We start from the raw sequence: 237,411 nt of genomic DNA, 5'->3' as shown, positions 1-237,411 counted from the left end.
GAAATGAACAGCGAAAAACATTTGGAAGGAATGATGATAGAAAAAATAACCGCAAAACACAAATACGCAAGTATACCACCAAAGGAAAGCGCACTTAGCATGTACATTACAAACAGAATACATTTGAAAAGGCAACACGAAGAGGAATAATAGGGCAAATAAGATAAACAGTACTTGGGAAAAAAATGCAGGACAGAGATGTCACTCAACCAACCAGGAAATCACAATCACACACAGTTCCAAATTGTACAATCCAAAGACCTCATCGTACAAGGTTAAAAATGACAAACTAACTTGAATAATCATTCAGGGGAGGGAGGGGGACCCATTCCTTCTCTTCCCCCCTCCCCAGGTTGCCAATAAATGAAGACACTTGTAGCACAAAGAAAACCCAAACAGTAGCCCAAAAGTAGCCCAATATTATTGTGTCGCCTACTATGGGTAGCAGAGTGGGTAATTTAGATTAGTAGTTTTCAAACGGTGTATGAAAAACTCATTAAATGGTGGGGGTGGGTGGGGTGGGGGGGGGAGATTTACAGGTTCAAATTGTGCAAAAATTTAGGCATCCGCCCAATTGGGCGTGTTTTCAAGCACCGTACAACAAAACCCGCCCAATTGGGCGTATTTTTACGCACAGTACGACAAAACCCGCCCAATGGGCGTATTTTTACGCACAGTACGACAAAACCCGCCCCCAACGGGCGTGAAACCAGCCCAATCCCGCCCACCCATCTCAACGGAGCGAGGTGTCGGGCCGAGCGCGGAGGACGCCGGGCTCTTGGAGGACTACCTGGTGGCGCTTGGAGGACTGCTCCGCGAGCGATGCCGGCCGCCGCGCAGGGAGCCGTGTTGGGCGCCGAGGCGCTGGAGTCGGTCGGCACGACCCTGCTGGACGCGTCCAAGCCGCTGCGGGAGCGCTTCCGGGCGCTTTTCACCCTACGCAACGTCGGGGGGCCCGAGGCCATCGACTGGATCTCCAGGGGCTTCGGGGACGGGTCGGCGCTGCTCAAGCACGAGTTGGCCTACTGTCTGGGGCAGCTCCAGGACCCGCGGGCCCTGCCCGTGCTCAGCCACGTGCTGCAGGACCCCGGCCAGGAGCCCATGGTCAGGCATGAAGCCGGTCAGTCACTGGTTGATTGGTGTATTGATTGGTGTATTGATTGATTGGTGTATTGATTGATTGATTGATTGATTGATTGATTGGTGGATTGATTGATTAATTGGTGTATTGATTGATGAATTGGTGTATTGATTGATTGGTGTATTGATTGATGAATTGGTGTATTGATTGATTGGTGGATTGATTGATGAATTGGTGTATTGATTGATTGGTGTATTGATTGATGAATGGGTGTATTGATTGATTGGTGTATTGATTGATGAATTGGTGTATTGATTGATTGGTGGATTGATTGATTGATTGGTGTATTGATTGATTGGTGGATTGATTGATTGATTGACTGATTGAGGGGTGTCTGACCCACCTGGAAACCCCATCACCTATTGCTGGCTCAGAGAGTCTCCAAACCCCCAGCCTGAGAATTCCCTGCACCCCTCCCCCCACACCACCCCCTCACGCCCACACAACCACTGCCCCCCCACCACCACCGACACCTGCCAATCCCAAGTAACGTGTATTGGATTGGGAATGCACGCTCCCACTCTCTCTCTCTCTCTCTCACACCCCAGGAGGGACATGTCCTGCTTCTTACCCAATTGCTACCCGGCAAGTGTGAGGCGCAGGTTGGCAGGGACGACGACGACGACAGCAGCGACGATGACTTTTCATTCGTAGCCCGACCCTCGCGCAGGGTAGCGACCCGGAGCGCTTGAGGAACCAAGTCTCTGGGACGCCAGAGTGTGCGTTGGGTGTTGGGGGGTGGGTACTGCTGGCGTCTGACCAGCTCAAACCATCGAGCTTTTCACGTTGCGCTCTCCATCCAGACTTTGAGCTCGCATACAGTCCAGGCTGACTGACGCTCGCTCCACTACAGTGCGCTGCGTTGTCGAAGTTGCCTCCGTTCAGGTGAGACGGTAAACCAAGGTCCTGTTCTGTCTGCCTTTCCAGGTGGACGTTAAAGATCCAGAGGTAGTATTGGAAACGAGAAGGGAGTTTCTCTCTCCTGGTGTCCTGGCCCAACAATTTATTGTTTCGACTTTTAGTTTTTTTTTGTGAAGCTCCAATGTGTTTTTATTTCAGGTGAAGCTTTGGGAGCCATAGGAAAACCTGAAGTCCTTGAATTATTGCAGCAATACTCACATGATCCAGTAGTAGAGGTAAGATAATACAGGCAATGGGGTTGTCTATAAAGTCATTTCCACATCCTGAGACAAACTTGCCTCTGGAGATAACTAGTGTTGCCAAATGGCTGGTATTCCAAGCTACAAATTTCCCAAAGAACTTGGATTCGGATCTCCCGTTAGCTCTGCACGCATCTCAAACCTATAATTCCCAAATGACTCCTGGTTGACACGAGGGAGCAACTTTTGGAACTTGGGTATCAGAGCCAAAATGTCAGCGCTTTTTAGGACTATAGAGAGTGAGGGATTAAAAAATGTCCTCACTATTTCCTAGTAGTGCATTATATTTTAATAAGGCTTTAGGGGGACAGAGAGAAAGAGTTTTACAATCAAAGGTACTGTATTGTTTCCTGCTCTGTAGTGAAGATCAATGCTCATGCAATTTTAAAGCTTTCTGATATCTCGTCATCTTATGTGACGCTCCCTTCAACACTGCTTTTGTATTGAGATTTACAGGTCGCTGAGACTTGCCAGCTGGCAGTAAAGCGCATTGAATGGCTTCAGAACAACAAAGAGCAAACTGGAAACCCATATCACTCTGTGGACCCTGCTCCCCCAGCCCAAGAAAAAGATATTAAAAAGTTGAGGGACATTCTCCTGGACGAATCTGTTCCTTTGTTTGACCGATACAGAGCTATCTTTGCTCTGCGAAATATTGGAAGTGAAGAAGCAGTTCTGGCTTTAGGCGAAGGTAAGTCCTGTCAGTTTTTTTTTGTTTCGTGATTATATCAAGTCCAATAAATTGGGGTGGGTGGGGGTGGGGGGGGAATGACATTTCATAAAGTGAAGTTGATGAACTATTTTTATGTGTTTTTTTTTTCTCCACATCCAGTTATATATTGTACATTTTCTACAATAGTTCCAGAATGAAAGCTACCACCAAGGTTTGAAAAATAAAGTAAATCCAGGGGCGGTAGTTAAGATCAGATTCGATATTGGGGAAGGGGGAAAAAAAGTACATTTTGGCATGAAAGAGGAGACAGCTTCAGGGAGAAGATTTGAGAAAACCCCATTTGAAACAGAAGATATTCTGTGACCAGCAATGCAGAGAGATTAATTTAGCCACAAGTTTAAATGAGTTCTGTATGGATATACGAATATTGACTAATATCATTTGGAAATGAAATGGAAATGTCATATAGGTACAGTAGAGGGTGCTGTCACATTGTTGGCTGATCAGGGGAGCTTTGCTCTGCCCACACAATGTACAGTCAATTCACTTTACAGTATATTCTGTGGAGCACTTGGAGACATATTGAAGAACGTGATAAGGCACTATATCAAATGCAAGGATTATTATATTACTATAATATGTATATATAAGGGAGTAACTTTCCCCTCTACTTCTGCAATATTCGAAGAAATGAAACCCTTTACCAAATTCCTGCCCTTTTGCTCAAATACCTACTGCCGTCACCTGTAACAGTTGCTAATGCAGGAAGTTTCTATATTTTCCACCACTGTGTGATGTGGCTAAAGCAAAATATTTTTTAGCATTATTTTTATATGGAGAGTACGGGTCAGTAATGCCCAGCAGCCTGTTACCATTCTGTCGATAATCGTTCCATAACATAACATGACATAACATAACTGACTCACTCTAAAACCCTGTGAGTACCATACAGTCGATGACCAGTCACATACAGTTGTCAAATGTTTCTGAACAAAGTTATCGACAGCTCTGTGCTTCCTACCTCTCCGCAGGCTTACAGTGTGGCAGTGCTTTGTTCCGACACGAAATTGGCTACGTCTTCGGTCAGATGCAACACGAAGCCAGCGTTCCCCAACTTATCGAAGCGTTGAAAAAACTGGATGAAAGTCCCATGGTCCGACACGAATGTGCAGAGGCTCTGGGATCAATTGCCAAGGAGCCGTGCATTCAGGTGTTGAAAGAATATCTGCAGGACGGAGAGCGTGTGGTGAAAGAGAGCTGTGAGGTGGCATTGGACATGTTGGAGTACGAGAACAATCAGGAGTTCCAGTATGCAGATGGATTGGTTAAATGGAACAAAAATAATTTGTAGGAAGATGTACACCTCTTTTGTTCACCTACTGAAAAACCATCTTCCAATAAAAGATGAAGAGGACTAGACTTTGTAAATACAGTAAACCCTGAGACTGTAACTTGCTGTACAAAGCTGTGTGTATCACCAGTGCCACATGTTCTTCCTGTAGTCTTCCGTCTTAAACGTTCAAGAATGTGTGTTACCCAATGCTTAATCTGAAAGGTTCATAGTTTGCCGACAAGTGGATGGGATGCATGGAATTCCCAGATACTCTTAAACATGGTGATGGGTTTCCACATGTGTCAGCCACCCAGTTACCCCCCGAAAATACAGTTACTATATAGAATATTCTGCGAAGCACTTTGAGACATATCGACGTGATCAGATTCTAAATCAAACGGAAAGGCTTATAAACACACATTTGTGTTCAAAATGCTTTCTGCCACCTGACTGACCTACATTTGTTTTAAGTTAAATTTTGCTGGCTGTAGGAAAACATATCCCAAGAATCCAAGCCCCTGTTTACACTTGATCACCAAGAAACAATAGATCCATTTGATTTCATAACGCGACCTATTTTGAACTATGCCACTTAAAAATAAACATCTCCGAGCAATGGGAGGGTTTTGTGTCGACTCTTGTTGATCACAGATGTTGCTCCTGTTATTTCCCCGATGTTTAGCACTGTAGTGTCGGTGTGAAACCTGTCCTTTCTCTTCGTATCAGTCGATACTTGGTCTGTGCAAACCAGAGAGTTTTGCCGAGAATTATTGTGCTCCCTGATGAGATCTGTATTTAGATACTCTAAGCCTGATTCTCTGATGGTTTAAATTTACTGACTTGACAGGTGAGCACAGTACACCTCGTTCTTTGCTGCTTAATTAATTTGCAGAAGTTGGCGGTGCGAGAACATCCCATAATGAGCAAGCATACACCACCACATCCAGTAAATTCACCAAGTAAATTGACGAAAAAGTTCTGTGTGGTTTTCTCAAAGGAAATCTTATAAAAATCAGTGAGCACCAATAGAGACTCTATTTAGTGACTCACTGATACCTTTGTTTAATATAGGTTAGAGATAGAGGTACATCTCTACTTCATATGAATCAATCATTTATCAATCTTTCTCGCATCAAATTATGTTCTATTTATTCAAATTTGCAACACTAGTTGTACTTTTAACAGCTCTTTATTTATAGCTGCTTATTTGTGCCATAAGCTGATTAAACTATATATTTATAGAATCTACAAAACTCATGTAATTATGTTTTTCTCTTTCTGAGGGCTGGAGCTTTAGTATTAAACTTAATACTAAATGTAATGTAATCAATACCAGTTACACACAATGTATATTTTTGGCCTATTTTGCGCTATCCTTGACCTCTTTCAAGCTCATTGTACAATATTCTTCCGGCCAACACACAATCTTCTTAATATAAATCCTTAAATACTCCCATCTGACACACGCAATGACAAGGCAAGTTTGATTGCAAATCAATAATGCTTTGTACAAAAAAAGTGTTGCATTACATCAGATACATTTTGAGATGTTTAATTGATCAAATTGGTAATACAACAGTGCAATTAATTTGGTTAAATTCCCTGGTAAGTAATGAGCTTGATCTTAATAAATTGCTTTCTCTTCTGCCCCCACCCCACAAACACATACACACACACACTGTGTCTTCCAGCCCTTTTATAGTGCATTGCTTAAAGCTTTAAATAGATCAGAAATGTACCAGGAATATTTCATTTTCATATACAGTAATTCATGTTTCCTGGCCAAAAACAAGCTATCCTTGAAACAACTGCTAGGAGTTATCGAAAAACTGTGGCTGACTGCCTCTCATTCTTGCGGAAGTGACCATAGCTCAATTCACAGCACAGGCTAAAATGGAGTGACTATTTTGTGGGAAAACACACTCTTATGTTAAGTGTGGAGGGAAGAGTATTTGCATGGGAGAGTAATAATAATAATAATAATCCTTGCATTTGATATAGCGCTTTTCACGTCGGGAGGACGTCCCAAAGCGCTTCACAGAACACACTGTAAAGTGAATTGACTATATTTTGTGGGCGAAACACGGCAGCCAATTGCGCACAGCAGCGTCCCACAAACAATCGTGGATTGAGTGACGACATTTTTTTTTGAAGGGATTGTTACCCCGGAAAGCAATATCCTGCATGTTATCAAAAATGTATTTTCTGACCTTTTGACAGTAATATTTATCAGGTTTTAACCGGAGTTACAGACCCTGACCACCTGGCCTGTCTCCTTTCGCTTGTATCGGATCACCTTTTAGTAAATATACTAATTAACTATAGACCGGTTTACCAAATGATCATCTACATTTATAATTGGGAGTACTTTAAGGGTTTTAGCCGCGGATCCATTCATTGTAGCTGCAGGAAATAGGAATAGGGATAGTAAAGGATTAAGAACAGAAGGGGATTATGAGAGCCAAAGGAAAGAATGACTGGCTTCGATCCAGGGATTAATCTGTGTTTAGGAATAGGCAGTTCGTAATGCTGTTTCGGTATGGGGTTGTATCTTTTTTTGCTATTCAGTTGAGTACAATGCAGCTGGGAAGTGCGACTGTGGGAACACTAATGAGCTCTGCCTTTACGAACCATTCACAAAATGCAACTGATATCCCAGAGAGAAAGGAGCACCTTTTCCAGTATGCCAAGGAAGAGGAGGAGATTGTGTACATAGACTACAAGCCTCCCTCGAGGGATGCCATTCATCTTCCTAAACATGTCATCTACTTGCTTTTGGCTGGCTTGATTGTTGTGGCTGTAGCGTATGCCATCGTAGGACATCTTATCAAAGATTTGGTTCATGACTTTGCAGGTAAGTCGCTTAACTGCGGGTTGCCAGCAACAATAACTTTAAAAATAATAATAAATTGGTCACTTCAATCCACGACTGTTTGTGGGACGCTGCTGTGTGCAATTGGCTGCCGCGATTCGTTCACAAAATATACAGTCAATTCATGTTCTGTAAAGCGCTTTGAGAAGTCTCGAATGCAAGGATTATTATTATTACTATTCACAATCAGTAAGCACTTGATGTATATGTAAAATTAGCATTAAACAACAACAACAACAACAACAAGATTCCATTTATAGAGCGCCTTTCACGTCAGGAGGACGTCCCAAGGCGCTGCACAGTTGGGTCATGACCCGAGCATTGGGGGGAAATGGTCAGGGTGAGGGGAGGGAGGGAGAGAGGAGGGGGGAAATGGTCAGGGTGAGGGGAGGGAAGGGAGGGAGCGAGGAGGAGGAAGAGAGTCGAGAGGGGAGCTGAAGGCTCGGTCAAAGAGAAAGGTTTTGAGACCGGCCTTGAAGGAGGAAAGGGAGGAAGCAAGGCGAAGGCACTGGGGGATGGAGTTCCAGAGCCTCGGGGCTGAGAGGCTGAAGGCCCGACCACCGATAGTAGGGCGGTTGGGGCGGGGGACGTGGAGCAGACCGGAGCCAGAGGAACGGAGGGTACGGGCAGGTAGGTAGGGGGATAGTAGGTTGGAGAGGTAGGAGGGAGCAAGGCCGTGAATGGCCTTGTAGGTGAGGATGAGGATCTTGAAATCAATCCTCTGGGGGATGGGGAGCCAGTGGAGGCGAGCGAGGGTAGGAGTGATGTGGTCCCGAAGCCTGGTGCGGGACAGTACACGAGCTGCAGAGTTCTGAATGACCTGCAGCTTGTGGAGGGAGGTGGCGGGAAGGCCGGCGAGGAGAGAGTTCCCATAGTCCAGCCTTGAGGTGACAAAGGCGTGAACCAGGGTTTCAGCAGCGTGAGGGGTGAGGTAGTGCCGTAATCTGGCGATATTCCGGAGGTGATGGAAGGCGGTGCCAGTTGTGGTGCGGATGTGAGGGAGAAAGGACAGCTCAGGGTCAAACAAAACGCCGAGGTTCCTGACTGGCTTTGAGAGGTGGAGAGTGCAGCCTTGGATGCTGATGGTGTCAGCGCCTGAGGTGCGGAGGCGCTGACGTGAGCCAATCAGGAGGGCCTCGGTTTTTCGCACGTTGAGCTGAAGAAAGTTGTCTCTCGTCCAGGACTCGATGTCGGACAGGCAGGCTGTCAGGACATCGGTGGTCGTGGAGTTGAGAGTAGAGGAGGAAAGGTAGAGTTGGGTGTCATCCGCATACATGTGGAAGTTAACCCCATGTTTGCGGATGATGTCACCGAGGGGGAGCATATAGAGGGTGAAGAGGAGGGGACCGAGGACAGAGCCCTGAGGGACACCACATGAGACAGTACGGGGGGTGGAGGAGAAGCCATTCGTTGAGACGAAGTGAAGACGGTGGGAAAGGTAAGAGCTAAACCATTCAAGGACAGTGCCTTGAAGGTTGAGGTGGGAGGACAAGCGGTGGAGTAGGATAGCGTGGTCGAAAGTTATGTTCAAAGTTTACGATTCTGCTTGCCAAAACTATGTGTTTTATAATATACAGCGTCAAAACAATTCAAGTGTAATATAAATAGTTACTGGATAGTTGGTAGTTTACTGATACCTGTATATAGCAGAACGGCAATACTTAATGACCTGCGTTCTGCAAAAACTACAGCTTTAAATACAAATGAAATAGGTTACAAGACACCAGGCATCTGTGGCTTTTTGTGTTCTCTGCATTTGGCGATGTTCACAATTATCAGAAAATATTTTTACAAACTCTTAGTCAAGTTATTGTTGATATGTATTTCAAATATCCGACAATGCAACACCGGTTTCAATGTAATTTTAAACTTGATAGGGTTCTGTGTGAGAATGTTTCGCTTTCTTTGACTTAGCCTTTTAAACAGAAGAGTCACATTAAATAATAATCTAATAACGTTATTATTATGAGTTGAGAAAACATTTCTTCACCCAGAGGATGGTGAATTTATGGAATTCTCTACCCCAGAAGGCTGTGGCTGTTCAGTCATTGAACATATTCAAGACTGAGATCGATAGATTTTTAAAAACTAAAGGGATTAAGGGATATGGGGATAGGGCGAGTAAATGGAATTTGGTTAGAAGATCAACCACGATCGTATGAAATGACGGGGCAGGCTCGAGGGGCCGAATGGCCTATTCCAATTCCTATTTCTCATGTTCTTATATAAAAATACAATAATGTTCTTTGAGTGATCGATCAGGAATGATTCGGTGAACCTGTTGCAGTGAGCCATTGACTTCGTACAGATGCAGAACATGAACTTTTTAACTTTTAACTTCAAAGCTATCTCGCGTTTGACCGCAGATTGGATCTTTGGACCTGACCTAGAGCGAGACGATTGGTTGGACGATATCATGGGCCACCATTACCATAACCAATTTGAGGAAGAGAACATTCGGCAAATGGAGCAGATCGACGAAGAGATGAGAGTGGACGATATCTCGGTGTTAAATGAAGAAATTGTTATACCGATAATCAGGATTCAATCAGATCGCAGAGATTCACTCCCACTCTATCCTATCACCAGTACTGCCTCCATTTTTTCTCCTAGAACCTCTCTTACCATCACCACCAGTACATAAACACAGCATTGATTGATAGCTGAGCACATTTAGAACTCGCAATGAAAAGATTGAGATTTCGTTAGGTAACTGACAACTCACCACCCTCACCCGACAGAAATCCAGAAGATGGAACATAAGACCTGGAGGCGAGAGACTGAAATCAGTGAAAGGATTACTTTGGTTTTAAACAAACATTTCCACTTTCGTAGCTGTTTTTAAACAACATTTTGTAGCAAAGTCATTGAGAAGCACAGTCAAAACCGACAAGTTCTTACTCATATCATTTATGTGATTCAGGTAAAAACGGCTTACAATTTGAACCGAAGAGGGTCTTTTTGATCTGCAGAATGACGAGAGAGAAGATTTAAAGCAATTCTTGTTTACATGGGTCCCATCCACAACTTGAGTTGGGTGTCAGACTGGCTGTTAACTATAATTGGTACAACTCCCATCTTTGTGTCAGAAGGTTGTGGGTTCAAGCCCCTTGTAAGCACTTTAAGCTAATAGTAAATAGACGAGGCTAATTGCCTGATTTTCCAATACAACCCTGGAGGAGCAATGCATTGTCAGAGATGCCAGCCTCCAGATCAACTGTTAAGGGTCCCATCTACCTGTTCAGGTGGACGTTAAAGATATCATGACACTATTTCAATAATTTCCTCCAGATAAGAAAATGGTTATTCACTTCCCGGTCTGTTTGTGGGGCATTGCTGTGTGCAAATTGGCTGCCGCGCTCGCCTACAAAATACACAGTCGTTGCAGTTCACAGTAAAAATACAGCTGCACTTCCTAGTAAAAAAAAACCTTTGAAGACGTCTCGATCATGCTGTGAGTTGTTTTGGCAGCACAAGGTGCTGGATCAAAATGCGACCATAACTATTAATTATTGTTATTATTATTATTTTGTCTATTTGACCTGCTTCAGATTAATGGGTGGAATTGTCCACCCAGGCTGCGAATTTCTGTGTGATCAGGTTGCAATATCTATATCGCCCACAAAACACACAGTCAATTCTCTTCACAGTACATCTTGTGAAGCGCTTTGAGATATCTCAGCGACGTGATAAGGGCTCTGTATCAAACGCAAGGTTTATTATTACAGATCTGCTTGGAAGGAAACATGTAACAAAAAAAAGCGTTGAATCCTTCAATCACATCCTCCGCTCAAGGGAAAACCCTTCACTTTCAATCTGAACACTGACAGAATTCATCTCAATCATTGCCAGCGAGATGTAAACAAGGGGAAGTACAGAGCTTCAAGCCCACAACCTCCTGAACACATTGTAATTGATAGGGGATTGGATGGAGTACATGTTATTTTGCTTTTAACACACATAATGTATATAAATATATTTTAAAAAGATCACTGTTACGGATTCAGCTTTATCAGCCCATGGTCTTAACAGCTCTCTGTGCAAATAAATTTCTTCCAATCCCCCCTTTGCTTCTTAATTTATTTAATCGCTTCGGCTGATGTTTACCGATCAACAGAAAGGGTCTCTGTTTACCCTACCAAACTGCTGTGCATCACTCTCCAGCCCCTACCCCACTCTCTTCAACCACCCAACCCCTCACTCGGGCGCGATATCATATAAATGTACATTATATTATATCTTCCCTGGTAGCAAGCTGGTGGATATCCTGTTGTCAGCACGGTGATGTCCTTTCTATAACAAGCAGCCAAATCAATATGTAGTACAAATTTGACATTCGTTCTTACATTCAATGTCCCTGTGACACGCAGAGAGCTATTTGCCGTGTACATGGTCTTGCTGAGCTTCACCATGAGCAACAGTTGCGGGGGTAAGTTGCAAGTGGGCAGAGATTCAGTCACATTTTTCGTTCAGTATTTATTGCCCATTTATTACCCGATATGGATGGCTCGCCCATTATGTAAGCCAGGCTGGAGAATATTATTGTTCCTGGATCTCACTCCCCCCTGTAGCTTGTCACAAAGTAAATAACAGGTCATTAGATTGAAAGCAACATGGTTTAAACCTCAGTAAAGAAGCTGTCCAGGTAATGTCATAGCCAGGAAGGATTTCTACACAAAAGGAATACATTAAAACGCTAGAATTATTTATTTATGTTCAGATCAAGTATCTATTTGTTCAGATTGCACTGAGGAAGATTGTTCAAAACCACAGCTCTATTGAAAATGTGATCCTATTAGATTTAATACCTGCCTGTGATTCAGCGGACTAGAACTCCATCTTAGAAGGCAATAAAAACTTTGGAACAACCGAACTTCAGTCTCTTAAACTGCGCAAGTGACATGAATAACTTCTGCCTGTATAAAGCACGGTGCTACTTTGGCAGTCACTGGAGTTTCAGTGGCACAAGAACTTCAAAGAAATACAGTAAATCTTCTGTCAACTCTTTTTTGAGCAATCGTGCAAAACAGCCAAACTGACCCAGTAGCTCAGTGTATGATGGAGGGAGGGGCGGGAATATCTCTCTATCCTACATTCCCAGCGTGGCTCAGATGGTAGCGCTCTCGAACCCTGAGTCAGAAGGTTGTGGTTGTGGGTTTGGATCCCACGACAAGACTTTGACCTCACAGCCCTGGGCTAACACTCCAATACATTGCGATACCAAACACCACTCCCAATTATGTAAAAGGCAGCTTTAAGTAGCGCAGTACAGTACGTGTAAATATTTTGGGGGAAACCTATCAGCAGTCTCACAGCTGATTAACTTGAGCAATTACCTGCAAGCCCTCTGTACCTTGATCCGAGAACAGTCCTAAACGATCACGTAGTAAATCAGTTACCTTGGGCGCTACGTGTTACAGACAGTGAAGAGAATGGCTTTTACGTCCCCAGCTTTGCTTTTGCTGCTATTACTGGGTGCAGCGCATGCACAGAGTGGTAAGTGCTGTTCCCTGTTGAAATTCTGGAGCTTCTACTTCACTTTAAGGTAGTGGGGCCGGGGCGGGTGGGGAGGGGGTGCGGGGTGGGGGGGGTGCGGTGGGGAGAAAGTAAGCTCCTTCATGGAGAAACTCCGCTACGTGGAGTCCTTTCGTATATCGGTAACACTGGAGGACTCGCCTCGCAAACAAGAGGACCTGGGTTCGATTCTCGGGCGAGGTGAAACCTTAGCCAAGTTTCCTTCCTCCACTCGCCTCTGTTTACCTAGCAGTGAGCAGGAACCCAATCATTAGTCAATTGGCGGATCGCTTTCCGGGGGTAATAACTTCTTCAAAATAAGACAAATATAACAATCATTCGGTCACTCAATCCACGAATGTTTGTGGGACACTGCTGTGTGCGATTCACCCACAAAATATACAGTCAATCCACTTTACAGTATACTCTGTGAAGCGCTTTGAGACGTCTCGACGACGCGATACGGTGCTATCCCGAATGCAAAGGATTATTATTATTATGAAAATATATCGTACAGGATCTTACAAGGCAACGGCAACGCATTTTCTTTTTAAGATGAAACCTGCTGTTTAGAACACAGAGAGTGACAATTCTTGCGTTGGATACGGCGACTTAACGCGTCGTCCAGACATCTCAAAAGCGCTTCACCGTGAAGTTGCGTGATTCGAGTGCGGGTGAATCTATTCCAATATGAAATGTTGTGTTTCCAGTTAAGCGTAATATCTTGAATATTTTACTGAAAGACGCAGAAGATGTCAAGGATATTTTCTGAGGCGTTCGCCTGTTTAGATGGATGTTAAAGATCCCTAAAGCCTACTGTAAAGCCTACAATGCCCCAAATAAAATTTGCCACTCACTCCGTGGCCGTTACTATTACTATTTTCTCTCTCTCAGGGATTGCAATGCAATGAGCAAAGTTTGCACAGGTATGGAAGCAATGCCGGAAGCACTGGTATACAGCGTAGAGTGTTTTTTCCCCCTCTCTCTGACTCAGTCACAGAGACTTTATTGCTTGGACTTCACACTCTCCACATGCAAACAACAATATAATAATAATAATAATCCTTGCATTTGATACGGCGCCTTATCACGTCATTGAGTCATCTCAAATATTCCCAACGGAGGGGCAGGATTTTATCTGGAACAAGGTCTTGGAGACAGTTCACGGAGCTGGGCAAGACCCATCTGCCTGGGTTAGAATTACGGGCTCTTGTGCTAACTCAGGCCTGTCCTGAAACATGATAATGTCGCTGTTGAATGGGAATGGTATTGGTTTCCCGACCACTTCATCGCAAGGGAATACTCATCCCATGTTTATTGTGTTTAGTTTTTATTTTTCTTCTTCACCTTTGCTCAGGTTACAACGCATGGTTCAAATTTAATAACGCTTTTATCAGGCTTCGGCGTCAGTAAAATGGGATTGTTTTTCCACACAAGGTCTCTCGAGAGAAAGTGGGGCCGATTTCGCACGCTCTGCCCCAATCCCCTCCTGGAAAGTCGTCTGTTAGAAAACAGGGGCATATCCCCCAATCGTTAGCTCCCGATATCTTATCTGGGGAGGAAGGGAATGAACAGGAGCTTCAAGGAAATGTGTGTGTGGGTTTACGTTGAGCGATAGCTGAGGAAATTCTGAATATTGTCTGTTTGTTATCAGCGCAGACACGTATTGAACTGGAGCAAGGACTGTGGAGACTCATCAAATGTTAGCTCAGTGACGTTAATAGTCTGATGATCTCTCCCGGGTGGGTTGGTGGGGGATCAGGGAGTATAATAAGCTAAACCCTTATCATCCTAAACCCTTTCACGTTATACACGCACAGTATATATATATTTATGTAGTTTGTTTTGTGTTGTAGGTGGAGCAAAAGCTGACACAGTTGCAGTCTGGCAGCCCTGGCTCGTTGGACTGACCGCTGTCATCGTGTTCATTTTCATTGTCTTTTCCATGTTGATACTCAACAGACTCCTTTGTAAGAAGTAAGTGGACGTCGTTGAACCTCACAGCTTCACTGAACAGTTACGCGTAAAACTTCACGCGGGCTAGGGCTAGTGTCCCGGAGCGATTCACAGTGGCGGAGTCTGACAACGACCTGGGTGGGTGTGGGGGGTGGGGGGGGGTGGGGAGTGTGAGCATCACCGTGCTGAAGAGTTTCCACATACTGAGAGTTCCACATACGTACGTCACCAGCGCAAGAAAATCTCCCTGCGTTTGGCACGGAATGCGCACTCTCCCCCTGGAGGGAATGCGTGGCTAATTCCGGAGAGTGTTGGGTGCGGGTTGGCGAGAACCAAGGCCTGCGGGACCCCCAGGGTGTGAGTTAGGGTGGTGGGGGGGTGGGGTGGGGGGGGGGGGGGGAGTAACTGCTTGGAGTTTAACCAGCTAAGAACCCCAAAGCCAGTGGAGTAAGATTCCGCTCGTATATCAATGAAAGTTCAGCAGGGCCTGTACTTACCCAAGTTTCCTTTTGCAGGAAGGGGGAACTAGAAAACGTGTACGAAAAGTAAGTTTGTTTTCCTCCGTCGTTATACACTAACATTTACAAGACGTCTAGTCTTGAGCCCGACACTATTGTCGTTTTCTGAGATTCGAAATACTCGGTTTTTTTTTTCCTGACGTTAAGGACCGCAACTCGTTTCTTTTTAAAAAAAAATACAACAACAAGAACAACAGCTTTCATTTGTATAAAAGGAGCGGCATCACAAAGCACTTAACAGTGGCAAAGCCTGAGGCCGAGAAGTTCTTACAAATGAAAAACTTTCGGTTTATCAGCGATACGAGCCGTTAAATCATCACGTTTTAGACTCAGCAGAGAAATGACAGCACAGACATGTCGCTTAACTTCGCCTCCAAAATCTCAGTTCCCTTGTAAAAATAGCAGTAGTATGACAATATAGTAAGAACAATGCTAATACGCGCACAGACGCACGACACTTACTTCAGTTCATTGAATTATTCGAGGAAAGACATTCATTGTTGGAACAGTTTAATATCCAAGTGATCCAAGTTCATTGGATTTTGGAAGAGCCACAGTAAAGCAAGTCGGTGGCAAAATACTTAGCTCTGTTAAGAGAGCCCAATAACTTTGACAACTAACCTGTGTTGTCCTTTGCAGTCCAGGACTGCAAGGAAACCTGGTGTGAAACAAGTTGTAGAATTCTGCCATTATTTTCGTCTCCTCCTTATTGCACCTGCAAGTTTGCGGTTCTGTTTTACTTTATCAAAACTCAGTGTGACTTTGCTACACTTGACTTTATTTGAAGCCGCAGTATGTCGCCCGCTGAGTTTCCAATCTCAGCAGGGTCACAAAAGAGATGCTGAAGCGAGTCTGTGATCTGACCAGCTCTTTCGTGAGCAATTTCCAGCTGGTCTTGTGACGTCCTCTTGTGGACAGTTGTATAGCAGCAACGGGCAGAGTGGGCGTCATGGACTAAACTGCTCACTGAGCCAGGTCGGGATGTGTCAAAAGCGAAGATTATTATTTACGCCCTCCACGTGAAATAATAATAATAATCCTTGCATTTGATACAGCGCCTTATCACGCCCATTGTGACGTCTCAAAGCCCCTTCACAGAATATACTGTGAAGTGAACCGACTGTATATTTTGTGGGCGAAAAATATCAAATTGTGAAGGGCGGTAAAATAAATGCAAGTTGTCTTCGCCGTTGTTAGTTCTTCTGTTGATAATTCCTTCTCCCCATTTATTGTTCCCTTCAACGTACAGCATGCAATTCACGTCACTGCAAATTAGACTATATTAATATCAATGTTGTATTACTTACCCTATGTTAATTGTTCACGAGGCTTTACACAGTTCTCCTGGAAAAGACACAGAGGGATGTTTTGGTGAAAATATATCCCATATCAGTGAGGTTGCAGACTAAGGTGGAACATTGCATTTCAAGGGGCAGAGTGCAGCAGCCTCTCTACTGCATCCCACAGTCCCTCCGCCTCTCTCCCTCTATTGTTTCCTTCGAGACCCATCTCAAGACCCTCCTCTTCAACCGTGCCCTCAGCCACCCTCCTACCCCAAACCCTCCCCGCCCTCCACCCCTCCTGATCCCAACCACCAGCTCGGGTGTGGATCCCTGACTGTCCAGCGCCTTGGGACATCCTCCCGACGTGAAAGGCTCCGTGTAAATGTAATGTGTTGTTGTTGTTGTTGTTGTTATTATGACATTCCGTTTTCCTAACGGTTATTGCGATTCCGATGCCAGGTACGGAAACTCGAATTTTGGAATGAGTCCCGAGGATGAAGGAATGCACAGCAACAAAACCACTTCACTGTGAGAGAAATCGCTCCCACCTTCAACTCCTCCCGCACCACTTTCTCCGACCTTCGATGCTATGTTCGTTCCCCTCCGAGCTGATTTAAGTCTGTGGATGTCCAGCACTGTAGAGTCTTTTCCGCTGCAACGCTTAATAGTGTAGGTTGACTGCGGCGATTCCTCCTTCTCTCTTTTGCAAAAATGAATGAGGAGCCCAAACACGGTCCATGATTCAGCTTCGATTGTTTTTTTCTGTGATGTTAATGGGGATGACGGGCGGAGTTGACGACCTACTTCCGACGCTGTTAATCTTTTGCGACGTAACAACATCCCGAATGGGTTGAAATAAATAAATCGATAAATAAAGAAAGAAAATAAATAAACAAGCAAACAAACAAATAAACAAATAAATGCTTGATTTGGTTACTGTTGAACGCGTCAAAGTCAAAGTCCGGGTAACAGGAAGACATCAGATAGCTTCTCCGGTGGGTTTAATCACGAGTGACTGTGGCCCAGCCTTTCCCTGTCTCCCAGTGCAGCGTAATTCTAAACGTGCCTGATTTGCCACATTCGCCTACAAAACGCGAACGACGCTGCATCAAGTGTAAAGTGTTAATTATTATCAATAATTAGTATTATCGGGGCCCAGAATATCCACGGATCATAGGCATGCGGCGATAATCTCAGCCTTCCTACCGGGGCTAAAATAGTTAGTAAATACAGAAGTCTTGTATAGCTTCACAAGACGTCGCCGATAGGACATTAAGAAGGAAGGCTTTGCAATCTTGCACGGATGAGGAAGAAGGAAGGTGGGCATGACAGCAATGTGGGATCGACTTCAAGATCCTCACGCTCGTGTTCAAATCCCTTGACTCCCTGGCACCTCCCTACCTCTCACTCCCCAATCCACCACCCGGCACCTCCGCTCGACTGGCACCGGCCTCCTGCTCGTCCCTTGCGCCCTGTGCCCCACCATCGGAGGTCGAGCTTTTGAGCCCCAAAACTCTGGAACACTCTTCCTCTATCCCTCCGCCTTGCCCCTTCCTTCCCCCATTTTCAGGTCACGCCTGAAGACCTTCCTATTCGACCGTAGCTGAGGGTCAACTCCCCACTCCCCCCCTCCTCGGAGTTGCGCTCCGCCACTGTTGAGCGCTCCGGGACACTACCCTGCCTGAGGGGTGCTATACAAACACAAATTGTTATTGTCGTTGTAAGCTTCCACGTACCATGAGCGCATCGCACATGGACTGGCTCTGACTGAGACAGATGTGCTGTGTTGCACAAAGCAAACCCACACTGTGTCCTTAGAGCGAGACCGAGACGGATTGAAGCCAAACTTCTCAGCCCAGTCGCACATCTGCAACAATGATACGTCCGTTGACAACATCATTAGGAACTGGAGCCCTTTGACCTGCTGCCTCTAAAGTCTCCTCTTTCTGCAACAAAGCATTTGATCTATCCACGTCAAAAATAACAATCCCACCGTTCCCATCCTCTGTGTACCGAGGGACCTCTCGTCAGGAGCTGGCCCAACTGGGACTCGTCTAGCGGTTTCGGTCTCTGGTTTTCCCACCTCAGAAACAGAACGTTCTGTGCAGCTGGAGAGCCCGCCCGCAGACTTTGCTCGGCAGATGTTGCGAGGAATGTGTGGACACAGATCCGCCGGGAAGCTTAATCTCCGCCACACCCCAGAGCAGGAGAGGTTTGGTCAAACGACAAAGCGCCTCACTGTCGGAGGTGCCGTCCTTCGGATGTGGTTCTGTCTGCGCCCAGTTCAGGTGGACGGCACCTCCAACAATGCAGTGCTCCACCGGAGTGTCAGCCAAGACTACATGAGGTCCCGGTGTGTGTCTGGAACCCACAACCCACATCTCACAGCAAAGAGTGCTCCTAGTTGTGCCACCTAAACTGGACACCTAGGAACAGGCTCGATGGGCTGAGTGGCCTCCTCGCACTCCCGTTTTCCTTTGTTCCCTGCTTGCCGTTCAATCGTAAAAGGCCCTGCACCAGGAGCTCTCTTAAAAACGCTCCTGTGCTCTCAGGTTTGTGGCTGTATCTCTCCCTAACATTATTCCGTGTAAATTGGCCTCTCGAAGCCAGAGTTGAGAATTTCAAAAACAGTTTCAAAAAAAGAACCGTTATTGGTTCCTCTTTCCTTTCCCAGTTATGCAAATACGTCATCCTTCTCGAACGACTGTTGAGACGGGAATTCGGATTCCCAACGCACTTGAGCAGAGGCTGTCGTTCAGCTATCCTGTGACCTCCAAGGGTGGGTGGGGGAACTGAACAGGTCACATTAGAAAACATTCAGCAACCATGGCTGCCAAAGTTCCCCCTGCACTTAGTAGACATGACCAGCAAGGGTCAGTAGAGGTTTGTGATGAAAGGCGTTCCTTTGCCAGACTTGTGCTTCAGTTATAAAAAAATATCCCAACTCGAATACTGTTCACAACTCTCTCGAATACAATGGCGACTGACTTCTTCAGTATGGCCGCCAATGTTTAGTGTCAGCCTGGCGCACGGCCGAGACTGACACTGCAGAGCGGGGCTGGTGCGGAGTGCTACAATGTCGGAGGCACTGTCCTTTGGAGGAGACGTTAGACCGAGGTCCCGTCTGCGCCTGATCAGGCGGACTTCAAAGATCCCACGGCGCTGGGCGAGAAGAATCCCCCAGATTGTCGTGACTGTTTCTGGGACGTTGCTGTACGCACAAATTAGCTGTTCTGTTCACCCATAAGATACAGTCACTACACTTTACAGTAAATCCTGTCAGATGTTTCAATAGTGAGGGGGTGGAGGTGGTGGTGGGGGGGAGGTGGGGGGCGGATGGTGGTGGGGGGGGAGGAAGTGGAAATCACTTAGAACACAAAGTACTTCCTGAGGACCTTTACTTCCCTTTAAGAAAATAAACATCTCTGGACCAAAAAAATACAAGTTTCGTGGAAAATATGTTCCATTGTGCACATGTGCTATTTTCTCACCATTCATATTTTCCACCCCGTTCAGCTGTGTCGATTACAGTTTAATGTCTTATAAAGAAAGGGCTTTAGGCTGCACACTTTTTCCTGCCCTTGTTCCTTCTCATGGGCTCCGAGGGTCATTTATTTTTATTAATAAAACGTAATAACAATCTTCTCGTCGTAGACGGCGCCTTTCACATCAGGAGGACGCCTCAAAGCGCTTCACAGGATTTACTGCGAAGGGTAGCGACTGTGTGTGTTGTGGGTGAGCGCGACAGCCAATTTGCACATAGCGATGTTCCACAAATAGCCATGAAATCCAACCGTCAGGTGGCAAAGACAGATGAGATCCAGTTCATCCTGTCTATTTCTCTCTCCCTCTCTCTCTCTCTCTCTCTCTTTCTCTCTCTCTGTCCCTCCTTTAGACGGGTTCCTTCTTGCCTCATTGCTCTTGTCCATTCCGAACCAACTCCCTCTTGGGGTTCTCCAATGGATCAATGTGGCGCAATGGTGTGGTTCTGAGTCCTACGGACCAGAACGGCCTTGGCGTTGATCATTGGTGTGTGCTGTGTGTGTGTGTGTCTGTGTGAAACACACAACAATTAGCTTCAGTACCTCTGCTCTTGTAGGTAAAAGATCAGCTGGCTCTCATCTCTCTCCCCATTGCTCCCTGTTGGACAATGACCATTGATAGACATTGTGTGAGGATAGGACTGGGGTTATCTGAAACATCCACCTACACACAATCACTTAACATCATCTCCTTATTTGACCACCAAATTCTCATATTTATCCACAAAATACACAGTCAATCCACAGTATAGAGTATACACTGTGAAGCGCTTTGAGATGTCCTGATAAAGCGCTATATCAAATGCAAGGGCTATTATTATTATTATTATTATTATTATTAATATTCCACTGCACTACAAGATCACTCAAGGTCACCAACAGGCCCAAGGTTAACTAACGGCTGCACTCTCTGTCTATCAGAGGAATTCCAGGACACTGTAACAGCGAGATAGGTGACCTGTTTGTGACGGTTCAAAACACTGTTGAAGTCCAGGCTAAGCTTTCAAATTCCTGGGTGATTTCAGAAAAGCCTTTGTGTTTGGTACACCTACAAAGTAACACAGTAGCTGCACTTCACGTTAAAACTCCGTGAAGCGCCTTGTGAACCTCATCCCAACGTGAAAGGCCTTGTATCAAATGCAAGGATTATTATTATTATTATTGATAGTTTCCAACAAGACAATATTCGTGCGATTTCAGTGCTGCGCTTGGCTCCGAGCAGTAAGTTTCTTCGCAGCAAAGTTCCAGTCACAAGGTTGTTCAGCTCTTGAGCTGACTAACATGCTAAACATTGCCTTGGCCACTCTGTCTAGTCTGAAATATGTCCAAAGCACTGTTGAACTCACATTACTGCTTGGCAAAGCGAATCGACAGAGGAAAATATCCAATTTTTTGCTTTCTCCTCTCAAACTGCCAAGAAGTGATTTGTTTCCGTTTTAAAAAAAAACACCTGGGGGTTTTGTCTTCGGTAATGTCTGGTTGAGACGGAGAGTTCAGGAATATTTGCAGCACTGGAAGCATACGATGAGCAAAGGGATCCTGGAATAACAGTTTACTAGAGAGGGTTAGAGGAAGAATTCTATTCTCTTCCTTCCCGAACACCCGCTTTACAGTCTTACAGCATCAAGCTGTTTCTGAAATGATCCATTATGATGTCTTGAGCCATCCTTCCTGGTAACTTCCTGGTGTCTCGACGACTTAATAAGGCACTATATCACACGCAAGGATTATCTTACATTATTGTTATCTATCTGAAAGGGTGATGGAAACAGATTCAGTGACAACTTTCAAAAGGGAACTGGATAGGTACTCGAAGAGGACAAATTTGGAAGGTTATGGGAAAAAAGTGGGGGGAGTGGGACTGATTGGGTAGCTCTTTCAAAGAGCCAGCGCAGGCAGCACGATGGGCCGAATGGCCTCTTTCTGTGCTGCAATATTCTATTAGTCTATGATTCTATCTTCCCTTTAAACGTTCCTAAAACATTCTGCATGGACGACCTTCAGTGAATTCCACACCCTCAGTGACAGCCTCTAATGTGAGCCAGGAGATCAAGTGAAGTTCACATTGGGCTAAGAATTGTCTAAAAGTCTTCCTCTTGAAGTTACACTGCCTCTCACCATCCCGATGGCCAATTCCCCCTTTAATTAAACGCGACATTAAAGGCAAATGCCTCCACTATCTAGAGGCCTTGAGATGTCCTCCCGATGTGAAAGGCGTCGTATGCAAATGTCATTTTGTGTTGTATTGTGTGCGTATTTTGATTGGGATTCAGCCTGCAATGAGCGAGCGACAGGAGACATTGGAGTTTTTGCCCATCGAAATGGATCAGATTGAAATCACAGCTGGTGAAAGTAAGTTTACACCAGAACTGAACTGGGAGGCCAACTGAACTGTACATACCTTATTGATTTAGGGAGAGTGAGAGAGAGAGAGCGAGCGAGAGAGAGAGAGAAAGTGAGAGAGAGTGTCGGGGCGTGGGGGAGGAGGAGGGAATGAATGGAAAGCCTCAGGAAAGCAACTTACAAGCCTAGCACACCTATGGCACTGCCTGCCTCATTAATTACTCCCCAGGGCTGCTGCCCTTTGAAGACTGATACGCCTTCAATGTAAATACGGTCGATTGGGGTTAAATAAACTCTTTGCTGCGCAAGAAAAATATTTATCAGAGGAAAGTGAAAGATCAGTAAAAAATGATTCGGTTTGCCACTTTGTCGAATAGAGGAGGGAGTTACTCCTGGCCAACAATCCACGGAATATACTGTAAAGTGAATCGACTGTATATTTTGTGAGCGAAACACGGCTGCCAATTGTGCACAGCAGTATCCCCCAAACGGTTGTGGATCCGGTGACCAATTTTTTTTTAAGGGATTATTGCTCCCTGGATTCAACAACTGGTTTCCTACTTACTGTTAGGTAAACAGAGGCATGTGTGGAGTAAGGAAATTGGCCTAATGTTTCACCCTGCCTGACCGGGAATCAAACCCAGGTCGTCCCACTTGTGAGGCGAGTGCTCCAACCATTCGCTACAAGTCTCCACTTGGATGCTTGAAAAGAGAAGGGAGTTTCTCTGGCCCACGATTGCCATGGAATAAGAATTGGCCATTCATTCCGCGGCTGTATGTGGGAATACGGCTGCCCACTTTGCCACAGAACAGAACAAGCCAATTGTTTTTGTTAGTTACAAATGAAGAGAAGATAAAAATCTTTGCACTTTTTGAATTCTTACAGCTGCTGGAGCCAAACGTAGCAAGGCCAGGAATATTATCCTGGCAGAAAGCCATCAGCAAGACCTTTCACCCCACTGTTGCCACAGCTGGCGATGAATAACATGGCGATGGGTTCCGTTTTCACATAAAGCACAAGAGCTTTCTTTTCCCACTGCCTGGGTTTACTTACCCAGAAAATTCTGCTGCGTCAGGGATAGGTAGCTATGTTGTTATTCGTTTTACAGTGAGATTAAGCAATAAAATTGGAGATTTATTACAGGAACCACCTGCCCAGTGAGTCTTTATACACTCGCGGTACAACTAACCGAACTTCAAACATCACTATTTATCCTCATTTTAGCATTAGCCATGTTTACCCACAAAGCACACAGTCACTCCACTTTACGGTGAGTGTTATTCTTTGTGTAAAGTCCCCCTGACGTGAAAGGCGCTATAGCAAATGCAAGGATTATAATTATTATTGTTGTTGTCATGTTATAGCTGGATAGTTAGTGAACATACAGGTTTGTCAACCAGGCTCAGTAAGTAGCACTCTCACCTCTGAGTTAGATGGTTGTGGATTCAAGCCCCACATCGGGACTGTGAGCTCACAGTCTAGGCTGGTGCTCCAGTATAGTACTGGGGTTAAAGCTGGGAGGGAGTGCTGCTTTGACAGAGGTGTTGTCCTGTGGCTGAGATGTTTAAATCGAGGTGCCGCATACCTGTTCAGGTGGGTGGTAAAAATCCCACGGCACTATTGGAAAATAGAAGGGAGCTTCTCCCGGTGTCCAGGCCAACAAGCCCTCAGAATAAAATTGGTCACTCACTTCATGGCTGTTTGTGGGCTATTGCTGTGCCCAAACTGGTTGCCGCATTTGGGCACAAATACACAGAGTCAGCGTACTTTACAGTAATCGGATACTTCAGGGGGAGCCCAACTGTAAACATCTGCCGGTCTCCTTTCTAAATGGGAAAGATGAGCGCTGAATAACTGTACAGAGCACATCTTTCATTAACGTGCTGTTTACCAGCCAAGCCAAATGGGAAGAGAATTTAAGTACAATGCAAAGAACGCCGCAAAAGCCATCTCCCAAGACATCAGGTAAACCAAACCCAAAGGGCCCTTTAGCAACTCAGAGTCTAGTGCTACAGCACATCCCAGTTTCAGTCATTATTCAGTCCAGAGTTTATATGGATGTATTTTCCAATCAATTATAGAAACACAATAAATTATTACTCCTTAAAACCTAATTGCGAAAACCAAAAGGCCTGTTATTTATTCATAATTAAAATATCTAAATAATTAACTCCATCGACAAACATCAATTAGTTATAAGGCAAAAAGTACCTTTAATTAAACTTGCTTCTCCCTTATTAATTTGACGTCATTCCATTTTAAAAAAATCTGATTTAATCAGAAAAATTCAAAAGATTAAAGAGGACTGATTCTCTTGTTGGAAAATTTGATTTTCTCTCTCTCTCTCTCTCTCTCTTTCTTTCGTTCTCTCTCTCTTTCTTTCTTTCTTTCTTTCTTTCTTTCTTTCTTTCTTTCTTTCTTTCTTTCTTTCTTTCTTTCTTTCTTTCTTTCTTTCTTTCTTTCTTTCTTTCTTTCTTTCTTTCTTTCTTTCTTTCTTTCTTTTTCTTTCTCTTTCTTTCTTTCTCTCTCTCTCTCTCTCTTTCTTTCTTTCTTTCGCCCACAAAATATACAGTCACTACACCTTACAGCGTATTCTGCGAAGCGCTTTGAGACGTCTCAAAGACGTGGTAAGGCGCTAGGTCAAATGCAAGGATTATTATTATTTCTTCTCTTCCTTTCTCTCTCTCTCTCTCTCTTTCCTCTCCCTCAGTAGCAACCACTGCCACTCAGAAAATGAACAAAATGTAGGTTGAGATCGGGGAACAATGAAGGTCAGAAGAGAACGATGTTAAAACAAACATGAAAAGTGCACCAGGCTTTATACGTCACATTAAAAAAACATGGACGCTCATATTTCAAGACTAAATGCTACGCTACAGCAATTCTATCAAAGGCTAATTTGCTTGTTGCTACAATTCTTTTGCCTCTGGCACTCATCGAAATCCTGCTTGTTATTTAAGTTTCTATTTTAGAAGAGAGAAACACAAAGGTATAATTAATTTTACAAATCTTATAATGTATCCCTAAGGGCTGAGAGATTGGCCATTGGCTTTGACTAATATCACCCGTTCACCCTCCAGTCGAAACGAGTGCCGAGAAAAATGCCATGTGAACAGAATTTTTTTTCAAAGGAATGATCCATCTGCAGCTTTGGAGTTCTGCTATTGCTTTGCGTTACACTATTCGGCTTGTCCAACGCTGCCATTATTCAACCCAAAAGAGACTGAGAAATTATCAAAGAAACCACGGCAGATTATCAACGGTTGGAAAATAAAAAACCTCATATCTTTCTACTAATAATAGATGCAAAGAGTTGTTCCTTGCTACATGCTTTGGTCTCAACCTAAATCCTGGCCTCTGTCTCGCGACATTATTACATCTCCACGTTATTTTCACCTTAATGGTTCTGGTATAAAGTTTCACGGTGGTTTGAAAGACTTTACCACAACTTGTGGGTTAAAACTCGACTCGAAAGTCTGGGGTGGATTTGACACAAACAGTTCCAGTTGATGGGAATCATTTGGAATCGAGAGTGAAGCTGTGTTTATTTCTCCTCAGAGCTACTTTCACTTCATTCCTTTGAAAACAATGGGGAGAGCGAGCGAGAGAGAGAGAGAGAAAAAAAAAGCATTTCTTATTCCCATACTTCACGTCACACCCAAGGATTAGTTTTCTTTTCGTCGTTAATTTAATAAGGTGCTCCGAGCACATTGAAGCGAATTTTTAATGTGCAATTGCTCCAGTGATATGGGCCCAAATCTGTCCTCTAATTGAGATCATATTGCTGAAACATCTATGGGAAACTCGAGTTTATTTGGACATCTGGAATCGATTAACATAGCATTGAATCCACACCATCAGGGCAGCACACTGTAAATTACAACATTGCCTTTATAAGATTATTCCCTCCGCACTGCAAACATTAGGCTGTCATCTGGTTTGAGTGGAGGGAGGAGAGGAGAGGACAGAGGTATGTGCAGCTGGGAAATGACAACATAGCAATAGCAATTATTGCTAAACACAAAACAATCTTCAAACACAAGGCTTTTGTGGATCGACTGCCCCCCTTGACAGATTTCAAACATTCCCAACTGTTTTCCGTTGCTTCAACACAATAGAAAAAGTATACCTGCCGTTTGGTACAACGCCCATATAACAGCACAACGTCTCAAAGTGCTTGACAGCATCTAGTGTAAGTGCAGCGACTGCGTTTTGTAGGTGTGTGTAGCAGTCAATCCGTGCACATCAAATGTCCCGCAAACAGCCAAGAAGTGGATGACTAATTTTATCTGGGGGATTGTCAAGCCAGGACACTGGCAGAGAGGAACTCCCTTCTCTTTTCGAATAGTGCCATGGGATCTTTATCATCCACCCGTGACAGAAGAAATACCTAATTAAGTCAATACAAAATGCACTCCTCCAAAGGGGAACCCCCCCCCTCCACCCCTAAAAAACACTTCAAGAGCTGCTGTAAAACCTTGTAATGTGCTCTTGCCTTGAGAGCTTCATTTCTTCTTCATTGTCTGGCCGGAGTAAAGATTTATGATGATAATTTCCAATCAGATCGAGATTCACTTCACGGTTCTTAATCTCTTAGACCTTGCAGAATGGGCCCCTGCGTCACCATTAATGTTAAGACCATTTCGCCGAGAAAATATAGTCAATTCACTTTACCGTATATCCTGCGCAGGGCTTTGAGACGTCTCGAAGATATGAGAAGCCGCTGTATCAAATGCAAGGATTATTATTATTATTATTGTTATTATTATTATTATTTGGTCTTAAGCCTAAAATCATGAGAGATTGCGATCCTCTGATTTGTTACCGGAACGAAACATTGTGTGAGGTTTGACTTCTTTCGCTCTGCCTTGACGTTGATGTTGACCTCTCGGGCGTCTGACACATGCACGTAGATTCCGTTAGGGCTACGGCTTGCGGCGTCAACCGGAGCTGAGCGGGATGATTCCCTGCCCCCCGGCCCCCCCCCCCTCCCAATGACTGGTCTTCTCAGAACAGGAAAATAAGAGGAGAATTTACTTTGAGAGGGGAAAAGCAAAATCTTTATTTTGTGGGTTGCTGGTTTCGAAGTCTCCGGGCAGTTTAGCTAAAGAGAACAGTTGTGAAATGAGAATAATAATAATAATGATAATAATAATCCTGGCATTTGATATAGCGCCTTATCACGTCTTCGAGACGTCTCAAAACGCTTCGCAGAATACACTGTAAAGTGAATTGACTGTATTTTTTGTGGACGAAACGCGGGAGCCAATAGTGCACAGCAGTGACCAACTTATTATTTATTTTTATTTTTTGAAGGAATTATTACCCCAGGAAAAGCCGTCCACCAATCGACTAACAACTGACTGCTAGGTAAACAGAGACGTGTGGAGTAAGGAAACGTGCCTGAGGTTTCGCCCTGCCGGGAATCGAACCCAGGTCTCTCGCTTGCGGGGCGAGTGCCCTAACCACTGAGCTGCAGGACTCCACAAGGACTACCGAGAAGGCTTAGTAAGACATATGGTTTGGGAGAATGAAAGTGCCAGAAATCCAGTCTCTCACAAGGATCAAATGTAATGTCAACGAACCGACAGTTTATGACATTTCCAAGGCAGAATCTAAATGTGCTGAAGATGTCATATAAATATTTGTGGGTCGTTGCTGTGTAGAAATTGGGTGCCTCGTTTGCCGACAAAATCCCAGTCACAGTAAGTCCTGTGAAGCTCTTTGAGACATCTTGACGCCTTGGTAAGACGTTGTATCAAATGTGGGGAATTATTATTACTGTTAGTGCTTACACCAGAGGAATGGTTCAGATCGGGGGGGGGGGGGGGGGAATGGGATTTTCTTGTCTTCCTCTGGAGCCCTAAGGAGAACGAGGACTGTAAATGCACTGAAGAATAAATGTAACGCTGGAATGGCAATTAATTTTTTTAAATGTCATTAAAGAGCTGGTCATATGATGGGCTTCTTAACAATAAAAAGCTTTTCTTTAAGTTGAAAAGTTCATTACGACCTCTGATCTAACCAACTTGTAAACTCTCTCAAGCTTCCGAAGTTCTCCTTAATAACTACTCTGTGTTTTGCTTGAAGCCAATTTTTTTATATCCAGCACTACGCTCTATTCTATTTATGACAGTCGGTCAGCATTAGCTTTCACTCTCGCCTCTGTGTCTCCCACGTCAGGAGTTTGAACTCATATAGTCTTGGCTGCTGCTCCAGTGTAGTGCTGGTGGGAGCTTTGATACTGTTGAATGCCATCCTTCTCATGAGATGTTGAACCGAGCTCTCATTTGCCAAAAACCCGCGGCGCTATTCGAAAAGACAAGGGTGTTTCTCCCGGTGTCCTGGCCAACAATCAACAACAACAACAAGTTCCATTTATATAGCGCCCCTCACGTAGGGTAGAGTCTCAGAGGGCTTGAATGCCCCACACAAAGTTGGACATTCACTTCATGTCTGTCTGTGGGACATTGCTGTGCGCAAATTCACTGCCGTGTTCACCTAAAAAATAAAATACAGGGTCACTGGACCCTATTGTAAATGCTGTGGAGCGCTTTGAGCTGTTTTGACAATGTGAATTGGAGCTATATTAAGCTGTTCTCTTGATGCACCAAGACAGGAGAACAGTATGTCCTGTGAAGCACTTTGAGATGTCTCGATAACATGATAAGGCGAGGACTGTTTTTATTAGAACAAGAGAACGCAGGTTTAGAGTTTCACAGGGGAAATTTCAGGACAGACACCAGGACGTATTTGTTTACCCAGAATAATGATTGGAACAGGTTAGCCTGGAAGGCTGGGTGAGGCCTGGACACTCTTCATGGTGTGATCGGAGGACACTAGGGCAAGTATTCTGCAAAGATAACAATAATAATAATAATCTTTGCATTTGATATAGCGCTTTTCATGTCAGGAGGACGTCCCAAAGCGCTTCACAGAATATACTGTAAAGTGAATTGACTGTATATTTGTGGGCGATCGCGGCAGCCAATTGCGCACAGCAATGTCCCACAAACAGTCGTAGATTGAAAATGACCAATTTATTATTATTTTTGTTTTGGAGGGATTATTATTAGGCTCTGTGTGGATAACAATAATAATAATATTCCTTGCATTTGGTATAGGGCCGTATCACGTCATTGAGATCTCTCAAAGCGCATTGCAGAATGTACTGTAAAGTGTAGTGACTGTGTAATTTGTGAGCGAATGGGCGAAAGGGTCAATGCCAGGAGTGGGGCACACAAAACTACCCTCCGCTTTCTTCCGAAGTAAGTGATTTTTTTTCTCTCTCTCTCTCTCTCTCCAAAGAATTAATAAGCGGACAATGGGAAAAGTCACTGTTAAGATGGGCGGGGCAGGGCACGTTAGCGAGGCTGGCATTATTTTTGGATCGAGTGCAGGAATGTGGAGTAATCTTCAAAGGATCACTGCCAACATCAAAGCTTTCATTGTGTGTCTGATCTTGCTCTGAATAAACTAGATTTTATGTTAAAAAGCCACAGCATTCCAGGGCGCGGTCGGTGGAATTAGCCCAGTTGCGGTGCCTATTGGCTGGGTTAAGTTAAGCAGCACTCTCCGGGTATTCATTGCAAAAGCGAGATCCTTGCATCAGCCGAGGATTTAGAATCCGTGCTTCCTCCCGAAGTAAAGCGAGTCCGGATTCACCACGTGGAAGAAAAGGCAGGCTGTAATTCCTCTTGGTTGAACGTTCGTTCCTCTCTTATTCTTGTGCTGCAATTGTCTCGGTCGAGCATGAGAACTTTGCTGGACGAAAGAAGACCCGAGGTCCATCCCGTTCGGCTTCCACCGTCCAGGCAGTCGCTGCCAACAGAAATCTAACTCACTTGCTCTTGGGAGAACCAAGACTTTCTGCTTCCGCCGTCTCCGTAGGGAGTCTGTTCCATACATTTGCTTTGAATAAACCGGATTTTATGTTAAAAAGCCCCAGCGTTTCCACGGAGCGGGTTCTCTCAACGTCATTGGCTTTAATTGTCAGGGCACGTCCGCTTCTCCTCCTCTGCCTCCCGATTTCTTTCCTTTTTTGCGACCTGTTCAGGTCAGCCTCAGCGATTAAAAAAAAATTGCTCCTTCTTTTCTTTTAGCTGATTTTCAAAACCTATTACTTTGATCGCGCTTTCAGTCACCTTTCCCAGTTTTTATTTGGGGACTGATTGGTCAGGACAATGAGAGAAGCCTCTCTTTTCAAACAGCGTCGTGGGACCTTTAGCGCTCACCTGAACAGGCAGTTGAGACCTTGGTTTAACGTCTCATCCGAAGGACGGCACCTTCGACAATGAAGCATTTCCCCAGCTCTGCAATGGAGAGTCAGCCTAGACCGTGACGTGGGGCTTGAACGCACAACATTCTGTCTCAACACCAGGCTGCTTCTGGCCAACGCAATGACATGTTGTTGACACAATGGCCCACCTGCCTGTTCACTGCTGACCCAAGATCGTGACGTTCGTCATTAAAGCTTGTGAAGGGCAATTTCAGGACAGACCCTGGGAGGGTTTTCCTCTAAACAGAGGGTCATTAAATGGCTAAAACACTGGGAAGGGTGTCTGAGGCCAGGATCTGTTTCAGAAAGGCTGTAAATGCTGCGGTGGATATGACAGCAATAAAGCCCTTTCTGAAGGGCATTCTGGAAGATTGCGATCTGATTCTGGAAGGAGAAGGCCCTAATGTACTTGAGCGATTGTTGCTACAGTGGCTTGGCACACTCTAAGCCAGGCTGATTTAGATGAAATCTTCAGTCTTGCCAGCAGGAAGGCTTCAGTGTGAACTGAATTACACTGTGTCAGCCTGGCTCACTTGGCAACGCTCTAGCCTTTGAGTCAGAAGTTTTGTGGGTTCAAGCCCCACTTCGGGACGTGGAACTCATATAGTCTAAGCTGACTGACACCCCGATGCGGTGCTGGGGCAGTGAAGCATTATTGGAGGTGCCGTCCTTCGGATGGGACGTTAAACCGAGGTCCCATCTGCCCATTCAGGTGGACGTTAAAGATCCCATGGCACTATTGGAAAAGGGAAAGGGGTTTCTCCATGTGTCCTGGCCAACAATGTGGGGTGTTGGTGGTACTGCTTAACCGAAGACAGAGCAGAGGAGTGCTTAGTCAATATCTGAGCCATGTTATACCTGAATCTGAAAGTACCCAACACACAGCGTGAGCATTTGTACAAAGACTGATGGTTAGACTGAGATATGAGCGAGTGGATTCTGTGATTTAACCCGACTTGCATCAGTGACTCACACAAGTGTAGCAGTGACAACGGTTTAAATTAAGAAATAACAGATGATTGATATCAAACGGCGGAAACAGCGCGATATATTCTTCCGTCTGACATTACAGGAAAATTAACAAGATTCTGTTCTATAAAAATACAGATGGGTTTAACGACTCATACGTTATCCAGTAAAAAGACCTGACACAATCTGTTTATATATTTAATGCACTCAGAAGTCCAGACCTGTTGACTTCATCACTTTTATTTTATGTGCATTTTTTAAAAGTCTTTTTATATAGTCTTTTGGGTTTTCGTGATCGGGCAAACAGCCTTGTTTTAATATCTTCTTGGTTTAAAGGGGTGGCGACCCAAAGGTTAAATAGCTTACAAGGTTTGAACACACGGGGTGCACGGATACAACAATAATAATAATAATAATCATCTTTGCATTTGATGTAGCGCCTTATCACGTCGTTGGGATATCTCAAAGCGCTTCACAGAATATGCTGTAAAGAAGATTGACTGTGTACTTTGCAGGCAAAACCAATTGTCGGCTGCCAATTGCGCAATAGACTATACGAACGCATTATCAGATGTCAAATCACAATCTGCTGTTGTTATTTTACCAGCTAAAGGGGGCAGATATCAAACCCTCATTGAGCTCAACGCTGGAGCAAGGGTAGAGATGGAAAGAATGTAGGTTATACAAGGTTAGATTGACATCCTGGAGTTTTTAAATCCGCTTTGGGGAATAGGGAGGAGATTTCACATAAGGGAGTTCTCTTGTTTAAGGGTTTAACTGTTTGGCTGCCTTTCACCGCAGACTGAGTAGGTTGGCCCACGATAGGGCAAATCGTATATTGCCTGCTCAAGGACTGGCACTCTCATTTGATACAGTCTTATAATTCAAAACAGAGCCAAAGACTCTCGAGAGCTCCAGAAAAATTGGCTTGGGGTCTCGTAACCAATCCTTCTCATCACGAGAGACGAACGAGTCCGCAAACGTCTTGTTAAACTGTAATAGAATTGTTCAGGATAAACACTCACCTGTTACAGGAACGAAAGAAAGGTGACTGCTCACGATTGATTTGATAATTATCACCCGTATTATTGAATCTGTTTCGATCCCCTGAATGCGCTGTACCCCTCGGATTCAGAAGGTGGTGGGTTCAAACCCCTCTTTGGGACTTTCAGCGGCCATTGTCTGCCTCTGTAAAACTGACGACACCAACAAAAAAAGGACAGAGACCTGAGAAAACATAATAAAGTTACGAAATATCTTGAACCGGAACTATAGGAAGGCTTCTTCTCAACAAACAGCCCTACCTCAGCTGTACCCCATTCCATTTGCCGTTGCAATAGTTAATTGTGGGTCAGCCTGGCTCAGTCAGTAGCACTCCTGCCTTGGAATCAAAGGTCCTAGGTTTAAAAGCCCCAGCAACAACTTGCATTTATATAGCGCCCTACACGTAGGGCAGTGTCTCAGAGCACTTAACAGTGGCAGAACCTGATGCCAAGCCGGGGGAGGATAGAACCCCAATTACCCCATGTTGGGACTTTTAAATGGACTTTTTGAGACGTCCTCCTGTGTTGAAAAGCTCTATATCAAAACACACGTATTATTATTGTTATATCTAGTATCTGATCCTACTTGAGAACAACTTTACTGAAATGACAGCTCAGCAGTAACTTTATAATAGCCATAATATCAGTTAATTGTCTGCTCGACTGTTGTTTTTCTGAAACATTAATGCCCAGACGTGTTGCCAAGTGATTATTTCATTAAAAGAGTTCATTCTTCCATTAATTTACTGTATCACATGCATCATTTAATGTTATTACAAGATGTATGATGAACATCTATCACTAACTTAAGATAAATCTCCAGTCAAAGAAGAGAATTCAAAACATTAGGCCCAGCTAATGTAGTAGAAGGAAAACAGTTTATTTCCAAGTTCAAGTCGGGAGCTGCTCATTGGAAACACTTAATGAAGCAGAGATTTCACAAATCCACGGCTCCGATAAATAAATACAAAGGCTGTTATTGTACCAAGGAGTGGTCCTTTTACTGCAGGGGAAATAGTCATTAAGTCAACAGTTGCGAGATCTGTTTTTCGCTCAAACCACCGCTGTTTTGTGGGACGCTGCTGTGCGCAATTGGCTGCCACGTTTCGCCCACAAAACACACAGTCAATTCGCTTTACAGTATATTCTGCAAAGCGCTTTGGGTCGACTCGAAGACGTGATAAGGCACTGTGTCAAACGGAAGGATTTTAATTGTAATAGTAATAATGAAACAATAAAAATAGTCCATCATGGCTGAAGGGAGCAGACTTGGGTCCTCGGATAGATGGGTTAACAGAACCTGAGATAAATGGCTTCATTGGAGGAGTGATCACTGACCCTGATACAACGGGTAGAATGGCCTTTATGGAAAATACTCACTGGCCTGTCATAACATGGGGAGGGCCGGGGATAAAACAACAAAAAAACGACAAAATTACATTTGTATAGCGCCCTTCACGTCGGGAGGACACATAAAAGGAGAAATATAAAAGATATTTCCGTGTAAGCAGCTGTATTTCTCTCTGCAGGATAAGCAATTGAGACACGTGCAAAGATATAGGCCCCGGAAATGCATTACCCTGTAAAGCTCTGCGTACAGACAATGAACGAGCTTTAATGGGGTGGCCCTGGGGGCAAATAATGCATTGAATTCATCTCATTCCTGATAAATAGACACTGGGAATATATATATAAGGGATTAATTAGCACCTCAGCAAATGATGCCTTTAGCAGGATCCCATTAACCAGCGAGCAGGGCACCATTTGAAAATGACACTCAGCCCGAATCTGAAATGTTAATTAACCAGCCAGCGGAATTAAAAGGGTGGATGGGATCACGGAATGAGGCCAGGATTCTCCGAACAAATAGCAAAAAAAAAAGAAAGTGTGAACTGTCTTTCTGTTCTAATAATAGCCCTGCAGTTCACAAAGGGTTCACTGGCTCCCGTTCTGTGTGTTGTCTGCCCAGAGAATGTCACACAGAGCGAGCCTATTGATCGCCCAGACAAGGGAAACGGCGAATTCAACCCTCGATGTAGGTTAATGCTGTCCTCGAGATGTTTTTGCTCAGGCAGGGCATTAAATCCTCCTGGATCAGCTATGTCAAGGCTCATACACGCCCGTTAGATACTGCTCGCATGCAGTAAGTCAGGGGAGACGTAACAGCAGTACGTGGGAGATGATGAATGAGTCAGTTTTCATTTGGCAAAAGAAAATAATGATAATACGGTGATTTTCACGTCACGAGGTTGTTTCAAAATGCTTCCCAGCACTGCGTCGGAGGTTCAGCCTAGACTATATGAGTTCAAAGCCCTGATGAAAGACTTGAACCCACAACCTTCTGACTATCTTAAATGTGTTGCGGGGGTGGGGGGGGGGGTTGGGGGAGTGCTGCATTGTCGAACGAGATGTTAATCGAAGGACTGTTCAGGCAGACGTTAAATCTGTTTGCTCAGTTGGATGTTAAATATCCCATAATAATAATAATAATCCTTGTGTTTGATATAGCGCCTCATCGTGTCTTCTAGACGTCTCAAAGGCTCCACAGAATAGACTGTAAAGTGAATTGACTGTATATTCTGTTGGCGAAATGCGGCAGCCAATTGCGCACAGCAGCGTCCCACAAACAGTCGTGGATTGACGTGACCAATTTTTTCTTGAGGGATTATTATCAGGCGTGTGGAGTAAGGAAACTTGCCCAAGGTTTCACTCTGCCTGGAATCGAACCCAGGTCTCTCGCTTGGTCCTGAGCTACAGGACTCCTTGTCATGGCGTTATTCGAAAAGAGAAGTGATTTTCTCCTGGTGTCCTGGCCAACAATCTACCAGATAACAAAAAATAGCCCATTCGCTCCATTTATTGGCTTTTTGGGGGACATTGGCCGCGTGGAAATAGGTTGCCGAGTTCGCCTACAAAAGAAACAGTCACCACACTGCACAGTAAAATCCTGTGAAGCGCTTTGAGACATCCCCCTGATGGGAAAGGTGCTATATCAAATGCAAGGATTAGCATTAGAATTAGTTTTTTTTATGCTCTATTGTTCAGTGAATGTGAACATCTTAGTTACAGAAGGAGGTGATTCCATATCCTCATTGAGAAAGATTTCGCCCACAAAATACAGTCAATTCACTTTACGATATATTCCGTGAAGCACTTTGAGATGTCTCAACGATGTGACAAAGCGCCAAGGTAAAGATTATTATATTATTATTTATTATGACAACTTGGCCTGAGAAATTGACAATTTTTTTGACTGTAATTATGGATTAGTAATAAATAGACATTCACATCTCCTGGATATTGAGACAATTTTAGATTGTCTTATCTGAATTAAACATCAGAAAAGAAAAATACAACAGCACCAATGTTTCTGAACTGAAGAACAATTACACGCAGCCTTTCCAGTACATTTCTGCAATGAACTTCCTGGAAGACTATAATGATTTATTGATAAGAAGGAACAGTACAATGGGCAAGTTATGGCTTCCTGAGGACATCACGGGAATTACAATGCAATGTACATTTACATAGAGCACTAGAGTTGGTGGTGTGTGTGTGTGTGTGTGTGTGTCTGGGGGTGGGGGAGATACCTGAAAGTGCAGTCAGAGATACATTTTGAGACCTACCTTTAAGTAGGGGAAGGAGGGAGTGATTTTGTAATAACAATAATACTAATCCTTGCATTTGACATAGCGCCTAATCACGTCGTTGAGACTTCTCAAAGCGCTTCACCGGATATACTGTAAAGTGGGCAACACTTTACTATGGAGTGTAGTGCTTGTATTTTGTAGGCGTTTGCGGCAGCCAAGTGGCGCGTAGCAACACCTCACAAACTGCTATGGGGTGAACGTCCGATTTTCAAGCTCCCAGATAATCCGCGGCTGTTTGTGGGGACGCTGCTGTGCGCAAATTGGCTGCCGCGTTTCGCCCACAAAATGCGCAGTCGATTCACTTTACGGTATATCCTGCGAAGCGCTTTGAGACGTCTCGAAGGCACGATAAGGCGCCGCGTCAAACGCAAGGATTATTAACGTTGTCGGCCAGGACACCAGGAGAAACTCCCTTTTTTTGTTGTTGAGCGTGACACGGGACATTTAAGTTCTCCCCCTGAACAGGCATGAGCGGGGACTGTCACAGCAGGAGATTAACGGAGGTCATCAGGGGCGCTCTGCCCGTCCGCAAGTACATTACGACGCAGGGTCTGACTGCGAGCTGACAAAATTAATCAACATACGGCTGCTCTGGTGAAGGATGAGTAAGTGTTGAGACTCCAATCCTCACTCAAGTGGCGTGAAATGATGCACTTAACTCAGTGTTGGCAGACAACGGTACTGGGGGAGGTTGCCCCACGAGTCCCGGACTTTCAATTAGGCTCCTTCTCTGTTTGAGCGGCAGGAAATGTTTACAATCATCTTGTGGAATGGTAAATATTTTATCAGATCTGTGCACTTAATTATTGATTGCCAATAAAATAAATATTATATCATGAGATCACTCCCCAGGGGGACTGAGGCCAGCTTCCTTTCCCCACGTTCGTTTTAGGGGAGCAAAAACCGGCATCTTGATGAATTTAGACCCCCAGTGCAAATGAGTAGGGATAAAGAAAAATAAGATTCTTTCCAAAAAAAAAGGGACTGTTTAATTGGAGGATCGTGTCAATTGCTTATCGATGGTCAGCCTGGCTCAGTCAGTAGCACTCTCACCTTCGAGTCAGAAGGTTGTTGGTTCAAGGCTCACGTCAGGGTTTTGAGCTCACAGGCGAGGCTGATGCCCCAATGCAGTGTTGCGTTGTCGGAGGTGCCATTGTTTTGGATGAGACGTTACACTGAGGTCGCGTCTGCCTGTTCAGGTGGACGTTAAAGATCCCACTGCGCTATTTGAAAAGAGAAGGGAGTTTCTCCCGGTGTCCTGTCCAATTAACCCCCAAATAAAATCGGTCACTCGCTTGCTCACTGACTGGCTGACTGATTGACTGACTGACTGACTTTGTGACTGACTGGATGTTTGTGGGACATTTACTGAGCGCACATTGGTTGCCATGTTCACCTGCAGATGCAGTCACCTCACTCTGAAACGCTTTGTGACGTCCACCCAACTTGAAAGGCATTACATTGATTCCCAAACGCAAGTGCGATTATTATTAAATGGGAATGAGACGAATGGCTGAAGATATTTATAAAGAGGGTGTGAGTGAATGGTGGGGGGAGTGGGGGGGGGAAGAAGGCAGGGAACCGAGTCAGAGAGGATTTTTTTTTCCTATCGGGAAGAATCATTTCTTTCGACACATTCCCACAATGAGATGGACAAGACTGGAGCTATGTGTATGATTGCTCGCCAGGGTCAATAAATATAACTCTGTCACACAGACACACACATACCCGCACAGTGCGCTGGAAAAACACTTTTAGTTTTTCTGAAAACAAATCTAAAATAAACTCTTTAGTTGAAAACGAGGTCCATTTTAAGGCAATAAGGAGGGGGTGGGGGGTGGGGCGGGTGGATGGAAATTCACAAATAAATCAAATCTCTTTCGGAGAAATTTAAATTAAACTGATCTGAATTTCAAATATTATTAGTGGAGGCGTCTCGTCTGAGGCAGATTGCCAGAGCCTTTCTCACGTCATGCTCTGCTGATAAATGGCCTGCGTCAAAAGGCATTGTTCTGGACACGTCGTGAAACTTGCTGAGTCGCCAAATAAAACCACCGCTCCAATAAATACTGCGGGTCCACTTCAATGAGCCTGCAGCAAAGGCGTGCGCTTGGGCAGGCGGAGGAGCAAGTCAAAGCGCAAAGGAACTCAACAAAGGGAATTCAGATTGAGAACAAGCAGAAGAGAGTTATGATAACAACACCAATAATCCTTGCATTTCATACAGCGCCTTATCACATCTTTGAGGCGTCCCAAAGCGCTTCACAGAGTATACTGTAAAGTGAATTGACCGTATATTTTGTGGGCAGCCGATTGCGCACAGCAGTGTCCCGCACACGATCATGGATTGAGCTGACCCAATTAATATTATTTATTTGTTTGGAAGGGGTTACAAACCCCGGGAAAGCGATCCGCCGATCGACCATCAACCGATTTCCCGCTGACGGCTGGGTAAACATAGGCGCGCGCGGGGTGAGGAAACTTGTTCGAGTCGTCTCCTGAAGACGTGATAAGGCGCTGCGTCAAAGGCAAGGATTATTAGTGTCCGAATCGGAGGAGGCAGCAAAGAGTTACGAAGAGGGTTTGGCAAAGGCGGGCAGGTAAAACTTCAGCCACCTGCGTTGTGGGAGTGCAGAGGGTTGGCGTGGCTCTGACGACCTTGCGTCGGTTTCAAATAGCTTGGTTCACAGCAAAGACTTACACGTCACAGCCACTCAGGAACACCAGCGGAGGACAGCGAAGGGGAAAAATTAAAACAAAAAAAAAACAGTTTGGATTCGCGAGAGGGGGAGGAAAGGGGGGGGGGAAAAAAAAAGGGCGAAAAAAAGAGATTGAAGCGAGAAAGCTATCTTTCGGATAAATGACAAACAATGCAAACGCACACACTAAAATATTGGAGAAGGTCACACCAGGTTCAACGCCGCTAACAACGAACAGATCTTCAAAGAAACTGACTTTGAGAAGTCTGTCGGGTCTAACCATCACTCAATGCTATTTGCATTCAGGGTAAATTGCGTCAAATCTGCACCAGCCAATGTGAGCTGAAATCTTATTTAATAACAACTAAAATAATAAGTTTGATCCAGCACCTTATTGCCTCGTCGAAATGCCTCAAAGCGCTTCACAGGATTTTGCTGCAAAGTGTAGCGACTGTGTATTTTGCCGGACATGGTAGCCGATTTGCACACGGCTGTGTCTCCAAACACACGCACACAGACACACTCACACGCACGCACACAGCCATGAAGTGATTGACTGATTTTATCGGCCGGGGGCTGAAGGGGGGGGGGGAGGTTGGAGAAGAGGGGTCGATTGTTACTGGATCTTTAACGCTCACCTGTAAAAAAATAAGAGCGAAATTGGGATATTTCTACGCAGTGATCACCCTTTGACGGGGAGAGCAACGACAACGAGATTTCGGGGGAACGTGCAAATATTCTTGGTGACAATTATCACATCCGTCCAAATTTGTGGTTTTCACCCACTTTTGTATTTGCACCTCAAAACGTTGCATTCTCGTTGTTTGGCTTTCAGTGTGGTTTTCTGCAGAATCCTATCCCACCCCCCCCCCCCCCCCCACCCCCCCGACCCCACACAACACCGTTCCCCTCCATCACACCAGCATTACCGTACACTTGGGAGTCCTTGACTCAGCTGTAAGTTCCTCTGCCTTTGAGAGCGTTGAACTTAGGGCTTTTCAGGGCAGACTCTGGGACGCTGCCCTGCGTGAGGGGCAATTATATAAATACAAGTTGTTGTTGTAGACTGTTGCGATGGACCTTCTCTCCCAAGTAGCTGAAAGGAATCTCGGAAAAAAACATAGCAAGAATCAGACTGTTCGGTCAGGGTTTCAAGGGATAATATCGGTTCATCTGAACCAATCTTGTGATGTAATGCCTGTAACATCCAAACATACAAAGTGCTCCACAGTTAATTGCTGCGAAGTGTAGTGACTGTATGTTTGTAGGTCCACTTGGGAGTCCTTGTCTCAGGTGTAAGTGTGGACATCTGGGACTCTCTCCCCCAACAGGCTGTGAATGCTGGATCCATCTGCATCGTCAAGACTGAGGTGGATAGGTGTTTGTTAGTTCAGGGTATCAAGGGATATGGGGCAAAGGCAGGTAATTGGAGTTAAGATACAGATCAGCCATGATCTAAGAGAACGGCCTCCTCCTGTTCCTGAAGAGCCCGCCCGTCACTTCAAATGAAAACAACCGAGGCAGAGCTGTAGCATAGCTTGTTTATTTTTTTTTAACTTTTTTGCATAGGGAAACATATTCACTTCCAGTAATTGTATGTAGTTATGAGCAGCTGCTAACAGTAATGGCTGAATACAATGGTTATAATCAAATGTCAAAGCGAGTTCACACCAGTTTAAAACGAGCGGCCGGTTTAGTTACACACACAACTTGGCAGATCTGTACACAAAAGATCCGTAACGAGGCGTCTCTTAACCCATTTAAGCTGTGAAATCGCAACAGAAAAATACAATCAAAAGTGAAATGATTCGTTTGTTTGAGCCGGTGTATTTGTAACCAAGAAAAACCTTTGCTTTTACCGTCGAGAGGGTTGGTTCCTGCAACTAAACAGCCATCTCGTTGCTCCCCGGTGTGTTGTGTGTATGTTGGTGCAGCAAGCAAGCGACTAACTGATCAACTACTGTGGTAACTATTTGCGATATCCTAAAATATAATGAAAAAAAACCCTCGGAAATAACACGGTCTCGATGTGTTCTCAGAGAAATATTCTCTTCCCAGAATATACGTGATGGTAATACATATGACATTACAACAGCAATGTTCGAAGGACATTTTTTGTGTAATAAGTTTCTGTGTAACGAAGACACAAAACCAACCGAAACAAACAAACAAGCAAACAAACAAACAAAAACGACTAAATTGTTGAAGTTCAAGAACCAGGCCTTGCAAAGCATAAAAATGCATAAAGATTGAATCCAGCAGTCGATTAACAGGCACTGCGTTTATCAAAAATGTTTTTTTTTGGTACTTTTTCTGCTGGCTTGTTAAAATTGTTATAAATAATCGCAGAGAATAATGCAACTGCTTAGCTGACCAATGCTCTCTATACAACTGTGATCGAACGTCGAAAACTGGGTTTTGCAAAAAAAAAAAATGGAGCTCTGCTTGAGTTCCCCTTTCCTTTACCTCGCTGTTGTCATCATCATGTGCTAATCGGCAGGTTCACTCCCGACAGCACCGTCTACACTCGGAGTATGTGCTGCAATGGGTGGACATTTCTCTTCTGCCTTTACTTTTTATACAGCATAGTTCACTGCAAGTTGGATCAAAGCACACGCAACATAGCCCTGGCTTACATGGAGCTGGTGGGTTCTGTTAGATGGAGCCCTCGGAGTATGTCAAGCTGTGTGAAAGGCGTTATATAAATGCAAGCTATTCTTGTTTGCGCTTGTTGAACTAAGGCTTTTTTTTTTAGTTATCTCGATGCGATTGCATTCAAATGGAATCCACAGTTATTTGCCCGCAAAACAGGTAAGTAACACAGAACGCAGGTTAAGCTTTGCTGACCCAGATCATTGTTAATAAGTCTTTAGGAAGCTGTGATAATGTTGGAAGAAATTATGGGGCTATTCCTTTTTTTAAAAAAAAAATCAACAATCATTTTTCTACATAGTGCGCTTTCAACAGGTTAAATGGAATGGAAGCAGATTAAGGGCAATGCTTTTATGTTACGGATACAAAAGATCTTGAGGGCCGCGAGTTAAAATGGATTTGGAGATTTCAGATCAGAAACGTAAAGGGTGTGGGGGGGAGGGTGTGGGGGTGTGGGGGAGAGAGAGTAAAATGCAATACATGATGATAATTAACATGGCAGCAATTGTCGCCACGATTATCACATCACCAGTTGCGTTTTTCAACTGCGGAAAAAATATAATATTCAGTGAGTTTGGAATTCGGAGGAAACCAGCTTCCTTAACTTTTTGACAAAGTGTGATTGAAAGAGTAGACTGGGAAGAGGTAGTGGGAGTGGGTGGGGTGGGGGGGTGGAAGGATTATTTTTTTGGGGGGAAGGGTGGGGCTTAAACAATCTTATTAGAGATAGACCTTAGGTAAGGGCAGGGAAACTTAGCACACAGAAACAGAACCCAGTCTTGCCCTCAGTGTCCATGTAAGCAAAGGCTTGTCGAGAGAATTGCTTTCATCACCCATTTTCCCGTCGATGGATGGATAAACTGGGTTTGCCAAACAGGCCTGAAAATATGTGTCGGTCGCTTGTTTTTTTTTGTTTGTTTTGCACCAGTCCATCAATCGAAGCGAAAACCTTGATCGAAATTTCCTTCCGCGCTTTCCAATTTAGTGTTTTTTTCTACAAAAAAAAACAACGTGTTGGTTCATTGCGAAACTGGCCTAGTTACGCCAGGCTGCCATCTTGTTTCGAAATGCCGTCCTTAAAATAGAACTGATTCATTCTGATGCTTGTCAAATGTTATTTTTTTTCTCTTTCAAAGAGATTTCCAGAGGTCCCTACCAGTTGCAGTTGCAGAGGTTTGGATGAGCTGTACATGAAACAACAATACCAGTTTATATCTACTGTGTGCTACGACAAAAGAAAAATGTAATCTGTCAATCATGGGTTGTATCGCGGTGCTGCAAGGAAAAAAATAAAGCTGTAAAACAGGGGGAAAAAGTGGAAACTGTGATGGAATTTGCATATTCCCTTCAGGCTAACTGAAGCAACTGGCACATTTTTGCGGGGGGGGGGGGGGGGGGGGGAGAGGGGAGGTGTTTGGGTGGAGTGGGTGGGGGGATGGGGGGTGGGGGGGGGTGGTGTTGGGGGGAGGGGGCTGGGGTCATTAGATAAAACCTTTACAAAAAAAAAATATATCTGTGCTGTAGACCTAAAAAAAAATGATGTTGGCTTTTGCTAATGCTGTAATGTATGGCAATGTCAATGGCAGCTTGTTCCCTGTGGAAGTTATTGCAGAAACGGAAAAGGTGGAGGATGTGGAACAGTGCAAATTTGTCCAGAGTTGGAGTGGGCAGCGATCAATGCCTTTCGTCAGCTGTGAGCGAGCTCTGCAGCTACCAGGCGACCAGAGAAGTCGTGAGACCATGATTACGATGTCTTTTAACAAGTCTTAGTAAACAATTGATGATACGTTTTCGTTTTGGATAATCGGGTAGATATCACATCTTTTTTTTTTGGTCATTACCCTGTGCAGACTGAGAGGTGCGTTCGGCTGCTGCAGCTAAGGATGTCCTACTTATTTAGTCCCTTAGAGCATCATTAGCAGACAGGACTCGGTGGGGGGAGGTGGGGCGTAACTAAACTACGATTAGTGTAATAGTGCTTGCATTAATAAACCATCTCTTTCATCCCCTCCACCCTCAAGCTTTTCCAAACCTATGAGGCCTTTAAGCACCGTTTGGATTTTGTGCACTTAATTACGCTTCTTACAACCAAGGGAATGCCCACTTCAGTCAAGACAGTGAGAGAGGTATAGTGAAGGGAGTTTTGATTCGGTTTGTAGTTTGAATGGTTTGCCTGCCTTGGGTTTATAAACGAGCTGCGAGTTTAGTACTGAACTAGGTACAGGTGGTGGAGGGTAAAGGTTTTAAGATCAACCGATTAAAGGACGTCATTAAAACGCAGGGTTTATTCCTTCAGAATACTGTTTCACCAAGAGGCGAGGATGGAAGGATACGGGCAAGTCTGAAATGCAGCAAAGCATATTCTGAGTTGATCGGCTGATAGGTAGGGGGGAGGCGTTCTGGAAGGATGAGACCAGATGGGCCGAAGGGCCTTGTTCATCCAAACCAACCTTGTGGCTTTGCCATGAAGTTGTAGGGAGCTTAAACGAGTGACTTGGAAATTGGAGGCATCAAAGCCGATCGCACTGCTTGGATTCGGGAAAACACTAGCCGAGTGTTAATAAACTGGAAGGAAAACGGAGGAAGGGGGAGAGAATGGGCAGAATTAAATCACGCAAGGGTTTGCCTATAAGCAGGGGCTATGAGGTGGCGTGTTAGACTAAAGAGCTGCACTAAAGCAGGGGGCGAACGCACGCAGAGATAAAGCACATCTCACAGTCTGCATTGCATTGTCCACTGAAAACTGCAGAGCCATCATCGCTGACAGAATTTCACCGTCCGGTGGTACCTGACAAAAAAGGCCTTCATCAAACCCACTCCAACCCCTTTAGGATTAATAAAATGTCACATGTTGAGCTGTGGCAACATTCTATCCTGCGTAAGAGTCTGATGGATGGAGGAGAATTCCCTAACCGGGTGGGTGGGGAAAGGGGGGGGGGGAATCCTACAAGGATTTGCACGGAGCAGGCTGCGAGCCATTGCCAAGGGTTGGAATACACATGTAAACAATGTTTTTTTTTCTCTGTCCTGCCTTAAAAATAAACTAGCTACCAGCATTGCATCTTCCTTTGCATAAACAATACTGTACATTGCATACAACTGTTTGCTGGGCTCCATAGCCCCACAAAGAGTACACATAACCTCTTCCGCTCCCACCAGTTTAGCACTTGAAAGTCTAGAGACTTTATCGTTTTTAAAAAACAGTCAAAGAGAGACTACAGACAACACTCCTTCTCAAAGTTCCAAGTGTTTCGTACAAGTTTGACATAATTACTTTTCATAAAATAAAGCATTTTTTTTTCTCCATTTACAATGGCTCTTTTACATCAGTAGCCTATACTTTTAAAGTATAGGAATATGCAAAACCATAAAAATGAGGACAATTACTGTATTTAAATACAATAAGGGGGTGGGTGGGGTGGGGGTGGGGGAGGGGGAAAGTGGTGGACTGGAGAGTTCTGACTCAAATCCAGTTCCCACAGTGGAAGAATACTCTTAAAAATGGTATATAATGCTGAACATTCTTAATAAGCCAGTGTAATGAAACTTTTTTTTTGTACTTTTCTCATTACAAAAGTCTTTGCCTTATAAAATAGGGTAGATTAAGTAAAATGTACTTAACAAAACTATACAGCTTACAAATCACACAGTCTTGTGAGCGAGGCAGACAGCTGACGTTCGGAGGCTGGGGGTGAGGGGTGGGAGAATGGAAGCAAAGGGGCCGGGTGCGTGTTGTTGGGGTTTGACCCTCACCGCCCCCACCCCCCCCCCCCACCCTCAATTTGCTGACCACTCGCCGCATAGCATCCCGGTTAGTATTCCCAAGCGTTGATGGAAATCACATTACTAAAACATAATCACACAACTCAGGGACTTGGCCAGAGTGGGGAGGGTGGGGGTGGGGAGGGGGGGGGTTTGGTGTTGGGGGAGACATCTGACACCAGCTTTCTCTGGCTCGAGATTCACCCCCTCTAGATCCTCCCACATCTTCTTATGCAGCCGGCTATTACTCTGTTGACAGTTGCTGCCACGCCAAACTGATATCACACATCTATTGCTTTGTGTTATTCTCTTCTTTTTTGTCTTGAGATTCTCTATGTACAATTTTAACTCACGTTTCTTTCACTCACCCCTCCAATCCCCCCCCTACCACCGCCCCCAACTCCCCCACTCCCCACAAAATCATGGCTACAAGCTTCCTTCCCCTTCTTAAAAAGCTCAGGTCAGTAGACAGTTTAGGCTGTGAAGCACTTTTAAAACCTGACAGAATAGTGAGTGCACTTGTCGTTGAAGCTGGTTTCAGCTGGAGAGGTTTAAAACCAGATTCAGTTAGAAAAAGCTGGCAGAGAGAGAGAGAGAGAGACAGAGGAATTGGTACTTGCTATCGATAGCTGCGAATATAACCTATCATGCGAACGAATTTAGGCTTCGGTGGAAAAAATGGATTTGACGCACAGTTGCCATTCCACCGTGGGATGAAGGCTCCCGAGTTTGGCTCTTACGCAAGCGAGGAAGTCAGTGCAGAACATTGCTGTCTTCAGTCCAACACTTGAGCCCAGCACGACACGGAGAATAAGACAAAACCTCGTCGTGTGTTGTCAGCACGTGCGCTTCACAGCTGTACTGTACAAAATACACATTTCCCCCTCCTCCTTCCTCCCCATCCCTCCCCCGTTCAGCCTTCCCCCAGTCCTTGCGTCAAGCGTAACATCATCGCAGAGGAAAGGCCTATCATTTTCTGCGCAGAGAGCAGCACTGACTTTGGTCAATTGAAAAAAAAAATGAACGACGATTAAAAAGAAAGGGAAGAGAAAAGAAATAAAGCACGAAGGTCGCGACGTATTGCGGCTCGCTAACACCAAATGACTTTGGGTCTGGGTGGGGAGGGGGGAAAAAAAAACACAAGCGAAATGCTTTACCTCTACAGACAAGACTGGTATTGCATATTTTCACGTGAATCGAAAAAAAGCGAAACACTTTCCACCCCCCCCCCCCGCCCCCCAACCCACTCCCCTTCACCCCCCACTCCGCCCCACCCCCACCGCCCCCATTAAAACGTTAGTGACAATAAACGTCCCACAACAAATAGAAAAGAAAAGCAATGTTCCTACACGAATCGCGAGATGAATATATTTCTACGTGGATTAATCCGCGGAATCACTGGAAATACTGATAATTAGTGCTGTTACAATGTGTCCTATGAAGCAAAAAGTTCAGAAATCTTTACAAGTTTTACCGATGGCGTTTTTGCTTTCTTTTTTTTTCTTCTTCTTCTCGAAATGACAAGCACAACCGTACATGCAGTCGAAAACCAGTGTGCGGCGACACCCAAGTTTTTTTTTGTTTAACTTTTCTTTTTTTTCAAAGGCAAGGCACATAATGTGGTATAAAATTCCGTGCAAATCAGGGAAGGGGGGAATCTCTTCATCTAGGGGGTTTTAAGCGGGCGGGGGGGGGGGGTTGTTGAGGTTTTGGGGGTCGGGGTGGTGGTGGGCGGGGGGGGGGGGGCGGAGAAGAAGGAAGGGGAGCAGGTGGGTGGAGGGGGTGGGGGGGGGCCCGGGGTCGGTGGTAAATGAGCACAGAGTTGCCATGCACGTTAAAGAACTCAGCAGTTTTAAGCTGATCGATCGGTTGTTTTGTTGTCGTCTCTTCATCATCATCATCATCATCATCATTATTATTATTATTATTATTATTTTTTGCTGGCTCACGAAAAATTACTATTTAAGCACCATGCATCGCTCAGCACCTTCGATGAGTAACAAGTTAATATAAATATACGTAAAGAGTTTGCCTCACTGTGTGTTTTTTTCTTCTTCTTCTCCCCCCCCTTCCACCCGCCCTCCCGTCCGCCCCCCCCAACACCTCCCACCGCCCACCGCCCACCCCTCCCTTTAAGGGTCCGTGAGTTTGGAATGCCAGCGTTGGCAGCTTACACAAGGCAGGACCTAAACTTGAATATGAACCAACATACAAAACGGGTGTCAAGCGCTCTCCGGGACACCACCCTGCGTGAGGGCTGCTGTATAAATGCAAGTTGTCGTTGTCGTCGAGTCGGGGGTGAGTGGGAGGGTCTGGGGGGGGGGGGGGAGAAAGTGCGGGGGGTGTGGGGCGGGCGGGGGTGTGGGGAGAGGGAAGAAAGGGGGAAGGAAGTAGCTCGTTCGGATGCTAGACTTCTGTCTGTGAAAGCGTTGGCTGACTGACGGGCATGGGGCGGGTGGGGCGGGTGGGGCGGGGTGGGGTGTATGGGGGGGGGGGGGGGTGGGTGGGATGTGCGACCGCTTTGATGCCGAATTTCGCTTCCGAGATTATGTCAGTTTAAGTTGTGATATCGGAGGAAAGAGAAAGTTGGCTCCCCTCTGCTTGAGAAAAAAAAATTAAGAAAATAAAACACTGACTAAGGCATTTGTGTTTACCTGTGAGCGAGAGGGGGGCGAGGTGGGGGGGGAGAGAATAGAGAATAGTTAGGTGCACTTTTGTGCCAAGGTTGTTGGGCAGAAATAAAACATCCCCCTGTTTACAGTCCTGGGGTACAAGGACGAGCTAAAAAAAGATAATCACTATGTTTACAAATTAGTTTCCTTTTCAATTGCACTTGCCTCCTAAATCTTTACAAAAGATTGATTCACTTTTACTTGCTTTTGTTTCCTTTGAACAGGCGTTTTCTCTGAAGTAACCTCTTCCTTTAAGATGCCACAGACACTCACTTCTTTTATTCCTCTTCTTCCTTGTGTGTGTTTTTTCTTTTGGGCCTGGATTTAATTTCCCCGAATTCAAGGTTCGTTCCGAACCCATCGATTTGTCTCCGGTCAAAACGAAGGAAAATAAAAGGGACAAATCGTACCTCTTTCTGCCTCGTTTCTCTTGGGTGCAATATCTACTGACTGAAACGTTAAGTATTTGGGGTCGTGTGTGTGTGTGTGTGTGTGGTTTTTTTTTAAATGTTACATTTCTTTTGAAACATCCCCCCCCCAACCCCCCCACCACCCCACAAAAAGTAGATTTTATTGGGTGGGGGTGCGAGGAGGAGGGGGGGGGGTGGGGGTGGAGAAATCTTTTCTAAAACTGCTCCCGAAATATAATCCGCTAAAACTAAAATACTTTGAATCTGCTGCTATCTGTGTGTTTACGTATTTTTTTCCAATGAAAAAAAAGGCAAGCTATGCAGTTTTGACTGGTTAAACTCCAGCATTTGCTCGCTGCTCACACCCTGGTTCCCCTTCTCCCTCCCCCCGAAGCCTTGGCTTTTGCCGATCGTGCCAACCTAATCCTACTTTCTAGGATTAGGTAAGCAGTATGTGTCCCTCCAGGGAAGAGAGAGCTCATTCCGTTCCAGACACAGGGGAAATTTCTGTACGTTGGCCGGCACAGGTATGTGGATACTCTGAAGCCCGGTGATGAGTTTCCACACGTGTCAGATAAGACAGCGAGCTAACCTTTCAAAATAAATGTAACTTGCAGCCAGGAATAGGGTTGGGGGTTGGTGGGGGTTGGGATGGGGGTGTGGGTGAGGGATCTACATTAGCGTAGATAGTGCGAGGCTTTGCTTTTCACGTCTCATAAAACGTTTGAGTAACTGTATATGACGGATTCCTCTACACTGTTGAGTGTGGAGCCCGTCTGATTCCTCCCAAATACTAACAGCAAAAAAAAAGCTAAGTTATGTATCTTAACGGCCTATGTTGGGCATCAGTAAAGAAGCAAAAAACTACAATCAGCCAGTCTAGTCTGCTGGCTTGCTGGATGAACATCTGTGTCTGTGCTACTAGCTGACATGCATAAACTAAACGATACGTAGTTAGGGTGGGAAAATTTGGGCTTGAAACCGGGGATTTCCTTCAGAGAAGATTACTGACGGAACAGCCCGCCTGGTGGGAGGCTGCGGATGCAAATCGTTTTCGAAAATGTGTTTAAGTTTTTGGGGTAAAAGGTTACCATTCTGAAGCACAACTGGGGGTACGGAGTACCTTACAACACCCGAAGGAAACACGGCTACGAATATGTTCCTGACAGTACGGTTTTGCAGTCACCTCGTCAGTCCGTAAACTAAAATGGAGTAAGAGGTCCCTTCACCACGTTTCCCAGTAACCGATCAATTGGTGAAGCAGTCAAACCCTGCCTTGGGCAATCTGACCTGCAAGTTTAGTACCGAGGAACTAGTCTAGTTAAGAGTAACTTTAACTTGAACCGTAAGGGTTCGCGGGGAATGATTTTATACCAAAGCATTAAACACATTTGTCCGTAGAGTAGAAAAATAATCTCTCGAATGTTTAGCTTGCCAAAATTCTGAAATAAAAACTACAGAACGTAACCTTAGAGTGAAACTATTCGTCCCTACTGTAGTGAGTCTCCATTGTTTAAGCTTCGTAGTCGATTGGGGTGTGGGGTGGGGTGGGGTGGTGGGGGGCTGTTTTTGTTGTTGTCGCTGTCGTTGTCGTTGGGGAAAACGTTTCAAAAGAATAACTCGGGGGATGCAGAATTCATCTCGGTAGTTTTGGGGGGGTGGGGGGGGTGGGTGGGTGGTGGGGGGGGGGAAACACGTTTCGGGACGATTATCATCAAGAAAGTTCCACGTTTTTTTTTCCAGTTTTTTTTTCCTAACAAAAAAAGTTGCGATTTTTTTTTCTCCTGGCAAATTGGGACAAATGTTCTTGTCGATTCGGTTCGAAAGAAAATACGCTCGGGAGGAGAAAAGGAAAATCGAGCTGACCGACGCACGGTAATTTTCCCACCCTGTCGAAAGCAGGCTTTAGTAAAGTTTGTTCTCGATTTATCTTTTTTTTCTCTTAAAAGGAAATATAAAGGCTTATTTGCATAAAACAGATGGTGGAGAGAGAGAGGGGTGGGGGGGGGGGGGGGGTGGTGGTGGTGGGGGGAGGTGGGGTGGGGTGGGGGTGTGGAAAACCTCAGGCAAAAAGCTTCAGCCAATGGAAGAAGTGAATTGCGCCCATCTTCGGAACATGTTAGTAGGATGATAGTGTTTGACTTTTTTTTTCCCCCCCCTCCCCACCCACCCCCGTTTTCTTTTAAAGTCGGGTCGACGAATAACCTTCTTCCTTGTTTCTCTGGGGTTTTAAACGTGGAACCAAAGGCAGTGCTTGACCACGTACGTGTCTTGTAAACGTGATCGGCCGGCATCTGTGAATACTCGAACGCAGGCTTCAACTATCCCAGATACCAGGACTGTGGAGACAGAGGAAAAGTAGACAGGTGTCAGCGTGACCAGGTACAGCTGGGCGCGGAGAGCTCTCTGAACAGAACGCATTGCGCTCACACCCCCACTAATGACGCACGCTCGCCCCAACTCCCTTTCCCGTTGGGAGGTCCCATAGCACTGGAGCACGCAAACTCACACACACACACACACACACACAAACAACCAGTAACACTCACACTCACACACGACTAGCGACACACACACGCAGTAACATGCACACACACACACACACACTCAACTGATAAACTGAAGGAACAGGCTTCGAAGGGCTGAGCAGGCTCCTCGTTTCCCTATTTTCCTACTATTCCCAGGCAAGATTCCGTGAATTTGTTAAAAGGCCTGTGAACAAACGCTGTGCATTGGGAGGGGGTGGAGGGAGTGGGGAGTGGGGAGTGGGGCGGGGAGGTGTTGGGAAGAGAGATTGTGTCTCGGGGGCAGCTTTTCGCCTGCTCTTCAGGCAGATGCACTGAGCGCGTTTTCACAGAATTGGCAGATGCCAACGCTCTTTTGCTTGCCAACCGAGTGGCTTTGTCTTCCTGTTGGAATCAGCCAGGCTTCACTGCACAGCACAGCACAGCACAGCAAACCTGGCATCAGGCCCTGGCCTGGGATAGAGTCCCGGAGGCTATTGATATTAGATGCCACGGAGCAGGATGAACCCATCTCACTGACATACAGTTCTCCATCTGCAGAGATGCTAATTAAAGTAAGTAAGATAGGAAGGGAGAGGATGGGGGAGTGGGTGGGGGGGGGGGGAGAGTTGCAAATGATGACTCCTAGTTATCATTGAATTCAACTCTGAACTCGGCTTCGCTCTTGAAGGTCCACCCGAACAGGCAGGCGGGTCCACACAATGACAACAACAACAATAACTTGCATTGATATCGCAATTCCTCATTGCAGAAATATTTCCTTCAAAATACACTTCAAAAAATAATTTGGTGACTTCAACCCCCGACTGCTTGGGGGATGCTGCAGTCCACGTTTCGCCCACAAAATATACGGTCGATTCACTTCACGGCATATTCAGTGAAGGGCTTTGAGACATCTCGAAGACGTGATAAGGCGCTGTATCAAATGCAAGGATTGTTATTACTATACAGAGCGCCCTTCAAATTGGGTAATGTCTTGGAGCAGGAACCTCACAAGTGCTATGTTTAGAGTAAATTCCAGAAAAGCTAACTGGAGGAATCCCATTAATGTAAACACTCGGATTAATAAGGGCAAAACTGAAATCAACTCATGAACCGTCGAACACAGTTGTGTTTGGCTATACAGAAGATGATTTTTCTGCAGCCTTGTACAATCAGTGGACGTGTGGATCCTCCACAAACACATATCTGCCTCAGACACCACAAGGTCATATATGTCACAAGATCAGTTTGACTGAATAAAGCCCTTTGGCCCATCTGATCTCATCCTTACAGAACACCCGTCCTATTGTCCTCCCATTACAGCGTCGAGCTGTTTTATAAATGAGTCCCAGTATCCGGGCCTCTTCCTACTACCCTCAATTACCTAAACCTGTTCTGGTTGCCAATCACCCTCCGGGTAAAGAAATACTTCCTGGTGTCTGTCCTGAAATTGCCCCTTTGCAACTCTAAACCCGTGCCCCGGGATGGATATGTGAGCAGTTGTCTGTGGGTGGTTGGGACAAAACACAGGTAAGTGGGACTGAATGGATTGCGTTTTCAAGGAGCCAGTACAGACTCAATGGACATTGGACATCGTAGTGTTGGAGATGAGGAGAGAAGCAGAGATAGTCGTGGAGAGAGACACAGTCGGAGAGAAAGTGATTCTAAGGGAGAAAGATGGAAGGAGCGAAGGAAAAAGTCCAGGAGAGAAAGAAACAATTGGGAGAATCAGAAGGAGAGAAAAGAGTTTGCACAGTATGTATTACAGTGACATGAAGAACTCCAGACAGAACAGAACAGCAGTCATTATGCTTTATAGTGAATGCCGTGAAGCACTTTTGAGACATCCTCCCTTTGTGAAAGACGCTGCATCAAATGCAAGGATTATTATTATTGTTTAAGACGCCAAGCTAATTACATTATTCTGAGACGGATTTGGCAACGGAGTCTACAAACCTCATGTGAAAGCATGAAACGTCACCAGCAAATCACCCACGACTGCAGTTAACTATTGGATTTCTCTTTGGGTTAAACCAAGTTACCAATTGAACTCATTGCTGATTAGTTAACCTAATTTAGCTAGAAAAACAAGACTGGCATTTTGCAGCGATACACTGTAATCTGAAAGTAGCAATCATCTTCATTCACATTGCCCTGGCAGCAAATTAACTTAAGAGCCGAATTACTGAGTAATTTTTTTTCAACCGTACTCCTGTTGTAGATTTTGTTTGGCTGCGGCTTTTTTCGACGTTATAATTTGCTTCCAAACTGCAGCATCGAGCAGCGCAAACGACGGATAGTAAAAAGCTACAACCGCTCCACTCCGGGTCTCCCGCATCTATAGAAGCGAGAGGACCCGGGTTCGATTCCCACGCGGGGCAAAACCTTCGGCAAGTTTCTTTACTGCACACGCCTTTATTGACCTAGCAGCAAGTAGGAACCTGATTGATAGTCAACTGGCAGATCGCTTTCCGAGGGTAATAATCCTTCCCCCCCAAAAAAATGGTCAATCAATTTGTGGGACATTGCTGTGCGCAATTTCACCTCAACCACTCCCAACCCCCAGCATTGGATTGGAGCATCAGCCTAGACTGTGTGACGTAGGGCTTGATCCCTTCTGAATTTTGAATGTCTTCCCGTTAAGACAACCATCTGGCTGATATACAGATGCTATGGAAACGAGAGTAAATCTGGACCCAAGTGAACATTTCTCCTCCACTGTTCCTTTCCCTTGACAAAACCTCTTCCACGTGTTTTACTTGACTCCCTTCCAGATTCAATCTGAAGCAGATCCAGTTTAGATTCTTTTGTCTGAGGGTCGGTTACGGTCAGCCAGAAACCCCTGAAGGCATTTTCCTTTCCTTACGATTTCGTAGCTTTTGTCCTCTTCCAGAGAACTACTACATCCAACATCATTAACCTCGTTTATCCAGCAGACATCGCCAGGAAGATCGCAGATAGGGAGGCTGGGGTCAGACAGCTCTGACACGCTGCTGAACAGATACTTAAGGAAATAGGAAATGGATTGAAACCAAACTTCTAAACTCTACAGGCTAAATAAAGTCTGTAACTAAGTTTGGAAGCAATGTGGCTTTACGTAAACCAGACAGGTCTTATTTCAACGGAAATGGGACTATGCGGAATGGAACACTCGTTCAATGGAGCAAAAGATGTGGCAACACCACTTTTTGGCTGGAGTTAATTATTAAGCTCTTCCCTCCCCCCTCTCCCCCCCCACCCACCCACCCATCCACCCACCGCTGAATGAGGATTGCGAAACCCACAGACGTCAGTGGGGCAGACTTTGCCAAGAATAGCTGTGATTCCCGCACTGACTGCGATTGTGGTCAAAGGCAACTTTCAAAGCAAAAGTGTCAAGGTCATTAAATGGCCATTGTGGGTTGGTTTTTTTTGGTGGCGTAAATCGGTGTGAGATAAAGGGAGAGAGAGCGAGAGAGAGAGAGGAGAGAGGGAATAAGAGAAGAAAGAAAAAAATGTCGAAAAATAACTCGCATCGTCAACGGTAAATGTCTTTGCCGGTTTGTTGCCAAGGATAATCTCCTGTGGAGCGCAGGGGGTGCGGAGATATGCCTCAGTTGAGACGTTAAGGCGAGTTCCCGCCTGCGCCTGCTCAGGTGCATCCCTCCATACTATTCTAAGATGTTTGGATTGCTGAGGCAATGGCTGCCGTTCGCCTAACGTCTCTGGCCGTCAATCCTCCCGATAAGAGACAGTTTCTCTTAACGTCCTTGGCCGTCAATCCTCCCGATAAAAATCGGTAATTCACTCTGTGGCTGTTTTGACGAGCACTTGTCGTGCGCGGGAACTGGCTGCCGTGCTTGCCCTGCAGAAGAAACACCCTGCGCTTTGCAGTAAGACCCCGCCAGGCCCTCGGGAGTCGCGTTTGACAAGGTGACGAGGGGATAATATCAAGCGCCAGGGTTCTTATTATGAACAATTTTAATCACGTTCGGAAGTGACAGCCCTTTGGAACCGGGGCTCCTGAGGTGGTGGCGGTGGTGGTGGTGGGGGGATGAAGGGTGGGGCTGTTCTTGCTCGGAGGAGAGAATGAGAAGCTCGAGCCACATCGATCGGCGTCTTTCCCGGTCTGAGAATTCCTCCCCCTCGCCCGCGCCTTGAGGTGCCTGGGAAATTGCAGGGGCTCAGCTGTGCCACGAGGTGTCAGTGTTTTGCATTCATGACCACAGTCGCTGCTCACAAAACCCCCAGTGCTACAGTGGGTTGGGTTGGAATGATTTGGGGGCCGAGAGCAATTCCTCCCAATGGTCTGCGCTGCCTAAACAACCGTTGGAAATAATAAATCTCCGTCCATGACATAAACACCCAACCGGAGACATTCATCATCATCATCATAAAAATAATAATCTTTGCATTTTAATATAGCGCCTTATAACGTCATGGAGACGTCTCAGAGCGCTTTGCGGGACACGCTGTAAAGCGAATTGACCGTAGGGTTTGGCGGGCGAAACGAAACCCGCCAGACCGATCGCGCTGACTGGTCGAACGCGTCGTTCGGTTGCCGTCGGCTCACCCTCACGTAAAGAATCACCGAGCCCAACGTTATCAATAATAGTGAGCCTTGCCTTACGATGACCCGCCTTTCCCGTAGGGAGGATGCCTCAAAGCGCCCCAGGGGATTCACTGCCAAGTGTGGTCACTGGGTATTTGAAGGAGTGCGAGGCAATCACCTTTCACACAGCGACGCGCTTCGAAACACCTTAACCCTAACGGTCTGCCTGGCTGAAGCTAGTTGGTACTTGGGGCCTGAGCTGCAGCAATAATCTTCCATTGTTCAGTAATTTCTTGATCTTCATTGCCTTGCTTGCCTGCTTTGTTCCACCCCCCCCACCCAGACAAGTCATTCGGTGCCATTCTCTTTTCAGTCAGGAGGTGTCTGGCTGGTCTGAGTCACTGCTGTCTGTCATCTGTGCTGCTCAGGAAGTGGGGCCTGTGTTGTCGTTGACAGATTATTTTCCTCCATCGCCCAGAGAAGAGTTCACAGCTCGACACAATGCTTCCTTCTCAACCGAGAGCGCCCAGGAAGCGAGTTCCGACGTTGGCAAGCGGGCAGAGACACTGGCAGAGCCAGGTCCCAAAGCCACCGCCATCTGGCGAGGGCGCAGACGTCCTTACCATCTGTGCTTCTGGCTGCCAGGAAAAGGCATCTCTCCACTAACCCTTCCCTGTTGTAACCCTTCACATCACACAACCGCTTTCGTTAATGCTCGGAACGTAACCATCTGGATTGCAGTCGGAGACACGACCATCATAATAAATAATGAATAATAATCCTTGCATTTGATCTAACTCCTTATCCCATCGCCGAGATGTCTCAAAGCGCTTTCGCGGGATATACTGTGAAGTGAATTGACTGTAATGTTTTGTGGGCGGCGAGCAATTAATGACAAGGACGATTAAATAACAATCCGTGCGTTTGGTCCGCGATTTCACGTTGCGGGGATTGTTGGCCAGGACGCCTGTCGCGTAAACTCCCTCCGCTTTTCACGTCACTTATCGAGAGCGAATCTGGCGAAAGGTTTGGGAGATTGGGAGATGCTTTGACGCGATAGGGCGCCTTGTTATAAAAATAATCACTTCAATAAGGAGTCTCTGAAGGGTAATGAGGAAACTCTGAAGCTTGCCAGTGGCTGAGTCATCCAATAAGCAAATTTGCTCGTTGGCCAATTACGTATAGAATTTGGCATTGAGTGAACACCAACTCCACGTTGATGATGGCAAATCAAAGCAAACTGTTGACAATGAACCAACAAAATGCAAAAGGTTCAAATCCCCAAACACTCTCGAGATGATTTCCCTACAAATACCACTATTCGCTATTCTCTGTGAAGCCCTTTAAGATGTTTTGACGTGACAACCGTGGATATGCGCGTGGGAGCGGGTGTGTCTGAACATATATGCGCGGGTATGCATGGGGGTGTGCATGTATGTGTGTGTATACATATATGTTGTATGTATGGGTCTACAGTATATGTTCGTGTGTATGTGCGTTGGTGGGGGGTAATCTTAGCGTGGGGGGAAGCCGATATGTGCTAATCCTGTGGCGTTTACATGCCCATGTCTCCGCTAGTCTATGAGAACGTAAGTCAATAGCTCTGAGTGAGCTTCTTTTTCCAATTAACAATTAACTTGGATCCACGTTTGGTTTTGGAGAGGCCTGGGACTCAGGAAGCTGTCAAATGCGAGTCGGAAGCCTGGATTCACAGCAATGCGCATCCTTAATCCTCACTGGCTGCCAGCACCTCATAGCTGGTCTCCACAGGCTGAATTTTTAACAACAAATAAATCTGAATTGCATATCATCTAACAATGTTGGCGTTGGCAGCGTGCTCCTTAGATCTCTTTCAGATAAGTAAGGAGCACTGATAGCAGAGTGTGAGAGACCCACAACTGAGCGCAGACATTGCAAGGCATTAAGTGCTACTTTTAATGGGGGAATGAAACACGTCAATCACTGAGAGCCTTTTAGATACGGTGTAATTTTGACTGCCCGCGCTCTCTCTCACGTACGTCATCATCGCACTCTTAACATTGGATTCGCGAGGAAACCTCGCATTTTTCACCCCTTCGTTCTTTGAAAAGGTGGAGTGGGAACTTGGGGAAAGTGGGAATTTTGGTTACTCAATCCGCGGCTGTTTGTGGGACGTTGCTGTGCGCAATTGGCTGCCGCGTTTCGCCCAAGAAATATACTTTCAGTCACCTCTCTGCCTTCCCTCACCCCTACACCACCCCTCCCCCAATGCCCGGGCCCTGACACCTGACTGTTCAGCGCTTTGGGACGTCCTCCCGACGTGAAAGGCGCTCTATAAATGTAATTTTTTGTTGTTGTTGTTCACTTTACAGTATATTCTGCGATGCGCTTTCAGACATCTTGAAGACGTGATAAGGCGCTATATCAAATGCAGTGATTATTATTAACTATTGTGTGAAGCTCTCTAGTTTTTTTTTCTGATTTCCCTTCAGTGTCATTTTTTTTCCCCTGCGTAATCTATGACATTTTCCAGAGCTCGTGTCTGCCTCACAACTCTTGACAGCAAACGGAGCTGACGTCCTCAAGGTCAGTTCGGATAAAGAAAGCTCCTCTACCCCAACTCTAATCTATTTGATCTCATGATGATCAAGTGTCAGTCTGGCACCGAGTCAGAAAGTTACGGACTCAAACCCACATCGCGTCTTTGAACTCACAAGCCGGGCTGGGAACTCAGGCGCTGTGCTGGGGGGATCACTGGATTTTCGGAGGTGATGTCCTTTGGCTGAGCCGTTAAACTGAAGTCCCGTTTGTGCTATTTTAAGTGCTCGCTAAAAAGGCACGATCAGAAAAGGGAAGGGAGTCACTTCCTCGCCATCCTGGCTGACAATTCCCCCAGTTAAAATCCACTCTATGGCCGTTTGTGTGACATTGCTGTGTGCAAACTGGCTGCCACGTTCACTGTATTAAAAAAAAACACACAGCAGTGTGCAGTGCAGTGCAGAAGAAAATTAACTTCCTGTTGGGACTAACTCTTAACTCATTATTATCGCAATAATACAAAAAAAATCCTCGCCCTTGATGTGGCGCCTTATCACGTCTTTGAGACGCCCCAAAGCGCTTCGCAGAATACCCCGTGTGTTTCGCGAGCCAATTGCGCCCGGCAGTGTCCAGAAACGGCCGCGGATTCACGTGGCCGAATCATTAGGGTTATTTTTTCATTGCGAATCAATATTGTAGCTGGGTGGGGTGGCCCACAAAGAGTTAAACGGCCATCGCTTTTCCCGATCAGTGTCGGGCCAAGCCGGCAGCTAGTCAGATCAGACTGCAGTGTTTATTTAGTGGTACTGAGCTCAATCATGCGCCGTAAATGATATTCCCAGAATTTCTCTGCTCGCGACTTAAAAACATTTGTGTTCAGAGTTCCAGGAAATGTGTGTAAATAGTGGGGGGGGGGGGTTTTCCCCTAAATTGGGGGGAAAAAAAATCCATCGGCTGGGTAACGTCTGAAAAATAATAAACGGTTGCAGTCAGGTAATCTTATACGTGACGTAAAGAAAATATGCCCGGCTCCAGCAATCTGCAGAAGGCTAACTATCTGTTGACATAAATCCATATCAATTTGAAATAATATCCCCCGGACTGGAGTGCCCGTTTACATTCACATTCACGCTGTTATCCCTCCTTTGCTTCTTCGGGGCTGAGACCATTTGCTTGGGAATCAGGGGAATGAAATCGGTTGCTCACTTCACGGCTGTTTGCGGGGCATTTGACCGTGCGCAGAGAATGGCTGCCGCCTTTGCCGAGAAAACGCATTCACTGCACTTCACAGCAAGTCCTGTGTAGAGCTTTGAGGCTTCCTCCTATGCCAGACGCGAGGATTATTAGTATTAATAGTAATAAAGCATGCTTCAAAGCGACGGAACTCAATAAGGAGTTGAGCAATTTCTCACAGCGAGTGGCACTTTACAGTACAGTGTTGGGGCAGGTCCGATGCCGTGCTGACAGCCCAAACCCTACACGTAATCCATGCATTTGATGTAGCGCCTTATCACGTCGTTGAAACGTCTCAAAAGCGCTTCACAGAATGCAATGGAACGTGAAATGGAACGTACATTTTGTGGGCGAAAGGCGGCAGCCAATTGCGGACAGCAGTGTCCCACAAACCGTTGTGGATTTAGTGAACCAGATTATTATTGTTATTATTTGTTAAGTCGTTATTCCCCTCCCCCACCAGAGAGCAATCCGCCAATCGACTAACAACCGGGTTCCTGCGAGGTAAACAGAGGTGCGCGGAGTAAGGAAACTTGCCCAAGGTTTTGCCCGGGAATCAAACCCGGGTCCTTTCGCTTGCGGATTGAGTGCTCTAACCGCTGCCCTATCCTAGTGCAAAGGACATGTTGAACGTGCGATCAGCAGGAAGTGGCTAAGAAGGGCAGGGAAGAAAAATGCACGGAGGAGAGAGAGAGAGAGAGAGGGAGGGAGAGAGAGAGAGAGAGAGAGAGTGCTGGCTGCTTGCGTACAATTGCACGCAGGAGCATGGTATAAGAGCAACAGTGGGGGGGGGGGGGGTGAGGATCTGCTGATTACTAGCACTGTGGAACGAGCAATATTACAGGAGAAAGATACAGGGTGTGTGGCGGGGTGGGGGGGGGGTGGAAATTGAGGCTGGGAAGCTCTCTGTTAGCACAGCCAGGAGGACCGGGCAGTGAAAGGGTTAAGAAATGCGCCACGTGTAAAGTGTGTGTGTGTTTGGGGTGGGGGGGGGGTGTAGGGGAGGGGAGGGGAGCGGGGGGATGGTGGTGGTGGTGGGTGGAGGCGGGGGGGGGGTGAAGATAAAAGATATATTTTTTTAAAAAAAGGAAAGAAACAACTAATTTATTGCAGGAGAAACAATAGTCTCTCTCTCTCTCTCTCTCTCTCTCTCTCCGTCAGCGTACAGCGAGGGTTAAGAGCCAGAAGCCGGGAGGAGGGGGGTGGGGGGGGGGGGGGAAAGCTACGCGGCTGAACCAAGCAGTCCGCTGCATCGATTACGCTCCCGGACCGCAGTGCGTGAACCTTTTCTCCCGCAGTGATAGTTCTGCTCAGCGTTTGGCGTCGGGGGGGGGTGTAGGGTGGAGCGAATGGGTGGTTGTGGGGCGGGGGGGGTTGGGGGGTGCGGGGGGGTTGCTACGGGCTCTCCCGTTATACACGCAAGGGCAGATAAAAAACTGACACCCAGCGGCGAGCTGCCCGCCCCCTTTCGCCTATCTTGAGCAGGAGCAGGTTTCGTTGATTACTCTGGTCCTATTGTTCCATTTTTTTTCCCCCCAAGTCCCTTAAGTTCAAGTTCATCCTGCAATTACATCATGTCTGGTTTCCCAGGGCAACCAGACAGCTCTCGACGTGACTTTTCTCTACCAGCGCACAGCACAGCACAGCACACACTCTCTCGCGCTCTCTCTCTCTCTCTCTCTCTCTCTCAGTTGCGCTTTTCGAGCAACAGCCGTGTTATGTAAGACCCGCACCTATTTATTTGCCCTGTAAGCTTAGCTCACTCCCTCTCCCCCGCCCCCCGCTCCCCCCCCCCACCCCCACACACACACCCACCCTCCACCGCCCCCTTCTCCCCTCCCCAGCGCCTCCGTAAACCAGAATGCAGCAAAAGACCCACGAGCTGAATTTCAGCCACGAATTACGCCGTTCGCTTTCGCGCCGCCGGGATGTTCCTTCGGGAGCACGCTACAATCATCACGACACTCCCCGTCCCCCCCCCCCCCCACCACCCCACACCGCACCGCACCTGCCGTAGCGCCTTACCACCCCCCCCGTCGAGACGTCTCAAAGCGCTCGGCCCCCACACGCGCCGTAAAGTGGAGCGGCTGTGCGTTTTGTGGGCGAAACGCGGGCGGTCCGTTGCGCAGTGGCGGTGTCCCGCCAACAGGCCGCGGACCGAGTGTACAAATCATTTATTTTCCCACGTGTACACGTCTACGATAGATTTGCAAAGCGCGAGAGAGCCAGAGGGAACCTGGCTTCGTAAGAGATACCTTCTGCCTATTATTATTCCAGGTTAAAATCTAGGGTCCCTGAGTGCGTCATCGGCACTCTTCCGAACGCAAGGATTATTACACGGGAAAAGTGCTGCAAGGGTACAGGTTTCAGTAAACTCGTCACTCCAAGGGAAAAGGGGCTCAGTGACCAGTTATCCCGATTAGCGAGTCGGCCACATGTATAAACACGTAAATAAATGTGGCCGGGATATTGACAGGGTTATGACTTATGTGGTCGTGACAAGTTTTTGGAGCTATCGGCAGTATCTGGAACCTATTAGAAACTGCCTGTGAAGCTGGAACCGCTTGTGAATATCATTGGCAGTGTGTGTGTGTGTGTGTGATAGGTGACGTGACATTTGCCTACAAAACACACGGTCGCTACTCTACGATACATCCCGTGAAGCGCTTTGTGACGTCCTCCTGCCGTGAAAGGCGCCGCATCAGATGCAAGGGTCGTTTGATCATTGGTTGCTGATTCCTGAGACATCAGGAAAGGGCTGCGTGAAAGCTGTCATGTTACCGAGTGTACCACTCCCGTTGGTTTAAAAAAGGCTCATTTTCACTGATGCGCCTGACCCCTTCCTCTCTATCTGTCTTTAAATCCTACCTTAAAGCAGACCTTTATGTCTTATGTCTTTCACTTATGTCTAGTCCTTTCTGCTGTGGTTTCCTCTCACTCACATCTCTGACATTTATCAGGGTCTGAGAAACACTGCGCAGACTCGTGCTCATTCCTTGTCCCTCCGACATCCTGTCTCTGTCTCACTCTCTTTGAATTGAAAACAACTCTCACCTTTCCCAAAGTATATCGATGGCGCTCGCGTCGCCCATTGGGACGGTGGTTGAGCTCGGATATGAGAACACTGATCGGCTTGGCCTCGCTTTTATTTAAATAGGTACAGCCCCTACCCAAACACCGTGACCACTTAAGTTCCCTTTAATACCACAGCGACATCTCTGCACTAAAATATACAGCTTTGAACCGAGGGACAGAAATCCCACTCTTTTCTGCCCTTTGTCCATCTCAAAGCTTTGCCTCCAGTGCATTGCAGAACATCGCTCACACAGTAATACACAGTCACTACGCTTTACAGTAAATCATGTGAAATATTTTGACACCTTCCTCCCTCCCTCTTTCTTACTTTCTTTCCACCTCTATTTTGACAGCAATACTGTACGTAGGTATATTAGATAGCAATTCCAGACCTCAGTAAATATATGTATGACAATAGTAACACAGTGAGTTCAAACAGTACTGTCCCTGGGAATACCATCAGACTATGTTTACATTGATGTAAATTTACGTGACATTTTAGAGCGTTCAGCATTTGGCAAACTCAGAAGTTGTTTCGCCCACAAAATACAGTCAATGCACTTCACTGCGGATCCTGTGAAGCGCTTTCAGTCGCAACTTCGGAGCGGGTTTTCTGTGGTTCTTAAAATCCCTCCAGAGGGCACCAGTTAGGCTGGTGTTGGTGAAATGGTGCCAAAATGCCCAGCTGCGGAGATGGTACAAAATGCCAGGCTGGCAGTGTTTGTGGGTACGTCCCGTTGTGGCCAGGGGAAGAGGTAGGGCTATCTTGTTTATTCAAAGAGCTTTTAAGCATCACAGTTCTTGGAAACAAACCAAACCTAAAGCATCCCAGTCGGACTTATTAATTATGATAATAATAATCCCTGCTTTTGATATAGCGCCTCATCACGTCTTCGAGACGTCTCAAAACGCTTCACAGGCTATGTGAAGTATGGTGACTGTGCACTTTGTGGGCAAAACACGGTGGCCAATGTGGGGGGTGGTGGGGTGGAGGGGGGGGGGGGTGGAGAGAAGGCACTGGGAGCTCAATCCGCATCTGTTAACAGCAACGCTTGTCAAATCCGCCCTGCGTTAAAACGTTGTAGCTCGCGAGACTCTGACGTCTCTCTCTCTCTGTCACTTGCCTCATCTAACTTTCCCGGCGCTGAGGCCTGTGAGCTACAGTGCGAGGGGGTGGGGGGGGGGGCTATATAAATGCAAGTTGTCATTGTCGTTGGCGCTACTGGGGTTGAGGTTGGGGTGGGGAGTGGGGGTGCTTCTCATTTACGTGCAGGGGTCTGACCCACACCATGCTCCAGGCCATGCATAAAATATGAGTGCCTCATAAAAAATAACTGAGCCCCTGTCTGAGACTCGGTGAGAAAGAGCGAGAGAGAGAGAGAGGGCTCGGCAGAGTACAGTGCAGTGCAGATGGCAAGTCAGGTGCTGGGATCAGATTGCTGTCGAGCCCAGCTGATACCTTCCTGCCTGTGGCTCAATTCCCGACGGGCTCGTAAAACGCACTAAACCGATCGACGCGGCAGATCCCACTTAACTTCTTTTGGTCCTCCCCACCCACACGCCCACACACACACACACACACACACACACCCGCCCGCCCACCCCCCCACACAGACAGGTCGTCAATCAGATAAAACTTCCAATAGATATTAATACTAATAAGCCTTGGGTTTGACCTAGCGCCTTATCGCGTCGTTGAGACGTCTCAAAGCGCTTCGCGGGAAGCACCGTAAAGCGGATTGGCCGCGGACGTTTGCGGGCGAATAACTTCGACTTGATTTTGTTTGGGCCTCTGTCGTTCACGGTTGGAAGGCATCCTCTCGGTGTGAAAGGCACTGTATCGAAACGCGAGGGTTTATTAGCGTTGCTGCCTGCGCCTCTGCCTTTGATTTCGCTGCTAAAGGAACACAATGCGATGGATGCCTCTCATTCCACCAGGAATCCATTAGCAGCGAGATTTGTCTTTCCTGATCAGCCTCTCCTTATATCTCTCTCTCTCTATTTATATATATATATCAGGCGCTCGCTGGCTTGGAACCTCTACAGCTGGGAGTGTCTTGGCAGCAGCTTTAAGGACCACCGTCAATGTTTCTCTGTGTTGCGAGGACACTCTGGCAGCTGTTGAAAGATGATTGTTATCGCGTTATTTTTCTCCTCTCTCCCCCCCCCCCACCCCCCCCCCTCTTGCTGTCTTGCCACAGTCTAGCCGTTGACCTGACCTCGAACTGACTAGCACCCACTCCCCAGGAGTCAGACCTCTGGGTTTATCCTGCAGCGAACAGGGTACCTATCACCCACAAACCCACCGATGATTTCCATTTCCATCGCACAACAGCGTCCCCTCACGCAGAGTAGCGACTCGAGAGCGCTCGACAGTGACGCAGAGCTAGGGGGTGGGTGACCCGTGGACACGGTCAAAGAGGAAGGTTTTCAAACGTGACCTGAAGATGGGAAGGGGAGGGGGCAAGGCGGAGGGATTGACAGACACTGACTTTCCGTGAGTGCTATCCCGACACTATCCTAATGTCGTTCGTCATCATCTGGGAGCAGAGGTGCTGTGGCGTTACTCCCTCCAAAACAAAAACCAATAATAAATTAGTCATTTTCAATCTACGACTGTTTGTGGGACGCTGCTGTGCCCAATTGGCTGCCGCGTTCGCCCACAAATATACAGTCAATTCACTTTACAGTCTATTCCGTGAAGCGCTTTGGGAGGTCTAGAAGACGTGAAAAGCGCTATATCAAATGCAAGGATTATTATTATTATTATTATAAAAGAGAATGTGGCTCGCTGGAGCTCAAAGTTCCCAGAGGCAGGGTTTGAACCCACACCCTTCTAACCAGGAGGCGAGAGTGCAACCGACTGAGTCAGGCTGCCAACGTGGCAGTGTGGTAGAGATGGCATTGGGCATGAACAGAACGACCCTGCCTCCCAATCCCAGATGGCTCTGGCTTGTGTCCCGGGTAAAATGCATTACTTGTGTTTTTTTCTGTACAGTTCCAGTGAGGTTTCTCTGGCATCTGGTCTGTGTGACAGAAGGCAGCGAGGGAAGGAAGCTGCCATCTCACCCCATGGAAGTACGTCTGCTCCCTCGGCCTCACGGCAACTTCCTCACTCACTCACGGGAAAGGTTCGGCAGTTCTGAGGCTGTTAAGAGTGACCGAGAACGGCATCCGAATGAATTGGGATGGATCCACCGTGCAACACAGCCTTCCTGGGCGATTGGACAGAGAGCATTTATTTTTAACTGATGGGAAAATTATTGCCTAATTACGTGTTAAAGCATCAAATCTATTTCCAAAAGCGAATGCTGTGAGTCAAACTTTTCCTTTATACGTAATAGTAATCCTTGCATTTGATATAGCACCTGATCATGTCTTTGAGACATCTCAAAGCGCTTCACAGATTATACTGTAAAGTGAATCGACTGTATATTTTGTGGGCGAAACACGGCAGCCAACAGCAGCGTCCCACAGACAGTCGTGCTTATGTTAATATAATATCACTGCGCTAGGAGCTTATATTCATGGAGTTAAACAGAGTGAGACACAGAAACAGGACATTAATTTGGCCGAACTAGTCCGTGCCGGTGTTTACACTCCACACCGCCTTTCAGCTTCCAGTCGAGTCCTCTCGATTTGCAACTGTCTTTTATTCAAATAAAAAAATCTATATGTTCCACAGGTAAACCGTCCAGATATTGAAAATGGCAAACCACAAAATAACGATTTGGCTTTTCCCGACTCGAGAGATTTCTACTTTAATTCTCCTGTTTCAGAAGATACCAATAGGTCAATGTCAGCAGCAATTAGAATGAAATAAGTCAAACCTCACATGATGTTTCATTACAGCTGCAAAGCAGAAGGTCTGCAAACTCTCATGGTTTTAGGCTTAAGAGCAAAATGGTCTTAATATTTATGGTGGTGGGGAATTTGGGGAAACAGCCTTAAATTCTACTTTGTTGTCAATAATAATCCTTGCATTTATATACTTATTTATATACCACGTCATTGCAATGTCTCAAAGCGCTTCGCAGGATTTACTGTAAAGTGTAGTGACTGTGTATTTTGTGGGTGGGAGATCCTCCTTTCTCTTTTTGAGTTAGTACAGTGGGATCTTTGACGTCCACCGGAGCAGACAGAAGTGTCGTCCTTCGGATGAGATGCTAAACAGGGGTCCCTGTTTAACGTCTCATTCGAAGCACACGGCCCTGGAGAGTGTCAGCCTGGACTGCGATCTCAAAGTCCTAACGTGGGGCTTGAACTCACAACCCTCTGCCTCAGAGGCAGGAGTGTGTTTGCCAAAAATCTTAAAGGTCTAAGTGCTCAACGATCCTCACGACGACCTTGAACTGAAATCGTTGCAAGAATACCTTCTTAAAAAATTGCGACCTAAGATAACGGCGGTCGCTGTCCTTTAGCTCTTAAGCATTGAGGTTGAATCGAGACGAAGCTCCGTGATCGGAATGTACATCTAAACATTTCCGTTCAGGGAATGAGTTTGTATCTGCCGTAAAATGCAGGGGAATCTTCGCTCAGCTTCTGTTGTCTGCAAACTTAAAGGCGCATGACTTAAAAGTCCTGACACAATAGCTTCGCTGGTCACCAGAGTGAAAGACATCAGGCGACTGTTTTTTGCGCTGTTTGCAACCAATGTCTAGACTTTATGGTAATTTAATTAAAATTAAAAATACAAGTGAAATCAAATATACCACAACAGGAACTTGTGACTCCAAATGGCTCGGCTTTTGTAGGGTAGCAAAAAAGGCTCCGTGTGAGCCGAACAATTGTGTTAAGCAGACGTGTTCACAAAGTGTCCTTTTCACACAGCACAATGCAGATTCTGCTCTACTAAATAAAACAGCCCACATTCAGACGGAGATGATAATAATAATAATAATAATGATCCTTTAATACTCCTTGCATTCGATATAGCGCCTTGCATGTCAAGAGGATGTCTCAAAACGCCTCACGTGATACATACAATAATAATCCTTGAATTTGACATAGCGTCTTATCAATCAAAAAAGATTATTTTAGTGATTATTACCCCCGGAAAAGCGATCCGCCAATCGCCAATAGGATAAGCTGTAAAGTTTATTGACTGTGTATTTTGTAGTGATGAGATACACATCTATGACATTCACAGAGGAAGCGGGCGTTAGGATTTGTGTGTTATTCCCTGACTTTTGCTGCTTCTCCAAAGCCACACCTTGCCATGCTTTCAATTAGAAGCACTTCAATCTTCTTGCTATTGATTGGGAAGCTCTGCACTGATATTGATCAGAGGCTGATCGATATTTTGCAACCCGGCTCTGCTCAACCTATGGGTGGGAAAGGGGGGAGATACTGTCAGTCCAACTTGGAAAGGACGCTCCCACTCTTGGCGTGTTGTCAAGCCGTGAATCACATAAACTCAAGAGAAATCGGAAATCCATTCTCTTCCTTCTGCTTTCTCTTCTCAAAGCCCAATGCACACTCAAAAGGTCCCCACAAAGCCTTGGCTCTTGCCACCCCTGTGCCTAATACTCTCGGGTATCAGCTACGCAGGGCTCGTCCCTCCGAGGAACGACGACAACAACAACAAGAAATTACATTTGTATAGCGCCTTTCATGTCGGGAGGACGTCCCAAAGCTCTGGAATGAGTGCTGGAATGAGGGAAAATATCCCAAGTACAGGTTGCATACCCATGTGGGAGTCTTGTTAGTCTGGTTTGGATACACTTAAGATGGGTCTATAGGTGAATCAGACACCAGGCTGACCAACAAAAAAAAAGCCCACAGTTTAGCCAAAGCGTTTTCTTTTCCAGCTTCCACAGTTCTTATGAAAATAGAAACATTTCCTTTCAGGGGTAGATTTTACTGCATTAAATATGGAAAAAAACAAAGGCTGCTATTATCGTCGAAGACAGACAGACTTGAAAAGCAAAACGATGAGATATAATTTAGCATCCGCCAGTAATAATGGGCCACTCATTTCCACCCTCATTTATTAGCAAACGCAATAATATTTTTGCAAAGCAGCATTCGGAGCCTAATGTTCTGAGCTCGCGAAAGGCATGCCAACTGTTATTCTAACCAGTCTTTGAAGACTTCAGCCAAGAAAGTGTTCTCAGTGCAACGTAATGAAAACAAGCAGTGCTGGGGCTCTAATCAGGTAGCTAAGTGCACAGCCGTTCAAGACAACAGCTCAGACACACAATGACATGGTGCCTCTCTTTTGACCGTTCTACATTAGTATTCTGCAATACAGTGGCCCGAGCTTGACTGTCCTTTCATGAAAGCAGTCGTTTGGGTACTTTGACTGGCCGAGAGGCACATCTTGTGGCATCGGAGTGGCACGTAATTAATCGACCTCTCTCGCACATGTCGGCTCTTGCAAAAAAAGTAAACAGTTGAGAAATCAGAAAGAATTCAGCCAGAAGCACCGCGCACTGCTGCGCTCCAAGATAAACATGAAAGCAATCTCCAAAGTCCTTCTTCGATCGCTGGGAGAATAACTCCCCCACTGCATTTTCTTCCTACAAACAACTTGTCACCGTCTTTTCCTTTTCCCACGGCAACTGGCGGGGGTGGGGGTGGGGGTGGGGAACGTTCTCAAACCCGGATTGGCATCCGTGCGGAGAGAGAAAGGGCTGACTTTAATATAATGGGCACTGCGACAAGACGGTCAACAATGATAGCGGAAACGTACAATACCTGTGGCTGATATAGGCTGCCAGGATCTCTTGGTCCTATTCCCACAAAGGGACGGTTGGCTGCAGCAGTGCCTGGTGTTGTGTACGCTGAAAGGAAACAGCCGTGTTAGCAGATAGTCTCAGAATATTGTCTTCGTGTGCATCGCTAGAAGCTCCTGCCTATATTACGTAATATATAATAATAATAATCCTCGCATTTGATACAGTGCCTTATCCCGTCATTGAGACTTCTCGAAGCTCTTCGCATATATTGTACAGTGGATTGACCGTGTATTTTGTGGCAGCCAATTGTGCGCAGCGGTGTCCCACGAACAGTCGTGGACTCAGTGACCAAATTTATTTTATTCTTTTGGAGGGATTAATACCCCCGGAAATCGATCTGCCATCGACTAACAGCCGGGTTCCTATTTACTGCTACGTAAACAGAGGCGTGCAGAGTAAGGAAACTTGCCGAAGGTTTCACCCTACCCGCTCGGGAATCGCACCCGGGTCCTAAGGTACCATTCACCAACCCATGTTAAAAAGGGGCCCAAAGCCAGAGCGGTTTTCAAATTCCTTCGGAAACCTGTGCACTTGCTGATTTTCGTAAAACATTCAGATGCTTTACGCGTTTGATGCTCTGCCCTAAACGGTCTGCCGGGTTATTGGGGAGAAATTCCGTCCGAGCCTCAATCTGTTCCACTTTCTTAGCTTTCCGGAGGGTGCAGAATTCGGCAAGCTGTCGAAATTGAGTCGCGGCTTTGAAGCCGTTTTTCTGTTAGTTTTCAAGAGGCTGAATAGAGCCAATCTTGACCCGGGTGGAATTCTGCAGCCTCCCGTGCCTTACAAAATGTAACCTTTGCTGAAAAGTGCAATCAAAAGGATTAGTTGACTAAGGATAAACAAATGAATAATGCTGGCGTTTGATACAGCGCCTTTCACATCGGGAGACACATCTCAAAGTGCTCCAGAGTATTTTACTGTGAAGTGCAGTGACTGTGTATTTAGTCTCTTATGCATAAAACAACAACAACTTCCATTTATACAGCGCCTTCTGCTTGGGGCAATGTCTCGGAGCGCTAAAACACAGGCAAGTTTGAAGTAAATGGGTCTGGATGACTTGACGACTTCTACATTGGATGAGGTAGGCAGAGGTTACCAATGAAGGGTTTTACAACTCGTTTCATGAATCAGTGGTAACGTCTTAATCAAAGACATTTCACTGGAGCTTTTGCGCTCGGCTGGCTTCCTGAGTTAATGGTTTGCTGTATGTCCAGGACGTGTACTCTGATCCCCATTTGGGGAAGGAATGCGGACTTTCATATTCTCTGAAATCTCCCAGATCAGGTATGGGTCACAGGAGCTGAGCTCTTTCTGCACGTCCCTGACTGTGCATAACAGTCCCCCAGCCGCTTCCTTCGTCTCTTTTTTTGATCATGACCGTCCTCTCTTCGACCGCGCGCCGACGGTCACTTCCTCTCTCACCCCGCCCGGCTCGGTGTCAGGCTCCGCCACTCTTAAGCGCTCCGAGATGCTCGTGAAGGGCGCTGTACAAATACAAGTTGTTGTTGAACAGCTCCCTCCACTCCATCGCCTGACAATCTAATGCTGTGCTGCCTTCGGTTCCAATGCTGGGCAAAAGGCCTCTTCTTACATGGGTCCTTTTGTTTGAAGAAGGATGAAATATTATGAGTAACAGTATCTACCGGACGGAGCCAGCCGATAAGAATGAAAGAGGAAATAACCCTGATATAAAGAGATCTGGTTTATGTGACTATTACCAGCTTACAAGCTCCTTATCCCAACGTGAGGCTCGAACCCACAACCTTCTGACTCAGAGGCGGGAGCCCCACCAACTGAGCCAGGCTGATGCCTGATTTTACACGCATGAGTTTGCACGGGTATACGTTTCATATGTTTGAGTCGCCTTTGCTAACAAATCAGTATTTAAGTGACAGGCTCAAAATGGTTCCGGACTGCGGACTGCTGAGGGGAGGATGATGTGATCAGATTCTGATAGGCTGATGTCATTTGGCGATTTAATAATTGATGTTTGAGATTTGATTGTCGCTGCTGGAAACAAAATGAGGCATCTGGCAAGACAGCACACATCAGTAGCATAGGACGCAAGTCTCCCTTGAATAGTGGGAAGCATTGTTGAAAACAGGACCCACTTAGAGAGGGGGGGGGGGGGGTGGGGGGAAGAAAATGAGTGTTGTTCCCTTGGCTATGTCTATGTCTCTGGTCATAGACAACAGCTGTTTGCCTGGCACCTTTGAGAAGGCAGGACCGAGAGAAAGAGAGGGAGAGCGATGCTCACAATGACTGCAGCGAGACTCAGACCTTAGTCCAATGCGTGTGAGAGGGCTGTCAAGGTTGGCACTTGGCACTTAAACCAAAAGCTCATTGGATCAAGTTCAAGTTGTCCAGCAAATTTCTGCCTTCGCAACGGAGAAATCAGCTGAGCTTTCAACTTATAACACGCTTACACATAATCCCTTCAAAAAAAAATATACTGTAATAATTTGGTGACTCAAAATTGGAGCTATCGCATTTCACCCACAAAATACACAGTCAATTCGCTTTACAGTATCTTCTGTGAAGCGCTTTGAGACAACTCAACGACGTGTTAAGGCGCTATATCAAATGCAAGGATTATTATTATTACTTCACTGTAGTGCAAATGAAGGAGACCCGATGACCAAGAAGTCAGCCATTTTCTTTTCTTTTTAGCATAACAAGAGCTCCAGTGGATCCCTAAAATTGAGAACTTTGTGCTTTTTTATTGCTTATTCACGTTGCTGCGTGTAATCTCCCCGGCATCATTTCCCAGCATCACCGTCTCCGCCCTGTAATACATCCTTCCACTCCAGCAGCTTTTAAACTATATTCCCCACGAGTAACTATTTCGCGGTTCCAGATCGGTTTCACATATGGTGAAGGAACCTGGAATCTAAATCCAGCTTCAGAGTCGAATATCAAGAACCGGTCTTGCGATAGTTTTTTTTTTCGTCCACATGGGATCAAATAAAAAGCACAGAACTCAAATCACAACTACAATATTACAAATAGCACAAATTTAGCAGCTAAAGCAACAGAACCCGACGTGAAAGGTTTTCCATTGCACTCGTGTCTTCAGTCAGTCTTTCCAAACACGCCTTTAAGCTTGTTGGGTTAACAAGGAGCCCGGTGGAAAGATTCCCTACTCCCAGTAACGTTGCCCACTTAATAATAATAATAATCCTTGCATTTGATATAGCACCTCAACACGTCTTTGAGATGGCTCTTATAAGCAAATTAGATAGATTTATTTCAGGAGATATCTGGGGATACAGGATATAGTTTGGACCATGACATGTGCATGTGATTGCCAGGATGGTGGAAGGGGAAATGGATGGACCCTGGTCTTCTTTCAGAGCGGAGGGTAAGAAGCCCTGACCATCATCCCGTGGCATATTAGTTGGATTACTCGCCTCGCAAGCGAGAGGATCCAGGGTCGATTCCCGGGTGGGGCGAAACCTTAGGCAAGTTTCCAAACTCCACACCCTTCTGATTACCTAGTAAGTAGGAACCCGGTTGTTAGTCGATTGGGGGATCACTTTCCGGGGTGGGGGGGAGTGGTGGGGGTTATAATCCCTTCAAAAAATAATAGTAAGAATTCTGTCACTCAATCCACGACAATTTGGGGGACACTGAGAAGTGCTATAGCCACTGCAAATGATTATTATTAATGGTAGTACCCATTTCTATGATGTCTACCCATTTGGTGACGTGGCCGGTGAAGGTAACGATACCCTTAAAAGCAGAAAATGCACTTTGTAATTTTCAAATCCTGTGGCCCCTATAATTCCACGACGACGTTTCTCCAGTTTCCTTTAGGAAAATTCCAGTAGTAATAATAATAATATGATGTTTAAAAAAGAAAAGGCTTACTGGGTGATGTTGGCGATGAAGTTGCTCCACCCTCTGTGGTGGTGCTGGTTGTTTTGGTGTCCGGTGGCATTGCCAACGTCACTGATCTGCCCATGGAGGGGGGAGGAGGTGGCGCCAACATCTGTGTAGAAATGTAGTGGCCCGGCACTTTGCTTACCACTTGACCACTGCCGTTCAGCTGTAAGAGGAGACAGTAGCTTTAATGATTATAATCAAAGGGCTTGGCAGAATGCACTGTGGAACGTTAACCAAAGCAGCCTGAGCATTGCTATGAGCTGAGGCTGGGGCTGGGTAATTGCATGACTGGTGTTCACACGGGGCATCAAACCTCATTTGGATCACTCTGGGCTGAATATATCTGAGGCAGTTCAATTGTTCTCTCCCTGTACTGCAGCGGGAGATTGGTGTTTACATGCAATAGGATCACGACTTAGATTAGCTGCTGACACGTGAAAACGCGCAGGACAGCTGCACCTACTAAGGATGTCTTTATAGTCTGGGCTGTAGCATAATGGGCTTGGGAGGGTGTGTGCACACAGCAGATCCCGTGTGACCGTCTTAACAAGAGGGAACGATGGAAAACAGCCCCTGTGAAGGGTGAGGAGAGAGGCGAGGAGAGAGGCAGGGAGGGAGGGTGGGAGGGACAGAAGCCAAAGAGCCAAACAGCCACGTGCCATTTCTGTTTCAATGGGATTTTTGCAATGCAAAATTGCCAGCACCAGAAGTGTTTTGCTGACCAAACAGAAAATAACGAGGTTTGCGGTCGCCTGTTTGTTCCCCTTTGACAGATGTGAAACCCATTAACAATGCAGATGTTTGTGACATTAAGATCGCTCCGTTCATCTTAATGGCATCGATCGTTCAAAACATCTACAAGTAGGTCAACCCCAGTCAGGGGGAGGAACGGCCTTGTTTATTGTCACTGACTTTAACAAAGGGCCACACGCTAAATAAGGTGGTGTTTTGGGTGATTCCCCGATACCAGCGCTTGTTCTCCTCACGCTAGGTCTGCTAAACAGGCGCAAGGTAGAACGAGTGAACATGTCTCGAGACATTATTTACTTCGATCAGAGGGTAAACGCGACGGAGAGAATCATGAGGCGTGTGTTGTGATGTTTAGCACTGGTGCTAATTATCACAGACCGCATTTCTCCCCTTCATGATCCCCCACCACCACCTCCTGGTTTGCTCTCATGGAGTTAACATTGAGCCATTCTGCCTAATGTTGTTGATACTTCCAGCTATTACTGCATGACTGAGAGTGTGATATCCAACAAACTACAGCAGGACCTCTCCACTCACGGCCCTTTGTGGGACGTTGCTGTGCACAAATTGGCTGCCGCGATCGCAGCTCTGAAGATGCTTCTCCTCACGACGCACATACACACGTCCCTGAACGATCAGCCCTGTCTCAAAGCCAGCCTGGTACCCTGCACGGCTGTTAATTTCTTTCAGTCGTCATTAAGGTGTCAAGCCTAGCCCTGGCTCAGTCGATTAGCAATCGCCCTCAGAGTCAGAGCGTTGTGGGTTCAAGCTCCCCCCCCCCCCCGCCCCCACCCACACAGGGACTTTGAGCTCACAGTCTAGGCTGACACTCCAGTGCAATGCTTGGAGGAGATTTGCATTGTTGAAGGCGATGTCCTTTGGATGAGACACTAAACCTAGGCAAGGTGGACATTAAAAATTCAGAGGGAGCTAATTGAAAAGAGAAGGGAGTTTCTCCTGATGTCCTAGCCATTGATCCTGCCATATAATGGTCACTCGCTTCATGACTGTTTGTTGGGGACAAATCAGCTGTCGTGTATGTCTACAAATACATTGTCACTGCATTTGACAGTGACTACCTGTGATGCGCTCTGAGACATTTTGACTTTATAGGCACAATATTAAATGGAAGGATTTTATTATTATTTGTCTCAAGAGCAATATTGTGCTTGTGGCACAATTGCAAGCCAGCTGCTCAAACAGTAAAGCACTGGGTGTAAACGAACCCGCTTCACAGTTCCATTGAATTGCTTTACCCAAGCTCCTTTCCATGCTTTACAATAGGCGGACAGGGAATTAGCCGAACATCTGATGAATAAATATCTTATAAAAGTTTATGGGCAGAGAACGGGGAAATGGGGATGGATCCGACACAAGCTATATCGAGCTCTGGTCAGGGCTCAAGAGTACTGCACACAGTTCTGTGACATTAGGGCCTTAGAAGAAGACCAGAGAAGACCAACAAGGTTGATCCTCAGTGTTTCAGGAATGAGCTATGGACAACCATTCGACATCCTGGGGTTCTCCAGTCTTGAGGGAAGACCTCACAGTGATATAAAATTTTAAATGGGATTGAAAAGCAAACCCAGAACAACAACAACTTGCACTTATATAGAGCCCTCCATGCAGGATAGCGTCTCAGAGCGCTTAACAATGGCGGAGACTGACTCCAAGCGGGTGGGGTGGGGGTGAAAAAGGTTTTAAGGCGGGACTTGAAAAAGGGGAGACAGGGGGCAAGGCGGAGGGATTGAAGGAAAGTGTTCCAAAGTTTGGGGGCGTAGTGGCTGAAAGCGCGACCTCCAATGGCGGAACGGAGGGTGCGAGGGACGCGCAGCAGGCCGGTTGCCAGTCGAGCGGAGGCGCCGGGTGGTGGACTGGGGAGTGAGGAGCTCGGAGAGGTAGGGAGTTGCCAGGGTGCGAAGCGATTTGGACACGAGTGTGAGGATGCACCAAGCCAGCAGAGCAAGAGAACATGGCTTTAGAGCTGAGAAGAGGGCAATTTCAGGATTGACGCCAGGAAGTTTTTCTTGACCCAGGGAGCGATTAACGACTGAACCAGGTGGCCAGGAAGGGCGGTTGAGGCCAGGACACTGGGATTCATTTAAAAACACAGCGTAATGCTGTGATGGGAGGAGGGCAGGGTGGGTGTCCTGGAGGGATGAGAGCAGTGAGCGGAAGAGCCTTCTGCATCAAACCCATCTTATGAGTAGATAGTGGAGAGCCGGCAAAAAAAAACACACAGCCACTATAGGCCGGAGAGACTCATTCTGTGCCAACAGCTCTATGGTTCTTCTGTCATAAAGAGGTATTGTAACCTAGTCAAAAGGAGTCTTTTCGTTTCCAGTAAATCGCTTTCTTCCTGGCGAGCGATGTTATCGCAGCCGTCGGGTAGGTTTAATGGAAGTGACGGTAAAGGGGAAACAGTACCGAGGGGGGGGGGGGGGGGGGGGGGGGTGCGGGTAGGGGGGGGGTGTCAAACGGGCAATGCAAGTCTCACGCCAGGGCTGGACCTTAGCGGTCACAAGTAGAAGTAGCAGTTGGGAGTGGAACATTTAACCTCCGTATATCATCTCATGATCGAACATTCCACCACCGTCAATGCCTCCGCTGATGTCTGGAAACCCTCCCCACCCTTCCACCTCATCCCAATGGTTGAGTCCGCTGGACGTCCGCCACTTGGCCACAGTCGAGCGCCAGTTCCCAAGTGACCGGTTGCCAACCTAATGGTTCCAAAGTGACCAGTTGCCAAGTTTACTGGCTCCCCAATTAGCGGTTGCCAAGTTACTGGTTGTCAAGGTACCGGCTGCCAAGATGCGGGTTGCCAAGTGACCGGTTGCCAAGTTACCAGCTTAATTCAACTTTCAACGTTGGGGTGTCTGCCCCCCCACCCCCCACCCCACGCACCCCCACCACACAGCCCCCCCCCCCTCCAACTCCACTCCGCATCAAAGCCCCTGAAAAGTTGGGTCAAGCAAAATCCGGTTCCGCTTGGAACCAATTTATTGAGGTTAGTGTCACCGTAATGACGGATTCTGTTAGTTTACCCTCTGTGGCTCTCTCTCACTCTTCTTGAAGATGAAGGGAAACCACATTTGCTCATTTGCTAACCTTTTTGGAGCCTCCCCCAGTTTTCATTAATGCTTTCTCCCCCCCACCCCCCCCCCCTCCCCACCAATCCTCACCCCTCCACCTCGCCTTCAAAGTATTTCTAGGTGGATGTGTGAGAGGAATGTCAGCACAGAAGGAGTCTCTGAAACAGTAGTGAGAGGTATTGAAGTTCAATGCTCAGTGGGGTGAGTGAGAATTCCACAGCTCAGGAATGTGACCATTAATTTGAGGGGGAGAGCGAAGGTAAACTGGAATGTGCAGTTAATTAGCACCCCGTGCTCCAGGACAGGGTTCGAAAGTCAACCCGTGGCCTAGGTAACGTGCTGCTATACACTATGATGGTAATAATAATAATAATAATAATAATCCTTGCATCTGACATAGCGCCTTTCCGCACCTGTGGCCTCATTCTCACTCACTGAATGAACTCTGGTGTCACACCTTTGCCGTTCATTAGCTGAGATTCACTGTGTGTGCGTAGCCTTAAAATGACTAACCTTAGGTAACATCACGGGGAGATATAATTGAAGCTACTCATTGGGATCAAAACTGCAGTATTCCTAAACACAACCCTTTATTTCTTTAAGACATGGTGTTTTGAACCCCCCCCCACTCCCAAAACTCCATCTTAATGATGGTCGCTGCTTGAAAAAGCCTTGAACCATCCCTTGCCAGGACTTTGGCGTGAATCATTTTATTTTATCCTGGTAAATGATCATAATGTTTCCTATCTAGACAACACTCGTTAGGTTGGGATGATATCTCAAAGCGCTTTGCAGGATTTATTGTAATGTGTAGTGACTGTATTTTGTAGGTAATTTGCCAATTTGAGCACAGTCACGTCCCACAAACAGCCTTGAAGTGAATGACAATTTTTTACATGAGGAAATCTACTTCGCTTCAACTTGAAATGTAAATCCCGTAGCGTACACAAGGGAAACTGGGCATGAGATAAACTCATTCACATCAAAAAATTCTTGCGTGGAAAAGAATCGGGTCAAAAATATTCTATATATATATTCTCTTTGCATCTCAAAGAGTCCCATGGCTTGAATTTAGTTGTCAACGTAAGTCCTGGCAAACTATTTTTCTCAATGGTCTCAAGAATGTTATACACACACACATATAGATATATATGTGTGTGTATATATATATATATATATATAAATAAAGGCTTCTGTGTGCGGTCACTGCTCACATTACATTACTGAGCAGGTTCCAATTTTTTTTCTGCAGAACATCAAAGGAGGGAACGGACATCTTGGGAACAAAGGGTGTTTGGAGACTGGGGAGTTGTATGTTGGAAACATACAGGGAGGCAGGAAGATGAGAGCTGTGACATTCACAGGGATCCAGAGCTGAACCATTAAAGAGCTGCCAATGCCTGTCACAAAGTAGAAGGGAGGTGAGCAACGGGAGAGGAGAGGGCTCTGAGCGCTTGCTTTCATCCTCTGGCTCCTGTGACTTCTACGCGTTGTAGAGTCAGTGTTTGTCGAATCTGACAGTCGTGTTAAAAGGCCGTCCGTCGGACAGAGTATAACTGAACACGAAGCGAAAATAGTCTTGTCAAATACTGCGCAAAACACTCAAGGGTGGAAAATGTAAAGGCTCGCAACTTCCACAAACGTCCATCATTCTTGTAGCAGAATTTAAGGATCGTAATTAGGAGCAACGTAGGGAAATAGCAGGATGAGATTTAAACAACCGTACAACTGCCTGCACAACGCAGCCTCGCCCTCGGAAACTCAGCATGGAGCTTCCACACGGAAACAGGTTCCAAATCGTAAACGGGAATGGGAGCAACGCTGCTTGCCATTGACCAGGGTCGGACAGGACACCAGTGGATACCCGCGGAAGAGAACACTTTTCATTCTTGACTTCCACCGCACAACAGGCAGAGTGTCACGTCTACACTACAGCCCCAGTACTCAAGCTCTGCCTCAATACAATACCATACAAATTTACATTGAATACAGCACCTTTCACGGCGGGAGGACAGTCCCCAAGTGCATAACAGAACTCGAGCTGGAGGTGGGAGCCAAACAGGGATGCGTGGGGAGTGGGGGAGGAAGACTGAAGGCAACAGTCAAAGAGGGTGAGGGTGGGAGGGAGAGCGAGTCGGTGGGAATCTGGGATGGAGTTCCAGGGAGTGAGGGCAAAAAAAAAAACAGTCTGGAAACCCGCCTGTCAACGGCGGGGCACATAGGTCAGGTCAACCCCGGTTCAAAACAGTTCACGACTTAAAACTTACACGAACTTATTTATTTTTCTTCATCAAAAGAAAAAAAAAGGCACCGATTATAAACAGACACATTTTAACTGAGGTTTTTTTGCACAGCAGTTCCTAATTGAATTAGAATGATAAAGCCACTTTACGTCGGAAGATTGAAAATATAATTATACAATTTACCACTGTCAAACCCGAGGTGTTTTTTTTTCAATATATATATATTAAAAAAAATCTATAAGCGGAGCATCGAGGGTAGCAATTACGTGGAGAATAATTCAGTAAACGAAGGAGCGTTGACTGCGAATGCACAAATGATAATAAGCCACCGCTGTGTGTGTATGCCTCAGTGAGTAAGATACACCTCTAGGGGAATCTCTGTACAAAATGGAGCTTGAACGTTGAAAGTCAGTGAAACAACAAAAAAAAAGGCTGTTTAATTACTGCACACAAAACGCTCACTGCTGCACCGCACAAAGCAATTTAGTGCTATTTGTTCCAATTATCGGGACGCTCAAAAGAGCATTTGGTAAAGCTTCATAGAGTTTTAACACCATCTTCCTGCAGTGGTTTAATGTCACAACAAGTCTAGTTAATCTGTTAGGATGGGAGCTTCGCAATAAAACTTGTCGCCATTAATAATTCCTGCGAGACCGAATCGTGGGTCGAAACAGTGGTTTTTTTTTAAAAAAAACTCGGGTTAATAGAGAGCACATTTTAATATAATTGTGTTCGCCGCTTATCTACGTACTGGGAGCATCGAAACAGTTCCTGTTTTTTTAATATACTTATATGTGTGTTATGTACGTGAAAAAAAAATGCTGCTGCCAAGCACTGCTGTAAGTAAATAAAGGCACAGAAAGCACTTTGACTATAGGGTTCATAAGTGTGGTGTCACCTTCACGTGAGGATAAGATTCCCCAGGGCCTGGGGGGTAGAACAACTGATATAAGGTGTCTCGCTCCGCAGGAAGCATGCGTCCTCTCATCTGAGCGCGAAGTGGTACTGTCAGTGAAGCCATGGTGATGTCTGTAGCTCGGTCGCCCTCCCTCCCAGGCTGTGCGGAGGCAAAGGGCCCGTGGTGGGGAGAAGAAAAATGGGGATAAATTGGGAAAATAAGTAAATACACACCGACCATTTTTTTTTCTTCTTACAAGACAATCCTGAACTAAAACTAAAACAACGACTAACTTTGCACACTACAGGTTAACGGCCGAAACTTCTTTTTATCTCTCTCTTCTCTCTCTCTCTCTCTCTCTTGCGCTCTCTCACTCTCTCTTGCGCACTCTCACTCTCTCTTTCTCTCGCTCTCTCGCTCGCCCGCGCTAACTAGCAATCCTTGCATTTTGATAACAAGAGTAACTTGATTTAAATGAAAACAAATCTTATCATTCTGCTAGCAAAAAAAAAAGCACATTTCTATTGCAAGATGTCTAACTATAGTCTGCGGACTAAAGGGCAATCGATTGCAAGACAGAATGCAAATACCTAACTGCACTGACCAAGTAAAATTAATGGAACCTAAATTAAGCCTGGCTTAAATCCGTTTGCTATACAATCAAATGTAATTACTGTATATGTTTAAACAAGGTCACATGCATAACCTGGGCAAAAAAATGTTTATATACTTTCAGCCTTAATTACTACACAATTCAGAGAGCCAAGGGAGGAGACAATTGGCGGTGATTTTCCCATAAAAATCATGCATTTTTAATTAATTTGGGTTCAGCGTCACTGAATAACGAACAGAGAAAGCAAAGAGGAAAGAACACAGCAACTAAACCGAGATCGATCTGGGCACAAGAACACAGGCTCTGTAAAGATTCGAGCAACATGCTGTTTGAATTTGCTCCTGTTCATTATCCTTGTGTGGGGGGGGGGGGGTGTGGGGGGGTGGGGGGGGGAGAGGACTTCACACGGTCTAGGCTGATGCTCCAGTGCAGAGCTGGGGGGGACCTCTGCATTGTCAGTGCCGCTTTCCCTACGGATGTGAGATGTTAAACTGAGTTCCCATCTCTGCCGGTTCAGGTGAACGTTAAAGATCCTGTGGCACTATTCGAAATGAGAAGGGAGTTGGGATAGCAGGTTTGACCACATTCTCCCACCCGCACCCCCCCCCAATTCCGCCCCCACCCCCACCACTTGTGGTAAGTCCTGCCAGCTTCCAGGTCCTGCTCTTTAGTGTTAAACTTGACTATAGTCACCGCCACAGACTAGTTGGGCCGAATAACCTGTTTCCGTTCCGTGTGAAATAAAGACCAGATAAAATTGTAGGTCCATTTCACGGCTATTTCCGGGGGATTCAGTTTTGTGCAAATTGGCTGCCACGTTCGCCTACAAAATACACGGTCACTACACTGCAGTATATCCTGTGAAGTGCTTTGGGATGCCTCTTACGGGGTGATTAGACGCTGTATTAAATGCGAGGATTATTATTGCATTATTATTATTATGTAACGTGATGTGACCTGGACTTCAATGCAGCCTCTCCTTCTGTGTTGCATGATAATAGGACCAACCTCAGGGTGGGATGGGATGGGGAGAGGAGGAGAGGTGGGTGGGAGGTGAAGCAAACCCTCCCTGAGCTCGCAGCTGAAGGAACCACAAAGAGCTGACTCGACAAAACAGACGGAGCTGGGGGAGGGGTTGGGGGATTGGGATAAGGGGGTGAGGGGGTGGGAAAGAACTGGCTCACTCAGATGATTCTCAAATCATGAGATACACTTCCCTTTTCTCAATCACGTTTTTTTAGATGAACAGTTTTATAATGAACAATCTATTTGCATGGGGCGGGGCAGTGGTGGTGGGTGGTTGGGGGGGGGTGGGGGGCAGGGGGTGGAGGAAGCATTGCAGTCAGATTTGGAGACAAGAGAAGAGACTGTTATATTAATGTCATTTCCCCCCTCCCTAACCCATCCCTCCTTACCCCCTTCGCCATTAATGTTCTGCACCCTGAGACCCAAGTAACGGTACAGAAATTGAGGTGAACACAGGAGACTTTCGTTGGTGTAAAATTGTTGGACGTCAACCCCAATTTTCCTGACGTGCTTATTAAATAGCAAGGAGGCCGTCTTCGGTATGGCAGAGGCAAAATAATTTGCTGTCAGCAGTCTGTCTTATGAAATTCTTCGATACCGACAGTAAATAGTACACATAAGCTCGGGATTAGTTTAATGCATTTCTGGACCAAATGGAGAGGTGGAATAATAACAATGCTCTGACTTTCCCATCCAAGAGATTGTTCTTAATTCTGCTTCCCCCGCCCCACCCTCTATCCCCTATCCCCCGCCATCATCCACCCAATAATCCACTCCTCTATCAACAGGCGAGCTTTCCGCCTTTCTGCCCCTCGCTCTCTGGAACTCCATCCCCGAATCCCTCTGCCTACCTGCCTGCCTGCCTCCCACCCCCCCTCCGAACCCTCCCCCCCCTCTCTCGCAACCCTCAAAGCCCGCCTTAAGATCTATCTTTACGACTGCGCTTTCGGTCATCTTCCCCCACACTTCTCACCCCACTCGCAGTTCAGGCTTCCAGGCAAATGTGCCAATGCTTCTGATCTGTGCTTTAAAAGGAAGTCAATTCACTTGACAGTATATTCTGTGAGAAACACTTTAAGATGTGATAAGGCGCTATATCAAATGCAAGTATTATTATTATTACTACTACTTGAAAAATGACCAAACTTGGACTTGCAGCCCACCAGCTGGGTCATCCATCATTCCTAGCGTCAAGTCCATTTTGTATTTTACTGTAGAGTGTCATGACTACATTCCTACGTTTCGCCCACTAAATACACAGTCAATTCATTTTACAGTATATTCTGTGAAGCCCTTTGAGATGTTTCAACAACATATATCGCTGTATCAAATGCGAGGAGTATTATTGTTATTTGCATTTGCTAGAAGGTCCATGAAACACTAGCACATTGCTCAGTACCCACTGAGGCTGACGTTCCAGTGCGGAGCTGGGACTATGTCAAACTCTCTCCCCCAGAGCCACAAACCATACTGCTCCTGTGATGTGCTTCTGTTGCCCACTGTTCTCTCTAAAGAATGATTCAATCAGAAACTATATCACTGACAGAAGAAAATAAAGAAGGAAACAAGAACAGGCTGTACAAGCCCACTCCATCGAACACCGCCTCAGACCAGTCCTTCACCCTTCCTCTCTGTTCTACCCTCACATACCAAGTCAAATCACCCGCTAGCAACAACATTATCTGTGCCTTTCGTTCTGAAGGCTTCATTGGTAAATGAGTCTCAGGGTATTGGCCTCAACCACTGGCAGGCTGCCGTGTTTCGCCCAACAAAATATATAGTCACTCCACTTTACAGTGTATTCTGTGGAGTGCTTTGAGACGTCTCAAAGGCGTGATAAGGCGCTATATCGAATGCAAGGATTATTATTATTATTATATCATCGCTCTCATTCTCTGCTGGAAAGCTGAGATTTCAAATCAACAACTTGGCGCGAGTCACTCATTCCTACTGCGTTATTCTCTGCTCATAATTCAAGCAACTTAGATTAACGCCGAAGGATGGACTTGAGAGCGAGAGACCTGAAACTTCACCTCTTCGGCAAAGCAAATGAGTAGAATTCTTTCTCCCATTAAAGAGGAAGGGTGTGAGGGAGGGGGGGGGGGTGGGGGGAGAGAGGGTGGCAAGGGACTATTGTTCTAGAATCATAGAAAGTTACAGCGCTGAAGGAGGATATTCAGTCCATCGAATCTGCACCGGCTCTCAGAGCAAGCTGTCCGTTGAATCCCACTGCCCTGCCCTATGCCCACATCCCTTCGAGCCTGTATCCTTCAAACACCTCTCTACTTCCCTCTTGAGACCCTCTTGAAACTCTGCCTCTATCACTGTATTTGGCAGGGCTTCCCACACCCCAACAACCCCGCATGGGAAGACGTTTACTTCTACCTGAGAACTGGTGTGTGTGTGTGTGTATGTTTGTGTAAAAAGAATCGATCAATTAATCTTTACAGAGAAACTCTTTTGACGACAGTGGAACGAACGTGCTGAGGAGTCAATTCCACCTCCCCAACTCCCAATCACAAATATGCTACGTAGAACATCTCCCAGCACGAATCCCCTAACTGACCCCCCACCCCCCGGGCTTCTTTCTTTCACGTCACCGAATAAGGCCTCGGTTTTTTTTTTCCTCGGTTGAACACGGTAGAGAAGGAAGTGCAAGCTTACCGGGCCTGGTTGCTGACTGGATGGATCGCAGGCGAGTGAGACCAGGTCCTTGAGCGGGTCCTGGGGGTTGAGATGCGGAGAGAAGCGGATTGTCGTGTGCGGGAAGTAGGTTGAAGCGGTCTGCGGGAGGATGGAGGTCGTTGGGAAATGCAGCGAGGAGGAGGCGTGGGGACTTCTCGACGTGAGACCTGGCGACGCACACCATCGGAGAGACAAAAAGTGTTTTTTTTTTCTTTGTTTGTTTAAGTCTTTCAACAAGAAATACACCGTCACCACCCTTCACAGTAGTATTAATCCTCGCCTGTTAACGGGGACACTGCTGAGAGCAACTGGCTGCCGCTTTTTGCCCACAAAACGTACAGTCACTACACTTTACAGTTTATTCCGCGAAGCGCTTTGGGACGCTCAACAATCTGATAAGGCGCTGTATCAAATACAAGGATTATGATAACCACAGCTTGCTTCACATAAGATAATGTCTTGGAACGTTTTACGTTGACTCAGGTAATGCAGTTTTCATACTTGCAAATGAGAGGATAAAATTGCAGCATTTCTTAATACATTTGATGTGATGCTAATAATACACAAAAATATTAATTATTAAAACTATTATTAATGATAAAGAAAACATAGTTCCGAAATCATCGGTGCAAATTGTTAATAAGACTGTTAATAAGTCTTGACAACATAGCCAGCGAAGAAAATATCAACCTCCTGCAAACGTTCAGACCAACTAAGAAACGTAACATCCATTCAAATGAAACGTGGCGGTGTTTATGGTCTGGCTGGCTGACCCCTCACTGAAAACCACTTAGAAACTTCCTCTACAGAGTGAATTAAACTCGTAATAAAATAATAATAATCATCCTTGCGTTTGATACAGGTCCTTTGTCAAACGCATTCTGGAACGCCTATGAATTTGCCCCATTCCGAGTTGAGTTCCTCGCGACCACAAGAAGTTACATTTACAGGCTCGGCAGAGGGAAGCCAACGAGAGCTGTTTCCTTACCGCTGTGCACAGCGATCACAGGACGGTGGTGCTGTGTGAAGCTACTCAATCGCGACGATGAGTCCTGTGGAGATGGGCTGTTGAACGGAGACTTGTCCATTTCAGTCTTCTTCACTGTGGGGGACATACCTTGATGGGGGACACAAACATGGCGGGTGTCAGTCAGTACACAACATATGCTCCCTCCTCGAGGGTTGCCCTCGACCAGCGAAGCTCAATGGAAACACAAGATAACCTCTCCTCGCACACTCCCTCCCACCCCCGCCACCACCACACACACACCCACACACCCACACATCTCCCCCAGGCAGAATTATCTGCCTCACTAGCAGCTGAGTAATTATATCGTCCATGTTCAGTTTATGAATGAGAATGTGAATCACAGGTTTCAGCTATCGACAACCTTCTCAGCTTCGCCAAATCCCTCCACGCGTTGTCATCGAGCACAACCTTTCTATTTGTTTTGTAATGTCAAAATAACATGAAATTCCATTGTTGAATTCCTCCCCCATTCGCCGCCTTTAAATGTTGTGTGTGTGTTTGGGGTGTGTGTGTGCGCGTGTGTTCAAGTGCGTGTGTGATATATATGTGTGTTTGTGTTGTGTGTGTGTGTGTGTGTGTGTGACGTATATGTGTGCGTGATTGCGGTGTACGTTGTGTGTGTGCGAGTGTGTGTGTGACATATATGCGCGCGTGATTGTGGTGTATGTGCTCACGTGTGTGTTTGTGTGCGTGCACGTGTGTGTTTGTGTGCGTGCACGTGTTTGTATGAGTGTGTGTGTGTGTGTGTGTGTGTCTGTATGTGAGATCTTAAATGAAAACTCAAGGCTGCCCAGCATTGATTATTTAAGCCCACGCAGGCTTTTACACCTCCAATTACTGGAGTGAATGGATGTCCCTGCAGGACTCTGCTCCACTCAGTGCTGGGTAGAGCCTGAGGCTTTTGTTTTTATACACACACACACACACACACACACACACACATACACACATTAACTGTAAGCAGTGGGACGCTGCTTGACTTTGAGATTGAATCTGTCATGTTATTCCTTGTCGACTGTTCCCGAGAAGCGCCCAAGGACCGGGAACAACGTTTTTATGGAAAAAAAAGTCGCCTTTTTGCTGAGCGCAACTAACTGCGCTCAAGGCCTTAACGTTTTCGCTCATACAAACGTATAAATTCTAAACACTCTGAAATGCGACTTAACGAACGTAAACGTGTGGAATTTCTCTCCCGCTGCAAGCAATTTGGTCATTCCCTTCATGGCTGTTTGTGGGATGTTGCTGTGTCCAAAATGTTCGCCTGCAAAACCCCAGTCACTACCCTTTACGTTCAAATCTTGTGAAGTGCCATGAGACATCCCGACGACGTGATTAGTCGTGACGGGAAGATTATTGTTTATTGTTAATAATTAAATTTTTTATATGAAAAGCGACCCTCCCCCCCCCCCACGTTAACTGTAGCACAAAGAATATTGAAAAGTTTTCTCTGAAAAAATAAGATTAGGATATTGGAACAGTAATTTGAGCATTACTCTCTAGTTAGGGCTGCCTCCAAATGAGATGTTTCACCTCTGCAGCATAAGCTTCGGAGAATGACTGAATACAGTGTGTGTAGCTGTGAATGAGGTCCTCAGTGATCCGTAAAACAGGTCTGGGAGAGGAAAAGAACTCCCAATTGCAATCCCTGCTTATACTGCGTGTATATGAGAGAGTGTGTGTGTGTGTGTGTGTGAGAGAGTGTGTGGCGGTGTACGAGAGACAATGTGTGTGTGTGTTGTGTGTGTATGAGCGTGTTGTGTGCGAGGGTGTGTATGTACGAGTGTATGTGTGTATACGAGATACAGCGTGTGTGTTGTGTATGTACGAGTGTGTGAATGAGTATCTGTGTGTTGTGTGTGTATGGAGAAGAGTGTGTGTGAGAAAATATGAGAGAGACTACGAAAGGGGTGTGCTCGTGATAAGAGTCTGTGTGTAAGTGGGTGATTGTGTGTGTGGTGAGAGTCCGTATACGAGAGCGTGGGCGTGTGACAGAAGGTGTGTGCGTGTGTGTGAAAGAGTGCATGAGAGAGAGAGAGAGAGAATGTGCTTCTAACAGTTTAACAAGAAAAACCTTTCTGCTTCCAAAGCATCTATTGTTCTCCGACTTTTAATGCGTCCTGATTTACGCTGAAATTTAAGACTGCCACGCATTCCGCCGAAGCAGAGAATAGAAGCTACTGTCTCGTGTCACAAAGCGACGTGCAATAATAAACACATCACTCCCATTGTACAACAGCGACCTGACATGCAGTGTAAGGCGATATCAGCACCTGCTTTATTAAAGATACATTGCTTTCCCTTTTGATAGTCTGAACAACACCTATCAAAACATCATAACGTCCACTTTTCATACCCCCATCTCCTCGCTGCATTCAAAGTACTGTACCAAAGTAGATCACAAAGCCAGCTCTGCAGAAAAGCAGTCCATACATTTGATTTGAGCTCAGGAGGTTCATGTTAAGAGAGCATTGCGATCGAATTTTTTTGGAAAAAAAACACCTATTTGAACCCAGGTACGTCAAGATACCATTTTATAACCCAAACTGAGCAGACAGCATCTAAAGGATCTCAGGGTGAAATTATAGCTTTTTTTTTTGCGCAGCCGGCTGTCTGGCACATCACACGCACAAACCCTCACCTCAGCGAACCAGAACTGACAGAGAATTCCACAAACCCGTCACCTCACTTCAGAGAATTCCACACATGGAGGTAACCTCCCCCTGTGTCTGGAACTGAGTTTCAGGTCGCGAACGATCAATAATGCCTAATAATACTAAACAAAGAATAAACTGTGAGTGCGGTATATCGCCTGAAAACGTCTCAGGAAGCATTTCGCAGGAGCGTAGTGACTGTGTGTTTGTAGGTGAACACTGCAGCAAAATTGCCCACAGCGATGTGCCGTAAACAATCATGAACTGAGTGGACCGGTTTTATCTGACTGTTAGCCGGGACACCGGGAGAGAGAAACTGCACTCTCTTTTCGAATTCTGGTTTAACCTCCAATAATTTTGACACAATAATAATAGTAATAATCCTTGCGTTTGATACAGCGCCTTATCACGTCTTCAAGACTCCTAAAAGCGCTTCACAGAATATACTGTAAAGTGAATTGACTTTTGTGGGCGAAACTATCAGCCCCGACCATGACTTACAACAACAACAAATTTACATTTGTAGAGTGCCTTTCACGTCAGCAGGACATGCCAAGGTGCTGGACAGTCAAAAGTTTCGGCCCCGAGCTGGTGGTCGGGATTGGGGAGGGTGGTGGGCGCGGGTAGGGGGGAAAGCTGGGTGATTGAAACCACGGTCGAAGAGGAGGGTCTTGAGACAGGTCTTGAAGGAGGCAAGGGAGGGAGCGAGGTGGAGGGACTGCGGGATAGAGTTCCAGAGGGTGGGGGCAGAGTGACTGAAGGCCCGCCCGCCAATGGTGGAGCGGGTGAGGCGGGGGACGTGAAGCTGGCCGGAGCCCACTGAGCGGGGGGATCAGACAGGATGGTAGGGGGTTAGGAGGTCGCAGAGGTAGGGGTAAGCAAGACCATGGAGGACTTTGAAGGTGAAGCCCACGATAAGGGACTTGAACCCACAACCTTCTGGCCCAGAGGCGAGAGTGCTACCCACTGACCCAGTCCATCCCTTGCTGAGAACACTGGGAACACTTATAACAAAAACAATAATAAAGGGTCATTTTCAATCCACGGCTGTTTGTGGGACGCTGCTGTGTGCAATTGGCTGCTGCGTTTCGCCCACAAATATACGGTCAATTCACTTTACAGTCTATTCTGTGAAGCGCTTTGAGATGTCGAGAAGACTTGAAAAGCGCTATATCAAATGCAAGGATTATTATTATTATTATAACATTTATGCAGGCAGATGAGGTGAAATGTAAGCCTGATGTGGGTTGAGATCTCTGGGTGAAGTAATGTGAAAAACCAGGCAGTCTCGGGGAAGGGGAAGTGGTGAGAGACATAGAGGAAATCAGCTCTGATGCCTAAAGATGATCGAGACCGGTGTGGACTGCAGTGCTATACAGCAACATTGACCCGTAAAGCAATTGAGTGTCACAGTCAAAGAGAGTTCAGAGTGCACTTGCTGGTTAGGAGATGGCAGAGACGAGAGGAATGATCACGGGAGCCAATTCACGGCACGGACTGCGAATTGGACCTTCAAAGGTGCCGAGACTTTGCAAAGTAAAGACCTTAAATTGCCGAGGAGTTAACGGAAGAGGCTTCTCCACTTGAGCTGGGTTTCTGCAGGTGATGCATTCAGCAAAAGCCCTCAGCTCAACAGCTGTTGCTTTGCCTTTTCCGTTGCCTGCGAAGGCATCTTCGAACTCAAGCAACTAACCACTTGTTAATGAATGGCTAATTAGGTCTGTCTAGACAGGAAAACAAAAAAAACTTCCATCTCTCTCGCCCACATCACACCTCCCCCCAAAAAAAGTAATCTCAGCCACCTTCAGGGCCAAAGTTAATTGACTTCAGGGTTAAAAGTCAATCACTTCAGGGCTAAAGTTACAATCCTCCTCAGCCTGAGAGGGTCAAACGGATTTGCGTACAATATCGGAACATTTCCACCCATTGTCTCTCCGAAACCACAATTCTGCATTCATAGAAATATAAAAAGCCAAAGCCTTTGTGTTGATGGAAAGTTCACACCTCAGACTGTTCTGTGCAGTCGAGTCACTGTCAAAAAGGGGCTCATTCGCGACCCACTCACAGCCGAATGTAAATCGCCAAGGACGCAGCTCACCGCAGACGATATTGCAGTAAACTCCTTGTCACTCTTCGCTCTAAGGGAAGAGGGGCTCAGTGACGAGTTACCCGCGAGTTAGGGATACGTATACGTACTTAAGTACCTATAAATGGACATTAAGAGCCGATGAATTCAGTGGTAGTGACTAGTTAACCAAGGCCGAGATGTCAGCAATTTACTGTAGGTTCAGGCAACTCTTTCCACTTGAAACTTTCTTGTTATACGACCTGTGTGGCAGAATCGACAAGCCCCCTGTAACCGGCACTCTGGGATGCTGCCTTGCGTGAGGGGGCGCTATATGTAAATGCAAGTTGTTGTTGCGTCCAGCGAGGTGGTGCCTACTTTCTGGGTCCACAGCGCGCACATATCCATCATCCTCCTCTGTACTCACCTCCTTCCAACTCCTCCTGCCAATTCCTACTGCTGCTCGCGGGTGAGCTGGGCGAGGGGTAAAACTCGCCACCTGGACTAGTGTCAATATCGTCTTCCATTGAACCAGATTTGTGTCGTTTACTCCTGTTTGAGTGGGGAAGGGGGGGGGGGGGAGAAGAGAGAGGACATAAAACACACTCCAATTACAATCTCAGTCAGTGAGTTCACACATGCACTACACCTGATAGTCTTCATTTGCAATCCCATCAGAAACTTTGAATAAGCGGTTGATGTGTTAACAAGAATGATGGTATTTTGTTGTGGTCGTATTCGATAGAGCCCCTTAATCACGCCGTCGAAAGGTCTCAAAGCACTTCGCGTGATTCACTGCAAAGTGCAGTGGCTGTGTATTTTGTATTCGATGGGAGTTCCAATACGATACAATACACATTTATGTAGTGGCTTTCAGGTTGCGAGGATGTCACGAGTGAGCGGTTGATGGCTGTTGGACGAGCGACCAAGCTGGGGTTGGGAGCGGGGAAAGATGATGGAAGACGCAGTCAAAGGGGTATGTTTTTGAGACGTGCCTTGATAAAGGCCAGGGAGTCGGACGGATTCGGGGATGGAGTTCCAGAGAGTGGAGGCAGAATGGCTGATAATCGATAATGGGGCTGATCGGATGCGGGTGGGGGGGAAGACACAAAAAGGTCAGACAGAATATCTGGACCATGACCAGTTTGACCTTGGCGGTTGCTGTCAGCGTCTCACTCCCTGACGCCTCTTCTTATAACAAACGGAGGTTTATGATGAATGCGCAAACGTGTGACAGCTCTATGAGGTTTCTCTGGATCGCTTCCAGTTGTGAGGATCACACTGAACAGAGCTCCTTTGTGAAGCTAAGCCCATGGAAATCGTCTCCAGCGAGGCTGAGGGAAACCTTCTCTGCAGTGGGTTAGAATTCTTGTACAATTACAGCGAGAAGAGCGCGGTAATAGGGGAGTGCAGTGGGCATTCTCTGAGCGAGTAAAGCACTCAATGTCTTTTTTCTGTAAAGGAACATAACTAGGCGGATGTTTGCTGACCTGGTGCATTGTATAATTGCTGCTAACGGACTCCTGGCTTGTTCTGAATGATAACACACTGTAAATGCGATTGCTTTCCTTCTCCTGTGCAGTCAGTGCACAGCTACAATGAGTGACAGGAAGAGGGTTGGTAGCTCAGTCAAGTGTGTGGCCTGGGATTGAAGTTGGCGGAGGCCTAGGCACACACTGGGCTGTCTGCCCTTCTATAGGACACACTCGGTATCTATTCATCTTTCCCTTAAAATACTTCCCTCCCATCCAGGAATGGAGCATTGCACAGAGCCATTGTACACCATAATAGACAATTTACACTCACGTCAGGAGGGTGTCTCAAAGCAGCCAAGCCAAGCTGGGGGTGGGAGCCGAGGGGGGGAGGAGGAGGAGGGAGGGGAGGGGAAAGGTGACTCAAAGAGGCACGTTTCGAAAGGGGTCTCGAACGAGAGAGGGAGTGAATCGGGGGGAGTCCAGGATAGGCTTGTAGAGAGCAAGGGCAGAATGGCTGACAGCCCGCCTGCCAATGGGGAATAGGATGGGTTCATGAAGCTGGCTGGTGGTTACTGAGTGGAGAGAGACCCAGTAGCCATATATATGCACAGGAATCTAACCCCAGTCTACCCCACCTCTCATCTTTTAATCCCATTTCCTACTTTGGAGTCCCGTAGCACAGTGTATCGTGCGCTCTCCTCGCAAGCAAAAGACCCGGGCGGGGTAAATCCTTTGGCAAGTTTCCTTACTCCACACACTTCTGTTTACCAAGCAGTACGCAGGAACCCGGTTGTTAGTCGATTGGCGGATTGCTTTCCGGGGGGTAACAATCTCTCCCTCGCCCCCGTAAGAAACCAGACAACATATTGCATGCGTGTGATGAGTAGCGAGTTATTGTGTTGCAGAGGGCTCTGATATTGGCTGAACAATGGTTTGCTGGCACTCAGTTACAATCCAACACAGTAATTCAGTTGAAAGTTTCCAATCACTTGGGGGGTTTGTGAATGTCAGCAGAAACTCAGGATTGAATTAATTTCTCATATCTGACTGGCAAGTTGTTTGCGATTCCTTGTATAACCTGCAGTGCTGCTGCGTTTTTTTTTCTTGCGGTTAAGTACTTGCTTGCATTTCTCTTTTGCCGTCTGTGACCTTGATTCGGCCGACCCGCCGAGGACACTGGAGAGGCGTGACACGGTGGAAAATCATGGAAGGCCACGGCCAGGCGGTGGGCAAATTGCCACTTCCTGCGCAGTGGGCAGCAAGTGACATCAGCGGCGATCTGATGACCGGAGGTCAGCCATTTTTTTTTTAACGCATGAGAAGCTGCTGGCCAACAGTTGAAGCAAGATGACCACAACAACTTGCATTGATATAGCACCCTTCCTGTAAGATAACGTCTCAGAGCGCTTCACAGTGGTGAGGCAGGACAAAGAGGTAGGTCTTAAGGTGAATTTTATGACAGCTAGAGAGGGGGCAAGGTGGAGGGAGGGAGTTCTAGAGATTAAGGGGTGTAGTGACTGGAAGCATGGTCATCGATGGTGGTGTGGAAAGGGAAGGGAGATGCTATTGACAAATTCAGCAATTACACCTGCACTGCCCCGTCCACTAAGCTGCTTTCGATAAGAAACCTGTTGATACTGATTAATACTAACGTTAGAAAGCGTCAGCTTTCTTGAGACACTCAAACCACAAAGTTATCCTCAGCAAGAGTCATTCAGCGCATTGGGTTGACTGGTCCCTTGTGGGTCGCGAAGTTTCAGTGACTTACCCGCTCGATGAGCTACTTGGCAAAGTTCTCCTCATCCCTGTGGTTGGCGGGTTCAAATCGTAAGCCAGGTGGCCTTGCAATTCTCCAAGGGAGAAATTAGGCCCAGTGCCCGTCACGATGGGAGCTGAATTGCGAAGGAAAGGAAAGCACAAGAGGTTTGGAGATGTCGAGCAAAGTTTACAAACACTTTACAAGCCCGTGTGTAAACTCAATATCCAGCGTCTTGAGGTACTGAGCGACTTGCTACTGCCTCAACTGGTCTGAGATTCTACAGCGCACTCGCCTGCTGGAAAGAGCGAAAGAAAGAGCAAAAGAAAAGCGTGAAAGACGAACGAAAGAAAGGATGGACTGAACGAGCGAAAGAAGGAAGGAAGAACGAAAAAGAAGAGAGAAAGAGTACGAAAGAGAGTGTGCGTGAGAGAGAAAGAATTGAATGAAGTGGCCACTTACTTCTGGATACCTGCACCAGCTCAGTTACATTGAAGACACCCGAAGTCACGAAGCTATCCTGAAATTCCGTGTGTTCTGCAAAGGAAATGAGACGATTCGGTGAGATTTTTAACCCAACTCATCTTCCCCCGGCAGCCGTGCATATTACAGGATAAAGGACCTCTGGTGTTGGCCTACAAATACACAGTTACTATACTTAGCAGTGAAAGAATCCTGTGAAACGCTTATGAGACATTTTGATGACATGATAAGAAGCGATAACTGACTGCAAAGACTGATACTATGCTGTTAGGTAATTAACAAATTAATTAATTAAATTTAGCGACCTTATGATATTCAACACATTGAAAACTTCCTCCTTCCCTGACGTCTTGCTCAGTGACTGGGTGATGATAGCACGTCTGTTCCGGTTAGTGAAATACTGGAGAAAACTGCGCTAAGGTCACAGAGGATGAAGTCTTCCCCCGCACACCCCCCTCTCCCCCTCACCAACTCCACATACAACAGGCAGTTCCGTAATCAGGTCAACACTGCAACTACGTCAGCCCCCAACACACGTCAAGTATCTTTCTTGGCATTGACAGGTTGCAGGGTTTTACACGGCTGATAATACATACTGTACCACCCACATCGGGGTTTCACACCAACACAACCGCCACAAGAAAGGAATCGATGCTTCCTGCCCTTCACCTTCCCGTCACTAGAGAGAGAGAGACTCTGGTGCCTCCAGCTTTCAACCCTGGTGACATCCTCCTCCTCCTCGCTGTGTCCTTTGCCCTCCCTCAGATTGCTCCCCCCAACCCCTTCCCCCCCACTCCCTTTTGCGTAGTGTCTGGAGTCTGTTTCTAGTAACTCAGCAGCTTATTTCAGTCACTGTGCAACAGGGCTCCCTGTGACACCAGTCTAGCACTCGAGCGCCAGACTTTATCCAGGTTTTAGCGTTCGTGAGGTTGGTTTGGATGAAGACGGCCTCTTTGATCTCACTCTTCCAGTTCACAAAACACACAGTCACTCCACTTTACTGTATATTCTGCAAAGTGCCTTGAGACGTCTCGCAGACGCGATAAGGCGCTATATCAAATGCAAAGGTTATTATTATTGTTGTTATTATACAGCTACACAAAACAATCCCGCTTGGCGTCATATAAACCTCTCTCAGGTTCCCCTCTGTGGTGCCTCCTTTCAAAGCCCGAAAGTCCTGACTTATCTAATCATTTCTCTGCTCATCCCTCTAACACTGGGGATCATCCTTGATGGTCTCTTCTCCACCACATCTACATGCTCGGCAGCTCCGTTACATAGCAGGGACGAGATCTGTAGACACAACTCGAGGTACAGCCTGACCAGAGCAATTCACTCTAAGCAAGTGAGAAGCACACAGATTTGCTGATTATAGTCCTGGCATCCTGTTTGCTCTGTTTATTATTGTCTAAAACCCTCTGAATGCCATTAATTTAGTTGTAGACTGCAGAGCGTGGCATCTCAGTGCCTCTTTATCACGACACCTAGTTTGTTCTCTTTCATACACAGTACAGCATTGATAGAGCACAGCGCGACATAGATACACAGCACTTCACAGGCTGTTGCACTGTCAATATCACTGTGCGCAGGAATCACTGACTTTGCTATGTTAAGCTGTGCGCTATTATTGTCTCAGTTTAATTGTCCAGTACAACAGAGCACCTCGGAGCAAGCAATGACAGTGGTGATCTATCTGCCAATATATTTTACAGGTTTTATCTACTTCATTTTATTGAGGCAATCGGTTCATTGACACTTTGGGTTCAAAAGAGTTCAGGTTCCTGTTTACTGGATTTTGAGCATTCAAAAAAATGACTTGGGACACAGTTAGAAAAGGGACAAAGGGATTTTAAAAGGCAGGGGACTTGATTCATAATAATAATAATAATAATAATAATAATAATCCTTGCATTTGATATGGCGCCTTATCACGTCTTCGAGACGTCTCAAAGCGCTTCACAGGATACACTGTAAAGTGAATTGACTGTATATTTTGGGGGCGAAAATTGACTGTTCATGGGCCGTGAACAGATGTTGGCTATTAGCAAAGGGTCCCGAATCCAAACCAGTCTGAATTTGGTCACTTCCATTTACCCAGACACACACTAACCTTGACCCAGATTCTATTTAAGGCAAACGGCTGTCGCTGCTTTTTAGTCTGTTCTGCGCGCAGACAATTATCGCAACTGGCAATTACTTTTACAAATGTTTGCAAACACTTGCTGTTTGGTGGACAATGGGGCCAATGATTGGAATAACACACACATACATACGCACGCACACAAATAAAATAAATTAAAAAGTAAATTTAAATTAAAATGAAAAAAAAAAGATTGTGCCTGATATATATATATCCCTTCACCGCACCCTGAAGGTGTTTAAAAGCGCTTCATGGAATTTACTGTGAAGTGTAGTGACTATTTTTGGGCGAATGCAGCAGCTAATTTGCGCACACCAATATCCCACAAACAGCCAGAAAGTCAATGACTATATATTGCTTTCATCAGGCGGATTATTGGTCAGGACTTCAGGAAAAACTTCCTTTTCTTTTCGCACAGCTCAGACTGTGAATTCAAAGTCTTGAACCCACAGCCTTTTGACTCAAAGGCGACCGAGCCAGGCTGACACCTAAATCCTTTGAGCAAAACTTCGACCCCGATGCAACAGGAAAAAAAAGTGAAATTATTCTGCGCCACACAACATGTGATTCATTGTAAAATGTTACGTAAGAATGCAAATTGTTTCCTTGCCTCGACCGGGGCCACACACGCAGCTCTTAAAAGATTCAAACTTTGCGCTTCTCATCGAAAACGAATAGCGAGATCTCCAGAATGCCATGTTGGAGTCTGGATGACTTTCTTCCTTCCCTCCCTCCCTCCCTCCCTCCCTCCCTCCCTCCCTCTCCCTCCCTCCCTCCCCTCTTTCAAGGTCAATTCCATTTCCCCTCATATAACATAGGAATGGCGAGACCAAAAAAGATCAAGGTCCATCTAGTTCTTCAAGTCTTTAAAACATGACCTTCAGAACAGGTTTTACCACAGTCTGAATTTTTGGGCTGTAAAATGCACAGTCACTGCACTTGACAGTAAATCCTGTGAAAGTTGTCTGCCTGATGTGAAAGACGCTGTATCAAAGTTCAAGGATTATAGTTATTGCTGTCCGGCCAGCTCCTGTCTCTTTTACACAGATGCTTGGAATCGAGGAGTCCCGTAGCGTAGTGGATAGCAGATGCTCGCCTCGCAAGCGAGAGGACTCTGATTCAATTCCCGGGCAGGACAAAACCTGAGGCAACTTTCCACACTCCACAAGCTTCTGTTTACCGAGCAGTAAGTAGGAACCCGGTTGTTAGTCGATTGGCGGATCGCTTTCTGGGGATAATAATTAGGAAATAATAGTAGTTTGGCCACCCAATCCACGACTGTTTGAGGGACATTGCAGTGCGCATTTGGCTTCCGCATTTCGCCCACAAAATAACATAGTCACAGTCAATTCACTTTACAATATATTCCGCAAAGCACTTTGAGATATCTCGACGACACGATAAGGCGTAACATCGAAATGCTTAATATTATTATTATTATTATTAAGTGCCTCTGAAATAATCTTTCTTCCCTAAAATGTTACTGCCATGGTTGGCTGTCTTAGGTTTCAGTCATTCACCGATCAAAATCTTTTCTGCTGCTGGGGGATCTTAATTCCGACATGAACCACTTCACGCTTTAATAGACTCTGCCCAGTTTATTTGTGGGGAGGGCCTCTTCTTCTCCCGGCTCAGTGGGATGACTTGTGCGTTGCAGTGCAGATGAATGTTTGAGATCATACCGCTTTAAGGCAAGTGGGCTGAACCAACCCAACACGCCTTAGGGCTGCTGAGTCAAACAGTAAACACAGGACAAGTTCTCCATGTTCCAAGCTTAAAAAACATCTGTCAGCCGCGAGGAGCAAGATAAAGAGTCTTTTGTTAAAGCAACTGAGTCAATCCTATGCTTCCACTATCCTTAAAGTGATACTAATTCTTGCTTTTGAGGTACCCCTTTGATTCTGAAACGTCTCAAAATCGCTTGACAAGTAACAGAACCTGTAACTTCCATGCCTCACCCTTTTACCATACCCTTTAATACCTCTCCTACCAATTATCTGCCCAGCTCCCTTTTAAGCATCCCAACTCATCCCCCCCTCGAAAGGTTTCTGGTGCAGAGTGGTCCACATCTTCACAACACTCTGTGTGACAGGATGCTTCCTGATCTCAATGCTTCTACCTGTCTTGTTTCTGATCTTAAGGCTTTGCCCCCCTGTTTAATTGCTGGAAGGGGTAGTGACTGCATACTTGAAGGCCAACGCTGCAACCAATTTGCACAGAGCAATGTCCCACTGATAGCCATGGCGTGAACAACCGATATTATTTGGGAAATTGTCGGCCAGGACACCGGGAGGAACTCTCTTCTCTTTTCGAACGGTGTCATGGGACCTTTAACATCCACCCGAACAGGCAGATGAGACCTCAGTTCAACGTCTGATTTGAAGGATGGCATATCTGAGCACTGCACTGGGGTGAGTGTCAGCCAAGGCTGTGGGAATTCAAGGACCTGACATGTGGGGGCTTGAACCCACACCCTTCTGACTCAGATGCCAGAATGCTGCCGAGTGAACTTAAAAGGCAGGGAAAAAAAAGGGGAAAACTTTCAGTAGCGCAGTGAAACATGAAAGACTCTCACGGACTCACCAATGGTTCCTGTCTTGCTATCTTCAGCATCAGGGCCAATCGCAGGCCTCGGGCTGCCAGTCTGCTCTGAATCTACAAGGAAGAAATCGGAGACAATGAGGGAATGACGCCTGCAAAATGCATGTCAATAACTTACAATCACACACTCCAGATGCGCATTCATATCCTACGATAATAATCATCCTTGCATTTGATGCAGCGCCTTATCACGTCTTCGAGACGTCTCAAAGCGCTTCACAGGATATACTGTGAAGTGAATTGACAATCGCACAGTCGGAAAATCTCCACCTATCTCGGCCACTGCTCCCAGCACTGCTCTATACGAAACAGCCGCTGAAAAGTAGCAGTGGTTAGTTTGTAAGCCTCTGTTTGTGGAGGCATCGCCCACAAAACTCAGCCGCGACCCTTCACAGTGAAAGCGCTTTGAGACACCTTGACGAATCGATAAGGCGCTGTATGAAACGCGAGGATTATTACAACAACAACAATAACAAGATTCCATTTATAGAGCGCCTTTCACGTCGGGATTATTATTATTATTATTATTATTATCATCATCCGTGCCGAAACAAAACTGATGGGAATCTGGTTGAGAAAGAAAAAACAGGCACATAGACTACTTTAGAGATGATAATGATTGCCGGGTTCATTTAGGTTTATTCTCAGCCTCTGAACCTTAGCTGTGTCGCAACAGGACAAAGATCTGAAGTATTTGTTTTAATGCGTAATAAAAATAAACAGGCCTTTTGTTTTGAAGTCGTTCCGTCTTGGCACACAAAGAGAAAAAAAAAAGGGATTGCAACTGTTAAGTGCCATGCTCACAGGTTTGAAACGAGGAAACATCTCTGAGTCCCGGCCTCCAAAGAAACCCAGAATATTACCAGCCAGTATATAAAAAAGAGCATTTTTACAAAGTGAAGACAGATGGTGGGGGAGAAAGTGGGATCCAGCAGAACTGCTCGAAAAGACAAGGGAGTTTCTCCCGCCAATGGTCCCGGGTAAAATTGGTCATTTGCTTTGCAGCTGTTTGTGGGCCTTTGCTGCATGCAAATTGGCTGCCGCGTTGGGCCTGTGAAATACGCAGTCACTGCACCTTTCCTTTCACGGTGTATCCTGTGAAGGGTTCCTCCCGACGTGAAAGACTCAAAAACGAGGGTTATCATTGCTGTCTCAAGACCTTCCTCTTTGATGGTGCTTTCGGCTACACTCCCTCCCCCACTCCCCCTGCCTCCCCAGTGCGGGTGCAAACCCTTAACTGTCCAGTCCCTTGGGATGTCCTTCCGACGTGAAATGCAATTGGTTGTTGTTCTAATAAAGTGGAAGGGTGAACTGGGAGAAACTCTTCGCTTACGGCAAGTGGTTTTGGTGCCCAAATGCTCACAGTAATGGCACTCTTACATGACGCTCCGACCCTCAAAGTCTGAGGGTCAAACCTCACTCCACTGCATGGCCAAGACTTGACTAGATAGAGGGAGCGAACCCTAATCTGGTGAGTGGAGGGACGAAGGGGAAGGGGAGGCGGGGGGAAGGGGAGAGGGAGGGTAAAGCGGGGTGAGGTTGGGGGAGGGTAAGTATCTGATTGCCAGCATTGCTGTTCAATGATGCTTTTGGGAAACTGGCTTTCGATAAAAATTAATCCTTCCATTTGTTAGATCCCATCTTTCACGTCGGAAAAGACGCCTCAAAGGGCTTCACGAAGTGTAGTGACTGTTCTGTAGGCCAAGCAGAAAAAAGATTTTACGTTTCACTGTGGTTCGATCTTCCTCTCAGTCAACATATAAACCTGTGCTATCGGGGCTGACGTCCTTTTGGGCCCAGTTAATAAAATCTGGCCGAATGTTCTCCCGATCGCTCCGGCCACTATGTTCCCTCCGTCTTCCACCCTGCTACGAAGCCGGCTAAGGGGTGAAGTCTATGCCTCTTTGTGCTGTTAATTGGCCGACTGAGACACGATGCTCGAATCAGTGAACCGCAGTGATGCCGAGACGTAAAGGTAGCAGCTCAGACGAGCATGTGACAACATGGGGACTCCACAGACTGCAGAGGCTGCTCAGCCTATGAGCCGTTTAGCCTTTATTTGAGCCATAAGCATCAAGTTCAATGCATTCTGGTTCTGTGTAGTCCCAGGGGTAATTGGTGCGTGCTCTCCAGTTTCAGGTGATGACAACAATCATCATAATCCTTGCCTTTGACTCAGTGGCTTATCATGTCCAAGTGCTCCGAGACTATCAAGTTGTCGATGCCTTTGTCACAGATTTAAGTTTTAACAAAACACCTTGCATTTAATATAGCAATTTATATGTGATATATAATATGTAATAATCATTGCATTTGATACAGCTCCTGATTACGTCCTCGAGACTTCTCTAAGTACTTAAATATACATATCACCTGCAAAACGCACAGTCGCTACATGTGACTTCACACATCTGGGATGAGTGGTGCTGTATCGGATGCAAGCATTACCCTTACATTTGATAAAGCGCTTTTCAGGTCAGGAAGACGTCTCAAAAGCCCTTTGCGGGATGCGCTGTGAATTCTGTAAGCTGATAAACAACACAAACAGTCATGAAGTGAATGACCGGTTTTATTTTCTCTGGTGGGGGATCGTCGGCCAGGCCACCAGGGAGAAATTCCCTTCTTGGCTCGAATAAGACCTTGGGATTTTTAACCTTCATCTGAGCAGGGCAAATGGGACCTCGGTTTATCTCCTTATCTTTTGTGGATGCGTTTGGCCCACAAAATACACAGTCAATTCACTTTACAGTATATTCTGTGAAGCCCTTTGAGACGCCTCGAAGACGTGATAAGGCGCTGTATCAAATACAAGGATTATTATTATTATTATCTGAAGGACGGAACCTCCAACACTACAATGGAATGTCGGCCTGAGTTCAATATCCCGACTTGGGGATGGAACCCACAACCTTCTGACTCGGAGGTGAGAGTGCTATCGACTGAGCCGGGCTGACACCCGTGTGGACGATCTCAGGTCGACATTCCAACTGTTCGTCCTTGCACCCAACTACACCTCCAGCCCAGGAGCCTGCCACTCAGAAGGAGAAGCCATCGACATTTAGTGTTAATAAATGCAGAGATGATTGATGGCTCGAGATGTAATATCTCCAATTCTCCAGGGGTGAGAAGAATTGGATCGATCCAGCCTCTGAGAATCTCTGAGTCCCCTCTCCAAGGTAATAACCTTGCAATACTATCGCTTACACAAAGGGCAAGAAATTCTTCAGGCTTCAATCTTATTGTTAATACTTTGGAGCTTTACAGTACCAATCACGGTTCCTACAGTGGCACAATAATAATCACAATAATAGGGCATCCTGCACAGTCGGTAGCACTCCCTCCTCTAAGTCAGAAGGTTGTGAGTCAAAGCCCCAAGCCGTGACTTTGTACTCAAGTGCAGCGCTGAATTGTCTAAGATGCTTTCCTTCAGATGAGATGTTAAACCAATGTATATTTTGTGGGCGAAATCCGGACGTTAAAGGTGGACGTTAAAGATCCAGTGGCACTATTCCAATAGAGAAGGGAGTTTCTCCCAGCGACCTGGCCGACAACACCCCACAAATAAAATTGGTCACTCAATTCAAAACTGTTTGTGGGACATTGCTGTATGCAAATTTACAGTCACTGTGCTTTACTGTGAATCATGTGAAGAGCTTTGAAGCTTCCTCCTGACGTGAAAGCCGCAATATCAAAAAAAATTACAGGGATGGGGCAACAGTGTGGAGTTAGGGGTCTAAAGGTGATCAGTTGGAGAACAGGGAGCACTGGCCTGGGAGGATGGACAAGTGGTCTGGGACACTACCCTACATGAGGGACGCTATATAAATGCAAGTTGTTGCTGTTATGCAAGGATTATTATTATATTATTATTATTGTTCAAGTCAATTGAGCTGGAGGTCTGTGTCTATCCCTCTGCCGGAAGATTTGATAGATCGAGTGAGAAACGTGGCTTTTTTTTAAAAAGGGAAACATTCAATAATTCTCGTAAGTTTCGTAACAGTTTCCACGAGAGAATTATCACATCAAATCTGTTTTGCAATGATGCATTTTCCCAACCATTGTTAAGGACTTAAGTAACCCCCTTTCTGACTTATCTGATACAATGACTATAAAATCTCCAAGCACTTCACAAAGGTTTGGTGAGGTGTAGTGACTGTGTGTTTATTGGACCTGATGCTGATTTTAATATCCTTCTGAGCAGTGGGATATGAAAGGCGCTGTATCAATTGCAAATATTATTATTATTATTATTATTGGCTATTTTCAAAAGCCATCTAAAAATCTACCTCTTTCGACCAGGTCTACAATCACCTCCCTCCCCCCCCCCACCCCCCACTCACTTTCAGGCTCGGTGTTTGATGACTTCTCTGTTAAAGAACTCCGAGATGTTACTCTATGTTGAATAGCGCTGCATAAGTGAAAGATTTTGTTGCTGTTATTGTTCTCGCACCTACACAGGAAGTGGCAGTGCGGGGAGACACTTGTAATGAACATTTTAAAGGGCTTCAAACTGTGATTTCATTGCCAATGATCTGCTATGTCCACACTTTAGCCTGTCAGATCGTTAGCAGCAGAATCACAGTGCAGTACTAGCAACTTTAAGGTTAATCTTTCTTCCCTCAGGCATTTGCTGCTTTCACACCTGGAATATCAGGACTAACAGGACATACACAATGTACCATTAGGCCTTGGCAATAATCCAGAGCATATAAAAAACACAGTAATTTGTCCTTTGAAGCATTATCTGTCTATTTGGTGTACCAAATAACTCCTTGCTTAAAAATGTAGGGAGGCATTCCGCCTGGGTGAATGCTCTGAGAGGCTACCCTGCGTGGAAGGCACTATTTAAGTGCAAGTTGCTGTTGTAGGTGTAGATCCATTCCATTTACGTGGCATTTTACTGTCAAAGTACACAGTAACTGCACTCTATAGTAAATGCTGTGAAGAGCTTTGAGATATCCTCCCCATGTGAATTGCGCAGTATTGATGGTAAGAATTGTTATTCGGAACAAACAGAATTTCGCATTTATTACATGGTGGAAACATCTCAAAGATCTTCACAGGATTTAATGTAGTGTGTAGTGACTGTGTATTTGTAGGCGAACACTGCAGGCAATTTTGCTCACAAACAACCGTGAAGTGAGTGACCGATTTATTCATTTGGGGGATTGACAGTGGGGGGGAGGGAGAAAATCCTTTCTCTTTTCGAATAGTGCCATTGGATCTTTGCCATTCACCTGAACAGGCACAGACGGGGCCTTGGTTTAAGGTCTCATCCGAAGGTCATAAAGTAAGAGAGGTGGTGGGGGAGAGGGGCAGTTAAAAGATCTGGGTTTGTTGAGTCTAAAACACTCTTTCTTCTCGATCAATTTCAGCTCGTTTGCAATTCAAATATCGATCGATCTCATTCATCCTGGGTTGGGAGAGTTTTCTGATGACCAATTCAGGATCACAATGCAATAGCTAGTCGGTCAGCTATATATATATATTATATTATATATATATATCTCACTTATCTCAAAACATCATTGTAATTTCAGATGCTTGAATTATAAATCCTCTCATTATTCCTGTAGGGGGTATATTTGCTCCTCGTTGCACCCGCACTTCACCTTCCTCTCCCCTCCAACCCCCCACCCACCACCGCCGCCACACCCCCACACCCGCCACCACAGATATATCTCGAGGAAACAAACCATTTGCTGTGAAGCCAGCGCCACAGCTGTCTGCCTTTTCATTGTCCTGATTTGACACATCAGGCAAAGCAGAAGGGTTAAACCGCTGTTTGTCTAGCAGTAACTTGTGGTTCACTTCACACGCCTGTTAATTGCAGGTTAATGTCCCAGAGCTGACGACCGCCTACTTGGATCACCCATCCTGCCTCCAGTGACAGGCTGCAGCTGGGTGCGATGTTCTTGAGATTGTCAGAGGGTATCGGCGCAGAGGGAAGAAACTGAGAGTGTATAATGAACCCCTTCCCCAACAAACACACACATACACACCAACACACGCACCAACACCAACACACACACACCAACACGCGCACACCAACACAAACACACACACCAGCACCAACGCACACAAACATACACCAACACACATGCCAACACACACACACACACACACCAACACCCACACACCCACCCACGTGCCCTCAACGTGAAAGACATGCAATAATCCCAGTGCTGGAGGAGTCTACAGCAACTTGCATTTATGTAGCATCCCTCATGCAGGGCAGCGTCTCAGAGCACTTGGATCGACACCAAGAAGGAGGGATGGAGGAAGGAGGGAGAGGAAAGGGGAGGAGGAGCAAGGAGGAAGAAGAGAAAGGAAAAAGAAAGGGGCAAGTTGAAAAATGAAACATATAATTTTCTATTGATATATGGCCTGTAAATGCTGCCAGACACCTCTAGATTTTCATCCTGCTCATTTTATGCAGCAAGTCTGGCCCAAATTCTCCTTAGTCTTAGTCTGTAGGACCATTTCACATGCAGTCACACTTACAAACATACACGCACACTTACAAACATACACTCATAAATGGATGGACAACCAGACAGGCAGACATACACACACAAGCACTCAAACACACACACACAAACATAGACACACACACACACACCGATTCACACGTACAGCGCACACACACACACACACACGGAGAGACATATTCTGAAAGAGTAAATTCCTAGAATGATATTTCTGAATGAATGGGTCTGCATCATCCCAAACCACAACCAAGCCTCTGCGCACTAAATTGAAGAAAAGTAACTTTTTTGTGTGTGGTAATTCACAAACTCTCCCCAGCCAAGCAAGGAGGGGACTGAGTCAGCCTTTGGCAAAGATCGGGTATAAATAGGATGGAAATCACCCTCATCACTGACGCAATTCAGGGCACAACCATAAACAAGTCTTACAAGTATACCGTAGTTTAACACTTGATAACTATCAGTCAGTGAGTCCTGGTTAACAATACAGTGACAAAGCCTCACATGCCCAGAATTAGTGCTGGAGAACTAATGTCCCCAGTTCAGAGGTGAAGCAAGTTCACACCACGAAAATAGAAAGCATATAATAATAATAATAATCTTTTAATTTGGTTCAAGCCCCACGTTGGGACTTGGAACTCATGTAGGCACTCCAGTACAATGCTGAGTGGGGGGAGCAATGCATTGTCAGAGGTGCCATCCTTCCAACGACTTATTAATCCAGGGTCCCGTCTGCCTGTTCAGGTGGACGTTAAAGATCCCAAGGCACAGCTCCAACAGAGAAGGGACTTTCTCCTGGTGTTCTGACTGACAGTCAGTCCCCCCCCTCCCTCACCCTCCCGCGTGCCGCCCTCCCCAATTCCACTCCAACACTCTCTCTGGGAATTTCCATGTGAAGGTGGGATGCATGGAATTGGCAGTTTGGTTCGGATACTCTCGAGCAGGACGATGGGTTCCTGCGTGTGTCAGAACCCCCCCCCCCCCCACCCCACACCCCCACCCCCGCGCCCCTCACACCCACCCCCCGGCTGAACCCCCAAAAATGAGAGACAGAGAGACATCCTGCCCTGGGGGTGGGGGGATGTTGGTGGGGGTGGATGGGTGGGTGGGGTTGAAAGGCGCTGGATGAAACCAGCGAAGGATTATGATTCTTGTTACTATTCTGAAGCTCGCAGCTCCTGAGAAACAGGCGTGGAGTGAATCACACCGACCGATTCCCCCCTCAGGCCGTAACCTTTGGTTTGTTGTGTTTCGGATACGCTGATTGTACCGAGTCCATTGCAGTACTCTCCTCAGAAGATTTGCCAGAACTTTGTAGCACGCTGGGCGCCCCACAGCATTCCTTTTCACCTTGGGAATGCAGTAAAGATTCCAGAGGGCAGATTAAATGCTTGCAGAAGCCAAGCAGCTGAGAGAGCTTTCAGGCTGGAGCAGGCCCTGTTCCTGAAAGGGGTGGCGGTGGGAGGGCGGATAGTGGGGTGTGGTGGGGTGTGTGTGGGGGAAGGCCAGGCTGTGAAGGCTCCTTTAATCCAGCCGTCCCGCTTAAATTTTGCACTGAAAACGGCGCTGTAAGCGCGACCTGAACGCTAGCAATTTCATTACCAAAAAGGCTTCCTCAAAAAACAAAGGCTTGATATTTACATCCGCAGATATGTTGTTTTTACACAATAAAATACTCAATTAACGCGTTATTGCCCGATATGGCTCTTGCTGGACCGATTTCAATGGCGATAACCTCTGCCTGTGATGTGGCTCCACTTGTGGTTCCCTCCTAAAGGCGTCCCAGGTAATTGCTGTCCAGTGTAGTGACTGTGCACTCGTGGGCCATAGCAACTTTCTATGGAAGTGGAAATTCTCTTGACCGGGCCTGCAATGTACTCATGTAACCCGCGCTGCGATAATTATCACCAGCGCTGGCAAACACAACAGCCGTCGCAGTTTCCACCCTGCTCTTTCTCAGCTAATAATAATAATCCTCAATAACAGTAGCCCTTGCATTTGATACCGCGCCTTATCCCGTCTTCGAGACGTGTCCAAGCGGTTCACTGCGCCTTTCAGGACGTCGGGAAAGCCGACTCAAAGCGCTCCGCAGGACCTCACCGCAAAGCGTAGCGACTGTGCGTTTTGCACATAAGGCTGGTCGCCTCTCCCCCTCATGTCTGCGATGACAGTTTTGGGGGGAGGGTGGGGGTGGGAGTTGCGGGGGGGGGGTGCGGGAGGGGGGGATGTTTGGGGGGCAGATAGCGGGACCCCAGCGACGTGAAAACCAGAAAACCATCATCAGGCATCGGCTCATTTAACCGAACCCAACACTCTGCAACGTTTCATTCCGAGCCAAAGAACCTCAGAGCTGAGATTCCATCAGCTCCTTTTAATAACTCTGCAAACGACTCAAACCACATGTTTTTCCAGATGTGGCAAAGGAGGAGGAGGGGGGGGGGGGGAGGCAACGACGAAGGGTTTCCACTCCACTCCTCTTTCTCCAAACCCCACTTCTCCCAAAGGTGTCGGGGACGTTAGGGCAGGGGTCAGAACGCTGACTAAAATAAGAGTTCGATAGCAACGCTCGCCGATCGGAGGCACCGGACAATACACAATGAGCCATGTCACGGACAACAGACGAGCCGGAGGCTTTATAGAAAGTCGATGCTCAGAACATGCTGTACTTTACTGCTGTGCCTTCAGCTCCTCCTTCCTTCTTGAGGGTGGTTGGGGGGGTTGGGGGGGGGGGTGGTGGTGCAGAAAGGAAGGTTTAGCCAAGCAAAATAAACGTGAGGTGGGGAGGGGAGGTGATGGGGGGGGGGGGTGTTTAACAAATGCTTTTTTATTGGAAGCTCTCGCAGAACGACTCTGAGCGCGATGGTATCTGCAGGCCGGAGCAGACAGCTCGCAGCGCAGTGTTCACACAATGCTGAGGTCAAGCATCCAAACTGATCGCGCTGTGGAACGTTCCAACTGGTGCGCTGCCAATAAGCTCATAAGCAAATCCGCCTTTCACACCCCCCTCCCTCTCTCTCTCTCTCTCTCTCTCTCCACCGCTCTCCCCACCACCACCCACACATCTTTTCCTTCTCCAGCTCTCTCAAATCCTGGCTGAACTCACAGCAAACGCAGCGCGGATCCAAACGCTCACCGAAGCTAAGGCGCTTCCGAAGCCTATACTAATACGAATGCGGGGCGTTTTTTGCAAGTCTGCAGATTTACTGCTCCCGACACACGCGCGGGCGCGCGCGCGCGGGGGGGGGGGGGAAACAAAACACAGCAATCGCAGAAGCAATCGCCAAGCACGGCCCAGTCCGTTACACTGTGCTGCCCCCAGTGTCTCTGTGCAGGTTACCGACTCGCATTTAAATGCAGGAGGTGGTGGGTGGGGGGGGGGTGGTGGTGGTGGGGGGGGGGCAGAAGCAGCCATTTTCCGCCAACGCTCTCGTGGTGGCCATTTTGTGCTGCCCGTCTGTGCCAAGCCACAGAAACAACACCGGTTCTTCTCAGCACCCGTCACTCGCACACGCGTGCCCACGCCGCCTTCCCTCTCCACAAAGAGACCTTAGTTAAAAGATTCCTCTGAAGGGTGTAATCTGCAGTTGGACTTTGGATTTTTTTTGTTGCTTTCCCTACGAGCCCCGAGCCTTCACGCTCACAAAGCGAGCGTCAGTCAGCTCGGTGTCGGGAGCCAGCGAGCTTTGCCATTCCCCGCTGTGCTCTCTCGCTCTCTCTCTTTCTCTTTCTCTCTCTCTCTCTCATTTCTCTCTCTCTCATTTCTCTCTCTCGAATTTCCCTGGCGCTTGACAAAGGTTTAAAAAGCCATCAATCGCCCCGAGCCAAAGCGCTTCTTTCGTTCACCCAACTTTCTGCTGCACTTACAAATAAGTCCGAGTTTGCTTTGTAATCAAATCTTGGCTGCAATTTTATCTCTCTCGCTCTCTCTCTCTCTCTCTCTCTCTGTCTGTCGGTCTGTCTCTCTCTATCTGCGTCGCTCTCTCTTTCTCTCTTTCTGTCTCCGTCTCTCTCTCTCTCTCTCTCTCTATGCCTTTCTCAGACTCTCTCTCTCTCTTTCACTCTCTGCCGCAGGATTCTTGGCTGCCATTTCAGGAACAGGAGAGCTTTTGGCAGCCATTTTAGCTCGTTCCTTCAAGCGCTGTGTACACAGCCTGTAGCTAAGTACCAGCATGACCCACTGCCAAAATAGCAGTCCCGGGCAGTACTCTGGCACTCCCGAGTCACACACAGATGACATAACGCAGGCAGAAGTGAAATGTCACCGTAATTATTGAGGAATTTGTGAAACTCCCGACCAATAAACAAAACCAAAAAAACACGCCGAGCTTCCCTCTCGTTTGGAAAGCCGGGTCGATCGGTGTCAAGCTGCTCAGTGCAGCACGTTTGCAGGGTTTGGGGGGTGGTGGGGTGGGGGGGGTGCGGTGGGTTGGAGAGGAGGATAAATGCAAAGGTAAATGAATAAGCAGATTAAAGGACAGAGATTTCCAGTGCACTCTCTGTACTCTGTGATATTTTCTCGACAGCTTTTTGGGCCATTAACTTATCCCGTCTATCGGGCGTGCAAAGCCTCTTAAACAGCATCTGCAAACGTTTCTTTGCTCTGGCTGTGATTCTGCTGCTGGTCATTTGGCGTTTTTTTGTTTCTCGCCAATCATTTCACGTTGATGCTTGAATTCCAACCTCACCCCATCAAAGCCACCGACTGGCTTCCGGTCACTGCGAAAGCTCGGGTCTGTGACGGCACTGCTGCTCACGGAAAACCCACTGTTGGGTCATTTATCTTCGCAATCCACTCCGCAGGAAGGCCACGCAACGGGTTGGTTCCCTGGCCAACGCGCTTGACAACAACCTGCGCTACGTAGCGCCCTTCAAGCGTCGTAGCGTTCCCGGGAACGCTTCACAGTGGTGGTGGGGTCTGACGACGAGCCAGGCGGAGAAGAGGGGGAGCTTAAACAGTTACGCTTCACGATAGTGATCCTTGCGTCTTATATAACGCCTTACCGCTTCCGGAGGACCGCCTTAAGCGCTTCGCAGGATTTTAATGCAAAGTACAGCGCCGTGTATGTTGTTTAATTATTTTCAGCGCTAATCGGCTAGAAACGTAACCAGTAAAGTTTCCGGCTAGCGATGAAACTCACCAAGGTTTGCGATTTTTCTGTTAATTCTCTCGAACTTGAACTTTGCTAAATATTTGGCCTTTTAAGAAACTACGGCTGTTTGTTTGGACGTCGCTGTGTGCAAATCGGCTGCTGTGTTCGTCTACAAAACACAGTCACTGCCATACACTGTAAAGCGCTTTGAGACGTCATCCCGACGTGAATGGCGCTGTATCAAAAGGATTACGTTTATAAATATTGATAGGTTCATGGAACATCCCATATGAAGGCTTGGCATAAAGATCACAATTGAGCTGCCTAAGCCTTCCCCTCAACTCTCCCACCCTCCCCACACACCCACACGCACACAACTGTCACAGCAAAATCATCTGATCGCAGAATCATTCAGACTAACATGCGTTACATTAACCAGCCTTGGCCTTATCTAAATCACCCACAACAAGCAATGGCAATGCAGAGAGGGCAGGGTAGTGTTTTTAACTGAAACAGTCTCTGCACCAGCATACACATCTGGCACTATCAGCGATGCCTTGACATGAAGCAGACTCAACTTTCCCCCCACCTGCGTAACGTTACAATCCACATACTGTACGCTCAGTCTCAACCAATGCTGTAAACAACCTGTGCAAGGTCTCATTTACGTGGAGCTACAGACAGACACCCGTTTTAAAAATAAACAAAAAAAACCCTCTGATAATCCTTGCGTTTGATACAGCGCCTTTCGCCTCTGGAGGACGTCTCAAATCGCTTCGCCGGGATTTGAAAGTGTTAAAGCCACTGTGTTATTTTGTAGGCCAGCGAGGCAGCCAATTTGCGCACAGCAACATCCCAGAAGCAGCCCAGAAGTGAATGACTAATTTCAACAAGAGGGAGTGTTGGCCAGGACACTGGGAAGAAACTCCCTTCTCTTTTCTAGTATTGCCATGGGATCTTTATCGTTCGCCGGGACAGAGACAGGCGGGCGGGATTCAGTTTAACGTCTCAAACTGAAGGACGACACACCTGACAATGCAATGCTCCCCCTCTCCTCCCCAAACCCAGTCCTGAACAGGAGAGTCAACCTAAACTGTGCGAGTTCAAAAGTCCCGACGTGGGGTTTGAACTCACAACCTCCTGACTCGAGAGAGGTGAGCGAGGGCTCGCTCTACTGACTGAGCCAGGTTGACGCCCAAACATTTTTCCTTAAACTACCTCGTAGGACTTTATACTGGTTGGCAAGTCCACATTCAACGCCCTTTATTTATTTTCTGAATGTAACTTAACCAAAGCTTGAACTCGTGTGCTAACCATTCAAAGAGGAAGGGTCAGGTCCCAGTGTTTAACTTTGAGGTTTATCACAGCTCCAGGCAAAAAATCGACCATAAAAGGCCCAGTTTACGTAAAGGGAAAACAACATTAAGACTTGGCAGCCAAATGTCAATTATGCTTCTCTTCATGCATTTCTCCGATTGCAAGATTGATAGGCATCAAAATGTCTGCAGCAACAGAGGCAAACCCTGCTGGCCTACTACAGTCATTTCAGTACTAATGACACACAACCTGCCAACATTTGATTGCCGTGTTAAATGTGTAGTATTTTACATACATGTGCAAAGTTTGACACAGGCTCCATTGTTTTAAAGGAAAGCGAACTGTATTCGGGGGAAAAAAAATGCAGAGGTGCATTCCACTGTTCGTGCAAAAATGGCGTGGGAATTTAAGTCTTTTCCACAATTCTGCGTGATCTTAAATAATAATTAATTCATAACAATGATAATAACTTGGTCACTCAATCCACGACTGTTTGTGGGACGCTGCTGTGCGCAACTGGCTGCCGCGCTTCACCCACAAAATATACGGTCAATTCACTTTACGGTGTACTCTGTGAAGCGCTTTGAGACGTCTCGAAGACGCGATAAGGCGCTACATCAGATGCAAAGATTATTAGTACTATTCTGACACATTCCCACACTGGGGAAGAGTGAAAGTGACCCGTTTTCCTCAAATACTTAGTTTTTTGTTTGGCGCCTTATTCTGGCAGCTAGCACTTAAGACTGAGTTGGACGCTGGTTTTATTGCTGCAGGCGAGGACACTTGGTACAGAGGCAGGTTTTATATGTTGCACATCGCAGCTTTCAGGGTCAACACGAATTCCGAGTGACCAGAGAGGATCCAGCGAGATGTTCGAAGGGAAAATGCCCTATTCCTACCATTCTTCCACATACGGTGGTCAGCCTGTCTGAGTCGCCTCTGAGTCAGAAGGTTACGGCTTCAAGCTCCTATCTCCTATTTGAGCTGACACTCTGGGCTGACACAAAAGTGCAATGCTTGGGGCACTGTTGCATTGCCAAAGGTGCCGTCCTTTGGAAGAGACGTTAAACCGAGGTCCCCAACTGCCCGTTTGGACGGACGTTAACAAACCCACAATGCTGTTCGAAAAGAGAAGGTCGACAACCCCCCTCCCCGGATAAAATTGGCCATTCGCTTCACGAATGTTTGTGGGACATTGCGGTGCACAGGTTTGGCTGCCACGTTCACCTACAAACACACAGTCACTCCACTTCACAGTAAATGTAGTGAAGCACTTTGCTATGTTGCCCTCCCGAGGTGAGAGGTGCTGTGTCTATGCCAAACACGAGGATAGTATTGATTATAAACGGTGCCTGTCGCCTCCTCAAGACCCTCTTCCTAAGAGAGCCTTTAATTAACTGACAACACGCCTTTACCGGATGCCTATAAAACTAAACAGATCGGAGATAACAGGACATATGATATACAAGGGACGTGGGGAATGCAACTCGTTCTGTGTGAGATGCACGTGCCAAACAAAGGGTTTGAGATGCGTTGACGTAACAGCTCTCCTTGAAGCCCGAGCCCATGGCCAGCAAACATCCTGGGGTAAAATTGGCCTCGCGCATGGCCGTGGTTTCAAGCCACTGCCAACCCTGATAGTCACCGAGGAACGAACGCTGCCAAAAGGGTCCCAAACCTTTGCCAAAGCCATCAATTTCTTGTTCCTCTCGTGGGTGAGGTCTGAGTTACTGTCTTCTTACAGGGCGTCCTTCAGACCATCCACAGTCTTTCCCCCACCACTGCCCCCAACACTGGCTGCAACCCCACCAGACTGCCGCCCCCAAAGGATCTCACCCGATCAGTACTTTGCATCAAGGGCACTGTATAAACGTAATAGCATAACATCATCAAAGCGCTGACCCTGCATGAGAGTCGCTATACTGATAATCTTCGCGTTTAATACAGCATCTTATCGAGACATCACAAACAGAGGCACGTGTGTGTGTGGAGTAAGGAAACTTGCCCAACATTTCGCCCCGTCCGGGAATCGATGCCCAGGTCTCTCGCTTGCGAGGCGAGCGCTCTAACCTACTGACCTACGGGACTCCTTGGTCTAAATGCACGTAAATGCCAGTCGCTGTCGAAATGTCTCAAAGGGTTACGCAGGATTTACTGGACTGCGGAACGACCGTGAGTTTCGTAGGCGAAACCCGGCAGCCGATTTTGGCAAAGACATGGCCCACAAATAGCTACAAGGTATAGGATTTCTCCCCCCCCCCCCGCCAGCCCCCCAACACACCCCCATCTCTCTGTCGGCCAGCTGGCTTTGAATTCGCCACACACGCATCTCGCCAGGGAATCAGCAGAGTCAGCAGAAATAGCGGAATACATCATCTCAGCCCGTTTTATGCTAATGACTGCAGTAACTCCACATTATGCAAAGTTCCCCTTAAAAGCCAATCATTTATAATGATTGTCTCCGTTCTTTTTTTCATCGCCATCCATCATTTGTTTTTTTCGGAAATAAAAAGACTTTGTAACAAGTCCTTTTTCAATGGGTCGTGAGAAGCCTTCAGGCTGTCAGTCTTAAAGCTTTGCGACAGAGCAGAGCAGAAGCAGTCTGTTGGGCAGTGGTGTCCCTGGTGCCCTCCGTTCCACCATCGACAGCCGCGCTTTCAGCCACTACGCCCCGAAACTCCGGAACACTCTATCCCTCCGCCTTTCCCCTTCCTTCCTCATCTTCAGATCGCACCTGAAGACCTTCCTTTAGACCGAGCTCAAGGTCACCACCCACTCCCTCTGGGTCAGTGTTGTGTTCCTTTACTGAGTTTTCTTTACCGAGAGGGCAATTAATGACTGGAACAGGTAAGCCAGGAAGGGTGGTTGAGACCAGGACACTGGGGCTCATTAAACAAAGCAGCTTGATGCTGTGATGGGGGGACGGTAAGGTGGGTGCTCTGGAAGGATGAGATCGAATGGGTAGAAGGGCCTTCTTCATCCGAACCAATCTTGTGACCTTGTTTCCGGGGTGTGGCACAGTCAACATCTGCAGGGACCCGTGTTTTCTGCCTCAACTTACTTGACTTCACTGGGGATAATTATTGGAAATGTCTGCCTTGTCTTTTGAGAGACACCTAACCAGAACTAAGAGGGAGGAAAGAGAACTGGAAAAAAAAAACCTCGAGGGCAGAAAAATTCCAAAGTTTCCTCATCCCTCCCTCTCCCTCTCAGACTGAGGTTAAACAGAGCCTGGGTTATTTATTTTCAAACCGCACTGTTGGTTTAATTTGCGTCTTGATGGCCATTCACGGACAAATGATCTGAAAAAAAATACTCTGTCGCAGGCGGAAACCACACTGACGGTATATCCACGGCTGTGTGCGGGACCCTGCTGTACTTTACAGTACATTCTGTGAAGCGCTTTGAGACGTCTCGAAGACGTGATAGGGCGTTAAGGATTATAATGTTATCATTATATCCTGTGAAGCGCTTTGGGTCTGTCCCTAGATTAAAATTTGCTTTATTATTATTATTATTTATAATATGCCAACAATTATTTAGCCCCCGCCTATCACTGAAGTGCCGAGTTCCGACTCAGATCTGACAAGACGAGTGAAACAAATGGGAGATTCCTCCGTTGCAGCCGAGCGGATCCACAGAACTGATGACTCCAGCGCTTTCTGACGGGCGTGAAGGAAAATACATCACAGATAATTGACAATTTAGAGGTGCTCACCGCTAATTCGAAATTTTAATGAGAATCTCTGAACGATGACCGCAGGGCCCGCATTCCGAACAATTTTGCTTTTCCAAACGCTTTTGAATGATGGTCCTGGAGGAAGAGAGCTGAGCGTGAATATCGCTGTAGCGTTCACGTTACAGGGGTAATGCAGGTGTTACTTTGAGCTCACAGGCTCCAGAGCAGGGTGAGGGTGGGTGGGTGGGTGGGTGGGTGGGGGTGTGCGTGTGAGTGTCACCCGTTGCATTGTCAGAGGCACCGTCCTTCGGATGACGTTACAAATCCCGTGAAACGTATTGAAAAGAGAAGGGAGTTTCTTTCTTTCACTGCCTCGGCCCAGAATCCTGCAGGCAAAATTGATCACTGACCTCTTGGGCTGTTTGTGGAGACAATTACAAGGAGCAAATCGACTGCTGCGTTCCCTTTTACAAAATATACCAGACGTTGCACTGCAGTAAATCTCGACAACTTGATAATAATAACAATAATAGTAATCCTTGCATTTGATGCAGCGCCTTATCACGTCTTCGAGACGTCTCAAAGCGTCTCGCAGAATGAACTGTAACTGTATTTTTGTGCGGAAACACGGCAGCCAATTGCACACAGCAGCACAGGTCGCCTGCATTCTCATTAAACCCGGCAGGTAACCAATGTACAAATCTGGATTGAACCACAGTGAGTAAATGAATGAACAACACACAATGAATTGCCGTCTGCCTCGAGGTGGATGAGGGGATCTGCAGCTGATGAAGACACGAGAGGATATCAGTCACTCAATAACAACCATATAAAAGGCGCTGGAGGGTTTATCAGGAGAGGAATAAAGACACAAACTCCCAATTTAATAACGATCATGAACTCAAACAAAGATAACAAAGATTTATCTCGGATTTCACATGCTAGCACGTATTACAGTACTCCGACTCCCTTTGTTACCCGGTCTCTCTGATACAATACAAAATTACATTTGTGCAGATAAAATGGATGGAAAATTCACACTTTATTATCCCATCGGTAGCTAAGCCTATTCCCAGGGACTTCGCCCCCTTCACCACCCCCCCCCGACTCTTCTCCCCCAGATGCACACTATTCGTGTTTGCCACTTAAATGAAGCGTTCTGAGGCACTACTGACTTGAACGGTCGCTATAATAAATCGTCGGCGTAAATTCGCTTTCTGAGGGGGTCAGTGACCGGTGCCATTGTTGCTTCGGGTGAACGAAAGCCTCAGCAAAAGAGACAATAGGAAAAAAAGGAGAGCAGAGGTTTACATCGCTGCAGTTTTGCTTCGGGAGGACGACTCAAGAGCGTCGAGAGGTGCAAGAAACAGGCCAGTGGGCGCCGACTGTGGATAGTTTTATACGTAACATTTCATCCAAAGGACCGGAATTCCTTACCCCATCCTTCACCTACCCCCCAGCACTGCCCTGGAGTGTCAGCCTAGACTATACCTGCACTGAAGAATTCTGTTCCATCTTAAACATTGATACAAAACTGTCTCACAGGCTAAGACCTGATGGAATATCCAGGTTTTGATCTCCTCTCAAGTCAAGGCTATCGGGAGTCGCAAACAGTCTTCCCTTCCCGCTCTGAATTCTGCAAGTACAGACCACTTCGAATCATCTGAATCCCAGTCAGTCTCTCTCACTCTCTCTCTCTCTCTCTCTCGCTTTCTCGCTCACACACACAAACCCTGAAAAAGGCAGCAAAATAAATCAATATTTTTTGAATAGAATGCAGCCTCCTTGCAATCTGCAAAGTGCTGTGGGGTTGAATCAACAGTATTGATCTATCTGGCACTGATCTGTAGGGTGCTCCAGATTCCGATTAACATTTATAACAGGACTGAGACAAAAAAAAGGGGAGAGCGATCGGGGATATACCCTTGGGGAAAAGCTGACTGGGCCCAGAGCACAGCTGATGAATGAACCAGGATGTATCTGGACTGATACGCAACCCAAGGTCCAACGCAACCAGATCTGAGGCGCGCTCACTCACAGCCATTTGGTGATTAAAAGGACGGCACTGGGGAGAGAACAGTGTCACAGCCACAGAGAGAGAGAGAGAGAGAGAGAGGAAGAGAAAATGGGATCACAGTGAACAAGGGAGAGAGAGAGAGAGAGAGGAGGGAGGAGTGAAAGACGAGGGCAGGAGTCAGCATGAGAGAGTGAACACGAATAGGAGTCAGAGAGTGGGAGAGAATAGGATTCTAATTAATTTCATTCTGTGAAGTGCTTTGAGGCGGAAGGTGCTACAGAAACCCAGGTTGTGGTTGAAGCTGGGAGGGTTTAGATGCTGTGGTGTGAGGTTGTGAGGTGTCCTCACTGTCAAGCTGCTAAACACCCCCCACCCCCCGCCCCCCTCCACCACAACCGCCCGCTCTTCCAAAAGCCACTGCCTCATGTTTGGGTGTGAAGAAGGTGCTTTAAACCACCCAGAGATATTAGCACAGCAACAACACTGAGCACTGTCCATGATAATCCTCCCATCTGTTGTGTGGAGCCTTTCGAGTCACCTGAAAGCGCTTCGCAAGATTTACCGTCAAGCGTAGTGACTGTGGATTTTTGCAGGCAAAGGTGGGAGCCGTTCTGCACCCCGGATTGTGTCTCCTATCGATTCCCGAGCATTTTAATATCTAATCTCGGGAGTGACGCACACTGTTCTGCGCAGCGGGAGCTAGGCTCACCTGAAACCAATGTCCGTGCAACAACAACAACAACAAATGACGTCAGGAGGACGTCCCAAGGCGTTGGAGAGTCAGGGATCCGCACCTGAGTTGGGGTTTGGGATCAGGAGGGGCGGAGGACAGGGGAGGGTTAGGGTTAGGGTTAGGAGGGTGACCTAAGGCGCGGTTGGTCGAAGAGGAGGGTCTTGAGACGGGTCTTGAAGAAGGCAAGGGAGGGAGGCAAGGGGCGAGGCGGAGGGATTGTGGGATGGAGTTCCAGAGGGCGGGTGGAGGGGGTGGGGGGGGCAGAGAGTCTGAAGGCCCGCCCGTCCGTGGTGGGGGAGAGCAATTAGTTCCCTTCCAGTCACCAGCAAAGTTGTGCACCACAAAAAGAATCCCTAAGGATCAGCTCGTGTTACTGTATATTTATATATTTCGAGGCAAGGCAGCCCCATTGCAAGGCAGCTTCTCATTTCAGGTTCGATTGCAAAACAACTGAGCGGGGAAGGGAGTTTTCCCCCCAATAGGTATTCTAGCCTGCAATCTCCCCACCCCCACCCCCAACGTTAATACCAATCAGTCACTTCAGGGCTGTTTGTGTGGCTTTGCTCGGTGCAAATTGGCTGTTTCCGTTCGCCTACATAAAAAAAAGCGACAATAAATTCTGAGCAGCGCTTTGAGACATCCTCACATTGTGAAGGGTAATATAATAATAACAACAATAATAATAATCCTTGCATGCTTCACAAGATGTACTTGCAAAGTGAAGTGACGGTGCACTTTAGAGCTAATAATACTAATCCTTGCACTTGATATCGCGCCTTATCAAGTCTTCGAGACATCTCAAAGAGCTTCACAGGATATCCTGTAAAGTGAATTGACTATATTTTGTGGGCGAAACGTGTATCAAATGCAAGTATTATTATTAGTTATTATCATTATCGACCACACAATTCCTACTAAATTGGACATTTATAGGCTTGTTCTTACACACACACACACACACACACACACACAGCATCTGTTCAGCAACTGAACCTCAACAGTATTTCGTTCACAGACTGAGCGAAATGGTCGACACTCACTCACAGAAGGTCTGCAGATTTGCCAGTGCCTCTGATTCCTTACATTGTTCAGCTAAGTGCCTTGACATTTTGCAGATTAGTAAATTAATCTGAAATATGGTGGGGCGAAAAAATGTGACATTTCAGAACAGATTGGTTAATTGTCGAACGTGCGATTGAATTGTTTGCAAAGTGTTCCAGTTTTCACCCCGTTGTGCGTTGAAGTTCAAATCCTTCGTAAAACCAGACTTGAAGTGAACCAGGCCACCTCTAAGAGCTCCGTTGCTTCGAGAGGCAAGATGGAGAGACTTTTCTCATGGTCCATAATCCCTGCTCTTGCATATTTTGTAGGCAAATGCAGCAGCCAATTTCCCGCAAACAGCCTTGAAGTGAGGGACCAATTTCATCTGATGAGAATTGTTTGCCAGGACACCGAGAGAGAGAGAAAAACTCCCTTCTCTTTATCGAACAGCACTGCGGGATCTTTAACGTCCACGGGACCTCGGTCTCATCCACCTCTGATAACGCAATGCTCCTCCCTCACAGCATTGTATTGGAGCACCGGCCTAGATTGTGGGCTCAAAGTCGGTGGCGCTTCAACAACAACAACATTTGTAACAGCGCCTTTCGCGTCGGGATGATGTCCCAAGGCGTTTGCACACTTCCTGCCCACAGCGGAAATTACTCAGGTGTACACAATCACCTGCTGTCCCTTCTCTAGTCGCCTGCAAACCACAGTCACTACACTCTCCGGGAAATCCCGTGAAGCTCTTCAAGATGTACTCCCGACATGAAAGACGCTGTATTAAATAGAAGGATTATTGTAATGTTACAGCAATAACTTTACTCAACAGGCAGATTTGGACCCACTAGAATCATCCTTGCGATTGATACAGCGCCTTATCACGTTGTTTTCGGAGTGGGTCAAACTCGGGACAGTCTGTGGTAGAAGCAGCTCCTTCACAGCATTCCTCCCACTCCCCCCACGACCCCACTTCTCTTCCCCCCACCCTCCCGCATAATTCGGCAGAAACCCGCAGACCAGAGGCAGCCTCGTGTGTGCCACAGATGTGGTCCATCGCCACATCTGCTTCCCGTCTGCGCGAAGAGGGAATCAATGCCACTGTGAACGGCCGAGCCCGATCTCCCGAACCGTCATGTGAAGCATTTGCACGTCTTACTGTAAAGAACGCTGCCTCGCACTCAGTGCTTAAAATAAAACACTGTCGCTAAATAAATGTGGGTGGGAAATACACCACGGCAATGTGGTACTCAGGCTGCGAACAATAATGGCAGTAATTTCCGTGAATCGCTTCGAGACGTCTTCCTGACATGAAAGACACCATATCAAACATACGTATTGTTAATTATTATTAATTATCATCCACGGCAAACAAGCGGTCTTATTAATATATAGAACAAATAGGCCGATTGACAAACACTCAGGGGAATTTCAGATGTGTGCACGTGTGTGTGTGTTAAACAAGATTTTGCTTTCAAACCTAAGGGACATTAACCTATTAACCTAAATTAATGTACAGCTTTATTCAACGCAATTTATATTTATTAAGCACCGTGCACATCAGGTGGATGTTTCAAAGTGCTTCACACTTCTGGTTAGGCACCAGGTTAACGCTCTCTCTGGCGTGGAAACATAAGGGCCACTTATACCTGCATTTGCTGCTTGCATTCAGCACGCTTTTCTTTCACTTGTCCATGATTGGACCGTAAATAGCCTTTAGCCTGAGCATTCTGAGCGCAAAAGGATTAATTGCTGCCCTTCTTCAACTGACTGCTAATCCTTTATAAAACGATTTTTTCAAACTGGGCTGTTTTGGCAATGGAACGCGATAACAGAGATTGAAAACAACCAACAACTTTATATATCTTATATATATATATATATATATATAATTCCCTTATATAGAGGGATTATTATCCCCAGAAAGTGATCCGCCAATCGACTAACGACCAAGTTCCTACTCACTGCTAGGCAAACAGAGACTGCGTGTGGAGTAAGGAAACTTGCCTAAGATTTCCGCCCGGAAATCGAACCTGGGACCTCTCGCTTGCGAGCCGAGCGCTCTCCCCAGCACGCTACGGGTCTTTGGAAACATCTTAACGAGATTAAAAGATCACAAGATTGGTTCGGATGAAGAAAGCCTTTCCCGTTTTTTTCCAGATCGCCCGCCCCCCCCTCCCCCCGTGCCCCCTCCTACCCACCGGCTTGGTAAATGGTGTCGGCCTGAGGTGGGCGGGAGGGGGGGAAGGGGGGACGGGGTGGGGATTAATGTGCAATGTCCTCACTTAGGCTTTCAAGCCAATAAACCTTAGGCCCAAACCACAACTGGCTCCAACAATCTAAACGGAAAGAAATTTGAAACAGTAGAGTTTTCTGTTTTTAAATCAGAAGTCCGCTGCGTTCTGCCAACTCGAGTGCGTCACAGTAAAGCGACCCCTACTTTGAGCCTCGTAAACCGGCAAACGCATTATTATTACCGTAGGTGAGGTTCTTCGGAGGAAAGTTGCAGTAAAAGCCTAGCTGGGCGCTGTGGTGATGAGTTCCAAAGGCATGAATTCAGAACAAAAAGTTCTTTCTTTCAACCAAACCCTGTTGGCAGGCGGTTCCCCCCTTTCTTCGTGAAGAACTCTACGTTTGCGGCCAAAGTTATTTTTACTGCGTTGTTATATTTTCTGAAAAGTCACTGGATTCCGACTGAAGGCACGCATGGTTCCTGTTAACTGACTGGAGAATCTCACGCATTGACACCGTGACCCCATGCTTTCCATCTGATGTGTGCGCTGCAGTAAATGGGACCGAGAGAGGACATCCGAAATAATAGCCTCAGGTGCGCCAAGGCTACAGCGCGAAGCGTTCGGGGACGTGAAGGGCAATTTCAAGACGGGGACCAGGGAATCGTTCTCCTTAAACAGGGGGGAGGGTTGACAACTGGGAGCTGGACACACTTAAGAGATAGCTTGATAGCTTTTTTTTGAGGGACGCTACCCCGTGTAAAGGTCGCTATGTAAATGCAAGTTGTTGTCACAAGAGCACATGGGATGAAGTGGTCCATTTGACCTCATCCTTCCAGACTAACCATTTATGTGAAAGGCCCTGGTCCTCACTTTCAAAGCCCTCCATGGCCTTGCTCCCCACTACCTCTGCGACCCCCCCTAACCTGCTACTAACCAACCAACCTGCTCCCTCCGCTCAGTGGGCTCCGGCCTGCTTTACGTCCTCTGCCCCAATGGTGGGGCGGGCAATAGCAGGTGGGCCTTTGGCCACTCTGCCCTCTGGAACTCCATCTCACAGTCCCTCCGCCTGGGCACCTTCCCTTGCCTTTTTTGAGACCCATCTCAAGACCCTCCTCTTCGACTGTGCCTTGGGTCACTCTCCCTCCCCCCCGCCTCCAACCTACCCGATCCCGACCCTCAGCTCGGGTCCGAAACACTGATTGTCCAGCGCCTTGGGACCTCCTCCCGACGTGAAAGCCGCTATACAAATACAATTTTGTTTTTTTGTTTGTTTGCTTTTATCAAATGCCCAAGGTTTCATTATGATTATTATTATTATTATTATACATTTGCGTTTTCACTAAGATGGGGGAATTGGGAATCAAGCCACCAGCTACTCTGTAATGTCAAAGATCGTACTGACCAGGTAGGACAGTATCGGTTGCCCAAACACTGATGTTCCAATGGTACATCCAGGTCCCTACAGATGGAAACATCCTTGCGATGGAGGAAAGTGGAACTCTGTGTTCTGTGACTGATCTGAAACCGGCTATGACCATCAATTCAAAAGTTAAATATTGATGTTGTGAGCGTTCTTACTGATTCCCACAGGTAGGGGGAAGGGAGGATGGGGGTGGGGAGGGTGGGGGTGGGGGGGCCGGGGTAGGAGAAGAGAAACTGGGGGACGATGGATGGATGGATGAACGGACGGGCAGATCGGATGGACGGACAGGACAAAGAGCAGCCTTTGCTGTACACTCCGCTGAACGCTCCTGTTAATATTCAATCGCTTGAAATCAATCATTTTTCAAATGCAACGTGACCCCATGGTACTTGGATCCTGAAAATAAACTGATGCAGGATAGGATAGGACAAGGAGTTCTGAAGTGTTACTTCATGTATATCTGTCCACAGGACAAGTAGAGCACGATAAAGCAAGACACAGAGGCAGAGACAAACGGTTCTGGCCCCTTCTCATGCTACCTGGTGCCCAGAAACATCTAACAAAATTCTCTGGTCAGTCACCTTCCTACCAGTCCCCACCCCTCCCTTCCTCTTCTCCTGGAGTCCGTAAGAATGGCAGCACAGTGGTTAAATCCAGCCAGTATGTGACCTAAGTGAAGCCACCCATTCCTTCACGAACAGGCCTGGATAGTGAGGGCAGTAAACAAGCTCCCAAACACAACAAGCGCCCTCAACCATCTTGGAGTCCCTCCGACTCTCCCTTGTTTAAGGTCCTCCACAGATCTCACTCCTTTGACTGCCCTTTCGGTCGTCTTTCCCCTCTACCGCCCCGCCGGCTCAAACCCCAAATTCCTCACGGCCTTAGGCTCGAGACTGCTGTCCAAATATGGAAGATGGCGCGCGGAATTTTGGAAGGTTCTCCAGACTTGGGTCACCATTTTTAAAGAAGAGTGGATAAACGGCGAATTTGATCATGAGAATTTGATGGTTCGAATTTAAGCGCTCCGGGACGCTAACCCCACGTGAAGGGCGCTATATAAATGCAAGTTGTTGTTGCTTCTCAACTCTGCGCCATGTGAACTTTGATTTGAAAGGCCAATCAGGCTAAGACGCAGCAGAATTCTGAGCCCCTGAGACCAACGAGAATTTCGATCGAATCTAAGTCTGACAATTGAGCGCTGATGGGTTCACGTGGTGCTCTGAAAGTGCTTGTTCGTCAAAGCGGCTCTGCTTCCCACAGACAAAGTCAGATAAAGCATGTTTCGACTGCAAGAATGATGGTGTCAGCATGTGAGTACACACACGCTCTTATCCATGTCCTGGCACGCCAGTCCTCCAAAGGAACTTGTCAGTCAGCCTCTGTTAGCGGCGCTCCCTGCTCCAAGTAAAAGATTGTGGATTCAAGCCCCGTGTCAGGACGAGCTGGAAGTCTAAGTCCATGTCTCAACGCTTCAAACCTGTCTAAGACCACATCTATGGTCACCTCCCCCCTCCCAGCTCCCTTTGCTCCGCGTCCAATCCCGCAACTGTGCACAGTTCCGAGACACTATCCTACATGAAGTGCGCTATATAAATGCAAGTGGTTGTAGTACTTTGGGCAAGATGTTAAATCACGGTCCTCTCTGTGACCGTTCTTGAATGTTGAAGATCCCATGCCTCTGATGAAAAGAGAAAGGAGTTCTTCTGACAGTGACTGACAGACCTCCAGATAAAATCTGTGCAGCTCTTCCGAGACATTTCAACAGAACGGCGTGATAAGACTCTAAATCAATACAATGACTATTATTCTATTACAATGTGGCGCCCATCCCTTTAAGTTTTTTTTCTTAAAAAATCACAGGCAGCGAGCAAGCACACGATTTCGTGACCCACCCAAGTACTTGGAAACCCTAGTTGAAAGGTGGGCAGAAATGGTTCGGGGGCAGAACATCTCAAGGGCTGAACTGGGGAGTGTTTTTCTTTTTTTTTTTCTTTTCGTTATTTATAGTAAGAGTTCAACCCTTTAAGCCTTGGCAAAATACGCGTCCCTGGCCCAGAGCCAGAGATTCTCTGCAAAAGCAGCAGCTGCTATATGGAACTATCCACAGGCATTCTGAATCAATTCCAACCCAGGGAACGTGGAAATCTGCCTTGTTGGCTGCCTGGCCAGTGAGCTTGCAAAATGAGGAAATGCCAACGTGGCATAGCCGAGATATGGAAACATCATGTAAAACCCGAGTGGGCTCAGGCCAGGCATTCTGCTGCCTCTCGTAAGGTCGTTTGTGGCTCCTTCTCGCTGAATCCAATTCAGGAACGAACTCAGCTTTGGACAAACAAAGATTCCAGGCATAATTATTCAACACGACGGGTTGGCAATTTGCCCAATTAATTTTCATAAGGCGTTCGCCTACAAAGACACAGTCACTCCACTTTACAGCAAAGGCGCTCGCTGTACCTCAATTGCATCCTTCAAGGCCCATCTCAAGACCCTCCTCTTCGACCGTAACTTTGGTTACCTTCCTACCCCTACCCTCTCCGCCCGCCACCCCTCCTGATCCCAACCACCAGCTCGGATGTGGATTCCTGACTGTTCAACGTCTTGGGACGTCCTCCTGATGTGTAAATGTAATTTGTTGTTGTTATACTAATTATTATTATGTTATTATATTGTCACACATACACTGAGCTACATAGAGATATACGAAGTGCAAACAGACCACTTGCCCCCAACGGGTACATGCTGAAGGGTGACAGGATGTCTTAGAAAGAAACCAGTCAACCTTTTGCATGTAAAATTTCACTGTAAATGTTACTGTAAAATTACTGGCAAACAGGAAACTTAAATGGGAACAGGTTTGATCTCCAGTGAAGCGAGAAGTGAGTTTACCACAATTTATGATAGCGAAAACCCAGCCGAACTTACCTTGACTTCAGTCACAACATTTTAACATTAGAGGGGCCAAATTTGTTCATGGTCTCACTTGGCTTTAAGTCTGAATATTTAAGATTGTGTAGAACTCGCAGCTTAAGAACAGGCTTCCAAAAACATGAAAAGAGTATGCACAAAGCAATATCTGCCACATTAATTCCCGAATAATCCTTATATCTGATATAACATCATGAACTAGAGGGCATAAATACAAGACAAGGAATTTCGGAGGAACTTCTTCACACAGAAGGTGGTAAAAATGTAGAACTCAATGCGGGAAGCTGTTAATGAAGGAAAACAGCATCATTCTATTTAGGAGAAAGCTTGAAACATACTTAAGGGAGAAGGGAATAGAAAGATATTGATGAAGGGAATAGGAGAGGTAAGGACTTGTGGAGAGTTGTAGACACAGGCACAGACTAGTTGGCTCAAATCACTCTATATAACTCTAAGCAATTCTACTTCTTTTCATTTCAACAGTTTGGTGAGTGATTGCGTTTCAAAAGGCTTACGCAGTAAACCTCGCACAAGTCGTATCAGTTGGGACCATACATTAAATAATACTATTGCAGAGTTTGGGTTTCGTGAAAATTACAAATAATAGGAAATACAAATAATAGGGAATTGGCAAATGTCCGATTTGGGTGATCATACCATTGGCACAGATTGGACTTGTGTGAGCTTTACTCTCATTTGTTGCAACTGTCCAAAAAAAGTGTTGCCAAGTTCATGGACGGGTCTAACAAGATCATGATCAGAGTGACAGGGTTTCCTACAGCACGTCTGACTCACACACACGTTCCACCCTTAGCCCGGTCTGCCTCAACGGGGCTAAATCTCTCTCCGAATGCTCCTTATCGCCCTTACATCAGTCGCCAAGGGAACAAAGCTTATTTTCACAAACAGTATTTTTCTAATGTTATGAGCGCGGCACTCCCCCGAACCATTGAGGGGCAGTGCAAACAACAGGAAACCCCTGTGGAACTCTGCAAGTCAACAAACCCCACAGCCAAAAGCTTTTCCATTCATCATCACCTTAGCTGTTTCCCACTGTCAGGCTCTCCCCGCTCCCTGGCCAGCCCTGCCCTTTGTAATGAGCAGATTTAAACAGCCCCCGAGAGCGTAGCCTTTTATCTTCTTTTTAACAATCCTCCCTCGGTCGCTCTGGAAACTGCGGCCGGCAGGAAAACTTCAGGCCGTTCCTATTTTTGACACCGCTTTTGGACAACGCAACCTTCTGATGCGCTGGAGTCATGTCCTGCAAAAAAATGTGCGGTGCCGGAGATAAAGTCCTTCTTGATTGTACATGTTTCCTGTCTTGGGTTTTGCCGGGGAACTGAAATCACCATCATGATAATAATTATTAATAATACAACACTTGCATTTATACAGCGCTCTTTGTGTAAGGAGCCCTGTTGCGTATTGGATTGAGTATTCGCTTCCCAAAGCGAGAGGACCCGGGTTTGATTCCCAGGCAGAGCGAAACCTCAGGCAAGTTTCCTTACTCCACATCTAGTAGTAAGTAGGAACCGGATTGTTATTCGATTGGTAGATCTCTTTCAGAGGATGATAATCCCTTCAAAATAAACAAATAAATAGTTTTGCCACTCAATCTACGACTGTTTGTGGGACACAGTTGTGCGCAATTGTCTGCCTCGTTTCACCCACAGAAGATACAGTCAATTCACTTTACAGCATTTGTGGTGAAGTGCTTTGAGACATCTCAACGACATGATAAGGCCCTATATCAAATTTAAGGCTTATTATTATTAATAAAGGTAATAACTCAGAGAGCTTCACAAGGATGGGGTTAGACGCTGAGTAACGGGGGTGGGGGGGGGGTTAAGGCTGACAGAGATACTGTTTTCGTTTATATAAGTGCTTTCACGTTTTAGAAAAAAAAACAGTAAGTTGTCCTCTTTTTTGAATTAATACTGCATTAGTGACGTTAGCTTTTCCTGGAACACGGCTTTAACCTTGGAATCAACTCCCACATGAGGAAAAGATTAACTGTTCAGCAATGTTACCACCAACAAGGATTTTAGATTAAATCCAACTGCTCTCGATTGGACTTCTTCATGTGGTCTCCTTTGTTTGTTTAACAGTCAACAATTATTGGGGTGATTCATATTATTCAGCCAGCTCTGAAGCAAAATGTCTCTTACAACCCATTTTTGCCTTCGCGTAACCTACTCTGCACAAACTGCTTAGTCTATACGTTCAAGAGCTCCAATTGTTTTGGGATGAACCTGCCAGGCTGGCTTTGCACCAGTTTGGGGTTGAGCCAGAAGGGAATGGCAGGTTACGACTGGAAAGAGCTTGTCGCTTCCATTAGACAACTTTCACTTTATTCCTGAAATAGCCAGTGGAAGGATTCCAAACCGATGAATTGGAAGATTGGGGATTTTTTTTGTTCAGGCAAAAAAATCTGTTCCCGTGCAGACCTGCTGTTAGCTACAATAGAAACTCTGACTTTCCCTAACTGAACGAGACAGGGCATAAAGTTGTAACAGTATGTGTGTGTGTGTGTGTGTGTGTGTGTGGGAGGGATGTATGGAGGGGGCTGTTTTTTTCTCGTGAACTGAATGAAGCCCATTGTCAATGTCCTCAGTCAAGATCTTTTCATTTGCTGCACCTTTTCCAATGGGTGAAGTTCACACGCGTATCACTCCGTTTTACAGTGAATCCTGTAAATACTGCGTGACGAGCGCTATGCTATATAAGTGCACGTTGTTGTTGTTGTTGAGATGTCCTCCTGACATGAAAGGCGCTATGCCAACCACAAGGATTATTGTACATTTCACTTATATTCGTGGGTATAAATATGATTCGCTACCCAAATGTCTAAGCATTCTTCATTGAAGAGAACGTTAGTCAGAGTGGATTCAAAATTAAATCTGCTCGACTTCAGAAGTCTGACTCATCAAATAGTTGTAATTCAACTCTTGTGAAATATACCCAGTACAGTTATCAATTGCTCCAAACACGTATCAACCACCTACCCATTAAAAATAACTTTTGCCTTTGACCAACAAACCGGTTTCTTGTGTCGGGGCCATTCTGTTGTTGCTTGGCTTAGTAATGGATTTCAGAAGCACTGAAGTTACTGAGGGTGAACGGCAACCAAAAAGCAATCTGTCATTTTTGCCTGAGTGCTGCTGCTTCTGCCTGGTATCTTACTGACAGACACCATTATTGGACAGATTCACATCTATTCCTGGTATGATTTAAGATGAGTAGATTAAAATATAGGTTTTCCTGCCACTAACCCTATTACTGTAATGAGTGGTTTGCGTTAGAGGCAATGGGAGCTTTCCAGTTCTAAGCTGCGCAGCTTTTTTTTAAGGACACAATCTCACTTTTCTCTCAGTCAGTCAATGATTTCAAAGATTTTTTCAGCACAGAATGCAGGTTTTCGATGGGTCTGTGTGTGTGTAGGGGGAACGACTTACAGAGGAGATGGTCTATAAATAATCAGCAAGAGTTCAACCGTCATCTTGGTGTGATAAGTCAACATTCAGTGCCGTACATTATAGAAATGGGCTCGTTTGGAACAACTATATGCATCTGATAATAGTAAAGGTAATTTGCGCATTCGATGTAGCACCATATCACAGCAAAACACCTTTCAAGGTGAAATTACTCTTAAGTGTAGTGACTATGTATTTGCAGCTGAACATGGCAATGCATTACAGTAAATTCTGCGAAGCGCTTTGAGACATCTCGTGATAAGGTGCCAATTTATTCTAATTGTTACGTTTCGTTCTTATGAAATTAATTAAATTATTATTGTTAAATTTGATTCTTGGATCGGTTGGCACATCAGTGCATCAGTGTGGGCTATGCAACTGGTCTCAGCGCCCCTGGGCTACAGAGAGTAAAATCCATCAGAGCTGTTGCTACTGATCGCAAACCTGAGTAATAATAAATAATAATAATAATCCTTGCATTTGATATAGTGCTTATCACGTCTTCGAGAGTCTCAAAGCGCTTCGTAGAATATACTGCAAAGTGAATTGACTGTATATTTGTGGACGAAACGTGGCAGCCAATTGCGTACAATTGGCACTCAACACGCACTGACATGTCCTGTTGGCCTCCAAAATACACAGTGATTAGCTGTGTATGATTATTATTATTAACTCCACAGGAATTGTCTTATCAGAAGTAGCAAGGGAGAAAAATACCCTTCTCCACGGTATTCCTACCTGTTTAATAAGCAATTTCACTCTGCCACTAATGCAATTTCCCTCTGCTGGCGAAGCAACAATGGGTGAAATTACTGTTACGTGTAGTGACTATGTATTCCTATGCATTTGCTGGGTTACCTCCAGCGCAGGGGAAAAGCACAAGACACAAGTAGACATGATTCCCTTTTCTGGGCTGTAACATTTTATCATTAAACAAAGTTCTCCTCCAAAAAAAAAACCCTCACTTTTTTCTCAAACACAAAAGAACTATTGAAGAACTAGTGATTGAGTCTATTCCGTTGAAAACCCATTGTAGCTCCACAAGCAGGAGATGTCCTCATCCTTTCGTTCCCTCCCTCCATCCATCCCTCCCTCCCTTTCTCCCTTCCAGCTGCAAAAATAAACATTTAAGAACCAACCGAAGAAAAACATCTACCCCCCCACCCCACCCACCAACTGCTGTTAAAAGAGAACGTCTCGAAGCTGTGAAATATGACCTTTAGTTCCAGGAATAAGACGGATGATAAGTCATTATGGAAATGAAGAGAGGATTTCACAGCTGGCTAGGACACATCCTCGCTATATTACAGCACAGGGCTCTCTCTGTCGAAGCTTTATCTGGGCAACGCAGGCCTCAATCCCTTGTTAAACGCAGCCAGCACCTGCCTCGTGTGACAAGGTAGCGCAGATGTTACAATTTACAGCTGTATCCCATCATCTGGATCTGGCCTCTATATTACTGGGCGGCCGTCATCTCTGTTAGCAACTCTTAAGTGCCATAAGGAAGCCTGCTGACTGAGATACTCTTCAATATTGTCATCGTAGTTTACACTGGCAGAATCATTCCCTCATTGCCGTGCTGAGAGATTTTTTTTTTTTGCCAAGCCCTTATAGAGTTCCGAGTTCCCTCTCCTGCACGCCTGGATGAAAGAGATCACTAATTGCTGGTTTTAGGAATCACATATTACCAGGCTTTTTTTTCTTGGCTCGGCTCCTCGTGCATTTGCTGACTCGGTGAGAACCGTACAGCCAGCACCTGCTGAACACACGTGAGCGACAGAGGAATCTAACATTAGAGCTTCCCATCCCCTCCCCCCCCCCCATCCAACTACACGGGAGTGGCCACAGCAACTTTACATTTATAAGGCGTCTTTCATGTCAGAAGGACGTCTCAAGGCGTCGGACAGTTAATGGTTTAGACCCAAGCTGGGGGTTGGAATCAAGAGGGGTGGAGGATAGGATAGGGTAGAATGGGAGGGCGGCCGAAAGAAGAAAGTCTTGAGAACTCCTGGATCTTGAGGTCAAAGTCCTGATGTGGATCTTGAAGTCAAAGTCCCGACGTGGAGCTTGACACACAACCTCGCTCTCTGAACTCAGGGAGAGCAACTCAACTCTTCAAGCGCTCTGGGACACTACCCTGCGCGAGTGGCACTATGTAGATGTAAGTTGTTGTTGCTGTCGCTACCGACTGAGCCCAGACTGTCACTTGGGGGAACTTGAACCCCTGTGCAGATTGAACTTACGTCAGTAGATCACAAGATCAGTTCGGATGAAGAAGGCCCTTCGGCCCATTTGATTCCATCCTTCCAGAACAAAGGTCCTCCCAGTTCAGCACCAAGCTGTCTTTTAAATGAGTCCAGTGTCCTAGCTTCAGCAACTCTTCCTGGCATCCGAATGACACCTCCTGTCTGTACGTTAAGGGGCTGTATGACTCCGGATGCCGTAAAGAACAATAATAATCATTGCATTTGATATAGCGCCTTATCACGTCTTCTAGACGTCTCAAAGCGTGTCACAGAGTATACTGTAAGAGCCAGGACATTTCATCCCACAAATCACACACATTCGACCGCTCTGCATCGTTCAGCATGTTTGTTTTACTTTGAAACCACCATAAATCCTGAACGCTAAAAATTTATAAGTGCACTGTAAACACGGCGTAAGATGTTTTCAAAGAGAGGCCTTCAGTTAAACAAAAGCTCTAACTTGCTGCCCACCCGTGCCTTGATCTCAGGACTAGGAACAGGCAAAAATCTGCGCTTCTTCCCACTGCTAACTGCCAACACACAGCGTTGGGAGAACGGAGATGACTTTTATGTTTGTTCAATTTTTTGCCAAGAGCACACTTTCGTTCCAAACCTGCGTTAAACACTCAAATTCCTCTCGCAAGGCCACGGAAACTCAGCTGTACGAGATCCAAACCGGCCCCTTGGCTGAATACAAGAAGGGGAACAATGCCACAAAATCACCCGACAAAAGTCGGTATAAATAGAAGAATAGTGTGTGACTGAGCCTGGTGCAAATGGATGGGCAGGAATCGAAGGTCTATTTGTCGGCAAATGCGGCAGCCAAATTGTCCATGGCGATGTTCCACAAACAGCCATGAAATAAGTGACCAGTATTATCTGGGAGAATTGTTGGGTCAGAACATCGGAGAGAGATCCCCTTCTCTTTTCCAACGGTGCCCTGGGATCTTCAACCTCCAACTGAATGGGCAAAGGTGGGACCTCCTCCAAAAGGCTGTGGAGTATGGCTGGATCCATTAAAATTTTCAAGACTGAGGTGGATAGACTTTTGTTAGGTCGGGGTATCAAGAGATGTGGGGCAGAGGCAGATAATTGGAGTTGAGGTATGGATCGACCGTGAATGGAATGGAGGAACAGGCTCGAGAGGCTGAATGGCCTACTCCTGTTCTTAAGACCTTGGTTTAACGTCGCACCAGAAGAACGGGCACCTCTGACCATGCTGAGCTGCCAGCCGCCCCCCTCCCCCACAGCACTGCACTGGAGCTTCAAATTTAATGAACATGCTATTGAACAGAGTTGCCTCAATAAACGCCGTAATTATGTGACATGCAGAATCTCAGCCACACTGGCTGTTAAAGTGCAACAGTGCAATTCTTTACAGCCATCTGCTGCTGAACAGATGCTTGTTTTTTCAGTTGCCAAAACAGATTCATTCTTGTTTACAGTTCATAGATAAAATCTGTCACACGCTGTTAATGCTGCAATTCAAAGAATGCAAATATTCCCACAATGGCTGTGCATCGCTCCGTAGATTTTACTGCAGTGTTTACATCGCTGCTGTTTTCTTGCTCTAGTGACGGCCTTTAATTTTTCGCCTTGAAGTTGCCAACTGCACATCGTGAGGTTACGGAGATCAAGGGAACCGGAAGAAAGAGTCAACTCAGGGCAAACAAGAGCACACGTGACCCTCCCGCTCGAACCATAAAATACAATCATAACCTATGCATTTGATGTACAGTGACGTCTCACAGGATTTACTGTAAAGTGTAGTGACTGTGAAGTTTGCAGGCAAATGCACCCCAAAATACAGTCGCTACACTTTACAGTATATTCTGCGAAGCGCTTTGAGATAACGTAACAAGGCGCTATGTCAAATGCAAGGATTATTATTATTAATATTATTAATATTATATCAGCTCAACATCCCACAAGTCATGAAGTGAATAACCAATTATATCTGATGGATTTTCAGCCGGGACCCTCGGAGAAACTCTTTTTAACGTTTTCATTTCTGCTGAATTTCCACTGTTGCACCCTTCTGATTATCCTGTACGGGGTGATAGGGGAATTAACATTGATCAGATATGCAACTGGGTGCTTATCATTGTTTCGAATTTACAATATAATAATAATAATAGTCCCTTGTTTTGATATCGCACTTGGAAAGTCTCAGCATGTCAGACTACAGCAATTCCGTCTAAATAGCAATAAAGTGAATGTCCAGTTTATGATATCATTTTCCTTGCATTTGATCTAAGTGTCAAAATGTCTCAAAGTGTTTCATAGAATTTACCCTGAACTGTAGTCACTGTGTATTTTGTAGACCAAAGCAGCGGCCGATTTGCGCACAGTGAATTATTAATTCTATCCAGGGCAGAAATTAGTGGAGTCCTGTAGCTCAGTGGTTAGAGCACTCGCTTTGCAAGTGAGAGACCTGAGTTCAATTCCAGGCAGGGCGAAACCTTGGGCAAGTTTCCTTACTCCACACAGAGCCTAATAATAATCCCTCCAAAAAAACAAAACAATAATAAATTGGTCATTTTCAATCTACGACTGTTTGTGGGACATTGCTGTGCGCAATTGGCTGCCGCGTTCGCCCACAAATATACAGTCAATTCACTTTACAGTGTGTTCTGTGAAGCGCTTTGGGACGTCCTCCTGACGTGAAAAGCGCTATATCAAATGCAAGGATTATTATTATTATTATTATTATAATTGTCAACCAGCGTACTAGAGAACCTCCCTTCTCTTTTCAAATAGTGCCATTGGAACTTTAAAGTCCACATAAATAACCAGATGGGATCTCGGTTTAATGTCTCGTCTATAGGCTGCACCTCCAATCATACAGCTTTCCCCCACTAGTGCATCATAGGGTCAGCCTAGACGAGGAGCTCAAAGTCCTGACATGGGGCTTGAACTTGCAACCTCCATTTTTCTGGGGTATTGTTGGTCAGGACAAACTTCTTTTTCTATTCACACAGCAACAACAACAAATTGTACTTATGTAGCACCCTTCAAGCGGGACGGTGTCTCGGATCATGGAACGTTTAATGTCTATCTGAACAGGCAGGTTAATTGGGCTCAGCTTAATGTCTAGATAGGGGATGAATGGATGTATCTAATCTATTATCAGCTCTCCTGTACCAACGGTCTTGGCGCTAGGCTCTCAAGACTTAGGCTTTCACTGTGTTGCTCCAACAGAATGTTATCAACATTCTCTGCTGGCCACAGGTAGGACCTGGGTGTGTCTGTCTGGTGCTCTTATCCACACAGTCTGCAGCAACCCGACGGCAACACTGGACAAGTGTGCGCTTGTGTGATTGGGTCAAAACATGCACTCCTGATCTGCTCCGTGCAAAGGTGCCCCATTGAAATGCCCGTGGCATTTCCTCTGCTCTGGCAATGTCTACAGGAAACCTTACTGCTGAGATTGACAACTCTAAGAACACGTCAACATCACGTAAGTACTCGTAGCACTGCTTAGAATCGTGGACTTGTAGACATTTACAGCGGAGGCCATTCTAACCGATTAAGGTGTTCATTCAATCCCACTGCCCTGTTCTATTCCCCACATCCCTTCAAGCCTCTACCTTTCACCTACCTGTCTACTTCCCTCTCACAGTGGACTCTGCCTCTTGCCACCTTACTTGGCAGGGCTTTCCACATCTGGGCAACTGTCTGTGTGGGAGAAATTCTCCTAAGTTCTTTCGCTCTTCTTGTGACTATCTTCTATTTATCTCCTCTTGGCTCCTTCCTTTTTGTTAAAATATTACCCCTCCCTTCCCTCCCTCTGCATTTTGTGTGATCTTCGGTTGTTGAAAGAGATGAAACTGGACGGGGATTGGAATAAAGGGACCGATGAGGCCTGTGTCTGAGCACAGGGATGACGTCCTATTCAGCAGCAAACCCAGGATGTTTACTTTCCCTCCTGACAGGAAGGAGTTGATGTAAACGCTTCGAGGCCCAATGTATACAATCGCCCCTTGGTTTCTCTCGTCAGCCAAGCCGTGCCAACCCGAACATGAAACCAGTCCAGCCAGCTGCTGGACGAGTCAATGCTGTCAAAGAAGAAAATAGCACAGAGCACTCGCCTCAAAAGCGAGGGAGATCTGGGTTCGATTCCTGGCAGGGCGAATCGTTGGGCGAGTTTCCTAACGACGGGCCTCTGGTTACCCGGCAGTAATTGTGCAATTGGCTGCCGCGTTTCGTCTACAAAATATACGCACAGTCAATTCACTTTACAGTATATTCTGGGAAGTGCTTTGAGACGTCTTGAAGACGTGATAAGGCGCTATATCAAATGCAAGGATTATTATTATAAACGAGGATCAGACTTCTGTCATCACTGCAGCCACATCAACTCGATGAGAAAAAGGCGAAAGCAAGGCCCAGTAATTGAGGAACTTGTCCCATTCAATGACGTTTTTAGCAACAACAACAACAAGTTGTTGTTATGACTCTTTTAACCCTCAAAAGATCACAACAAAAGAAGCGGGAAGGAGGGAGCGAGGGAGGGGCAATATTTTAACAAGATGAGGTTCAACGACTGGAGAATGGTTGAACATAGGTACTGTATCAAATGCAAAGATTATTATAAAGCACTTTGCAGATAATCGCTGTCAAATGGAATGACTGAGACCCTACAGGCAAACACAACAGGCCACTTTGAGTGCAGCAAAGTCCCTCACATAGCCATGATGTGAATGTCCAATTTATAACAGTAATAATAATCCTTGCATTTGGTACAGCACATTATAGCGTCACCAAAACTTCTCAAAGCGCTTCACAGGATCTTACTGTGAAGTGTGGTCACTGTGTATTCTGCAGGCCAACGCAGCAGCCAATTTCCGCACAGCAATATCCCATGTGCAGCCGTGAAGTGAATGACCGATTTAATCTGGAGGGATTGTTGATGCTGGAAGGACAATGTTGTGTCTTAACCACAATACCCTGCCTGCACTGATCGAATAAAATGACACAACTGCAGTTTCGCTTGGGGCGATCATTGTGGAGCATCAGGGGAAGAGGTGAGGGGAGGGGAGATTTAATCAGCATTTGAGGTTTACTCTCACCTGACTCTTGAGCAGATAGGATCTGTTTTGATTGCTGTAAAATAGCTGAAATGAACTAAAGCCTCCGAGATTTCCTCCTGTATGATTGCTCGCTGCCTGTTGTCTCTTAACAAAGCCCCAGTGGAATGGAATGTCCACCACACCACAGGCACAGCGTTCACCAAAGAAAGGAACTTTCATTTGTCCTAGCAACCCCCTGCTGGATGGTGTGTGCTCTTCGGGACATTCAGCCCCACCCTCCACCCCCTCCCCCCAATTAGAGAGGCATTACTGTCCTTCGGATGAGATGTTAAACCGAGAAGGGAGTTTCTCCCAGTGTCCTGTAAGGACTGCTATTTATCTCCTGTGATGGAGAAAGGAATGTCGGGGTATAGGGGTAAGCTGACGGTAGGGAGTTGAATTGGGAAGACGGAGTTTCATGTGGTGTATAAACACCAGCATGGACTAGCGTGGTCGACAGCCAGTTTCTATGCTGTAACATTCCATGTAATTCTCTCCCAAGATATTCTGTCTGTTTGACATGCCCACTTGTTCGCTAAATTTAGCAGCCACAGGAATGTGGAGCCTTTATATAAGATAAGGAGCAATGCTATTGACAAGAAATGACGACTGTCACAAGCCTCCAGCGTTTAATGGGCTTGAATGGGCTTTTATCCATCAGTGGTCAATTTCCCCGAGACATTTCCTTTAACCTCCCGTGGAGCTCTCTGACCTGCTCTCCTTCAATTCACATCAATAGTGGTGTTGGATTAAGCTGCAAGCGGACTGACGGTCAAAATGTCATCTCAGCAAAAGGTCAATGAGCCCTCTCTCTGTGACAGGGCATCTCACTCCCCAGATCAAAGTGTCTGTGTGTGTCTATGTGTCTGTGTATAAATGTGTGTGTGTGTGTGCACTGGCTGCTCTCGTCTGTGGCTGTCATTTCATGTGGAAGCTTAAGAGTTTGCGGAAAATGACCCCAAGATTCTTTTTAACGTTGTACATGAAACCAATCGAGAAAAGAAAAACACAATAACCCTAATAATCTTTCCATTTGATATCGCACCTCACCATCCGTATGCAGTGTGTGTGTGATGCATGCATGTGTGTATGTCCTCTCTAAATGTGTGTAAATGTGCGCGTATCCAGTGTGTGTATGTGTGCACGCGTGCAATGTGCGTCTGTGTGCGTAAACGTATGTGCAGTGTGTGTGTGTGTGTGTGTGTGTATGTGTTGTGCGTGTCTATAAATGTGTGCGCTGTGTGTCTGTATGAGACGCTCTCCTATACGTGAAACTTTCACCTGCGAGAGGAAGGTGGTGAGAGTGGATACAGGACCCATTTCCGCAGCTATAATTATTCTCAGCAATAGCTGCCATTTCAGCAGCCAAGGAAGTAGTCTGTATTGTCCAGCTGCAGCATCTGAACGAATAGCTTGATATATTTGGAAGCTGCATTTGGAAACGCCACAAGAAATCTCCTCTGGCTGGTATTCGGCCAGGCATTCTTTCCCTCGAGTACCATCTACTAATTGCAACAGTCACCAGCTGCCCATCCTGGCACAGAAACCAGACAAGATTTGTTTGCCTGTCGTCCAAGTACAATTACGCAGCGTTGAGCCAAAGTATTCAACGCAGCACAGAGCTCTGCTGGTCTTCACCCACAGCTTGGGGGATGAGGAAGTGGGAGGGGTAGCTCACGTCAACTGATTTGTTCCTTTTCCAGCAGCAACGAACAGGGCCTCTTGCCTAAACACTGTTAACTCATTCACTGTACAGCATGGCTGAGAGGGACATAGGAATGCAGGAACAGGAGGATGCCATTCAGCCCCTCAAGCCTGCGAGAGAGGAAGGTGGTGAGAGTGGATACAGGACCCATTTCCGCAGCTATGACCAAAGCACTGAGAGAAGTGTGCGCCAATCAGAAAAACTGTCAAAAATCACTAACCCGGTTTACTGGCGAACAATTCCCCTCCCATCTCCCCTTCCCCCCAGCCCCCAAAAAATTGGTCATTCATTTCACAACTGTTTTGTGGGGATCGTTTCCGTGTATCAATTTAGCTGCCGCCTTCTCTAACGCTAACCACAAAATCCACAGTCACTCCACAGCGAAATGCTTTAAGACGTCTTCCTGATTTGAAACTCACTACATCAAATGCAAGGATCTCTTATTTTGTACTTGCGTTACATTTATCGACTTCAGGAAGTCAAACGTTAGGGGGTTCAACGACACAATATTGGCCCAGATGTAATAATAATAACAATAATAATCCTTGCATGTGATATAGCGCCTTATCACGTCTTCGAGACGCCTCACAGCACTTCACGGAATATACTGTAAAGTGAATTAACTGTTTATTTTATGGTTGTAAATGATATAAATTGATTATAAACTATATAAATTGGTTATATTTGCTTGCTGCTCTGGGATGTGCAGTGGTGAAAGCGTTAATCCAAGTATAAAGCTCTACTGTTCACAAAGCTTAGGCAGTTAAGAATGAAAATGGAAGATAACAAAATTAACTTCTGTGCCAGAATTTAAGAATAATATTAATTTTTTTCTCTCAGTGTACGCTCACACAATAACAACAATCCTTGCATTTGGTATAACAGGATTTACTATAAAGTGCAGTGATTGTGTTTCGCAGGCAAACTAGGCAGCCAATTTGCGCACAGCAACGTCCCACAAACAGCCGTGAAGTGAATGACTTGATTTTCTTTTTTTATCTGGAGGATTGTTGGCCAGGACACTGGGAGAAAATCCCTTTTTTAATAAAACTTCTGAAAAGCAGCTTTCGAATGAAGAATGTTCCACGATTCAGAGCAATTTAAACTTAAACACATTGTGGTCTTGTAAGCTGAGACCAGGTAATATTTCTGAGGTTGACATGGACACTGCAGGCCTGGCTAAGACACTGGTTTGCCATTAGTGAAGCTTTGCAGATAGTGTACATCTGGGGAGAATTTTTTTTTATTTATTCTCGATTTTCTCTATTTACGCAGCAATTCAGAGCCTTCAGAATTGAGCAAATTCTCAAACGCAGTCTTAATCTTGAACCTGGTTTCTGTAAGTTCTTCTAAGATGTTTGCCTACGAATACACTGTCACTACGCTCTACAGTAAAACCCTATGAAGCGCTTTGAGCCCGTGACGAGGCTCTGTGTTAAACCAGCGATACAGTATATCACCTGCCCTGCATCAAGTGAAATTTCAATGTGGTTTAACTCAACACACATTATTAATTGCAAGAAATCTCCAATGGAGAGGTTTGTCAACGGTGTTTTTCAGTCTTCATTTGTGTTCTGAGAGTAGAACTGCCCTATATTTAGATGATTTACAGTTATCTGTATTGCTGCATTATAATTAAAAATATTATTATGGGGGTCTTCGACATGTGATGTATTGTTAATTTACAGTATTCTGACATCCTTAACTGAGAATTTATGATGTCTCTAATAATTGCACTGCCAGCGATGTACAGTATTTAACCTATTCAATAAATAGGACCTTCATTGTGAATTTCAATAGTGTATAGAGTTTGGGTGAAAGTTTTGTTACAACATGCTATAAAAATTAGATTTACATGAGAATGCATCTTCAATCCTTGCATTATTTGACTTGGCGCATTATCAGGCGATAGAGACATTTCAAAGTGCTTCATGGGATTCACTGTAAAGGGTATTCATTGTGTATTTTGTAGGCCAAACGGTTTGCTCGCAATAGAATAAAAGTCAGCAGTGATTCAGAACACAATCTTCATTTTACATCAAAATCACATGCACATCGTGTGTTGCGACGCGACAGTATGTCAACAATATTGTTCACCATGTCCAATATTACCTTTGACTCCTTTCCGCCCTCCCCTCCTCCATCCTCAATAATACCTGACCTAAAGTCTGTCAGTCATATCACTGGATGTCGAATGAAAAATAAACCTTGTTACCTCTTAGTGAAAAGACCCCGGTGAAAAGGACAAACTTTTCACAGGAGGACGTCTCAAAGTGCTGCACAGGATTTACTGCAAAGTGCGTATTTTTGTAGGCGAACATGGCAACCAATTTGCACACAGCAATGTCCCACAAACAGCCCCGAGGTGAATGGGAGATTGTTGGCCAAGACGCTGGGAGAAATTCCCTTTTCTTTTCAAATGTTAACGCCATCTGAAAAGGCAGACAGGACCTTCGTTTGACGCCTCATCTGAAGGACAGCACCTCTGATCATGTAGCGCTCCTCCCAGCACTGCAATGGAGCGGCAGCCTAGACCATGAGTCCTAATGGGGATGTGGGTAAATGGGGGACCTTCTGACTCTTGATTACTGTAAAGCCTTGAGAAGAAGAACCATTGATCTGGTCCCTGCGAGCTCTTACTAATGAGGTTTGCCTTTGACGGCTTGAGCCGGAGGCTCACAGCGTCTGTTAGGCCAGCTTTTCCTCTTTAATATTTAATGACAAGAGGCACAACGCCAACGAAGCAATCATGGCAGCTACATTAGAACACCCTGTCTCTGCCAAGAGTGCACAAGACTAAACACGCGTCTTTTAAGAAATAAAGTCACATCAGGTGCATCTGAGACAAACATCCAGCCCATGTTTTATTCATAAAAGTGATAGAGCAACTCAAAACCATTCTCGATTCCCCCTTCGGCTGCTACAGTGCTACGGTGTGCCAGATGTGCTCACATCTGTGAATGAAGGCTTAAGGGAGGACTGCAATGTGGGGAATGTCCAATATCTGGTCTCAGAGAGACTCTGCCCCATTTTGTAACACTCTCAATGGATCAGCTCGCAGAACCGTGGAGCCGCAAAAAGGTACAACACAGCCGGAGAACATTTTGGTTACCCATTTGGCTCTTCCAAGAAAACATCCAACTTAATCCCAATTCCCTCCTCTTTCCTCTAATCTCTTCTTCTACTTGTGCTTCCCTAATTGCCTCTTTAATGCTCCCTCAAGTGCTCTGGGATGCTATCCTGTGTGAGGGACGCTATATAAATGCAAGTTGTTGTTGTTGTTATTGTTCCCTGCTTTAACAACCACCCCTGGCCAATCATTCCACACCTTGACAACCCTGTGGGAGAAGATGTTCTTCCAGCCGTCTGCTTTTACTGCTCTTGCCCGAATCTTATCTTTAACTCATGCCTTCCCACTCCCCCCACTCCGCAACCCATTGCCTTCAAATCCCCGACCAGTGGAAAATTTTACAACGATTAATTCTCTCAAACCCTTCCATTATCTTAAACGCCTTTCATCACATCACCCCTTCGACCTTCTCCGCTGCAATGGACTACCCAGCCACGAAGCCACTTCCAGCAAAAATAACCCACCCTAAGGACTTCATGCTCGCTCCCTGTTTTCAATCCTCTTTATTCTCCAAATCTAGGAGACCCAACGATGATCTGGCAACTGGCAACCAGGAGAAATTCCAACTCCAGTAATTAATTTATTTCCTTGTCAAGTGGCCAAAAAAAAATGAGAATGAGCTGCCAACCAGAGCTCCAGACTGTATCCCAGGTGTGGTCAAGAGCCACTAACTAACTGGAAGATCATTACAGAGTTCAAAAAGAGCCTCGGCAGAACGGCTGAGAACTTCCAACCGGAGGTGTGGAACATTGGAAGAAACAAAGGAAGGTCCTGGAATGCTTTAGGTATCTGGGCTATTGATGTGCTCCAAACACTATACAGATATAGCTGCAAAGCTAATTTCATTTCCACTCAGACCATTATGGATGTTCCTAGTTCTGACGCACCACCCATCATTTCTGCCAAACCAGGGCCTCAAAGCTATTAGCAGCCATTTCCCTCCTCCAGATCATGTTACTGCTAACGTTAGAAACAGCTTTTAACTATCAGTGACCCACATGAAGTAATTCCTTACCCGAGCCCTTTAGCCACTCCAACAAAAGCACCATTTGAATATGCAACACCACCNAAAAAACACCTTGGAACAGCGGCAGGATTTCCATTACATATTAAATTCTAGGCTGAAAATAACACATTTCGCAAGCAGTCATTAAACTTCGCTTATAGTAGCCTCAGGAAAACTAAACCAACATGGGGTGTGGTAGGACTTACGGATATTCTGCATGTAAATATTGCTTTTAAATGCAACATAGGGACAATTTGCACCTTCAAAGCTCCCAAATGCCAGGTATTTTACCTCTCAATCTGGAATGGGGAATCTCGCTTCAGATAAATGCGTTCCAACAACTCTATTGCTCGCTTTGTTGAGCGCTCTCTACATCTCGATCGATGCCTGTTAATTTGTCCTGTGTAATTATGTCTCAGTCTGACAACAACTTGCATTTATATAGCATCCTTCATGCCGGATGGCGTGTCGATGTACTTCATTCTTTTGGTTTGAAAGGTATGAAATATTTATTCAAGGGAGAGAAGATTTTTTAAAAATAAAAGGATTATTCTCTCTGTGGGCCATCCGTAATTCCCCTGCATCTTTCCCGTCTCTAATTGGTTGCGTTCTCTGTAAAAGTTTTCACGGGGCACAAACTGAAAAGCAAAGATATGCTGAAAGCATTTACGGCCCTTTGAATCTGTGGCTGTGAAACGAAATCTAGAACTCGCTGTTCTCTTAAAGCTTTCCCACATCCACACTTCCTCTTTCAATCCGGAGCTGTCTGTCTGGGCCATCAACTTCTCCATGAACCCTCGTGAATCCAGATCCGAAATCTCTGTTCAAACCAGAGCAGGGTGTCTCTCCCCGTGTCCCAGCCAACAATCCCCCAGGTACAACCGATCACTGACCTTGACGCAGTTTGTCGGGTATAATAATAACAATAATAATAATCCTTGCATTTGATATAGCCAATTATCACAGCTTTGAGTCGTCTCAAAGCGCTTCACAGAATATGCACCCACAAAGTACACAGTCACTACACTTTACAGTATATCCTGTGAAGCGCTTTGAGACGTCTCGAAGACGTGATAAGGCGCTATATCAAATGCAAGGATTATTATTATTATTATCCTCTAAAGCGAATTGACTGTATAGTTTGTGGCCGAAACCCGGCAGCCAATTGCGCACAGCAGTGTCCCGCAAACACTCGTGGATTGAGTGACCAAATTCTTCTTTATATATATATATCTCTTTTATATTGTATTGCTGTATATTCAGGCATTCAGCATTAAACCACCAGTGAGGACACGTTTTGTGGCCGAAGGTGTTAAAAACACAAACACAGAGAACGCAACACCTCTCCTGGGATGTCCAAGTGTATGACAGGAACATATCCTACAGGTCCTGCAATTCATGACAGTCTCGCTTCTGTACACCTGTCAAATCTTAATGTCTCTGCGGCCAGCGCAAGCACAAAGACGGCAACCAGACGTAAACTGCTTGTTTATTTTAGAAGCCTATTCCTCTTTATCTCCACAAATACCAGCAGCGCTGGCAGAACAGTAGGCAGATACAGTCAGAAGCTGCTTTGACACCTTTAATCAGTTCATAGCCTAATTCCTTCCAAAGCCCGTTGTGAAGCAAAACCCTCTGAATCGTACAAGGGCAGGTGAGACACTGCAGGCTCAGGTGGTAACACTCAAGTCTAAATCGTGGCTCTCTCCCTCACCACCATCACAACAGCTACAAATTACATTTACACAGCGCCTTTCACATCGGGAGGACGTCCCAAAGCCCTGGACAGTCGAGGATGTGCGCCCGAGTTGGGGCTTGGGATCAGGAGGGGTGGAGGGCAGGGAGGGTGGGGTGTAAGCAGTAAGTAGGAACCAGCTGTTTATTGGCAGATCGCTTTTCCAGTGGTAATAATTCCTTCAAAAAATAATAATAATCACTTCAATCCACGACTGTTTGTGGGCCACTGCTGTAAGCAATTGAGGGTGACCGAGAACGCGGTCAAAGAGGAGGGCCTTGAGATGAGCCTTGAAGGAGGCAAGGGAGCAGGCGACGCGAAGGGACCGTGGGATGGAGTTCCAAAGGGTCAGATGGTCGTGGGTTCAAGCTCCACGTTGAGACTTCAACTCACAATAGTCTAGGCTGACGCTCCACTACAGGGTGGGGGTGGGGGGGGACTGAATTATTGGAGGTCTCATCTTTTGGATGAAGCATTGAACCCAGGTTGCCTCCACACACCACTAAAACCTGGTGATGAAGCTTGCACCAGCGAACTATTAGCTTGCCGACTAACCAGTGGGTGTGCAATACTGGAGCCAGGGATGACCTTCTATTACAAGAGCTTCAATGTGTTGGTTTGTCATCACACACAGAGACCCAACCGGCCCCAAGGTCAGCCTGCAGATCCACACGAATTAGAGTGAGACATTCAAAGCAACGCTCGGATCAGCAAAACAGTTTACATTCATACAAATGGCCAACAGTTCCTCCAAATAAAATTAGCGAGTAAGGAGTGGGTGGATGCTAATGGCTGTGCTGAATAATAATAATAATATTATTAATTGTTGCATTTGATACAGCGCCTTATCACGTCTTCGAGATGTCTCAAAGCGCTTCACAGGATACACTCTAAAGTGAATTCACTGTATATGTTGGGGGCGAAACGCGGCAGCCAATTGCGCACAGCAGCGTCCCACAAACAGTCGTGGATTGAGCGACCAATTTTATTATCATAATGGCGCCTTATGTCCAACAAAGTATCTCACATACCCGCAGTATAGCCGTGCCGGTTCGAGCAGGTTCATTTTGCACCAAATGTGGTCCCAGGTCATTGCACACCTTTTCCCACATAATTATTTTACGGTCCCTGACCGAAACTCAATAAACAAAAGCTCTGATTAAAAATTAATAACTAAATCTAATTAAAAAAATGCACAGCTAGCTCTCTAGAGTTTTTAAAACTATGGTTCCACTCGGACGAAACTCAGCTAAAGGTTCAATTTGTAACTCTCTTCAAACCTGGTGCCAGCATTAAGTTATAACTGGCTGCTGTTCTTTTGTTGTAAAGTGCCAGGTATCTTTATGAATGATGCTTGCACTTGTCAATCTGGCTCAGTCGCTAACACTCTCGCACCAGAATCCCGAGGTTGTGGGTTCAAGCCATCATATCGGTCTTTGAGCTCACAGTCTGGCCTGACACTCCAGTGCAGTGGTGGGGGGGTGGGGTTGGGGGCGGTATATTGTCTGAGGTGCCATCCTACGGCTGAGATGTTAAATTGAGGTCCTGTCTGCCAGTTTAGGTGGACTTTAAAGATCACTTGGCACCGTTCAAGAAGCGAAGGGAGTTTCTCCTGGTGTCTTGGCCAACATTCCTCCACTTAAAGCTGCTCATTGACTTCAAGGGCTGTTTGTAGGATATTGCTGCGCACAAATTGACTGCTGCATTCGGCCTACAAGTGAAGCGCTTTGAGCCGTCTCAACGTCACGACAAGGCGCAATATCAAATGCAAAGAATATTATATTACAGTCACTGGACTTCACAGTAAATCCGGTGAGGCACTTTGAGATATTTTGCTGACTTGACAAGGCGCTAAACCAAATGCTGACCAATACTATCAAGAAACTGACCAATACTATTTTTATTTTAGCAGCTTCCCTTCACGTGTCCGCGGCTTCGCTGGCTCAGACACTGCGGAGGCAGTATTCGTATCAGCGGAAAGACCGAAAGATTGTGTCACTGATAATCTCCATCAACAGTCCCTCCAGAACTCCTTTCTCTCTGTTTGCCAATAGCAGCAAACAGCCAAATATTGCCTCTGCACTGATTTTGGCAGCTTCGATCTGCGTTATACAAGCAGCGGCTCTGTGGAGTTATAACCCTATAATTCTACTCACTGCTGAAATGTGTACGCGCGGGGGTGGGAGAAGGGTGAGGGAGGGGTGTTCAGGAATAAAAAAAAATCAAAGCATCTTTAACTTAAATCCACCCCCCCCCCCCCCCAAAAAAAAACGTCGATATTCCCGTCAATCGAAACGGGCAGAGTTTTGGGTCGGCCTTTGTGCCACGTCCCTACCTGGGCTCTCGAACAGGACAAAGAATTTCAGACACAGCAGAATTAATTGCAAAACGAGAGACAGCGTGTTCCAATTTATTTTGGCTCTCGCTCGGCAAACTTGGAATCCAAACCACACAGCTGCTGTACACGCAGGCAGCAGAGCTGACAAGCAACAGGGCGGGCGGGCGGGCGGGCGGGCAGGCGGGCACTGAACAGAGCGGCTTTTAAAAAGAAAATGTTCTCAAGTTTTTGAGCGTCGACGCGTAACCCAAAACCTCAGGATTCCGAGGGAGATCGAATCGTTCTCCGTTTCGGGGCTCGGAACCCCGTATCGTGTTTACGGTGCTCCGGGTTCCAGGATTTTCCGTGATTATTTCTTTATTTATTTATTTATTTATTTATTTTTCCACGACGTGGCAAACTGCGTTCCAAACCCCGAAGCTGGTCATGCGACGGAACGGCGCAGAGGGAGTCTGCGCCCGTTTTTAAGGGTGCGGTCACTCGGAGCTCTGCTCTCTCTCTCTCTCTTTCTTTCCCCTCTGCCAACCTCTTCCCCCCCCCGCCCGCCACCACACTCGGCGTTTGCAAAGCGATCCGGAATGTGGACTCTCTCTGAGTAATTCCAGCAGCGAGAGAGAGAAAAAAAGAGAGAGAGAGAGAGAGAGAGAGGGGGAGGAATAACAATATTCTCTGGCTGTAGGTCCCTAAAATCAGATTCTATTCTGAAGGTTGAGCGCATATTGTCAGCCGGGTGTCAGACAGCCAGTTGTACTCTCGCCTCCAAGTTAATAGGTTGTGGGTTCAAGCCCCACATCAGGAATCTGAGCTCACAGTCTAGGCTGACGCTCCAATGCAGTGCTGGGGGGGGGGGGGGGGGGAGTTAGTTGAGACATTAAACCGAGGTCCCTGCCTGCCTGTTCAGGTGGACGTTAAAGATAAATAATAATCCTCGCATTTGATAGGGTGCTGCGTTAGCTTACACAGTTACTGCACACTCCAGTTAAAAATCCTGTGTCAAGCGCTTTGAGACATCTCGACGGTGTGATAAGGCGCTGCATTAAATGCGAGGGATTTTTATTGTATTACGTACATATTGGAAGCACCGTAATTGCTGGATTGAACCTTCCAGCTATATCGGAATCTGCAACAGCCAGCTGACACCTGTCCAAGAATTTATCGAACGCTTCATCCATTGGTCGTCTCAATACATCTTTGGAACGTTGCCCTTGACTTGATGGGCAGTTTGTGGGGAATGATTTTTTTTTGAGAAAAAAACTATCCTCTCTTGAAACGTACATCAATTCCAGCTGGCATGAGAGAAGGAAGAAACTTGTTTGTTGATATGTAAGAAACATTCCTTCTCCCCCCCCCCACCACCACCCCCCCACCTCCTCCCTCCCTCCGCCCCCCTTCCTTCCTATCCTATCCTAAAGGCTTTGACTCATGCAAGTGTGTAGCTCCACACCCTCCAGCAGCTTGCCTAGGGGGCCATTTATCATGTGCAAGAGCTAAGAAAGTCAGCGTTAGCAGGTTATTGAACTGCCCTGCTGCATTACAGTGCTAACCTTACTCATTAGCTACGCACACTCACCTCACACTCAGATCAGAATGGGGGTGGGGGGAGAGATTAGAGAATCCAGGGGTGTACAGGACAGAGAATTAGGAGGGGCAGAGGTTTGTGTGGAGTACAAATACTGGCACGAAACAACTGGCCTACAAGGCCTGTTTCTGTTATGTAGGTTCTTTGTTGTTCCTTGTGAGCCAGACACTGCTGGTTGGCATTCCTGCCCCTCTGGCTCAAATCTGTTCAATCAGCACTGGCCAAGGATCGAGCCTGGGAATTTCCAATTGCACCCTGAACCGGCTCGGTATAACTCAAACGCAACGATTTAACCCATGACCAGAGCTCCGAATATCTTGCAAGACGGCTTCTGTTCACACCTTCTGGTGTTGCAAAGTCAATCGTACTCTTTTATCAAATCCAAAGAATCCGAGCTGAAAATTCAATGATGTGGAATCCTTCCCCAGAACTACTGGAACCTTATAACACTGCACATAGTGCTCTTTAATGTCCTCTTTATTTCACTCATTATCTAGGCTGACACTCCAATGCAGTGCTGGGGGAGCCCTGCATTGTTGGAGATGACGCCCTGCAGATGAGCTGTTAAACCGAGGTCTCGTCTGCCTGTTCAGGTGGATGTTAAAGATCCTGTGGGTACTGTTTGAAAAGAGAAGGGAGTTTCTCTCTCCGGTGTCCTGACCAACAATCCCCCACTGTTGTTTGTGGGACCTTGCTTTGCGCAAACTGGCTGTCGCGTTCGCCCACAAATATACAGTCAATTCACTTTACAGTGTGTTCTGTGAAGCGCTTTGGGACGTCCTCCCGACGTGAAAAGCGCTATATCAAATGCAAGGATTATTATTATTATTATTATTATTGATTTCACCTACAAAATACACGTTTCTGTAAATCGAGTGCGTTGAGACAATCAAATACGTGGATTGTTTTATTGGTAATTTCCTTTTTAAAGAACGGATGGACTCTACTTCAACAGTGGTTTGGATCAGGCAACTCCACATTCCCACTACCCTCTGTGTAAAGATATTTTCTCCTAACTTTCCCTTTTGATCCCACCTGTGAAAATCTTCATTTGTTGCTCTCGGGTCATTGACCAGTGTGTAAAAAAATCTATTGCTATTTAGGTTAATGCTCCTTTGATCAAGTCTGATCCAAACTAACAAAGTCTTCAAGCTCTGATTCAGCCAGAGCTGGAGGATGCATTTTATAGCACGATTAAACGTTAGAATTGTGCAACAAGACTTTTTTTTTCCAGTGTCCTCTGAATGAACTAAGTAGAAGCAAAGCTTCTTATATCTCCATAAACTCCACTGAGAACAATGGTTACAGGGAGTGAGATACAAGACTGTATTGTAATTGATGACTTCATATCGAGTCATAAATGGCAAGAGGAAAGCCTAATAGATTTACAACCCCCACTTGCGCCCACAATAAGATTACAAGCTAGAATATTCTCCCGGATTTTTAAAGTAATAGATTAAAAAGTTTAATTTATCCGGTGTAGGTACTGAGGGTGTTATTCTCTATCGCCTTCCCATCGACTTGATCACAACCCCTCCTCATTTTAAAAGCCTCAATCAAGCCTCCCCTTCAACCTTTTCTGTTCCAGTGAGAATAGCCCCAGTTCCTCCAGTCCCTGCTCAAAGACGAGGACAAATGTTGATTATAAAGAAGATGGGTGGTTCCAATAGCAGTGTTTGTTACAATGGGGCATGTTTAAAACAATATACACATTTCTATACACAGAGCACACGTTACTGCAAATAGATCACAATTTAATGGGTGCCGAAGGAGGAGAATTTTGTCCCGTCAGCAGTCCGACGCTTTTGATTGCTTACGAGCCTTTAAAAGGTTTTGCGTCTATCTGGCTTCTCTCTGATCCACAGGAAGTACCAGAGGAAGTCCCTTCTGGAAGGAAGAGTCCTGCCTTTGGTGAGAACCCAGAGCCACTGTTAGAACAAAAACAAAAACAAAAACCTCCAGGTCTCAGGGCAGAGCTCGCTGGCCGGGCCCCAGTTAGTTTAAAGAACTAACTTTGATTATTTGTTGTTTTATTTATTTGTTTACTATCTGTTTCGCCCACAAAATACGCAGTCAATCCACTTTACAGAATATTCTGTGAAGGTTTTGAGACATTTCGAAGACGTGATAAGAGGCTATATGAAATAAAGCAAGGATTATTATTATTAATGCTGCCTTAATGTCTTATTGATGCCGTGTTTTGTTTTCCGTGCTTACCTATGATTTAATCCAACAGAGGATCTGCTTCCAGCCCCGCATTTCCAACAGCTAAAGCTCCCTCTGATATCTTATCTTTCAGGCCAGCCGGCAGAGAGGTCAACACTTAGTTTCGCTTGATTCGTAAACTGGAAACGCCGCTTTCACATCACTAGATCAGTTCGGCTAAAGAAGACCCTTTGGCCGGTTTGATCTCACACCTCCAGAATCCCCCCCCCCCCACCACAGCATCAAGTGTCCTGGCCTCAACCACCCTTCCTGATAGTCCTACTGGTTAATTACCCTCTGGGTGAAGAAATAATTCCTGATCTTCACAACCGTTTCGCCCACAAAATATACAGTCAATTCAATTTAGAGTATACATTCTGTGAAGCGTTTTGAGACGTCTCGAAGATGTAATAAGACGCTATATCAAATGCAAGGATTACTATTATTATTATTATTATCTTGTTCCGCTGGTCTGGCATTTAGGAAAATACTGTTGTGGGTTTAACTTTCTTTATAATCTTGTAGAATAAATGATATGTAATATTAATTCAAGTTCGGGCAGCCCAACTATGAAATAGGAGGACATGGGTATCAATATTCATCCCCTCAATGACTGAGTCCCAGACTTACCTCATCCCGCCCCCTCCACCCTCTTCTGAACCCCCCCGCCCCCCACCCCACAACCAATTTTCCCAAGTCCCCCACTAACATAGCCAAGCAGCCCGGTTACGTCACTTTCTACTTCCTTCACGCTGTTTGCTCAACTAGCCCCGAATATTAGTACAGATGGAAGTGTTTAAGAGCTGTTTAACTATCCCAACATTTTCTTTCCCCCACACACACTGAACAATTCTGAGCTTCATCTCTTCCTTACCGACTCCAGCACTGATCTCCCCTGTGTACCATGAGGTGGGACTGTACATACACACACCAACAACAACAACTTGCATTTTTATAGAGCTCCTCACGCAGGGTAGGGTCCCAGAGCACTTGACAGTGGCGGAGCACGACCCCAAGCCGGGGGGAGGGGAGGTGACTGTAGACACGGTCGAATAGGAAGGTCTTCATGTGTGACCTGAAGATGGGGCAGGAAGGGGCAAGCCGGAGGGACAGAGGAAGACACGTCAAACACACACACACACACACACGGAGTTCTCCTGTAGACACTTTCCTCACTTCATACTTAGTTCTAAGAACCTGATACTTTCCGATCGCTGAATCTTTCCTCACAATGTAACAGCAGAAAGCCCTGGAGTCACCTTGAAGTTTGATGATGGAAGACTGACTGGTCATCAAACACTCCCGAAATACGTCCTTGTGCCGAAAGGCTTTGACATTGCCACATTGAGGTGTTCGCTTGTGCCCCAGATACACCCAAATGACCTACATTTCCTGCAAACCACCAACAACAACTTGCATTCGCCCCTCGCCCGAGGCAGCATCTCATAGCGCTTAATAGTGGGCGCAGCCTGACTCCGAGCCAGGGGGAGGGAGGGAGGAGGTGACCGTAGTAAGCACGGTCGAGAAGGAAGATCTTCAGGAAATCAGATGGGCTAAATCTTAGGCGCTGTATATTTGTTAATGGCATTTCACCCACGGGCCTTTATGTGGATGTGTTTTTCCTTCCTTCCCTGCCCACCTCCCCCTTTTTTGGGGGGGGTATTTTAATTTTATTTCTTGCTCGAGAGTGATTGGGTGGCCCTGCCAGCCAGATTGAAGGCCAGTTAATCCTAAATAATGTTCTCCTCTCCCAACCTCTGCAGTCAGCAAACCTGCTTTCTGCCTTGCCGGTCACACCGCACCAATTCTGAAGATTGATTACCTTTAATACTGCTGTGGCTTTGACTTTGAACCGCGACCTTTCCACATAATCCAAGGTTAGGAGTTACCCAAATACGACAGGCAAGAGGCAGGCAACAACGCTCATCAAACGAACATAATGACCATTAATTAACACAGCCCATTATTTTTTGCGCTGAAAGGGGGCTGTGTAACCAGGTCACTAGATAGCAGCGATATGTCAAGAGAGACCTTCAACATATTTATTTATTTATTTATTTATTGTAATTAAGGCTTTGCAGGTTGGGTGATTATTTTGTTTCTCCCACTCACTCTCCCCTGAACACAATTTCTGCTCACTGCTCCCCTTTCCACATCACGAGGTTCCCCTGTGCAGAAATGCCTTTCAACGATCAGAATGCTCTACGCGATTGGGTTTTCTTAGACGATTCCCTTATTCGAGTTGAGGAGACAATTTTCTTTCAGACATCACAGACAGAGACACAGAGCTCCCATTGTGCGAGGCTCTGTGTACACAGAGCTCCGAAGCGTTAACTCTTAACACACTCAGCCTGCACCAGTGAAGACCTTGGCAACAAATATGCACTTAAAACAGTCTCCGCCCACACTTTATCATAGTACTTCATCGTATAATTTTTTTTAAACCCAATTTATCAATGATCGTGTTGTGTTAAACACAAAATGAAGAGAAAATATAACGAGATGTTAAACCGAGGTGGACGTTAAAGATCCCATGGCGCTATTCGAAAAGAGAAGGAAGTATCTCTCTCCTGATGTCCTGGCTAACAAATCCCCAAATGAAATTGGTCGCTCACTCCATCGCTGTTTGTGGGACATTGCTGCACGTAAACAGGCTGCCGCGTTTCACCCACAAAACACCTGGGCCTATATTTACCGAAATTGCCAAATTCTTAAATCTTACGCCTTAATTTGGAAGCCAGGTCTTCTGCACATTTCGTTTATGTACAACAGAAAAAGGGCTTCAACGTTAAGAGTGAGTTCAACGATTTGCCGAGTTCTGGAGGCTCTGAAAAAAGCTAAGTAAATAGAGCAAATCTCCACCAAGATGGGATTTCTACCCTAAAAGTGCCCTAACGGTCTCTGAGTTTGCTCGCCAATCTCACGCTAGTTATTTTTGCTGATGTCAGTGCAGTGATTGCAAAGCCTTCTAAATAGCTTCTTTTGCTTTGATTTTTAGATAAACATTTTGCAACTACAGAGCAGGCCAGTCGGAAGCAGGGTAAAAGCAGATATAACAACAATAATAAATAATCCTTGCATTTGATGTAGCGCCTTTCATGCCGGGAGGACATCACAAAGCGCTTTGGAATCTGTGAAGTAAAGAGTCTTGGCTGGACATTTTGTAGGCGAATGTGACAACCAATTTGCACACAGTAATGTTCCATAAACAGCCATGAAGCGAATGATCATTTTTTTTATTTGGAAAGTTGTCAGCCAGGACACCGGGAGGAACTCCCTACTCTTTTGGGATCTTTAACATCCACCCAAATGGGCACAGACGGGACCTCAGTTTAATGTCTCATCCAACAACAACAAAATTACATTTGTATAGAGCCTTTCATGGACTGTCTCATTGTCAACACTGCATTGGAGCATCAGCCTAGACTGTGAGCTCAAAGTCCTGACATGGAGCTTGAAACCACAATCTCCTGATTCAGAAGTGAAATCAACACTGTATAAATATGACGAAAACTGTTGGAAACCTTAACACTGCAACTGTGCTGTTAAGAAATCCTGAGTGGATGAGAGGTTTCTAGCAGCAAAAAAATGGCTTCTCAATTAAATTTTCCACAATTTTTCTTAATTTTCTTAAATTTTCAGACAAAATGGTTAACACCTCAGGTGGAATTTCAGGCCCTAGATCGGCAAAGATCACAAGAAGAAGGTTGAAGAAGGCCCTTTGGCCTATTTGATCTCTTCCTTCCTGAAACAAAATTTGGTCACTCAATCCATGACTGTTTGTGGGACACTGCTGTGCACAATTGGCTGCTGTGTTTCACCCACAAAGTATCCAGTCAATTTATTTTACAGTGTATTCTGTGAAGCGCTTTGAGACCTTTCAATGACATAATAGGCACCATATCAAATACAAGGATTATTGTTATTATTTTATTATTATAATACCCGCCCTACCATCTTCTCCACACAGCATCAAGCAGTTTCTTAAACGAATCTTGGCCTCAGCACTGTTCCTGTTTCAGTGGTTAACTAGAAACAGAGATACTTCCTGGTGTCTGTCCTCAAATTGCCCTTTGCAACCCTAAACCTATGTCCTTTGGTTCTATTGTCTGGTTGGGGGCTTCCTCTTGTCTTGTTTCAATGGAACAAAGTCCTGCATTAAGAGGATTTACTCAGGGTTTCTCTCCTAGGACTCAGATTCATGAGGCTCGTGAATGAAGATCTCAGGAACCCTGTGAATATGAAGCTCTTTGATGCAGAACTCCATCCATTCATTGTGAACAAAGTCTGGCGGATGCCTGTCAACAGGCAATACTCCTATAAAGGTTTAATTGGGCAGCTTAAAATGTCTGGTGGGCCTCACGAGAGCTCAGGTGAAGAGTTTAAACTTTTGTATGTCTTCGGCTTTGACAAAGCTCTGGCCCTTTGTCCCTGCCAGAAAGCAGTGTTTGATTTATTCTCTGACTGCGGGGGCAGTTTTATCTGTTTTATCTGCCCACTGTGATCCGAGGGGCTCACACTCGCTGTGCGAAGCTCCCGTCTGCTTCACCGTCCGCAGTGCGAGTTGTGCAAAGTGGGCTGGAAAGTGGAATCGACAGCAAAAGGGGAGACCTGGAGAATCAGTGGAGGAGAAATTCCACCCGGTTTAGATTTGCTCTGTTTACGGAGCGTTTCGGAACATCCAGAATTTGGCAAGTGGTTGAATTCAGTCTTTAACTTTGAAGTCGGACTTTGGCTGTTCTTAAAAGAGACTTACAGAAAATGTACAGAAAATAAAGGACGTGTTTAAGAATTTGCCAAAATTCCAGATGCTTTAAAATGCTACAGAGAGTGACTCTCGACCCGGGTGGAATTTCTTCCCCACCCCGTCCCCCGACCCCGACATTACACGTATAACTGTGCTCAAAATGTCTGTTTCTTTCTTCCATGTCGCAAGGGAGATGTGCAACGCATTCCCAACTGGTACAGGACGATAAATAATAATAATAATCCTTGCATTTAATATAGCGCTTTTCACGTCTTCTAGATACACAGTCACTCCACTTTACAGTAAATCCCGAGAAGTGCTCTGAGATATCTTCTGGACATAAAAGGCGCTTTATCAAATGGAAGGATTTTATTTAGTGACTACTTAACTATCGTGTATTCTGAATTAGCCCTTTCAAAGAAATTATCTCCCTTTGCAGAACCCTATTGTATCACTGTAATTCTGTTTGTTGGTCAGCTGGGTGTCTGACACATGTGGAAACCCATTACCTCACTTAAGAGTCTCCAAGACCAGGCTGAGAGTTCCACACATGTTTGCCAACTGCTCATGGAAATTTCCCTGTCCCAGGAATGGAATGTGCGATCTTTCCCTGGGACACACCCTGATTTCCTAATTCTGGAGAGTATTAGGCACAGGCTGACAAGAGCCAAGGCTTGGGGACCTCAGAGTTTAAGGTTGGGAGAACTGCCGGAGTTTAACCAGTTGAGAGCTTACCGTCGAAAACACTGTCTGGCAAGCTTCCTGCTGCTTGTTCAGCTAGGACCACCCTACCCATTAGGGCTTTGGCTTGCAGGGTTAAATTAACACGTGGGAAGAATCCTTGCTCTCAGTTCCATGACTGTAAGAAGGTCAAACATGGTAACAGGAAGATATAAAGCAAAGGAAAAGGCAGAGGCAATTGTCACAAATTAGGGACAAAAAAGAAAGAGAGAGCGAGAGAGATCTGAAAGAGAGGCGAAGAATCAGTGAGAACAGCGTCAGCTATTTCAGTTGAGCTCGGAAGGAAGCCTCACCCACAGACGTTCAGGATTACAGAGGGTTATTTATTGGAGGAAAATAGTTAAGTGCTGCACTGGAGTGACACTAAACGTTCCTGACAGATCAGCAGGCTGCAGTTGCTGCAGTGTATGCAAGCCAGTAAGCCTCTTTCAGAGGCTGTAATATACTTCAATGAAATTATGATTAAGTCAAAAATTTTCTGTGATGGTTCCATGTCATTATTGCAAGTCTGGATCGGTGCCAGAAATAAGTTCATTTCCAGTCCACCGTTTGTTCGCCTTACAAGTTTGCCCTGTAAGGCGCAGGATGTATCAGACATCCAGCTCCTTGGAACATCCTCCTGACGTGAAAGGCGCTAAACAAATGTAATTTGTTGTTGTAACACTAACACGAGGATACCACTGCTATTACCCTGGAAGATCACATGTTACCCAGCACATCTCAATCTTTGTCCTCACTAAACTAATTGTAGGCCATTGTATGGGGGTCAAAATGCATACTGCATCCATCACGATGATCATTCTGCATTGGTGGAGCAGGGAACCTTCCTCCTCAGCAACTGTTAACCCTCCCATCCAAAGCCCTAAAGGGTAGGGTAGTCCTAGCTTTATAACCTTGCCAGACAGTGCTTCCAGTGACAACCTACGTGAATTGTGCTGGTTAGACTCCCGCAGTCACACTTCCAAAGCACACCCTGATTTCCCCCAAGACTTAGCCCTCACCAACCTGCATCTATTAGCCTTCGGGGAGAGAGTGCGCATGGTGTTCCAGATGCAGGGAAATTCCCATTCGTATGTATGTAGAACTCTGTCTGGTTTGGATCCTCTTTACCGCAGTGATGGGTTTCCATATGTGTCAGTCACCCAGCTCTGCAGTGTTCCTGAAACCTCGATCCATTCCTTAATTACCAGTGATAATTAACAGCATCTACGTTACAGTATGTTCTGTGCAGCGCTTTGAGACGCTTCAATGACGTGGTAAAGCGCTATATCAAATGCAAGAATTATCATTATTATTAATTATCACATCATGGTCAGCATTTCTTCCTCTCTGGGCCACACTCACTGCAGTGATTATGATGACAGGGATTGGATCAAAGGGGGAAAATAAAAGGAGTTAAGACATAACAGGATCTTCTAACCTAGACAAAGAAAATGTAATTTCCAGGAAATTTGACCGGATTAGTGGGATGCAGTCCACAGGGCCACCATTATCTATACACAGTACTCTAACGCTTTCCTTTATCAGTCGGGCTGGAACAATCCTCAAAGCTTTGATACACATGCTTGGGTTTACAGTTAAAATGTCAGTTTCAAGGTCTTCGGTTCAGGGTTCCAGACACGATTTTATTGCTTTCTCCCCAGGCCCTGTTCATACAGTCTGGTGTGGCTCCTGCACATTCAGGTGAGATTCTCTATTAATACCAATAACAATCCTTGAATTTGACATAGCGCCTTATCAAGTCTTTGAGACTTCTCAAAGCGCTTCACAGAATATATTGTAAAGGTATGGAACAGGCGCCCTAATGGAAGCAGAAAATTTCATTTGTTTCAAGAACAAATTAGATAGATTTCCGCTGGTATATAGTTTGGGACACGACATGTCAAGCGATGGCGGAAGGCCAACTAGATGGACCTTGGTCTTCTTTGACCCAGCGAATTCTTATGTTCTTATGTAAGTGAATTGCTTGTGTATTTTGCGGGCGAAAAATACGAAAAATATCCACACTAAATACTGTGAAGCGCTCCGAGACCTCCCTCCGATGTGAAAGACACTGTATCAAAATGTAGGGATTATTATGAATTATTGAATAGAAATCTGAGAGTGCGACTTCAATAAGCAAAGGACGATAGCTCCAACAATGCAACGCTTCCCCGGCCCTGTGCCAGCCAAGATATTGAGCTCAAAATCCTCACGCTTTAGGGGGCTTGAGCCCCCAACATTTTGACTCGAGAGTCGAGAGTGCTACCGAGTGCGCCAGGCTAACTGACAGTGGAACACAGCGGCCAGTCCCACCCTAGTGTCGGTTACACCAGCAGTCGCTGAGCGCGTGAGTGTGACAGGCAGAGTCTGAAAAGCCAAGCCCTTTGAAGAACACAATGGCCCATTGAAAGCCGTGACCTTGATGAGAAATCATAAAATGTAGGGGAGCTGGGAGCTGCTGTACATTAGCTGGGAGAGGAGTTATGTGGGAGGCAAGGTCAGGCATAACTCTATTGCTGCACCTGCATTCTGTCTGAAATGACTCGGTGATAGAGGGCACCGGTCACAAAGACTTCACCGCAGTGCTTTTGAATTGGATGTTTCACAACAGTGTTAGCAAAGGATGAGGACCTTATGATATCCACGGAGGATCTTGGATGATGGTTGCGTTATTATCAGGCGCTCTGGGACGCTACTCTGCGTAAGGGGCGTGATATAAATGCAAGTTGCTGCTGTTGTTGTTGTTGTGTGGTTCTGGTGACCCAAAGCAACAACAACAACAAGAACAACAGTTGACACTTGTACAGCAGCACGTTGGTGAGTAGCTACCAGGAACGTGACCTGGGTCGAGAGAGACATCCTTACATTCTGAGAGCGAGAAAGAGAGAAAGGGGAGCCCAAAACCATTCAACGGCTCCCTTATTCACACATGAACCTCGTGCTAAGTGCCTAAGAGCGCAATGAGCCAGAAACAGCCCCCAAAAGGGGTGAGCCCAACTTCTCAGCTTTCTCCCAATGCAGGTCGCCGTTTTGGAAGAAGAGCTGGGAAGTCGGGCTCCAAGTGCTTCAGAGGAACAATAGAGAGTGGCAAGCGGGGAGGGCAGGAGAGGTGGGAGACATTAACAATGATTTTCAGCAACGAAGGGCAGCATTCCAAATACACCCTGGCAGGCAGGGATTTGACTTCCGCATGATGCACTGTTCCAACTAGGGACAATGTCAGCAAACATAACACAGATGGATGTCTACCACCTAGGAATAATGGAAAAACTTCAGACACCAAACCCAGCCACCTCTATCCACAGTGCGAAGATAATAATAATAATAATAATAATACTAATCCTTTCATTTGATATAGCGCCTTATCATGTCTTCCAGACCGTCTTAAAGCACTTCACGGATTGCGTATATTTTGTGGGTGAACCGCAGCAGCCAAGATATAGGAATGAGAGTACTACTTAATAACAGACCCGTCAGAACTATACGATCACAGAGCTGTTTACACACTAATTACTTACACAGTTCATCCGACGTGAAAAACGCTATATACAGCAAGTGAAATTTCACCTTGTGTGTGTGTGTGTGTGTGTGTGTCTCCCTCTTTCTCTCTCTTCCCCCGTGAGTTGTGCTAAGCCCATTGAGACATCCTCCCGACACGAAAGGTCTTTTGTAAATGCAAACTGTGATGGTAACTTGGAAGCGGGAAGCCAAACTAGAAGGTGCAACTCGTGAGTGATCCAGACCAAACCGAAGGCTCTAACAACACAGCCTGTGAGGTCAGACCAGGAGATTTAGAGAGACCCAGTAAACTCCGTGGTCCGAGAAGCAATAGCTTTCCTTGACGTTTCACGCGCTTAATTGTACAGCACGCCGCCCAATTATTCTTTGCTTGCTTGTTTGCGTTCCTCTTTGCACTCCAGACGATTCGAATCATCAATTAGTTACAGGGTTTTACATTTATCATTGTCTCGTTGCCCAAGGCAAAGAGAGTAGGGGGAAAAAAAGAGAGATGTACACTGCAGCACAGGAGGTTAAAAACTACTGACCCTTTGCAAGCGAGCTGAGTTGAGTTGTATCCGAGACAATTGATCTTGAGATAAGATATGGATTGGATGCAGTGCAACAACCGGACAGTGATTAAGGACTTGTCTGTTAAGGTCACAGTGTCACCCTGAAAATAGGGCTGGTTATATCTTTCAACCTTCAGACTGGCTACTCTATTCAAATACTTGTTACCAAGCATTTCACTGAAGTGGTGTTAATAAAGGACAATTAATCCAAAGGCATCCTCATACTATTCCTGGCTTGCTAGCTGAAGGTTTCAGTGATTGCTTGCCAAACAAACACACACAGTCACGACGCTTTACAGTAAATGCTGTGAAGTGCTTTGCGACTTCCTGCCCACGGGTGAAAGGCGCTGTGTCAAATGTAAGGATTATTATTAACGTAGGAAATAACTTGTTGGTTTTGGGACAGAATTGATACATAAATAAATAAAACTTGCATTTGACATAGCAGTAGGAGAGACATCACTAAACACTGCACAAAATTTACTATAAAGGCTATTTGTATTTTGTGGGTGAATGTGGCAGCCAATTTGTGTGGTATCAATTTCGACTGTGAGCTCAAAGTCCTAATGTGGGGCTTGAACCCACAACCTTCTGATTCAGAGGCGAGAGTGCTATCAACTGAGCCACTCTGTCGATATGCTCTAAAGAACAGAGCATTAAAGATCTTCCCTTATAATCAATCGATTGCACTGCAAGGAACAGTCCACAAATACAAAGCATATGTGGAGTAACGTGAACTGTTCCTGGCCACCTCTGCAATGCTTACGTGACAGGTTTCACCAGCCAGTGAAATCAGCTTACAGAATAGCAGAACTGTGAACTAAGTGTCTCAATGGAAGAGGAAATATATCTTTGAGATATCTAACTAAATTCCACTCACCCCACCTCTCCCCCACACCCCTCCTTCCCACCCCCCACATTCCACTCTCTGCAAAAGGACAAATCTTATTTTGCAAGGACCCGTTTTGTTTCTTCGGTGCGGTTGCAAAGTAAAAATCCCAGCAGAAAAGAATCACTTGACTGAAAATCAGTTTGATTCTGAAATCATGTGTCGTCTTCCCAAATCCTTTCGAAAAGACAAGGGCGTTTCTCCCAGTGTCCTGGCCGACAGTCTTCCCCCTCATCTCTCAAAAAAAAATGACACTCATTCCATGGCTGTTTGTGGGACATTGCTGTGCGTATATTGGCTGCTGTGGTTGCTCATAAAATGCACACAGTCACACCACAGTGAAGTGTTTGAGACATCTTGACAATGCGAGTTGGCATTATATCAAATGCAAGGATTATTATTATTGTTAGTGCAAAAATCATCTTTGTATGTGTGTATATCACGCAACTTTAACACAGTTAGATATACTCTATAATTTCTCTGCTGTGGGGATGTGGTGCGGGGGTGGGAGGTGTGGGTCAAGAAAATTCCACTGAACATTAAACCAACTGACCAGAACTCACTGGATTTAACTCTGTGTTAAATGACGCAGATTATCTTCAGGAAAGAACATGCAGTATCATTTTTTTTTAAAAAAACTCTAACTCGTCCCTTTTTTTTAGCTCACTCCCGCCCTCTTTCCTGCTTCCCTAAACTGAAAATCTTGACTGAAACCCGTGACCTCTTTTTAAGCTGCGAGTGACTCACAAACGAGCAGGAAATAGATCACGGTGCTAAATCGGACAAAGTGAAAGGAAGCGTGCTTGAACAAATCGCAGAAGGAAGGGTAAAGAAAGGGCGATGTTTTGTACATGTACACAGGCGGGTTTTTTTTTCCCCTCGTCGGCTACAGAGGTCGACAAAGGGTCGGAAGAAAGGATCATTCAGAAAAGATCCTGGGCTTTGCCAGCCCCAGAAGCAGTCGCGAGCCCTCGCACATCCAACAGGATTTCGGGAGAGGGAAGCCAGGCAGGCCTGTGTTTGGAGTATGGCTGTCTGGCTTTTCCTGCCAACTGTATTTGGGTGGCCTTTTCAATTTGTCTACTTAAGCCAACCCATTAGCAAACAAAAGCAACAATGAAAAAGCACCACTATCTAACCACACTAAATAACATAAGACCGCCTCTAGACAGACCAGCCGAGGGATGGCAGCTGTGCAGCTGTTTGCTTAGCCCAAGCAGCGAGAGTGGAAAGTGAAAAACTCCGCTGTAAAGCAGGGGTTTTGACGGATGGATGGCAGTCGGGGTCACGGGGCTAAGGCTGGTCTTTTGACCCAGACGACTGGAGGTCAAGGATGGCTGAGCTGCCTCCAGGCCACAAAAAGCAAAACACAAGAAGCTCCGCAGAGCTCCCCGGTTTGCAGCACAACGCACAATAGGCCTGAGACCAAACGGGCTCACTCGCTCACTGCTCAAGTGAGGTGCAGTTCAGTCGCCGGGGCTTGAAGCCAGACCCGGTCCAAGATACTGTACAGTGAGCCGCATAGAGTATACTCCTGGCCAGGCATCCCAACATCAACACACACCGTTCCAAATCAGGAAATAACAGACCCACATCCTGTGAAGAGCTTCGAGACGTCTAGAAGACGTGTTAAGGCGCTATATCAAATGCAGGGATTATTATTATTATCATTATTATTATTACACTGTGCTTCCCCAGGCCTGCTTTCTGCTCGACTCAAACACGGAAGAAAAAGTTGCACGCACCAGTGTAATACAACAAAGTGACTGCCGTGTTTGCCAACACAATGCACGGTCACCCCGCTTCACAGTTAATCATGTGAAGTGCTTTGAGATGTGCTCGCAAAGTGAAAGGCATTATATCTAATGCCAGGGCTATTATTATTGTTATAATTTGGTATAGCGCCTTTTACGGCAGGAGGACATCTCAGAAGTATTTAAATGTTCCTCCCTATTTATGAGTGAATAACTTATGCAACCTGTTTGCATCAATTTTACAGCAAACCTGCTCAGCTCAGTAATTACATTTGCACAGTTCGAAACATGCCGTTAGCAGTAGATCGTCACAACTAAATGATGTGAATGGCCAGGAAAATGGGCAACAACAACAAAATTAACCACAACTCGCATTTACATAGCGTCCTTCACACAGGATAGCGTCTCGGAGTGATAAAAGAGGTAACATTCTTAGAATCGGCTCATAAACAGATCAATAGCAGGTTCTTAGACAGCCAGCAGCTGGTTAAGCTTGCTTTTGTCCCATCAATTTATTAACAGTTCTGATGAACATTCCAGTTTTTATGCTGGATCAGGGAAACTTGGCTTTCACTTTGTGTTTAAACTAATTCGCTGTCCTCAAATCCAGCACTGAATGTTCCTGGTTCATTCAATATAGCCTTAATACTGTGCGCAATGCAGTTACTGAGTGAGAATCAACTGCAAGCAAGACAGTGATTACTGGGCAATAATAGCGTGCTCTGGAGACATTAAAAAGGCAGAGAGGGGCTTCATCCCATCTCTCCCTGTCCAGAGGATCAATAAGTATATTGACCAGTGACCAGCTGAGCCGTCCAGAAAGTCTCGAGTTTGATCCTTGCTCTGTGTTGGGTTGTGTTGGTTGAACTCAGGTCTGATGAGAGTAATAATGCTGAAGGTGATCCCCGGCAATTGGTTTAGAGAGAAGTGAGGCATGTGGGGGAAATCAGCGGGGTTTCCTGCTCCTGTTCAGCACCTCTTTCATAAAAATTTGTATCAAATTTTGGCCACAAAATAGACAGTCGCTCCGCTTTACAATATATCCTGTGAAGCGCTTTGAGATGTCTCAAAGATATGATTAAGGCGCTACATCAAATGCAAGGGTTATTATAAAGGCAATTCACTTTACAGCGTACTCTGTGAAGTGCTTTGAGACATCTCAATGACGTGGTAAGGCGCTATATCAAACGCATGTATTATTATTATATTTATTATTATTGCCGGCCAAGGTGCAGATGGCTAGACGTTAGGCAAGGATAGGATCTGGTTACCTGCGCTATAAAATGGCCAAATTCTTTTATTATTTTTAGCCCCAGCCATTATTATTTTTAAAGCGAACAAGAACCTATTTTTTGGGGGTAAGTAAATATCGGAGTTTACAAACCCAAATCGAAGTGAAACCGCGATATAACAAAGTTCCTTCTGCAATCGGGGGCTACAAAAATTGGGATACAATCCGATTCAAATCTAATTGAAGGAGCTGCATCAAATGAGCCATTTCCTGGCAGCGACGTGGATGAGGATGCTAATGGAGCCTTAAAGCAGTTCTTTGGATTGAATGTATCATTAATACAGAGCACAACAAACCTGCCAGCTCCTCTGCTCGTCCACTGATTGATGCCCTGACCAAACTTTGATGTATTTTTATACTTATAATTATTCCCAACGTTTGAAAATAAACCTGCGTCGTTTCGACCGCAACTAGCAACCTCAATTAGCATCTGAAAAGCAAACCGATGATTTACTTAGATTAGCCTTCATATTCATTGCAAGAAAAATATTAAACCTCCAATGTGGGCTGGTGTGAAAGGCAGACTTTCTGAAAATACTTTTTTTTTTGCAAAGAAATGTGATGATTTCACCTACAAACACGGAGGAACTATTCCGGGGGGAGGGGGTAAATCCCGTGAAGTGGTTTAGAGATGTCTCAACGACGTGATAAGGCTATGTATCAAATACAAAGATTCTTGTTATTATTATTATAATTTCCAAAACACAGTGTGAGCAGAGATAGCTCACACCTGGCCTGCTTTTACTGCGCAAACATCAATGTGATCCAATGCCTGTGGCAAACAGCCTGAGATCTTTAATTTGCTGAATTTCTGGTAAAGTGTGGGCGTGAAGTGGGCTCTATACTGTCTCAGTGTGAACTCACCCCGTGGATACATTTAAGATCGGTTTCACTACATCAACCTCCGACATGCCTGAGCCATCTGAAGTTACCACATTTCCTCATACCCAGCACTGTCGATGTTACTCAAGGCCAGGTATATCAATATAGCCGAGACTTGATCGATATGTGGCGGATCAGTAACCTGATCTAGAACGTCCAGCGTCTGATGTATTTACTGTAGCACAATCACATGGGTTCTTGTGCAACAATCTGCAGCACTTGCCAATTTCATAATAATAATAATAATCCTTGCATTTGATATAAGTCCTCATCACATCTTCGAGATGTCTCAAAGCGCTTCACAGAATGCACTGCAAAGTGAATTGACTGTATTTTGTGGGTTAAACACAGAAGGTAATTGCACACAGTGGTCGGTGTTCCACAAACAGCCATGGACTGAGTGACCAAATTGCTCCTATTTTTTTTGAAGGGATCATTGGCCCCAGAAGCAATTCGTCAATTGATTAACAACCAGGTTCCTCCATCCTGCTTGGTAAACAGAGGCGCGTGGAGTAAGGAAACTTACCCAACGTTTCGCCCTGCCTGGGAACACATTCATGAATTTCGAACTAAGTCAGCCCAGAAGTGGGGCTAGTGTGGCTCAGTCAGCAGCGTCTCGCCCCGATTTACTGTAAAGTATAGTGCCTATGTGTGTTTTTTTAAAAAGATAATCAGACTAGGTGACTCATGGGGAGAAATAGACCAGAGAGCACTTGACAGGCCAGATAAGACAATGTTTTCCGACTGTAACGTTTAGTGATTCTAAGACAGACGGCATTGAGTTGATCCTCCAAAGAACAAAGTGGGGGGGGGAGTGCGGGGGGAGGGAAATGGGGATTAAATTAAAGGAAAACGGAATGGTACGCTCAGACTAAAGCCTGCCAGATAATTCACATTTCCTTGAATCAAAGCATTTAGCCTTCTTTGAGAAACTGAATCCGACACAGGTGTGGATGAATAACTCCTTATTCTAGGATTGTGTCCAATACTCGGGGCCAGTATAAGAAACGGGGAAAAGGAGAGGTTTCTGTTGCCAGCCCGAGTTATCTCCGACAGAAGCAATCTTCAGTCCTGAGATTAACACTCAGACTGTAGATGATGCAACCAGCCAAGTAATTCCCATTCAAATGGAGACAAATAGGTTTGGGCAAAATTAACTGCAGGTTTTGTGACTTGCTCTGTCAAAAAGCCGGCACAGACTCGATGGGCCGAATGGCCTCCTTCTGTGCCGTAACATTCTATGAATCTATGAAAAAAACAGTTTGATGCCTTTATATTTAAATACTAGAAATCATGTCAGCTTGGCTGGTAGCATTCTTGGTTATTCACTTCATGAATATTTATGAGGCACTGCTGTGCGCACATGCTGCCACGTTTGTCCACAAAATACACAGTCACTACACTTTATAGTAATTCCTTGTTAACGCAGAAAGCTGTCTCTTCAGGGCTTAACCCAGAATGTCAGCCTAACTCAAACTGTTACAAAGAAAGAATTTGCCTCTTTATTGCTATTTTATCAGACTGAAACATCTCAAAGTGCTTCATAGGTGATTATGGCCAATTGGTTATCTGACGGCATCTGTGGCCACAAGGTTCTACAAACAGCAAAAAGTGAACGCCTGGATTGTTGGCCAGGACGTTGGAAGAAACTCCCTCTTCTTTTTGAACAGTGCTGTGGAATCCTTATCATCCACTTGAATAGGTGAAGCATCTCAACCAAAGGACGGCCCCTCCAAAGTCACTGACCATGATCCGTTTTGCAGTCGTGAGTGGAGTAAAAGTATTTCCAGGTGATGGGGGAAATATGTGAAAGCATCAAGGCAGGAGCCATCACTACAGAATGTGGAGGACACATGTTATAAATACTCTCAGTCCTAGATCGCAGTATGACTAGAATCTAGAAAATGCTAGAGAGAAATGACTAATGGGGTCTAATCGGGTACTGGTATGTCATCTTTCAGTAATTTTACTATTTTTTTCTTGGTAACACATCACAGAAAGGTCAATGAAAATAATGGCCAAGGAAATGGTGCAGAGAAGCTGACATCAATGTACCTAACACCACAATTTATCTGCCGTGTGTGTGTGGGGGTGGGTAGGTGGGTGGGTGGGAGCTTGGAATGGCATCATTCCCCTGTCGAGTTGGTCACTGCGAAGCAGAACCAAGCCAAGAGATACAGATGAAGGAGCTCTAGGGCCTTTGATGAAATGAGTAAAGTCGCAAGATGCGAATAAACGAAAAGTGTTTTGACGCAAAACAAGTGGAGTCGGTGACACAGTCTTGATGTGAAACTCTTGATAGTGTGAGGAGATAATGAGATGCTGAGACCGAAAATGCTGAAGATCTGAATTGAAAAGAGAAAATGCATAGAATGTCAATCGGTGTCTGAGTGAAAAAATAAGACAGATTTCTCTTGCTGTCAGCTGAGCTCAGTGGGTAGCATCCTTGCCTTCAGGGTACAAAGTTGTGGGTTCAGATCTAGGTTGATGTTCCAGTGGGATAACACTGCATTCTTCTGAGATTCTCATTGAGGTTCCACCTGCCTGTTTGCCTCCCTATCCCCCGGCAGATCAATTTAGATATCTCCGTCCTCGCCTTCATTGGCCTCCACGGTCTTGCACCATCCGTTGCATTCTCCCGCAACCCTACTCTTTCTCCACCCTCCCCTCCTCCCCCCCCAGACACTCCACAAACTCTCCTACCTGTTTCTTCCACCACTGCCTTCAGACACTTTGCCCCTCTGTCTGGAACTCTCTTGAAATCCCTCCGCCTCGCTCTTTCCCTCTCTGCCTTCAAATCCCACCTGAATACCTACCTCTTTGAGCGTGCTTTTGGCTCTCTCTCTCCCTTAATTCCCACGCCCACCCATACCCCCGCTCCCCTCCACCTCAGCCTCCCACTCAGTCTTTGGAAAGTGCTTTCAGACATTCTGTAAAACAAAAATTGCCCAAAATATTGGCAATTACTCTGAAAGCCAGATTCAGAAGCTGACAACTAAAACCCGCACAATCCCACTCCTATTTTGACCATAACAGATAAAAAATACAAGACATTTAACATGGGTGATTGCATTATGTGCAATAAATAGATTTAGAGATTGTAGCTCATGTTCCACTCAGGTCTAACTTTACTCTAATTACGTACCATTTCAGGACATCCCAAATTTGGCAAATTGCTGAATTCAGTCTTAACTTTGAAGCCCTTTTTTATAAGTTTTGTTTTGAGAATGCTCTAACGTTTAGATGCCCTAAAAAGCTGCATAAATATAGACCCAGGTGGAAAATCTCCCCGGTACAATCATGAAGAGCGAAAGAGGATGAAAGGGGCAATATAAAATAAACTTTATTAAGTTTACTCACATTTGTAGCGAATTGAAGTAATTGTGAAACTAGTTGGTAATTTCCAGCGCCTGTACGGCTCAGTATGGCTCAGTTTGTCTGCGGTTTAATAATTAGGGACTCTGAGAGATAAATGATGGACTGATTTTGATTGTGAGTTGTGTTGGTAGAGAGAAGAGAGTTCTGAAGCCTTGACATGCCAGTGGTTATGAAGGCTGCACTCGATGAGCATTCTGAACAATTAATGTGTCCTTTACTATAAACCAGAAACGGATTGTTTCTTGACTCTATAGTGAGGGAGGGCAAGGATTGCTTCAGCCTGGCTCATTTGGTAGCACTCTGGCCTCTGAGTCAGAAGGTTGTGGGTTCAAGCCCCGCGTCAGGACTTTGACCTCATCGTCCAAGCCCAAATTCCAATGGCACCGCTGCATTGTCGGAGGTGCTGTGCTTCAGACGAGACGACAATCTGAGCTACTGTCTGCCTGTTCAGATGGACGTTAAAGATCCCATAGTGCTATTCAACAAGAGGAGGGAATGTCTCCCAGTGTCCTGCCCAACAATCCCCCAGATAGAAAATTGGACATTCTATACTGTCTGTTAGTTCGACATTGTTGTACGCCAATTGACTGCCGCGTTTGCCGACAACTACACAGCTACTACACTTCACAGGAAAATCCTGTGAACCGCTTTGAGACGTTCTGATGACATCTAAAAGCAGCTACGTCAAACGCAAGGATTTTTTTTGGTTTAATTGTATACGTCGATCTCAAAACAATCCAAAAGCAGGCACAAACCCTTGCCAAAGAATCTCCCAAATAAAGCCTTGGCTCTTGGTACATGGGCCCGACGAGTTACTGAAGATGGCTTGCCCAGTTCAACAACTGATATCACTTCCTATCATACAGATCCTTACAGTGTGTGTGCACAGAGACCCGCTTGTTCCAGTACACCAATCCAATGCCATGAAGAACGACACAGGATATTATGAATCGCGCTGTTCTTCGCACTCATTACGCGCTGCACCTACTGTAAGAAATACTCTAATTCAAGTCTTTGTGCGCTTTCGCTCTCAGTAACATTATAGGCACATATCAGCTTAACAGTGTGATACCAACTGGGTCAGTGTGGATGTAGCGGGAGCCAGTTCAGATCAAATTGGTATGAGCAGAGAGAGTCACCTTGCAGTGTAAATGGGGCTTTTGATAAATCCAACCACCATGCTTACGCGAACAAAATTGAAACTGTCTCCTTAAGCTCTGAACTTGTAATGTGCTTCACTAACAGAACTTAGACGCTCTTATTTACATCGAGTCAATGCATTCCCACAGGGCCCGGCGGGCCGCCTGCAAAAGGAACACAGCGTTCTGGAAAAGCAAAGTCTTTAGTAAAATGATGCTGTATCAATTTACACGTTCGAAATCAGACTGTGTGCATCAACATTATACACAAATATATTAAAAGTTTATAATACTCTCCCAATAGCTATGCAGTGCGGGTGATCAGGTAATTCAGCTGATGATATGGTAAAAGTTTGACCCAAAATCTGGTTGACCTAAAGCCAGAGAAATGTACACCAGCATTCAGAGGAGCTTTCTTCCTCGGAGTTTGCTCTTCCAAGTAGCCAACCGTCCTAATCCCAGTCCCTTGCTTTTTCCCTACAGCCTCCAATACCTCTCCTCCGCACTCGTTTGTCCAATTCTCTTCAATCCCCCCTCCTACACCCCCACACACACACCTCCTTCTTCCCTCCCCAACAACAATGACAAGAAATTACATTTATATAGTGACTTTCACATCTGGAGGACGTCCCGAAGAGCTGGGGAGTCCTCCTGACATGAAGGAGTCACCGTGTCAGGGGTCAATTTCACAAACGTGTGCAAGAGGTCAGTTTCTAATAGTTCTCGAGAGTTTAAAGATACTCAACGGTGCTGGGATTAACATTGCTTTGCATCACTGGCCTGCGAAAACTGAACATTAGCATCCAAAACATGTTGAAGCCCTTTCCTCCAGATGATTCAGACACAGCCTGTTCCCCACGTGAACCACTGGGTCTAGTTTGGTAACAGGACGTGGCACATATACAGTTCCCCTTCATCCTTGTGCAAAGCAATCCCTTCCCCCCACCTCCGAAAATCATGCTCAGAGAAGCAGCACAGACAGAAATGATCGATATCAATATTTGGTACAATTACAGTATCGGGGAAAAGAGATTTCATTTGAAACGGACTTTGCGAAACCTTCCACCTCTATTGTGGCACGACACTGTAAGAAGAGTGAGTGTTAAACCTTGAGAAATGAAGAGTAAGTGGGGTCACCTACCTCTTTCACGCACAAAGTACGCCAAGTATAAGTCCAGTTCCTTAACCGAAACACTTATGTGATGGGGCTGCACGCATAGCACTTGGTTAGCGCACTGCTGGGACTTGACCAGCCGTTCTCCGTCAGTACTTTCCAAAGGGATCCCTTTAAACAGGATCACCATCACCAGATCCAACCGCCAAACCTTATCCGCCTGCCGTAAACAATCGATGCGTCTCATTTTGCCTTTCTGGTCAGGGTTAGAGAGGACGCAGCAGGAGGGCTTCTTTCCTGTGATGGTCAGCACAAAATCCTCACGAAACTCCGGCCTGATGTCCTTGCGCAACTTGGCGAGCAACCGCGAGGCCCACTTCTGTTTCACCTCGGCCTTCTCGCTCAGCAGCTCCTCCTTCACTGCTCTCTCTTCGTCTTTTGTCATCCGTTTCTCGTGCTTCTTGAAGTACTTTCGTTTCCGGGCCTGGAGGTTGAACCACGTGTAGGCGAAGGCGCGGACGTACGGAAGAAGTGCCTCGATGAATGGATGGAATTCATCCTGACGATAAAACACAGCGTCAAAATCCAGAGGTTAATAACTTGGGTCATTCCTCCCTTATTTACACAGAACACCACCACCGACAAATTTCATTTGTAATTTCACGGACATCTCAAAACCCTTCCCAGGATGTACTGTAAAGTGTAACGACTATATACTTTGCAGGTGAACACAGCCGCCAATTTGGGGCACAACGGCCCACAAACAACCAGAGAGTGAATGTCCGATTTTATTTAGGGGATTGCTGGCCAGGACACTGGGAGAAACTCCCTTCGCTTTTGGAACAGTGACATGGGATCTTTAATGTCCACGTGAATATGCAGAGGGGATCTTGGTGTAAAATCTCCTCCAACACATCCCTTGCACTGCACTGCAGTTTCATCTTAAGACTATGTGAGTTCAAAGACCCAACATGAGGCCTGAACCCACATCCTTCTGACTCAGAAGGCGAAAGTGCTACCAACTAAGCCAGAATGACACATAATCATTATCCGAAGTTCCAAAACATATGGACTTTTTGGCCGTTTCACACAACTTCGCTCAATATGTTGCTTTGAATCGGAGGCAGAGTTGTTCTTCAGACAAGTAAAGGTGATAGCTTGATTACATTTTTATTTGACCAGTCAGACCCTTGACACATGCACAAACCAATTTTATGAGCATGCAAACCAAAGTACCTAGTGTTCCTCATATGCATTGAAATTTCTGTTTGCCTGAAAGCGAATGCACACCCTTTCCCAGGGAGGACGCACCTTGTTCACCTAATCCCAGAAAATATGGGCACAGGTTGGTAAAACGCATTGCACCCCCATGATTCAATCCCCATATTGGGATTATGAGCTCACATGACTTTCCAACGTGGGGTGGGAGTGGGTGGGGGGGAAGAGAGCACTACATTGCCAGAGGTGCTGTCCTTCGGATGAAATGTTAAACCAAGGTCGAGTGGATTCTAGAGCTAAGATATTGCTGCAGATCAATAATAATAATAATAAAAATAATCCTCGCATTTGATACAGCGCCTTATCACGTCTTCTAGGCATCTCAAAACCCTTCACAGAATACACTGTAAATGAACTGACTATGTTTTGTGGACGAAACGCTAAAATCAGTTACAAACACAATTTGCCATTGTGAACGCTGTCTGGTAGAGCTTTGGCTTGCAGGGTTAACAGGAGCAGAGTGGCATAAATCCCAGCCCTCAGTGACTGGAATGTTTTCTCAAGTTCCAGGCTGGCTGGTTTGTCGTCAACAGTGCCTCAGAGAGCCTGTGGACTGGCCTGTCTCAGGAACCGGTCGATTGAGAGCACTCGAGAGGATGGACTCGTTTCAAATACTCCATTGCCAAGCAGGTCACCTCGAAGCCAACTCAGCCCAAAGGAGCCTCTCACACCTCAGCCTCAAACAAGGAGCAGTCACCAGCTGGTCATGAATCTACATTCCATCAATAGCATCGAGATGAACGAACGAATGTATCTGGAGTTTCTTTGTAAATATGGATTTAACATTGGCCCAAAAACTGGGAGAACTCTTTGCTCCTCTGAAATAGAGGCATAAGATCGTTTAATATCCATCCATGGAGCATGAGATAACACTGCAGTGCAACCGGCCTAGATTACCAGGGCAACTCCTGGGGTGAGGTTTGAACCCACAGCCTTCTGACGCAGAGCCAAGAGTGATATGATCTCAGCAAAATGATGCAAATATGACAAATGCACCACTCTGGTCTCTGAGTCAGAAGGTTGTGTGGTTCAATCCACGTGTTGGAATTGTGAGCTCACATGACTTTTCAATGTAGGTTAGGGAGAGCGTCCTATTGCCAGATGTGCGATCCTGTGGATGAAACGTTCAACTGAGGTCCTGTCTGCCCGCTTGGGTGGGCATTAATGGCCTATGGCTCTATTTAAAAAGAGTAGGGAGTTTCTCTCAGTATCCTGGCCAGATAAGCAAATTGATCATTCAGTTGCCAGCTGTTTGTGGGCATTGCTGTAAACAAATTGGCTGATATGGCGCTTTTCACGTCTTCGAGACCTTTCAAAGTGCTTCACAGGAATATACTCTAAAGTGGATTGACTGTGTATTTTATGGGCGAAACACAGCAGCCAATTGCGCACAGCAGTGTCCCCACAAACTGTCGTGGATTGAGTGACCAAATTATTATTGTTGTTAATTTATCACTGCAGAGCATTGATCGCTAAGAATTCACAGCAGTTGTAGCCTTTGCTCATAGGCCGCAGGTTGCAACTTCTGATCAACAATAGGAACAACTTGCATTTACAGTATATAGCACCCTTCTCTACGTGGGTAGAGTCTCAAGAGCGCTTGATCAACTGTAATTACTCAGCAAAAACAATTGAAACCGTTCTTGATAGCGGACGACTCATTCTTATCTGATCTAATTAATGACTGCTCCCCAACGAAGCAACTTTCCTTTCCTGTTCAGATCAGTTCATTTGGGGACACAGCTCACACACTCCAGATTTAAAGAAACAGTCCACGGACTTACGCTGCGCTGGTTTCCTTATGCAGTAGCTTGGTTTTCGGCAGGCAGATGTGGGACTCATTTTGTACCAGCGAGTATTGATCAAAAAATGTTATATATCTAATAACAACAATAAATTGCATTTGTTTACTGCCTTTCACGTCAGGAGGACGTCCCAAGGCGCTGGACAATCAGGGATCTGCACCCGAGCTGGTGGTTAGGATCAGGAGGGGTAGAGGGCGGGGAGCGGAGGCGTGCAGAGTGGGGAGGGTAGGGGTAGGAAGAGGCACGCAGGTCCTGAGCAAGAGTGTTCACAAGATCGTGACATTGGTTCAGATGAAGTAAGCCTCTCAAGCCAATTTGATCTCACCCCTCCAGAATATCCACCCTTTTGGGCTCCCACCACAGCATCAAGCTGTTTTTTTTCAATTTAGTCCAGTGTCCCGGCTTTAATGACCCTTCCCGGTAACCAGGTCTTGTCCTTAACATTACCCTCCTTCCGGTGTCTGTTCTTAAATTGTCTTTTGAAACTCTAAACCTGCGATCTCTTGTTCTGCTGTCTCAGTGCATCTGAAAGTCCTATTCTAAGTTTAGTTTTTCAACCCCATTTAGAATCCATTACACCTCTATAAGGTTACCTCTGAGAAGCCTCTTTCCAAGACTGAAGAGCCCTCGCTTGTCTAATCAACAACAGCGTGCATTTACATAGCGCCCCTTACGCAGGGTAGAGTGCTTGAGAGCTCAGAGCGCTTAATCATTGATCATCTAAAACCGTAGACCATCCTTGCTGATCTTCTAAGCGCTGCCTCTAGGTACTTGGCAGCGCCCTTGTGTCACGGTGACCAGACTTGTATGAGAACTCTAGCTGTGGCCTGACACGTTAAAGAACTTATTTTTTTCTCTACCCACAGGTGCTTGCACTGTAGCATTCTCTCCGACGTTCTCTGCCACAAACCGTGGTTGAAGCACAATCCATCAATTGGTTTCAAAGGTACATGTCGGATGTTTGAAAAAGTGGAATATTAAAGGGTATGGGGGGAGCAAGCAGAAACTGGGATTAGATTGGGTGGCTCATGTGGCGTTAAACACAGAGATCTGGTGGACTGAAGGACCTGTTTCTATCCTGTAACATTCTATGATTCAGTTAAACTATCAAAGATCGATTAACGATCCCCTGGTGCTGCACAAAAAGAGAAGGCAGTTTCTCGCAGTGTCCTGGCTAACCATCCCCCAAATAAAATTGGTCATTCACTTCATAGCTTTTTGTGCGTACAAATTGGCTGGCGTGTTCACCTACAGAATGCACAGTCAGTGCATACTTCGCAGCAAAATCCCGAAGCGCTTTGAGCCGTCTTGATGAGGTGATCAGGCGCTACATCAAATGCAAGGATAATTGTTATTGTATTATAAACTGCCAAGGGGACAAGTTAAAAGAAAACTGTTGAAACGAGAGCTGTTATTGACTCGTCACTCACCATGTCCAAACAAAGCGAGGCAGCAATGTACAAAGCAAACAGATTGCTGGGCTAAGTTGCCAAATATGTTGAGTTCAAATCCCCAGAAATCATGTTCAAGTTGTACATTGCTCTCATCGAGCCACACCTGGTGCATTGGGTATAGTTCTGGTCACTGCGACACAGGAATTCGTCCGTCAGACAATGCAGAGGAGAGCAACAAGTCTTAATCCACGTGGATAATAATAATTAATAATCCATACATTTGATATAAAGCCTTCCGCGTCAGGAGGGCGTCTCAAAGAGCTTCACAGGATACACTGTAAAGTGCAGTGACGGCTGTGTGTATTGTGGACGAAACGCGGCAGCCAAATTGCACACAGCAGCGTCTCACGGACAGCCATGAAATGAATGATTAATCTTATTTCGGGAATTGTTGGCCAGGACACCGGGAGAGAGAAACTCCCTCCTCTTTTCAAATAGTGCCAAAGGATCTTTAACTTCCACCCAAACAGGGAGACGGACCTCAGTTTGACATCTCAACTAAAGGACGACATCCCTCCCAGGCACACCAGGATCCTCCCAGGCTAGACTATGAACAAAGCCCTGATGTGGGGCAGCTTGCTGAGATATTATTCTGCAGTCAGTAAAGAGAACTATTTCCTGTCTAACAACTAGTGACGAAAGCCATGCACTTAATGTCAGCAATGTTCCATAAGGCAGAGCAACCTCACCAATTTAAATCAATTGTACGTACAGTGCAGTCAGACTTAATAATTAAACTCATATGGATCACTTTTGATTAATCTACACAAGCATACATTTATATTTGAGCTTGTGTTTTTCCAGATAATCGGTTGGGATGAAGAGGGCCCTTTGACCCATTTGATCTCATACCCATTCTTCCATCCGCCCATCCTCATCCTCACCTACAAGGCCATTCACGGCCTTGCTCCCTACTACCTCTCCGACCTACTATCCCCTTACTTACCTGCCCGTACCCCAGGTTCCTCTGGCTCCAGTCTGCTCCACATCCCCCGCCCCAACCGCCCTACCATCGGTGGCCGGGCCTTCAGCCTCTCAGCCCCGAGGCTCTGGAACTCCATTCCCCAGTGTCTTCGCCGCCTCCTCCCTTTCCTCCTTTAAGACCTTTCTCTTCAACCGTGCCTTCAGCTCCCCTCTCGACTATCTACCCCCTCCTCGCTCCCTCCCTTCCCTCCCCCTGACCATGTGCCCCCAATGCTCGGGTCCCGACCCAACTGTCCAGCGCCTTGGGACGTCCTCCCGACGTGAAAGGCGCTCTATAAATGAAATCTTGTTGTTGTTGTTGATCCTTGTAGCAAACTGCATTTTAAATGAGTCCAGCATTCAGGCCTCAACCCCTCCTTCCTGGTAACCGCTTTCCAGTTAATTACCCTCTAGATAAAGAAATACTTCCTGAGGTCAGTCCTGAAATTGTCTTTTGCAACTCTAAACCTGTGTTCTCTTGTTCCGCTGATCTATTCCTCTCAAAAATACAAGGGAACTAATTTTGATTTGTACTTCTTTGAAACCAAAATATCACTAGACTCTCCTGCTTCAAACTGTAATTCAAAGAGGCCTTTCAAATTTAAATTGACTCTGTCAATTTAAAAGAAGTCAATAATGATCCTTGCTTTTATTATAGCGCCTTATCACATCGTTGAGATATCTCGAAGGGCTTCACAGCATATACTGTAAAGTGGATTGACTGTATTTTGTGAGCAAAAAAAACGCACAAAATAAGTACAAGCTGTTGTGGTTCACGTTTAGCAAATCTCCTCTTCTCCCCTGCCTCCACCTCGCAGCGAGAGAGAGAGAGAGAGAGAGAGAGAGTGGGAAATTTCCATCCACTTCTAATCAGGACCTCCCATTTCCCTGGAAAGAACTCAAGACTCTGGCAGTGGATCAGAACAACTTGATTATCACGTGTAGAGTTTCAATGTAATCAGAACTTGAACTTGAAAGCCTTCGCCTTGCGAATGAATCTTGTTGCTTTACTAACAATTTATTAGTAAAGTTAGGAAACATAAGGAAGGGAAAAGAACAGGCATTTTATTTACTGCGGGCAGGGGAGAGGGGTGGGGATCTCAGAATTATATTTTACTGTATCCAGAACACACAGTGTACAAGTCAAACACTTGCTTTTCACACAGAACTCCACTGAGGCCTCTATGCATTGCTGTCACTAAAAAATCGCCCCATTTAAGCACATAGACTGCTCTGTCAATTGGTAATCTGCTGATTTAAGCTCCTCCCTCGCACAGCACAAGAAACCAACACACACACACAGATGTTAAATGCTTTTCAGTGTGGTTCAGTGTCATTCCGCCTGTTAAAACCAAATAAAGATAAATCTTCCAAATGAATAACCTCTGAAAAGGCCCTCGAATATCACCTTGAGGTCGATTCTTTTCACCTGTTGCACACTGTCGGCCAATACGGCGTGTGGTTTGCGCGTGCGTGTGTGTGTGTGTGTGCGTGTGACTAAAATAGCAGGCTGGACAAAACAAAAATGTCAAGTCATGCAGACGACGGGGGTGGATCAAACCAAAATCGCGAAGCTAACTTTTAATGTTACAAGAGAGTTTTTTTCTAAACTTGAATTGTATGCTTGCTCCTAAACCACGTGCACTGAATTATCAAGGAAAAAGCTTAATGCTCGCTCACTAACTTGATGCTTCAATTAGTCCAAGTGTCAATGCGCTTCGTGGGATTCACTATAAATTGATGCGACTGGGGTGTATTTTGTGGACGAAATGCTCAACATTTTAGGTTCGCAAACGTACACTTGATCTGCACAAGACAGACAATCGCAAGGCCGGTTCGTGTAAAGTAGGTCCTTTTCGGCCCATTTGATCAGGGCTCAACTTTGAACTCACTCGGTCTAGGCTGACACTCCGAAGGGGAGACTGAGTGGGGTGGTGGTGGGGGGGTGGGTGGGGTGGGGTGGGGGTGGGAACAGAGCTATATTGTCGGAGGTGTTGTTCTTCAGGTGAGACGTCAAACTCAGGTGCATGTTTATACCCGTTCAGGTGGACGTTAAACATCCCGTGGTACTACTCGAAAAGAGAAGGGAGTTTTTCCCCCCAAGCGTCCTGGCTGGCAATCCAGAGATAACATTGGTGATTCTGTCCAGAATAGGGTAAGTGTTGTGTTGATAATTATCACATTACGTACCGCATTTTCTCCCCACGTTTCTTTTTCGTTGAGAACGCGTGTGGCGAAAAGCTTGGACATTAAGGAGCAGTGGTTGATGGAACCGGATTATTCTTACTTGGGGTGCAGCGCTCACAAATGCACCCCAAACGTGGTACTACTCTATGGGATGGTTTTCACAAGCTGCTATTTGCTAAAATATCTTTAGCTTTTCGTTGCTAAAACAGGCTAACGACCGACTAACTAAACTAAGCATCAAATGGAAACATGACGCAGACAAGGAGGGGAAATGTGATATGTGATGTTATCACTCGTGCTAATATCACATCGCGTTCTCCCACCTCTCCGCCCCTCTCCTCTCCCTGAAAATGTTTTAAAATTGATTCCACATTACTTTACAATAATAATACTACTTACATTTGGTGTAATGCCTTATCACGTTGTTGAAATGTCTCAAAGCGTTTCACTGTATTTACTATAAACTGTAGTGACTGTGCATTTGTAGGCAATCGCGACAATCAATCTGCTGCACACAGCCATGAAGCCAGTGACTGACTTTATCTGGGGGATCGTGGGCCAGGACACCAGGAGAAACTCCCTTCTCTTTTTGCATAGTGCTATAGGATCTTTAATGTCAACCTGGACAGACACTGATGGGACTTCAGTTGAATATTTCATCCGGAGGATGGCACCTCTGACAATGTCAAGCTCCTCCAAGAAATGCACTGGAGATTAGCCTAAAGTGTGAGTTCAAAGTCCCCATCTGGGCTTGAACCCACAACCTGAGGAAAGAGCACAGTCTATGGGGAGAGCTATCAGAAGGTCAGACTCAATGGGCTGAATGGATTCCTTCTATGCTAAGCACATCACACTATTCTATACTGGCAACTAACCCAAACATCAAATATCATTTAAACCATTTTAAGCCCTGCTGTACATTTTCTGCGATATTGCTTCCAAAAAAAAACTAGCAAAAATAGGCCCATGCCTTCATTAAAATGCACATCTTATAGCAGCAGGCAAACTACCTAATCAATAAGGTTTTAGAATCAATTAACAGAAGCAAAGCCAAGCGTGAGAATTAATTTGTCACAGCACCCAATCAATATCTCTCATAACTCCTCTCTGCATAAGCCAAGGCAATTCATGTCCCATTGAGGCTGGTAAACAACATACATATCCTATTTCTTTGTCAAAACCAGAATTAGTTTGTAATCTCACCCTTTTCTTTGGACATCCGTTATCCACAATGGGTTTCTATTTGTCCCTGTTAGATGGATGATCACAGACTAATTTTAGTAATAATAATGCTTGTTTTTCATACTGTCTCTAAAATGTTGAGCATATCTCAAAGTAGCAGCACAATTGCACCCAGCAATGTTCCATAAACAGCCATGAAGTGAATGACCAACTTGTACCTGGGGGACCAAAGAGACATCTTTAACATCCGCCTGAATAGGTAGACGAGACCTCAGTTTAACGTCACATCCGAAGGATGGGGCCTCTGACAATGCATCGCTCCCCAACACCGCATTGGTGTGTCAACAACAGCAAAATTACATTTGTATAGCGCCTTTCACGTCGGGAGGATGTCCCAAGGCGCTGGACAGACAGTGTTTCAGACCCGAGCTGGGGATCAGGATCGGGGAACGTGGAGGGCAGGGGGGGAAGGAGGGTGATCAAAGGTACGGTCGAGGAGGAGGGTCTTGAGACGAATCTTGAAGGAGGCACGGGAGGAGGCGAGGCAGAGGGACTGCGGGATGGAGTTCCAGAGGGTGGGGGCAGAGGGGCAGAAGGCCCACCCGCCAGTGGGCGAAGCGGGGGACGTGAAGCAGGCCGGAGCCCACTGAGCGGAGGGAGGGGGCAGGTCAGTAGGGGGTTAGGAGGTCGCAGAGGTAGGGGGAGCGAGACATGGAGGGCTTTGAAGGTGAGGACCAGGATCTTGAACTGAATCCTCTGTGTGACGGGAAGGCAGTGGCGTCGAGCGAGGATGGGGGTGATAGGGTCACGGAGCCAAGTGCGGGAGAGGGTACGGGCAGAGGATACGAGAGTTCAGCCTATCAAGGGAGGAGTTGGGGAAGCTGACAAGTAGGGAGTTTGCATGGGAGTTGTCAGCCCAGACTAAGAGCTCAAAGCCTACGTGTGGGGCTTCCACAAACTTCTGACCCAGAGATGAGAGTGTTACCAACTGAGTCAGGCCAACAGTAAGACTGACAGCCAGGCTGGCACTGAAATTTGCAACGCTTTCTAACCACAGTCTAATATGCATTACTTCCCCACCCTAAACATCCATCACTTCAGACAGAGTACGGAGCCATTTGCTTAAAATAACATGAGCGCAAATGAAGACCATCTATTAAAGAAGAAGAATGTTCCTTCCCCATTGTGGCGTGCGGTGGACGAGAAAAGTCTTCTAAATTACTTCAATCGTAACTAATAAACCATCAATTGAAAAAACATGTTGTTTTGAAGAAGCAGTAACACGTTGAAATAACGCAGCCCCATTGTATTATCTTAGACTCATAGCAGGATATGAGCCACTAGACATACTGTGATCTTTCTAGTCATTTGGCACATTTTTTTCCCCTTCAGTTTGGTTCGGAAACCAGTGCCTGAGGTTTTTTTTTATATATTATTTTCCTCTGCCTAGCAGGAGTCCTCTGCCAGATGCCAGTACTGTATTTCAATGCATTGCACCTCGGAGTCAAGGAAATATTAACTCAGTTTGTGTTCCAAAGGAACAATTTAAACCTCAGAACATTGGGTTCTGGAAGTCGTGACTCAATGCAGTTTTTTTTTCCTTGCCAATTTTCTCCACCAATATTCGATCCTATTGAAGGTGTTTGCGACTCTTTTTTTTCCCCCCAGCTCCTTCTTCTACTGGGGGTTCATTGTTCCTCAACCGTCCTCCGCTCGCTGCCTCGACTGTGACTAATGTGCGAGCCTTTGCACTGAGTGTTGGCAGTTTTACTGAACCGCCAACGAGCCAAATCCTGTCCTTGGATGCTATACAGCCACAGGCATCTTCTGACAAGGGTCAATGGTTAGTGATGGTGTGCAAGAGGCTCTGGCTGGCTTTTCCCATTAGGGTCTAAGACTGGAATTGGCACCTTTCACATCAAATAAGAAAATTACAGGAGCAATCTTAAAATGGGACTTTGTAAAATAATAACCCACCTGGTGGAGAACAGGCACTCGGTAAATATTATAAGTTTACGAATGGTTTTGACAGGATCCCACACAAGAGACACAAAAACAACTTGCACTTATATAATGCCCGTCTCGTGGGGTAGCGGAACACTAATGCTCAAAACCTCAAGGGACAGATCAGGGAGATGCTTTCTAAGGTGGATTGCAACTTCACTGAACCTAGCAGTGATTCTATGCAGAAATGTACTGGGCTGTTGGCATGTACCTTTTGCAAAAATAAATTGGGAATGGTGGCAAACCTTGCTCATGATACCAGATTGGGGGAATTTGCTCAAACAGCTTTACCAAACAGAGGGGTGACCTGAGCAGTCTGTGAGCTTGGTCTGACAAGTAGTGATGGCATCTGATGTGGGCAAGTCCAAAGTGAAAAGAGTGGGGAAAGGGAATAAGCAATATTTTCTAAGTGGGTCAAATAAGAAAATAAGCTCCTAAGCTAGGCTGACACTGCAATCTTGAGCGAGGGCTGCATCGTCAGAGAGAGGTGTCGACCTTCAGGCGAGACATCAAACCAAGTTTCTGTCTAACTTTCTGATGCTTCGGATGTATTATTTCAAATAAAAAAGTAGGAAGTTGCCCTTGTCCAAGGTGACCAAAGAAAACCATACTTTGCTCATTTGTCTCAATACCCTTTGTAGGATGCAAGATAGTTTATTAACCTGAAAAATATAAGGCAACAAAACAATACCCTCAAAAGCCTCAATTTCTCAGGTTTTTTGCTTCCAAAAGCCTCTTGGGACGATAAATTAATTTAGGCCGTTGCCACATTGAAGGCCAACAGACCTTGAATCTGTTGGCATTGTGTTCAAGTTATTTGTGCCGTCCGAAAGCTTTGTACTGCTTCAAGAGCGGTAAAGACAGATCATTTTGTGTCAGTTCATCTAAGAACTGATTAGTGATGCAGTGGTATATCAAGTGCCTAGGTTGGCCAAGGTCACAGTCAGTGGGTCGGTTTCAATCACTCTTTGGGGATGATACAATGGATGGAAGAGATTTGTTGTGTCCGGGACCAGATAAATACAATTGCCAAAAAGTTCTCGGGTCTCGAAAAGACATTAAAACCATTTGTTCGGACGCTTCAAAGGCTGATCTACTTCTTCCAAACATAACACCCAAGTGCCAACCAACCTTACTTAGTTTTGGCATGTGAAAACCGCACGATGTGGAAAAGGACAATCTGTCCTTTAGCGGAGCGGAACATCTCCATCGCTGGCCTGCTGATCGAATTGAAAAGCCAAATGGTCTTATTGTGGTCAAATCTGATCCTTTTCTACCATCTCCGAGGTTCTGATGGAATAAACCTGCCGGATATGGTCTCGTCCTCCACAGGAATACTTTCTCTCCCAACTTTGAGGAGAAGTTCCACCATTTGTTTGCTCATTTTTGATCAAGTGACCATTCTCTAGGTGAACTCTAGGCCTACTGGATTCAGCTATTGAGCTCAAGAACATCTTGAGTGTTAGTTATCATTGTAAATTGTAAATGGGCTTGCATCATCAAGTCTGTTCCATCAACAGAAATAAATATGATCACACTCTCATTGCCCGTCTAATAAGGTTCCTACACTCTTATGCTAATCAATATCAAACATCAGACACAGCCCTTTCTATCCATATAAACATTGATCCTTTTTTCTCATCAGATATTGATCCAAGTTCCTTTAGAAATCATCAGTAGTGAAATTAACTACTTCATCGGGAAACATATCTGATACACTGTGGGGAAAACCAGATTCTTCCAAGCTCTAGAGTCTCTCTCTCTATACTTGGGATATGCTCCCAATGTGAAAGGCGCTATACAAATGTAATTTTTTTTGTTTATTTGTGAATTTCGCACTAACCTCAAACAATCCTACTTCACAAGCCAAGATAAAGAGTCTGCTTACATCGACCTTATCAATGCAGTTCATTCTTTGGCACCTTACTTCACAGCCAAGTTTTGTTTAGTCCTTCAAAATAAACAACCCAAGTCTTCCTTCGTAACGATTTTTAGAAGTTATCGTTTTGTTCAGAGAGTTGCCTATTTTGAAGAAGATTCCTTGAGTATCCCTAATACGAACCAATGAGCGTGGACGTACATGACTCCGATCGCTTACTCTGTAGCAGAGCACATTCCACTTAGGTGTAGTTAAACCTTATTCCACTGGGGTGTGCGAGTGGGTGGCTGTGTGGATGGTGGATGGGAAGGCGAAAAGGCAACAACTGACATGAAATCAATTTAAATTTCAGGCCAAGTTCCAACCGGTATTGCTAGAATTGGTTACATTAATTTCATGGCTGTTTGTGGAACGTTCCTATGCGCAAATTGGATACCGCGCTTGCCCTAAAAATACACAGTCACTCCACTCCACAGTAAATCTTGTGAAGGGCTCTGAAGCATCCTCCTGACATGAAAGGCATTACATCAACTGCAAGGTTATTATTATTATTATAACGAAATATTGCTGCATTCATTCCATTAGTCATTCCTCTTACACGTCAGTGCTGCCTTCATCATTTTCCCTAGTAATGCTCAAAAGATTTTTTAAAAAAAATAAACAGCTCCTGGGCTCTATCATCTTATTTCCTCACTCTCCTGAAGTCCAATTTACAGTAATAATGGTAATAATAATCCTTGCATTTGATATTGCACCTTTCACGTCAGGAGCACGTCTCAAAGCGCTTCACAGGATTTACTGTAACATTTAGCGACTGTGTATTTTGTAGGTGAATGAGATGGTCAATATCACACACTCTCTGCTCATTCTCTCCCTTCCCCCTTTATCCATTGAGCATTCATTTTTCCTGGCCTCGCCTACGCAAACTGCCATTAATCAATGGCCGAGCACACGAGACGAGCTAACGTTATTTATTTTATTTTTTTCGCACAGTGAACAGAAGTAACAAGGCAAAAAAAAAAAGAGAAGAAAAATCAACATTCAGAAGTTTGTGGGTGGTGGGTGGGGGGGTGGGGGGGAGGGAGGGAGGGAGAGGTCGAACGAAACCACGACAATTTTCACACATTAAAGTGCACGAGGGGTTAATAAAACATCCTCATCTTTTTCCACCCTGGCATAACCTGCGTTCCCAACTCAGATCATGCATTTAAAACAGGATCATATGAGGGGCAATGATACTTAATGGAACAAGTTTTTAAAACTGTTCGTGAGGCGACAGATCTGTAGTCTGTAAGCTCCCATTAGACCTCCAGCAGATTAAATATTTAGTTCCCTCCCTGCCCTTGTTTGCAAATGGCATGCTTGCGTTCGGAGCAAAAATGGATCATACTCAAAATAGAACTTATCACATTTTCCTTCCTCCTTTAACTCATTGTTCATCTTTCCAGCAGAAGCCGGAGTGTTCGAGAAACGACTTCGCTGCAGGGTTTTGAAGCAGGTCTCATATTAACATGACTCTGTACTCTGCACTCTGTTCTTCCTGGTCTTGCTAATGTCCCCTGATAGCAAAATAAAGGTTACTTGTCTGTCCCCACTTTCAGCCCGGCAAAACTCTAAATTATTTATTTACAGATTTCAGCTGGCACCGGATAATAGAGCCACAAAATAATTACTTTTCCTGGTGAACCTCTTCACAAATCGATTCATTTGTGCAACTTTGAACTTTCTCATTCGAAACAAGTGCTCAACGTGCCCAGACTCTCGAACGCTTTAAAATGGATTCAACGATCACAAAGTTCTTGCCGGGAAGCCAATTTAGATTTTTTTTTAAAACAAAACGACAGAAACGCTAGTTTGGGGAGATTTTTAAAAAAAAAAACAAATTAAAAGAGTTGCTCGCTCTTTTGAAGTTGATAATACTACTACTATTAATAATAATATAGCGCCTTATCACGTCTTTGAGACGTCTCAAAGTGCTTCACAAAATATACTGTGAAGTGAATCGACTGTATATTTTGTGGGCAAAACATGGCAGTCAATTACGTACAGCAGCGTCCCACAAACAGTTGTGGATTGAGTGACCAAATTATTATTAATATTATTAACCATCATCACCAAATAAAAGCTTGCATTGAGTTTCACAGATCTGAAATACTTCCTGCAAAATCACTGCAGATATATCACAGCCTCATCAGTAAAGAAAGAGACATGAAAGAATAATTAGTGCTTAGAAGAGCAATTTTGTTTGCGTGCCGATAAATCATATATAGAAGTCCAAAAATTGCTTGGATTCGATTTCAGACCATATAAAATCAGAGTGTATTTGGAGCCAAGTCCCCCACCTTTTAATTTTACAGTCGAATCTTTCTTCCCCTCCACCCCACACCACCATTTCACTCCTTGCAACCACCTTCCCCGAAATATCGGATTGAAATCAACTCTTATTGGCTCTGTATCGGTCCTTGTATTTGGCCGATGCTGTATAGTTTCTGTTTACATTCAGTGTCTCGTATTAAAAGGAATAATTTGAGAACGCCACACTGTTGGGTTGTACCCTTTTTTTGCAAAAAAAAATCTATAATAAAACGCTTGATTTGATTACATTTCACCATCGCGGCACAACAGAGGGAACTTCTGAAGGAAGACTGGAATTATGGCAACATGATTACAACGTTCACCACTTTCTTTTCAACAAAAAAGGAATTTGGGCCTAAAAGTGAAACCAAACAGAAGCAATCGCTGATTTAGAACAAGCAGCTTAAAGCAGCACACATTGGAAGGCTGGGGAATTATTTAAAATGATGCCACTTTGTTGAGAAAAAAATGTTCTTGCAAACCATGTACCTTTAATTGCATATGCCACTCTGTGCCGTGCTATTTAATCAATTATACATTTGTTTCCCTTTTCATTTTCAGCGCTAGATTTTGTGCTGGGGAATTGAACATGTTAATCTGTCGTGTCAAGCGTCAAGCATTTGCCAGAGTGGGTTACGGCACGGGGTGAAATCGCCTAAATATCCACGAGCCCACCCCAACAATGTGCCCCTTTGTGTCCACCAAACACAAGTCTCCCCGACGCGCCCAGCCAACTTCACGCAGAACTGCGATCTTCTTCCCTGCCCACGCTTGCCATTCTTGTGCCCTCTCAGGCCCACGTTGGCAATTTAGCGGCAAATGGTGGGCAGTTTCCGCGCTCACCCCTTTGAAGGCACCTTGTATTCATTCAGTTAGAACGTTATTCATACCAAGACAACAAAGCTGAAAGTCATTCTGTTAATTCACCTTATTACCAGGGCCCAATATTTACATTTTTTTGATCTCCCCAAAATAGCAACGAATTGCCTGATCAGTGTAAACGTGGGAAACACAATGTTTCACTGCCTGCAGATGTAATCCGGTCATTCCCTTTTCTCTTCCCATTTTACTGTTGCTGAACAGTTTCGGAATGGTGCTTAAGGCTAGGCCGGTTGGAGGGATTGCATTTGTACTGAATTCCCACGTTTAAGAGAATACCTATATCTGATGCATCGACAACACTTGTCAGTCCGCAAGTTCTGTAAAATGTGTCAGTCCAAATTAAATTCACAATAAGCACACTTTCCTCTCCCCCAACAACCAGCAAAAGCAATATTGCAGACCTGATCAAACTGCGTTTATACTGAAGGATTCAGTTGACAGGACAACGTGTAGCTTTTTCTGTGTGTAACTGTTGGAGTGGGTGGCACAGTGATTTTGTACCTCTAAAAAAAACATTTAGAAAACTCGGGGCACTTCCAACAACCAATATTTTGCACTTATCTAATGCCTACTGCTACCCAATTCAAATTATAGCTTCGAAGCCCGCAAGCCACAGGCCTTGCTTTCACCGTTTCACACTTGTTTTAAAAAAAACTTTGGGCAGCTGACAACAGAGGACTGACTGCAGAGACAGTTTATCAACTGATGGTATTAATATAGTGCATAATATATATATATATATTTATTTATATATAGCTTCTGTTTAAACTGAATCTTCCCCAAATGCTCAGCAGGTTCAAGCACTGCCTCGTCTTACACTAGACCTACAGACGAGATAATTACAGGTTCAAATATCAAATCTGTTCTCAGTTGGGGTACTATAATTGGTTCTGGACTGGAGCGGGGGATAAAAAAAGTAGCCAAGGACCCTGCTTATGATTGCTATCCAGTTCTGCATGTCTCACAAAGCTGGGATGTCCTTCCGACGTGAAAGGCGCTACACAAATGTAATTTGTTATTTGTTGTGTGAGAATAGGATTAGACTCACAGGTGAGAAAATGGTCACTTTTCAGGAGGAATGAAACGGCTGGAGAATCAACATCATCGAAAGGCAACGGGGAGAATACTGGGGGGGGGGAAATGTGGGCCGAGACACAGCGCAAATTATCTTTTTAAAAGAATGTTTGTTGATGAAAAGTTATCGTGTAGCAGCGGTGACGGGAGGTACAGTACACCAATTTACAGGCGGTCGTTTTGATAGTAGGAACGAGAAATGAAAGCAAAGGGACAGATGCATGGGTCAGAACTGGGAGAACGAGTGGCGCATTAATTTCTTAATTAAAAAAAAATGAAGCCCAATATTGACAAGAAGTATGGGAAGGAAGGGCAAAAAAAGGAAGAAATCAGAACCAGAGGGAGATTACAATGATTCTTTTCTCAAACGCAGCAATAAAAAATGAGTGTTCTAAGACTGTTTGAACATGTACTGTAAATATAGTGTACGTATTATCAAGCAACCTGCCTGATTGATAATTATAATTCACAGTTTATGTAAGACAGCCCCTTTCACTTTCAGTTTTACCTTAAAGGATAGAGCAAAATGTCTTGCTTTGTACATTGGAAGTTCCCTTCATCTGTTATTACTGAAGAATGTTTATAATGCTTCTAGACCATGAAACTATTTAAATATTAATAGGACAATAATGCAGCTTTGTTATCCGATACAGTCTGTCTGGACTGATTAGCTACACTTGGATTGTTTGTAGATTATTGCAAGATGCTCTCATCCTTCAGACTGGGAGATTTCTTATCCCTTCGTCTTAGGGGGAGGAAAAATAAAGTGAAAATGGGCTGTAAATTTACGGCCTATTCAAAAATCACTTCGCTCACAGTTACAGTACTGTGGCCCCAACTATTTTCGAGGTCAATTTTTTTTAAAAATGAGAAAACAAAACCGAAGAAGGAGAATTTTGCTGTCTCATAACCAGAACAATTTTTGAGTGGTACGTTTGGTCATGTAAATAAGCACATTTCTACTTTTTTTCTCAGGTGGAAATGACTGTCTTCGTGTTTTGTTTTGGGGTTTTCTTTTTTTTTTACTCGATTGCTCAAGAACATCCAGACTGAGATTTTCTGAAAAGTTATAACAAGACAATTTTTATCAGTCGAGCCTTCCCCATCCCAACCCCCCCCCCCCCCTTTGCTATATACAGTAAAGTATTCCCTTCCCTTGAATGAAAACTAGCATTTGCCAGTGTGCAAACCATGTACTGTCTCACTATTCCATTGGGTTTTAATGGCATTTTAAATTTTGTGGGAGGTTTGTGATCAAGTTTCCAAAGGACTGCGTTAATTTCATCGATAGTTGGCCCTTTACCAGATTTTTTTTTGCCCTCTGTGTGTCTGTGTGTCGCTATGTGTATGGTTTGCAAAAAGCTCTTACATTTCTACTGAAACGTGACCAAAAAAATACAAATATAAGCCACTGCTCTCTGAGAAACAGCTATGCCACGAAAAGGGAGTTTGTTAGACAGCGCAATATCGAACATTTCTAACCTGCAAAGCTTTTTTTTTCCCCCACAAAAAAGAAATAGAATGCAATTTACTATAAAACTATAAAACTCCTTCCTAAAGCTTTCAGATCTGCTGAAACACACACAGAAAGAAGTTTTTTTCTTTGCTAATCTCATCCCTCCCGTGTGTGTATATATGTAGATACGTGTGTATAAAGCAAATGCGGCTTTTTGACCTCAAAAAAGGTGATATAACGCGGAAAATTCATCGAGCAAATTTGATAGGAGAGAGAGCGAAAGGGGGGAGCAATTTATGCCACTGCTATTCACTAAAACTGCAGGAAAAGTGGGCAAACAAATGCAGATTGCATCCCAAAAGAGGGAAAGAAGTGCTATCCTTCTCTTTTCGAAAGAGCAGGAGCTGAAAGTCCTGTTCACTGGCAAAGAAAAAGAGGAGAATCTGAACTTATTGGCTAAGGCAGCACATAAAATATTCAAACTTCAACCCAGCGCAACATCACTCCAAGTCTATATATTTCTCCCCCCCCCATCTCCTTCTGCTCTGAACACATCGCAGGCGTTTTTTTTTTATGGCACCGACAAAATCTGAGCCAAGTACCAGAGAGAGAGAGAGAGAGAGAGGGAGAGAGAGAGGGAGAGGGAGGGAGGGAGAGAGAGAGAAATAGAAATAATCAGCAATAAGGGTTTAATGAATGAAATTTGCTCACTGTAAACCAGAGCATTGCTGCAGAAATGATCCCGCCATTTTCAACTGTAATTGATTTTCCCCCAAAAAAAAGAAAGGAAAAAAAAAAAAACCCACATAAGAGCTTTGCAAAATTTACGAGGATCGCAGGAGGAAATGCAGGTTGTTTTTTCTTCCCCCCCCCCCCCCAACACAACAACAACAACAACAACAAAAATACAAGAGATAAAGCCATCCAAACCGGATCAATACACGATCGATTGCAAGAGAGGGAGAGAAAGAGAGATAGATAGATAGATAGAGAGAGAGAGAGAGAGAGAGAGAGAGAAAAAAAAATAGTTGGCATTACCTGAGTCAGACAGAGTGGTGAATACATCATGACAATCTGGGATTCAAGTGGGTTTCAGATCATGCAAAAGTTACTGTATCGTTGTGACATTTCTCACCACGATCTGATGCTCCCCAACACTCACACACACTCACTCAACTCACTCTCACTCACTCTCACTCACTCACTCACACACTCAGTCACTCACTCACTCACTCACTCACACACACAGACACACAGACACACACACACAAAAAAATAAGTGTGAGCCAATTTGATCAGAGGGTAAGTGGGGAAGAGCAGCAGCTCTGAAAGATCAGCTTCATTTGCGAACCTGGGTGACAGATACACACACACACACACACACACACAGAGGGAGAGAGGGAGAGAGGGAGAGGGAGGGAAGGAGGGAGAGAGAGTGTGTGTGTGTGAGAGAGTGAGAGCAAGGAGGGGAGGGAGGGAAGGAGGGAGGGGGGGGGGAAACGGAGAGAGAGAGAGAGAGAGAGAGAGAAAGAGAGACAGACAGAGAGAGAGAGAGAGAGAGGGGGGAGAAACACAGAGAGAGAGAGAGGGAGAGAGATGGGGAGGAGAGGAGGGGGTTGTGGGGGAGAGAGAGAGAGAGGAGGGGGTAGGTTGGGGGGGGGGGGGTAAAAGATCCTGAAATGACGCGTCCGACCAAACCAAACCCCCAAAACATCTGACTTCAGAGCATTTCTGCCATTAGCCCCAACATTTGAGCAGCACTCTCTCTCTCCCCCCCCCCACCCCCCTACCCCCACCACCCACACACCCCCCCCCCAAAAAAAAACACTCTGCCAAGCAGACAGCCAATAGATCCGAGCAACTAGGAAATGGCAAACCATGTAAATAAAAGCCTGACCACAATTTTCTTTTTCTTAACCCTTTGATGATGCTATTGTTTTTGCAGCCTGAGCAGTTTGCAGGCAACTGGGGTGGGGGTGGGTGTGGGGGTGAGGGGGGTTGGTTGGTTGTGGGTGGGGGGGGAAAAAAGAAAGAAAGAAGAAAGGAAGGAAGGAAGAAAGTGTTTGGGGTGCAGAGGAGGAGGAGAAGAAGAAGGTTTTTTTTTAAAACAGAAAAGTTTGTCCCAGCTTTAAGAAGTTTAATTGCAAAGGGAGAGACGACTCCCCATTAGACTGGGCGACACAACACGACACCCCCACACCCCCCACACCCACCCACCCCCCACCCGGCTAAAAAAAAAAAGCATTTGGGGTTCCCGACGTTTGCACCTCTGTAACTTGACGCAACACAACTTTGTTTGCAAACGTCGTTCGCGAAAGAAAAACGCCACTTTCTATTTTTCACCAATACCTGCTGTTTTTTTTCCCCCTCTCCCACCCACTCTCTTTCTCTCTCTCACTCTCTCTCTATACTGTGTATATATTATATATAATTATATATATATTATTATATATATTACAATAACAAAATTTATTTATTTCTTAATATATATTATATAATATAGAATTATATTATATGTTATGTAATATAATTATTATTATGTATTATATCATACATAGATTAATAAATGGAAGGCTAGACCTTCTAAAAAACGTCTACCAGGCAACACACACACACACAAAAATCAGGAGGTAATAACATTTGTAAGACAGCACCTTCACACCACGTTCGCTTGTCTGACAACTGGACTTGGCTTGCGAGTAATTTCAGACCATCCCAAACTCTGTTGGATCACAGGACTATTTCTGTACTCAATTCACTGTTTGTTTTGGGTTTCTCATCCTTTTTTTTTTGGGGGGGTGGGGGGGGTGTCCACAAATGAATTGGAAGCCAGCCTTTAGATTAGTGAAGTTGTTTTGAGTTCAATTGCAATGAGCAACATTTTGTGTGTGTGTGTGTATATATATATACACATACACACTGTACACCCCCTCCCCAACTCCCCCAAAAAGTTAAATATTTATACCTTACACGGGGACAGATGAAATAGCAAGTTATTGGAAGAAGAAAAATCACTTCACAAAGAGAGTGGAAGTGAATCATAGAAAATTGCAAGTGATACACACACAGCAAACGTAAACGACTCCCCCCCCCCCCCACACACACACACACAGAAATAAACAGTCAATTCACTTTGCAATGCATTCAGTCAAGTGCTTTGAGACGTCTCGACGGGGGTGATGAGGGGCTGTATCAAATGCAAGGATTATTATTATTATTATTATATATAAAAAAAGGGGGGAAGGCGAGTGCACTGAGATATTGTGTCGGGGAAAGCTTTAGATTGCAGTGAGAGCTCAGATGCAGTCTTTTAAAAAAAAAACAGCAGGCCCGTGGAACTATCTTGCAGCCTCTGTTAATTTCCCTGGATTTTATCCCCCCCCCACCCCACCCCCACCACCAAAAAAAAAGAAGAGATGACCTAAAGGATGGGCATTAAAGAGCAATGGAGATAGTGTGCAGATTCCAGGACTCCAATCATCGGTATGTCAATAATAAAAAAAAACTATATGTCAGTGGGGGGGGGGGGGGGGGAGCTCTGGGGCTCATAATAAAATTGATCGTTTACTCTGCAGAATAATGCATTTCTTTTCACAAAGCGACTTTATCAGCACAAATCATTCTGTGCGTGGAAACAAACGCGACGTGTCCACTTCAATGACCTATTCCTATGCTTTGTTTCCCTTACAGACAGAGATACGCTGGTGGCGGTGTATATGGCTCTCCCCCCCCAAAAAAAAACCTCTCTCTCTCTCTCTCACACACACACACACACGCACAAAGTTTTGTGTTTTCAGAAAAAAAAACGTCTACACCGAATCAAAAATATCCCCTGAAAATAGGAATACATTTGAATATCCACTGACGTTAAATGCAAATGTCCTAATACTCATCACAGTAAGTCGACAGCAGTTTTGCTCGACCAGATACCAAATGCATCTGACACCTAACGCTGGTTGTCCTGTTATGTCTTGATTGAATCGATTAGGGACATACAGTAAGTGTGTGTGTGTGTCTATTTAGCGCCTTGGGACGTCCTCCCGACGTGAAAGGCGCTTTACAAACGTAATTGTGTTGTGTTTCTTTTTTTTTCAGTGGGGATACTCACTGTAAAGTATACTCACTGTAAAGGCCAAGTTAATGTAAAAAGCTACATTTTGATTTTGTTTTATTGCTGTGGTGCCCTATCCCAGAGAATTAAAGTATATATATATATATATATATGTGTGTGTAGTAAACTTTATTGAAATGCAAACTGCGTTGAAGTGGTAGGTAGGTAGGTAGGTAGGTAGGTAAGTGGGTGGGTGGGTGGTGCTGGGGATCTGACTAGTGTGAGCCACAAGCTGTAGGATCAACCATTTCATCTGCAAAGATGTGTAATTCCCTGAAGTACATAGTTGTTTTAACAAGAGAACGTCTGGGAGGGTTCAGAAACAGGTAGATTATATCAAGCCATGAGGCTGAAACAAACCATTTCCTTTTTATATATATATAATATATATATATATTATATATAAAAAGGATAAATATATAATATATAATATATATATATTAAAAAAGGGCTTGTAAATATTGGATTGAAATCTGGGCCTTGGTTTAACTCTGACTGATAATCCACACAGCCTAAATAAACAACACTCAATTTATTTCCCCCCCCAACAAAAACCCCCCAACAACTTTGGTGAATAAGAGTATCAGAGATTGTCCTCCAAATAAAAACCAACCAGTCTAAAAAAAAACCACTCACACGCACTGCAAAAGCAACATAAAAACAAGTCACCAATTCATCCACTAATTAATTAATAATTCCCTGGTTCCTTAAACGTGCATTTATTTTTCTCTCTCCCTCCCCCCTCTCTCTCTCCCTCTCTCCCTCTCTGTATCTGCCTGCCCTCCCATTTAATGTTTTCTTTCAACTTAGCCCCCCCCATCGACTCTCTGAAAATAAAAAGAGTTGTCACCTCTACCAAGGTGATACAGTGCAGGTTTTTTTTTTACTTGTGAGTGTGTGTGTGTGTGTGCATCATTTTCAGATTGAAACTATAAGGCCACACACACACACACACATAAAAAAAAACGAGGAAGGTAAAAAAAAAGAGAGCTGAGAGAGATTTGGAGGAGGAGTGGGGTAGGAGTGGTGGTGGTGGGGGGGGTGGAGTGTCCCTTTAATAGGGAGGTTGGTTGGAGCGAGTCCGAGTTTTGGTCGCGCCTCCTCGGCTGACGAGTCAAGTTCAAGCCGCTGATTTCCTCCACGGCTCCTCGGCCATTACAGCTGGGAAATGACACTTCGCTGCACTTGAACTTGGACCGGGGGCTTAGGTCGACATGCACACGTATGCACATCACGACACAAATGCATTTCAGCTGTTTTTAATATATATATCTATATAACCCCCTCCCCCCCCCCTCCCCTCCACTGCATATTAAAAGAAATGCTTTTGCTGATGGGAAATGTGCCAGTCCACAAGCTTTGCCTTTTTTTTTCTCCCTCCCTTCCCTTCCCTCCTCTTTTTTCCCCCCACCCCCCACCAAAAAAAAAAGAAAACACACACACGCACACACACGCAATCTTGGGTGCAAAAAAAAATAAGAGAAGGAGAAGAAGAAGAAGAAGAAGAAGAAGAAGAAGAAAATAGATTGATCTGCGTTGTGCAGGAGGCGAGAAAAAAAACACGCACCAGCGAAGGAACAGAGGGAACTGCAAGTGCAATAAACATTACCATCTCTCGACACACACAGACACACACACACAGACACAGACACACACACACACACAGTCACACAGTCACACACACACACATAAAAGCGACCCCATCGCAGAGAGTAAAGAGAATACGTACCATTGCCATGTAATGTATGTGCGGAATGAACTTCCACCTCGAATTACTAAGCGTTTCCCTTTAACGCTTCATTTTGGAAATCCTTTCCCCCCTTCCACACCCCCCCCCCAACCCCAACCCCAACCCCCCCCCAACCCCTTTTCTCTCTCTCTCTCTCTCTTTCTCCCCTCTCTCTCTCTGCAATTTTCCCCTTGACTTTGCCTTTCAGGGGAAATATATATATATATATATATATATATAAAATCTATGTCTCTCTATATTTATATGTACTGTATATATTTTGTTCAGCTCTCTCGCAACCCTGGCCCTGTGTGTGTGTGTGTGTGACTGTGAATGCGTCTATTTGCTCCCCCCCCCACCCCCCAACACTCTCTCTCTCTCTCTCTCCCCTTCTCTCTCTCTCTCTCTCTCCCCTTCTCTCTCTCTCTCCCCCCACCCCCTCCCACCCCCACCCCCCTCTCTCTCTCTCTCTCTCTCCTTCTACAGTAAAAATCCACTGGTAAGTCCAAGGCTATCTATCAGTGGGTCCTGACTGCCCTGGAGGAAGAATTGGGGGGATGGAGGGGGGGGCTGGGGGGGGGGGGCTGGCTGCCTTGGCTGGCTGGTTCACTGATGAGTTGGTTAGTTAGTTAGAGTTAGTTAGTTTGATGATGATGGCGCAGGATAAAAATAATACAGAAGTCAAGCGGTCGAGACGTGCTGCTGCTGTTTATTTCCGCAATGGCTTATTTGCGTAGGGAAATGACTTCATTAACATACAGACTGAGGCCTTTGCAATAGAGACCACATCTTTTTTGCAAAGCAATATTGCATCTCTCACTCTCTCTCTCTCTCTCTCGATCTATCTCTCTTTCTCTCTCTCTCTCTCTCTCTCTCTGTGTCCCTTTTTTTTGCACCACCTCCTGTGTGTCAGTGCACAATCTTCAGTCGAATCCCACCCCACATCAGATCAGAAGTATAAAAACATACTGGAAGGATTTTTAGTGTGTGTGTGTGTGGGGGGGGGGGGGGGGAGGGGGAGGTTGGGGGGGAGGGAGGAAGGGAGGAGGGGGCAAATGGGGTGTTAGAAAGGGGGAGGGGGGTAACAAGGAAACATGTGGTCCTCAAAGGCACTTGGAACGACCTTTTTACTGGTGGTGAAGTGGTTGGGGAATGGGGAGGGGGTGTATTTGTGTGTATGGTGCTGGTGGGTGGGTGGGTGGGGGGGGGGGGTTGTCTCATTATAATATATGTTTATTACAAAAATAACCTGAATAATGACATGCCTGTTTTTTTTTTAATTTCATAAATACATAAATACATAAATAAATAAACGAATAGAAAAAAATTTCTCCAACTAAAAAGTTAACTTATTGGCCAGGGAGTAGAAAACATTGATTGTTAATAATAATAATAATAATAGTAATAATAATAATAATCTTTGATGACCTTTATTGTCTCTTGTTTCTCAAACTCGGGGAAACCTCGAAATTGTTGTTTTTAGATAAAACGCTTAAACTGGCAATTTCTGCAGAATAGAACCAGGTCGATGAAGGCAGAGAGCAGAGTTATTTCTGGAACATTTAGCCACACTTTTAGACTGCAGACTGACGACGGGAGCTAAAGAGTTTTTTTTTGAAACAAAAATGCTTTTGCAAAGCAATATTGCATCTCTCTGTCTCTCTTTCTCTCTCTATCCCTCTCTCTGTCCTTTTTTTTTGCACCACCAAAAAACAGTATTTTTTTAAACAAAAATGATACTGTATTTAAACAAAAGCTGAATTGAAAACTTGTAAGTAACGCACACACGGTATAAAAACAGGTTCAGTGCAATATTGGTACAATCCAGACACAAAAGGTACAGTCAATTTACTTTATAATATTTCTGTGCAGTTTTGAGTCAATCTCAACGACGTGATGGGGCGCTGTATTAAATGCAAGGATTATTATTATTATTACTATTAACTGCTGTGGGCCAACTCCAGTGGTGCATAAATGTCAACAGAACCTGTTATTAATAATATTATTATTCAAGTGTAATGTACAAGGAGTGAAAGGGGTGACAGGAATCATATCACTGAGCAAAAGTAACCACCGACTCGTTCGTACCAGAAACACTTGGGTTTCCAACTTTATCTCTCTGTGTTTGACCGAGTAAGCTATCACAGAAAGCATATGTTTAAGGGGAGAAAAAAAAGTTATCTGTTTTTATTTGCACTGGGAAAAGTTATTTCACATATAATAGTCTCCCCCCCCCAAAAAAAACACCAAAATGCTTCTGAAATCAGGTGCATCCATCAACCTCGCAATCCTTAACCTGTGCCTGAATTTGCTTTATTTTCCATTCGATTTCCTAATGTGCTTTTCAGCCTTTCAATGAACAGTAATGGAAATAATAGTGTGTGTGGGGGGGGGGGGGGGGGGGGGGGGGAGATTAACGCTATTTTTTTCTGGGGGTGGGAGGAAAGAAATTTCCACCTGGGTCCAGATTTTACTCTATGTTCATGTTGCATTTCAGAGTGTATGAGATTTGACAGATCCTGAAACACAAACCTTTCGGTTTTGGGAGCTGGGATTTTTTTTTGTGTGTGTGTGTGTGTAGAAAGCTGCTTTTCCAAGAATGGCTGAGAAATTAAATTCAAAGTTCAGGGGCAATAGACTCAATAATCTGAGGCACTCTGGACGCGACATGTGTCCAGAGAGAGTAAAGGCAGAGCAATTTGGTGAAATTTGCCCTCTCAACTGAAAGCCCCACACAGGTGATTTTAAAAGATGGATCAAGTTAGAAACTGGACCACATTACACACTGCTTAAAATAAAATAAAACAAAATAAAACACGAAACATTTACACGATTCGGGAGCAATCAATGAGATTCTCCATCTCCCCAGTTTTTTAGTGGCAATGTAACACACACATCATTATAATTGCAACTCTCTCTTTCTCTCACACACAAAATACCCCAACACATTTAGAAGTAAACTAACAGAGATGAACAGGCATCAAGCACAGTTCTCTCTCTCTCTCTCTCTCTCTCTCTCTAGAGCAGGTGCTGTCTCATTCAAGATTTCTCCCCCCCCCCCCAAAGCCATCAACAGAATACAGTTAAATGTTAGTTCGATGTCCTTTCAAGGCTCAACCTGGTGTGTTTTTTTTTGCAGGCTGGGTTGCAAAAGGAATAGCCTTTTAATTAAAATACTGCTGCTGCTAATCATCCTTGCACTTGAGAGTGTTTGCAATTTATACGTTCAGTAATTTACTTTCAGATAAGGTGATGAGTTGGAGGAGAGTACTGGCGCTTATTCACTCACCCACTCACTCACTCACTCACTCACTTTAACACTTCACGTTAATTAATATTTTTTCTCTCTCAGCTGGAGGATAGGGAATGAGGGTTTGGGAATTTCTGTGGAAGAGACCAATCATTTTTGATCAAAATGCAAATGGAAATCTCTCGTGAGGTGTATGTATGTGTGTGTGTGTAAATTTACACGTCGCAATTTCAAGACTTATTTTTTTTACTCTTTTCTAATCAAAAGAGGGAATGAATTGCCAGAAAACCCAAATGGCAAAAACCTTCCATCCAATCTCCCACGCAGTTACTCGCATTAATTTGGAGCCTTTTGACATAGACTGAAAGGTGATGTGTACAGAGAGAGGTGTTGTTGGAGTTCATAATAATTATAATAATAATAATAATAACCTTTGCACATGATATAGCACTTTTTTCACGTCTTATAGAGTTCTCAAAGGGCTTCACAGAATATACCATCAAGTGCACTGACTGTGTAAGTGTGGGCGTAAATATAATATTAATAAATACTAATAGGGTATAAAACAACATCGGAATTTTTTTCTCTCTCTCCCAATACCCGACTCGTTCTGGACGAGGAGAAGTCATCGTGTTCAGCGGCTATCGGTGATGCTGTGCCTTCAATTGGGGCGAAAATAAGCGGATTCCGTTAATTATCTGAGGGCGACTGATATTGGCCATCAATGAGCACAAGGATTGGAGAGGGAATGGGTCTCTGGGTTCTGTCTCCTCTTATTTGTAGTGGTTGGGTCGTGTGTGTGTGTGTATATATGTATATATATATATATGTATATGGGGAGATATTAAATGAAAATTGTGACAAAATTAGGTGAGAATTACATGACATTTACCTACAAAGCCCAACTCGTTGTCTCCAGACTGCGACATCAACACTTGTCACTGAATCTCAAGCCCCAAAAGCCTCAATAAAAGAACATTTGTATTAACATTTAAAAATCCTCACCCCCGACACAGCACTCTATGTCGGGAAGACGTCTCAAGTGTAGTGACTGTTTGTTTTGTGGGCGGAACTGACTTTAACTTGCGACCAGGATGATGACATTGAACAAATATGCAGAGTTAGTCAAATGCCTCGATTCAGTATCTCTGTACATTAATGAGGAGGAATTGATTCACTGAATGAGGGTTAGTGTCGATCACTTACTTATTCGATGGCGATTGAAATTGACCAGAATATAATTCCCTTCTGCACTGATCCAAATTGTGTTAAAGGGACAGTTTTAATGAATGCAAATGTTTTCTCATTCTTCTTCTTCTTATTGTTATTATTATTATTTTTCTCCTACTCTCTCCCCACCACCAAGAGGGATTCCAAGGAAAACTCAAGCCAGGAGCACTTAAACACCACAAAAAGTTGATTTAATCCCGACAGGACTGCAAGAGATAAAGACAAGAAAGGAAGTGTCTCCTCGTTTCACGACCAACTGTAAACCCACATAATAAACTGATCACTTGATAAATGTTTGTGAGACATTGCTGTCTGCCTACAAAAAACACACAAACCACTTGATTTGGTAGCAATTGCACATTTAAGGGCTTTCAGATATTGTAGGCGTCACCTCAAATACAATATAACATATTTATAATATAATATATTTATAATATAAGTGTAATATCGTATAGTATATATATATTTACATTTATCCCAACTTATGCACTTAAAGTCGGGAAGGAGGGAATGAAACCCTTAGAAAAAATTGATTCAATAAATCCAGATTTTCCAATGCATTTGCAAAACATTTTTTTTTTGCCTTTCAAAGGATTATTATTATTTTTTTTTCGGGCAGCTTTGCGAATCGCAGGATTACCGCCACACACTTTATTCAACGCGACTTTTCCGACTGAGTGCAAAGCAATTTATAAAATAATGTATTTTTTTTTACACACACACACAAATCTCTTGGTTCGCAAGAGAGAGGAAACCCACTTATTCTGTTGAATTCGGTGAAAGGGACCAGTTTTAGTGAACGCAAATCCTTTCTCTTTATTTTTCTCTTATGCTTTCTTTTTCTCTCCCCCCCCTTTCCAAAAAAAAAAAATTCCCATCGATTTCAGATGGCAATATTAGGTGCAATATTTATTTGTGTGTGTGTGTGTGTGTGTGTTTGGGGTTGGAAAGAGAGGCAATGCACAGAGAAGGAGGTGATTCTCACACATTCCGGAAACACTGTTGTAACTGCCATCAAATATTTCCAGTAAAATAATTCTTGCATAAACCCAATCAACTTTCTTTCACTGTATAAAAAGAAAAACACACACACACACGCGCGCACTTACGCAATGCAAAATAAAAAAAAAGTAATCTGCGCCTTTAAAAGTGAAGAAGTTTTGACTTGACAACGTTTAGATTTGCAGAGAGGAAACACTCTGTGTGTGTGAAAAAAAAGGGGAACGGTTTTGACGTTGAACTCTTGCAAAAGAGAAGAAATGAAACGTTTCAAACCGTGATTAAAATCAGAAAATTCGCTGTGCAAATGGCTGGGCTGCGAATGCCCAACAATAACACAGTCAGCGATGAAGGAAGAGAAATGTGCGACAGGAGAACCGAAGAAAATAAGGAGAAATCGAATTAAAAATAAAGGGAAGGGATGATTTGACTGCAGATCGAATGAAGCCAAGGGATGTCATTGCACCAAGTAAAGCAGGTTATGAAGTCTCCAACAACTGCCCCTAAAATGGGTTATTTTACTAACTTATCCTCACTTTCCCTCTCTCACCTCCAACAACTTTTTTTTTTGAAACTCTTCTCTTGTTTTAAGAGGACATTGTCCAACTTCCATGCACTGTGTGTTTTTTTTCCCAGCCTTGCGTTTCTTTTAAAATAAATAGATAAATAAACAACCGCAAAAAAAATAACAACAATCCTCACCTCATCCTTTTTTATATGCTAAAGAAATCGTTGCAAACACGTGTGTGTGTGTGTGTGTGTGTTTGTTGAGCAGATTTGATCAAGGACACGTTCAGAAAGAAGGGAGTGAGAGAGATAGCAATCACTCTCTCTCTCTCTCACTCTCTCTCTCCCCCACCTCTCCCCCATCTCTCTCTCTCTCTCTCTCTCTCTCACTCTCTGTAAAGCTTTTCGTGTGATATGAATAATCAGGGAAGCGCTTTATTGATAAAGATTCGCAAAGTCGTGTTGGTTTCAGCCCCTCAGTTGTTTCAAATTGCTGCTCAATGAGATAGTGTGCATGTGTGTGCATGTGTGTGTGCATATGTGTGCATGTGTGTGCATGTGTGTGTGCATATGTGTGCATGTGTGTGTGTCTGTGTGTGTGTTATGGGGGTGGTGTTGAGGAACAGATAGATCCCACGAGGTTATCAGCATTACACTACATTGTAAGACTGCCTCACAGACGACCTCAAAACAGATGACTTTAAAGGGCTCCCATGCTGGTAAGTGAGATTGCTGTAACCAGAGTCTGTTGCCAGACTTGCACCCTGAAGGCTCTTGCTTCAGCTTGAAAAATACATATTAGTTCAAGAATCTACTCTGGCTGAATTCTCTCCCGTTGACTTCACCTTCCCAGTGTTTGCTGAGAGGCTGAATAATAATAATAATAATAATAATGATGATAATAATAATGATGATGATAATAATAATAATAATCCTGGCATTTGATATAGTGCTTTTCACGTCTTTTAGGACGTCTCAAAGCGCTTCACAGAATATACTGTGAGGTGAATTGACCGTATATCTGTGGGCGAAACGCGGCAGCCAATTGCGCACAGCAATGTCCCACAAACAGTGGTGGATTGAAAATGATCAATTTATTATTGTTTTTTTGGAGGGATTATTATTAGGCGTGTGGAGTAAGGAAACTTGCCCAATTATTCAGTTAGGGCGTGAAGCATATCTATCTCTATCTATACCTATCTCTGGGAATTTCCATGTGTACCCACACACGTTTCCCACCCCCCCAACAAAAGGAGCACTAATACATGACTCTTCCCATTGCAGAATTCATAATAATAATCCTTGCATTCAATATAGCGCCTTATCACGTCTTCGAGACGTCTCAATTTCCTTGCATGGTGCACACTTTGCTGGCAGAGATATAAAGGACACTGTCAACTGCACCAAGATACATTTCCAGTCTTCTTCCTTTCTAAATGCCTGAGAACGAGCAAGATTTGATCATAATAATAATAATCATAATCCTTGCATTTGATATAGCGCCTTATCATGTGTTCCAGATGTCTCAAAGCGCTTCACAGAATATACTGTAAAGTGAATCGACCGTATATTTTGGGGCGAAACGGGGCAGCCAATTGCGCACAGCAGCGTCCCACAAACAGCCATGGATTGAGTGACACGCAGACTGAGTGCCTTGGTTAGTTGCCTCAGTGTGGGGGGGAAGGCAGATTCAATGGAAAGGATGTTATCCGAACTCGCTTGCCTCCAATTAAAAAGGATTAGTCTTTTTTTCACGTCCCTTATATTGTGAGGGGGATTCCTGATTCACTCGATTTGTGCAGAGCATGCTGAATTTGTCAAGTTGATGATAATAATAATAAGCCTTGCATTTGATATAGCGCCTTGTCGCGTCATCAAGGCGTCTCAAAGCGCTTCACAGGATATACTGTAAGGTGGATTGATTGTGTATTTTGTAGGCGAAATGCAACAGCCGGTTGCGCACATCAGCGTCCCACAAGCAGCCCGTGGATTGAAAGACCAATTTTATTTGGGGGATTGTTGGCCGGGACACCCTGAGGGAGAAACTCCCTTCTCTTAAAATCCAGCCTTCATTTTTGAAGCCGCTTTCAAAAAGAGTAGGGAATTTCTCCAGGTGTCCTGACCAACAATCCTGAGGATAAAACTTAGTCATTCATCATTCATGACTGTTTGTGGGACACTGCTGTGTGCAAATTGGCTGCCACGTTCCTCTACAAAATACACAGTCAGTACACTTTACAGCAAGTCCTGTGAAGCACTTTGGGACATCCTCGCAATGCAAAATGTGCAATATCAAGTGCAAGGTATATTATTATGAGCAAATTTAATGACTTTGTAACTGTTTATCTGTTCCTTTTAATATGGACAGAAAAACGCCTTCAGAAATAAGACTGAATGCAAAAACCTGCCAAATGTAGCGTGTGCTGAAAGGTTAAATGGATGAGATTAATTCTCGATCCAAGTGGAATTCAACTTCACCAGGCATGACAGCAGGCTGTGATGCTGTGAGACTGTACTAACACATCATTTAAATGCGAAGTATGACATTAATTGACTGGTATTATGGTGTTATTTGGCAGGAGATAGTAGGGAAATAAGTTATACATTCCAAATGGTGAGTCAACTGTACAACCACATCTGTGGCAATGCACATTAAAAATGAGAGGTGTTCAAAGGCACAAAGCATCAAGTTATTTTTGAATCGAGTAACCTTCAAGATATGTTTGGGTATCTGACACATGCGGAAACCCATCACAGTGCTTAAGACTATTCTTCCAGAAGCAAATTAGATAGGTTTATTTTAGGAAATAATATCATGGGATACAGTATATAGTTTGGGACATGACATGTTCAAGCGACTGCCAGGATGGTGGAAGGCGAAATGGATAGACCTCGGTCTATCAAAACCAGCCTGGGAGTTTTACTGTCAACAACAACAACAACAACTTGCATTTATATAGTGCCCTTCACGCAAGGGAGCATCTCAGAGAGCTGTCTACCTGAACAGGCAGGTGGAACCCCAGTTTAATGTCTCATTAACTCAGTGCCTGCGACTGTGTACTTGCAATCGTGGCAGCCGATTTGCACAGCAATGTCCCTGAAACAATCATGAAGAGAGTGAGTAATTTTATCTCGAGGATTGTTGGCCAGGACACAGCGGGCGAAATTCCCTTCTATTCTGTAGAGCAATTAAAGATTGCCAGGTCTGTAGCAGTGGGAAGTTAAGTCGGTAAAAATAAAGTAGTAGCAGCCACCAAGAAACAAGCAAAATAACAAACATATCATCACTTCTCAGACCACATGGAGCATGTGTATGTGTTATGTGTGAGCCCCATGTGGTTAGGTAAACTGCAGAATAAACAACTCACATCCAACAATTGATGAACAAAGAGTTTGACGTTACACCTGCAGTGCCTCTGCAAACAGTCAATTCAATTGAACAACCAGCTGGGCACTCACTCTCTCTCTCTCTCTCTCCTCCCCCTACAAACTGGCTTGGCGTTCAGTGCCAGGATTCACTGTAAAGAGTGGTGACTGTGTATTATGTAGGCAAGCACCTTCCCCCTATTTCTCCCTGTAAGTGCGTCTTACAATGCACTTAACTGAGCTCTTGCTGCGCTAATACCCAATCGTCCCCAAATGCACCTGTCCAAATCAGTTAGTACTGTTCTGACCCGACAAAGCATCTTGAAGGCCCGGCACAAGAAGAGTTCCATGTGTCTGCATCAGGCTATTTCAACAGCTTCTTCCCTCAGTTCAGCCATTCTCACTGCACTGCCACTAGAGGTAAGGTGGAAGCTCATCTGTATTTGTCAACCCGCTCCCCGCCCCATAATGATCCATTTTTAATTTCCGTTTTAATTCTTTTGACCATTTGTTTTAAAAAACACAGGTGCCCTTTATTCCAAACTTCTGACAGCAAACGGTCTGGAACGTGATACATTTTGTGGGCGACACGCGGCAGCTAATTGCGCACAGCAGTTTCTCACAAACAGCCGTGGATTGAGTGACCAAATTATTTTTAATTCATTTTTTTAGAAAAATAATATTATCCTTGCATTTAATAGAGTGGCTTTCACATTGGGAGGACATCTCAAAGTGCTTCACCCAATTTACTGTAAAGTGCAGTGACTATTTTGTGGGCGAACTTGTCTTTAAATCTAAACCTATTGTGAACCCAACTTCTCTTTCCCAGGCCTGTTTGATGTTCAATGTTCAGTTTTCTAAGATGTAAATTTTTTGGTATTCACAAAAAAAAAGCCTGTGAAATGATCCGAATTAATATGCAAACACTTCAACAAGAAACAATTCGAGTCATAACACGCTTGTAATTTGATTCAGAGATGCGGTGATAGTAATACAATGCAAATTGCTAGTCACTTTCATGAATGGGACACTACAGGATTTTAGACAAGACGTTACTGGGTGCAGGCTGACTGCCGCATTCACCTATAAAGACTCCCGCAGATGAGATGTTAAACCGAGGACCCATTTGCCCGTTCGGGCCGTCATTAAAGATCCCACTGCTCGAAAAGAAAAGGGAGTTTCTACTGATGTCCTGTCCAATCAGGTCCAGGCCTTTCAGCACCTTGGGACATCCTCCCGCCATGAAAGGCGCTTTACAAATGTAATTTTGTATTGCAATAATCCCCTTGGATAAAAATCAGTCGCTCGCTTCATGCCTGTTTGTAGGACATTGCTGCGCGCAAAATTAGCTGCTGTGTTCGCCCGCAAAAAACAGTCACTACACATCGCAACGTATCCCGAAGGAAAGGGCCCTGAATCAAAATGCAAGGATGATTATTGTTGTCATTAAAGTCAGGTGCTGTATTCAAGAAAAGCTTGTCGCAATTGGCTAAAAGGACATTCATGTGTTGCAAAATAGTTTCCAGCACAGATCATAAATTGGCATCTGTGGGATTCCCATGAATCATTAATAAAAATAAACAACATTTTCAATTTAGATGTAATCAATGGCACTGTGCCAACACCACCCCCCCACCCCACAGCCCCACCAGCTACAACATTGTGTGATTTTCACTTTTTAATTATAGTTCTGCAATGAGATAGTTTATCCTGTTACTCTTTTTCAAGATAGCACATGTTAACGCACTTTCCTGGCAAAGGCGTCCCATAGCATAGTTGTTAGTGCGCACACCTCACAAGCGAGAGGACCTGGGTTCGATTCCTTGGGGGTGGCAAGTTTCCTTACTCCACAGTAAGTAGGAACCCGGTTGTTAGTCGATTGGTGGATCGCTTTCCAGGAGTAAAAATCCCTCAAGAAAAGAAAATTGGTCACTCAATCCACGACTGTTTGTGAGACACTGCTGTGTGCAATTGGCTGCCACGTTTCACTCCCAACTACACAGTCAATTAATTTTACAAGACATCCTGTGAAGCGCTTTGAGACATCTCACCGATACGATAAGGCGCTACATCAAATGCAAAGATTATGGTGAATGGATCTCTGTGCAATCTGTTGCTTTGCTGTCAGTCCTTGCTGGTCGCGGCTCTGATGAACGCATTTTCACATCTCGCTCCCTTCGCTCCCCTCGTTCAAGCCACGTCTCAAAACGTACGGCTTCCAATGAACTTTCGTTCCTCTTTCCCCTCCCCAACCCCCAGCTTCCACCCCCAGCTCGGGTGTCCATTAAGTTTTGTCAAGCTCTTTGAGATGTCCTCCTGATGTGAAAGGACGCAACATCAACGGAAATTGCGTTGTATTTTGACGTACACTTCGGCTCAAAATCCATCCTATGTTAGGTGTCCCTAATCTTTGCATATCTCCCCAAAAAACATGGTGATGATCCAAAATCTGTGGGTGGGAAAATAAAATCTTGCCTCAACAAGCAAACTGCCCATAGTGTTTCTTGAGATTCAACAGCACAAAATGAGACCAGGCAGCATTGTATGCCTGGGCCTGCTTTCTGAGAAAGTTATTCTGTGTTGACATTCCAACAGGAAGCGTTGCATTGCCAGATGAGACGTTAAACCAAGGTCCTGTCTGCCTGCTCAGGTGGATGCTAAAGATCCCGCAGCACCTCCTCGAAACGAGAAGGGAGTTTCCTCCTGTGTCCTGACTGACAAACCCCTAGATACCAATGGCCATTCACTTTATAAGAAGAAAAATAATCCTTACGTTCGGTGAAGCGCCTTTCACGTTGGGAGGAATGTCCCTAATCGATTCACAGGATATACTGTAAAGTGTAGTGACTGTGGTTTTGGTAGAGGAACGTGGCGGCCGGCTTTGCGTACAGCAACACTGACTGGGAGCCCAAACTTTGGTTGTGGGTGAGGGTGACGGGTTGGGGAACAGTATCTGTGAGGAAGGTGGTCGGGAGGTGATTGAAAGTACAGTTGAGGAGATGGATGTTAAGGCTGGTTTTGAAGGCAGGGAGGCGAGGGCCGAGGCGAAAGGATTCCGGGATGAACAGTGAAATGTTTGCGACAGTGTGCAACGAAATAACACTGCAATCCATCAGAGCGGGTCAGGCTAGTCATTAGATTCTGTGCTGTTAAACTGTCTGTAGAGTCTTTCATTCAAACTTCAATGGAGTGGCACCTACATTAATACACCAGGCCACAGATGGCAGATTCAGGCGTCGCTGATGCCAAGTTGCCAGATATTCATTGCCGGAGCCGAGCAGAACCAAAGTGCCCAGCCAAGAAACGTGACAGAAGCCCTTCCTTGGCGCATAACCCAGTTCCGCTTCCCAGCTGGTCACACAGTGACAAAGGACTGAAGGCGTATCGGGGATGGGGGGGGGGGGGTGGGGGGGAGAGTGGTGGGGGGTTTGATGGGAAGAGACAATAGGAATACATTTTAATTAAAGATACCTTATGTCAAAAAAGCAAAGCAAATGCTGCTTAAAAAACAATCGATACCCATTACGTCCCGTGTTTTTCACTGTTACGAACACACCTCGCATGGCTGGCACCAATTTTGAGCAGCAAGAACTTGCGTTTAAACAGCGCCCTTCGTGTAGGAGTGCTTCACGAGGACGGTGGGGCGGTCGGGGAGGGGAGGGGATGCGGTGTGGGGAGCGCGGGTCGGATACCGAGCGAGGGAGAAGTGGGGGAAGAAGGTGTGGGGTGTTGTGGGGGGGGGGCGGCGTATTGGAAAGGGGCAACCGAAGGCGGGGTTCAAGAGGTAAGTCTTTTGAAGAGCAGCTGCCCGTTTGCGGGAATGCTGAAACAAAAGCCGCCTAAACAGAAACAGGAGCCTGAAAATAAAGCGCTGTTAACAGCGCTGTCACGATTTGCATAAAAATCCGTCTCCCATTACCGCGCCAGTCTTTGTAAATCTGCCGATTCCGACGCTGAACAGTTGCTTCCTTTGTATTTTTCTTTAATACCCACTCTTCTAAATTTCACTGTAACCGATACTGTAAGGTGTTTTTTCTTTTTCTTTCGCTGCTCCCCACCCCCCCCCGCCCCGCGCCCCCTCCCCCCCCCCCCTCAGCCCCCAGCCTCCGAACGTTTAAATTCACCCGTGTAAAAGGGTTGGACGGGAGGGAGGGAGGGAGGGAGGGAAGGAAAGGAGAGATATAGAGGAAAGAAGTGCGCTGTTTGCATGAGCACACGGGAAAAAGTGGCGCATTTGTTTATTATAAAGTATGTCGCAACTTTTATCAAGTGAAACACAACCCAGACCCCTGTCAGATCGCTGCCACAGGCATGGAAAGATTCTGGGTCCCGACTCCGCAAACAAAGGATAACAATGGAATTACTGTAGTAAATGGTATAACAGGTTCGAGCGCTTGCCAAGTCCTGGCCATTATTTGAGCAGAAGGCTGAGGCAGAGATTAATGGAGTCTCCGTTGCTTTCCAGGAACACACAGCGACTCAGGGGGTGGGAGTGGGGGGGGGGTAAAGGAATACTGATAATAATGCTTGCATTTGATATTGCGCTTTTCACAGCGGGAAGACATCTCGAAGCTATTCCCACGATTTTACTGTACTCTTCAAGTTCCGTACGAACACAGGAATGGGAGGAGGCCATTCAGCCCCTCGAGCCTGTTCCGCCATTCTATTAGATCATTGCTGATCTGTACCTCAACTCCAATTATCCACCTTTATCCCACATGGTTTGATAGCCTGACCCAACAAAAATCTATTCAACTCAGTTTTGACAATTTTAATGAATCCGCAGCCTTTTGAGGGAGGGAGAGAGTTCCGGATTTCTCTCTTTGCCTCCACTCTCTGGAACTCCATCCCCTAGTCCCTCCAACTCCCTCCCTCACTTCCCTCATTCAGGGCTCATTTCAATACATATCTCTTCGACCACGCAGGTCGATTAGTTATGTTTCCTCTCCTCACCCCCCCCCCCCCCTCACTTGGCTCCCACCCCCACTACCACCCCAAGCTCGGGTAACCATCCAGAATTGTCAAGTCCTTTGAGGCATCCTCCCAATTTTGTTCCCACATCTCCGCCTTTCTCAGCTCAGCGGGAGCCACTGGCTCTCACGTCAGGTTAATGCTGCCAGGAGGCAGGAGTGAGAGAAAGAGAGAAGGAGAGAGAGAGAGAGAGAGAGCGCTTGGCTGTGGAAACCCCATCCAATTTCCTGTCCCTTTCCACCGGCCACCCACACAGCCCCAGCTGAGATCAGGAATTCAGCAGAGTGGCAAAACTTGAGCTTGCGCCTCCTTACTTTGCGCTACTCCGGTCTGGCCTTGTAACATGAAGCCCCGCTTTCCCCCTCGGAGGTTTATACAATGTATTTCAAGTGTAATCATTTGACTAGATTCATCTAAAAATTGGGAACTTATGGCACGCAATAGTTATAAAGGAAACTACCCACACGCCAAGTAATGCCCAATAGTCTTTCCTTTTTCTTTGTGGTCAGCTTCAAGAAAGAGAGGGAGAACTTTTTATTTTTATCAGGCCAATGAGAGGGAAATGTCTCAGAACACGGCTGCCATTCTATTCGGCACTCAGCAAAGTCCCAAAAAGAGGACTTTTGGTCGGGCCAACGATAGCGGTGTTTCAGTAGCCCTGGAGGGTCTTTAACATCTGCCAGAGACAGACAGACAGGACCTTGGTTGAAGGCTTCACCCACATTTACAACCGTTCCGACCCCCTAAGCTCTGCACTGGAGTGGGCCAATCTGGACTGAGAGCGACAAAGGGGGGGTTCGAACCCACAATCTTCTGACTCAGAAGCTGACGCCTGAACACACTCTAAAGCGAATTGACTGGATATTTTGTGGGCGAACTGCGGCTGCCAATTGCGCACAGCAACGTCCCACAAACAGTGGTGGACTGAGCGACCACATCATTATTTTAAAATGTATATTTTTTTTGGAAGGGGTTATCTGAAAACCGATCCGCCAATCGAAATCCAAGCGTTCCCAATGATTGATGATTTCTGTGTATTAAAGCAGGAACAAAGTAATCCACAGATACTTTACTAAACAGAGCACAAACAGCTGCAGGGTATACAAGGGAGGAATCAGCACCACAAGCACACACTCGTTCTGGGACTTTTATTAACCGAGAAACAACAACAAAAATCTTTCTGGGTACTTTGGGCTTCTGAACGTTTTGCTCCCAGTTTCATTTTGCTTCAAAAAAAAAATCAACTGGTTCGGTTCGGTTCGGTTCAGAACCCAATGCCCTCAAGCCTGCCGGAGATTTCACTGCTATTTGATTTGATTTGATTTGATCAGTTTATTAAAAGGAAAGAGACTTCGATTGCGATCACTGAAACCTGAGGTGAAAACATGCTGCGTCATGTGAAACCGAAGTTCAATCTGAGCTGCGTCTGTGCTGAAATTGTGCAATTACTTTGAATCAATATTCCAGCAGGTCGCACAGGGACAACCATCCAAATGGTAGGTGCGAGCTCAGTCTGGGAGAAATGAACAAGCCGTATGTAACTTGAGAGGAACAACAGCACTGGAAGTCGATAGCACCAGGAATGATATCAAAAACAGCTTCCTTCTCATGCCAACAACAACAACGTGCACTTATATCGCCCCTCTCGCGCGGGGTAGGGTCCCAGAGCGCTTGACAGTGGTGGAGCATGACACCGAGCCGGGTGGGGGGGGGAAGAGGGGAGGTGACCGTAGGCATGCTCGAACAGGAAGGTCTTCAGGCCCGACCTGAAGATGGGGTAGGAAGGGATAAGGCGGAGGGACAGAGGAAGAATGTTCCAGAGTTTTGGGGCGTAGTGGCTGATACTGGAGCGGAGGGCACGAGGCTAAACAATATGTTAAATGTATAACTTGAGAAACTATTGACTCAAACTGCCGCCGCGTAGATTAATAACAACAACAATCCTCGCATTTGATATCGCGCCTATCACCTCATCTAAGCGTCCCACAGCCTTTACTGTACAGTGTAGTGACTGTGCATTTGTGGGCAAGTGTGGCAACCAATTTGCACACAGCATTGACTCACAAACAGCCCACAAGGTGTGCACATGTCGGTCATGAAATTTATAATCCAAAAGGGTGTGTTTTTTTTTGCTTCCGCAAAGAGCGATAAACATTCATCACTTAAGACTCCTGACTTACTCGTATCGTTTATGAAATGTGCACAGAAGTTAGTGTAAATCTTTTGTGATATGCCCAGTCACTGGTAACCTCGTGTTATTTAATGTTACTATTGACAATTTGGCATTTAGGTTTCACTTATCAAAAAAAAACATTAAACTAAATGACTCGCATCTTAAATCAGTTTGCCTACAAAAAAAATGCAGTCACTCCACTTGACATTTTATCTTGTGAAGCGCTTCGAGACTTCCTCCCAACGTGAAAGGCGCTCTACCGAATGCAAGGATCATTATTATTATTATTATCATCATCATCATCATCATATTATGACCTGGCCTCAACCGTTCTTCACAGCGTGTCCGTTAAATTGAAAATAAATATATTTTAATATTATGAAAATGAACCCACAACTTTTGAAACGGATCCTGTCACTTGCCTCGCCCTGTATCAATAACGTGTGTGAGCCCGGCTCAGATGCCTCTGAGTCAGAAAGTTGTGGGTTCAAGTCTCAAGTCGGGACATGGAACCATCTAGTCAACCCTGGCACTGCTTTGGATGAGATATTTAACTGAGATCCTGTCGGCCTGCCGAAGTAGATGCTAAAAATCCCAAGCCCTCTTCGAAAAGAAAAGGGAGTTTCTCCCTGGTGGGATGGCCGATAGTTTCCTGGCTGTTTTGTGGCACATCGCTGTGTGCGAATTGGCTGCCGCATTCGCCTACAAAATACACAGTCACTACACTGCACAGTAAAATTCCTGTGAAGCGCTTTGACAAGCATTGAAGAAGTGATAGGGTGTTATAATCGAACGCCAGGATTATTATTATTACTATTATTATAAATGTCTATTTCAGTTAACACCAGGCTTCCTTTCTCCTTTTAGCAGAGACGATACCTCTGGACCCAGACTGTTGCTCTTCCGCTGTCCATCCTTGGATAAACTGAGGGCTATAACGAGGTCGTTATACCAGTGCTTTTTTTTTTCTTTTTTCCCTCCCCTCTTTCAAGATGAAGCGATCCATTACAGTGCAATGTTTCACATAAATTCCTGGCCAAGAATCAGCAGGAACTGGTGGAAGGCAGGCAGGCAGTCCTGAATGTCAGTAAAGAGTGCGATGTGTTTTGTTGGGACTCTGGGTTTTATAATAGTTTTCCAAGTCAGGCATGCATTCAATTCATCAGCAAAAAAAAACAAAAAACAATCAATGCGCAGTTTCCTTGGGTGCTAAGGACGGACTTTATATGTGCTTTTAGCGACGCTATGTCCTGATTGGAAGCAATTAAGAGGTAGGGCTGCCTCCTCATCGGTAAACGTATTGATCTTGGCAGGAGAGTGCATCAGCTTTCCCCACCGCTTAGCAGATTTAGCAACCTTGGCAGGGAGAGAATATAATGCGATTCTCCATTGATAAATTTACTGGCAATCGGACAATTTATCATCTTTCCGATTCACTATGAGCCCTCCGCAAAAATTATTTTGAGATCAAAGACCTCCATTTGTACTGAAGCCATCTATTGTTCCAAGGGAATGGGCCCAACTTTCCTGCCTCGACTACTCTTTGGGGATCACAATGTATTCAGGCTGAAACAGCGCCAATCACGCCTCTGACTCAGAAGATTGTTGGTTCAAGCCCCACATTGGGGCCTTGAGCTCATAGTCCAGGCTGTCGCTCCAATGCAGTGCTGCGGTGGTTTGTGTTGTTGGAGGTGCCGGCCTTTAAAACCAGCTCCAGTCTGTGCCTGATTATCTGGCATGACATGAGTAGACCAGGGTTTTTTTTCCCGGTGTCCTGGACAACAAAGAGGCTGATAAATCACGATCACACACTTTGTGGCCGTTTGTGGGACACCGCAGTGCGTTTACTGTAAACTGACTGAACCATTTGCCTACAAAATAGTCAACACACTTCACAGTATCGGCCAGAAAAATCTACAGTCAATTCACTTCACAGTATATTCCGTGAATGTTACCCCCTGAAAAGCGATCTGTCAATCGACTAACAACCGGATTCCTACAGAGGGGTGCGGAGAAAGGAAACTTGCCTAAGGTTTCACCCGGCCCAGGAATCAAACCCAAGTCCTCTCGCTTGCGAGGCGAGTGCTCTAACTCAATACACTACAGGACTGCACGTGTAAACAACAATAACAACAACAATAGATTACACTTGTATAGCGCCCTTCACATCGGAAAGACGTCTCAGGCTGTTGGACAGTCAGGGGTTTTTGGACCTGAGCTCAGTTGGGTGGAGGGGGCTTGGTTTAGAAAGGTGGCCAAAGGCATGGTGGAAGAGGAGGGTCCTTAGATGGGACGTGAAGGAGGCAAGGGAGAGGGTGTGGGGGGGGGATGGGGGTGAGGCGGCGGGATTGCGGGATAGAGTTCTAGAGTGTGCGGGCGGAAAGGGTTTACTGCAGACTTCCCAGGTCTCGGAGGGTTAATTCCTGCACGAGAGCTTTCTTGAGATGGAGAAGTTGCTGCAGTGTTAAGAGGGCGTTTGAGAAGTACAAGATGTCCCCGTTAAAGGAAACTTGATTCACTGCCTCCTTCACACCTCGGACACAAGCCATCGGTCAATACTTGTACAAGAGGCTCTGCTCCAATCATTGCTTCTCAACAAGAGAAGCGCATTGTGACTTAGAGCAAAGGGGGAAGACAGCCAGAAGCCCCAGCGCACGGGACAAGCTAACCAATAATATTATTCACGCTGATAATAATTGTCTGCGGATTTGATGTAGTGTCCCTTGTGTCAGGAAAAAAAAACGTGGGTTTTCCCCCTCACCGACCGCCCGCCCCCCAAAAAAAGGACACGCGCGGCAAATTAGTGAAGAGCTTGATGAGTTCGGACAGTTCTGAACAAAACACGGAGTGGGTCAAGAACAAAGATGTCGTCATCTTCATTCCAGAAGCTCTCTTTAAAACTGGCTCGCAGACCCTGCTTTCGACGGCTGCGTGAAGTCTGTAAAAACATATATTTTGTTTTTTAAACAAGGCGACACCGACAGTATCGTTCTGATCCTTTCCCATCCGCGTTGAGATTCGTTTGAGTATCGCTCTCTTTGAGCTCACGGTCTCGGCGGTGCATTGGGGGGGGAAGCGTTTCCGAACATTTCGCTCACTCCACTATACCTTGTGAAGCGCTTTGAGACGTCTCAACAATGTGATAAGGCGCTATATCAAATGCAATGATTATTATTATTATTATTATTATTCTTGAACTGAGCTCCTACCTGGCTGTTCAGGCGGACGTAAAATAATCCGTGGCACTAGTCGTAAAGAGCAGGGAGTTTCTCCTGGTGTCCTGGCCAATGATCCCCCCCCATCACCCCCATCCAGGTAAAATTGTTCATTAACCTCCTGGCTGTTTGTGAGACGTTCCTGTGCGTAAATTGGCGGCTGTGTTTGTCCCCGCAAAACAAGCAGTCCCGACATTTTACGGTACATACTGTGAAAAGCTTTGAGACGTGCTCCTGAGGTGAAAGGCGTTGTTTCAATTATAATTGCTTATAATTATAATTAACCGCAAGATTCGACTCGTAATAAATCGGCAGTATAAGGAGGTTTATAATGAGCAGGAGTTGATTAATATCTCAGGGAAGAAACATCCAGAATACTATTAATATTAATACTATTAAAGTTACTCTTGGAAGCTTGAAATGCGGGGTGGCTAAACTTTAAAACACATGAAGTAAACAACACAACATTCAACGTTTGCAAACACAAAGAGATCCGATCGGGTAACGCTCAAATGTTTAGATTTATCAAGCGTTCGTTTTTGGTGTTTCCTTTAAGATTTACCAAACGATTGTTATTTTGGCGGCAAAGTCGGCAGCGAATTCGAGAGGAAACTCGACGCGTTACATAACGCGAGGAGGGAATAGAGGGGGTTGGCGGAGGGAGGGCGGTGGGGGGGGGGGGGGGTTTAGGGGGAGAGATGTTGCGGAGTTATGGAGGCCGGTGTGAAGTCAAAATGCTTTCCTGCCTCCCATCAGCGCTTCACACATAGAGCTGGGGCTATCACTGGCTGACAACCAAGAGGTAAAGAGAGATGCAAAGTTCCTCTCGTGTTACAGAGGCTGAATTGCCAGTCACATCCCCAGCGCAGCAGCTGAAGAGTCTTTTCACTTGAGCAGACAGACACTTTTGATGTAAATTACACAACGACGCAATCTGCTTCTGACCAGATGCCAAATCTCGGTCACTGTGACCCAGTGTTGGAAAACAACAAGACGAGCTTGTGTGGGGTGGGGGTTGTGGAGTGGGTCTTCACCTTCGGAAAGAGAGGGCAAAAAAGCGCTCGGGGGTGGCGGGGGATCATACAGATGCAAGTTGTTGTTGCTGAAACCTTACACAAGACGGCAAACGAGGTCAAGTTAAGGAAATACAGAAAGGCAGCAGGACAAGAAGCCGCAAAAAAGAAATCCTTTGCCTTTGACGCAGTGCCTTTCACGTCAGGAGCACGTCTTGAAGCGCTCCGCGGGAATTACCGTAACGTGCGGTGAACTGTCTTTTGTGGGCAAACTCGGCAGCTAATTTACGAGGAAACTTGATGGTTTCGTAAGCGAGAAGGGAATAATAATAATTATAATAATCGCTGCCTTTGATGCAGCGCCTTATCATATCTTCGAGATGTCTCAAAGCGCTTCACGGAATATACCGTAAAGCGAATTGACTGTGTGTTATGCGTTCGAAACAGATAGAGGGGTTTAGGAGAGATGATTCGGAAACGTGTGTAAAAACAACCATTTTTCCCCCCTCCTTTTTTTTAAAAGGAAAAAAAGAAAACAAATTGTTTGTGGCTTCGAAAATCCTCCTGTTCCATCCTTCTCTTCTACACCAAGGGGATGTGAACACATCGATCAGGACCCGGCTGAAAGATCTCGGCGGTAAGAATTAAATTGCATGCCACACTGGCACCTCGTGGCCAAACTGTAAACGCCACCACTGCAATCACAAGTCAGACGCAGCTGCTGTTGGCACTGGGTCGGTGCAGAATAACAATGTCCAGTGATCTATTGGTGCCAGAAACGAGCAAGATCCAACCTCCGAGGGACCGAAGGAACGCGAGTCATTTTGCAGCCCCAGAACCACATCAAACAGCGCAAGAGTAACATAGGATGTTGTTACAAGGGCACAACAGTCTCAGTGCTAAAATAAACCAGTGGTTCTTGGAAACAGTTGAACTTGAAAAACAACAGACTTCAGTTCCGTGCTCTGTAATGCTCCCAAAACAGCAGCAAAGAGGATGTGCAATGTTATCCAGGGAATTGTTGGCCGAGGACATCTTCTCGAATAATGCCGCGGGATCTTTAACATTCACCTGAGCAGGCAGAGATAGGACCTTGGTTTAATGTCTCACCCAAAGATCAGTGCCTCCAACAATGTAATGGCTTTGAAGACAGAGGGAGTGAAAAGAAGGGAATTCAGTTCCTACTAACGTTAGTGTTTTTTAGCCAATACTTTTCCACTGTTACAAATTTCAGGCCTTTTCACTTTTACCCACAAAATACACAGTCAATCCACTTTATACTATGTCCCGTGAAGGGATTCGAGATGTCTCGTCAACGTGATAGGCACGATAATAATAATAATAATAATAATAATCCTTGCATTTGATATAGCGCTTTTCATGTCTTCGAGACGTCTCAAAGCGCTTCACAGAATATACTGTAAAGAGAACTGACTGTGTATGTGCGGGCGAAACGCGGCAGCCAATTCCGCGCAGAGGCGTCCCCGCAAACAGCCGTGGATTGAGTGACCAAATTGTTATTGTTTATTTTTAAGGATCATTATCCCCGGAAAAGCGATCCACCAGTCGACTAACAACCGGGTTCCTGTCGGGAACAGAACCCAGGTCTCTGTGTATATCAAATGCAAGGATTATTATTATTGTTATTATTATGATTATTGCTTAAAGTGTAAGAAAAGCAGATGTCACGAAGTTGGCCCATGATCTCGTGTGGCTGAACATCACAGTGTGCACTACCAGCACTCGCCTGTTGGCGGCAGTGCAGACCGTATTTCGAAACGTAGAGCAACAGCGCCATCTCCTGGCAGTTTGTGGTATTGCGCGCATTTTTGTCACCCGACCAAAAAAAACCCAGGACCAAAGGTTCACAGGGATGGTGTCTGACTCCGAGCAAAGGGGGAGGTGATTGTAGGGAAGGGATAGGTTTTTAAGTGGGACTTTCAACAACAACTTGCATTTATGCAGCCGCCCCCTCACTTGAGGAGCGGAGTAGGAGACGGTCTTTGGTTTCGCTCTTTCGAGGATTCGTCTTACAGTATATTCTGCGCAGCGCTTTGAGACGTCTCGAAGATGCGATAAGGCGCCGCAACAAATGCAAGGATTATTAGCGGTCGTAGAGCTGGAGAGAACGGTCTTACGCCGTGAAGGCCTTTGAAAGGGGAGGGTGAGAAACCTCGAAATCGATCCAGCGGGAGACAGACAATTCCCGTGTCTCTTAAAACAATCGCTCGATAAAACTGCGACAGTCGCATTGCAAAACGCTGGAAGCTGCTGAAAGGGACGGTGGGTTATTCTGTGGGCGAATCCTAAAACCGAAAGGGAAGGAGAGATCCGAGTGAGTGAAGCCACACCTCCTGGCTACAGTGAGCTGACCCAATTTCTCGCTCTGCTCTCGAAAACAATGAGACGCTGGCTGTTAAACTCGCTGAGCAGGAAATTGTTTTCAGACTCCGGGAGTCTGGGCGAGATTCTACTCCTGCACGCAACCTATTAGTTTTACGTGGAGCATCTCAGTTCCCGTGTGGGGGCGGGAGCGGGACATGGAACTGTCTGAGAAAGCTCCTTTCTCTGTGTGGCTCACGCAACTGTACATGTGGCAGCCTGGCTCAGTCGATAGGAGTTGTCACCTCCGGGTTAGAAGGTCCCCGCGTGGTCTCAAGCCCCACGTTCAGGACGTTCAACTCACACCGTCCAGGCTGGCATTCCAGTACAGTTGTGTGTGTGTGTGTGTGTTGCACTGACAGGAATGTCATCTTTTGAAGGAGATGCTCAACTGAGGTCCTGTCTGTGCCCAGTTCTGGTGGACTTTAAAGATCCCACGGCGTTATTCGAAAAGAGAGGGGCGTTTCTTCCAGTTGTCCTGGCCAACAGTTCCCTCCCACCATCACCCCCAAGTAAAAATAATCATTCACGTCATATCTGCTGTGGGCAAATTGACTGCAAGTGGTGGCTGTACTACACGCACAGCACAGTCAGTACACTTCACAGTGAAATGCTGTGAAGCGCTTTGAGTGGTCTCGACAATGCGATGAGGGTTACTACTGTATTATGTGCAGCAGTGTATCAGAGAGGGACTCCCCATAGCAGCCTCATCAATTCCTCCTCGCTCAGTGAATAGCAGCGGAAATTTGGTCTGGACAAAAATAAATAATAATAATCCTTGCATTTACTGTAGCGCCTTATCACATCATCGAGAGGTCTCAAAGCGCTCGCAGAACTCTTTCAAGAAGTGTAGTGACTCTTTCAAGTCCCGCCTCAAGACCCTCCTCTTCGACCATGCCATCGGCCACCCCCCTTCCCCTCCCTTCTCCCCCCCCCACCCCCGACCCCAGTTCGGGTCTGAAATGCTGTACACTGTCCAGCACCACCTTGGGACGTCCCCCCGACGTGAAAGGCACTATGCAAATGGAATCTTGTTGTTGTTGTTGTTGCTTATCTGTAGGGGAACCGACAGTCAATTTGATTTAAAACAAAATTTACAAGAGGGGGGGGAAAAAAAAGCTTCAAAGTAAGAATTAGAATCAAATTCTGGGACTCTCTGAAATGCTACATAAACGGAGTCAATCCAAACCCGGGGTTAATTTCTAAGCGAGTGCAGATTTCAGACTCCACTGGTTTTCCCCTCAAATCATTTAATCGGGCGTGTGGGGGTGCACTTCTGTCCACCGCCACCAGATGCAGTGAGACACGTTAATCACAGCGGAGTGTGATTTTACGCTGATTTCAAGCCAAATATAAGTGGGCACTTGGGATTGGTCCCTTCATGGTTTGAATGTAGAAACAGGAGGCGGTTCGCTCTGCCCTGTTGTTTGTTCACGGCAGCTCTGGTTTGTGGCGCTCTCCCTCAATTCCCCCCCCCACCCCCGCCTTAACCCCCCACCCCGCCCCCCCGCTTTTCAAGTCCCCCCTGAAAACTTTCCTCTTCGGCCACGCTGACAGCCACCCACCCCGGCTTGGAGTCAGGCTCCGCCACTGTTCAAGCGCTCTGAGACTCTACCCTGCGTAGAGAGCGTCATATAAGTGCAGGTGGTGGTGGTGGTTGTTGTTGGGAAGATGTTGTGGAGAGAAAGTAGCTGTTCAATGCCTGTGATTGTGCTAATCCAAGAGGCCGGGACACTGGGCTACGGGACAGAATTCCTTGTAGAGTTGCCGTGATCCCATGATGGATGGTTGCCTTTCAACCTTTTGGTGGGGGTGTGAGGGGGGAGGATTATCCAACCGAGCAATTAACTCGAATCGGAACCCGTTTGAGTTGCTCGTCACAGGCTATTTCATTTTTTTTTTCCTTTCAGGGTCAGGCACCGGATCGGATTGAGTTGCCTCGATTCTCTGACCGGGCGACCCCTCTAACCTGGAGCGCGACGGGATTGCCGAGCTCGACCCGGCGGCGAGAATAACGTGCTTCAAAAAAGGTTAAGTCAAAGCAGACACGCTCTGGCACACTTGTGCGGGGAACGAGATGTCACTTAACCGACTCGCGGGCGGGCGCAGTGCTCTTACAATCGTGAGGCTCTTGGACTTTACATCGGATTCAAGACTCCGCGTTTGTCTGCGAAGGAACGGCGGGAAAAGGGACCAAAAAGACAGGTTATTTTCGGAGAGACTTCCCTGCAAAACAGGGAGGGAGGGAGGTGGCGGAGGGGACTGTGTGTGTGTGTGTGTGTGTGATAAAAATATAGTATTTCGCTCGTCGGGGCACAGTCGAGAAACACACAAGTGTCTTCATTACAATATGAATCGTGTGCCTGCCTGCTCACACAGCGAGCTTCACAGAGCTTCACAGCACTCATTTTACTCAACGCCCGAGATTTGATTGACGCACCGGCTAACCGTCGCCTGTTTATCGTCGTGGGGCGTCTCTGCCCGTGTCGGTGCCCCCTGGGGATAAACTCAAACCCGTGACGATGACACCCACTGACTCCAGTTCAAAAAATCAGCAGCCCCTTCGTCCTTGCAGAGCCGTATTTGCGGTCTTACCGCTTTTAAAAGTGACAGCACGTCTGTTCAGACCGACTCTTCTCCGTGACACTTAAGTGCTCCCAATTACTCCGGAACCCCCGAGTCTGCTGACCAGCGCCGATCTCTGGCTGAGATTTACTCTGCTCTTTCCATGCGTCGTATTTGTTCTCGGATTAACACTGTGTGTCAGCTTCACGTACATCGCCGTGTGCTGCGTTTCGCCCACAAGATATACAGTCGCTACACTTTTGACAGTATATCCTGCGAAGCGCTTTGAGACGTCGTGAAGACGCGATAAGGCGCTGTATCAAGCGCAAGGATTATTATTACTATTATTAATTCAACTGCAATAACAATCCTTATATTTGGTACAACTAATAGGAATACTTTATTTGATAATACAACGGTAATAACAGTAACAATAATAATCCTTGCACGTCTCAAAGAGCTTCAGAGAATATACTGAAAAGTGATATTTTATGCAACGGATAGTTTATGAGTGAAATGTACCTTTTCACGTCGGCAGGATGTCTCAAAGTGCTTCACGAGATTCACTGCAAGGGGCAGTGACTGTATGTGTGCAGGCAATCGCGCCCGCCAATTTGTGCTTCGCGAGGTCCCTCTCACAAACAGCCAGGAAGCAAATGAGCTAATTTTAATCTCCCTGTTCTGTGCGGAATCTTCCTTTCCCTACTCCCATTCACATCATTGTCCAGACATGCTGTGATTTCTCTGACACCACGGGCTTCACTTCGCGCCTGCTAACAGCTGCTGCAGCGTGGAGACAGCCTGAATGTTTCATCAGCGCCACGCTCCATCGCACAGCAATCTCGGACTGGCTCGGGTATTCATTTCCCTCCAATCTCGTGTCTCGCTCGAAGACAAATCATGCAGCGACACCCATTCAATAAGGAAATTCAATAAGCATAATACAGGCAGAATCCTGACTCTACCCCTCCACCCCCCCGTCACAGCATCCACTAAAATGCAGTCACTCCACTTTACGATATATTCCGTGAAGCGCTTTGAGGCGACTGAATGACATGATAAGGCAACGTATGTGTGATGCAAGGATTATTGTTATTGAGCTGGATAATCAGTGTGGGAATCACAACAGTGATGAGCTTCGTACTGCTATTTAGCTGGTTACTCTCCAGCAGTTTACCCCCAACCTACACTCTGAGGTTCCCGCAAAGCCTTGGCTCTCGCCGACCTCAGGTGAGCAGGGAGCGTCCCTCTGGGGAGAGAGTGGTGGTTCCATTCCAGATTCAGGGCATTTTCCTACGCGCAGGCGGGTTTCCACACGCGTGAAGCTCTCAGTTCTGGTGTGCGCAGGCATGGGTTTCCCGCGCGTGTCAGACACCCCCCCTTCTGACCAAGTGACCGATTTGTTTTGAGTTTGAATGGCAATCGACCTCCCAGCTCCTTTGCTTCGGCTGTGACTGTGTTCTGCACGGTGGGAGGCACTGGCTGCCTTTCTCTGGTACATGTCGAGCAGTGTAACCCCGCATTATGTGATTACAGAAACACGTCGAGATTGGGTTGCGTATTTGGACAGCGCGGTTGGTGATTACGCTTTTTACAAGCCAAATGTAAGTGGACACTTTGGTTTGGTTCCCTCATGGTCTGAATGTAGAAACAGGAGAAGGTTTGTTCCGCCCTTTTCGTTTATGGCATCTCCTTATTGTTCGAATCCTAGTTTCTCGCTGTTTTTCATAACCTTACTGCCCAAGTATCTGTCTCTTCTACCTCCCTTTCTAAACGCCTCAATTCCTTCTCCCCCTAATGACTTTTAATCCGTGGAGCGAGCGACCAGTTTTATTTACTTACTTATTTATTTTATTTGGGGTTATTTGTTGGCCAGGACACCGGAAGAAACTCCCTTCTCTTGTGGAATTGGGCCTCTACACTTGAACGTCCACCTGAATACACAGATGGGACTTCGGTTCAATGTCTCATTTGAAGGACGGCATCTCTGACAATGAAACACACCCCCCCCACTGATTAAATGCGTATCTTAAATGCAAATCGGCCACAACCGATGTGTGGAAATCCCGCTCAAGTGTCATCGATAAAGGTTTCGAGTTTGTCTCACCATTTTAAAAACTCTCCAGTATACAACAACAGCAACAACAGCTTGTGTTTACATAGCGCCCTTGACATGGGATAACGTCACGGAGCGCTTAAGTTACAATTTACCTTAATTGCAAACTGTATTTTAATATGTTCTTCCCCTCGCTGTAATAATGCTCGCATCGGAAAAACTGGGTGGTTTCCTGGTAAATCTCTGGTGTCAGCAATATTCTGCAGCTCAGACACCCACAGAGAATCCGATTTATGCAGTGAGATGTATTTAGATCACTCGGAGATGTTAATTAGAGAGTTTCCTCCCAAGGTTTGGACATAACTTGGAGAAGCCATGTCAGGAAATACACTGTACTACACAATTTGATTAAGGGTAATCTGGGCTGTAAACATGTCCTAAGATGTCATCTGACCATAGAGTAATTCACTCAACAGGAATCTAAAGCTAAAAGTACAACATGGACGGAAAGGAATTCTGTTTCTTGACACTCGCTTCACGGCTGTTTGCGTCAGGACATTGGTTGCCCTGTTTCGCCTACAAAACAGTCACTACGCTTTACAGCGAGATGCTGTGTCCTCCTGGGAAAGGCGCTGTGTCAAACTTAAGGGTTATGATTACGGCTTTGTGGTTGTTTATCGGCTCCTGTTGTCAGAAATCTTCACTGAAGTGGCTTCACAGAAGCAGCCACAACAAGCCCAAAGACCTGCATTTATATAGCGCCCCTTCATGCAGGGCAGCATCTTAAAGTCCTACATTTGTACATTATTCAAACCGTTTTTGATGACGGGAGAGATTTTACGGTCACTTTTGAAATGTTATTGTTTAAGCAAAAAGTTTTGATGGCGCTGCAGTTATCGAAAGCGTCGAAGGATTAAAACCCTCTCATTCTCTGAGTTTACAATTGACTGTTACGGGTATTTTGAATAATAGTAACAATAATAATCCCTCGGGCCCTCCGCTGCGTCATCAGTGGCCGCGCTTTCAGCCACTACGCCCCGAAACTCTGGAACCCTCTTCCTCTATCCCCCCGATGTCTCAAAGAGCTTCGCAGGATTTAGTGCGATGGGTAGCGACTGCGTTTTGTTCCTTAGAGAAACACTGACCCTTTGAAGCCATTAGTTTTCATTGCTGTTTGTCATATATGTTGCTGTAAGCAGGATTTCTAAACCAAAATAAAATTATTTCCAGAGTCCTGCAAGAATAAACAAAAGCGAGTCTGTGCACAATGACAGAGCCAATCCTGTTATTTACTGCATGAAAGACTCTGACCTTGATCCATCATATTCCAGAGTTATGCAAATGCTAACCATTACCAAACTACACACGACTTCAAAGACGTATCTGCACAGTGCAGCTATTTTTTCCCCCCCCAAAAAAGTTAGTTATTGCATATTGATAAATACATTTCTCTTGGTATTAGACATGTTGCTTCAAACAGTAATTTTCATGCGCTGGCTTTAGTGAGAGCAAAAGAGAACATTGCCAGATATAAAGATACGACGTTCCGATAATAAGTATTTAACCATCTTAATGTAGTGACAATCTCGGGTACAAATAAGAATGAACCTGCTGGGGGTATTTCAGAAAAATTGTCTGCATTTTTATCAACATCTCTGAAATTGCTCTCAGCTGAAACTTTTAATGACAGGGGGGAAAGGAGCCTGTGAACTCAGCAAATATCAGTAGAATTTGGATTTGCAAATTAACGCTGCTTAGCATGAGAGAATATCCTTATTAAAATCGGTCACTCACTCCACGGCTGTTGGTGGGACACTGCTGTGCGCAACTGGCTGCCGCGTTTCGCCCACAAAATACGCAGTCAATCCACTGTACAGTATATCCTATGAAACACTTTGAGGTGTCTCAACAAAGCGCTGTATCAACTGTACAAGTCGTACATCTGCCCAAGTCCCGTTGAATTTCCGAGCATTTATAGGTTTCACATAAACTCACACTTTGCATAAGTCATATTCAATGTGTGGTTCCCAACTGATACGACTTATGTGAGGCTTACTTTGTTATCTATAATAACAGAGTTTACTTGGAGCGATCAGTCTGTACCAGTGTTTATTACTCCACACAAACCCCCACCCCTCCTGTTCCCCTCTGCTCTACCTCTCTATTCCCTTCTCCCTCGTGTGAGGATCAAGTTTTTCTCTCAAATAAATTGACAACATGTCAGATGATTCATTCTTGCATGATAGTTGGCTTGACTTTTGCAGTCACCTCATGATGGACACCCACAAGGGATATCAGCTGACAGCTCACAGTTGCATAATCACATCCTCACCTTTAAGTCATCTGCTCTAATAATTTACTGAGAATGAACATTATCGACTGAAATGGAATCCGACAGTCACGTTTTGGCCTTTTTTCTCCCTCTCTCTCTCTCTCTCTCTATAATAATAATAATAATCTTTGCATAGGGTCTTATCACGTCTTCGAGACGTCTCAAAGTGTTCACAGAATGTACTGTAAAGTGAATTGACTGTGTATTTTGGGCGAAACACGGCAGTCAATTGCGCACAGCAGCGTCCACACACAAACAGACGTGGGTTGAGTGACAAAATTATTATTCACAATTTTTTTTTGACAGGATTATTACCCCTGGAAAAGCGATCCGCCAATCAACTAAGACCCGGTTCCTACTTACTGCTGGGTGATAGCAGAGTTACTTGGAGTAAGGAAACTTGCCTAACCTGCTTCTTCCTGCCCGGGAATCGAACCCAGGTCATCTCGCTTGCAAGGCGAGTGCTCCAACCACTAAGCTACAGGACTCCGCAGTCCTTAAAGTGCTGCACTTATGCCTTGTGATTTTCTAATGATTGCGCAGCTTAAGATATTAGACAAAAGTGGACCGGATAGAAAGTGTAGCTATTAAAATACATGACAAGTGCTCGGGATTTGTGTCATTGCGCAGATGTTATTGGTGGAGCAGATTGGCAAAGTTCTGCTTGAACAGCTGTTCCATCACCACTAAGGGCGTCCTGGTGGGTGGAGAGACACGGTCGCCATGGTATTTATTGGTACAGTAGCTCAATGTTTTCGGAGCACCTAATACCAACACGAGGAACTCTGGCCCTGACGAGTTGGAAGCTCATTCTCTGTATGTGTCTAAAGACGACTCCATTGGAAACGACATCACGGCCAATTACTGACATGAATGAATGTGGGAGGTCGGTTACCGCAGCTGGCTGATGTCAGTTACATTAGCCGCTGCTCTTCTTTGTCTCTGGAGACCGCCGATTTGAGGGAAGCAAAGACAATGTCTCCATTTAAAATAACTATGTCAATTTCAATCGGATTCAACCCAGGTTTCTGCGAAAAGGGAGGTGGTGGGGGTGGGGGGTCTGGAATGCATCTGGAAAATTATTCATCAGAAATCCGTCAGAACAGTAGAACCAAAGCGCACAGCCTGCAATTGAAGGTGGGGGTGTGGGGAGAGTACAAAACAAACCTGCGGAAACACTATTTCAGCGAGCGAGCAGTAAATATATGGAACATGCTCCCAGGGGAGACAGACGGTGGAAGCAGAAAGGGTTGATTCTTTCAAAAGCAAATTAGATAGATTTCTTTTTGGGAAACAATATCTCGTGTGATACAGTATATAGTTTGGGACATGACACGTGCAAGCAACTGCCCGGATGCTGGAAGGTGAACTGGATGGACCTTGGTCTTGTTTTGTCGAGCAAATTCTTATGTTCTTATGGAATTAAAGTACGGCATTTATATAATGTCAGCCTGACTCAATTTGGCAGCTCTCTCGCCTCAGAGTCAGAAGGTTGTGGGTTCAAGCTCCACATACAAGACTTGAGTTTAAATCTAGGCTGACGCACCAGGTCAATACTGGGGGAGTGCTGCACTGACAGATGTACCGTACATCAGATGAGACGTCAAGTTATTATAGGGTGGCTTAACAAACAGCAGCACAAAATGCCTACACACTATACAGTCACTGCACTCGACAGTTATATCTGTGAGCACTTTGAGATGTCCTCCTGACATCAAAAGCTTTACAGGAGAGGCAAAGACAATACCAATTATTAATATCTTTTGGGCTGTGTGTTAGGGAGGTAATAATTCTTCAACTCGGTATGGGGGTCAGCCAGCTTTGGTTTACTGTAGTTAATGCTTGCTCGAGATTTGAGATGAATAAAATGTCATATGTATTATTCTAAATAAGCTTTATACACTTCCTTTACACACTTTCCTTTCTAACAGTTCTCAGAGTCAATTGATGAGGAGTAACTCCTCTCTCCCCTTCCTCCCCCCACCCACCGACCCACCCACCCAAGGAAAGCATAAGAAACCCATTGGATTGAGGACGATTTCAAAGGGTCTGCTTTTGAAAGGGTTTCCCTACGTGCTGGGTTCAAAAGGATTAATGATAACTTTGCCAAAACAAACAAACAGTACACTATGATAGAACAGAGTTAGCCATAAACCCCCAATGTCTTCACCATGTAATCTGGCATTGTGCGTGCAATGCTGTTATTTCAGGAACCAGATGTTCTGATTTTCACATAACCAAAAGCACAGAGTACACATTGTCTCCCTTCCAAATACTGTGCTGAAAGTTCTGAGACTCAGGCAGAGATTTATTCCATAGCGGGTTAATCCCAGTCAAGGACTTCATCATTGTAGAATGCCACTACCAGGTTGATAACAACAACAACAACTTGCAGTTATATAGTGCCCTTCACGCGGGGCAACGTCGAAGCGGTCGAAGGTGGACTAGATGGACCTCTGTGTTTTTTCCTCCAGCAATTCCTATGTTCCTAAGGTAGAACTGGCACAACTGGGATTGGCCAGTGTGAGCCTGGCTCAGTTGGTAGCGTTCTCTCATCCAAGTCAGAAAGTTGCGGGTTCAAGCCCCAGATCGGGACTTTGAGCACAGCGGTGGGAGTGGGGTGAGACTGTAGGGGTGGGAGTGGGGGCTGCCATTCTTCACTTAAGACATCAAACTGAAATCTAGGCTGTGCCCATCCAGGTGGGCGCTAAAAATACTGTAGTACTATTTGAAAAGAGAAGGACATTTCTCCCGTTCTCCTGGCCAACAATCTCCCAGAATAACACTTTGTGTTTGTTTATGGGGCATTGTTGTGTGCAAGTTGGCTGCCTCATTGCCTACAAACACACAGTAAATCCCGTGAACCCTTTGAGACATTTTTAAGATGTGATAAAGTGGTATATTAAATGCAAGCATTGTTATTATGATACAACTGTTCTGCAGGAAGTCTGATAACATGGGTTATAAATACATACATTCATGCTATGTGACTGGAGCTAATCTTTTCAGTTACACCAACAACAGCCACCACAACTTGCATTTAATAGAGCGCACTTAATGTGGGATAGCTCACTGAGTGTTTAACAATGCCTTAGTTTGATGATGAACTGGGGAAAAAGGGGGATGACCATAAGAATGGTTAAAGAGGAAAGTCTTCAGGTGTGATGGGCAAAAGGGGAGCAATGTGGAGGGATTGAGTCAGGGAGACCCAGACATTAATAACCTCTTTGCAATACTTCAGAAATATAAACACATAATTCTTTAAACTGTCCTCCGAGAAGGGGAAAAAAAAGCAAACAAACATTCTTCACAAGCAAATCCAAAGTAATTACGGTTTGGCTGAAGATTCTGCACAAACGCTAGAGTTTATCCAATGATTTTCTTGGCCGGCATTTTGCCCGTCAAATATGCATGGTATTTCGTGACTTGGAATCATTTTTAAACATGTGGACTTTCATTCATTGGTCGTTAGCAATTCAGTTTTCTTTTTGAGTTTTTAATAAAACTTTTTTTTATTAAAAAACAGTCAATTATGCACACTAATTGGAAACAGCTCCATTGTGGATAAGCGAACTATGCGGATAATTGGACATCATGCAAAATACAAATTATAATAATGATCCTTATCACGTCTTCGAAGACGTCTCAAAGCACTTCATAGAAATTGGCTACTGCGCCAACTAAAAATTTGTTCCATCAGCAGTTACTCTATCACTCTCTTCTCTCTCTGTGAGTATCCGTGAAGTGCAGTGATGGTATTTTTAGGCAAACATAGCAGCCAATTTGCACACAGCAATGAAGAGAATGTCCAATATTGTCTGGAGGATTGTAGGCCAGGACATTATGAAAAACTCCCTACATTTTTTAAATAGTGACATGGGATATCTTCAACAACCATGGGACCTTGGTTTAACATCTCATCTGAAGGACGGCACTTAATAATAATACTTGCATTTGATATAGCGCTTTTCACATCTTCTAGACGTCTCAAAGCGCTTCACAGAATAGACTGTAGAGTGAATTGACTGTATATTTGTGGGCGAAATGACACTTCCGACAAGGCAGCACACTCCCATCGGAGTTTTGGCCTCACGGTGCCTACTGGCCGATTGCATCTGGCAACCCCTTCCCCCTCCATTTAATCTCCCCCACCCTGGCCTCGATGATCAACTAAAGACCCAAAGTAGGACTTGAACCAACAGCCTTCTAACTCAGAGGTGAGAGCGAGCCAGGAAAGAATAAGACAGGAATCATTCCAGTCACGTTCCCCTGCAACATCAAGCTGGTCTGATGTTGTAAAACACAAATGAAGCAAAAGCCTGTGTCTTTGATCAAATCGGAGAAATATTACGGGACCAGCAGTAACACACGTCATTAAAGTCTGAGAAACATTGGGGCACTCTGTTTTACAAGGACTTATTAAAAGATCGTTGAATCAGAACACAGCATCTTTGAAACACAGCCCGACTCACTGAATACAGAAGCAAAGTTCCACCTTTGTGCTACAGTGCGATCAGATTTTGNAAAAAAAATCCACAATTCGTAAAGAAAATAAGCCACAGTTTTTCTTCCTGTTTTAAAAAGAAACAAGGAACGATCAAAGATCTCAAGTGGGTACAATTTGTCTCAATTAGATTGTGTCGCGATTGAGGAGATTAATGAAAAGCCATTTCGTAATTAGATTTATCTGTTCTGGGCGAGCAATAACTTTTCTTTTCTGCTACTGAGGCACAAGCTGTAGAGATGCTTTCATCTGTCTGCAATATGTAACCACACTGTATAATTAACTTCGCAAACTTCCTCAATAACAAATAAGTCGACTTGTGTTCTGCCCACCAAATCTTAATTAGGTGCAGGAGAGTGTGCTTTGTGCTGTTCGTTTCTTACTCAGCCCTTAAGATGAAAGTCAAAAGGATCCGAAAAGTTTGTACCTTCATTGAAACCTACAGTCGGATGGAATTTTTCCTGAGTGCCACTTGCTGTTCAAGTCTACTCTGGGGAATTGTATTAAAAGCTTTCTTCCTGTCTATGAAAGCTCAGACATAAATTCGTTGATTTCTTTCATCGATATTAGTTTCTTGGACATCAACTGCGGGAAAAATCGGCTTTATACATCGCTTTCAAAGCTGAATCTTTTGCTAAGGTTGGCAGAAGCCTGTAAGTGTCTTCTTGGTAGCTGACACACCCAGGGAAACCCATTGCCATGTTTGAACTTTATATTTCCAACTACAACAACATACATTTATATAGTGTCCCTCACGCAGAGTAGCATCCCAGAGTGCTTGAACTATTACCATAAACTTAGCCCAATCCGGTATCAAATCTTTGATTTGCAACCTGATAAACATTGAGTTATTTTACACACGTGTGCGATATTTGACAATTATGCAGCTGCTGTCTGCTTCAGAAAGACAGATTAGACTGAAATCCTGGAATAAACCTTGCATGACAAGCAAATAAGCAGCCAACCTGTCTCATAGTGGAGTCCTGCAGCTCAGTGGTTAGAGCACTCGTCTCGCAAGCCAGAGACCTGGGTTCAATTCTCGGCAGGCCAGATAAGGGCAAGTTTCCTTACTCCATGTGCCTCTGTTTACCTAGCAGTAAGTAGGAACCCGGTTGTTAGTCGATTGGCGGATAGCTTTTCTGGGGGTAATAATTCCTTCAAAAAAAAACAATAAATTGGTCACTTCAATCCACGACTGTTTGTGGGACGCTGCTGTGCGCAATTGGCCGCCGCGTTTTGCCCACAAAATGTACAGTCAATTCACTTTACAGTATATTCTGTGAAGTGCTTTGAGATGTCGCGAAGATGTGATAAGGCACTATATCAAATGCAAGGATTATCATTATTATTATTATCATAGGCAAAACTTGGAGTGGGAGACTGGTACCTGTGAGTAGGGATTCTTTCCACTCAGTTCGTCTTAACCCTCAAACTAAAGCCCTAACAGGTAGGGTTGTCCTAACTGGACAAGAAGCAGGAAATGTGCCAGGCAGTGTTTTCAATGGTAAACTATTCAGTTTTAGTTTGTTAAACTCCAGCAGTTACCCCAATACACACTCTGGGTTGGGGTCCCCAAACCTCATCTCTCTCACCAAACTCTCCGGAAATAGGTAAAAGCAGGTATCTCCAGGGAGATACGGTAAATTCCCGATAGCTTGTCACTGAGCCCTTTTCGCTTAGAATGACATTGTCTGGAGTGGTGATTTATTATTATAATAATAATAATCCTTGCATTTGGTATAGCGCCTTATCACGTCTTTGAGATGGCTCAAAGTGCTTCACAGGATGTAATAATACTTGTATTTCTGTAAAGTAGATTGTCTAGATTTTGTGGGCGAAATGGGGCAGCCAATTGCGCACAGTTAGTTTTGTGTATAAATTATAAATAATGAATAAGTATATGCGGCCAGGATATTGATAGGATGATGACTTAAGTGTTACTGACCAATTAAGCCAGGGTTGACTTATCAGGAGTGTGCATTCCATTTCAGACCACAGATAATATTTATGTGGAGGTGGCGTTGATATGTATAACTCAGTTTAATAGTTTGGATACTCTTAAACACGATGATGGGTTTCAGACATCTGGCTGACCAAAAAAACAATGTCCCAGTAGTTGAATTTTGATTCTCTTCAATTGATAACTTTAGAGTTATACCACACAGGCTTTGTTGCAAACCGTAAATCGAGCATATTTTTGTGTTTGCTTTTGTGGTAGCCAAATTCTTTCCTACATTTCTTTTTGCTATTGTATTAGAAGGGATGCGTGATACCCTTTGTGCCATAATATTTAGCTTTCACTTCCTGAGCTGAACTTCAAAAATCAAAGCAGAAAAATTCACCACTCGTTTCACTTAAACTGTTTATAATCCTTTCACCACAAAGAAAGTGGTCCCTCCACATATGGATAAATATAATCCAACTGGAATGAAGTTAAGCATCTATTAATAACCCCTTGAGGTGGATAATACAATAATAATAATCCTTGCATTTAAAACAATGTCTTATCACATCGTCTTATCTCATACACTGTAAAGTGTCGTGACTGTGCATTTTTGTAGGCAAACATGGCAGCCAATTTGTGCACAGAAATGTCCCACAAACAGCCAGAAAGTGAGTGACCAATTTTATCTAGATTATTGGGAATTAGGAAGAAACTCTCTGGAAACTGTTGGGAATTGTCGCATATTTTATTCTCTCCATTTCTCTCTGCTAATATTTTTTTTTCCTGGATTTATTGTGTAAAGGTGTAGTGACCGAGTGCTACTTTATACCAAAGAGCCTCACGATTGGTAAGGGAGCATCTCACATATTCACAAGTCAAATAAAATTGTTAGCTTTAGTTTCTCTGAAAAGAAATTTCTCCACAGTGGTGTCCTGGCCAACAATCTCCTGGATAATATTGGTCATTCACTTCATCGCTGTTTCAGGGACATTGGCAGCTGCGTTTGCCCAAAAAAGGACCAACAGATACCCCAATCCCCTTCTTCGACCACTTAGTCTGTATATTTATAAAATGAACACATTGAGAAGCGCCTCATCTCCTCACCTCTTGGATCTTATCCAAACTTTCAGCTGGCTGCCTGGATCGGTGGCCACAGTTGACCTGATTCCTCGATTTATCTACCATTTCCTGAGCTTCAAAAGAACTCTTCCCCCCTCTCCCACTGCGATTACGCTCGATTAAGATTGAAATCCCAGAGTTTTAATTTGTTAAATTGCATTAGATCAGTAGGAAACACTGTAATTTTTGTTTTAAGAAGTTTCCAAATTCTAAACTGCAGATAATTCCCACAGAGAAGAGATTTCCTGTATCGTTTTTCAGAAAATACATTATTATGTATCTTGAACTGTAATTACAAAGAATCGAAATGAGTCCACTACATAATATGTATTATTCCACTCGGCATTCCTTGGTTTCATTCCCTTTACCGTAATCATGTTACAACATTGAAACAATAAAGGCAGAATGGGCCATAAAGTGGAGGGTCTGTATATTTTGTAGGCGAATGATGTGACAGCCAATTTATGCACAAGAGTATCTCACAACAACCAGGAAGGAAGTGATTGACCAATTTTAACTGTGGGATTGTTGGCTAGGACAGCAGGGAGAAACTCCCTTCTCTTTTCGAGGTGTGCCGTGGGATCTTTAAAGTCCACCTGAACAGGCAGACGGGGTTTGGGTTTAATGTCTCATCTGAAAGACAGCACCTCTAGCATTGCAACAGCCCCCACCAGCACTGCATTAGCCTAGACTTCAAAATCCCGACGTGGGGCTTGAACCCACAACCTGCTGACTCAGAGGCGAGAGCTACCGCTAACGTCCGTTCTGACGTCCGTTCAGAAACTAAGACGTGCGTTAAAGATGTGCAGCAATTAATTTGGTGAATGCGATTGTACGTTAAAAGAGGGAAATGAACTCTTCAGATTAATAATTATTCCAGTTGGCTGGATGAGAGGGAACAGGAAACCCAGACAAGGAGGAAATAATTTAATCTCCGCTTTTTTTTGTAAACAATATGCAGTTTGTTTGTTTTTTTCCCCTCCATAGGTTGGTATTGAAACATTTGCCCAACGACAGTTTGCTTTACATGCAAAATGAAAGATATTATACTCCAGATACGCTCATTGTAAGCATTTGAACACGTTCCACATTTGGTTAACAGTTTAAACCTCCGCCAATTTTTCCCCTCCTTCAAAAGCAAACACATACAGCATTTACATATTGTGCTCGAATCATTTCGGTTGGCCACTTGGTCCGTTTGGGCAATCTGCTTCCAATTTTTGAAAATCACCAGATCAAGTTGTGGAAATTGTTTTCGTCGGAAAATTAAATTTGGGAAAAGATAACATCTGAAGTTTAATATTTTGGCTCGTGTCAGCAAGCTTCCAGCACATCACTTAAGTCTTTCGAAGGAAAGATCCTAAATCCTTGCAAATGATACAGAAAGAGTTTCAAATTGATGGTCAACAGATGAAGGGGAACGGATTCTGTAAATTACGATTGATGTGTTTTTTTTTAAAAAAACATCCTTAAATTTGATATGGCCGATTTTCATGTCAGGAGGATGTCTCAAAGCATTTCGCAGGATATACTGAAAAGCATAGTGACTGTATTTTTATAGGCAAATCTAAGAGGAAACTTGATGCATTCACAAGGCAGAAGGGAATAAAGGGGAAGGAGACGGGATTTGGAGGGTGGAGGCTGGTTGGGGCAAAATAGCTTGTTTCTATGCTGTAACCTTTGTGTAATGAACAGTTAATGAAGATGCAATGAGCGTTCACCAACAAAGCACAGTCACTACACTTTGCAGCGAATCCTGAGAATCGCTTCGAGACGTCTTCCTGACATGAACGGGGCTATATCAAATGCAGTGAACACTGTCATGATAAATAAATCATCTGCTAAATAAAGGCGGCTGCCAAAGTTTTATTCAGAAAGAACCGTAAAATCACAACAGAAGACCAAAGGGTGAAAGGAAATCTCCCGCTTTATATCTTTAAAATCACAATAAAAAGCCTGCTGATAACCACAAAATAAAACCTTGCAGTACACTACACTGGTGATATGCCAGATGCTGTCGGCAAGAATAAATCTTTGTGTTAACTCAAACCAACTCGATCCCATGGCTTTGTTGTGCATTTAGCCTCCAAGGAGCAGTTATTACCTTGTAAACTTGCCATCTCTGGTGGAAACAGCTTTAGCTTTAACAATTGTGAGCATGATAATGCACCGTGCTACAATTGTGTACTTAAAGACAGTACAAGGTCCTACTGTCCAGGTCAACCTAAAAAACAGTCTCATTGTAAGAACCCTCAATGGACATTAGTGTTGACATGGTGAAGGGAGGTAATATTGCCAATTAACCCTATCCTACCTCCCCTTTTCCAGTGACTTTGGTTGAGATGGTTTATTTTCAGTTTTCTGCTATATTTTTAGAAGCAATTCAGATAGTTTGGCTCCACAAGTCAGATCTCTCTTACCTGACACAGTTGGATTAAGTTCAGTGGGGCTCTTTGAAATTAGCCCTTATTTTATCCGTCTTGAAACCACTTAACAAAGCAAAATGATTTCCTCCTGTGCCTCTGGTCGCCTTCTGCGGATTACACTTTTCATCATTAGCTTTCATTTTTCCAACCGCTGACTGAACGTATATGAAAAGAAGACTTTCACCATGAGCTGGATTGATTCTGCGCAGAAACAACCAAGTCATGATGAAAATAATTAACAAATAAGAATAATACTGTTACAATCCTTACTTTTCATACAGCGCCTTTCACGTCAGGCGGATGTCTCAAAGCACTTCACAGGATTCACTGTAAAGTGCAGTGACTGTGTATTTTTGTAGGTGAATGCGGCAGCCGATTTACGCAGAGCAGTGTCAAATGAATAATCGTGGAGTGAATGGCAAACTTGCAGAAATTCTCCACAGACGCAATTTCTTCAGATGTGGAAAACTGCATAGAAGTAAGGTACAGAACAAATGTTGGTTTGTTGGTCATTCGCTTCAAGTCTATTTCTGGGACATTGCTCTGCGTAAAAAATTGGCTATCTATTAATACACAGTCATTTCGCTTGCCAGAAAACTCTGTGAAGCACTTTGAGATATTTTGATGCGATAGAGTGCAATGTCAGTGACAAAGCATTTTCTTTATTCTTTAACTGCATTTAATTTCTAGCCCTTCTGAGTTTCAGTAAAATTATTTTAATCTCGAACTGTCTAAAGTGTGCACTCAGTTTTTGTAGCAATCGAATGCAGAAGTTAGTTCCAACATCAAAAGTAAATTATCTTATTTTAAAGTGGTTTTACACACATCTGAAATGATTCCCAGTAAGCGCATTGTAACACAGATGGAGATATTTACAGCAGAGGAGAAGACCGATCGGCCCATCGTGTCTGTGTTGTCTCTTTGAAAGAGCTATCTATTCACTCTCATTTAGCTGCCTTTTCCCTATATTTCTCCTCTTTGGGTATCTTATCTAGTTCCCTCTTGAAAGCTAATACAAATTGTGCCCATCATCGCTTTCAGCAGGACATTTGCACACCCTAATAAATCTGAGTGTGAACAAAAATTGGTAAATTGTATAAACAATGTTGCACACTTATGTTTCCTAGTTTTTGCCAAACAACTAAGCTGTGCATTTGACCCTCTTTCCTACATTTTGGAGTGTTTAGTTTACCTACATTCGAATCCAATTAGTCACTTGAACAACCAATTTAGCTGTCTAAGGACGTAAGAGAAATAAACACTGAATGTTTTGTAGCTCCATAAATGAGTTTAGCAGCAAAACAAATCCAATTTCAAATAAACTTAAATCTTAAAATATAAAATGCAATTAAAACATTTGATGATGGCTAAGTAAATATCAGACACCTCATTGTAATCTCAACCCAAGATTTCAAATAACGTGTAAACTGCAGGAACAAAGCAAGAGGATCTGATAATCGATGTCAAAACTCAGATTAGATTACACACTTCAAATCACTTCTTCTTTTCTGTTATCATTCATTACATACATTACTGTATATTTCATGCTTAGATTTCCCTCGTGCTTTTGGATGAGTTCTCACCCTGCCATCAGTTATCTGCGTGGACTTTGTCTCCAAGAAATTTACAGCGGTTCATCTCAAAACTGTAGCAGACGATACAAGTCAAGGAGGTGATTGAATGTAATTTAAATACCAGGTACAAAGTTTAATCCAGATGGAGTGTTGTTTAATCTGCGGGTCACGTCGGCGCATTTTTTCCCCATTGAAAGCAAATCCCAACAAATTGAATAGTTAGATAAAAGTCCGTGTTTGAAGTGTGAAAAGGGAAAAAAAGGAACTTTGCTGTCTAAACTCTCGGTCCTTTTCGTTTGAAGGAAAGGTTAATTAATTACTGTAACTAACATTGTGGAAATGATAATAACGCAGTCTTCCTTTAGAACAGAGCTGCGGGGCTACTTACGTATGGCGACAATTTAAGAAGGACTGGGAGAGATTGACGTAATTTGTTCTGCGATAGGTTGTTATGCCCTTGATCGGTTTGTTGGTATTTCTGTGGAGCAGACACGCAAACTGCATGCCTGGAGAATGGGAAACTATGGCAGGCAATTAGACGCATTATTTTCGAACAAAAAAATAAACATCAGAACTGAAAAACTCTAGCCTCTGTGGCAATACACGCATTCAATATTATAATAATAGTAATAACCCTTACACTGGATACAGCACCTTATCGCACAAATGAGAGGTCTCAAAGTGCTTCACGCAATATTAAGTCTATTGGATAAATAAATAATAATAGAGTTTTGGCAGATATCTCATTGAAAAAGCTTGCAGTGGTTGCAAACTACCAGAGACGTTATTGCTCCAGAGTTAACGTAAGGGACAAGAATATAATACTCCTTGCATTTGATATAGCATCTTATTACGTCTTCGAGACGTCTCGAAGCACTTGAGGGACAAGAATATGGAGACAAATAAGCAGTAGAAAGGCCAGATTTAGTTTGGCACCAGCTACACCCGACTCACAATAACTCGACCCTGATTTAACTTGTCACTACCACTCAAGTCATCATGCGGTCAATATCCCAGACGCATTTATTCATGTATTTACACACATGCCTAACATGCCAATCCTGATAACTCGTCACTGAGCCCTTGTCACTTCGAGTGACGAGATATCAGGAGTTCACTGTATAACAGGTCGATTTTGCTGTGAAGAGAAACTGAACAGTGTTTCACAATGTACAGCAAACCTCACACAACTTGAGTCAGTTGGGACCATACATTCAATACGACCTTCGCAAAGTATGAAACGTGCGTAGAATATAAACTTTTGAACGGGACTCGGGCAGATGTACGGTTTAGTCAATTATACTCAGATGTTTCGCCCACAAAATATACCGTCAATTCGCTTTACAATATATTCTGTGAAGCGCTTTGAGACGTCTCGAAGGTGTGATAAAGTGCTATGTCAAATGCAAGGATTATTAGTAATATTATTATACGCAGATAAGCTTTACTGTGATGATTATCGCATCAAACCCAGAATGAGAACGCTGGAAATTTCAGCCACTGGACTTCGAAACTGCCTACGATTCTTTGTGCAG

General features: G+C 45.3%; 3 protein-coding genes across 7 annotated transcripts; 2 read left to right on the top strand and 1 right to left on the bottom strand.

The window, feature by feature from the left end:
* The first annotated feature begins 798 nt into the window (after window positions 1–798).
* dohh (deoxyhypusine hydroxylase/monooxygenase) lies at window positions 799–4,923 on the top strand. The gene is made up of 4 exons (XM_007898692.2): window positions 799–1,120; window positions 2,201–2,277; window positions 2,758–2,992; window positions 4,006–4,923. The coding sequence occupies exons 1-4, from the start codon at window positions 823–825 to the stop codon at window positions 4,323–4,325; spliced, it is 930 nt and encodes a 309-aa protein (XP_007896883.1). The 5' UTR covers window positions 799–822; the 3' UTR covers window positions 4,326–4,923.
* Window positions 4,924–12,456: 7,533 nt separating this feature from the next.
* Window positions 12,457–17,003, top strand: LOC103181909 (small integral membrane protein 24). Its single transcript, XM_007898689.2, has 4 exons — window positions 12,457–12,675; window positions 14,550–14,670; window positions 15,165–15,194; window positions 16,910–17,003. Exons 1-4 carry the CDS (start codon window positions 12,612–12,614, stop codon window positions 16,980–16,982), a joined length of 288 nt encoding a protein of 95 aa, XP_007896880.1. The 5' UTR covers window positions 12,457–12,611; the 3' UTR covers window positions 16,983–17,003.
* A 33,499-nt stretch (window positions 17,004–50,502) lies between these two features.
* Window positions 50,503–194,365, bottom strand: nfic (nuclear factor I/C). Of its 5 annotated transcripts, none has more exons than XM_042342768.1 (13): window positions 194,250–194,365; window positions 189,448–189,483; window positions 169,918–170,449; window positions 98,450–98,521; window positions 93,706–93,780; window positions 93,256–93,379; window positions 90,440–90,564; window positions 85,255–85,383; window positions 84,246–84,433; window positions 79,943–80,101; window positions 72,945–73,122; window positions 69,029–69,119; window positions 50,503–50,810 (listed from the first exon to the last, which is right to left on the bottom strand). In XM_042342768.1, exons 1-13 carry the CDS (start codon window positions 194,256–194,258, stop codon window positions 50,789–50,791), a joined length of 1,740 nt encoding a protein of 579 aa, XP_042198702.1. In that variant the 5' UTR covers window positions 194,259–194,365; the 3' UTR covers window positions 50,503–50,788. The 5 variants fall into 5 exon arrangements, with proteins under 5 accessions (XP_042198702.1, XP_042198704.1, XP_042198707.1 ...); XM_042342770.1 differs by having other exon boundaries at window positions 69,034–69,119; XM_042342773.1 differs by lacking the exon at window positions 79,943–80,101.
* Between the last annotated feature and the right edge of the window lie 43,046 nt (window positions 194,366–237,411).

This window comes from Callorhinchus milii, unplaced genomic scaffold (genome assembly GCF_018977255.1).
Source record: "Callorhinchus milii isolate IMCB2004 unplaced genomic scaffold, IMCB_Cmil_1.0 Scaffold21, whole genome shotgun sequence".
In the NCBI taxonomy this organism is placed as follows: Eukaryota; Metazoa; Chordata; class Chondrichthyes; order Chimaeriformes; family Callorhinchidae; genus Callorhinchus; species Callorhinchus milii.
This window is presented reverse-complemented; position numbering and strand designations above follow the sequence as displayed.

Coding starts and splice junctions, on each gene's coding strand:
- dohh (XM_007898692.2), top strand. CDS start 823: ATGCCGGCCGCCGCGCAGGGAGCCGTGTTGGGCGCCGAGGCGCTGGAG. Junction 2,278..2,757: donor CACATGATCCAGTAGTAGAG/GTAAGATAATAC, acceptor TGAGATTTACAG/GTCGCTGAGACTTGCCAGCT. Junction 2,993..4,005: donor AGTTCTGGCTTTAGGCGAAG/GTAAGTCCTGTC, acceptor ACCTCTCCGCAG/GCTTACAGTGTGGCAGTGCT.
- LOC103181909 (XM_007898689.2), top strand. CDS start 12,612: ATGGCTTTTACGTCCCCAGCTTTGCTTTTGCTGCTATTACTGGGTGCA. Junction 12,676..14,549: donor TGCAGCGCATGCACAGAGTG/GTAAGTGCTGTT, acceptor TTTGTGTTGTAG/GTGGAGCAAAAGCTGACACA. Junction 15,195..16,909: donor CTAGAAAACGTGTACGAAAA/GTAAGTTTGTTT, acceptor TTCCGATGCCAG/GTACGGAAACTCGAATTTTG.
- nfic (XM_042342768.1), bottom strand. Junction 85,384..90,439: donor GCAGGAGGAGTTGGAAGGAG/GTGAGTACAGAG, acceptor TCCCCCATCAAG/GTATGTCCCCCACAGTGAAG. Junction 73,123..79,942: donor AATCTTATCCTCACGTGAAG/GTGACACCACAC, acceptor CTCCTCTTACAG/CTGAACGGCAGTGGTCAAGT.